A 243,793-nucleotide genomic window follows, 5' to 3' on the forward strand; every position below is an offset into this window, starting at 1 on the left:
GCCTCTGTCACTATTTAACTTCTCCGTCTTCTGTCCCCCCTCCTCCCCGGCTAGAGTGCCAGCCCCGGGAGGGCAGGGGTTTTTACGTCTCGTTCGGCTGTGTCTCCAGAGCCTGGGACACTGCCTGGCACCCGGCAGGTGCTCAGCAAATGGGTCCAGAGTGAATGAAGCAGCATCTGCCTTGTCCTCGTTAGAACCCTTTCTTCTGGTTGTAGTTTCTGCCTGGAGGAGGCGAAGGTGGCAGGTCTGATTCCGAGGGGGCCACACATGGGCCACCCTGGCCTTATCAAGACAGACTGGGGGCTGTTTGCTCTGAGCCAGTGCTGGGCGGGCAGGCACAGGATCCTGAAACCCATCTTGGGACACACAGCGTGCTTATTAGTGTATTCAGACTAGAAAACAGCCTTCTTTTTGTTTTTAGTGCTGCTGTATTAATATATATGTGTGTGTGTGTGTGTATTTTTTATAATATACACATTATAAAATATACAAAGTGAAGTTTCTTTCTCACCTCGACCCGCTGTGTTCCACTTCTCCCCACCAGCAGCCCCTGATTTCAGTGTTTATCTTTCCAGAGGTGTTTCACACAGTGAAGAGCAGTTTTTCCCTTTTCTCACAAGCAGTCTTCGGCCTGCGCCTCTTCCACTTAACAATTCGTCATCGCGGAGGTACTTCCAGCTCAGAGCATGACACTCTCCCTATGACAAGGCGTCGAATATTCCATTAGGTGGAGAGAGCATAGGAATTAATCCTCCCACTCCCTGGATGCGAAGGTCGGTTTTAGTTGTTACCTGTTGCAAGCAATGACATCATGTGTGGACTTCGTGCTGAGAGAGAGAGAGAGAGAGAGCCACCCATATGGCTTCAGAATTTATTTAACAAATATTTATTGGTGCATATTTTAAGTGCCAGGCCTGTTGTTAAACTCTACAAAGCCCTTGGAGCCAGCCTCACAATGAATCTCAACAACCTGCCATTTTTCTTCCCCGAGAAACTCCTCCCAGGGAGGGTGGGCGCAGAGGAGGGTGCAGCGCTTTGAACCGCAGCCTCTGCCCGGCGCCATTCTAGGCGCCGCTTGACCACAGGCTCAGGGGTGACTGACAAGCACACATCTGGGCCGCGGAGGGCTGTGAGTTTGTCAGATGTATTTAGAATGAGCCCTTCAGAGCTGCCCAGGCTGGAGAGTAAACAGCTGCTTGCAGGGCCTTTAAAGCGAGTGTAGAGAGAGGCTGGACTTGCAGAGCTGGGGAAGGCTGTACTCGAGCTTCTCTGAAATGACAGGCTGTTGGCCCAATATTTTCCCACATGCAGAGGCCTCTTGGAGGTCTGTGTGGCGGCTCTTGCGCAAGGATGGGTCACAGCTGGCTCTGCAGAAATCTGCCCAGCCGGGCCCAGAAGCCATCACTGGGAAGACTGGGCTGAGGGTTGGGATGAAATCTCCTAGATGCAGACGCTACTGCCTGCCAGCAGAGGATTTGAGGATTTGGAGGGGATTCCTGGAAGCACGAATAGGGGAGTGGGAAGGAGTAGGGATGGGAAGGAGGTGGGCAGAGTGTAAATAGGCAGTGCTGAGGCCCAGGGAACCTGCCTGGACCATACTTCAGAGGTGCCCACCCCAGGGCAAGGATGCTGGGGCTTTACTCCACCAACATCCTGTCACTGGTTGAAGACTCCTCGGGAGGAAGTGAGGCCCCATCTTCACTGCTGGAGGCTGGGGAGAGAAGCCGCTGAGTGGTCCCCAAGGGATTTTTATGCAAAACCTCCTAATTGATTAGTGTCTGCCAATGACCCCCACATTTTCTAAATGCAACAAGAGCCAAACAGAACAAGCTGAAGCCCTGAGATGCAGCGTGCGGACTCCAGATTGCTGGGTGGAGGGCAAGACTCGGCTGCCCTCCCTCCAAGGGGCTGCCTCCCAGGTGTCTAGGGGGGGAGGCATCCCAACAGCGCGAGGGGTCTGCAGAGCCAGAGAGCTCAGAGCAGCGGCCAGTGCTTCCCCCTGGCTCCACCCGCAGGTAAAAAATCCTAATGAATCCATCTGATCCAGATTTATATACTTGAAACTTAGGGGAATGGAACAAAATTGGAGCATTCTTTGAATTGAACTCAAATACCCTTTTGCGCGAGAATCTGATGGAGGGTAGTAACGAGAATGGCCTTGAGAGCGGTGTGGGGGGGTGAGGGGGACTGGCTGTGAACAGGTGGAGGTTCACAGCCCACCAATAGCAGCCCCCTCCAAGGCTTCCCCTCCCACACCTCCCCGCTGGGGAAATAATGCTCTGGGCGCCACCATCCCTGCATCATTCTTCACCTTTGGCCTAGTTAAAAATTCCACTAAGTGAAGGCTGACAATTTAGACCTCTCAGTTACTTACACCCCCTTTTAAATGAGTTTTCCAGGTTAAAACGGTATTGCTTTTGACTGCTCTTTCTAAGTAAAATGATAGGTTGTTTGGGATTTGTTTCAAAGTAACGCGGGAGGTGGAGAATGGGTCGGGGGAGATGCAACAAGATCGGTCACAAATTCATCATAATTCAAGTTGGGTCACGATGCTCATGTACGATTTTTGTGCATGTTTAGCATTTTTCATAGTGAAATTTTGTGGGAAAATTTACAAAGGTATTACTTTTGTCAGTGAACTAGGGAATTAAATGTGACCATCCCGGATGAGAGCAGAACCCAGTGACTGAAGGACCCAGTGCCCAGAGGAGGTTCTGCAGACAGACGGTCAGCTAAGGCCTCTCCCTGCATGTTTCATTCTAGAACCTAAAGTAACATTAACTGCCATTTTGGAAGTAGCTCTAAGTTCCAGAAGAGAATTTAGGTTTCTGTCCTGGATTGTAAACAAGTGTTCTTGAGTGACTGTTGGTGAATCTCAGCCTCAAAGAAAACTCTGATGTGTTTCTAGAATCGCATGGGAAGCAGGATGTACTCCAAGACTGGGGTGCTGGAGCCGCTCTCATCAGCTCTGGAGGGCAGATCGTGTGCATCTTTTCCCAACTCTGTTTTCAGCAACATCAGGCTGGAAGCTTGAAATCGGCTACAGTGGGAGGATTTACAACATGGAAGTTGGCAAATGTTACCGATTGGGACTTTTCCTCTACCCTTCTAGGTCCTTCTGGCTGGACTACGAATCAAATTAGCGTGAGACAAATTAACAGGAGAAAAATCAAGCAAAAGTTTAATGACGTGTATACATGGGAGAGACCTGGGAAGACTGAGTAACTCACCAAAATGGCCAAAGCGCTCATCTTAAATACCATCCTCAGCTAAAGGCAAAAGAGGATGTTGAAGGTGAGGGCGAGTCAGTTCGGAGAGGTTCCCAGGAGAGGCACAGTGAACAGGGGTATGGGCGTTATGTGGATTTAAGTCGGTGTCTCCTCCGTTGATAAGTGTTTCTGGACGTTTCGTCATCCTCCTACTCCTGGTACAGTTAGGGAGATACCCTTACAAACGGAGATTTTTGTTTCTTACAAAAGGGTAATTCCTACTTGGTTTTCAGTTTTTCCCATGCCTGCTGTTTCTTAGAAAATAACCAGCTTAAAATAATATGCCAAAGAGACACATTTTGGGGTGGCAAATTTGGGCCACTGCTGTAGGGTCTCTGTCTTGGGATGGCCACAAGAGCATGGACCTTCCATCTTAAATATCTGTGGATGCACTCTGGAAACAGATTGCTCTCAACACTCCTCAGAGCTTAGGCAGAGGGAAGGGGAACAGCAGCAGATGGCCTTCATGAAAACCTGATTGTTCAAATGTGCCCAGGGCAGGGGTAGCCCATGGGAGATACCTAATCCATGTCAACACACTTCTGCTGAGCAGTACTGGGGAAGCGGGCAGGTTCTGGGGGGAGGTGGTGCATTGGAAAAGGATGATGGTTAGTTTCATCTGGAGTGTTGTGTTGAGGATTCTGAGCCTAAGATATTTTTGAGCACCTGGAGCCTGCTATTCCTGAAGCCAAACCCCAAGACCTCTCAGGTGCATAATCCAATGAATTTGTTGTGTTGCTGTTCAACCCAGTTGGAACTGGATTTCTGTTCCTATCTCAAATAGTCCTGGTGTTACGCTGTGTTGACACTCCCAGAGGACCCAACCACACGTAGACAGCCCTCACCCCCACCTAGTGAGTAATAAAGGTGGCTCATTTCCAATTAGACTGCTGACTAGGTGATTGGCCAATTTTGACTGGTCCCTACGGGAAACACATGTGGTTGGGTTTCCAGATATGTTTTTTAGGGGTGGAGGAGGCTTGTCATGCCCCACACTCCATGCTGGGAGGCATGGATGCGGCGACCACCAACGCTGCCCAAAGGTGCCAGGTGGGTGAGCTGGGGACGCCTGTGCCCCCTGTCCCCCACTGCAGCTGGCAGCTTGGGGTGGAGCGTGAACAAGGCTTGAGAAACTGCTGGGTGTTTGCTACTGGGGTCCCAACCCCAGAGAAAACCTAGGGAGCAGCCCAGGAGATGGGGTGTTTGGGGAGCTGAGCGGGGGCCATAAACAAATGTGCAAAACAACTGGATTTCAAGTGACTCCCCGGCTGGGAGGGAGGGCAGTTGTTTGCTTGTCCCCAGCAGGCCTGTTTTCTCTCTGAGGCTTCCTGTGCCAGCTTTGTTAGCCCTTGGGGCTGCAGAACCACAGCTCAATGGGCTTTGGAGAGGGGATGGGGCCCTGAGCCCAGGAGAGGCCCCGGAGAGGCCCCGGAGGTAGACTGCTGGGCTAAGTGAACCCCGGGTGGCAGGGGTGGTTCTGTGCTCTGTCGCGGGGCTTAGGCGAGTTGGCTCACTGCGTCCTTCTCATTGAAGTGGGATGACGTTGCTTCATTCCCGCTGCTACCAGCCTTACCTGCGGCTCTGTCCCTGCTCAGCTGGACCACTCCATCACCTCCTCAACTGGTCTCCTCGCCTCCACTGAGACCCTCACAAGTCTCCTCCACAAAGCGGCAGACTTGGTCTTTCATCCACAGAGATCAGGTCACGCCAGGCCCGCATCAGACTCTCAGATCACTTTGGAAAACCCGTTGGCAGGATTTAGACCCAGCAGTTCCATGCCTGAGTCTCCACCCAACAGAGAGGGGCACCCACGACCCCTGAAGACTTAGCCAAGAACATTCACAGCCACTTCCTTCATAATAGCCCAAGTGTCCAACCATAGGAGAATGGATAAACATTTTATGGTAAATTTACACAAAAGCATAAATACTACACAGCAGTGAAAAAGTATGACCTGCTCCTACATGTGGCGAAACGGGTAAATCTCCCAGATGGAACGTTGAGTGGGAGAAACCAGACATAAATGGCCATACGGTTCCTTTCACATGAAGGTCAAAACCAGGCAGAGCAAATCTTTGGTGATATAAAGGGGAGGGGCACGAGGGAGACCTCTAGGGCTCCTGAATGTTCTCTGTCCTGCACTGGTGGTAGTTTCCGGGTGTATGAGTATGTAAAATTTATCGACCCCTACACTTAAAATTGGTGCAATTTACTGTGTGTCAGTTACACAGATACGACACAAAAGAAAGAAAAACCCCTCCACTGGGTCCCCACAGCCCTGAGAGTAAAACACTCATCTCTCTAAGAAATGTGTTGTCTGCCCTGCCCAGTCCCTCTGCTTCAGCCATGCTGGCCCTCTTTCTGTGAACTCCTTCCTGCCTCAGGGCTTTGGCGCCGCTGTTCCCTCCTCCTGTGATGCTGTTCCCTCCTCCTGTGATGCTGTTCCCTTCTCCTGTGATGCTGTTCCCTCCTCCTGTGATGCTGTTCCCTTCTCCTGTGATGCTGTTCCCTCCTCCTCTGATGCTGTTCCCTCCTCCTGTGATGCTGTTCCCTCCTCCTGTGATGCTGTTCCCTCCTCCTGTGATGCTGTTCCCTTCTCCTGTGATGCTGTTCGCTCCTCCTGTGATGCTGTTCCCTCCTCCTGTGATGCTGTTCCCTTCTCCTGTGATGCTGTTCTCTCCTCCTGTGATGCTGTTCCCTCCTCCTGTGATGTTGTTCCCTCCTCCTGTGATGCTGTTCCCTTCTCCTGTGATGCTGTTCCCTCCTCCTGTGATGCTGTTCCCTTCTCCTGTGATGCTGTTCCCTCCTCCTGTGATGCTGTTCCCTCCTCCTGTGATGCTGTTCCCTTCTCCTGTGATGCTGTTCCCTCCTCCTCTGATGCTGTTCCCTCCTCCTGTGATGCTGTTCCCTCCTCCTGTGATGCTGTTCCCTTCTCCTGTGATGCTGTTCCCTTCTCCTGTGATGCTGTTCGCTCCTCCTGTGATGCTGTTCCCTTCTCCTGTGATGCTGTTCTCTCCTCCTGTGATGCTGTTCCCTCCTCCTGTGATGCTGTTCCCTCCTCCTGTGATGCTGTTCCCTCCTCCTGTGATGCTGTTCCCTCCTCCTGTGATGCTGTTCCCTCCTCCTGTGAAGCTGTTCCCTCCTCCTGTGATGCTGTTCCCTCCTCCTGTGATGCTGTTCCCTTCTCCTGTGATGCTGTTCCCTCCTCCTATAATACTGTTTCCCTCTTCCTGCGATGCTGTTCGCCCCGCTTCCCTCGTCTCTGGGTCTGTTCTCCCACGGGTGGATCACAGCACAGGTGTGTGCACCTGTGCAGAGGTGGGGCGGAAGGGGGGTGTGCACTGGGGTTGCTCACATCTGTGAGGGCCCTTCAGCAGCAGGAAGAGCACAGTGTAGGGAGAGAAGCAGGGTGGGCTCTAGGCCAGTGACCTCCATGTGAGCTCTTGTCTGGGGCTCACAGATGTTAGGGGACGGTCTGCTGTCCACTGTCCTGTTGAACTGATCGTCTTGTTTATTTTCTTGTTTGCCCTTCATGTGCTGGCGCTGTGCGGACAGGGGTGGATTGCCAGCATCTAGCACAGTGTCTGGCCAACAAGAGGTTCTCAAGACACATGTGCTGACTGTATCGAGGAAAGCTGCCCCCTGTCCCTCTGGCCTCTGGAGAGGCTGTGAGGAACACGGGTGGCCACAGGGGGCTGAGCTGTCCCGGCTGAAGAGTGCCATTGGTCTTGGAGCCCAACAGCCCTGCAGGCAGGTGACATCGGCCCTGTCTCAGCTCTGCTTCAAAGGGCTCAGGCCCTCCTCCCTGGAGAGGCGGGCTTGCCCCCGCCCCCCAGCATCTACTGGCCTACACTGGGCTCCGGCTGGACTGGCGTCCCGGGAGCAAGAAGGGCGTCCCGGTCCATGTGGCCGGCCTCGCTTAGCTACTCTGGGGTCGGACAGGTCGGGGAGGTGGGGCAGCTTGGAGGGCTCTCCCCTCAAAGGGGAGCGTTCAGGGGCCTAGGGACACCCTCTCCCCTCCCTGCGCCTCCTCACGGCTCATCAAGTCCAAGAGGACAGTCAGGAGCGGGGACAGCTGCTTTTTGCTCTTGACTCATTTAAATGTAACAGATACATAGAAACGTGCATGTGTGGGAATTCCCTGGTGGCCCAGTGGTTAGGATTCTGGGCTTTCACTGTCAAGGACCTGGGTTCAATCCCTGCTTGGGGAACTGAGATCCCACAAGCCGTGCGGCGCGACCGAAAAAATAAATAAAACGTGCACGGGCATAAGTGTACAGCTTGCCATGTTTTCACAGATGGAAAAGGCCCAGATCAAGAACCACTATAACACCAGCCCCAGAGCCCCACGCTCCCTCCAGCCTGTACCCTGCGAGGCAGCTGCTGGGGGTGGACGGCAGAGCCTCATATGCATGGAATCATCCAGCACGTGCTCCGTGTTCAGCTTCTTTTGTTCAATGTGATGTTCTGTGTATATAGTTATAGATTGCTTATCTCGTCGCTGTAGGCTATTCCATTGGATGGCATTCATTTCTCCGTTTATTTATTCGTTATGATTATTTATTGGTTATTACTGATTCAATTTATCCATTTTACCGTTGATGGACATTTGGGTGGTCTCCAGTTTGGGGGATTGTGATCCATGCTGCTGTGAACCTTCTTTTGCTGTTCCCTTCAGTGTACATGTGGGAGGGAACTGTGGGGTGTGGGGTGAAGGGGTGAAGGGGTAGGTCAACCTCCGTTAATTCATAGAACAGGGCTTGTTTTCTTGGGGGCAGGAGCGGCATATGGTTTTCTGAGGCATTTGGTCCTTCTCACGGGGGTGCAAGTTGCCCCACTTGGCTGGGAAATATTCTGATTTTCATTTTAAAGAAAGCTGCTGCCTGCCTCGACACCTTGACCTCCAAAGAAACTGCCAGAGCCCCTCCCAACTGAGCCCCAAGCAGCAACACCTGCCCAGAGAGAGAGAGAGAGACAGAGACAGAGACAGAGAGACCACCAGCTGCAAAGCAAAAAGGAATGAAACCTGGGGACTGTGAAGTGAAACCGAACATCTCTGGGGAAAATTCTGTAGCTTCAAACAGGTGACGATTATGTTTTTCTACCAAACTGTTGTGAAATGTGGCTTCAGTTTGGAAGGTTCACAGGACTCAACTCAGAATGATTCCAGGGGAGTGAGATAAGCCAGGTCCCTGGGCCGACTTCAGAGGCGGCAGGAGCCTTGGCCGGAGGCGGGCGGCCTCCTGGGGATGAACGGGGACCCTCCCGCCACCTGCCCTTGGCCCCGTTCCTCGGACAGCCGGCCTCCCCGTCCTGTGGGCCTGGTGGGGGCAGAGGGAAGAGACTGGAGTTCTTCTCTGGGACACAATGATAAGACCCCTCCCCTCCTCTCCTCTCTGCCCCAGCCTCACTCAGGGTGGGGCGCCTCCCCCCGGGCCAGGCTCTTGGAGGGAGGGACCTTGACTGGAAGGCGAGGCCAGGGCTGGGGCTACAGTGAAGCAAGGAGGCGCTTGCCTGGGGCGCCATGTTTATGGGGCCACCAAGAGACTCAGGAATCAGGATAAATAACACCTTAACATGATTTTTTAAAAAATCAAAAGTAATACAAAAAATCCACGAAGAACAAAGTGTCAAAAGTTTAACTGAAGGCAAGATCCAGTCCTGCCCTTGCCTGATCCTGCGTTTCCTCACTCTGCTCACGGCCCTGGTGCCAATAAAACCTAATTCATAGAAGCAGGCAGCTGGTCTGCAGACTGGAGCTGGGTGAGCTGGCATCTAAAACTACTGGGGGAGGCTGACCATCTTTCATGAAGCCTGCTGGGTCCCTGGGAGCAGCAGAGACAAGGGTTCCAGGTGTTATGGACATTGGTATTGGCAGACAGGAAACAGAGGAAAATGAGGGCCTCATCTGTGGGTGCCCGGTGCACGGGCAGGAGGAGGGATGGCAAGATGGCCAGCAGTCCACAAAAAATGCGTGCTCCTCCTTCCCTAGTGTAAACTGGTGGCTGGGAAGGAGCTGTCCAGCCAGTAACTACATTTCCCATCAGCCGTTGCATCCCAGAAGGGTCACGTGACCAGTTCCCACCAATGGGAATGCGACTAGAAGTGACGGGTGTGTCTTCCCCATCCCATCTCTCTCCATCTTCCTGGCTGAACGCAGAAGACTCTGAGACTGGGGATGGAAGGAGAACTTAGATCCCCACATGTGGAAGGCCACCTCAACTTCAAACACACACACGGGCCCCTTAAGTGAGCCAGAAGGAAACTTGTACTGTGTGGCCCACTGTGATGCAGGGGCTTATTTGTTACAGCAGCTAGCTTTGCTCTGACTCACAGAGGAAGTCATCAGGAGTTAGAGAAACCCCAGGAAGGCTGGCCTGAATGGTCTGTCATGCTTGGATGGGGTCTGGGCTGGAGTGGAGCAGAACATCCAGACTGAGTGTGAGAAGAACAGAGAAGGCGTGGCTTTGTGTGCCTTCCAGCTGTCTCGCCCGGACCTCTGAAGCTAGCGGTAAACTTGGCGGGGACACCTATGGTTGGGTCTGCAAGGCTGCCCACCACGAGGAACTGTCCCCTCCGACTGCCAATCCCTGTGGCCCTGGCCACCACGATGAGGATCACTGCCCTCCCCCAGAACTTTAAAACCTGCAACCGAAGACTAGGCCCCCTGTTTCTGGGTGCTGTGGATGTGAGGCCCCAGGGCTGGTGGTGACTGTGTGCTCTGCCCTGGGAAGTTGCAGTCTGTGGTTGAAGAGAATAAAGCAGCCAGGCAGAGAGAGAGAGGCAGAGAGAGGGTAGTGACAAGGTTGGATTAAGGATTCCAGCCGCCTGAGACCCAGGCTGGCTCCTGCCCTTCCCCCGCTAACTGGCAGTATCTCAGAAACGGCTCCTTCCACCGAACTCCTGCTCTGGGCCCTGCAAGCTCTAAGTGGGTTTCTGCCATGTGCACACCAAGGATTCCAATGAAACCCAATCCACCAAACCCAAATATTTTTGGAGCACTTACTATGTGCTACACGGTGCGGTCAGGTTTTGTGCCTTTGAGAAGGGCTGTGGGAGAGGATGCCTCAGGAAGACAGAAGAGATGGGACCCCGACAACTGGGTCAGGAGCCTCTGCTTGGATCTGACAAGGGGGAATGAGGCGGAGAGAGAGAGGAGGCGTCCCATCCATGGCTCTCTGTTTAAGGGCACCACAGAGTTGGGCTGCTCCCCCTTCTGTCCCTGGCCTCCACACTGATCATCCAGTGGGTGATTTAGACCCACGATGATCTCCGGAACCCTAGAGCAGCAATGCCCTGACTGTGGAGGCATCAGCTGGTGGAAGGTGGGGAGCTTGCAAATGTGGAGCCTTGTGGGGAACACAGCTATTAGAACTACATGTGTTGCTTTGCTTTCCAAAAGACAAAGCTCAGAAATGAACAGACATTTAGCCAAAGAGGATATACAGATGGCAAATATAAACACATGAAAAGATATTCAGTATTTTTAGCCAGTGGGGAAATTCAAATTAAGACCACAACGAGGTATCATTATACACCTATCAGAATGGCTAAAATAAAAAATAGTGACAACACCAAATACTGGTGGGGAGGCAGAGAAACTGGATCACTCATTCATGGCCAATGGGATGTGAAGTGGTACAGCCGTGCTGGAAAAGAGTTTGGCAGTTTCTTTAAAAAACTAAACATGCAACTACCATACAAATCAGAAACTGTATGCCTAGGCATTTATTCCAGAAAATGAAGGCTTATGTCCACACAAAAATCTGTATACAAATGTTCAAAGCAGCTTTATTTGTAATAGACAAAAGCTGAAATCAGCCCAGCTGTTCTTCAACAGGTGACTGGTTAAAAAACCCTGGAGTAAGGAATGCCATGGACTAAAAGAATGAACTGTTGACACGTGCAACTTGGACGAATCTCGAGGATATTATGTTAAGCAAAACCAAAACAAAACAAAACAAAAAACAATCCCCTAAAAGTTACATACTGTACGATTCCATTTATATTAATATTTTTGAAATGACAAAAGTTTAGAAATGGACAACAGTGGTGATGGAGTTAAGGAAGGGGTGAAGATGGGAGGGCAGTGGGTGTGGCTATCCAAGGACAGCAAGGGGGATCCTTGAGGTGGTGAAATGTTCTGTATCTTGATTATATCAATGTCGACATCCTGATTGTGATATTGTACTACAGTTTTGCAAGATGTTACCATTGGGGGAAACTGAGTAAAAGGGTCTGTATTATTTCTTACCAATGAATTATCTCAAAATTAAAAGTTTCATTTACAAACTAAAAAACTGCCTGAATGCACTGGAGAGTGAACGAAAGCAGGCAGAAACTGGAAGGGCTCTGCACTTGGCCGTAAAGGAGTGGCACAGGAAGAGTCTCCCATTCTTTATTTTTCTGGCTTTTAGCCCAAGGGCAGTTCCCAGACTAAACTATGCAGAGCAGCTAAAACTCCCATAGAAAACCTGCAGTCTTCTTGGCTTGAAGAACTGGAAGATAGAGTCTGGGCAACCACAGCTATTGGAAAGTGAGAGGAGACCCTCAGAAAGGTGAGGCCCAGAGAAGGAAGTCCCCCTATCCTGTGTATTGACTCTGTCCAAATCTCCAGCTGACTGTGCACCATGCACATGTGGGGAAGATGTCCAACAGCCCAGCTGAGGCTAAGAGAACTGAACTGAGGTTTGAACTGCTGCCCAAAAGGCAGAATCTGCAGTTTGAGTCTAGCCAAGTTTATTGCTTCATAAAACAAGGGAACAAACAGACAAACAAGCATCAATACTCTTCAGAGGAATATAACAGAATCCAGAGGCTCTACAGAATAGCATTGACAATGCCTAGAATACAATCCAAAATTATTTGACATAGGGAAACCTAGGAGTCATCCTTGAGTCTTCCCTCTCCCTTTCTTTCTACAATGAATCCATTCATGAGAGCTGTTAGCCCAACTCAGAAACAAAGTCTCACTCCATCTGCTTCTGGTCATCTCCACCATGACCTCCTTGTTCCCCACACCAGCTCAGACCTGGATTATACACAAGGTTCCTCCCTGGACTCCCTGCTTCCTCCTTTTTTCCTTGCAATTCACTCCCTGCATAGCAGCCAGAGCCATCTTTTTAATGACCAGACCATGTCACTTGCCATTGCTCTTAGGATACAATCCAGCCTCCTCGCCACGACCCACACAGCCCTGTGGGAGTGACTGGCCTGCCACTTTGGCCTTGTCTCCTCCAATCCTGCCCTTCCTCACCACTTTCCACCCTCACAGGCTGGTCTGCTCCTCCAACATCCTCAGCCCCTTTGTGTTTGATGTTCCCCTGATCCTTCTGTTATCATTCAGCTTTCAGCCCAGATATCACCTCCTCAGATGGATTTTCCCTGACCCTACCACCACCTCAGATAGCCTGACAGTCCCTATCACATTCTCTGGTTTTATTTTTCTGAATCATTGAGTCACTGCCTGAGCGTTTGTTTGCACTATCCGTCTTCCCCAGATGGAGTGTTAGCCCCACACGGGATAAGACTTGGCCTATCTTGCTTATTGCTTATCTGCAGTGCCTGGAATAGCACCGAATACATAGCAGGTTCTAATACACAGTAGCATAATCTCAGCTATTGTGAGTAATGGCCTCCCCAAACATAGAGACATAGAACAACCACCATGTGATTATGCCCACAGGTTCGGACAGGGCCCAGCAGAGTGGCTTGTTTCTGTTTCACACTGTCTGGGGCCTCAGCTGGGAAGACTGAGTGGTTGGGGGTGACTCAAAGCACTGGCTGGGGCTGGCGGGTCCACGTCCAACAGGTCTTCCTCACTCCCAGGTCTGGTGCCTAGGCTGGAATGGCTGGAGGCGGGGCTCAGCCTGGCCACCTCGGGGTCATCAGATTGTTTATATGGCGGATTAGCCTTTCAGTGAACTAGACCAGAGCTGCACAGCCTCGGAAGTTACAAAGAAGAGCTTCCACTCTGTTGGAAAAGTAGTTACTAGGGAATCTACACCCCAATTCTTTTCTTAAAATTTTATTTATTTATTTATTTTTTGGCTGCGCTGGGTCTTCGTTGCTGAGCGCTGGCTTTCTCTAGTTGCGGTGAGCGGGGGCTACTCTTCGTTGCGGTGCACGGGCTTCTTATTGCAGTGGCTTCTCTTGTTGCGGAGCACGGGCTCTAGGCATGCAGGCTTCAGTAGTTGTGGCATGCGGGCTCAGTAGTTGTGGCTCACGGGTTTAGTTGCTCCGCAGCATGTGGGATCTTCCCAGACCAGGGCTCAAACCCGTGTCCCCTGCATTGGCAGGCAGATTCTCAACCACTGCGCCACCAGGGAAGCCTACACCCCAATTCTTGATGAGAGGAATATAAAATAATTTGTGGCCATTAAAAAATCTGCAGTAGTTCTCAGTAAATATTTGTTGGTTGGATGGATGAATGGATGAATCTATATTAAGGTCTCTTAAGTGATTGGTCTCAGGTATCGGTTACTGGAGTCAAAGCTAATCCTGAAGAGTCTCTCCAAAGGATGGCACTTAGATAAACGTGCTTTTCCTCCAGGCCAGCTGGACCGGAGGGTCCTTCTTGCGGTCTGCTCTGCTGCTTGCTCCCCTGGCTGCAGACACGAACCAGTGAGCGGAGACATTGAACTTTCTAACACCTTGGCTTCCTGCTCAAGCCACTGACAGCAGACGCTGGACCACCTGTGAGCGGTGCAGCGTGTGGGGGCCTTCCCAGGCCGGGTGAGGGGTGTCCCAGCGATCTCGGTAACACAGCCCATGATGGACGGACAACCAATGGCTCCTCTGACCCCAGCAAGTGGGTATTGATTATCAGCGGGCATGTGCTGTTCTAGATTCCATCACATGAAGTGAAAAGCTGGCAGAGATTGGCCCCTGCCCATCCACCCTCCCAGGAGCGTTTAAAACTCCAGCCTGAAATCTGATGGAGCGATGGTTAGGCCCTCTGGCAAGGGCATGCAAACCCTCCCAGACGCCCCTCGGGGTGGTCCTGAGTTCTAAGGAGTCTCTGCACGGAGAGGGAAGGGAGGCCGTCTCCCTGCTTCTGTCTCTGGCTCCAGCTCATCCCGTTGCCACTTCCCCCAGCATGACTCTTCCTCACCACACCCTCCCCTGGAGCAGCCCTTGAAAGGTGAAAGGTCGTCACCGGCTGCCTTTGCTGCCCAGGGCCTGTGAGCCCATCACACATGGCACAGACCTGAAAGCTGAGAGGCCTCCAGCTTCGCAGGTCGCCCAGGGGCCCTGGGTGAGGCATCGTTTCTGCACTCACTGTCCCCCAGCCCCTGCCTCCTTTTCACTCCCCAGCGCACCCCAGTCTGCTGTGTCCCCACTGCAGGGTCCTCACTAAGGCTGCATCCTTGCTGCCAAAGCTCACGGGCACTTTGGGATCATTTTATTGTGGTTGGCATAAAATTTAAAGATCCAAGAATCACACATGAGGTGTTGACAGACCTGGCCCCACCAACCTAGTAACAAGGCTAGTAACCTAGTAACCAATTGAGTCCAGACTTCTCTACACACTGGCTGTGTGACTTTAGGCAAATAACTTAACCTCTCTGTGCCTCGTTCTCTCCATAAAAAAGCAAACAGTAATTCCAACTTTTGAAGATGCAATGAAAACTTCACACAAGTGTTTAATACTGGGCCTGGCATATAGTGGACTCTCGCCTTTATGGACAATCTAGGGTCTCTCTCCCCATCCCCACGTATACCCTGCTCTCCAGACACACACACCCCCAAAGCTCCAAGGCTCTGTTTTTATTCACGTGTGGCCCAGCCCATCACCTCTCCCTTTGCCTGACCTCCTCTTCCTCTTCTTTCTCACCTTTGTCCCCTTGCTGTCTCCTTAAGACCCCGCTCAGGGATCCCGCCTTCAGAAAGCTTTCTCCCCTTCCTGCACCCTCTGGGCTGGGTCCCTGGGCTCCCTGGACACATCTTCGTTTAGCTCTCCAGGGCCAGCAAACTGCTGGCTGGAAGGCAGATTACAGTCACTGAAGTGCTTTGCTCTTTACTGTATTTTTCAAACTTCTGGCATTTGTTATAACATTAAAAAGTTGGGAGCCTTCACATGACAACCTGGATTTCTGTAACTCTTGAATACCTGAAGGAGTTAGCAATATGGCTGAGTGTCAGCTGCTCCCTTTCAGGGGCGTGGACACTGCAGTTTGCCACACTCCCTGCTGCTCCCTAATGTATGACACCCAGCTGCTTCTCACTGTCTTAGTTCCTCCCAAACCAGGCTCTGAGATGCAGGTAGTTCATTTGGGAAGGGAATCCAAGCAGCACAAGGAGTGGCTGGAGGAGTGAGGTGGGGAGAAAAGAAGCCAATAAGGGGTATGTCCATGGCCGGGTTGCCTGTGGATAAATGGGCTCTGTCCCACTGGGCTGCTCCGGGAAACACTGTAGAACCTGCCTCAGGATGGTCCCTCAAGGGTGGGGAAGCCGGGGTATTTACCCACCAACTGTTGTGCTCCCCATTTGCAGGCCACCCTCAGCTTGCAAGCTCAGCTTGCAAGGCCACATGCTCAGCTTGCAAGCGCTCAAGCAACACAAGTGCTGACAGAAGCAGTGGCCCGCAGCATGCCCGGGGGGGTGGGGGTGGTCCACTGCACCTGCCGGTGACCCTGAGGCAGGCCGAGGGCATCCGGGCAAGGCATCTCACAGCATCTTTGCACTGTGAGATGTTTGCAACCTCTGAACCAATAGCATTGCACTTGTCTGGTTCCCTCTCTTCCCCACCTGAATTGTAAGCTTCCCGAGGACAGGGCCTGTGAACTTTAGCTCCTAACTCCAGTGCCCAGCTCTGCACCTGGCACACAGGTACTCAGAGATGTCTCATTAAACGTTGCCTGATGCTTTGGCTTCCCAGTTATCAGAGGGGGCAGTTCCAGCTCTGTGACAGACACGGCACCATCCTCAGGAGGGGAGTGGTGCCCCAGAGTCACGGACTTGCCTCCCAAACACGTGAGCAGGGACAGCCCACCTCCCAGGGGTGGCCAAGGCCCGGGGGAAAGACCAATGTGCCCGTGTGCCCTTATGGGCCCCTGAGTGAGGCAGCCTGCGAGCAGTGGTGGGGATGCCACTGTGGGTTTTGTGAGCCCGTGAGGTGAGGGAACCCAGAGGACCACGCCTGCTGCGCTGGAATTGTGTTCCGCTTCACTCAGCAGATATGCCGGGAAGTGCTGGGATGCACCACTTGACATGTTGGTGCTGGGAGCCAGGCATTCAGGGTAAAGGACCATCTCTCTAGAGGAAACAAGCACTAGGAAGAAAATAAACAGGGTGATGTGACAGGGAGTAACGGAGAGGAGAGGACTTTAGGGTAAATGATCAGGGAAGGCCTTTTTGAAGAGGTGACTTTGAGCTCAATGCAAATATCCGCGGGAAAGGCATAGCAGGAGGCGGGAACAGAATGTGCAAAGACCCTGAGGCAGGAGCATCCTGGACTAACTTAAGGAACAGAAAAGTTTTGATAAGGACACAGAGAGAGAAGTACAAAGTCCCAGAGGGAAACGGGAGCAGGTCACATGGGGTGGGGGGGCAGTCTGGGGGTGTCTGGATGTTTTTTAAGTGCAGTGAAAGGGCATTGCAATTTTAAGGAGGTGCGGCCATAACTAGTTTGTTTTTTTTTTTATACATCTTTATTGGAGTATAATTGCTTCACAATGCTGTGTTAGTTTCTGTTGTACAACAAAGTGAATCAGCCATAGGCATACATATGCCCCCATATCCCCTCCCTCTTGAGCCTCCCTCCCACCCTCCCTATCCCACCCCTCTAAGTCGTCGCAAAGCACCGAGCTGATCTCCCTGTGCTAAGTGGCTGCTTCCCACTAGCTATCTATTTTACATTCGGTAGTGTATATATGTCATTGCTACTCTCACTTCTTCCCAGCTTCCCCCCACCACCCCCGTGTCCTCAAGTCCATTCTCTACATCTGTGTCTTTATTCATGCCCTGCCACTAGGTTCATCAGTACCATTTTTTTTAGATTCCATATATATGTGTTAGCATACAGTATTTGTTTTTCTCTTTCTGACTTACTTCACTCTGTATGATAGACTCTAGGTCCAGTCACCTCACTACAAATAACTCGATTTTGTTTCTTTTTATGGCTGAGTAATATTCCATTGTATATATGTGCCACATCTTCTTTATCCATTCATCTGTCGATGGACATTTAGGTTGCTTCCATGACCTGGCTATTGTAAATAGTGCTGCAATGAACATTGTGGTACATGTCTCTTTTTGAATTATGGTTTTCTCAGGGTATATGCCCAGTAGTGGGATTGCTGGGTCATAGGGTAGTTCTATTTTTAGTTTTTTAAGGAACCTGCATACTGTTCTCCATAGTGGCTGTATCAATTTACATTCCCACCAACAGTGCAGGAGGGTTCCCTTTTCACCACACCCTCTCCAGAATTTATTGTTTCTAGATTTTTTGATAATGGCCTTTCTGACTGGTGTGACTCATTGTAGTCTTGATTTGCATTTCTCTAGTAATTAGTGATGTTGAGCATCTTTTCATGCGCCTCTTGGCCATCTGTATGTCTTCTTTGGTGAAATGTTTATTTAGGTCTTCCACCCATTTTTAAATTGGGTTGTTTGTTTTTTTGATATTGAGTTCCATGAGCTGTTTGTATATTTTGGAGATTAATCCTTTGTCTGTTGTTTCACTTGCAAATATTTTCTCCCATCTGAGCGTTGTCTTTTTGTCTTGTTTATGGTTTCTTTTGCTGTGAAAAAGCTTTTAAGTTTAATTAGGTCCCATTAGTTTATTTTTGTTTTTATTTTCATTACTCTAGGAGGTGGGTCAAAAAGGATCTTGCTGTGATTTATGTCATAAAATGTTCTGCCTATGTTTTCCTCTAAGAGTTTTATAGTGTCTGGTCTTACATTTAGGTCTTTAAACTTGTTTTTAAATGATCTTTCTGGGCAGAGAATGAGCCACGGGGGGCAGACGTGGAAGCAGGAGGCTCAGGGGGGAGGGATTGTCATCTTCCAGACGAGAGCAGTACCGGGTGGCATGGAGCTCAGGAACTGGGCGGGTCATGCATGCATTTTGGAGTTGGGGTTGACAGCACCAAGTGATGAACTGGACGGGGGTGTGAGGAAGGGGAGACCACTCCTTTGGGGTCCAGCGGTGGTGATCGCATCCGGGCTGAGCCGTTGGCAATGCCCCTAAAAGGGGCTGTCCCTTGTCACCCTCTCCAGCCTGCCTGGGATGTTAGGACAGCAGCTCACACCCTCTGGAGGAAGGACGCACCCCCACCCCTCACCCCCCACCATCAGACAGACTTTCTCAACCAGGGGTCAGGGTTCCCTGGATGGGTGCTCAGGAATCTCGAGGTTTAGGGAGAGAGAGGGAGTTTGAAACTATCTGTAGAGATCCTGAAATGCCAGCATGAGAGGTACTCATGCTCTTCCCAAGGTCCCAGCCCCTTGAGAAACACCTAAGTTACTTTATCCCACATCAAAATGTTTTGTAGTATCTGGGAAAGCTAAATATACATATACCTATGAGCCAGCAATTCCACTCTGAGGTATATGCCCAAGATAAATGATAATACATTCACCAAAAGACAAGTACAAGAATGTTCTCTGCAGCACTATTTGTCAATAAAAAAAATTAGTCCAATTGTATAACAGAACAGTATACAGTCACGAAAAAGAAAGAATTGTGCCTGCGATATCATGCATGAATCCTACAAACATAATGGAAAGAGCCAGACACAGAAGTGTGCACATTGCATGCTCCCGTGACATCAAGTTCAAGAACAGGATACGCTACCTCTGCTGCTGGATGTCAGGATAGCCTTGGGGAGGTGGACCTGTCTGAAGGGGCTTTAGGGGCCTCCTGGTTGCTGGTAGTGCCCTGTTCTCCACCTGGGCTGGTATTCCATTCCTGAAAACTCACCAAGCTGCTTATTTATGATTCGTGCACCTTTCTGTGTGTATATTACACGTCAATAAAAAAATTTTAAAAGACCATGTTCCATAACTCGATCACCCATCGTATTCATAAGACTTTAAGTAACTTTACTTTTCCCAAAATTCAAATGGACCTTCAGAAGACACAGATTTGACATATTGAGAATATTTAAGAGAACATTTTAAGTGTTAATAGTCATTCTGAAGGCAGAATTCCAGAAACGTTCCCAGCTAGGATTGGGTGCCCCCCCGCTACAGTGGCTGGGTCCCAGGGGTCTGGGTGGGCAATGGATTCATGGGGCAGATCAGGAGGGAAGCCCTTTGGCCCTTGAGGTGGCCCAGCCTGCTGGTGGAGGTGACCTGGGGGCAGCTCTGGGATTGGGGCCATTTCTGATCCTCCGCCCGCCCTGGAAGCCCCAGGAGCCTGGCCAGAAGTAGCCCCAAATGGGAGGCTCCTAGGGACGCCCTGCTGCTTTGCCAGCCTGGCCGAGCGGGGAGTCCCAGCTTCCCGCGGGCGCTTCCTCTCCCCACTCACTGTGCTGTGCCCGGTGCCTGTGCAGGAGACCGCCTGCTCTGCAGAGACCAGGGGCTGCCATCTGTGTCCAGGCTGGGACCCTGCTCCCTGGAGGCCTGGTGAGGCCAAAGCTCCAGGGCTGGGGGCCGGGTGGGTCACTGATGGGCTTGCTCTGTGTGGACACAGGAAGATTTGGGCTCCTTCCCCAAACACGCCTTTGTGCTCTCCAGTCACGGGGGCTAGTCTGTCGGGGGCCACCCCTTCCAGTTTTCACTCCAGGGCAGACCCAACAGCCCTCAAGCCAGCCGCCTGTCCACCTGGCTCCCGAGCTGAATCAAGAAAGAACGCTGAGTAGGACTTGAGGGGACACCAGAGCCTGCACTCACATCCAGAGGAGGAGGTCGGGGCGGCCCCCAATTTTATAGGGAGACCCTCGTGCTGGCCGTCAACTCAATTCAACACTTGCTTCTTGAGCGCCTCCCCATGCCAGGCCCTGGGCCAGGCCCTAATTGTTCATTTTAGGGGGTTGAAACAATAAACAAAATAAGCAAATTATACAGTATATTACAAGGTGATAAATGCTCTGGGGAAACATAAAAATAAAGCTGGGAGAGGAGATGCTGGGGGTGACGTTTCTAACAGGAGGGCCTTGCTTAGAAAGGGTCTCGAAAGCAGAGCCTTGAAGGGTAGCAGTGAGCCGGGTGGGGACTGGGGAAGGGGCTCCGGGCTCGGGGAACAGCTGTGCAGAGTCCCTGCCAACAAGAAGGTATGATGTGTTTCAGGACCAACAAGGAGGCTGGCCTGGCCAGGCGGTGAGAGCCAGTGAGGTAGAGACAGAGGGATGAGGGAGAGACAGGCCAGACTGCAGGGCATTCTGGGCCACATAAGGAATCTGGTTTTGCCCTGAGTGAAACGGAGTGAGATGTGGTCAGACCCACTCAAAGACCCATTCAGCAGATTGGGTCAGCCTTGGCAGAAAAGCAGTTGTAGTGAGAATCAAAAGCTTTGAAGATGTCCGTTTTCCCACTGTAGATCCATTTCTAGGCATCTTCCTAAAGGAAAGATGGCGAATGCTGCAAAGATTTATATTTAAGCCTCCTTTCACTCATTCATTCAATAAAACATGGTTACCTGCTCACAGAAACCACCTAAAAGTCCAAAACCAGGGGCACTGTTCAATACATGATTGCACATAAATTTGATGAATTGTTATATAACCAGTAAAGACTATTTTTCAAAGATTTCATAACGAGGGAAAATGTTTAAAACATATAAATGAAGGAAACAGGATAACTGATGTTTGATAGAATCTCCGTCTGTTGATTTAAATGGACACATGCACTTACTCTCCCATGATGATCCTTGAAAACGTTATGCTCAGTGAAAGGAGCCAGTCAGAAAAGCCCGCAGAGTGTACAACTCTATTTTTATGAAATGTCCAGAATAGGCAAATCCATAGAGACAGAAGGTAGATTAGTGGTTTCCAGGGGCTGGACTGGGGGGTGGGGGGTGACCGCTAATGGAACTGCTAATGGGGATTCTTTTGGGGGTGATGAAAATATCCTGAAATTAAATAGCATTGGTGGCTGCGCAACTCTGCGAATACACTAAAAAACCACTGAACTGTACACTTCGGGAAGGTGAATTTTATGATGTGTGAAATATATTTCAATAAAGCTGTTATTAACAAATGTATACCTATGCAAGTGAAGAAAGAGTGGAAAGGAATACAATAAAGTACTGGACGGTATTGATAGTTTTTTGGGGAGAGTTATGAATTTTCTTCCAAAAATTCTCCTGTATTTGAGTAATGGTGGTAAATTTTCAAAAAAACAAAGAAAAGGGACATATATGGCATGGAACAGAGCCTTCTCGGGGACTTTCTGTGCATCTCACCCCCTCCCCAGAAGGACTCCATGGCAGTGAATTGAGATGTTTGCCCCAATTTTCCACGCTCCCCTCTGCCGGCAGACAGCACTGCCTGGTCCCCTTGGGCACTGGGTGAAACTATACGATGTGTTCTGGCCAATGATTTGTTAGTGAAAGGGACCTGTCAGCTCTGAGCCAGCCCATGTAATTGCCGGTGTGACACCCCCAGGGCTCTCTTTCTGCTTCAGCAGCCTTCATATGTTCTACAAGGAGCTGCTCCGTCAGCCCGGGTCCTGGAGGGAGGGCCGTCCAGACCCGTCCCCAGCAGACCTGCAATGGGCCTGTGATGTGGCTGAGATACAAGGCTTGATTGTTTTCAGCCACCGAGCCCTTGTTTGTCGTTGCTGTTGTCACAGCACAACCTAGCAGGTACTGACCAATGTGCGCAAACAAGGAGAGCTGAGCCGTCGCCGCCACCGGCCTGCAGCTGCCGCCACAATAAAGTAATGCCGCGGCTACACACCGCACTGCCGGAGGGCACCCCAGCGCCTTTTCCACTTCAGATGGCTTTCTGTCTATTTTTGCATTCTCTTTAAAGCAAAGCTGAGAGATAGGAGAATCAGATATTTTTTTCTCGTTTCACAGACAAGTCAAGGGGTTTGGCTGTGGTCTCAGACCCACTTGTGGCATTATCCAGGTCTTCTGAATCTCTGCCCAGTGTCCTGGCCACAGCAGACCCTCAGTCTGGTCCGAGAAGATCCAGTCACTGGACTAGGCCAAGCAATCAAAGAGCATAGTTTGTGCAGGAAGGTTTGTCCTTAAAATAAACCAGAGGGAAAAACAATGCATAGCTATGGAGAATCTGGTAGAAATGGATCCAGAAAGACAACTACCCGCTTCCAGTTCTCCAAGGTAACCTTGACCTTAGGAAGTTAAGTGGGAACTAGAGAGTAGGGGGAGTGAGTGAAAAAGAAGGTCCCAAAGTCTCCAAGTTGGAGAATTCTAAGTGGAGCTTTCTCTCTGCCTAGAAGGACAGAGCTCGGGATGTGAGACCAGCCATGTGGGAGAATCCAGGGGAAGGACGGGGCGTTGGATGCACAGGATGGTTGTCCCAAGGGTCTCGTCCACCTGTGTCTAGAGCTCTCGTTCTTTGTGTTCCAAAATGGAATGTCTTCTATTGGTTTTTTTTCTGATCACAAAAGTAATACTTACTGATAAAAAGCTCAAGTGATTATCTATCTATCTATCTCTCTATCTATCTACCTATCTATCTATCTGATCTCCTATCCATCTATCTGTCTACATTATGTACACAACTGAATCCCTCTATAAAACCCACCCATTCTTCCGCTGTCCTAGACAACTAACTCCACCCTGTCTGCGTCAGCAGCCTGCCGCCTTGTTCCTATTGCACTGAGAAAAGAGAGGCTGTGGGAAGAGAGATTCCATATCTCCCACCTCCCTGCGTCAGGCCCCTGCTCTTCCTCCCCTCCTGTGGTCCTCTGCGGAGGAGCCTGTGTGCTCCCAGCCAAGGCCAGTCCTTCCTCCTGTGCCCTGGATTCCACCCGGCACCTGCTCGAGGACGCAGTGCCAGCAATGCTTCCCTCTCTGTCCCGCATCCCCAGGGCTCCCCTCTCTGGGGTCTTCTGCACAGCGTGCAAAAATTCTCTCCGGCCCTGATTCCCAATCCTCACCCACCTGACCTGTCGGCAGCATCTGACACAGATGCCCCCCCCCCCCCCACCCCGCGCCATTCCCGGAGACACCGCCTTCCTGCAGCATCAGGAACCTCCAACCTCTGGGGTGATCCCACCCCATCCCTTCGTAGCTCTCTCTCATCCCTCTGCCTTCTCAGCCCTTGATCCACTCCCATTTTCTATCGTCGCTCAGCCCCGTCGGCTCTACTTTCAGGATAGATCTGGTGACCCACCATCACCTCCCACCTGGGTTCCCGCATAGCTTCCTAACTGACCCCTTGAGACTCTTCCAGACACAGCAAGGTGATCTTCTCAATCGTGTGTCTGATCACGTGGTTCTCCAGTGGGGTCCTATCTCTATCCCAATTAAAGCCAAAGTCCTGTTGATGACCCACAAGGCCCACACGATCTGACCTCATTTCCTGCTGCCCCCGACCTGGCTCGCTCCTCTCCCTGAAGTCAGCAGGCGCACCCCACCTCAGGGCCTTTGCACCGGCTCTTCCCTCCGCCTGGAGTGTCTCCTCCCAGGCTTCCCACAGCTCTCAGCTCATCCCTTCCAGGCCTTTACCTGGCCTGGCTGCCCTGTTTAAAATCTCCCGTCTCCCTAACAGTCTTGACCCCCTTCCCCTGATTTCTTTTCTTTCTGTTTTTTATTTTTAACATCTTTTTTGATGTGGACCATTTCTAAAGTCTTTATTGAATTTGTTACAATATTGCTTCTATTTTATGTTTTGGTTTTATTGGCCACGAGGCGTGTGGGACCTTAGCTCCCTGACCTGGGATCGAACCCGCACCCCCTGCATTGGAAGGCGAAGTCTTAACCACTGGACCGCCAGGGAAGTCCCCCTTGCTTTCTTTTCTTCACTCATCCTGAAACTAATTTATAAGGCTGAACCACGTAAAATTGTCCATATTCAACCACTTTTGACCCCTACCATGTCAATTTCATACCACTCAGATTAATATATATTTTACTTATTCACCTTTGTTTCCCACCTTCTCCCATTAGAATGCCAGCTTCTGAGGGAAGATAGTCTCATCTGCTGTGTTTTCTCTTGTACGAAGAACCACCTGGCACAGAGTAGGTGCCCAGCAAACATCTATTGAATGATTCTTTCTCAGTGACCTCTTTCCCCCACTACCTCATGGTCATCTTTGCATGGCCATTCGAACAGGTCTCCCTCACTCCTTCCAATGCCTGTCTGTTCCTGGTAGATGCCACCTTTGAGTCCCTGAGAGCACTTTGAAATCACCAGACACACTCCCTCTCCCACCCCCGAGGCGGCTCTGCAGGCAGCAGGCACAGCTTCAGACAGACCCGGATCGAAAACACCAGTCAGTCAGTGTGACCGGGTTACTTAACCTCTTTGCTGCTCAGAGCCCCCACCTGTAAGCCAGAGAAAATGCCGCCTTCTCACCCCAGGAGGATTTGGGGAATGTGAGTGAAGTGCTGGTGTAGTGTGTGCTGAATCAACCCCTTGTATTCCTACTTGTAAATATTTAGAGCAGCTATCAGTTAAAATTTATATATATTTCCAGAAACACTTGCTTAAATGTTTGTCTCCAGCTTCCTTTCAGAGGTTTCCAGGAATCAGTCACCCCAGACCACCCACAGCTGGTCACACAATGGACACTCCGTTCTCGCCCTGAGATTGTCACAGCTTTGTCCCACCTCCTCCCACCCCAAGACACACTTTTAAAAAAATATTTTGTTCTCCCGCTCCACCCCCATCACAGTCGCTTGACTTCTGTGTGTGACCCGTGGTGACCCCTCTCCTTATCACCGCCCACCAGGATGCCATCAGGAGGCTTTCTAAAATATAGGTAAAGTAGGAGGTTCTCAGTTTATACCTGGAGATACTCCACACTCCCAGGCCTCACATGGGAATTTATCAGTTAGCTACAGCTGCCCTACAAACTGCCCCCAAAACACAGTGGCTTAAAACAGTGAGATGTATTTGTATGCGTCTGTGGGTTAGTTGGGTGGTTTCTCTCATCTGGGCCAAGCACTTCTGACCTCAGCTGGACTCACTCACGGGTCTGAGGTCAGCTGATGGGTGGGCTGGTCCAGGAAGGCCTCACCTGCATGTCTGGAGGTTGGCTGGCCGTTGGTCGAGGCAGTGGCCACGGGTCTCTTGTCCTCCAGCGAGCGAACCCAGGCTTGTTTGCGTGATGGTCACAGGGGGTTCACACCTGTCACGGTGTCACCTCTGCCATACGCCTTTGGCCAAAGCAAGTCACAGGGTCAGTCCGGATGCAGCAGGAAGGGAGATGGACTCTTGACAGGCAGAGCTGCAGGGTCTTTGTGGAGGGTGTGGGTACCAGGAGGAGTGGAGGGTTGTGGGTATTTTTCACATCAGTTGCTACAGCGTCTTTCTTTAGGGGTGGGAGCAGGGCCCACTATCCTGGGTTACCAGCCCAGATGTGTCCCGGTCCTGCCAACTGCTGAGAGCACTAGCTTTCCTCAAGACGGAGGCTTCTGAAATGGGGCCAGCTAGCAGCTCACACTCAGCCTCTGTCTGGGGGAAACGGCAGGGGCGGGGGGAGCCTCGCACTCGGCTGCCCACAGCCCCGCCCCTTACCTCTCCTGCAGCGTCCTCAGCTCACTCACTCTGGGCCAGTTGGGCTGGTCTTTCCCCTCGTAGCTCCTTCTCTCCCCACCTCCCGGCCCCCCTGCTTCCTCCCCTCCCTCTTCTCCATCCTCAGCTCACTCAGCCCTGACCTCCCCTTTTAACACCTCCTCCTAGCGGCCTCCCCTGGCCACACTCATCCATACCCACCTCCCCTTTCTTTCAATAACGATACACAGTCAGTGCTGCACATTTTAAAACTTAGGTTTTTAGAGCTACCACACATGAAGCTCTTACCAGGTGCAGGAATTTTAATCTTCTGGACACTTGAGCAGATACTGTTATTATCACCATTTGACAGCTGGGAAGCTGGGCTGAGAGGTTGACTTTCCAAAGGTCTTAGAACTAGTGGTGAGGGGTGGATTCTGTTCTCAAAGCCAGGGCCACTCCAGACCCCGCCTGCGGCAGAGCTGTGTCCTGCCCCACCGTGTGCCCTGCCGTCACTGCCTGGGTGCACGCGGCTGGCCGACACCTGGCTGCCCGTGCCTGCCCTTCTGGGCCTGAACACCTTCTCAGTGGGGTTCATTTTCACCACGTGGCTGGCTTGGGAGCTGAGTGATTAACTTCCCAGGGGAGTAGCCCTCAACAAACGACAGAGAAGGTGTGATGGACACCCCAGGGTGGGGTGAATTAACACGTGTCTACACTGACTCCTGAGTCCCCAGCAGGGTTGAGGTCAGCTGCCTACAGTGATAAAGCGTGACCCGCACCTGACACAGAGACCCCTTTACTGGCTGTTTGCCCCCTGGTCACACCCCCTACCCGCACCTGCACCTCCCCCACCACCTCTGGGCTGTTCTGCCCTCCCCTCTCCCATCACTTCTGGGCTGTAAGCTCCTTGAAACCACAGAAACTCATATTTATTTCCCTTGCTTTTCCCCCAGTGTCTAACCATGCTCAGAACCTTAGACACTTCATGAATACTCATTGAAATCACGTATTGAGTCATGGATGCCCCCAGACTACAGATATTGGGCCAAGAGTCAGTGTCGACCCCTCTTCCTTACAGACGTTTCAGCTCCTGAGCTCTCCTGATGACATATACTGGGCATGTACCATGAGAGAGAAATCAACCTTGGTTGGCTAAATCACTGAGATTTGGGGGTTTGTTTGTTATAGCAGCATCCTGTGGCCTATTCTGACTGATATAGTGATCCAACTCGACAAACAAAGAGGTGTATCAAAATAAAGAATTCAGGAATGACAAAGCTATGATTTTTAAAATAATGATACAAAGATTAATGATAAACTCTTAAATATACAACTAAAACTAAGTAACTGCAGGGGGTATGCTTATGGGAAGAACGCATATGCTATCTAAACCTTCACAAATTAAAAGTAACAATAAAACCAACTAAAAAATGAGAGGGAAGAAGTAAAAGTGTTAATTTCTTTTTACTTTTATTTCTTTCTTTGGTAGGAGTTTATACTATCTAATATTGAAAAACAAAGTTTAAAATAAGCCTAATGATACTAACTTCTCTCTTACTGTTTTCTCCACATTATTCTTTAAACTCAGAAGAAATTGATTTAGAAATTACTATATCTAGTGATGAAGAAAAAAATTCAGTGAAGTTCAGCAATCCTTTCAGTTCAGTTCCACTTTTTTTCTTCTGTTAAAATAAAATTAAATCTTAACACTGTTGTCTTAGGTTAGGTTCTTCTGGAAGCAGACTCTAAAATTTGAGTATTTCATTGTGTATAGAGGGTGGTCCCAGGAAGCCCTGGTAGGGGAGTGGGAAATCAAGGCAGGGAGGGGAAGGAAGCAAGGCTGGGTGTTAAAGAGCAGGGGCCACTCTTTATGGGGAGCTCGGCTTAGCCCCAGTGGAGAGCTGGGGAAAACTGCCTCAGAGCTGTCCCACCCACAGGGAGAGGACCTGGGGCATTTGGCCATCAACCTCCACCCATGATTAACGACGGCTCCCCTGGGTGTTAACTCCCAGGCACTTCTTCCCTGCCCTGTGCGTGGGCTGACCCCACTCCTGCAGCCAGAGAACCCCTCAAGCTGAGGGGATTCAGGTGCTTTTGAGGGAAGTAACAGACTCTCCTAGAACAGTGAATGCCACCAGGATATGGGCTGGACACCGACAACACCTGTTACATTTCTTAAGTTTAAGAAGCCTGTATCATGGATTCGTCCCGACTGAATTATACCAAGTGAAAGAAGACAATGTACCTCAAAGAGTTACATGCTGTGTGATTCCATTTATACAGTTTTCTGGACAAGTCCAAAGTCTAAGGACAGAAAACAGACCCTTGGTTGCCAAGGGCTGGGGAGGAGTGAGGGATGACTACAGGGAGGCTCCAGGGAACTCGCTGGGGTGACGCAGATGCTGTTTATCTCCATGATGGTGGCGGTTACAGGACAATGCATTTGTCAAAGTTCATGGAACTATGCACCTAAAAAGGGCAAGTTTTACCATATGTAAATTATACCTCAAAAATCTGTCTGTGATGCTCTTAAAAATGTTTGCATACTATTTGCTATTTCAAGAAAGTTTAATTCTCCCTTGAGGATGTAGGCACTTGGTTCTAAAACTAGAACAAGGCAGAAGTGATGTTGTGTGAATCAGAGTCTAGGTCATGAAAGACTGCAGCTTCCTGCTCTCTTATTCCCTCCTGGGTCACCCGGTCTGGGGGAAGCTAGACGCCAGGTCATCACAGCCCGAGGGAGGCCCACTCGGAGACCAGCTGTGGCCTCGGGCCACCAGCCACGTGAGGAGCCTTCTTGGAAGTGGATCCCCTAGTCCCTACCAACCTGCTCCCCGGCCCACAGTTTGTAACCTCACAGGGGACCCTGAGACAGACCCACCCAGCTAAGCATCTCTCAGTTCCTGACCCTCAGAAACTGAGCGAGACAAAATGATTGTGTGCGTGAAGCGGCTACGTTTTGGGTTCATTTGTTATGCAGCAATAGGTAACTGCTACGTTGACTTAAAATTTAATTCCCGTTTTTAAATAAAATTATCCATTCCTTTAGATAAATTTATGCTAAGAGACAGTTGGCATGATATTGGTGAATAAGGTGAATGATGGCGGTTTCTGGGTGGTAGAATCTGGGGGTCATTTTTCTTGTGTTTGTCCTTCTTTACATTCTTGAACTACTTTTTATAACAAATGTGTGTCAATAAAGTGGAAAAGAAAAATAACGACTTGGAGCCCAGAGTCAGTGCAGAGGTATCATTTCCTAGGGGCAGTGCGGGGGGAGGGTCTACAGGAAGCAGGAGCACCACTCCTTCAGGCAGTTCGAGCTCTCCCAGGCCTCACACTCGGTGGCACCGCAGCAGCAAATGAGCCACTTCTGAAACTCGGCTTCGTTCTTGTGCATCAGAAGGAACTGTCCCAACAGGGTGTAGGCCTGCATGGAGGAACAAGGGAAACGTACTCAGCTGTGCTCTTCCTCCCCTGGCAAATCAAAGGAGGGGGCACAGGTCAGATTCAAGGGAGAAGGGCTATCCCTGAAACCCTGACCCTGGCGAAGAGGATTCGGACACTGGCCTGGGTGAGATGTGAGGTCAAGTTAAATGTCCATCTCTACAGGTGGCTTTGGGGGGCTGTCTAGCCTGGAAGGAACCTGAACATGTCCTTGAGATCTTGTTAAAAAGGCAGGATCTGACTCAGTAAGTCTGGGGTGGGACCTGAGACTCTGCATTTCTAATGCTGGTCCCAGAACAATGTTTTGAGTAGCAAGAGCCTCGTGTACCTCTGATGCTCCCTTCAGGCCTTGGATCTAATATTTCTCTCTTTGAAACACACACAGGAATTAGAGGTGCTCCCCACCCTGCCACTTTCTCAATGGTTCAAGCACAGGGTTTCTAACCCTTGACACTGTTGCATTTGGGATAATTCTGTGTTCAGGTGCACTGCTGGAAGTTTAGCAGCGTCCCTGGCCTGTTCCCACTAGATGCCAGCAGTACACCCCCTACCTTGAATTGTGACAATCATGACCATCTCCAGACATTGCCAGGCGTCTTCCAGGGGCCAGAATCTCCCTCAACTGAGAACCACTGCACCTGGGACCGGCAGGTGAAGGGCACCTTAGTATCAGTTTGTTTTTGCAAACCCACCGCGTGACTCCAGGTAACTCACTTAACCTGAAGTGAGAACCTGCAGAGCCTGGGGTTCAGTTTCTGCATCTTCCGAAGGCCCTTCATCTGCCCCGCCCCACCCTGCAAATTGGATTAAGTGAATTCAGTGTGAGACCAGTGGAGAAATGCAAATTCCTTTTTTGTCCTGGAAGGCGCAGCCCTGTGGGAGGAGCAGACAAGGTATCAAGCACGCTGAACCTTGCCCCTTTTCCCCTTCTGAAGGGTCTCTCTGGATGAAAAACACATGTAAAGATTAAGTGCCCCACAAGTCAAAGTTGTACAGTGTTCTCTGGTTTTCTGAGTCCTGGTCCCACAGCTTTTCATTCCTCTCGTGCTGTTTCATCACTGATAGTCATGAGGGGCAAGGGCCACAAGGAAAGAGAGACATCCAAGGCCACAGACTGGCCGGGACATGAACAGGGAAGGCCACGTTCAGTGCCCGGCTCTCCGGCCCTGGAATGAATGGGAACCAGTGTCCAGGCCTTGAGTCCTGGGTCCCCTCCAGGAAAACCCACTGGCGTCTATGTATTTCACTTACATAAAACCAAGCAAACTTCATCTTAACCAAAATGAACGCATTTTTTAAAAGACAAATTAAATAAAAGCTGAATTCCAGTCATAAAATATACCCAAGCATTGGAGTTTGGGGTTTTAAAAAAATTTTTAGTCCAGATCCAGTTGTTGAAAAGAGACAAAAGCTAGGATTTCATGGTCATTTTAAATTGCTACTTTAATCATCTTTTTGAAAAAGCGGTGTAATTGATTAGAATGATCTCATTTTACTTTGTCAGCATCCTCCTCTTTTCAGGGGTGATTTTACTGTGTGTGTTTTTTTTTAATTAATTTATTTATTTATTTATTTATTTTTGGCTGCGCTGGGTCTTCATTGCTGCACGCGGGCTTTCTCTAGTTGTAGCGAGTCGGGGCTACTCTTCGTTGCAGTGTGCGGGCTTCTCATTGCAGTGGCTTTTCTTGTCGTGGAGCATGGGCTGTAGGAGCGCAAGCTTCAGTAGTTGTGGAATGTGGGCCCAGTAGTTGTGGCTCGCGGGGTCTAGAGTGCCGGCTCAGTAGTTGTGGCATATGGGCGCATTTGCTCCGCGACATGTGGGATCATCCCGGACCAGGGCTCGAACCCGTCTCCCCTGCATTGGCAGGCAGATTCTTAACCACTGCGCCATCAGGGAAGTCCCTGAGATGTTTTTTAATTCAACGTTTTAAAAAATGAACATTTACTGAATGTTGATTGAGCCCGTTGCTGCAGTAAGTATGGGAGGTGCAGAGCTTTGTCCCAGGAGAGAGAACATTGATGATAATAGTAGTAAGTGACGCTTTTGAGCACCGTGGGCAGGCTCAGACCCCTGATATGTTTTCCTGCTTCGGATCCTGACATGCGCCCCGTCCATTCTCCAGATGGGTCACTGAGAACCCTGGAGGTAAGACTCCTGTCCTCGGCCCCATTCCAGCACACCCCACCCATCCGCGGCCTGGCCTGGCACCTCCGCCATCCTGAGGTCTGGCATCGGCTGCTCTGGTAACCAGAGCTTCCACGTCCCTCCACGCAGCCAGGATGCCAGGGACCTCGTGGCTCGCAGGACCAGAGGCAAACTTTCCAGGAAAGCCACAGGCAAGAGGGCCTCCAGACCCAGGTGGCAACTTGATGCTCCCGTCTGCCCTTTCTCTTGGGAAGTCGGGCCTGCTTCTCCCTGCTCCCCAGGGAAGCAGGAGTCGTAGGCTCCCATCATGGCCCTGATGGAAGGAAGCCCTCTGGGTTTCTCTGCGGGCTCTAGAGAGCGAGCCCCTAACCAGGAGGAAGAGGAGCCACCCTCTGCCTCCTTGGGCCAAAGCTCACAAAAACCTGGCTGCAGGGAGAGTGACGCAGATACCCTGACAGACGGTCCCCACCTCCCGCCACCCTGGCCAGGGACGTTCATTCCTTCCCGAGGCAGCCTTTGCCCGTGTGGCAGGATGGCAGCTCGAGGGAAGACTTCCGTCAACTCCACATCCCAGTTGTGAGCAGGTCTGGACCAGCCTCCAGTGTGCCGTGCCTGTTCCTTGTGAAACAGTAGCGATATTTGAGTCCGGGGTCCCTGGTGAGTGACAAATGCCGTCACACAGGCCCTGCGCTCAGAGCCCCACTTGGTTTGCTGCTGTGCTGCCACCATCTTGAAATTCCTGATGAATTTCAACAAGGGGCCGCCCATCTTCATCTTGCAGTGGGCCCGCAGATTAGGTCCTGGTCCACGCTCATTAAAAATTTCAGGGACTTCCCTGGCGGTCCAGTGGTTAAGACTTCGTGCTTCCACTGCAGGCAGCGCAGGTTCGATGCCTGGTCAGGGAACTAAGATCCCCCATGGCGCGTGGAGTGGCCAAAAAAAAAAATTTCCACCTCCACTATGACACCTGGCCTTTCAAACAGAGACACGGTAGTCTCGGACCCTCACTGTCAAGCTTACCCCCTGCCAGTTCCCATCCCCTCAGCGCCCATGGTGAATGGACTTTACAGCACCACCAGGCTTTGTTGTGTGATGAACAACTTTCTTTTTCTCTAACTGGACGTTGGCTCTTCAGCCTTCAGGGCCACTGAGTGCCAAAGACAACCTCGCAAATCCAGCCTCTGTCAGTCTTTCCAGTGTAAAACTCCTCGTCTGAAGCGTGAATGTTCAATCCACTGTGCTTTCTTCCTCCTGCCTGTCTCCCTAGGACACACTTACACTAAGACATTGTTTAACTGAAACTCAAATTTAATTTGAGCATGCTGTATTTTACCTGGCAACCCTGCATAGGGTAACCCCAAGCTTCTGTGACTGACTCCTTGTAGGGTCCGGGCATCAGGCAGGGCTGGGGGGTGGGGGGGTCCCTTGCCCTACTGCCCACCCCAGAGCCTGTCTGCCAGATTCAGATTTTGTCTCTCTAACCTTGAGTGACTTTGAGTGATGCACTTGGCTGCTTTGTGCCTGTTTTCTCATCGGTAAAATAGAGACGAAATAGTATACTTTATGGGATGTTTTGGTAATTAAATGAAATAAGTATATGTAACGCACTCAGATCAGTGCCTGACATGGAGCAAACGTCAGGTGCTGGTTCTATTAGGTGAGAGAGGCTCGGGGAGCAGGTGGGCATCCAGAACATTTGCTGCTCCCTCATCTTCCAAGTAACTTTCAGAAGGAAGATTTAGGCTCATGGTTATGACTTTGTAGGGTCTTCAAAGAGTACTGAGCCAAACCAGATTCTGTGGGATGTGAAACTTACTTCCACGCTGTTGGAGTAACCCCACAGGGCACTGCCCATGACTCTGAATTTACTGAGCGCCTGGAAATTCACCCCCTTCCCGTTGGGTTTTCATAGGGAGAGGAGGAGTACAAGAAACCCAGAACAATCCTTTCTTCAGAGAAGATACGGGAGGACACCAAAGGGAGCTGTGCCTCTAACAGAACGCGTGGAAAAAACAATCAATAGTTTGGATGTGACAGCAAGGGGTCCACTGGGTACTCAGTGTTTAGAAACAGCAGCCTGTCCGGCCAGAGTGGGTGGGCGGAAGGAGGGCTTGCTTCTGGAGGGGGTGGGCCATGAGTGGGCCCATGAAGGAGACAAAAGTTCATTTTAAGAGGGGCCTTGGGTCCGCGGGAGGGTGGTCCCCATGTGTTTGTGGTTCATGAACAGTCTGGTGGAGCATGGGGGTGAGGGTGGAGGGACAGAAGAATATAAGGCGGAGCTAGACCCGGCGCAGACACCTTGAGCATCTTGAGCATGATGTATTTTCCCTCTTCTGGTCATTCCTTTCACCTTTGCAGCCCTTTCACCGTTAAATCTAGACCAACGTTGTCCAGTAGAAATCTAATGTGGACCAGCACACGTGTAATTTTTAATTTTCTAGAAGCCACGGCAAAAGGGGGAAAGAACAGGTGAAATGAATTCTAATAATTTTTATTTTTTCCCATATTTCTAAATTATTATCATTTCAACATGTAATCAGTTAAAAAATTATTGATGAGATGCTTTCCATTTTTTTGTTTGTTTGGCACTGAGTCTTTAACGCGGCCGTGTGTATTTTATATTTATATCACAACTCAATTCAGATGGTACTCAACAGGTACAAGTAGTCCATGGCCGCCTTGCTGGACGGCCAAGATGTAGATCATCAGGCCGAAGCTGTCAGCCCCAGGGAAGGGCAGGCACGAAAAAACCCAGAGAAAATGCAGCCACATTTTTGACTTTTGAGACTTGGGTGAATCCATAGTTTGGAAAGTCAGGACTGCAACTGAGCCAGAGAACTGTTCAAGCCACAGACAAACTTCTGGGAAAGTGTAGGGAGATATAGGGGCAACCCCGCCAAGCACTTCATGCCTCTGTAGAAGAAGAAATGAAAGTTTGACTTGTGTGGGGCAGGCATCGAGGAGAAATTACTCGATTTAGAGGCTGGTGGGAGCTTGAGAAGGTGACTCCATGCCTGCCCCTGTCCAGGTCCACAGCCCTAGAGGGACGATCGACCCCCCCAGATGCACACTGGGCTCCCAGGGTAGGGCTGGTGTCCCATCTCCTTGGGTTCCAGCATCCGGTGTCTCGGGAGCGGTGAGTGAGGGGCCCAGGCAGGCAGGGCTGAGGGCAGCCTCACACATCTGCATCCCAGCAGGTCCTCGGAAAGTCCCAGTACCCATGGGACAGGCCAAGGAAGCCACCATGAGCAGGGGTGGAGCCTGAGGGGATCTCTGCTCACAGCCAATAAACCCCAGGGACCCCCAGCCTGGGGAGGGGCCTGCCATGCCCAGGCCTCCTGCAGGCAGGGCGTGAAAACCCAGGAGCTCAGAGGATTGTGGGGCAGAGAAGCGATCTGTAGGACATCACCATGGTGGATACCTGTCATCACTCGTTTGTCCAAACCCACAGGATGCGCTACACCAAGCGTGAGCCCTAATGTCAACTTTGCGCCTCGGGGAGATAACGTGTCAGTGTAGGTTCTCCCGTAAGAAACCTACCACTCTGGTGGGGATGCCGATAATGCGGAGGCTGTGTATGGGGGCAGGGGTATAGGGAACCTCTCAGCACTTTCTTCTCAGTTTTGCTGTAAACCCAAAACTGCTCTAAAAAATAAAGCCTATGGACAGCACTACAGGAACCTGTGTTTCTTTTGCTACATCTGAGCCGGCCGCCCTGTCGGGATCTGCCTGCCTCTTACTGCTGGCCCCGCCCACGGCCCCGGCCCCCCCAGAAGCACTTGCTCTTCTTGTAGGTTGCGACACTGGGGTCTTCTCCTGAATCCTTTTATAGGCCCAGCCAGGCTCCAGCACTCGATTCAGGGTCTCATCACCAAATCTCAGTGTAAGCCCCCTCCCTGCCAGGGTGACCTCCTGGTCCTGATCTTCTTGCGTGGTTTGTGACCATATGATCCATGGCCATTCTTGTCCTCACTCAGGACCTTGATCAAGGCACTCACTTTCCAGAGCCTCTGTCTCCTCGTTTGTAAAGTGGAGACAGTGACCTCTCATCTCATTCACAGGTGGGTGAGGGGCTCAAAGCAAAGGAAAAGGTGAACCCCTGGCATCAGTGCCTGGAATTAGTGGCCCTTGGAATGAGTGGCCCTTGGAATGAGTAGAGCCTAAAAGGGGAGGGCTGGTCACAGCTAGCCAGGAGGTGGGAAACACAGAGGAGCAGATCTCCAGGGACCTGGCCAGTTCCTCCTTCCCTATAGCCCTGACTCTGTGTAGCAAGTTCTCAGATGCCTGAAAATTTCCCATTATTCATTCATTCCTTTATCTTTAATATGCCTCTCATCCTACCTATAGTCACTTGAAACAAGTTGGAAAAAGCAAAACTATAGGGACAAAAAACAAATCAGTAGTTGCCAGGGGCTGAAGGTGGGAAATGTGAAGGGTAAAGGGAACATGTTGGCATAACGGGGTTGTTCTAGGCCGCGATTGTGGTAGTGGCTACATGACTACATGCATTTGTCAAAACTTGCAGAACTGTGTACTAAAAAAGGTGAACTTTACCGTATGTAAATTAAAATATTTTTTGAACGATGAGTATGGCTGAACAACAACAAAACCTCACAACTATGGAGACATTAAACCAATGGTGGTAGAAGCCAGAATGGCGGTGACTTCTGGGAGTGGGGGGTGGAGTTGACTGGCAAGAGACACAGGGGAACCTTCTGGAATTCTCGAGGATCCTGATCACCGGACCCAGGTGGTGGATCTATGCATGTGTATCTATGTAAAAACTCACTGAGCTGAACCTATCACATCAGTGTGGATATGTTACACCACAATAGAAAAGTAAAAGGGACGATCATTTCTTCTAAAAAATAATTTTTAATTTAAAATGTCTTCCCTAATCAGGCTTGCCTGCTCTACTCTCTGCTTGGGAATGGTCCTCTCTGCTTTATCTGGGAGGAAAGAAGCAAATCTATCTCAATCCGTCTTCCTGACAATCCCACCTATTGGGTATTAGATTGTGGTAGATTCGGGTGATATTCAGAATGTTTAACAAGTGGCGCAGGGCAGCGTGTCAATCAGAAAACCACAGACCCAGTCGTCCAGCTGCCCCCTGGACACAGCCGTGCGCTGGGCCGATGCAAACCAATCTCACCGTCAGCTGCGCACTCAGCGGTTCCCCGCCTCCCTGGGCGTCTCTGCAGCCTCTTCCCGCCCCGGGGTGAGGGCTGACTTTAAAGCAGAAGGGAACGAGCAGCAGTACCTCCGCTGGTGGTGCCTCTCTCGACCGAGTGTGCAATGCTCCTGTGAATTCCCACCCGCTCACTTTCTCTGGGTTCTCTTTGGGAATATCTCCCATCCTCTCCTAAGGTTCGTGCAGCCTTATATAATATAGCACCATAGAAACAGTTGCATAGAAGAGAACGTTCCGATTCCATTGGCCATCACTGAGGCTGTTCTCGGACTGCTAGTGACATCTTAGAATAACTCACTTCCTCGTACTCTGGTGTAGACACCAGGCTGCTATGACTCCACCTGCCAGGGCCTGATAGGACAAGAGACCCCCAAGTCTCTTCATGGGGGTGGGGAGTGCACCCAAATCATCCATCCTGACAGCTCAGCCCCAGACTTCGGCGGCCGGCTCACTTCTGTCTACCCCTGGGTGTTTGAACACCAAGTGAATCATGCACAGCCCAGCTGCCCTGAGCCACAGTGATTCGATTTGCCCATTATCTGTGGACCCTGGCGGCTGCCCAAGCATGCGGGGTCAGTAGCCTCTGGCCAAGCATGTGGCGCCCGGCCAAGTGGCAGCTTTGCTCTGTGACAGCCACTGGCAGGGACACGTGGCACCGGCTGCCATCTGGCAGGATTAGGGGAATACAGGTTGAAAGAGAAGTCGGAGAAACAAGAAAAGAGGAATTACCTTGTTGAAACCTTTGGTGCACAGATTGATTGCAAGCTCACGGCTGACCCCGTCTACCCAGGCAACATCCTTTTCTCCAATGGGTTCAGAGAGGAAGGCTCTCAGCCTGGGAGACATGTGGTCCATGTTCTGCAACAGCCATGGGGAGGGAGACGGTTAGGAAGCTGGGGAACTCCCTCGGCCTTCCGGGGGTGGGGGGCTGGGGCCAACAGCCGGCGAGTATTCTCCCACCACCCAACATTTATTGGGGACTTTTAGATACCAGGTGCAACGCCCTGCTCTGAAAGCTTTACATACGCATCCCCACCTGCACGGGTTAGGTGGGGACGTTAGTGATGGTCTCAGATAAGCCCAATAAATCCCCATGAAAAGGGTGGGATTGATGCTAAGAGCTCTGATGGGTTCCTTGCCAACCTTCCCACCCTAAATGCTTAAAGAAACAGCCTGCTTCTCTTAGCCAGTGAACCTACCTTCTCCAACATTTTTTTCTTATTTTTATTTTAGCTTTTATCTCATTCTGTAATAGCTGGTTGTTTGGTTGCAGGAACAGAAAACTCTAACTGGCTCAAATATTAAAGAAGACATGATATAAGTCAGAAGCCCAAGAGTGAGGGTGAGTCTGGTACCATCAGGGTTGCAGATCCTTTTCTCTGATTCTTTCAACTTTTCTTCCCTGTGTTGGTTTCGGTTGGGGTTGGTTCCCCTCATGGTGATGAAATGGCTGCTCCAGCACTCATGCCCCGCCCCCCCAACATCTCAACCCCAAAAGAAGAAGTTTCTAAAGAGAGAGAAACTGTTTCTGGGGAGTTCCAAGCAGAGCCTCATTCGGCCGTATGTCCAGTCCTGGATCTGGGAGTGGAGTCCGCTTTCTCTAAGCTGTACAAGCTGTGAGTTCAAGTACAGTTGCCTGCACAAAATCAGGATGATTATCCAGAGAAGGGCAGGTGGGTGTGAAGGCAGTAACCATAACGTCCCACTATGGTCCACCCCTTTGATGAACTAACATTGGTACACTCTCCTTCCCTTATGTAACCATCAGAAATACCCATGCTTGGCTGAAATAGACTCACCCCTCCCCTAAAGGGTGGAGCTCTATGATTCATCCAGTTGCTGGATTCAAACTCAAGTTCATATTTTCTCTGAGATGCATCATACTCCCCATCATGTCTGGAAGTAGCTACTCAAGGGATGGTAACCTATGAACTAAATTCTGAAGTTCATCATCATCAACATAGCCAGCAACGATGGGACAAACCAGGATAGCTGCAGTAAGAATTTCCAGAAGGGGAATTCTCCATTTGGAGAAGGAGAAGGTGGGAAACACACTCAGTTGCCATTGGTCGATAGCACATAGGGTATTGAGGAAATATTGAGGATTCCTTGCCCTTGTGGTAAAGCCAGATCCTCCAGCAGACAAGATGGTGGCCCCCAGTTCTGGGTTTGGGTGGGTCCCCGTCCACTGCCTTGTTAACATCTGAGGGGCTTGGTGTTGATGCCTCCCAAGGAGAGTCACTGTTGTAGCACCCCACTTCTTGTGGGCACAAGCTCAGGGATCTCCCTGAGGGATGGGCAATCTCAGGCCACTACTTGGCCAGTTTCCTTGGCATCTCAGCCCCCTTCAGAATTTACTGGGTTTCTTCTGTTCAAGTCCATGGGCTGGTGGTTGAGTGGAGATATTCACAGGTCTGTATCCTTGATCTGTGCCCTGCCTGCTGCCCTGCTCCTCAGACTGGGGACATCTAACTACATCTCCGAGGTGGCGAGGTGCCCCAGATCTGCTCCTTGCCCCACTGCATCCCAGCTGCATCTTCACAGTAAGGCAATTGTCCCCTTTATCAAGCGTGACATCCTTCAGACAAGAGGCTCGGGAGACACCTGGGAACTGGGGCAGTGTTCTTCCGGGGCCCTAATCCTTTCTCTTGTTAAGTCACCTGACTGGTCGCCTGCGTTCTAAATTCAGCCAGAAAAGCCAGCTTTTCCAACCCAGCAGGACTTGCTCAAGCCACAGGCAGAAACGCCCTCTCTTAGCAAAGCTGTATTTTCACCCCTCTCACCCCGCCAATGGGCCACCTTCCCCCTGGATGTGAGTCTCCTAGGGCCTTAATGAGGATGCAGAGGTACCCAGCGTCCTGAATATCCTGTCAGATCTCCAGATGTCGAGTCTCCATACACATGAGGCCTGTGTCCCCGGGTGAAGCGGGCCCACCAGAACCAGCCATTTCCCTACACGAGGGTCACTGTCCTCTTCGTTTGTGTGAAGACACCCTCACTCCTCTCTGCCTGGATGCCTCCTCTCAGCCAGTCCCCACTGGAGGTCTGCTCCTTAGTTTATGATGCAAGCAACAGAAAATCCAGTTCCAGCTGGCTTACACTTAACGGAGGTTTACTAGCATGCGCCACCTAAATGTCCCGAGGTGGGTCACATGTGGTCTGATCAAGGCTGCCGCTTGATTTCCCTGTGACTCTCGACTCTGCCTCCCTTGGTTCATCGGCTCAACCCTCAGCTCCACTCCTATTTGGAAATAATCGGGCTGCAGCAGGGCCTGCAAGCCACGCCCCCTCCCCCAAAGGAAAACACTGCTTTTCCCCCAGAAGCTGTGAATGTGTGCCTTCTCCAGTCAAGTCATCGTACGCCAGGCCTAAGACATTGACTACGGCCTGATACATGTGTCTTCCCTCTGGTTCAGAAAGCAGGTTAGTGACCTGCAAAGCACACAGGCTGCAGGGGCGGGGATGGGACACAAAATCAGGGTAGTCGCCATGTTCCTGGGGGCACTTACCTGGGGAAATGACCACCATACGGGCTGAGGGTAGGAGAGCAACCCAGCACCCTCCACATACTCCCCAGTAGGCTGTGAGGCCCCCAAGGGCCGCAGCACCTCCCAAACGGCCTTTGCTCCGCACCCAGCCCCAGTGCTGAGTACTGCACTGGCACACGGGAAACACTTGACCTGTACCACAGAAGCATCTGTGGCTTTCACAGCACTGGTCCCCCTGCTCCCATCTCTCCTCCAGACCTTCCTGTAAAGCCCAGCTCCCCTTGTAAGCCTTCCTGCCCCAGGGAACATTTTGGATGAAACTAAACTCTCCAAGGAGTGATGAATCCAAATGCACTGATTTTCAGGGCCAGGGGGCTCCTAAGGAAAGTGGTCTCGGTGTGTCGACTGATTCTTGTCTAGAAGCCCCCGACTCTGCGAGTCTCAAATCCACGGATGTGTGAGCTGCGAATACAACATTACATGGAGGACACAGATCTCTCTCTTCAGCAGTTAAATATGAACATCTCTCAATCTGTGAAAATGCCATACCGCGTGAATCTGCAGCGCCCATCACCTCGTGGGACGGTGAGTCGGGGTTGGTGGCCCAGCTCAGGGCCTGGCGGTAAGAGATCAGGATTTCTGAGCGGGAGGAAAAGCCCGAGAGAGTGCTGGCCGGGTCACCAACTTTGCCCAGGGAAAATTCCACTCCCTATCCACACTGGCCATCTGTTAAGTTAAACATCTCTGCCTATTCAAAGAATAAATGGAAAGTACAACATTGTTATCAAAGCACCAGCAGCATCAAAGACAGCCAGTCATTAGCAACACCTGTGTGTTTGCTTTTCTCACACACCTGGATCCTTGAGACATTCTGGAGCATAGACGGCGATTTTTACCCTCCTCACAGACCACCGAGGAAAGGTCTTTGCACTCATTAGGGTGCCTTTGCAACAGTCGTCCTCAACTGGGGGCCAATTTTCACCCCCTCCAAACATGGGGCAATACGTCTGGAGACACGATGTCACAGCTTGGGGGGGCGGGAGTGCCACTGGCGTCTGATGGGCAGAGGTCAGGGTTGCTGCCACGCATCCTGTAATGCACACAGCAGCCCTTCCACAACAAAGAATTATGCTGTCCCAAACATCCAGAGCGTCAAGGCTGAGGAACCCTGGGCTACAAGGAATGGAGAACCCTGGCTCAAACTGTCTTAAACAATAAATACATTTCTAATCTCACATAATCAGAAATCCATTGGTGAGGTGGACCCAGGATTTTGTCAGTCAGTGGCTCCGTTTTTCAAGTACCAGTCTAGCTGCCCCCAAGGTCCCGAGATGCCTATAGAATTTGCTCGGGTCCCATCCTGACATGAGAACTTCGAAAGGAAGGAGAGGTCATTTCTGCTTTGGTGTTCCCAGAACCTCTACAGCAGAACTTCCCTTCCTTCTATTGGCTGAAACCAGGCCACATGCCCAGCCCGACACCAGTCATTGGCCGGGGGAGTAAGACCATGGGGTGGGGGGAGTGTATGAGGTCATCCTCCCGAGCACACGGCTACTTGGAGAATGCTGGGGTCTCCAGGAAGTAGGAAGGGAGGAGGTGGGTGCCGGGTGGACGAATAACCTTGTCTGCTCCATCTTCTAAACCCTGGACTAATATTCGGTCCTTCGCAACTAGCACTTCTCAAAGACTAATGTACGCACCAACCACACGGGGGGTCTTGTTGAAAAATGCAGGTTCAGGGACTTCCCTGGTGGCGCAGTGGTTAAGAATCCGCCTGCCAAGGAACACGGGTTTGAGCCCTGGTCCGGGAAGATCCCACATGCCGCAGAGCAACTAAGCCCGCGAGCCACAACTACTGAGCCCATGTGCTGCAAGTACTGAAGCCCGCATGCCTAGAGCCCGTGCTCCGCAACGAGAGAAGCCCCCACTCGCGCAGCAACGAAGTTTCAACATAGCAAAAAATAAATAAATTTAAAAAAATAAATAAAATTCCCACTGTGATAGTGGAACTATCTTTCTTAAAAAAAAAAGAAAGAAAGAAAGAAAAAGAAAAACGCAGGTTCAGATGCAGCAGGTCTGGAGGGGACCTGAGACGCTGCATTTCTAAAGAGTTCCTGGAAGATGTTGACGCTCCCAGCCTATGGGTCGCACTTTGAGTAGCAAGGCATTACGTGATGCCACTTATTTTTTTCATGTTATTTTATATTTCATCGTGGTAAAATACATGTAGCAGAAAATTTACCACCTTAACCATTTTTAAGTATTAACAGTAGTGTTAAGTATATTCACGTTATTGTGCGACTGATCTCCAGAAGTCTCTCATCTTGCAAAACTGAAACTCTTAAACCCATTAAACAAGTCCTCATTCCACACCCCCACCCTGCTCCACCCTCAGCTCCTGGCAACCACCATTCTGCTTTCCGTCTCTATGAATGTGACTGCTCTAGGGACCTCATATAAGTGGAATCATACAGTATTTGTCCTTTTGCGACTGGCTTCTTTCACTTAGGGTAATGTCCTTCAGGTTCAACCATGCTGTATCATGTGTTAGAATTTCTTCCTTTTTAAGGAAGCTCACCTTGTACATATATATCACATCTTGTTTATCCATTCATCCATTGATGGGCACTTGGGTTGTTTCCACCTTTTGGCTATTGTGAATAACGATGCTATGAATATGGGTGTACAGACATCTCTTCGAGACCATGCTTTTAGGTCTTTTGTGTACGTACCCAGAAGTGGGATTGCCGGATCACATGGTAATTCTATGTCTACTCTCTTGAAGAACCACCATACTGTGTCCCATAGTGGCTGTACCAATGCCACTTATTCTTAAACTTGACAGCACATTAGACTCACATCGGGAAATTTACAAATTACTGATGTTTAGGTCCCTCCTCCAGAGTTTGCTTTAACTAACGTGGAGTATGCCCTGAACATTGGAATTTTTAAAAACTCTCCAGGTGATTCCAATATGCTGCAAAGTTTGAGAACCATTGCTGCCTTGTCATTTGCTTCTTTCTCATAAAATTATGAGCTGGTTTTCTAGGATGATGGGGTTCCAGCTAAGTGGGACTTTACGGTGGAGTCTCCACCGTCTGTGTTGCCAGATGGCATAAGCTCACCAACCCTCAGGCATTGTCTACACTCCCGCCCCGATCACCAGGCACATCATACCCTCATTAGACATCAACAGGAAGATTTAACTATGACCCTGACGGCTTTGAGGTCAGACAACTTCAGAGCAGGCAGACCTCAATAACGGCCTATCCCCCTGTTTTTAAAATTTTTAAAAAAGGGATCTTTACTTCAAAGGAAATTTTACCTGGAATCCCTTTATATAAAGTAGATCAAAGCAGAATTACTCTGTTGACTTGGGAACGAGGTGAGAACACCAACCCCTGCCCCAAACGTGGAGCTGTCGGGTGGCCGCCGGTGCTTCCCCGGCCCCTCTCTGATCCAGCCTAAACCCCTCATGTCACTCATGAGAACACAGAAGCCCCAAAGTTTACATGACCTGCTCAAGACCATGCAGCTAGCAAAGCACGGCTGGCTCTGCTTCCCAGAAGGGCACCCCCTTCTGAGTCAGTGGCATTTCCCAGTGAGGGGTGGCTTCAGGATGGGGGGCTGCAGTAGGGTCAGATTAAGCGCTTGCTCGAGGGCCATATGACAGAACGACTGCAAATGCTTTAACGTAGTGTCGTCCCGCCCAAGACTCCTGTGTTACAGGGTGTTCTTCTCAATTACATCGTTTTCAACCTCAAAGTAGTGTTTGGGGAAGACACATGGCAGGAAATGACCTCGGTCAAGTCTGGGTTTAGATGCTTAGAGGAGTCACCTGTTTAAATAAAGAATACAAGGCAAGGGAATTTGATCACGATTCTCAAAGGAATGACCTTCTAGTTGCAAATGTTTGAAGACATTTAAAGATCATTTAAAAAATCTACACAATCGGTCTTTGTGAGGAGGTGATCACAAATTTATCCGCCCCATTAGATAAATTGGGTGGTGGGGGGGACTCTGATACCAGACAAATGGGCAAGTGGGGCTTGGGATGCCGTTTCCAGCGGGGACATAATATGGGAATTCGAAAGGTGATGTCGCTCAACACCCATTAGCAGGAAGCAAAGTCATTATTCTCTGAAAACCGTGGGAGATGACACGAAAGGTAACCCCAGTGAGGAAGACACCGAAGTGGACCGTACAGGAATATAATTAGAATACTATTGTTTTCCTGAAATGGAAATGGAAACGTGATATATTTCTAAATATACCATTTTATACAATATGTGACTTTAAATGTGTGTAATTAAATTATAAAATCAAATAGTATATGTAGACTATTTTCTCTATATCCCTGAGAGTTTATATATTCAAAGAGCCAAAAAACATTTTGAGCAAACGAAAGATTATCTTATTTTCGTGTTTGCTTTCTATTCAGGCATTTATGGTATTGCCTTCCCCAGGAAACTACGGTATATTTAATACTTAGACTTTGTGTTTTGCCCTCACCCTTTATTGGGGTAGTAATAGGGGGTACAGGGGAGCATTCTGCTGCTTACATCTTGTTCTATAAAATGTCCCACAAGATACATCTTTTGGAATTTAATGTGAAGAACAAAGTATACCTTTCAAAATTGGCATATTTCTACCTTTATGACAGAAAGGACTTGCAAACATCCTATTTCCCTTTTTACTAGGAATCTTTGAGCTAAATTTGACAACCGTATAGAGAAACTAGCGTGGATTAAAACCTCCCTCCCTTCCTAGTTATCATGTTTGCTTCTTTAACTCAATGTCTTCATTTTCTCTTTCTCCCTTTATTTTAAAACTTAAATTCATGTGTTCAAAGTCCTCACACCCTTGATTAAAAAGTTGCCCAATGCCTGAAAGCTATGGAGAATATAAATAGTTCCTAAACTAAGCAGATTTATGGGAAAATTCAGGATCCTTTCCTGTGTCCTCAAAACACGGCAGCTGTGTAGCACCAAGAGAGCGAGGGTGAGAGTGACCTCAGGATGGTCTCCGCGGAGGCCCTGGGCCTCCAGTGAGAGGATGGATGGACGTTTGCAGTCAAGTGCACTCAACTCAGTTCTGATGGACTTGGACCAGGAGGGAGTGAGGATACTACCCACTTCTCACCCATCAGGATACGTTGTCTGTCAAATACCACCCCAGGCTCTTGGTAACTCTGCCCCACTCCTCAGAGCAAGTCTTCTCCCTTCAGATGACCGGGTCTGGCCCTTCCACCTCGGAAGGGTGGTGGTGTTCCCGTGGCGTTGAGGTCTGACTCCTTCCCCTTTAATCCGCTGAGGGTCCGAGGAGCCACTGTAAGTTCACCTCCCTTTTAGGATGGAAGTTCATGGGCTCAAGACCAGGTCTCCATTTTGTTCAGTCAATTCAAGAATTACCCTTCAGGCCACACCATACTCACCACAATGGCCTGGGGCTGGCTGGCGTGGGACCTCCCCCTCACCTTCTCAGGCCACATCCTGGCGCACCCATGAATGCCTCTCTGCGAGGAGTGCTCGGCTGGGGGGACCCAAGCCTGCGGGCGGCCATCCGTGCCACCCCCGGGGCGAGGGGCAAGCATCACGGGGAAAAGCAGATCTGAGAGATGGCAGGCCCAGCAACACAGATGGGCCCAAGAAGTGCCCAAGCTAGGGAGTCAGAAATAAGAGGGTGGGATCATCTGCCCCTTCGCTTACTAGCTAGGAGAGCTCAAGAGGATTCCTGAACCGAAGACTTAGTCTCCTCATCTGTAAAGTGGGCATAATGAGTGACCCCAGGATGACTGTTCAGATCAAACAAGAATGTCGACTCCTAGTGCACAGTTGACACTAGTCGAATAGAGTAAGCCCCACTCCAGGTGAGCTGACTTATTGGGGTTGTGTTTAATCATTATTCCTCAAGCCGACTCTCTGTGGGTATAGGATCAAGTTGGTGTCTGTTGTTTCTCAGCACTATCCTCTTCTAAAACATGAGCTTGCTGCATCCTTCACATGCCATGGGAAGAGGCTTTGGCATCCAGCTCTGTAAGAGACGTCAGCTGTCTACCCCTGCTCAGTGCCTGCTCCTTCTGCTTCGGGGACCATCACCTCCACTTCCCTTTGGTGACCTCTCTTCCCCAAACCTCAGTCTTTGTCTTCCCAACACCCTGGCTCCAGGGGGCAACCATACGCAGGCCTGGCCAATGAAACTAGCGGATCACTTTGGTCTCAGTGATTGGTTCAGAAATGGGTGCATTCCCTAGCCCAGGCCAAGTCTAGGATGTCTTTCTCTGCAAGGATTACTCAGCTGGTAGAATGTGAGACCAGAACTGCTGTAACCATCTTTGCCATCACCTGCTCCCAAGAGCCTGCCTAAGACGGAAAACAACATATAGGAAAGCCAGATCTGAGATACGGAAAGAGAGAGGTTCCCCAGTAATCATTTGCAGGCCTGGATCTAGCCACGCCTGAAGGCATCTACCCCTAGACTTTTCAGTTACGTCAGGCAATATTTTCTACTTCTGTTTAATCAGTTTAAGTTGAGATTGTGCTATTTGTAACAAAGAGTCCTAACTAATACACCCGCAATGTTCATTCCTTCACTCACTCATTCAACATTTGAGGTGGTGCACCTACTATATGCTAGGTACTATTCTAGGCACAAAAGCATCTTCACTCTGCCCAGAGACCCGGGGCAGGATCAGTCCCATGGCTTAGGCATCAGGGATGGAAAAATCAATTTTCAATGACCATTAATGTTCATCATTCAAAAATAAAGGTAATATTTGCTTTCCTTGCCCTTAGTTCCAGTTCTACGATGGCAAACAAGATCTTTGGTGGCTGTCTTACACGTGGCCTTTTTTATTTATTTATTTATTTTAAAGATTTATTGATTGATTGATTGATTGCTATGTTGGGTCTTCGTTTCTGTGCGAGGGCTTTCTCTAGTTGCGGCAAGCGGAGGCCACTCTTCATTGCGGTGCGCGGGCCTCTCACTATCGCGGCCTCTCTTGTTGCGGAGCACGGGCTCCAGACGCGCAGGCTCAGTAATTGTGGCTCACGGGCCTAGCTGCTCCACGGCATGTGGGATCTTCCCAGACCAGGGCTCGAACCCGTGTCCCCTGCATTGGCAGGCAGACTCCCAACCACTGCGCCACCAGGGAAGCCCCCACGTGGCCTTTTAATTATAGCTCTTTCTCTAGATGGGTCTACAAGTGATGAATACCCAAAAAAATTAAATGATTCTGCAGATCTTTACTGAGCACCATCTATATGCAAGGCATTGAGTTGTCTATGAACCTGTAGGACAAGTCCTTCTGTGGGTGCCTTGCCCAGAGAAAATTTAACAAGGTGAACTCAGCTATGCGGGAGGACATGCCTAGAGTCAAGAGGTCCCCTCTTCAGGGAACTAGAAAGGAGAGGGAGGGTTGGCTTCACGGATTCCAGACTCCACTCAAAGCGCAATCTGGGTCTGAAGGCCTCGGCTAGACCCCTACTGGGTGTGCTGGTTGGGCACAGGAGACCTGAGTCTGATCCCAGCTCTGCCCACGACCAGGAGTGTGACCTTGGGCGAGAAGCTTTTGTTTCATATTTATAAAATCAGAACGTTGGGTTCACTGGAACTCATCATTCTGGTCCCTCCCAAAATCATGTGTCTTTGTTAATTTATAGTCTGTAGATGGTGCAGACTTCACGCACATCCCCAATCCCTATTCTGCCATTTTCAAATCCAGAATCCAAAAAGCTCTGGAAACCAGAAGATTTTTTTTTTTTTTTGAAACTTCTTTGGCAGCAAAACCTAGTCTGAATTGACATGAGGCTATTTATAGTCTTTATTATCCCACTTAGTGTGAATATTTATACATTTTACCACAGGCATATTAATGGCTTTGTTTACAGGGTGCCGAGCCAGACTCTGCTGGGAATGGTCTCGGATGCACAGAATAGGCACCACATTGCTTTTCTAAAATCCAAAAAAATCTGAGTCCCCCAAAACTTGTGGCCCCAGCGGTTCTGAGTAAGGCTTTATAGACCTGAGCTGAGATCGCAGCCTGCAGCTGAGACCACCTGCAACGGTCCCCTGAAGAAGGCACAGCTTCTCCAGCTGTCACCTCTCCTGTCTCATGATTCTCAGTCTCCTAACCCCCTTTCCCTAAATATAATTGCCCTGTCTCTAAAATCCTGTCTCTGCTGGATAGCCTTTGTCTGGGTGGTGGTTCTAGCTGAGACTGTTCCTGGTTGCATTTTTCTTTCATGAAAGTATTTCCTCTTCTTTGGGGCCCTGTTCTCTGCAAAGGATCCAGGGCTGATCTAATAAAATACGTTACCTAAGGAACGGATGAGTGTATTAGCTACCCTCCATGGACATCTGCTTTTGTAACAGATATTTTTTTCCTCACTTTTTATTTTCAATTATGGTAAAAATATACGTAACGTAAAATTTACCATCTTAGCCATTTTAAAAGTGTACAGTTCAGTAGAGTTAAGTATATTCACATTGTTGTGTGATCCATTCCCAGAACTTTTTCGTACTGGAGTTAAACAACAGCTCCCCCGGCCCCTGGCAACCACCATGCTACTTTCTGTCTCTACGAATGTGACTCCTCTAGGGACCTCATATGAGCGGAATCGTACAGTATTTGTCTATTTGTGACTGGCTTATTTCACTTAGCATACTGTCCTTACGGTTCATCTATATTGCATCATGTGTTAGAATTTTAAGGCTGAATAATAATATCCCATTTTATGCACAGACCACATTTTATCATTATTCACCCATCGATGGACATTTGGGTTGCTTCCACCTTTTAGCTATTGTGGATAATTCTGCTATGAACATGGGTGTGCTGTAACAGATCAATTTTGTTAACCTCTTGATTTATACCCCCTTTTGGGTAGAGCTTTAGATTCCTCCTCTCTCTGCCATTATAGCCCCAGAGACAAGGAGAAGGAGCTTCCCCAGAAGAAAGAAAGAAGAGAGAATCTACCTTTTCTGCCGCAGATTCTAGGAAGAGGAAGGAGAAAGCTCACCCCATTACCCACAAGAGAGAACAGGTTGTTTGGGAAGCAGGTAATAGGGGCATGGAGCTCCCTCTCTGGGACAAAAATCCCATAGTGGGCAGACATGTAAGATTCCAGAGGGAAAGTTCTGGCACCCTGGCCAGGCCCTGGGAATGGTGCATGAGACTCAGTGGCCTGCTTCACTGGGCTTATCAAGAGATGACAAGAACAGGCTGCTTCCAAGGTGTTTGGGTCAGTGGTGCAGCGGCCGTGAGCAACTGCTGGATACATGAGCCTGGGCACCAGGCAGAAGATGCTTTGAGGGCTGATGGATGAGCCAGAGTCTGGCATCTGGATGAAGCGGTCCCAGGAATGGGGACCTTACAACCAGGGCAATGGCCGAGCCATAGACTCCAGCACCGGGTGCCAAAATATCCCTACAAGACCAGAAGGGGCTGATGACCCCCAGAGCAGCCACTGCCCCAGGGGTCAGGCCATCATCCTGCAGACACCACGAGCTCTCAAAGCCCTGCCCCCCCACCCCTCCTTAAAGACGCATAAGCATCGCTGCCCAGCCCCACAGCCAGAGAACTCCTTAGGGAGCCTGGGGAGGGGGAGAGCGGTTGCTAAGGAGACCATCTCCCAAAAGAGACTCTTTAAATCGGCCTGGATAGCTGACTGCTCACACTGAAAGGACACAGCGTGAAACTGAAGACAGAGCGCGTACTAGGTGCGGTTGGCGCACGCCCAGGTCCCCTGGACCAGCCGGAGCACCTATGGCCCGGCTGCTAAAAGTACTGCCACCCACACTCCCACACTCAGTGGCGGCTCTCTCGGCCCTGCAGTGGAAGTGGCCACCCGTGGAGATGCCTGTGACCCTAACACTGAGTACAAAGCCCGGTGCCCTCATCTGGGGCGGGACCCGCTTTCTAGCACCATTGCTGCTCCCCGGCTCCTGTGAGATCCAGCGGGCGGGGCCCCCAGTGGCAACAGCTTTGCTCGCTCCTCCCCCTCCTGCTCCCCTCCCCCCTCCCCCTCTCCGGGCCACGTGCACCTGCATCCTGGTCTCAGGTCTGCTTCCCGGAACTGACCGGCTAGCCTATGTTTGCCTGGACCCCACTGCGTAAGAACAAAGAAGTGCATTTTCTTTGCACGTGTGGGTGCAGCGCGAGTGCATTTGTGACCGACTCCACTGCACGGTTAACGATGCTTTATGGTAACAGCGATTCAGTTGAGGGGGGGTGGTTACAGGCCCTGGGGTGAAGCCCCCGGAGGCCCAATCCGGGGTCGGGTGACCCTTCTCTTCTCCCCTTGGCCTGCAGGGCCGGCTGGATGGTCGCTGGGCTGATTTCTAACCCAAACCTCCTGTGAGGGTTTGTTCTTCCAGACTAGGGTGGCCAGGTTTAGGAAATAAAAATACAAGATGCCCAGTTAAATTTGTATTTCAGATAAACAAATAACTTGTTAATGTTAAGTCTGACCCAAGTATTTCACAAGGCATACTTATTCTAAAGAAGTTATTTGTAGTTTATCTGAAAATTCAGTTTCTGCCGGGCATCCTGCATTTCTCCCGGCAGCTCTCTCCCCACCTCTGACTCAGCAGAAGCCCCTAGGTCCGCCCACACTCTGGACCCTGGGCTGCCCGGTGAGCTGCAGGGTCAGAAATTCTTCCTGTTGGGATTTCTCTCCTGGCTTGGCCCCTTTCAGGCCAGCCCCTCTGCCTCCCTCTCTGGATATGAAAGCCACAGACCCACGGAGCTAGAGGGAAACAGCCTGATAACACACGGCCGGGAGATCATTGCTGTAGGGCAGCGCATCACTCACAAGTCGCCTCGGAGGCAAACACTAGTTTGGATTCAGCGTGTCCTGCTCCTCTGGATGGACCGTCTTTGCCGGCTGGGCTCACCCTGGGGCAAGAACAGAACGTCCACTGTGGGGAAGTGAGGGGAACGCAATCAAGGGCCTCACGTTTGCAGGGTACCGACCGCCTCTCCCTGTCCGTGGCTGTGGTCACACTTAATCCTCAGACTTAACTGGGCAGCAGTGGGGAATTGTTCCCATTCTGAGTGATGGGGAAACCGAGGCCCGGAGGGGCAGAGAGGGTCACGCAGCCAGTAGAGGGCAGGGATGGATGTGAGCTGAGGTCTGCGGGGCTCTTGCCTCTCCCAGGTCGGAATTCGAAGAATCAGAACAACGAGGGCAGGGCAGTTTTCTCAGAGGCCGTCCCTGCCCGCCCACGTCCCCTCGGGCGGGGCTCGCAGTTCCCACCGCAGGGACCTGCAGGTGGGTAAGCACCCAGTCCCTGCACAGCTCGGGTGGGGACCCGCAGGTGGATGGCCCCAGGCGGCGACCTGCTCTGAGCACCGCACCGCCGTCCCTTCCCTGCCTCCCTTCCCCCTGCCCCCCTGGTGTGACCCGGATCCCCTCGAAAATTACTTCTTGCACTCAAATCAGATTCTCAGGGTCGGTGACTGGGAAATCCAGCCCGAGAGAGCAGTTAGCGCTGGTCCGGCGTCCAGGGCCATGGGAAGCTCTTCTTGTGTATCATCTCATTTAATCTCCCCAGCAGCGTGAGGGAGAGGGGTCTACGATGGCCCCCTTTACAGATATGACACATTAACTGGCCTGGGGCGTCACCAGGCCTCAAACCCGACTGTGCTCGGACTAACATCTGGTTCCCAAACACTGAGTCATCAAGAAAGTCTTCCGCTGGATTTCTGGACAATCACGTTCTCTCCTCCCAGCTCTGGACTGAATTCCTCTGCTCTGATGCAGATATGAGCAAGGGCTGCAGCTGCCGGCCATTGTACAGGAGGAAACCTGCTATCGTGCCGCATTTTAAGCCATATGTTCAGTCCATTCTAAGACATGCAAGGCCTGTACGTATGTGTCTTCTACTTGCTCTTTGGCAAGATTCCAAGATTCTAGTCCAAGTTCTAGTCCAAGACTCCACTTTCCTTTATCCCTTTGCTCTCACACTTGTGTGCCTGCCCTTGTCTGTGTCCTCAGCACAGCAGGTCCAGTACCTTCTAAGTGTTGTGAGAATAGGCGTCTGTGCACCTGTGAGTCTCAATTCAGAAAGCAGCTCTGAGTGACTTGCCCCATCTTCCCAAATGCAAAGTCCTACTCAAGACTCAGAGTCTTGTTAGCTCTGGCTTCAGAGAGGAGGTCTCAGCCAGAGTTCTGTTCTCTTTCTGATTTGTCCGCTTTCAAAAGCCAGGTTCTCGAGGCCATAAAGAAAGGTTTCCCCAAAGATTGCCATTGGTTTCACTCATTACATTATCATCTGAGCAGAACACGAACTATGTGTTTTGTAAAGAGGACCCTTGCAGAGACTATACGGAGGAGTTTCAGTTATTTCTGGAGACCTTTGGGTGTTCTGTAGCCATCACGAGATAAGCCTGCCCGTTTGTAAACACGCTCCTGGACCCAGAGCATAACTACATTCCTTCCGGGGAAGAGATTCTGCATTCCCTGGCGTTGGCAGGGCTGTGATATGCCCCCACTAAGCATCAGTCTCCACCCTGGATTGTCAGGGAAGAGTTTAGGCTGGAAGGGATCTCAGTTTCAGTGGGCTTTGTTGAAAATACACCATTTTGAGCCTCTGTTCAAAGTTCACATTAGGGGTTACAAACGCAAAAGCCAGAGGATCCAGGCAAGTGAACAAAATAAATCCGTGAGGAAAGACAGTGCAAGGGCAATGGTTAGTGTGGAGTAGCATTTGGGGTTCATCAAGGCGGCCACAGGTGGTGCGGATGTGGCCGTCTCGGGCCCCACACCCCACCTTAATGAGGTAGCCCCTCTCAGGGGTGTGGGTCCCAGGTGGCCAGATCTTGTGAGTTATTTCGAGAGACACCAACATTTTTTATTTTTACTTTTTTTAAACTTTTAAAAAATTTTTATTTATTTATTTATTTATTTATTTATTTATTTATTTATTTATGGCTGTGTTGGGTCTTCGTTTCTGTGCGTGGGCTTTCTCTAGTTGCGGCGAGCGGGGGCCACTCTTCATCGTGGTGCGTGGGCCTCTCACTGTCGCGGCCTCTCTTGTTGCGGAGCACAAGCTCCAGACGCACAGGCTCAGTAGTTGTGGCTCACGGGCCTAGTTGCTCCGCGGCATATGGGATCCTCCCAGACCAGGGCTCGAACCCGTGTCCCCTGCATTGGCAGGCAGACTCTCAACCACTGCGCCACCAGGGAAGCCCCTAAACTTTTTTAAAAAATTAATTTATTCATTTGGTTGCGCCAGGTGTTAGTTGCAGCTCGCCAGCTCCTTAGTTGTGGCACATGTGCTCCTCAGTTGTGGCATGCGAACTCTTAGTTGCGGTGTGCATGTGGGATCTAGTTCCCTGACCAGGGATCGAACCTGGGCTCTCCTGCATTGGGAGTGCAGAGTCTTAACCACTGCACCACCAGGGAAGCCCCACAAAAGTTTTGATTTCTATATGCAAGTTCCCAATTTTTAAATGTTGGGCAGAAATTCAAATACCTGAAACACAGTGTGGACCCAACAAAACCAAGCCACGCCACCAGTTTGCCTCTCCTACTATAGACTCTCCTTCCAGAAAAACACCTCACCTGCACATATAAATAAAATTTGACATCTGTGTTTGGGGGTTGTGGACCAGCGCCCCAGATTAGGAACCTCTGCTGCCACTCTCATCTCTTACAAGAGTGGTTCTCATCTTCAACCTCGGACACGGTTTCCTGGGGACGTGGTTTGACCTTCCCCACTAAGTGTATCTACAAGCAGGTAACCACCGTTCCCGCCTCTGCTCCCATCCCCCACTCAGTGGCCAGACAGTCCCAGCATCTCCCCTTCAGTCCCCACTGAGACTTTCAACTGTCAAAGCATCTGCTGGTGAAGGCTTGACTTCCTGTGTGTGCAAACCCGGCCCAAAATGCCGAGGTGTGGACTCCAGTCCCTTCCCTCTGGGTGGCCTTGAGTGCTGATGGCCGAAGTCCACCAAGCCACGCTTGGCGCTGGCTCTGCTCTCAAGGGTTAGGTACACACACCTCACTCTGCTCACAACATCTGCTTCTCCGCCTGGCCTTCGGATAGAGTCACCTCGAAGTGACCGGGGACACATATGCCACACACCCCCTGCCCCATATGGAGAAGCCCTTTGCACCTCTCTGGGCTCCGAGCCACCGCTGTCTGCTCACGGATGCTGCTTCTTTCTGAGTGGCAGTGTAGGGGCCGGAGGGAGCCGCGCAGAGGCATTGGCTGGACGCAGTCTGATTTTAGCTTTGCCCCTCAGCAGCCGGGAAACTGGCCCTGATCCCACCTCTCCATTCCCGCGGCCACTTCAGGAGCCTTTGCTACAGGCTTATTTAATCCTCCTAACAGAGCCATGAGGCAGGAATGCGTTTTAGCTCTATTTAACAGATGAAGAAACTGAGGCTTAGAGAGTTTAGTAACAGAGCCAAGATGGTGAACTCAGCAAGGAGAAGAGCCTGAATCCTCCATGTGTAGCTAATACTTGTGAGTCCCACCGACTAACCGACAGCCGCTTTGTCTTTATGAATGCGGGTCTTGGAGTGGCTGAGAAGTGCCCAGACCAGGTCCTCAAGCACGATGTTGTTATAGCCGTCATGCACGTCAGCTCGCTGCGGCCCTGACGCACAACCTCTGTCTGGATTTAGAGTGCGTGCTTGGTTCCAGGAACGCGACCTTCCTTCTGGCCCCTCCTGCCTGACAGGCTTGGCACCCCTGGCTGTTGCTGACTCTTCCATGTCTGTGCAGGCATCGAGCCTCTTCAACCTCACAATGCGGGCACCTTGCCTGTCAGGAGGCCGCGATTTCCTAAGTGCAGACCCACGCGCTTCCTGCACTTTCCATAGTCCCTTCAGGTCTGGGCAGCCCTCTGGGCGCCGGCAGCCCCTCACAGGGCCTTTGTGCGGGAATGTCTAAGAGAAAAGAGAACACCTTCCAGAGGAAGGAAAACCAGCAGGGCTGGGACAGGGGCCCCTGAGGCACAAGGTGATGCGTCTATGCAGCGTCACATAGGTCACCGTAGCAGCAGGTGGGGCTCAGCCTGAAACTGAAGAGCTGCATGACCTTGTCCAAGTCGCTTCCCTTTCTTGGTTGCTTCGTCCATAAAATGAGTGGGGTAGAGTTAGGTTAATAATTTCCCAAAGTGCGCTCAACAGAACAATAACCTCTAATTTTCCCCCCCAATTCCTGTCAATTCACAGTGTCCGCCAGCTTATTCAAGGCCCTGACGTGGCCTAACCCACTGTCTCCTGACCTTCCTGGACCACACGGCCTTTGAAATAACATCAGTTCACATCCCTGGGCCAGGGTTCTGTGGAACATGCCTTGGCTAATTTGCAGGTCTCCTCTGGTGCTAAAGTTCTTCTTTAGCTCAGCAGTCCCTCTGAGTCTGTGCTGGGAGACAGGAGGCCCAGGTAGCCCCCTGGAACTGATAGGGCCCCTGCCCTCTGCTTCCCCCGCCATAATGGAGCACCTGTCTCATGTCGACCGTGCGTTTCCTGACGTCCCAGCAGTTCTTCCTCCTGTCCAATTTTCCACAGAGAATCCCACCTTTCCTGCCCTCGTTCCATGTGACTCAGGGGGCTGGTCTCACCACCTGGCTCCAAGGGCCTACACAGAACCCAGGCCTGGCCGTGAGGTAACACATCCTCCTGGCCACAGCGATTGCTTCACTGTGGGCAGGGGACCCCACAAGGCCAACCAGAGAGAACTCTGGCATGTTTGCTGGAAAGTGCAAAGCAGAGGGGCGTCTCTTCCTCACTTTGGAGAGTCTGCCAGCAAGACCCCAGGAGAAAGCAGAGCTGAAGATGGTGACAAATACTTTTCTGGAATCACTGAGGCCCTGGATCCAGCCATTCCTGAAGCCCTTGCATGAGCCCATCAATCCTTTTCCCTTAAACTAGTTTGAGTTTGGTTCTAATCCTGTAACTGAAAGAGCCCCAACCAATTTTGCCAGGGGCATGGGCAGCATCAAATGTTAAATGGGAGGAGGAAGGGTGAAGTGCAGGGGGTTGTTCAGGACGTGGAGTGGGATGGTTCCCCATGATGGTGTGGGCGCAAGCCCGGGTGCCAGGAGAAGGGACAGATCACACGGACCCCAGCAATAGGGCACAAGGCTCAACCCAGTGGAGGGATGCAGTTGTGGTGGTATTTGAGGCTCTGTGAGGCCAAACCTAAACAGAGGGCCAGCGCTGATGGGCTGTGCTCTAAGAGAGCCTTGCGCCAGCACGTGTGGGTGGGGACACGCAGGCTTGGCATCTCCTGGGAGCTCGTTAGGAATGCGGAGGCTCAGGCTACACCCTATACTGGATCAGGATCTGCACTTTTTTTTTTTGGCCACGTGGTGTGGCATGTGGGATCTTAGTTCCCTGACCAGGGATTGAACCCGTGCCCCCTGCGTTGGGAGCGTAGGGACCGCCACTGGACCACGAAGGAAGTCCCAGGATCTGCATTTTAACAAGACCCCAGGTGGTCTGGTGCACATTCCAGCCTGAGAAACACCTTGTGGTGACTGTGGCCACATCAGCTTGTCCTCCCTGCATGTACTGCTGCCTCGGCCATCAGCGGTGGACAGTTTCCCCTCCCCTTTTATCTGGGCTGGCGCCTGACTTGCTTGGGCCCAGGAATGTGCTAGAAGTGGTGCTTCCGTGCCCTGCTTGGCCCTCAAGTGGCCTGGAGGCTCTGCTTCTTCCCGCAGAAGCCAGCTGCCATATAACAAGTCCGACTCTAGGCTAACCCTGTGGGGATGCCGCCTGAGGACCTGTAAGCTCCAAACGAGTTGAGGAGGGCCTTCCTTCTCGGGCCGCCTCATCCAGCCCAGCCCCCAGATAAATGCAGCTGAGCACATGACCCTCGCTGATATCACATGGAGCTGAGCCCTGCCCAAGTATCTCACCCACAGAATCAGGAGAAATAACTCATCATTGGTGTTTGAAGCCACTAAGTTTGGAGTCATTTTGCTATTTAGCTGAGGAATGGCTACCGGGCCATCTGCAGGGTGTTCACTCGCTCCAGACCCTGTGCTGAGCACTTGCCACCTGCCAGGCGCTGTTCCAAATGCTGTTCCAGGCACGGGTGGAGGTGCAAGCATAGACAGCACGCCTGCTCTCGCAGGACTGACGTTCTTGTCCAGGGAGACAGCAATAGACAGTAGACCACGCAACCACAATGCAGTGGCCTGGATGTTTGTGTCCCCCCAGATTCACAGGTGGAAATCCTAACCCCTGGGGTGATGGTGTTAGGAGGTGGAGCCTTTGGGGGGTGATTAGGGTGGAGCCCTTGTGAATGGGGTGAGTCCCCACATCAAGGGGACTCCAGAGAGCTCTCTCTCTCTCTTTCCATCACGTGAGGATCCGTGAAAAAGTGGCCGTCTGCCACCCGACCCTGCCGGCACCCTGGTCTCAGACGTCCAGCCTCCAGAACGGGGAGCAGTACACTTGTGTTGTTTAGAAGGCACCCAGTCGATGGTATTTAGTTCCGGCAGCCTGAACTAAGACACGTGATGACTTCAGAGGGATAAGGACCGATTTGGAGTGGGGGTGGGGAAGGTCCCTCTGAGGAGACATACTTGACCTGAGGTCCTGATGTTGAGCCAGAGGAAAGGGGGTGCAGCCAAGGGGCGGGGGACACTTTTGCCTACTTGAGGCACGGGCGGCCGGTCTGTGGGGTGGGGATGAAGTCACAGAAGTTGGCAGGGCTACAGAGGCACCGTCCGTTCAGCGGCCACTGGCCAGACAAGGCTATTATCTTATTTTAAACTTAAACTTACATGAAGGTTAAGTACAATTGAAAGTGCAGTTTCTCAGTCCCACGAGCCACATTTCAAGAGCTCAACAGCCACACGTGGCTCGTGGCTACCATATGGGGCAGCACCGATGGGAACGTTTCTGTCAATGCAGAAAGTCCTACTGGCTGGCGCTGGCTACAGAACAAATCAGAAGTAAGCCAGGGTTCAAGGTCAGACTGTGTGCTCTTGGGCTTGGTACTTTATTACATCCCTTGAGGTTCTGGTTTTCCCCAGGATTCAGTGAGGCTCTTCCAGCCCAAGAGCGGGTCCCTATAATCCCCAGCGAGATGCCAAGTGCACAGAGAGCGGAGCTGGGGTCTTGCCCGGAGAACGTGTTCAAGGCCTCATTCACAGTAACTGGCAGCAAAGAGGCTGTTTAGTTGCCTTCTTTGCAACCTCATTTAAGCTGCCAATTTGGGGCTCCCTGATGTGAAAAAGAACAGAGCGTGGCTACTATTTCAGAGCAACTCGCAGAAGGGAAATTGCTACAATTAGCTGAAGCTGATTTCGATTAGCATATTTTCTTCCTTGGCACATAACATCTGTTGGTGTCCTGTCAGAGCGAGACGCACGGGCAGAGAACCAGGAGGGTCCACGGGGAGCCCGATGTCAGCCAGGCCAAAGTCTGGGGGGTGGGGCTAAGACAGCCCCTGAGGGACCGGTCAAGTCGTGGGCAGTCTGTGTTAGGAAGGTGAGGACGAGCAGTGCTTCCTTGCTCACGCCTGGAGGCTGAAGGTGGAGACGCATGCCCTTCCTGGAGTTAGCGGGACCGCGTTGTTTAGCGTTTGTGACACCTCCGCAAGTTCACCAACCTCTGGGGCAGGTACCTGATCATTCTCATCTGAGAAATGGGGGCGAGGACACCCACCTGATGGGTTAGGGGAAGACTGCATGAAATAATCTCTGTCAACACTTGGCATACAGCAGGTGCTCAGTAAGTGTTAGCCGAAGCATAATTTGATCGGGAAGAGTCTTAGGAAAGGAGGAGAGATGGGCGAAGGGATGTCTGGTTCACATCCAGGCTGGTTCCAACCCTGGCGCTGTCACTCCTTCATTCATTCATTCAACAAACATTCGTTCTGCGGATTGGCTGTGGCCTTGGACCACACCCTTTTCCAGCCTGGACCCCTGGGGCCCCGCAGGTCCACAGAGCTGATCTCTGTGGTTCCTTCAGCTCTCCCCTCCTGACAAAGTTTGCAGCTGCCCTGGGAGGCCTGACCCAGTTGGACTCAAACGTGGAAGATTAGCAAGGTGTTGAGACCCAGATCCTGCAATCTGGGATCCAGAGCAGCCTTTAAAGATCGTTTGGTCCATCTCCCGACTGATCACAAGGGTTGCGTCCCAGCCCTGCTGGCGGAGGCACCTGGCTTGCCTGGACGCTTCCAAAGGTGCACCCTGGCTGCCTGGCAAAGCAGCTCGTTCTATTTTCAGAGTGCTCTCGTGTTGGAGAGCCAGTCTGAACACAGAGTATATATAAATTCTAGGTTAATGCCCCTCTTGAAACACAGTTCTTGGCTTCTGTGTCTATAAGCTTCACCTTCCTGGTGGCAGGAATTAAGAGCAATGGCATAGGTAGCAGGTCTGACACACAGTAGGTGCTTCACATGTGTTCCCTCCCACCTCTCCAAATGGGAGCTGGCGCAGGGGCCCTCTATCTCTGGCCCCTAGACTGTTCTTCTCGGTCAGTGGACCTGGGTGGAGCCAGTGTTCTCAGCGGACTTGGAGACCACCGACACCAGGGGCTCGCATGTGAGGAGTCGGGGTAGGGGTCAGGCATCCCAAGAAGACGAAGGAGTGATGGTGAAGCTTCAGGGTAAAAGGTTTCTCTGCGCACCCGTCTCGCTTACTGCCTGACACACTCGGGTAAAGCCAGGAGCTGCTCAAAACCGTGGGCCCCAGAACAACACCCTGCGGGCGAGGCATGCTGTGGGGACCTGCGGGTGCCCCGTCACAGACGGTGAGTGGCCCGTCTGGACGCCTGAAGCTGATGGACGGACAGGCTGGAGGAGAGCGCAAGGGGGCTGCGGGGAGGCCGGCCCCGCCTCCTGGTGCCCTTGCGTGGGTCCCCAACTGTTGGCTGCAGACCACCCTTGGCCGACTGCTGGCGGCCCGGCTGGGAAGAGCCAGCGTCCTCTCGAGAGGTGGCTTCCATCCCTGCCTCACCCCCACCCCCTTCCTCCGTGTTGCCTGCTCTCTTGGGGTCCTGATCCATCCACCCACTTCCCACCAGCGGCTCAAGTCTCCCTCACTGTCCCCGAAGGGGAGGAAGAGTCCTGACACACCTGAGGGCCATGGGAGTTGATTTAAAAACCGCCAGAGAAGCAGCATGTACAGAGAGGAAGGGTCCTGGTGTGCGTCTCTGGAGGGGCGGTGGTTTCAGCATCCCTCGCGCCACCAAGGCTCCACCTGCTCACACGGCTGTGAGTGTGTCCTGGGCCCGAGGACGGCCTACGACCTCCCTGGGATCTGTCATCTGAGAGCCTGGCCATCCTCCCCCGGGCCTCTAGCAAGCACACCGCTGACCTTTGCCCAAGGGAGCGGGGCCAGGTGGCAAAGCAGGCCTTGGAGATGATTAGAATATCACTTCCTACAGCCAGTAACCCCACAGGCAGGGGCTGGAAAAGGGGTGCCTGGGTGGGGTGAGCTGGCTTCCCCAGGAAGGGCCCTGGGCTGGTCCTGGTACAGTCCTGGCCCCCAGACTGGATAATGCTGTTCTGAGTATGAGACCCGAAGGGCTCGGCCCGCCCACCACAGGCTGTCTCTGTGTCCACAGCTCTCGGGAAGCCTGAGTACTCACCGAGGGTGCCTGGAAGGTCGGCGCCGAAGGTCAGCGTGTCTCGGTTGCCTGGCCCCGCAAGTGCAGGCCAGCCTTGGGGGCTCAGCTTATATCCGGGCCCAGGGGCAAGTCAGTCCCCAGATCCTGAATGGACTGCATTGTGATGTCACACCCTGGGGCGGCCCACACACAGCCTGCTGTCCCTGCTGGTGTCAGGGGACACCCCCCACCAAGAACTGAACCTCTCTGGGTGCTGTTCTGGGCCAGCACTGCTGGAGAGGCAGTAAGGTGTCTGTCCTGCAAGCCTGGGAGCAGCTTTGAAACCCCCCGATGCTGGGGGTCCCTGCCCCTGCCTGGCCGGGGTCAGCGCAGTTAAAACAAACCCATCTTTTATACAGCTTTTCTTCACAAACTGACTTCCGGGGGTACCTCCAACCCTCTGGGTTCAAACAACCCGCTCTGTTGAGGATCTGTCCCTTGCGGGTGCCAAGTAATGCTGGCGAGGCACGGCTAATGCTGTCTGTGCCCTGGCTGCCTGCAGCCTCCTGGCTCCACCCCTTCGGTGCACTAGGGAGCTGACAGAGTTGCCAGCACCTGTGTCTCTTTGCTGGGTGGCTTTTTCCAGCTGCTGGAGCCCACCCTGCCTGGAGGCGGTGCAGCTGCAAGGTCAGGGGTTAAAGTCTCCCCACCTGGTCGCCCTCCTGCTCAGGTGTGGTCATTTGGAGGAGGGCTCTGTACCATCTCCCAGAGGTCCCCTGGGACCGAGCCTCAGTTGCCCGCAGTGGTCACCGCCTTGGTTACACATCCTGTCTTGCTGCCTCTCTCCTGACTCACTTCCCCCCTCCGCTACCAGAATTTCCTGGGATCAGCCCCCAAGTAAAGGACTTTCCCTTGAATCCTCTTTTCAGGGTCTGCTTTGAGGGGAACCCAAACTAGGACATGGTGAATAAGGAATGGTTTTTGTCCTTGATAAGTTCACATTTAGAGAAGGAAAGACAAAGTGGCTTAGTAAAATCGGGAGTTTCTGGGAATTGCTGGTGAGTGTCGGGTCTCAGGGCAGAGGTGTTCTGCTGGTGACTCTTTGGAGTGTCATCAAGGACACCTTGAGGAAACGCAGGAGCTCAGCTGACACTCTCAGGAGGAGGCCAGCGGGAAGAAGGGGCCTCGGCAAGCTGGCCCCAAGGCCTTTTCTTCCACGCTGGAGGCCTGAATGTGGTACCCACAGGGGACTGATTTGCCATGCAAATTCCTCCTGGTTTCCACCTCCCTGGACGATTCTTCCTGAAATAAGAATTTGGAGGGGGACCAGACACCGTATAAAATATGGCTCTTATTAGGTTTGGGCGGCTGTGGGATGGTTGGAGAGGGGTTGATAAGGGTCTCTGCTGGCCGATGGGATGAATATGCTTTCCAGGGTGCCCAGCCTCACGCCTGGACTAGGCAGGATCAACCCACTGCTTTGCAGGGGGCCATAGCCCCCCACTCTTTCCACACGCACCTCTCCATCATCACCAGTTCTCCCGAGGCCCCCAACAAACACCCAGCCCAGATGAAAACACTGGGCATGGCATCAAAATACCCTTCAAGGCAAGTTCCCACCCCCTTCAGTCGGACGCTTCACGTACAGAAATTCTGGAACTGCTACTGTGGGGCCCAAGGCTGCTTGGCTGGGCACCTGCATAGATCATTCTTAGGGGACAAGGCACCTGAGTTCTTCTTGCCCCACATTTCAACATGGCTGGTGGGAGAACGAAGCCCATTGTACTGGAGCCTGGTGTCAATAACAGCATCACCCAGGACTCAAAACGTATTTGGCTGCAAAGCCATCATTAGCTCTGCCTCTCGACAAAAGGCTCACATTCATGAAAGGGGTCCCCTTCCAAGACCCCAGCACAGAACTGAGATGGGAACAGGGGCTCAGCTTGTGCCTTTGAAGACAGTGGTCTCAATGTTCACCTCATATTTTACCCTCCCGAAGCCACAAAAATGCCTTGGACCTAATCATTTTATTCTGTCATTAATTTAAAGGAAATAATCTAAAATATGGGGGAAATCTATACACTCACATGTGAATTTCAGTGTTATTTAGAAATGTGGGAAATTGGAAATCATATAAATGTCTAATAGAGGAATGATTAAATAAATTGTATAGAATTCCCTCATTGGACTATTAGAAGCCATTAATATAGTGGTCATGAAGACTACAAGGTAACAGAGAAGAATGGTAATATTAAGTATAAATTTTAAAAGCAATGAATACAAAGAATTATAACTATGAAAACACATGTCTGTGAAACAATGCTCAACATCATTAGTGATCAGGGAAATGCAAATTAAAACCACCACACACTCACAAGGATAGCTAAAATCAAAAAAAGGAGCAAAATGGGACTTCCCTGGTGGCGCAGTGGTTAAGAATCCGCCTGCCAATGCAGGGGACACGGGTTTGATCCCTGGTCTGGGAAGATCTCATATGCTTCGGAGCAAATGCACCCTTATGCCACAACTACTGAGCCCGCGAGCCACAGCTACCGAGCCCACGCGCCCAGAGCCCATGCTCTGCAACAAGAGAAGCCACCGCAATGAGGAGCCCACGCACTGCAATGAAGGGTAGCCCCCGCTCACCGCAACTAGAGAAAGCGCGCGTGCAGCAACAAAGACCCAACGCAGCCAAAAATAAATAAATAAATAAAATTTAAAAAACTCTTTAAAAAAAAAAAGCAGCAATACTAAGTGTTGACGAGGATGTGGAGCAATTGAATTCTGTACATTGTAAATGCTACATCACTTTGGAAAATTGTTTGGTAGTTTTCCATAGAGTGAGACCCACCCTATGACCCAGTAATTCCACTTCCAGGTGTTTACCAAAGATGAATGAAAACATCACAAAAAGACTGGTACAGGAATTTCATAGTTGCTTTATTCACAATATCCCCAAACCAGAAACCAGAAACAACCCAAATGTCCATTAACAGGTGACTGAATAAACAAATTCTTGTATATTCTTAGAATAGAATGTTAATCAGATATAAAAAGGAATAAACCACTGGTACATACAAGCTAACATGATAAACCTCAAAAATACCTTGAGCAACAGAGGCCAGAGACAAAAGAGTACCCACTTGATTGCGTTTATGTGAAGTTTTGGAACAGGCAAAACTAGTCCAAGGCTACAGACGTGAGTCAACGATTGCCTGAAGGAAGGGCCTGGGGCGCATGGGGTAAAGTGACGAGGGATCTTTGGGGGAAAAGAAAATGTTCTAATCTTTAGTATAGTGGTGGTTACTCGGGTGCATACATTTGTCAAAACTTGTCAACCCTCACACTTAAAATGTGTGAATTTTAAAGCATGTAAATTATACTGCAATAAAGGTGAGAATGTGTGTGTGTTTGTACTTGCGGTGTGTGTATATATGATGTGTATTACATATATATATGTTCAGATACATATATATATGTATGTATGTATAAATACACACACACACACACACACACATATTACTTCCCTGGGGAAAAAAACAGATGGAACTACACTAGAATGTGAAAAGCAGTTGTGTTTCATGAATGGGATTATAGATGATCTTTTTTCTCTTCTCAGATTTGCCAAAATTTTACCTGTATGATCTTTTTTTTTTTTTTAAAGATTTATTTTATTATTGATTGATTGATTGATTGATTGCTATGTTGGGTCTTTGTTTCTGTGCTAGGGCTTTCTCTAGTTGCGGCAAGCGGGGGCCACTCTTCATCGCGGTGCGTGGGCCTCTCACTATCGTGGCCTCTCTTGTTGCGGAGCACAGGCTCCAGACGCGCAGGCTCAGTAATTGTGGCTCACGGGCCTAGTTGCTCCGCGGCATGTGGGATCTTCCCAGACCAGGGCTCGAACCCGTGTCCCCTGCATTAGCAGGCAGATTCTCAACCACTGCGCCACCAGGGAAGCCCGATCTTATTTTTTATACGATAGAATAATAAACGTTCATTTTTAAAAAATTCTGCAGCCACTGGAGGCAAGCACTTATGGTGGTCGACGACTCACCAGGTTTTTTTTTTTTTTTTTTTAAACTCATTTGCCTTTTTTTTGGTTTTTTAAAAAATTAATTAATTAATTTTTGGCTGTGTTGGGTCTTCGTTTCTGTGCAGGGGCTTTCTCTAGTTGCGGCAAGCGGGGGCCACTCTTCATCGCGGTGCGTGGGCCTCTCACTGTCGTGGCCTCTCTTGTTGCGGAGCACAGGCTCCAGATGCACAGGCTCAGTAGTTGTGGCTCACGGGCCTAGTTGCTCCGCGGCATGTGGGATCTTCCCAGACCAGGGCTTGAACCCGTGTCCCCTGCATTAACAGGCAGATTCTCAACCACTGCACCACCAGAGAAGCCCCTCACCAGGTTTTAATTGCATGTTTGTGTCATGAAGTCCTGTGATTTTTTCCCTGTATGCCCACCAATCTAAGTCTTCAAACCAGGCGCAAATCTCACAGCCCCTACCAAATCATCCATAATGCCTTTGCTGGAAGCAAATACTGTTATCATCCACCATCTTTTCTTATATTGTTTCTCTTTAACCACATCATGTGCTCACCAAGGGCTGAAATAATATTTTTATTCTTTGGGTTTCCAATAGCCCCAGCACAGAAAAAAACACACAGAAATTTGGAGAAAATAGACCTGAGCTGGCACAGGGTCACTATGTACAGTGGCACAGGCCGTGCACTGCACAAACTCCAAGCAATGATACAAATATCTTCCCCTGCCACGTGGATGGAGCCCTCTGGAGTTGTGCAAACAGACTCCTTGGTCAGAGTCCTGTCCCATCACTTCCTAGTTTTGTGACCTTGAGGAAGTTACCTCCTGAGTCTCAGTTTCTTCATCTATTGGGTAAGGAATATCGTTAAGGAAAATGATTGAATTGAGATAGTGTGTGTTCAAAGCCCTCTGCAAACTGTAACGCACTCTACAATGTTAGATGTGATGATACCTGTAATATACCTGGTCTCTGCCTTTCTTTATGCCTTGCTCATTACCACCCCTTCCTCATCAGCTTCCACTCAGTTCCCTGAAATTGTCAAACAACGTTTCCCCCTCAGGGCCTTTGCACGTGTTGTTCCCACTGCCTAGAAGACTGTTGTGCCCACATCTTGCCTCCGCTGGATCCTTCAGGTGATGCAGATTTCAGCAACAACGTCACTGGAGGCTTCTCCTGAGCGTCCTGAGATAGCCTCCTCCCCACTACCATGTTCTACCTCATCATCTGGTGTTATTAGTACCTGAAGTTATTTTGTTTGTTAAGTGCTGATTGTCCACCTCCCATCCCAAACCTCCTTGGGTAGAGGGTCTCTGTCTGTTTTGTTCACTGCTATGTCTCCAGCCACTGGAGCAAAGTTGGTGCTCAAAAATCATGTACTGAGAGTGAACAGATACTTATTGATAACTAGGCAACATGTTGTATTTATTCAGTCTGCCAACTGTTTTCCAAAAACCAGAGACTGTGAAGCAAACACGGCTTTCTCCTCCTCTGCTGAGACCGGGCACCCACCCCAGTGGCTGGAGGAATCTGCCCGAGACGTGCTGGCGGCCACAGTCTGAACGTTTGCCGGGGAAGGCTCTACGTCAGCCCGTGTGGTGAGGACCAGGGAATAAGGAGGGCATTGTGCTGCTGTTTCTGAGAACAGCTCGGGGAAGGGGGGGAAGCACCTCCCTCAACCGGGCGCACCTCTCCAGCCAGGTGCTTTGTTCCTCTCCCCTTTCTCTTCCCGACTGTGAGCAAGGAAATCAGGTCAGCCAGCCTTACCTTTGTTCCTCGTAGCTCTCAATGTGGGGTTTCTTTAAAGTTCTGGTGTTGGCATGAGCCCTGCCAAGGCCACGGTGGAATTTTCTAATCCATGCCAAAGATGGAGCTCATTAATTTTCCTGCCTGAAAGAAAGAAAACACTTCTTTAGGAATGGGCGTGTTTCTCTTTCTGCTGGAGGAGAGTGAGGCCTCTCTGCAAGGAAGATGAATCTAGGTTTGTAGGTGGGTCATTCAGGGAATGACACCAGCGCACCGACAGCGCTCACAGACCGGCCAGGCCCTGGAGTTGTCCACACCAGCGGCTGCCCGCTGCCATGGGCTGAGGGCCGGGCAGGGCCTGGGAGACTTGGGCAGAGACCGAGGGGTCACTCCTGAGGTCAGACGAGCCATCCTCACTGCCTGGACCTGACACTACCAGGTAAATTGCCAGGATCTTTTTACACAGTAGTAAATAATTTAAAACTTTATATTATATTATACACATCTTAAATATATATTATATTGTAATGTTAAATATTTAATATATATTAAAACAAACTGTATTTATTAATAGAAAATAGTGTAGAAGGGAAAAAGTAAAAAGTGTCACATGACAGGGGTTGGGAATTCAGGTGATTTTCCACGTTTTTCTTGATAGCTTTTCCTGTATTATCTGCATTATGTATTCATATACATTACTCTCGTGTCATAAAAATGACAATAAAATTATTTCCATTTTTAGAAAAACTGCCTTTGTGGATATATTGTGGAGAAGAATGCAAAAATCACATGGATCTTTAATATAAACCTTAATGCCCTCCTGGTACAGATGGTTTAGAGGCTGGAGCCCCATCCTCAATGGCTGCCTTCACCCTCCCCTGCCTTTAGAGGCATTGCATGGTAAGCCAGTAATACTTTAGTGTGAATTAGTCAGAGTTCATCTCCCCCCACCCAACACACACATGCACACAGACACACACACCCAACAGGTGGCACCCAGAATTCTGTGAGAGTCTATGGTCTCACAATGGAAGAAGGAATAAAAGTTGCCTAAATTAAACCAGCTAACTAAATTCTGCCCAGGCCTGGATATTTCTGACTGCAGTGGCCAGCAGCAATCTAAAGAAGGTGTCAATGGGGCCACAGGCTATGTTCTCATCCCACCAAATCTAATTTGTCTACAGCGCATGTTCAGATTGGAGGCTGGACGCTTGTGCCGAACTGAGACAGTCTGCTTGATCTGTTAGCTGGTTGAAGGGGCTGCCAGGCCAAAGGCAGAGAGCTGAGCTCAATCGCCCTTGCAGGCCCTTTCTGGATTTTATTTTCTTTTTTGCTTCTGGTTTAAAGACGTGGAAAAAAGGTTTAAAGAGCTGCAGTTTGGAGAAAAGAACCCAGAGGAGGGGACAGAATAATGATTTTTAAGTGCCAGGCACTTAATCAACTGAGACGCACTCTGTGAACATTGAACGGACATTGCATGGGGGTGCCTTATCTGTGCCCTAAAGCCAAGAAGAATAAGACTTTAAGAAAGAAGTACGAAGGAGGTAGGAGGGATTTAAGATAGACACAACAAAGGACTTCCCCAAAGCTAAAAGCATCTCATTGCAGAACCAGAAATCACAGTGGATTCAGAAGGAAAAACGTACAACTCAGGCCTTTTATAAGTTTTAACATTGGTTGAAGAGTTCTAATTCCTGTTCACAGAATCTGCCAGCAAACTCTAGTGCCCGGTTGTGTTGGGGCAGCTTCTACATGGAGCCAGTGATGGGGGAAAAATGTGTTCAGAGATTTTGTGGAGGAAGCAGTTCTGAGAGCTCTTCAAGGGCAGAGAGAAACCAAGTTCGATGCAGCTCTGCACCACAACAAGTGGGGGCCTGGCGAACGTAGTGCCCGATTCCGGGATGAATGAGCAAAGGCAGTCTTTGAGAGCTGGGGCAGGAGGGGACGGCAAGAGGCTGGGGAGAGCGTGCTTTGGGCCGAGGCACCGCATGGGCACGGGCGGGAATGTGTAAAGCTTGGCGAATGTCCGGGGGACCAGGCGACGGGAGTCCACACAAGTCAGGCAGAGAAACAAAGATTTGACGTAGATGGGACCATCTGAGGCTCCTGAAGGGGGGACAAGACAAGATGAAAGCACCGGTTTTGGAAGGTTGAGCTTGCTAAAAGCGAGTGGATGGATTGGAAAGAGCGAGAGAAGAAAGACAGTTGGGTCTTTCACAGCTCTGTACACCACTTCACTCTATTTACACTGGAGCATTTACCACAAGCTGAACGTTAGGCTGATGAATTATTGATTGCCTGTGCCCATTCCTACTACACCACAAGCTCCCTGAGCACAGGGTCCTGTTTTTGTTGTTCTCCACTGAGTTCTTAGCACCTAGCATAGACCCTAGTGTGTAGCAGGGCTCCAGATACATTCATCGAATGAATGAATAAAGTAAATCGGGCAGGAGGGACAAAGTTCGGGAGTCCTGAGTTCTTCATTGCTGGTAATCTTTAAAAAGAGTCAAGACGTCTAACTAGCTAGACTAGTTAAGGAGGCTTTCTGCTCAGGGAAAGCCTTTTAACTTGACGGCCCTCAGATTTTGAATCTGAATGTTCAGTGTGAGGCATCTAACCAAGCCAGGCTGACCACATTCAGTTCAATTAAAATATTTCTGACAGCTTACCAAGTGCTCACTGTTATCTGAGGAGCAGGCTGAAGGGGAAACACATGGAGTCCTGGAAGGACAGTAGAAAGGAGAAAGGTTTCATTAACTCATGTAGGGTCTGTTATACCTGCTCATTTCCCCACTGTTTTTTTCCATGGCAAAAGCAGAGGGTTGTATCATGGAAAGATACCATTTTTGGAGTCTCTAGACTTATTTAACTTTGTCATTTATAAGTGTGGGGTCTTCAGCAAGCTACTGCACTTCTCTGAACACCAGCTGCCTCACCTGTAAACTGAGGTAATGATAATAATACTTCCCTCCCACGGTTCTAGTAAGGATCATTTGCAAAGCACTTTAGGAATAGGAAAGTACCAGGCAAACATCATCCATCTATTTTTTTTCCCCATATTTTCTTTGGGGACCCAGCCAGCCCCAGGTCAGTCCTCAATTTTGCAAAATCTCCTATCTCTAAGCTCACTTCCAACATCACCCACACAATAAACCAAACATTTTTGGCCAAGGTATATTTTACTAACACTAGCAACCATAGAAATTTGTAATTTGGGATCACTGTTACATCTATTTTCTTGTGTAAGTTTTATTTTTCTTTTGATGGTTAGTATAATCTATCTACAGAGATTTTTCTTTAAGTGTATAACAACATAACTCTGATTTCGAGTAACACTGCTGCAGAACTTAAATCGTCTGGGATGTCATAGGTCCCCTGCTCTAGATTTTGCAAAAGTATAAGATAAATGTGCTGACTGTGGAGTGGAAGGATCTGCATTCTGTTTCAAAGCTTTTAAACCCTAAATTTGTGTTTATAGAAGCTCAGAGGGCCCTACATTCATTCGTTTGTTCATTCGTTGAAGAAATATTTATCAGTTTTGGATCAGCCCAGTTGGTGCCCTGTTCACATCCCCTCTGCCATTCCTGGGCATCTCCACAGCCGCTGACTGCAAACACCAGCACCCTTCCTCAGGTCTTTCTCTGGGGTGTGGGCTGGAAATGCCAGGAGCAGTCTTCAACCAGTGATGGGTAGGTGTTGGTGAGTAAGTACTCTGGCTTCCTCGGTTCTCAGGGTGGTACCTCTGAGGCATACACTCCCGTGTCCCAGGGTTCCTCAGCAGGATTAAGCTTCAACTGCTCACGGTGGAAACTTGCTGGTGATGCACTGTTTACTGGTTGTCTTCCTTCCCTGGCTCACTTCTTCACTCCCTTCCTGGTGACTCCTGAGATCACCTTCCATATAAAATGCTTTCACTCAAATCTTTTTCTCAAGGTCTTCCTCTGAGGAGAGCCAACCTAAGGTGAGTTTTTATCAGAATCAAGGCATTGGGTAGGTCTTCAGGGAACAGAATGATGCATCAGTTCCAGCCACTGCCCCCAATGAGTCCACAGCTCAGACATGGCATGAGATGTGTGCAGAAATGTCAACATGATCGTGAACAGGATTTCATTTTCTAACATTTTCAAATCCTGTTGAGTCTCTTTCACACACACACACACACACACACACACACACACACTCACACACACACACTCACCCTCCACTCCAGTCCAGGTGACTATTATATTCAGTGCTGTGAAGGAACCAGCCACCTCATAAGAGCTGATTGTTGCATTTTCAGGAATTTTTCAAGCAGTTCATTAAACACAGCCATTATTAAACATTTTATGATATAAACTTACAATGACACAGATTATAGTAAAAAAAAGTAATAAATACTCATCCTCATCACTTCCTAATTATTTGACTACATTTTACTATTATATCTGCCTTTGAGATTATTCATGAGGTCATCTGTACGGTTTATAATGGTATGTTACCGTGAATTTCTTCCCATCTTTGTGTTTGGTGACTTGAAATCAGCTCCGATGGGAGTATTCACACCCCAGAAATTGGCAAATGCTGCAAATTAGGAATGCTCCCCTGCCCCCCACCTCCAGTAGCCAATAGTTAAATATTTACCAGCACATCAACCATATTTTGCCTGGAATCTTACAAAAGCCTCCTACCTGGTCCTGGGATCCTCCATTCCACATCTTAACGATTCTGCCCACCACTGCTAAGGTGATCTTTTGGGATTGACATGTATACACTGATGTGTATAAAACTGATGACTAATAAGAACCTGCTGTATAAAAAAATAAATTAAATAAAATTTAAAAATTAAAAAAAAAATGCAGATCAGACGGCACTACTCTCCCACTTAAGGCTCCCGCTACCCTGGCTTCAGATACATCCTAAGGCCCCTCTCCTGTCTGCACCTTCCTGCCTCATGGCCTTTGCCTTCTCTCCCTTCCTCCTTGAGCTCCAGTCACACAGCCCTCCTTCTGTTCCCTGAACCAGCTGCTAAGCTCCTCCCCACCCCAGGGCTTTTTCACTTATTCTTCCTTCTTTTCACAAGATCAGCTTCTTCTCGTCCTTTAAGTGTCAGCTCAACCATCACCTCCCCAGAGGGGTTTTCTCTGACCGGCCTCTTACATCCTCTGCACCCCCCATTCCCAAAGCCCGCCCCTCTCCTTCACAGGAGCCTCTTCTCGCTCCTTGTAGCCTTTGGCACCATTTTGACTCACCTTGCTTATTTATTGGTTGACTTGGCTACCGTCTTTTCCCCACTAGAATGTGAACTCCACGAAAGGAACCCTCTGCCTTGTTCAAGGCTGTCTCCTCACCTCCTAGAACAGTGACTGACATGTGATAGGTCCTGAGTTGGATTCATCTGTTGGATGAATGGATGCACGTTGCTTCTACCTGCCCCCGCCCCCCGCCCCCCCCCCCAGCTCCATTCACTTCTCAGCCCTCCACAACTCAGTGGCCAACTTTTCACCCACCCCTTCCTCTAAAACTGTCCTGCAGGTCCCTTTTGATTCCTGAGTTGCCACGTTTAACACACATTTCAGTCTTCATCTTGCTGAATTTCCAGTCTGCATTTAATCCTTCTTTACTTCTTGAAACTCTTTCCCTTCCATGTGTATTTCTGCTTGTTTTTTTTTTTTTTGCTTCAACCATCGCCATGAGAAGTGAATGCCCTCTCTAGTTTCTGATTCCCAAAGAAAGGAATGAGCCTTGTGGAGCAGCACTGAGATGCTCCAGTCAAGCCCAGACTAGAAGTGAACCCCCAGCCCACCCATGCGTGACTTATGCGTGAGCCAGCCAAGATCAGCCAAGCTTCAGCTGCCATAGATGTGTGAGCTCTAATAGGAAACCAGAATTGTGATAAGCCACTGAGTTTTGGAGTGATGTATTATGCAGCAAAAGCAGATTGATACAGACTCTTTTGTGGGTTTTCCTTTCTCTGTGCAGGACTCAAGCTCTGGTTTCTCCTGTTCCCATCCACGTGCAGCTCCCAGCTTCACGTGCTGGGTGTGATCATCTCTGTCCTTAAGGTTTGAACCTTCTCTCGTGCTCAAGTTTCCAACTGTAATAGCCACACTGGCCTCCACCCCTGAGCTTCAGACCCAATGAAACACTATCTCCCCCTGGACTTCCCCAAGACTCCTCAAATTCAACATGTCAAGACAACAGGCAACATCCTCCCCGCTTCCTTTCCCCCACCTATTCATTCTCCTGCGTGTCCTGCCCCTGCAGTGACACCACCATGCTCCCTGTCATTCGGGCCAAGAACAGGGGCTCACAGGTGCCTCCTCCCTGTCCCTCACTCCCGTGGTCATGAAGCCTCACCTACTTCACCTCCTAAACACCCTCATGAAGGACCCTTACACCTCCCAACGCTGCCACTGCCCTGTTCAAGCCCTCACCACCAGAACTATTGCAATGGCCTCCAACCCAGTGGGTCCCCAACCCAGCTGAGCATCACAGTCAGCTGAAAAAGGGGCCCACGGGGGCGACCTTGGCTGTCACTGACCACAAACCCTTCCCTGAACCACCACTGCAACCCACACAGGTACAGCACACCTTCTGGGATCTGGCACCAAATGCAGTGGTTACGCTCATGGACCCTGGCGCCCACCCCCCTCCTCTGACCAGCCCTGTGACAAAGGGCAGGGTACTCAACCTCTCTGTGCCTCCGTTTCCTCATCTCTAAAGTGGAGATAATAACTGTGCCTCCTTTACTGGGTTGTTCTGAGGGTTAAATAATTTTACTTATTTGTAAGGCATCTCCGATAGTGCCTGGCACGTGATAAGACCTAAAAATGTTACGTCCTTTTTTTCACATGATATTTTTCTTCTGCTTGTCATTTATCATCCTTTTTTAGTTGTTGATAAAGTAAAACCTCTTTTCACACTGTATGATATCTTCTCTTTCTGCCTACTCTTTAAAAATAATATTTGCAAGTCAGTAATAGAAAGCAAAGCCCTGTCATGAGTTAATGGGCTGTTCTAGGTAATTACTCTTGTATGTTTAGTTTTTCCCAATAAGAATGCTTTATTTGTTTTTAATATACAACTAAAACCCAAAAAGGACATATCCTTTTTTTTTTCTTGAGTCAGGTTGATTGAAGAATAATTTGCTTACAAACCAATTCGCCCTTTTCAAGAGCGCATAATTTGATCGTGTAACTGTCACTATCACCAAGGTGTGGAGCGTTTACATCACCTCTAAATGGTTCCCTCGTGCCCGTGAGGCTCACCTTTTGAGACTCAGCTCTTCTTACCCTCTCCTTCACCCTTCAAGCTTTGGCAAAACATCACAAATCGGCGGGCCCCTCGTGCACCATGCTACCTAGATTCCAGGCCTCCACCCGCCCTGTTCTCTCACCTTCTGGCCTGGCTAATCCCCCTTCTCTTTCAAGCTTCTGCTCTCACCCCTCTGCTCTCTGCAGTCTGAGCTCGCCTCAGCCTCTCTCTGGCCTGTTTTCATGTGACAGCCCTCACTGGCATGTCATCCAGGGGGCGGCAGGGACCTGATTCCCAGGCTCCAGCCTGTGTCTGGCACTGAGCAGATAGGACCTGGAGGCTGCGCTGGGCGATGGGATCCCTCTCGTGCTGGGTGGCTTGATGGTTACAGGCCTGCGGCAGGGCCAGGGGCTCTGAGCCTGGGGGAAGCCCCTCGCTCCCCCACAGGCACCCCCTGTCCATCTAGTCCTGGGGGTGGTTCCCATTTTTCCCAGACACGCCTTGGGAGAGAGCAAGGCTGAGACACGCTGAGAAGGCGGAGCAGGGCCGAGGGGGGCAGTCTGCAGGCACAGCAGCGGCTGTGAGTCAGGCCGGCTAGGAGGTGGGGGTGGATTGGGGCAGGGGCTGACCTCCTCGTGGAGGCTGGACAAGGGGCAGGGACCGAGCAAAGGCAAAGGCTCAGGCCAGGCCACTCGTCCATACTGATCCCTATGTTGAGTTGAGGCCAAACAAAACGTCAATCATGGGAGGGAGCAGACAGACCCTTTTTTGTAAACACCCTTCACTCGTAGGGAGTTTGTAATCCTATGATTCGTTTAACAACATTTATGGAATGTGCATTTACGGAGCCCCTACTCTGTGCAGGCGTGGGGTCAGTAGAAGATGCTATCGTGGCCCCCAGACGCCCCAGGCACTCAGCCTTCTGCCAAAGGCTTCTTGCTGCAAACAGCTGCTTCTCTCTGCTGGAAGACATTCTCTGACTGACGGAGCATCGGGGTGAGTTAAAGCCCCCCAGAAGTAGCCCTCCACCACGAGGACTGGGAGTCCGGCACCGCAGGTGGGACACCTCTGGGGCGGGCTCCACGCGGTTCCCTAGTGCCCAGCGATGCTGAGCCTTGGCTGCCCGCAGAGGCCACTTGCTTGACATTGTGCTCTTCACCAGCCCCTTCCCATACCACTCTCCTACCAGTGTTTCCCGTGATCATCCCTCAAATGAGTCACTTGCACCCAAACCCTCCTGGTCAGGATCTGCTTCTGGGAAAACCAGTGTGAATAAGATGAAGGAGGTCTGTGCCCACAGCAAGGCCTCCGAGGGCAGTTGGGTCTTTACTAGGCCTGAGTATCACTCTAGGCTGCTTGCCCAGCCTGTAGTGAATTCCGGGCACTCGACAGACACCAATGAATGGATGGATGGGTGTATGGATGGGTGTATGTATGGGTGGATGGATGGGATGGATGGGTGGGTGGGTGGATGGGTGGATGGGATGGATGGGTGGATGGGTGGATGGGATGGATGGGTGGATGGAAGAATGACTCTCCAAAACCCAGAGAGGGGAGCGATTGTCCTAAAAGTGTACATCCATGTTCAGAGAGGCTAACTGGTTTACCCACGGCCAATCAGAACTAGTTGGTAGCATATGCCACCCAGAAGCTGGGATTCTTGACTTTTACGTCAAGCCGGGGCTCACCACTGGAAAAAGACTGAGTGTGGAAAGCTAATCCAGGTTAATTCCCGCGGATTAATCATTAATATGCTAGGGAACTGCTGAGATTAAAAATATGAATGAACGGTTTAATTTCAACCCAGCCCCTCTTTATTCCCTCATGATGGCTTGTATTTCCACATCTAACAACTCGTACAGTACCAGTGACAGAGAGGGAGGGGGTATGCGAGACTGTCCAAGAAACAGCTATTAGGAACAGGATTCTGCAGCCACGGGGGTGGGGGAAGTGGTACAGGGCAGATCAGCCTGCAGCAGCCCTTTTGGCCTCCCAGAAACCTTAATTTCAAAGAAAGTGGCTTTGACTCAAGTTCAAAGAGTTAGCTTTAAGAGACACTGATATAATGGTTAAAAACCAGGCCTAAAATTATCTTAATTGAAAGACTTATTTGGTTATGAAGAGAGAGTGCTGGGTTATATGCGGGTGGTGGAGTAGGGGTCGAGAAGGAAGTCCTGTCATGAAGCACCGTTTGCTCCGTTTTCTGGAAAGTGGGTGAGTTTATGTGGGTCAGACCCTCTCACCCTCCCCATTGTGCAGTAAAATGCCAGAAGGTCAACTGCAGTCATTGCCCTGCTGCCAGTTGAGGTTTGGACGGTGCCTCAGTTGTAACCTCCCTAAAAATGGGTGCAAATGACGTCCACCCTCCATTCCTCTTGCACCGTCTGGCCTTTCCGCCCCAGTTTACTCAAGAAAATTCTTTCTGGTGCTGATTGCAATCTCTTTGAAGATAGTGCCGTGCCCTCTCTGGACTGACCCCCAGCAGAACTTGTCCTCACCTCTAGGGCCCGGAGGGGGCGCTGCTGCGGGGGAAGTCAGTTGGTTTTAAACGAAGCATTTCTCCCTACTGTTCGCATGTTGCGCAACCCTGCTCAGGGTGACACCCACCGCCATCTCAGCTCGGAGGGGCCAGGGGCGCAGGCGCGGCGCCGCCGGGATTCGAACCTTCTCGGCCCGCCGGGCCACAGCCTTCCCGGAATCAGCTCCGGCAAGCAGGGTCGCTGGCCCGGAGTGGGCGGGGCCGGCAGGCGCCCCCTCCCCCATTCGGCCGCGCGTTCCGGCCCCGCCCCGCCACCGCGCAGGGCCGAGAGTCGCGCCGCGCGGCTCCGCCCCCCCCGGCCCCGCCCCCGCGGCTCCCCGCAGCTCCTCCCCTCTCCCATTGGCCGAAGCGAAGACCCGCCTCTCCGCCCAATGGCCGCCGCCGCGGCTCGGCCGCCCGCGCTCTGACTGGTCATCGGCCGGCGGAGTGGCGGGGCACGGGCCAATGGGGAGAGGCGGCTCGATGAATGGCTGGCCCGGGTGGGGAAGGCAGGAGGCGGTGATCCCGGCGGAGGGGGCCGTTTGCCAGCTCCGAGGCAGAAAGTGCCACGACTCCACACGCGCGCACGCAACCAGCGAGCGGCCGGAGCGGACGGCGGACGGGGCGGGTGGCGTCGGGGTCGCGGCGCCTGCAGTTGCTTGGGGGCGGCTTCTCGGCGGAGGCTCGGCCGGCTCCTCTCTCCCGGTTCCGCGGCGGCGGCGGCGGCTCCTGCCCTCTCGCTCTCCCTCCCGCGTCTCCGGCTGCAGGTAAGAAACTTGGCCGGGCCCTGCAGCGGCGGCGGCGGCGGCGCGCGGGCCAGGCCGTCGGGGCGCCGGGGCCGGGCCGGGCGGGCCGCGCCGAGAGTGACACGTCTCCCTGGCGGCCCCTCCCCCGGCGGCGCCCCCGGCCGTCGCCGCGGCCGCGGACCCTGGGGGTCCGGGCGGGCCCCGGGGGCGTGTGCCGGGCCGAACCCCGTGCAGGGGCGTTGGCCGAGCGTGCCCGAGGTGTGGACCCCACGCCCTCGCCGTCTGCGGGACCTGCGGCGGCCCCGCGGCGAGACGTGGCCGCCCCCCCTCCACCTCTCTCCGTCCCTCGCAGCCGGGCCGTCGGGCCGGCCGGCGCGCTCCGAAGTTGGGCGAAGAAAGTTGGCGGCGGGGCGGGGCGGCGCACAGCTGGCGGAGGAAGGGGTTAAGCTTCGGGAAGCGGCTGGATGACGTTGCCGGGCTGGAGTCCGGGCTGGCGGGGTGGGGGCGGGCGGAAGGCGGCGGGGGCCGGCGGGGGAGGGGGCGGGATTGAATGGGGGCCCGGGCCGAGCGCGCCCGTCTCGGGCTGCGGCCGGGGGTGCGGCGGGGCCGGGAGGCGCCGACGGGGCGGGCCGGGCTCAGGACCGCAGGGGCCGCCGTGCAGGGACTCGGACCGTCCGGGTCCGGACGCCCGGCGGCCGCGGTGGCAACTTCTCGGAGTGCGGGAGGCGGCTCCCTGCTCCCCCTGGCGGCGGGGCCGGGGGCGCTGTTTGCCCGGCCGGCCTCGCGGACCCGGTGCGAGGGCGTCCGGCGGGGGAACGATGAATGGGCCGGCGGTGCCAGGTCCGGCGGAAGTGGCACCTCCGGCCCGGCCGTCAAGAGCGCTGGCACCCCGCCTGGCTCCCGCCCCGGGTCCCGGGCTCCCGCCGTGGCGCCGGGCTTGGGAGGGCGGGCCGGGGTCCACGCTTCCCGGGCAGCATCTGGGAAGCCTCGGGGAACCCTCCCCACACTGCAGGTCACAAACGGTAGCTCGGGTGGTGTCATGGCTAAGGGGTGGGCTTCCGAAAGCCGGCCCCGTGGGGAGTCGGCCAGGCTGTTTCACGCCGGCGTCCGCTTCCGACACTCCGGGGTCCGCTTCCACGTCGGAACAGCCGGGCTGCCGGAGAGAGAACCGTGAAGACCCAGCACGTGTAGGGAGTAGTCCACAGGTGTTGACTGTTAACTGTTTTTGCATGAGTTTCTAGGGTGTCCGGGCCGGGAGGGAGGTGGGGTCTGGGTTTGGCTCTGGCCCGCCCGCTGCGGACGCAGCCTTGCCACGTCCTGTCGTCTGGATCCCACCCCTGCCACGCTGCAGACCCTCTGCTCAGGGTGCTTAACCTCTCTGAACCCGGGTTTCCTTATCTGTAGCCTGGAGATAGAACCACCCACTCACTGTAGGGTCCGGCAGCCTCCCAGGTAAGTGCTGGGAAACCCTGGGACCTTGTGCCAGCAGAAGGAAGTTTGGCAGTAACTCCTGGAGTTCGGAGGTCAGCAGAGTCTAGGAAGCATTTAGAAAATGAAACTTTGCAGGCTCTTGGGAGCCTCGCGGGTCACTGTTTTGCTGGTGTGCTGGAACCTTCAGAGCGGGGGCGTCTGCGTGGCGTTTTCTGGACTTTGGGGAAGGAGGTCTCCTAAGAGCTTTGGCTGTTCCCGCGGGGCTGGGGAGCACTCTGCCTCCCCCTACGCTTTTCTCTGTGCTTGGCTGTCTTGACTTCCCCCTGATCCAACCCCAGAGAAGGCTCGGTGATCCCGCAGCGGGCTGTGGTGACGTCTCTGTTCCTTTATGAACTCTCCAAAGGTCAGGCCCACTGTGGGCTGCCAACTTGTTTCCCTTCCAGAAAGAAGCTTCCGGTTCTGAGGGCCTGGAGATGCCACTTCCCTCTCTGATGAAGCGAAGGAGGAAAGCTGGAGGCAGGAGGCGGAGAAGGGCTTGCACGTTCAGGGCTTCTGGACCCGTTGAGCTGCGGGGTGGCGGGGTGGGTGGCCAGATAAGGAGAGAAAGGTGTCTCGGGGACTGGAAACAGCCGCCAGGGAGTGGAGCCGCAGGCACTGTGCCGGATCAGAACTCTTCGCTTTCACAGTTAGGAGTCGGCCTCTGAACATCTCTACAGAGATTAAGAAGTTAGTTTGGTACCTTGGTGCATGAATGGTTTTTGATGATGGGAGAATTTTAAATAAATCCCAAGCCACTGAGTCACATTTGAGCAATTATGCTCTTTGCTGAAACGAGCCCTAAGTCAGTAGGCTGTAGTGATGATACAGCACCAAATTCCACGCAAGTGGCTGAATGCAAACAATTTGATTGGCATACTGGTTTATTATGTAGCAAGGATGCCTTTTTAAAATGTCAGGACCCCAGACTTTTCTTACTTGTTCTTTTATCCCAAGGAGTTGTAACGAGGAGGTGAGTGACATATAGGCAGGGAGTCAATAGTTCTTTCGAGAATCCAGATTTTTCTGTGCTAAAATCTTGTTTTGGGAGAAAAATATGGTCAGTGAGAATGATGACAGCGGAGACAGTGCTGTCCATCTGTACGTCCTGGCCCGGCGATGGTTAAGGCCTGGCCCGTAACACAATAATTGCGGATGAAATGAGGTAGACCAGCACACCTGTTAAATTTTCTCCAGCTATCTCATTGGACAACTGAAGCTCAGCCCAACTTGATTTTTAAGGTTTACTGTTTAGAGTCAGATTCACAGCTTTGGTGTACATCTCGGCCTCACAGCAGCCCGTTTCCATAGCGTAGATGTGGTTGTTCCCATCCTGTGGATGAGAACATAGAGGCCCAGCAGGTCAGTTCCTGTTGCCCAGCTGCTGGGCGATGTGGGCACGGCCTTCTGAATGTTCACCAACACCTACAGGCCGTATAATTCCACACTCGTTGGGACAGTAAGTACCCCAGGGAGCACCTGGAATTGGAAGATGGAAACGAAGGCGGGGAGTCAGTGTGGGGTGTGGCAGTACCAAGACAGTGCTTTCATTTCATGTCTTCGTCAAGCGTCTCCTGTGTGCCAGGCCTTTAGACACCACAAACGAACCTCGTTCGTGTCTGAAGACACTCCATCTAGAACTGTGTTGTCCAGTACGGTAGCCACACGGAGGTATTTCAACTTAATTAAAGTTAAATAAAATTAAACTAGTGGCAGTTCATGCGCTTCCACCTAATAAGATGTCACCGTTAGAAAGCAGTTGTTCCTGACTCTTGGTGTGCATTATAAACTGCATGTTAAGGGAAAGAAGGCGGGGGAGCAGGGGCGCAGCACAGACAGTGGTCATGCCCTGGAGAGCTTCTTACCTAACACCAAGGGCATCAAAGTGGTCAAATGTAACAGACACAGAAAATAGGTATTGGGCCGAAAACATATGGCTTGTAGGGAAAGTAAATATTTAATTCTAAGTGAGAGAGCCTGGGCAAGAGGGCCACTTAGCATTATAGAAAATTAACCTGGGGACTTCCTAGGAGGCTGTTTTCTTAGGCACACAAGTTCTGATGAGTCTCCTGAAACAGGCAGGCCGACTCCCACGACTGAAGGCCAGACACATGTAGCGTGTTTCCTTTAAGAGCCGTAAGTGACATGCATCTCCCACCTGCCTAGCAACGCAGGGCAACTTTAATTTATAAAGAAAGTTCTGTAATTTCTACGTTTGATTATTTTGGCAAGGCTGGAACAGCTGCCGGTCTCCTAACCTTACACAGTCCAGGGTACAGGCGTTTTCCTGTTTGGCTGGCGGCAGTTGTTTCCTGGCTATTTGCAGGGCTTTGTTATATTCCATAGAACTTTGAAAAGATGACTGGATAGTATTTGGGGAGAATTTCTGAATTCTTGGCTGTACTAGTGGCCTCATCTTAGTACACTGTGTAGAGTAACGTCAAACCAGTTAACAAAGAACCCAGAGTGATAGACAGCTACTTTCTTGTTGGTCAGACAGGAGGCCCCTAAGGTTGTGCCGGAAGTGATCAGCTATTTATAGTGATAGTGAATATCATCTGCTGGCTCCAAAGTCGGAATAGAAGACCATCTTAGACCCAAAGCTTTAATTCTGTGCCCTGACCCTGGTTGAGTTGTGAGTGAACCAGGTGTGTTTCAGGCTGTCTTGAGACTGGTTCCCAGCTGGAGCCCTGCGTGGATGGAACTTGGCTGGCACGTGAGGTTTGTTCAGGCCTGGGTTGCTAAACAACTAGGCCACCTTTTAAAATTGGAGAAGTTGTTGTTGTTAACATCTAGATTTTGGGGTCCTCTTGGGGAAAGTAGGAATTTCTGGGCACACCAGTTCTGCTTTCTTGGGTGGCAGCCGTAGACTGTCGTTGTCTTTCCTGGGCAGGGGCTGTGCTCTCCTCCCAGCCTCACTCACAGTACGTGCTTGGGTGCCGGCGGTCCCCAAGGGACACTGTCTACCCCAGCATCTGAGAGCAAGGAGGAGTTGGAGGGCGTCCGCATGTGACCTGAGTAGTCCCCAGCGTCCCCCACTGGCTGAAGCTTGGGGCAGCGGGGGGAGCACTGGTCTGGGTTCTAGTCCCCAGAGTAAGTGTTGTGACCTTGGATGTGACAGTTCTCATCCCTTGGCTTCAGTTTCCTCCTCGTGTAATATGAAACCAGGCCAGTTGGCCCCATCTTTCAGGCTACACATTGTGGTTTATCCTTCACTCCGTGCCTTCTCACACTTGTATCCTTTACGACGGCAAACCTATCAGCTCCGTCCACTCTCACCGCATCCCCTGGTGCCAGCCTGGTGCAGACCCCTCATCCCCCGGGTTATTTCACTAGGTCTGAAGTGGTCTGCCTGCTTTTGCCCTCACCCCCTGCCTTCTGGTCTGTTCCCAGAGCAGATCGTGTCACCCTGTGTTCAGGACCCTCCTTGGCCTGAGTCTGTCCAGTGGCCTCCAAGGCCCCTCTTTTCCCTCAGGCTTCACTGCTGCCACCCCCACCCCCTGCTCTGGTCACACTGGCCTCCCTCTGTTTCCCGGGCAGGCCCTTCTGCCGCAGGGTCTTTGCACATGCTCTTGCTTTCCCTGGGGAGCTTTTGCCCAGACGGCCACGTGGCTTGCTCCCCCACCATCCTCAGGTCTGTGCATTGTGACCTCCCTGACCACCCTATTTAAAGTGACAGCCCCGGTGACCCCTGTCCCACTTCTCTGCGTGGCTTTGTTTTCATTATCACCACCTGATGTGTCACATACGTGACTGACTTTGTCATTTCTGACACTGGAGTGTAAGCTCTCCCAGTGCAGGGATGTGGCCCCCCTGTTTCCCCGAGGTGTCCCTAGTGTCTGGACAGTGGCATACAGTAGGTGCCCATCCTTGCCGAGCTAACAGATGATTTTCTAGTGCCTGTGTTCTGTGAGTACATTATCATTTAGCCTCAAGTAGCCTGGATTCCTAGAGCATCAAATATAAACACAAAAAACATATTCCAAAGCCAAGCGACTTTTGGATTCCCTCCAGCCTGGCTCCAGTTGGGAGACTGACCGTTACACTCATGGCGGTGCTGCCACACGTGGCCCATCCTGCTCCGCCAAGAGAAGCCAAGGCTCTGAAGTGACCCTTGGCAGAAGGCTTGGGCGTTCGCTCTCTCCCAGGTGCCCTGCACCTGCAGGCCGGTTAGATTGGTCTCAGCGCTGCCTGTTCTCTGCTGTCCGTCACCCAGGCGGGGGCCTCACTAGACCGGGCCCTTCCCAGGTGCCTGCGCTGGTTCCAGGAGGAGAATTCGCAGCGAGCATCCTTTATTTCCCGGCGGAGCTGATGAGCTAGATGGGTTTGCAGAGCAGCCGAGCGTATCGGTGACGACGCGCTCACCAGGAAACAAAACGTTATTTTTGGTTTGAACCGTGCACTGCCTCTGAAAAGAGGTGGGTTTCGTGTTTCGTGAGCAAGAGTGTTCCTTCATGGTAGGAGGGGAAATTCTTTTCTGGTAGTTGGCATTCCATTCTCTCTTCTTTTAGTCAGACTTTGTTGGACTAAGAGGGCTGGATGAGATGAACCTCCCGCCTCCCAGATGGCGTTTCCTCCAGGACCGGGCGTGGACGCTGGGCAGGTGCGGGATACTGGAGCCAGGCGGGCTGGCTGGTCGCAGCCCCTTCCAGGCCGAGCCCACATCCCTCGTTGCCTCCTCTCTGCCTGCCTTTGCTTTTAGGCAAAGAAATGGAAAAGTAGATCATAGATTCCTGGCCCCTCCTGACGGGAGGATCTGGCCTACGCATTTCACGCAGAACCGTGAGAAACCGGGTTCTGGCCCTCAGCCCAGGCAGTATGTTCTATTGGAACTTTTCATTCAGTGGTTAAAATGTACAACTCAGCTGGAGCAAAAACTATTTCCTTTTTAATTAAGGCTCATCCTGCATAGGAATTAGATGCAGCTTTATTTCTGTTGAACACGTTTTCATTTCCTGGTGAGTTCTAGATCGTCGTAGTTGGGCAATTTCGTAGTAACTGCAGTGACTCGGGGAAGGGGTCAGTGCGCAAGAGTGAGCGGTGACGACACCGTCAACAGCGGCCTCGTTAGTGACGTGTCGTTAGGGGCGTGGAGGGGGCTTTAGCCACGGCCGAGCCGGCCACTGTAGCCTGTGTTGTCGCCTCCAACCTCAGAGGGAAGCCCTGAGATTTGTTCTGAACAGTCTGGTTTCGGAAGCCGCGGGGACAGCGAGGTCTGTGGGGCTTGGAGGCGGGAGGCGGTGCCCACCGTGACCTTGGTCCCCACTTCCCCTCTCTTGGGAGCTGCGTGGTGAGCGCACGTGAGGGGCCTGGGGTTGGCAGGAGTGGACGTGCCATGACAGACCTGCCTGGCATCAGAGATGCTCCTCCTTTGCGAGCTGTGTGGATTCATTTTCCTACCAAAGTTGGCATGTGTGTATATACATATTTTAACTCTTTACTAAAGTAAAATACAAATACAGAAAAATGCACTGTCCCGTCTACAGCTCGCGGAGCAGCGCCCCATGTGACCAGCCGGCCAAGAAACATTGTCCCCCAGCAGCTCATTTCGTGCCCCTCGGGTAGCTGCCCGTGCCCGGGGGTAACCACACCCCTGACCTGTAGCTCACAGGTCCCTCCCGCCTGTGCGTGAACTCGGGGCAAGTGGACACACGGCCTGTGCTCATCGTGGCCTCCCATTCGACGTTACGTGTGAGCATGAGGTCCGTCCGTGGTCTTGGGCTATTGTAGTTCATCCCCCTGTTGTATATGCTCTGCACATCACTGTGCCGGGGCACTTGTAGTTTCCACTTTGGGGCTTCTGTTTCGATGTACTCTAAATTACATGATACTGTGAAATACAGTCTTGCCCCTGACTTTGGCGGCCGCGTGTCCACTTTCCCGCTGGGTCTGTTCCCAGGCGTGGGGCTGCGGCCACGGGAGGCATATGCTCAGCCGTGGACAACAGTGCGGACTCCCCAGGGTGCTGGTCCTCGTTTGTACTCCCACCGGCAGCATAGGAGCTTGGAACATGACTTCAGCAAGGAACCAGGGTGAAGTTGAGTTACCATTGCTACTGATAAGAAGCACCCCCTCGTGCTGCCCTCCCCATGTCCTGGAGATGGTTCATCAAAGATGAGCCTTTTCATAGGGCTTGCGTAAAAGGGTCAGGTTTTACTGCCGGTGAGCAGATGCTCTCCAAGCAGAAAGGCAGCCCCTCGCATTACATGAGGGAGGGCTCACAGAGTTTTGATCTGCGGTGAGACTCTTCATCAGACCCCCCACCTCACCCCGGTCCCAGCAAGGTAAATGTAGTGACTGTTGGAGTGTTAAGTGGATTTCTTCAAAACAAGGGAGCCTGGCTGTTGGGTACCAGAGGTCATTCCACCTGAGCCTCTGCCCACCTGCCGGGACCCTGCACAGAGCCCAGGGCCAGGAGGCAAGAGCACCGGGCAGGCTCCCCTCCTCCTGGGACAGATGTGCATCCAGGCTTGGATCTGGGAGTCACCCTACATAGCAGCCCTCCGGTCACATTGCAGGGATGACCTCTTTCCTTTTAAGAGCTTGCCTGGCTGGGGTTTGGTTTGGCCATGAGTGGCAGCAGTGCCAAATGTCAGTAGCTTGAAGAAGGGCGGGCGGCCTGTGTTCCGGTGGCAGGGTGGGCTGGTGGGCTGGAGCAGTCTTCTCCCTCGGGTGGGGCAAGTGCTGCAGAACAGATGAAAACAGCACCTGCGGAAAGCACTGAATGGCTTGGAAGATCCTGAGGAAGGTAGTGAGGGGACCAGAGTCTCAGTGCAGAGAATAACCCTGGATGGTGAGCACAGTCCTGAGGGCGTTCGGTGGACTGGGCAAACTGGGAGTTCTGATGGCACCTCTGGGCGCAGGGGGCAGAGACCAAGGTGGGCAGGATGATGGAAGCTGTGCCCACCGAGGACTCCTGCACCTCCAGGGTGAAGGTGAGTCAGAAGTAAGCCCGTCCCCTCTTGAGATGTTGTCCTTCATGCAGATCCCGTGACCTCAGAGGTAGGACATTTTCAAGCCAATTCTGACTCTTTGTAGAGAGTGCTCCAGGGCCAGTCCACAAGCAAGCAGGTCTTTGAAGGACTGCGCCTTTATCCTCGGCTCAGAGAATCCCCACGTGTAATTTTCAAGGCAAACAAGCATCCCTGGTTGAGAATAACCAAACAGAATGCCGCGCGTTCAGTGAATGAGGACCAGCAGGAACGTCTGTGAAAACAGAGACAGTGAGTGGTTGACACAGTGATTAAAAGCGCTTCTTACTCTGCTTAAAGTAATAGACAAGGTGGAAAATACCTACAAAGAAAGGAAACCGTTAAGTGACCTAGCAAATTTGATAAAGGAATCAGGTGCAGTTTCTAGCCATGGGCAGCTCAACCACTATAGTTAAAAACCCAATGGATTGCAGCGCGTGATTAACTGGAAGATAGAGCAGAATGTACAGATTTCACTTTAGAACCAAATAGGGCAGTAACTTCTAAGACCAACTGAGAATCAGGGAGAACAGGTGGTGTGCCAGAGCCCGTGTTGGATGAAATAATGACTGAGAATTGTACAGAATGGAGGAGACACCCAACCAAACAAGGGAAAAACACCCACATGTAGAAAGTGTAGTGATACAGCAACCAAAGGGAAAAATTCCAGAGTGAGGGTGAAATGAAGGTAACTTTTAAGGCAAAAACCAAGACCGTTAATTAGTGACATCTTGGCTAAAGGAAATTCTCCAGGATGTTCTTGGAAGGAAAATAGTGCCAAATGGAAAGAAGAATGAAGAAGGTGGGAACATTTGGGCAACTCTAAACAAATGTGAAAGAATAATAATAATGTTTGGGGGGGGGGGCGCTGGAAAAAGGGTATGGTTAATGACACCTAAGTTAGAGGGGTGTTAGAATTAGTGGAGGGAGTAAAGTTTTGTTTAACTTTGAACTTTGTGAATCTCACATATTATTGTGTTTTAAAGGTAGTCACTAAAGAATAGAAACTGTATTCTGCAATAGTAGAGGGGGAAAAAAATGGAGTGATTTAAAAACAATCCAAAAAGAGATAAGAAAGGAGACAAAAAGAACTCCAGGATGGGTGGGGAAATAACACAAAATAAGATTATAGAGTTAAACTCAACTATATCAGCATTTAAAATGTAAACTGGGGACTTCCCTCATGGCGCACAGTGGTTAAGACTCTGTGCTCCCAATGCAGGGGGCCCGGGTTCAATCCCTGGTCAGGGAACTAGATCCCACATGCATGCTGCAACTAAGAGTTCGCAAGCCGCAACTAAGGATCCCACCTGCCGCAACAAAGACCCAGTGCAACCAAATAAATTTAAAAAAAAAAATTTTTTTTTTTAAATTGTAAATTGACTAAATACTCCAGTTAAAACATAAAGATATCTTACTGGATTTTAAAAATCCAACTCTTGTTTACAAGAGACAGGGTGAAAATGAAAGAATATATAAAACAAAAATTGACAGAACTACAGGAAATGGTCAAATCTATAAGCATAGTAGAGAATTTTAGCATATCCTCTCAGTAATTGACAGCTAAGCAGACAAAAATCACTAAGGATTAGAACTTTGAACAAAATTAGGAATGTGATCTATGGCTGTATATAAATAAAACAAAACACTGTAGCCAGCTAATACGTATTTGACTTCAGAATTTTCAAAGATTGGCTGTATCCAGGGCCTTAAAGTCAGTCTCAACAAATGAAAGGATTGAAATTATGTAGAGCAGGTAGTCTGACCAGAGGTCAGTTAAACTAGAAATATGAATAAAAAGATAGAGTATCTCCATGTATGTGTATATTAAAATAAAACACTTCTAGCATGCATTTGTAGGTCAAAAAAAAAGGAAAATAGAAAATGTTTTGAAATGAATGATGATGAAGATACTACACATCAAAACTTGTAGGATGTAGCTAAAATATTATTTATAGGGAAATTGATAACTTTAAATACATATATTAAGAAAGAAGATGAAAATTAATGAGCTAAGTAAGCATCTGTCTCTAGAAGTAACAAAGTCAAAATAAACCACTCAGAAGGAAGTGACAATGAGAAGGGATTAATGAAACAGAAAACAAGTAAATATACAGTGGAGAAGTTCATTCTTACAAAAGATGAATAATGTTGACAAATATCAAGCAATATTGGTCAAGAAAAAGGCACAAATTATATCAAGAGTGTAAAATGGGACTTCACTACAGATGTGGTGACATTAAAAAGATGAGTGGTTATCATGAACAACTTGTGCTAATAAATAAAAACAAAGCAGTGTCATAGGTGTTTATTAACCACCAGAGGAGGGGGCTCTACCACACATTGTACGTATAAGCCTTCTTTTTTCATCTCAGCATGGTGATAATTTTGCAAGTTTTAACAACATCAGTGAATTTCTGGGAACATATAACTTAACAACACTAAGCTAAGAAGAGAACCAAGAACCTGATGAAGGGACACCTACAGGAAAGCCTACAGAAAACATCGCACTGCATAGCAAGACACCCAGAAGTTTTGCTTTGACATCAGGAAGAACAGGATGCCAGCAGACACGCCTTCTCTTGAGCACGGTGTTGGCGGTCCTGCCCTGTGCAAAAATTCAAGAGAAGTGAAGCGGAAGATAGAAAGATTGGGAAGAAAGTGTTAGTAGAATTAGGCAAGGTTGCTGGGGCTCGGGGGGAACCACCCTACAGAAATCAATTACATGTCAGTATTACCAGCAACAAACAGAAAATGAAATTTAAGAGAGACCCCATTTGCAATAGTGTAAAACCCGAAAAACCAAGAAGAAAATAACTATTTCCCAAAGTGTGTGAGACCCCACAGTGTGTGTTCTCTTCCTCCACCAGGATGCCTGTGCTTTTCTGTTTCAAGGTGGTTCTCATAACCATGTGACCGTGTAAATGAGTGGCCCCTGCCTGATTGATATTTAGTGGAGCCTTCACACAGCAGATGCTTGGAGCGTGGATGTGCTGAGGTTTGATTGGACACGGTGGGGAGACTACTGATCCTGCTTCCCGGGGAGCTTTGTGTCCACTGCAGGAAGCACTCTGCACATCTGAACTGCTCGTGGGTGATTTGAGGACTCAGGATTCCTGATCCCTACCTCGGGGGTGTAGTGAGCCCTGCAGGCTCCTCGTAAGCGCTCAGAAGATTTAGGTCTATTTAAGTGCCTACTTTTCCAAAGACTGTTATTTTGGAGAAACACAAAAGCATGTCAATGCTTTGTTTTTTTTCCGTAGCAAAGAAATTGAATCTGAAATGGCCAATGAATAAGCCAAGGCTTAGAATAGAAGACATTTCTATTTTTAGTGTTTTATCTTTCTTTAAAATGAATAGCATTGTTTCTTTGAAGTAGGAAGTCAGTTATTTCCATCCTCTTAAAACATGAAATAAATTATTTCCGAATACTATATCTTTTAGTTACCAGGTTTTCTCTTAGTTTTAGGTTTGAAAAAAAGAAAATAAAAAAAAAGAAGAATAGAGGTTACACTTAAAATTTTAGATGAGATGACCTGAAAACTCTCTTCTCTATAAACATTTAGAAATGTTAGATGGAGCTAATAAGCATTCTCTAAAAAGCATAGCTGAGTTTACAAGGTAGTAAAAGATATTACCGAATCCCGTAAGCCAAGGGCGGGGACTGTCTGGGTCCAGAAGTAAGCTGACCCTGCAGTGTGGGTGTCGCGTAGTCCTCCAAAGTCTGGGTCTTGGGTCTTTGGTTTTTGTGTCCAGGTGGGAGCTGGGTGGGGGGAGTGAGAACCCCACTGACACTCCCATGTAAAACCTGCACTGAAAGGACAGACTAGTGGCCAGGGGAGATGGCATGGGAGCTTATCTGTTTTCTCCTGAGGCGGGGGAGGCAGAGTTTCCTGGGAATATTTAACAGGAGCTGCTGCATCTAAAAATGTGTCCTTACCTGCTGCCTTCTCTGAAGCCCTCGTTGAAGCAAAGATAAAATAGCTCTTTAGAGACAAGCCTGAAATTCAGCCCAGACAGGGTTGCAACTTAATAAAGTCCCACCAGAGTCACTGTCAGAGGTATAAAAGTAGGTAGTGGAAAACATTAATGGGAAAAAACAACACCAGGGAGAAAACAAGGCGAACTTGAAAAAAAATAGAATAACTCAAAGGACTGATTATAGAGCTGGTTAGATTCAGCTGAAGAGACAATTGGTGAAGTGGAACATATGTCCGAGTGGTAGCACAGAGAGATTGAGGTCTAGTTAGGACTTCTACCACAAAGAAACAGGAGCAAGGAAATCGCAAAGAACTAAGTGGCCAAGGGCTTTCCAGAACTGGTGAAAAACATGAGAAAGCGCAGTGAGCCTGACTAAGACAGTAAAAATAAATACACATCTAAAGGCATTGGTGAAGGCTTAGAACCCCGAAGATGGATCTTAGAAGTGAGGGGGTATTTTTAAAAGGTATTACAAAGGAATGACAGCTCAACGACATGTTTTTCCATAGTAAGCACACACCCTCCCACGGCTGCCAACCAAAAAAGCCAGAAGACAGATAAAATAATAATCTTCAAAGTGGTGAGAGAAAATAACTGTCAGCACGGAATTCTGTACCCAGTTAATCCATTCATGAAGAGCGAGGGTGGAGGAAAGAAGTCCTTCCAGGGCTGTGAGGACTGAGGATGTAAGAGGAAATTCTTGCTGAAACAAGTAGTCGAGGATGTACTTTGGGGAGACTCAAAAGAAGGCGTGAGGTGCAGGAAGCAGTGGCCAGCAACAGACTGGGAACCACTTGGGTCATTTAACACGAGTGTCTGGAACTCCGAGCGCCCTCAGGTCGCCCAGGTATGTGTGAGGGAGAGGCGGGTGGAGCACCAAGGCTCCTGGGAAGTGTCAGGTGTGTATGTTAGGAGAACGTAAGGGGAAAAGACATTTTCATTACGGCTGTTAAAAAGAGCGCTTGCACACAGACACACAAAAGAACAGAAAAGTGTAGCTTTCAAACACAGATGAAAAGACGTCCAGTGGAATGCAAATAAATAAGGGGGGGAATAAGCAAAGAAAAAGTATTGTAAATAGGAATAACAAAACAAGGGTATAAATGAGTCCTGTTACATAGGCAATCACAGTAGATGTTGGTGAACTAACCCTACCAGTTAAAAAGACAAATTGCCATGCTGGTCTGAAAATAAAATCCAGCTATATGCTGTTTTTAAGAGCTCCACTCAAAACATATGAACCCAGAAAGGTTGCAAATGGAGAGCAGAAAATGATTCTAGACCAATGTTAACCCCCCAAAAGTTGGCGTAACTTTTTTTTTTAACTGGAGTATAATTGCCTTACAATGTTGTGTTAGTTTCTGCTGTACAACGAAGTGAATCAGCTATATGTATACATATATCCCCCCATCCCATCCATCTAGGTCATCACAGAGCACTGAGCTGAGCTCCCTGTGCTACGCAGCAGGTTCCCAACTAGCTGTCTATTTTATACATAGTAGTGTAATTCATGTCAAATCAGACATACAATCAGAATGAAGTGGAAAAAATAAAGATCATTATTAGGGATAAAGAGGATCACTTTATAATAGAGGAAAAAATAGTAGGCACTTTATCAGAAAGATGTAACAATTCTGATCTTATATTCACCTAATAAGATGCCCTCCAAATAAAGCACAAATTGACAGATTCCCAGGAGAAACTGATAAATCCATGATTATGGAGTGTTCATGTCAAGAAGTTAGAACAGTATAAACCAATGGAAGTTGGAGGAAGGAGTAATGAAAATTAATTATATAGATTGGATCACAAACCCAAAAGCTGGTTCTGGAATCATCATTGAAATTGAAATAGCAATTAAAAATCAGCTGTCTGCCAAAGGGAACCTTCATACACTGTTGGTGGGAATGTAAATTCGTGCAGGCACTGTTGAAAACAGAACAGTGTGGAGGTTCCTCAAAAAACTAAAAATAGAACTACCGTATGACCCATCACTCCTACTCTTGAGTGTATATCTGAAAAAAACAAAAACACTAATTCAGAAATATACATGCACCCCAGTGTTCATAGCAGCACTATTTACAATAGCCAAGACACGGAAACAGCCTAAATGTCCATTGACAGATGAATGGATAAAGAAGATGTGATATATATATATCGCATATATATTTATATATATGTATATGATGGAATACTACTCAGCCATAAAAAAGAATGAAAATTTGCCATTTGCGACAACATGGGTGAACCTACAAGGTATTGTGCTAAGTGAAATAAGTCAGACAGAGAAAGAAAAATACCGTATGATGTCACTTACATGTGGAATCTAAAAAATACAACAAACTAGTGAATATAACAAAAGAGGAGCAGATTCACAGTATAGAGAACAAACTAGTGGTTGCCACTGGGGAGAGGGAAGTGGGGAGGGGCAAGAGAGGGGTAGGAGATTAAGAGGCACAAACTATTAGATATAAAATAAGCTACAAGGCTCTATTGTACAACATGGGGAGTATAGCCAATATTTTATAATAACCATAAATGGAGTAGGTTTATACTTTAAAAACCTTTCAAAATTGTGAATCACTCTATTGTACACCTGTAACTTATATAAATACAGCAACTATACTTCAGTTAAAGAAAAATCAGCTCTCTACCCACTCTCCCCCCCTCCAAGAACAGATCTCGAAAAACCAGATTCTGACAGTTTTTTACAGGCAAGTTCTTGTGAACCCTACAAAGGATGGAGGAAAAGGGGTGCTCTGTAGCTCATCTTATGGGACTGAAGTGACCTTGCTACCAAGACTGGGTAAGAACAGTCTGAGAATGAGTTCTGACTTCCCCCACTTGACAGCACAGCCACCCGAATCCCACATAAAAATGTGAACAGACCAAATCTAGTGAGGGATTAGAAAAGAAAAGACCCACCGTCAAGAAGTGTTTACACCATCAGAGCCATCTGTGAGTTAACATTAGAATATATTCTTTTAATTCAATCCAATTCAGATTAAATGTCAGGTGGTAAAGAGAAAGCATTTGCTAAAATTTAATACCCTATTAAAAAAGGAAAGGTAGCTAGGAATATAAGATAGCTTAACGTGATCAAAGGTTTCTACCAAAAGCCTACAGTCAACACAGCATCTAACAGTGAAGGATCAGAAGTGGAGACCCGGCCGTGAGACCAGCGAGCCTGGAGCCGGCTCTGTGAGACGAGAGAGAAGCGATGGTGTGGCTTAGAAAGCAAGAAATTACTCTCTTCATAGGTGATTTTTCTTGAAGAGAATCCACAAACTCCTGGATTTGACGAGAGTTTAGCATAACATTTAGGTAAACGACACATGCAAAAATGAATAACTTTGCTGGTTGTAGCTAGGAAAAGAAAAAGATATCTTTTTCTAGTACATTTAAAAATAGCAATAACCTTAACAACAACAAAAAAGATGTGTAAGACTTCTATAGAGAAGATCATAAAAGCTCCCTGCAAGTATAAAAGAACGTTGAAATAAGTGGAGTGCTACACGCTCCATTCACCGGCAGCTCCCATGGTGTACAGCATCGGCTCTCCCCATGTTCACCTGTAAATTCAGTGCGTTTCAAATAAAAGGTCCAGTAGAATTTTTGGAAGGGATGCATAGGCCAAAATGTAGTATTGATGCAGGGCGTAAATAACACGTAGGCGGAACAAAGTGTGAGTCCAGTGAGGGATCCACGTGTACTGCAAACCAGATGGGACAGAGGCGGCTGTGAAAGTCGGGGGGTAGGGGGGATGGACCAGTCCGGAAGGGGCGCTGGGTAACTTAAGCCGTGGGGGAAGCTGACCCTATTTCCTGTCCTATGCCAGAGTAGATCCCAGGTGATTAGAAACCCAACTATGAAAAGTGTTCTGAAGTTTGTAGAAGAAAATAAACAGCGACAGGACTTTTCTCCCAGTGGTTGGAACCTGGGTGGCTGAGAGTCAGGGGTGAAAGGGAGGTTTTCACTCTGTATCAACCCCTTTGTTCCTTTTGCCTCGTTGCCTTTCTCCAACACAACTGAGTAATTATTTAGATTTAAAGGATAGCAACAGATTTTTCCTTAAAAAAAGAAAAAGGAAACAGGTTCTCTTTGACTCTGGGGTGGTAGCAATGAAACAAGAAAACACTGTAAAACAAAACAGTGAAACAATTTTTCAAACAAAATTGGTTGAAAAAGAAACCACAGACTTGGATACAAATGGTTAATATCCAAATGTGTAAAGGACACCTACAAATGAGAGGAAAAGACAACCCTTTAGAAAATGGGCCAAGGGTATGAGCAGACAACGTCGTGGAAGCAGCGTGAAGGGCTGCTCACCATGGGAGGCACATGGGGACGCATCCGGGTGTGAGCGCAGGAGATGGTGCGGGACGCGGAGGGCGGGGCTCGCGGCACTGCCCTGGGGGAGCAGCCCTGGGCCCGGCGGTGTGTCCTAGAGGATGAAATGCTGCCCGGTGATGCCCGCAGTGGTGTCTCATGCAGCCCTCACCGTAGCGGTGCTGGACATGTGTAAGCACACACGCACGCGTGTGGAAGTGGTGGCATTCTGAGTGTTGGTTCTCTCTGGAGAGAAGGATGAGATACTACATATATGTGTCTCAAGTAAATGGGGAAAGATGTTTGGATTTGCTAAACCTGGGTGGTAGGTAAGTGGACGTTCACGGTATTTTTCTTAATCTTCCGTATATTTGAAATATTTCATAATATTTACAAAAACAAGGAGACAGTGATCCTGATGCAGCCGTATCTGCTAGTGTCTCCATTTTATCGTCGTTGTGTTTTAGATTGTGCCTTCCTGGTAAGTCACCTAACGCCCAGGAAGTGGGGCTTGGGCTCAGTCGGGAGGCTTCGTCTCGCACCCCTGCCATGGCTTCTCCAAGTGCCCACACGTGGCCCCCGAGGAGCAGCTGGAGAGTGATGAGACCCCACCCCAGGGTGCTGTTGAGGGGCCTTTTCACAAAACGTCCCCAGATCCCCATTGCCAAGTTGGACTGAACTGGCCAGACTGGACAAGCCAGGTCGGGCCACACGAATCAGCAAATGTAGTCCGTGCCTGGGGCGTCCACTTAACTTCTGTTCCCGAGTCCTTACTCCCAGGAACAGAGGAAAGCCATTCTCTCAGGAGCCCGAGGTGGCCCCGGGGGTGTCAGCTGGCCAAGCCTGGGAGTGGTCCCCGAGCCTCTGGGCAGTCTCCTGCTCCCTGCCCTGGCGGGCCTTCACCTTTCTGCTTTGCATTCTAAGCAGACTGGCCATAGTAAATAAGAGTGCACATTTCATAGAAGTTTCCGGGATTGACAGAGTGCAGGTTCTTTGTGGTCAGCCCACACAGGATGCGGTGGCACGGTTGGCCGGATTCTTTGCCCTCCTGGGCACGGCCCTTGGGAAAACCCTGCGGGAGATCCCTGCTGGGGGCCTTTTACCATGGTGGGGATTTCAGAAGCGAAGCGCCGGAAGGCTGACCTTGAAGGCTGACCTTGAGACCTCGCTGGCTTTGCTGTGCCTGTGAGCACGGGTGGTACTCCCGCCCCTCGAGCAGGAGCCGACTCTGCGGGGCAGCGGGAAGGCGGCTTCCACCTCGACTTCTTGGCTGTCCGTGGTGATGGTGATGTGTCCTGAGCCTTCACTGTTTCACTGAGTTACCACAACTCTAGGGCTTTTCATTTTCCTGTGAAAGCGTCCTTTCAAAGAAACTCTTACTCAGGAGTTAGTGGTGGGGATGCAGTTTCTTTCTGGAGCAGCGGTCCTGCAGAGTTGGGAAGACACATCTGTGATGGACTCAGACGTCCGTCTGTCCACTGCGGAGGGAGGTGCTCTCCCAGCTGGCTTTTCTCCACTCTGTGCCCCTGACAGAGAATATATTTTTGTATCCCGTGTTTGCCTAACTTGAGAGTCAAAGCTGACTTTTCAACCGTGGCTTTTCTAACCAAACCACACGTCTGCAGAGCCCACGGTGGGGGGCAGGCGCCCATCGTGGGGACTGGTGGCCCTGGGGCTCCAGGGGCCCCGCCCTCCAGGGCTTGTTGGGGACGCCACCCGGGGCTTACGGACCCGCAGCCGGGGTGACCCGGGCCCCTGGCGTGGTGCTGCCTCTGGAGAAGGGGTGTTTCAAAGGATTTTTATATCCATTCTTTTTCAGATTCTTTTCCCATGTAGGTGATTACAGAGCATTGAGTAGAGTTCCCTGTGCTGTACAGAAGGTCAAAGGGTTTTTGTCATCTGAATAGGATGGATATAGTGGTTATGGTGTTGCTTTGTACCTGAAACGTGAAGTTCTGAGGGGTGCTTGTGAGGACCCGGAGTTTCGGTTGGTGGACGCCCTCCAAGCAGCAGGGTTAGAACGGGGCCTGGAACGTTCCAGCTTCCTGCCCCTGTCCTCCCGCCCACGGGACCCCCCTCCAGGCCTTTTGCACACTCGGCTGCGAGGATCCCGAAGGGCTCGTGTGGGGTGGCCTCTCCCGACTGTCACGTGTGAGGGGCCCTGGCTGTGCATCTCGCTGCCAGAACCCATGGCCCGGGGTCAGAGCCCGCCCCAGGAGTCCACCTCGGGCCTGAGGAGTGGAATGTGGAGCTTGGCCTGGAGCTGCAGGCCCGGCGACAGTCTGGGTGAAGTAAGTGTCACAGCCTCAGCTGAGAGACTTACCACCGTGGAGAGCAGAGCGCGTTCCACCCTCTTCCCGCAAGGGTTTTGTAGAAGGACGGCGAGACTGTGCATTTGTTCTAGAGCACAATGCTGAACCATTTACAACAGTCTCTCTGCTCAGTCCCTCCTTTCAAATGCCCTAATGTCAAAATTTGGATTTCACGACTGTTGTTTAGATACCCCCACTGCCACTGGAAGAGGAATCTCAACTTTTAAGCCACCGAGAAGCCTGGGCCCAGCCTATTCCGGCTCTGGGGACCCGGGGGCCGTTCAGCTCTCCCCCTTTCTGCCTTCCTCCCCCACCTCTCACCATTGCGTTCCCTTCTCAGGTCCACTGCTGGTCCTCCTGGGGGAGCTGTTTCTCACTCCCCAGTTCAGGGGACTGGAATGTGATTGTAGTAGCATCAAAATTAGTTGATAAAAGTTGAATGTATCCAAGAAATGAACCTGTTGGGAGTTTCTCACTGAAGTCAGATTTAGCCCGGCTGACAGCTGATGGGTGTGGACCTGGCCACCTCTGACCCTATGGACTTTGGTCCCCGGCCAGCAAGAAGGGGTGGTTCATCCTCTCGGTTGGGAGTGTGTCATCAGGCAAAGGGTCCCCTCCCCAGGGCGAGGAGTGGACCTGGTGGCACTGTCCTCCTCCCTCTTTGCAGCCTCTGGATGTGAAATTCCAAACCTGGAGTCTTACTTGGTCGGCTTCCCAAGACTGATATTTCCTGTTTCCTAATGTGCAAGTTTGCAGGTTGCATAGCTCTTCGGAGCTATCACTGGTTAAAGGCCATTTTTCCGCACCAAATTTTGATCACCTTTCCGGATTGTAATGCATAGGTTCTCATCTTTGGCCCTGGGTAGTTGTGTTTATCAGCACTGGAGGAAATGGAGGCAGCAGAGTCAGATGGCTCACGAGGGCCTTCTGGCCTGGACGCTGTGGCTGAGAGCTGGCAGCCGTGTTTGGTTTGACTCACATGGCATTTTTAAAATCAGTCAACTTCACGTTAAGGAAAAAAAAATTTCTGTCCTAATGTGAGAAAGCAAAAGATCTCTCAACACAGTGCCCACATGTCTACAGTAATCAGCTGTGGCTGGGCGTCACCTGGCCCTAATGTAGTGGGACAGTTTGCCACAGTCCTCACTACTCCCAATTGTCTCACACCTGGCCGGTGCTTGTGCTCATGTGTATCTTTGACCCCTGTGTGGGGAACATCGTGAACTGGGATCACGGCATCTGAGTCTCCTGGGTGTTATGTGCCCTGGTTATAGAGCTCCTCGCTGCCATCTCTCCATGGCTTCGTATGTCCCGGCACTAATGGAATATCTTATGTAAGAGTTGCTCACTTCTGAAGGGGGCGGGGAGAATGGGTGACGTCGGAGATGGCCTGAGTTTGTTTCTTCCTTCACTTTATCAGTCTGAAGAATTAGTGAAACCGTAAGTCAGGTGTTGGGGGTAGGGGTGGCGGTTGTTGAATACCTCAGTTTCTACAAAAAGTAATTGACACGTATGTATTTGGCAGGTGAAAGGAAAGCAAACCAGGATGGATATTTACGACACCCAGACCTTGGGGGTTGTGGTCTTTGGTGGATTCATGGTTGTTTCCGCCATCGGCATCTTCCTGGTGTCGACGTTCTCCATGAAGGAGACGTCGTATGAAGAAGCTCTAGCCAACCAGCGCAAGGAGATGGCGAAGACTCACCACCAGAAAGTGGAGAAGAAAAAGAAGGAGAAAACAGTGGAGAAGAAAGGAAAGACCAAGAAAAAGGACGAGAAACCCAACGGGAAGATACCTGACCATGAGCCAGGCCCCAACGTGACCATCCTCCCCAAGGACCCAGTGCGGGCGCCTGCAGTGGCGGTGGCTCCAACCCCAGTCCAGTCCCCCGTGGTCATTCCCCCTGTAGCCACGGTACCAGCCATGCCCCAGGAGAAGCCGGCTTCTTCCCCTAAGGACAAAAAGAAGAAGGAGAAAAAAGTGGCAAAGGTGGAACCAGCAGTCAGTTCTGTAGTAAATTCCATCCAGGTTCTTGCCTCAAAGGCTGCCATTTTGGAAGCCGCTCCCAAGGAGGTCCCTATGGTGGTTGTGTCCCCAGTGGGTGCCAAGGGCAGTGCCTCTGCCACCAGTGCTATGCAGAGCAAGAAGGCAGAGGGGGCCCCCAACCAGGGCAAGAAGGGAGAGGGGGCCCCCAACCAGGGCAAGAAGGGAGAGGGGGCCCCCAACCAGGGCAAGAAGGCAGAGGGGGCCCAGAATCAGGGCAAGAAGGGAGAGGGGGCCCCCAACCAGGGCAAGAAGGCAGAGGGGGCCCAGAACCAGGGCAAGAAGGCAGAGGGGGCCCCCAACCAGGGCAAGAAGGCAGAGGGGGCCCAGAACCAGGGCAAGAAGGCAGAGGGGGCCCAGAACCAGGGCAAGAAGGCAGAGGGGGCCCCCAACCAGGGCAAGAAGACAGAGGGGACCCCCAACCAGGGCAAGAAGACAGAGGGGACCCCCAACCAGGGCAAGAAGACAGAGGGGGCCCAGAATCAGGGCAAGAAGGCAGAGGGGGCCCAGAATCAGGGCAAGAAGGCAGAAGGGACCCAGAATCAGGGCAAGAAGGCAGAAGGGACCCCCAACCAAGGCAAGAAGACACAGGGGGCCCAGAATCAGGGCAAGAAGGCAGAAGGGGCCTCCAACCAGGGAAAGAAGGCAGAAGGGGTCCAGAACCAGGGCAAGAAGGCAGAGGGGACCCCCAACCAGGGCAAGAAGGCAGAGGGGGCCCAGAACCAGGGCAAGAAGGCAGAGGGGACCCCCAACCAGGGCAAGAAGGCAGAAGGGGCCTCCAACCAGGGCAAGAAGGCAGAAGGGGCCTCCAACCAGGGCAAGAAGGCAGAGGGGCCCCAGAACCAGGGCAAGAAGGCAGAGGGGGCCCAGAATCAGGGCAAAAAAGCCGAGGGGGCCCAGAATCAGGGCAAAAAGGCAGAGGGAGCTCAGAATCAGGGCAAAAAGGAGGAGGGTACCCCAAACCAGGGCAAAAAGGTAGAGGGGAGCCCCAATCAGGGCAAAAAGGTAGAAGTGGTTCAGAACCAGAGTAAAAAGGCAGAGGGAACCCCCAACCAAGGCAAGAAGGCAGAGGGGACCCCCAACCAGGGCAAGAAGGCAGAAGGGGCCTCCAACCAGGGGAAGAAGGCAGAGGGGACTCCCAACCAGGGGAAGAAGGCAGAAGGGGCCCCCAACCAGGGCAAGAAGGCAGAGGGGACCCCCAACCAGGGCAGGAAAGCGGAGGGGGGCCAGAATCAGGGCAAAAAGGCAGATTCGGTTGCTAATCAGGGCACAAAGGCGGAGGGTGTTGCAAACCAGGGGAAAAAAGCAGAAGGGGCCCCCAATCAAGGCAAAAAGGCAGAGGGAAACTTGAACCAGGGCAGAAAGTCAGAAGGGTCCCCCAACCAGGGCAAAAAGGTGGATGCATCTGCCAATCAGGGTAAAAAGGCAGAGTCAGCTCCTATCCAGGGCAAAAATGCAGATACGGTCCAGAGCCAGGAGGCACCAAAGCAAGAGGCTCCTGCGAAGAAGAAATCTGGGTCTAAGAAGAAAGGTGAGCCTGGTGAGTAGCTTTGATTTCTTTATGAATTTGGAGGGAAAAGCTGTCTTCAAGTGGCTTATGGATTCCCTTTGGGGAAGCCATCTGTATCAGTCAGCCATCGCCACATGGCTGCATAACAAACATCCCAGAATTCAGGGTCTTACAGTGTCAGTTGTTTATTCCTGCTCATGTTTCTGTTGACTTGGCTGGAGGTTGACTGGTTGGGGTTATCTCGGCTGGTGGCTCTGCTTCATGCTGCAGTTTAACTGGTTCAGCTCCTGCTGCAGGTTGAACATAGGTCTCTTCTACGTGTTTCTTCTGGGGCCCTGGCCGAGGCATCAGTGGCTCTCGAGGGCAGAGGCCCTCCCACGGTTGTGGCAGAGCTGTGACAGGGCACTGCTCAAACCAGCATCCTGTTGGCCAGAGCAGGCCATGAGACTGAGCCTGAGTCAAGGGGCAGGAAGTCTACTGTCCCCAGTGGGAGGGACTGCGGAGTGACCTGGGAAAAGGTGTGAGTTGAGGAGAGGTGAGGATTAGGAGCCGTGACTCCATCCACCACCCAGTCTAGGACAGTTCCGTGTCTTGCAGTCTTTCTCAAATGTCTGGCTGCGTCAGCCTGTTCTGCGTTCTTACCTCACCTGGTGTTTTAGCATAGCTTTGTTCTTTTCTAGATGTTTGTTGCATGAATAGCAGTAGGATGACGTTTCTGAGAAACAATGGCATCCACACCCCTGCCTCCCAGTTTTCCCTCTTCGCTACCCCACCACGCCCTTTATGTAATGGAGCATTAATAGAACATTAAAATAGATATTATGTATCAGATACATATATTAGATAATGTAGAACATGAATTGCCGTTATCTTTTTAGTACGGATTACTGTAGAAATTGGGCCCGTGAGTTCCTCTTTCATATTCATCACTCACTTGATACAGTAGTCTGATGTTTTCTTTCTCCGTCCCTCCCTTTCTCTCTCTCTCTCTCTCTTCTTCTCTTTCTCTCTAGATTTCTTTCTTTCTTAGATTAGCCATTAGTTGATTTGGAAAATTAATTGCATTTGTCTCAGTGAGGTACATGAGGGGCTTTGAAACGTTGGGACCTGTGCCCGGTAGGCAGGGCCCTACGTTTGTCCCTCTGTGAAGCTGTATCCGCTTTGCTGTTTCCTCTGCCCCAACTTCTGGGGGGGGTATTTACTCAGGCGACACTCGTCCCATGTGAGGGTCAGGGACCGGCCCACCTTGCCCCACAGGCCACGCCAACCTCTCAGGCCCTTTGAAAGCCCAGGCGCTCAGCCTCAGCCCTGACGCCGTGGCGGAGGGAGAGCACGCTGCCCTGTCTTCACGGTGCTGGTCCATTTGCCCCTGGGAGGCGGGCATTCGAGGCAGAAGACGGGGACGCAGGTGAGAGCCGCCTGTTCCCTGGCTTCTCGCACATCAGGTGTGTTCACCCTAGAGCTTCCTGTGGTCATCGTTACTGTGTGTGGCTTTGGCCATTGAAGTAAGGTGTGAAACAGAAACATGATAATATTAGAAAGGAAGGCAAAATTGTCCTAATTTGCAGGTAGTAAAGAACCTTGTTGGGAGGAAGACCTAACTTACGACCCGTGTGAACCCACAGAGCAGCTCGCCTGAGGTGGTATAAGAGGAAATTTGAACAGAAAAAATACCATGGTTCAGGATAAGAAAGATTAAGTATTACAGATAAAATGATAGTCACTCCCAAATTAACTTAGTAGTTTACTATTCTTCCTGCCAAAATTTCAGTGGGCTTAAAAGTTCCCTCTGGAGGGAAAAATAAGAATACTGAATAGATTTTTAAGTGGCTATTGGAAGGCCGGTCTGTCTGATGTGTGAACACAGCCCCAAGCTATTGCAATTACGGTAGGGTGCTGGACCGAGGCCAGCAGGTCAGGGAAGAGAGTGGTCCTAACTAGACTGCATCTCACCTGCGCTTCAGGGCGGGGAGGGGACAGGTCAAGGCAGTGATCCTGGGCAGGATGTTTAAGGTTTGGAAGGGTCTGCTCAGCCCCTGTGAAAATGTCAGGTGTGTATCAATTAGAGTTAACGTAAAAAGAAATCAAACCCTAGAAAATAGGAACGATGGCCGAAATTAGTACTGATCAACTCAGGTGGCAGGGGGCTGTGACTCCGAGGTTGCAGGGAGAAAATCACGAAGGGCGGGGCGCTGGGCCACACGGCCAGCCACGTAGCACGCGGACAGGCCCCAAAGAGAGCACAGCCACACCGGGTGGCCTGCGGGTGATGTGACACCTGAGCGGCGAATTGCTTCATTCTTCAACTCTGAAGAGTCAGAAACGGGAACACGCTTTTGGTTTTTCATTTTCCTGAACGTGCCCCACGTGCTTTCCCCCGTTTTCCCACGGTTGGTGGGCCCTCGAGATGGATGCAGGCCCCTGTCCGCCGCTGCCCTCCCACGCCCCGTCTCCGTGGAGATCCCCCCAGGGCAGGGCTTCTCAGGCTTTGACGTGCAGGGTCTTGGTAAGATAAAGACTCAGTGGTTCCCAGCGGGGCCCGAGATGCTGCATTTCTAAGCAGCTCCCCGGAGATGCCGGCGCTGTTGCAGGGATGGTCAGGGCCCCGAGTCTGCTGGGGGTGGGGGCAGGGGCAGGAAGGGGAGGTGGGCTCTTTCTGTAAGGGCTTGGCTTCGAGCAGCTTTGCAGCTGCGCCTGTGAAGGACCGCTTCCCGAGGGCACAGTGAGCCTGTCGCTCTGACTTCCCCCGCATTCCCCGCTGAGCCACGTCCGCCACAGCCATGGTGGTTGAGGGTACGAGGACGGGTGTGGATGGGCGGCTCGGCTTTTTTCGTGGCTCATGGAACCAGCTCACACTTCCCTTGCGATCACAGCTTGTTTGTGGAGCTCAGGGTCCAGTTCATCTGACTCACATCGAGCTTTTTGCCCCTGTGGCTGCGTTGCCCAGTGAGAAGCAGGCCACGTTCCCTTCACTTAGTTACACCTCGTGTTCCGCCTTCCTCCCTTGACCTGAAAGGCTGAGGTCACCCCAGCTGCCTGCCCTTGACCTCCTTGCCTGCCAGCCGGGACTCAGTCGGTTTGGGGGCCACCCACCCCATTTCTTCAGGGCCATGGGTACCCCCTCGAGGGAACTGTGGACAGATCCCCGCTGGCTGACTGGCCCTGGGCATCCAGAAACTCGGGGGCCTGGAGGTGTGAATGCCTTGGGGGGTGAGGTGTCCTGATAATCGTGCTGCGGGGATAGGGGAAATGGTTGGGGAGGGGGTCTGCATCGCTGGTGTGGAGCAGGCCAGGAAGAGAGCTTGGGGGAGGGGACCTGGACTCGGGCAGGGGAGGGTCTAGGGCCATGAGATTTAACCGTTGGCACCAGAGAGCTAGGTTCTGGGGCTGCGCTGATCAGTACAGGAGCTGCTGGTCACGTGGGGCCAGTTAACATTCAAATCAATCAAAAGTCAGTGAAAACAGCACTCAAGGTCTCAGTAGTTCCACAGGGCCAGTGGCTGCCCGTTTGGACAGTGCAGATGAAGACCATCTCCATCAGCACAGAAGGTTCTACTGGACAAAGCTTTTCTAAACAAGAGCCATCGGGAGTGAGGGGGCCTCTTGGGTCACCTTGCAGGAGGCCCCGTGAAAATGGACTTGTCTTTGCAGCCCTGTGGTGGCGTCAGGAGTTCCTCCGTCTTTGTTCTGTCTGTGTCCTGAGTGGGGTGGGAGTGAGCTCCCCATTGTCCCACACATCACAGAAGCCGTGAGTGAGCTCCCAGAGCCTGTGGCTGGCCCACACATGTGGCACGTCAGCAGCAAGACCAGCCCTGGAGCTGGGGTGGCTCCCTCAGTTGTCCAGGCCTTACCTGACACCTGGTTGTCCCGGCAGGGCCTCCGCTGACAGGAGCCCCAGAGGAGATCGGGCACAGGACACACTTCCGCAGGCCCGAGTTGGAGCTATTCCGGAACTTCTGATCTGATCTTCCTACAGGAGCAAATCGAGGCTGTGTGACAGGTTTTCACCCCTTGTCCCTGACCAGACTTGACAGTGAACACCCACCTTCCTAATCCTTTTTAAAATTTATTGTGTAAAGGTGTGCTTGCAGCAAACAAAATTCAAACAGTATGGAAGCGTGGAAGGTAAGAATTGAGAGTCTTCCTCTCCACTCCATCGCAGCCACCACCCACCTCCTGGGGGGCCCCGGAGATGCCCCGCCCATCACACGGCACACGCAGCGGGCCTGCGCTGCAGAGACGGACTTGCCTCCTTTGTTCCTCAGCGCACCCCAGGGCTGCCGCTTTCAGCTGCATCATAGCCCACGGCGTGACCATAACGTCATTTATTTAAATGCCATGAAGCAGTGTGCCGTTCTTTTGCTGCTAAAATTAATGCTGCAGTGGCGTACGTGTATCACTGGGTGAGTATCTCTGTAACGTGAATTCCTAGGTAGGTGATTGCTAAGTCAGAAGGCAGGTGCATTCTTAATTTAGGAAGACAAGCTCTATCTGCCTTACCCTCTGGAGGCCTGGCGCAGTGGACGGTTCCCGCGGTGATGGGCCCACGCGAGCGCCAACCCCCCAACCTGACCTCGGCTCACGTGGCTCCGTGGAGATGGTGGCGATTTCAGGGCCGTCAGGAGCCCAGGTGTGGACTACGAGAAAACACTTGGTTTTGAAACAGAAGCACGGATTCTTTTCCCAGTGTCTGGAGAAGAGGGGATTCACGGAATCATAACGAAGTGGAAACTTCCAGAACTGAAGCTTCCAAGTCGGCGGCACTGTCCAGGCCTCCGCTGATTTGTTCTCCGAGAGCCACCGCGGCAAGTATTCGTGTTCATCAGGAAAGCACGCTTCTTGCCCAGGAAGTGAGCGGATATGGGGGTGGTTTGGGGCCGTCTCGGCAGGGCCGTTCCTCAGCTCCTGGAAGGGAGTCCACGCAAACACAGTGCGAGCCAGGCCTGGGGAACTGGATGCCCAGACTTGGGCCGGACAGGTGGCACCTTCTGGAACCTGAGTTGGGCCCGAGCCCTGGGACTCGTGCTGCCACGGGGGCTTGGTTTGCGGGCATCACTGCCGAGCGAGGCTGAGGCCGGGCGGCCCTCCTCTTGGACTCTGTGCCTGGCATCATGCCAGACCCTGGCCCTTAACGCGGACGCGGGCCGTCTACCGGGGACCAGAGGCCATCGTGTCAGGGCCCAGCCAGCCCCCAGGAGGTGGAGGTACCCTCAGACCGGCCCGCACGACCCCACGACGGCTGAGTCCGATGCGCTCACAGGTCCACGGGGCAGAAGGGCCATCTTTGCGGGGAGGACTGTGGGTGAATTTTATTTTCTTCCCTTCACCCTTCTGCATTTTCCAGTTTTTCTGTAACACGTATTCTTGTTAATGGAAGAGAAACCAAAACTCCATTATTTGTGAGTTGCAGAAACAGGCCCTCCTTGTACCAAAGTGGAGGTGCCACCCCTTCGGGCGCCACGAGGGAGCCCAGCCCTGACCTCAGGGCCCCGAGCGTCCTCTGAGCCACAGAGAGAACTCCTGCTCCTTCGGGGGCGCAGGTTGAGGAGGGGAAGTGGCCAGTGCTTCTTGGGCTGCCCCAGCCCCTGGGCACCCAGCAGATGGTGGTGACTGAGGTCAGACGAGAGATAAAGGTAGTTGCTGCATCCGGGACCTGGCAGCATCCTAGGGGTATCAGCTCTGTGCTGTGAGAGGCCTCCTGCCGCTGCTGGACCCCGGGAGATGCAGGAATAGGGTCATGTTCTGTAACGTAACAGGGCAGGGGCCAGACCCACCAGGAGACCTTCATTCGGGGTGTCTGTAGCCCGCAGGGCCTCATCTTGAGCCGTGTGACTGGACAGTAGCTGTACCCCTGCCTCCTGCTGTCCCACCGCCCCCCCATCCTTTGTGCCCCGCGGGCTGCTGTGCCTGAGGCCGGGGTCCCGGGGAACGGGCCCCACTGCGCTCCAGCCTGGTGTGTGGGGAGGGGCTCTTTCTGTGCACTTATCCCCCAACTTCCTTTAAGGTGGGTTTGTATTTTTACCTGTTTTAGGATAGCAGAAACCAAAGCTCAGCTCTGTTTCAAGACTTCCCAGAAGGGAGAGTTGGGACCCCGGGCCTGGGTCTCCGTCTGCGCCCGCCCAGGCTCGGCCACCAGCAGCTGCCCCTCCCGCGCAGGCCGAGGCACAGAGGGGGTGTGTGGAGATTACGTTTGAGCCTCTCTTTTGAACTTAACTTAGTTTCTCAGGGTCTGAAGCTCTGAAGAAAACTGCAGAGCTCATGAGCTTTTTTCACTTTCTGTGTAAGTTCTTCAAACTCAACTTTTCCCTTTCTTCTTTTTGAAAGAACAAAACATCCCCTGGGGAAGCGAGTCTGGTGTCACGTCTCAGAGAAGCTGCTGGAAGACATTCTTCCAGGGCTCTCCGTTCAGTCCTGTCAAATGGGGTGGCGCTGTGGCTCCCATCACTGCCAGGGCAGGAGGCCCGAGGTTGTACGTCCCCCGTCCTTCCTGCAGGCAGTAGGTCAGACCTCCTGGTCCCCTCAGGCCCGAGGAAGGAGCTTGCGCAAAGGCCCTCCAGGGGTTGTATTTCTTTAAGAAATACTGTCATGTGTTCTTTTTTCAGATTTAAAATTGATTTCGTTAAAATTTGGGGGGAAAAGCAAAAGTATAAAGGGAAAAATACGGTCATTCAATTTATAGGATTTTTTAAAAACTCCATTAGACATCATTATGTGTACAATCTCCCAGTTTGTCAAGAGATTATTTTTTTCTCCAACCAAATGAAAAGGCCTGATTCAAAGGCCCCAAGTAGGGTTGCTCTTGACATTATTTGTCCTTTTCTCCAGTGCACTTAAAACACCATTGCCAGGGTCCGGTGCAGCCGCTGATCTGAGGCCTGCGCCCTGTCGGGAGGCAGAAGCCCTGGGCAGTGCTGGGCTTCAGCCTGAGCCGGGCTTGGGGTCGGCCGCGTGTGTGCTGCCCTTGACCGCCATGGTGCAGACCAGCAGCTTGTGAGGGCGGCAGGAGCTGCAGCTGCGTCTCTTGACGCATTTGGTGGATCTTCCATCGAGGGCCTCGAAGGGTTGCTTTCCCGAAGGCTCAGGAGGACCCTTCACGGCCACTGTCCGTGAACGTGCAGCTGGGGGGGTGGCCCAGGTTCCTTGTTTCTGGACACGGTGGCCGCCCTCTGTACTTGGGGTCAGCGGGAGTTGGGGGCTTGGCTCTGTTTCTGAATCTGACGATTGCTTGGGAAGTGCTGGGCTTCCAGGAGGCGCAGGGGCCCTTCCTGGGGCCCTGGTCTTTGACCTGAGTTTGGCTCAGGTGATTGGGGATGTCCTGGGGGGCTTCCCGAGGCTGGGGTCTGGCTTCCTGTTGGGGGGAGCATGCAGGTCCCCCACCCACACTGTTGGGGTGACGCCCCTGCAGGGTCCCGAGCTAGCAGCTGCCACTCGGCCTGCACCTGTGTGTGTGAGCAGAGGCCTTCAGAACCGGTCTGGACGTTCCCTGGGACGTGAGCGTCTTTGCCGTTGGAGTTCTCCTCCGGCCTCCAGGACCCCACCCGTGTCTGCTGTCAGAGCCCTGGGTTGTCACCGCCACCCCGCTTCCTGAGTACGCTCAGCCCCGGCCCTGGGCTCCTCCCTGACCTGCCTCCAGCCTTGGCCCCCAGGTGTCCTCAAGTGCAAACGTTGCTCACTCCCTGGCACTGCTCCTTTGCCCACGAGGTGAAGCCCGGATCCCTGGGACCCACGCCAGCGCCACCTGCCTCTGCTCCACCAGCCTCGGGTCATCCCTGCCACTCCCTCCCCTTCCGGAAGCCCTGGCCCCGCCTGCTCTCCGCCTGGTAGTGTTTGGCGCAAGCATCTCCTGCGTTAAAAGCCTCGCCGGCATTGCTGCCGTGGCTGCTTCCCCAGGTGCCCTGTGGCTCTGCTGCCTGATTCCGTGTCCGGGGTCTCCTCCCCTCTCCTCGCTGGGAGTCCCACAGGCCTTTCCAGGATTTTGCAGACTGCAGGGTACACAGTAGGTGCATACTTCATGTCTGGAGACCATCTGCACAGGGCTGCCGGGCACCTGCAGCAGCAGCTGGAGTGGAGCTGGAGCTCTTGACGCCCGTGCCAGGGCCTGGCAGTAACTCCCTCGATCACAGCTGTGTGCACGCAGTTCCTGCAGCTGTTCTGACGCCTCCTGGTCGCTTGACTGAGCCGGGCATGAGCAGGCAGGGCTTCCAGGGCCCGGACCTGGAGGGGCTGCTGCTGAAACAGCGCCAAGTCCCCGGTGGCTGAGACCCCACGGTCGACGGTGAGAGGGGGAGACTCCTAAGCCCTTTTTGCAGGACAGGTTTAATTTGGGGTGATTAAGCCTCCCGGCGTGGTCACAAAAGGGAGCGTAGTTTTGGAATTTGAGGCACGTTATCCAAGCGCTGAGTGCTTCGCAGCCCAGAGCCCAGGGAGGCAGAGGGCCCCTCGTTTCGCTAAACGCGCTGCCTGCTTGACCTCGTGTGCAAAGACAGTGGTGCGAGCAGGGGCCTTGGGCCCCAGCGCTCTGCTCCCGGGGGCGTGGGCGCCAGCTGGGGGTGCAGAGGAAGGCAGAGTTGCTTCACCCCCTGCCTCCCCACCCAAGTTCCTCACTGGGGCGCTGTCCGCCCAAGGAGGGGTCAGGGTGTGTGGTGCTCCTGGCCCTGGTGATCGGTTCTGCCGTGCTTTACCCTGTGCCCAGCACATTGCCGTTGCCCGCATTTCACAGACGAGGAAACAGGCTCAGAGAGGTGAAGCCGCTTGCCCAAGGATGCACAGGTGGGAGGGAGCTGAGCCGAGAGCCAAGCCCAGACCACCTGGCTCCAGGGGCCTTGCTCTGACCAGGGTGCCCACAGCCCAAGGACAGGGATGACCTGCAGGCCGGAAATGGCCCGTGGATGTGTTCAGCTCCGTGGTGGTTTTATTTATTTTTCACTGAGTTAGCTGTCAGCACTAAAGGTCAGGAGATGGCACACAGCAATCTTGTTTCTAGCTCTCCTCGATGCGTCCGCAGCTCTGCGGGTTCTGACCTGGACCCCGTGGGAGCTGTCGCCTGGAGGGAAAGGACCATGGCCAAGGCCACCCGCTCAGGGGAGGCTGCCCCGTCCCTGCAGGGCCCAGCGCTTGGGGTGTTCGCTGCGTCCCTGGCCAGGCAGGAGCCCGGGTTACTCCAGCGCAGTGAGACGCTGGCCCTGCCCGGCCACCGTGCCCTTCTGCTGCCTGGTTCCTCCCCAAGGCGTCCGGGCCCATCCGTACCTGGAATTTCAGGTTCACCAACGTGGGCGAAGCCTTGGCTGCTCCCGTCTCACGGGAGTTCACTGCCACGTGGGCTTTGTGAAGCCTGTGGCTTCACAGAATAGATGTTGAGTCTCTGACAAATTTCTCTTAGGGCCTTAAGATTTGGCAACCCCAAGGATTATTTCTAGCCTTCGAGCCTTTGCCGGGGGACATGTTAGTCCTTTGTGTATGGGTCAGCATGCCCGCCTCGTGGGCCTTGAAACTCAGAAATAAATGCCACTCACATGAGGCCCAGAGTTCTGGTTCCCAGTACTTTGCTTTCTTTCAGTTTTACTTCCCCTGATTTGGGGAGAATAAAGATGGCACCATTCTTACCTTAATGAAAGCATGTAAAGTCATATCTCTCTAAAAATAATTCTGAAGTGTTTGTATGAGAATGGAGAAGTCCGTGGACGTTTCTGTGGGGGGTGGGCAAGGAGAGTTACGTTCTGCTGTTACATAGCTTTGGGGTGTTCCACTTGTTACAAGTTTTTGTGACTTTGTTCACTAGAACATCTAATACAATTTAGTATAATTACATGAGAAAGTTGTAACAAACATGTGTTAGAATGACACTCCCAGAATACTCTCAGGAACGTTCTGTGCACAGGGCCCTCCTGGAGGGAATGCATTTGTGAGACCACTGGGGTAGTGGCCGTGAAGGATGCGGCGTTCCATAGGGAAGTGTAGCTATGTCATCCAGGTCTGTGTCCCCTCCCCCGGTCGGGGGTGGGGGCAGTGCAGCAGGCGCTCTGGGGCCCAGGCGGATGGTCACTCTGGGGCCTCTGCAGGGACCGGGCTGCCAGGGCTTCAGCAGGCGGTGCTTTGGGGCCCCAGGGCTGGAAAGGAGTAGCCAGCCTGCCCCACGGAAATACACTGTGAGCCACACTAAAATGAGAGACACCTGGAATTCATTTTAATATGTTTCATTTAACCCAGTTACCCAAAATGCTATCATTTCAATATGCAATCAATATAAAAAAATTACTGCAGATATTTTGCATTCTTTTGTTTTTCTATACCAAGTTTTCAGAATCTGGTGTGTGCTCCCCTGGGAGCCACCCCAGTTCCCACCACCAGCCACATGGCAGGTGCCTGGCAGCCGGCATGGCTGGGGGCAGCGTGTGGGGCAGCGCAGGAACAGGCCTCTGTGACTCCGGAGAGGAAAACATCTGAGTGGCCAGCTTCAGAGAGGCCATCCTGCCCAGACTGACTCCGGCCGACCTCCCTCTTCTGAAAAACCCTGGCAGAAACGTCGGCCTGCAGGCCGACGGGGCAGAGCAGGAAGCCCAGAGGCCAGAATGCTGACCGTGAGGTTTTCGTCCGAGTGGTTCCTTCTCTTTTGGCTTAGCTGTACTTGAATTGTCTCTAGGGTGCAGAAGTTTACCGTTAAAATTATTTTACGTACACATTTCAGTGAAAAGAATGAAGGCTGAAGGGGGCCTCCCCCCACCTCCCAGTTTTCATGACACCCTCAAGCTCCTAGGCCTTTAACGTCAACGTGGTTGTTTTTACTCCCGAGCTTCGCGGGGTAAAAAGTTCTAAAGTGGAGGTGCTCGTAGCAACCAGCTCGCCCACGTGCCAGGTCCCCTTTATTAGGGGATCCTGCTAAGTGCTTTGACTTGTAATGAAAATATTGTGACTAGGGAGTGAAAATATTGTGACAAGCCAGAGAATTTCAGGTTGCCATGGAAACCTTCCCCTGGCTGTCCTCAGTGAGGTGGGCTTGGCTGCAGGTGCCGCTGCAGGCGGCCACTTGGCTTTGTTTCAGCTTGTTTGGGGCCCTGTCGTTCCGCAGCTCGTGGGCAGTTTGGGGCCTCAGCACGAGGAGCTGCCAGACGGGGCGTCTCTGTTCGCCCTTTCATGTCTTTGGGGCTGTGTGAGGGTCTGCGTGAGAGTGAAGCTTTCGTGGGGGCGTCGGGCGTCCAGGAGTGACAGCTGGCTGTTGGCACATGGCTCTGTGTCCTCCAGCAGGTCATGCGCTAATGGACCGGCGAGCAGGCAGCCCTGTTCTGGACGAACCCAGCCATCCCTGTCCTGAAACCTGCCTTAAGCTTCATCCAGGGAGAGCTGGAAATAAGAGGGTCTGAACCAGGACGTCGGGGAGGCGGCCTCCTGCTCCCCGACGGCGGGGCTTTGTCTTGGCAGGGGCGTGAGCCTCGCCGGGTGGCGCGCAGCCAGAGCTGGCCCAGGCAGTTTGCTGGGAAAAGAAGGAAGGAAAAAAGCACCTATGGGAAAGTATGCCTTGCCCAAGTCTGCTCACTTTGATGATGAAAAAGTAGGGGGACATCTCCTCCAACCCAGGAATACTCAGCCTTTCTTTCCTGGGGACCTTCCCCGCTGCTGTTTTTGAACAGGACCTGAGACCCCAGGGCGGGCTCGCTGCACTTGGCCCGCGTACCCTGGGCAGCCGGACAGAGGCCTCGGCTCTGACTGGCCTCTGCCGCTCTGGGGTGTGACGGGCTTGGTGGCTGGTGCCCGAGTGTGAGTCCCTGCCCCTTCCCTTCTGCGCAGGGCCCCCAGAGACCGACAGCCCGCTCTGCCTCCCCTACAAGACGCTGGTCTCCACGGTCGGAAGCATGGTGTTCAGTGAGGGCGAGGCCCAGCGGCTCATCGAGATCCTGTCCGAGAAAGCAGGTGTCGTCCAGGACACGTGGCATAAGGTGCGCCCTCCCCCTACCCCAGGGGCCAGTGAGTGGCAGTGGTTTCCTGGTCTTGGGCCCCGGCCTCCCCTGGGTGGTGCCCCGCAGGCTGGCCGCACCCGCCTTGACAAGCTGCACGGAGTGTTCCTGGAACACCTCCGCTTGCCTCTCGGCAGAACTCTGTCCCCCTCCCCAGGTCGGGCTGCGTGAATCACCTGCAGATGCTTCTGCTTCAGCTGCAGCCCAGCCGCTGCAGCAGGAGGGCTGTTAAGGGCCGGGGTGGGGCGTCTGGGGGGCCAGGAGCTGGGCCCCGCTGGTTTGTGGCCGGAGCTCGGGCTCAGGAAGGAGGGTGTTTGTCCCTCTGGTTTCTCTCTGTCTGGTGCTTATGGCCACGAGCTGCCCCCAGGAGGTGCCGTGGGGCGTGTTTGTTCCTTAAACAGCTGGAATTGTAGGTAACTTTGCTGGAGGATTTTGTGGCACCTCAGTGGTGAGAGATGTTGGGAGTGTCCTGAGGCCACTGGGGTCACCACCCCCCCTGCCCCAGCCCTTGCTGAGTGGTGACGGGTCCTGCGGTTACAGGAGCTCCTTGCTCAGTGAGCGTTGGGCCGTCTCCTGGGCCTGAAGTGGCCAGAGGTCAAAGTGGCCACTCCCCTCCAACAAGAGAGGCCTGAACTCAGCTCAGGCCACTGTCCCCAGGTACCTACCCCCCACCCCCACCCTGCACCCGGGCCTCCACGCTTCAGCTGGCAGCTTGCAGGCCGCCCCCAGCAGCTGAGGGATGGGCACCAAGCCAGAGACAATGGCCGATGGCCCCCAGCAGGCCGGGAGGAGGCCCTGGCCACCATCGACCTGGGTTAGGGAAGCACCATGCTCCCCACAACTACCCCAGGGGTCCGGAGCTTTGGGCCCGAGGCCTGGCCGACCGGGCGGCAGAGGTGGGGGCCGCCCCCAGAAGTGTGTGCCGTCGGGATGGCGCCGCTCCCGCACCGTCAGCCCGCCGCTCTGCTTTTGGGTCGGGGTCTGATGGTCGGGGTGAGTCTCAAGCCAGGCGTCTGCCCACCCCCATTAACGCGGCTCTGTGGGCATCTCTAGGCCACTCAGAAGGGTGACCCTGTGGCGATTCTGAAACGCCAGCTGGAAGAGAAGGAGAAGTTGCTGGCCACGGAGCAGGAGGACGCGGCCGCCGCCAAGAGCAAACTGAGGGAGCTCAACAAGGTAGGGCCGGCGCCGGGTCGGCCCGGGGGCTGTGGCTGCGTGAGGACCCCTGCACAGCGGGGTCCCTCTCGGGACTGGGAACACATGGGTCGGAGGGGACAGTCGGCTCTGTGGTTGTGGCCCCCTCTTTTTAGGGTGATGCCCTGAGAGGAGGGTGGGCACAGTGGGTCCCAGGGTCTTTTCTTGAGAATTGGAGCAAAAAGCCGTGGGGAGGGCTTAGCGGGGCTGCTGCCCCTTCCCTGCTGTCTGGGGAGCGGTTCCGTGGTGGTTCAGCACGTGACACGTTATGTACCCAGTGAACACTGGTCTCGAGGGCCCGTGCTGCCCCGACGGGCTGCGGGCCTCGTTCAGGAGGGGTCGGCACGCGGCCGCTCCTTGTGAGGAAGAGGTCCGGGTCCCCTGCAGCGGGGCTGGTCCCTCCCCGTCTAAGCTGCCCTTCCCAGCATCGCGCCCTGCATGGCCCTCGCCCTGTCCCCTCCTCCTCCGCGGGCCAGCGGGCGCAGGGAGGCGGCCAGGGCCTCGGAACGTCCCACACGTCTGGGCGCCTGCGTCGCTCACTCACGAGGCGTCAGAGTTTGTCCCGAGCGACGGCCGCGGCTCCAGGCCACACGGGAAGGTTTGTTCAGTGGGGGACGGACGGGCGGCGGGAGTGGAAGACGAGGCTTTGCCGTGGTCGCTCCTGGTCCGGCTCCGCCCGGAGGCGGAAGGGGAAGGCCGGTCTCCGAGGCCTCCCCTAGGGCAGCCTCCTGCCCGGTGGGCTTCGTCCTCTCTCTCGGGAGTGTCCCTCGTGGCCTCGGGTTGCTGGTTGGATGCAGGGTGGCCGGAGCCACTCACCCTGCTCCCAAGAGCCGACGGCGCTTCCCTGCCCGCCTGGCTGCTGGCGCGTCGCAGGCCAGGAGCCTCTGCACCGTGGAAGTGGGCCGTGAGTCACAGGCCTCCTGCCCCAAGGGCCCGCGGCCAGCAGCTGCTGTGGAGTCTGTGGTTCTGGGGGCCGTTCTTCCGTGTCCTCTTTCTGGACAACCTGAGGAAACGTGTTGACCCCCAAAATAAAGCTCACGTGAGAGGAAAGGGGAGCGACTGTTCTTGCGGCTGGTGGCCGTGTGGCTCCCCGGCCAGTTCCTCGTGCCGGGCCCTGAGGTTAGGGTGGGCTGGACGTGTCGTGAGCGAGCAGGTGCAGCCTCTGACGGTGATGGTGGCCATTGCTGGGGTCTCCGGCCACGCCTTAGGTGCTGCTGCCCATGCAGGACACTTGCTGCTCCCCTCCGGGGCGGCCACTTGAGTTTCCAAACCCTAGCGCAGCTGCCCCACAGACCCCCTCCCCCTCCCCGACCAGACGCATTTCCAGCCCTGCCCAGGCACAGTCTCCCCGCCGTGAGACACAGGCGCAGCCCCTGGGGCTCCAGGCCTTGGCTCTGAGGCGAGACGTCCGACGGTGCGTCCAGCTGGGGCCCTGCCTCCCCAACGGCATCCTCCTCCCTGAGCCGCAGGGGGTCTTCCCGGGCTCTCAGCGCTTACACGGTCCTGGGAGGGCTGCCTTTTCACGTGCAGGTGGCTCCCAATCTTCAGACCCGAGTCTGCGCCCCGACGCACCTGCTCCTCACTGCCTCCCCGGGGCCTCTCGTGCTCCTGCATTAGCCTTGAGCGCCCTTCACCGCTTGGCTCACTGGAAAGAGCCCCCTCCTTCAGGAAGCCCTCCAGGGCGGGGCCCCCATTTTCCTGTCTCAGCTCAGAGGTCACCTTGCCTGGCAGGGGCCCCTGAGGCCCAGGCATCGCCATCTGTCCTTCTGTGCCCTGGAGTCCATGGATGCTGAGTCCCTGCATTTCTCTGTTGAGAGTTTGAAGCAGAGCGGAGGGGATTCCACTGCTGCGCCACGCCTCCCAGCCCAGCACCGTTGAGTAAAGTTATATGAGAAACTTCTGAGAATGTAGAAGTTCCGATTAACTTGATCTTCCCAGGAGCTGGGGGCTGGATAGGATCCACGTTTCATGTTTAGTTCCTGTCACGATTTCTTTGTCCTTGTAGAGAAGTTTATATGGTTGCAAAAGAGGGTTTTGGTGAATTCCTTTTCTCGTGGTCTGTGGCTAAAGGACACAGAGGCCGTGTGGACCGTCTGCCAGATCAAGTGGGCGCCTTGCAAGTGAGTGAAGTCAACAGAGTTGGATTCAAAGACCATTCCGGGCACCAGTTCACGGGCTCGGGCGTCCTGAGACCTCCGTCCTGGTTTCTGAGCATCTTCGGGGACGTGTTCAGGGATTTGAGGAACCACATGTGGCTCCGGAGCCGTCCTTCTGGAAAACCGTCTCTCCAGCTGTCATCTGCTTGGGCACCAGGGCCTCTGTCCCGAGGTGACACTCTGGGCTGGACCCCATCCTGTCCTCACTCGGGCCCGAGAGGCTGAGCTCCGAATCCTCGGTGGACAAGGAGACCCTCAGGGCGGGGGTGCTCCAGTCCACGCCTCAGCCGCCTCAGGAGATTCACGGTGCGGGGCCCGCTTGGCCTGGGGAGCAGAGCGAGTTTCTGGGCTGGTGGTGTCGTGACGGTGCCTCCCAGCTCACTCAGAGGAAACGGGGCTCCGGCCCCCACCAGCGGGCGTGCCTTTCAAGAAAATAAGTCCAACCATTGCAACTGAACTAAGAATTTGACAGATAGAAGGAGTCCTGGGATTCTGAGCTCCTAGAAGAAAGAGAAGCCGTGGAGGATGAAACAAATGCCCTTGAGGAAAATCTGGCCTTTCTTTGCCTTTAAAAAGTCCCAGGGGCAAAAGGAAGGGAAATCCCATTGAATCCTGGTGGCCTTGGGATCCTGTCCCAGGAGACTGGGACCTTTACACCCTGAGCCGGGTGGATGCCCAGAACTGCCCGAGGCCTGCTCAGGGTGGGGAAGGCCGTCCCCAGACCTACGCTCAGCCTCTGGGCGTCCGGCATGGTGGGCGGAGGGCCACCTCTGTGTGGCCGTGAGGGCATCTCTGTGCTTGTTTCTTCATCAGGGGCTGGACCGTGTACTTCGGGGCCTCCGTTCCGCTTGGGGTGGGGTGGCAGGCACAGGTCAGAGGACGCCTGCCGGAGCCCTGCGTCCCCGCCGAGCGGCCAGCTCAGCCAGAGGAGGGGTGCCGCGCATACCATGCCTTCTGGGACCCTCGTGGGCTCACAGGGCCCCAGGTTCCTGCCCATCCTGTCGCTTAGGGCTGCTCTCGGCCTTCGAAAGCGTGTCCTCCCCGAGGCTCTGTGAGCTCAGCTTCAAACCAGAGATGGGGAGCTTCGCCTTACTGAGAGGATTGAAGGAACGAGACACATGCGTGTCCCAGAGTGGCCTCTGCCCCTGTGGGCCCTCACCCGGGGCACAGCCAGGAAGAGGATTGTCTTTGAAGAGCGGGGCCAGGGGTCCCGGATGGTCCCAGGGAACGCCAGGCATGCAGGGCTGCCCGGGCACCCAGCGGCCACCCGCTCAGCCCAGCCCTTCCCTGGCCTCCGGTTCTGCCCCATCTCAGACGGGAGGGATCCTCTGGCCCTTTGGGATGGACCTCCCTAGCATCCCGGCCTGGAGAAGAGGAGGCTTTCCCGCTTCTCTGGTCCGCTACCCAGGACAGGGGGGGGGCCTTGAATCTCGTGGGACTTGTGCCCCAGTCTGGCTAGAGGCCCCCTCGACAGAGAGCACCCCCACCCGGGGGCCGGTGCACGGACCCCTCCTCACACTATCACTTCCTGCTCCCCCATGGTTTCCGTCCACTGCCATTCCTTCTGTGATGATGGAGACCCCGTCCTTCGGCCAGCCTTTCCCACCCTGCGCTCCGCCCCTGCCTGAGGCTCTGGGCCCCCAGGCCCCGCGCCCCGTGTTCACTGTGGGCATCTGGCACTGACCAGAGCAGACATTCCAGGGATAGGGCGGTGGACCGAGCGGCTGTCCACGGGGACCTAGGCCCTCCAGGAGTGGGCTAACCCCTCAGCTGTCAAGGCTTGCTGCCTTGTCGGTCCTGACAGAGATACTCAAGTAGAAAAGGCATTCTGGGGCCTGGCTGTCGGGGACTGAGCCAAACCAGGGTGTTGTAATCCCAGCAGGGTTCAGCCAATGCCCCTGGAGAGCCCGGGGACAGGATGCCATGTTCCCCAGCTCCTTCCTGTATCCACTGCGCCCACTGTGTTCAAGGCCTGATGGCCAGCCCTCCACCAGTCAGGCCGGCAGGGATTCCGGGGGTCCCTCGTCGTCCCCTGCTCTTTCTCTGCTGTGGCTGCTCGGGTCTGTCCGAGAGCTCAGAACGGGGGTCTTGTGGCTCTGCTGTCAGGCTTCTCCTGACCCCAGGTCATGCTCCGGGTCATGATGGTCTTGGTTTCATCTGATAAGCTGCCCCCACCCGCCTCACCCGCCTCTCTGCCCTCTGCTTTCTCCCAGGAGCTGGCAGCGGAAAAGGCCAAGGCAGCAGCCGGGGAGGCCAAAGTGAAAAAGCAGCTGGTGGCCCGGGAGCAGGAGATCACGGCCGTGCAGGCGCGCATGCAGGCCAGCTACCGGGAACATGTGCAGGAGGTGCAGCAGCTGCAGGGCAAGGTGGGCAGCAGGGCGGGCACGGATGCCCGCGGAGGAGGTCCTCACCATCGGGTTTGTTTGGGGGAAGGTTGTTTTACCTGTCCAGATGGTGTGTGTGTTTAACGTTAATGACCAGGAAGATGTATGTACATTTTAAAGAGCATTTTCTGAAAGCACTCTGGTCCCAAGTGGTCAGCACTGCATCCTTTTCCCTGGGGGCCCATGGGTCAAGTTCGCAGCCTCTCCATGACCCTGGAGTCATGCCGGCTCCACCTCCTCCACTCGAGGTTGGCAGAACACCGTAAAACAAGAGGTCCGAAAAACAGCACAGCCCCAGCAGAGGGCTGGGCCAGCCCTGGCCTGCACAGTCAGAGCCCTGCACTCCGCTCCCAGCGGGCCGTGCCCCAGGAGGTCAGAGGGCAGGGAACGGGCATCTTCGGGGTAACCGTAGGCTGTGGCTTGTGGCCCTTTGCTGGGTCTCGGACCCTTGGTCGGGGCAGAGCGCACCAGCACCGTCTGGGGCTTTGGGCTGAGTGCTTGGCTCTGCACTTTTCCGGCCCCTGTTCTGAGGGGGCCTCCCCACCTCAGGTGGAGAAGGCGGAGCCCCCCGGGCTTTTGTCTGCGGGCTGGGATCTTGCCGACCTTGCTCCGAGGTGGCTCTCTTTGTCAGGCCGAGCGGCCTCTGATGCCCCTTGGATGACCTTTCAGATCCGGACACTCCAGGAGCAGCTGGAGAATGGCCCCAACACGCAGCTGGCCCGCCTGCAGCAGGAGAACTCGATCCTGAGGGACGCCTTGAACCAGGCCACGAGCCAGGTGGAGAGCAAGTAAGCCCTGCGCCCCTGGCCAGACCCTGGCACCTCCCCGAGGGCCCGGAGTGGGCAGGGTCCCTCTGAGCCTTCAACACGTGGCCGGCAACCTCTCGTGTGGTCAGGCCCTGGGAGGGCGAGTGAGCTCCAGCCCGTGCCCAGCGTCCGTGTCACCAGATCCCCTCAGGTCCTGGCTTTGCTGGGAGAGTAGATACTTTTTCATGTCTATTTTCACAGTGTCCCTGCTTCTGGCCCAGAGTATCAGAGCCAGGCTGACCATCCAAGATGAGGGTCTGGTGTGGTGTGGGCCCTGCCGTGGGCCTGAGCGCCCTGATCCCCCTGGTCGGGTCTCCTGTGCAGGAGGGGACGTCTGCCGCTCAGGAGCTGAAGCCGGGAGGCCTCCGTGAGCCGGCAGAGGCCACTCCGCAGGGAGCAGGGCTCAGCCTCACCCTGTTAGGGACACTGTCTTCTGTGTCCCTGGTTTGAGCATCACCGTCCCAGCAGGCTGGCCAGGAGGAAGCCCCACTGCATTTTCTCTTGGTTCCCGTTTCTTTGCCTTCTCTCGTCCGGGGTGTCCTGTAGGGATTTCTGGGGTGCTTGTTATCCCCAGAGCATCCCCTCTCGCCCAGAGGAGGCTGACGGGAGCAGAGAGCGCAGGCGTCCGTAGCGGGAGGGCAGGTGGGAAGAGTGTCGCCCACGAGCGGCACCGGGAGCAAAGCCTGTACTCACAAGGCTGCTTTTCCTGGCGGCCCTGCTGACTCGGAGTGAGGTTGACGGCCACCCTCCTCGCTGATCCCTTCTCTCAGGGGTCCCTGTCTTCATCTCCGTCCTGACCTGCTGGCAGGTTGATGGTTTGGGGCTGCGGTTTCCTCAGCAGCCACGGCAGAAGGTGACCGTGGGGACGGAGGGACATTGGCTTCCTTCTCATGTAGGGTCCACTACTGGCTCCATCCTGGAGACAGCTCTAAAGCCTGGCCCTGAGCTGGGGCTGCTGACTCTATCAGCTTGCGGACACTCTGCCCTGTGGGACGGGTGTCCCTGCGTCCCTCCCAGAGCTTCATGTCGGTCCCAAGGGGCCACCCAGCTGGCCTCCCTCCCCCATCCCCATCCGCATCCCTGGTACCGGAGTGCAGCCTCGCGTGGGCTCCCCAGTCTTGAATCTTGGCCCTGGAAAGCGTGCGCTGAGGGCCCCGCAGAGGGCTTTGGGGCGGCCTCCCCTGTGCAGACGGGGAGCCCACATCTCCCCTCCCCAGGCAGCAGGGCAGAGCTGGTCTTGGCCAGGTTTCCTGCCTCCCAGCGTTGTGGACCGTCTCCTGTGTCGCCTTCGCCTGGTCTGGTACTGTCCCTTGGCCAGACGGTCGGTCCTGCCATGAAGAGGTGTCTTTTGTGCTGTGAAGGGGGCTGCACGCTGACGACCTCCTCGTGCTGGGAAAGGCGGGTCCGGAGCTGCCCCTTGTCCTGTCAGTCGTATCTCCTTCCATCACTCCTGAACCTCCTCGCCGGCCCTGAGACTCTGCTCTTGTGCAGCGTTGAGGGGTCTCGTGTAAAATGCTGCAGCCTCTTTCCCTGCCTGGCTGCGGTCCAGTTGGCCGGTGAATCCAGCGTGTGGACTTGAACGGGCCGCTGGCCCCGGCCCTGCAGGCAGCATCCCAGGGCTCATTTGGGCCCAGATCAGCCGTGAGGAATCAGCCACTTCTGTCAGGGGCTCCGTGGGCTGCTTTAGTGCACATTTTGCCCTTGGCTTTTGCTGGTCCCTCCACCGTGCTTGTATGACAGCATCTTCAACAAAACACATCACACCCACGTGGCTGATTATATAGAGGGTCTCAGAGGGGCTCCAAGACTTGGGCAGCTACTTAAGAAAGAGCAGGTGCCCCGGAGGAAGGGCTCAGACCTCCGGTCCCATCTCCCTGGGCGGCTCTCGGGGCTGGCGAGAGCTGACTTGAGCCCTCTTCTGTCCGTCATGCGGGGGCTCCTGACTGTCTTGCAGGCAGAATGCAGAGCTGGCCAAGCTCCGGCAGGAGCTGGGCAAGGTCAGCAAGGAGCTGGTGGAGAAGTCGGAGGCCGCACGGCAGGAGGAGCTGCAGCGGAAGGCCCTGGAGGCCAAGGCAGCCGCCTTCGAGAAGCAGGTCCTGCAGCTGCAGGTGAGTTGGGGTGGCAGCCGCCTCGGTGCCCGTGCATCCTGCCCGCCAAGCTCTACGCACGGCCACCCTGGGTCCTCCCTTCTCAGCTGTGACTGTGACCGCAGTGGACCCAGGCAGGGCTGGGGCTGTAACCCTCGACCTTGGCCTTGTTAGTAGTGATACCTGGTCAGCATCAAGTGGATGCTTTCTGTGTGCCAAGCGTTGTTCTGAACGTTTATAAGCTTAACTCAGCTAATTCTCATTGTAACCTTATGGGGTAGATACTGTTATTATTTGTAATTTACCCAGAAGGAAATCGGAGGCACAAAGTTAAGCAACTCCGCCAGTTCACCCAGAGCCAGGGTTTGAGCCCCAGAGCAGTCCCAGAGCAGTCACCGTCCCACACTTGCCACACCTGTGGTGTCACAGCTCCGGCCGCAGCCAGGCCGGCAGGCGCAGCCTCTGGCTTCAAGGCCCGGTGGGTGTTCTTTCTTCTCAGCCTCTGGATGTGGCCCGGAAGCTCGTGTTTTCCCAGGGGGACACCTGTTGTCCGGAGGGAGGAAGACTGTCCCCTCCCTGCCCCATAGGGGCTGGGCAGCAACCAGTGGGGCCCCTCAGTCTCGGGGCCTCCCTGCTCATTGGCCCGACGAGTGCTGCGTCCCCCAGCTGGCCTGTTTCGGGGCAGGGTGACCAAGCGTGGGGCAGTTGTCATACCTCTGTGCGTGTAACTTCTCTGGAGGACAAGGAAACCCTGGAGACCCACACAGCTTTGCACCTGTTTCTGCTCAGTCACTGAAGCTCTCGGCTGTAGCACGTGGGGCAGTGGGGCTGTTTTATAGAAGGGACCAGAACGACAGACACGAAATTGTACGACTGACGTGTGTGTGCCTAAGAACAGGCACAGATAAAGTTTGGATTGGAGTTGAGATGGATAATTTGGTGTAAAGTAGGTCCACCCTGAGCGGTGAGATCAGAGCCCCTGGGGACGGCCTGGTGGTTATGCTCCGAAGGCTGTCGGGTGGCCCTGGTGCTTCCGGGGCTGGAGCCTTCACTCTGGCGCCCGGTTTGTCACCATCACTGTAGCCAGGAAGCCCCAGGCCGCAAGCGTCTCCTCCCTCTGAGGTCCCAGAGTCCCCGTGGTATTGACAGTGAGGCCCCGGATTTCAGAGCCTCAGGTTTCCCCACCTGTAATGTGGGTGTGGTGGTGGTACCTGTGTCTCGGGGTGGCTGGGGATTAACCACGCTGACACACACAGATGCCTTGCCCAGAACTGGTTAACAACCATGACCTTTACCAGGCCCCCTCGGGAAATCTCCAGCTCAGGCCGGACGTTTAGCTTGTAGGAAGCCTCTCCCTGTGCCACACTCAGGTGAAAATGGGGCTTTGCCTTTTTGGGACTGTCCTGCCTTCACCTGAGGCCTCTTCCCCGGGAGCCCGCTCTTCAGGGGCCAGGGTGGCCTCTTCTAGCAGGTAAACTGACCTGGAAATCCAGGAGGCTTATATAAGTCATCGGCACAGGATGGCAGGGTGTGAGGAGCTCTAGACGGCAGAGCCGGCTGAGGGCCCACCTCCTGCCGCGTCCTCCCGGCCCTCCTCCCTCTGCTGGCCCCCAGGCGTCTCACAAGGAGAGCGAGGAGGCCCTGCAGAAGCGCCTGGATGAGGTCAGTCGGGAGCTGTGCCGCTCGCAGACCAGCCACGCCAGCCTCCGGGCGGACGCCGAGAAGGCCCGGGAACAGCAGCAGCAGATGGCCGGTGAGGGCGGCGTGGGGGCCGGCTCCATGCGGGGGGCGCGGGCAGCCGGGACCCCTGACTCCCCACCCGTCAGGGGACGCGCCGGGGGTGCTCGGGGTCGGGCCTGGGCTCCGGAGGGCTGGCCATGGGGGGCGGGGCCCGTGGGGCGGGATATGGGGGTGGGGTGGGATATGGGAGTGGGCTCGAGGTGGGAGATGCCGCCACTTCGGCCTCACTTGCTGTGGGGCCCACGTGGAGCCGTGGTGCTCCTGGGGCTGCTGCTGGCCTTCTCTTCCAACCCAGTCAGGCCTGGAGGCCAGATTTGGAAGGTGGCTTTATGGTCCCCCTGTGCTCACAAGTCACCTTCTCAAACGGGAGGTGGTGACGAAACCCAGGGCACCAAGGGCCCTTGGAGAAGCAGGGCAGACCGTGCCGGTGAGAGCTCACCAGTACTTCTGGAGCCACTGCTGGGGGCTGAGCACTCCTGTGGGCTCCCGGGGCTTGGCCGGGAGTGAAGCAGCAGGCTTGGGGCCGTGTTCCGGCAGGAGAGACAGGCACAGTTGATGGATCCACGTCGACAGACCTCAAGTAGGCAGCGTGACCTAGAGCAGGTCCTAGAAACGGCAAGCTGTGTCTGTGAAGGGCCAGGCAGTAAATACTTTTGGCTTTGTAGGCCAAATGGTGTTTGTCACAACTGCTCAGCTCTGCTGCCACAGTGCAAAAGCCACCCTAGACAGACAGGCCTGGCTGCGTGCCAATAAAGCTTTATTTTCAAGAACAGGTGGCGGGCTGGGTTGGCCCAAGGGCCTAGTTTGCTGACCCCTGCTGTGATGGGCCAGGTGTGGCTTTGAGTGGTCAGGGGAGGCCTCTCTGGGGAGAAAGGGATGTTTACGCCCAAGGTCTGGATAATGGGAAGAGGCCAGCCTCACAGAAACCAGGAAGGGGCCCCTGAGAATGGGAGTGAACTTGAACTTGGCCTGTATAAGAAACAGACGCAGGTCAGCAAGCGAGACTGGAGAAGAAGGCAGTGGCTAGTGTGGGGTAGACGGGCAGGGCCGGGTGACCCTCCTTTGAAGAGTTCAGGGGCTGTGTGGAGTGATGAGGGGGCTGGGAGCGTGGGCAGGGCTGGCGGGATCCCATCTGCACTTCCGGATGCTCTGGCTCCAGGTGGGGACCAGGGATGGGGCCTTGCAGTCATCGGACCAAAGGCACCTGGGCTGGCCCCAGGCAGCCACGGAGGCGCTGGTGGATTCGGCAGGCAGTGGACATTGGATCCACAGGCCTGGTAGATGAGTGAGAGGTGGGGGCACAGGAAAGCAGAACAGCCACAGAGAGGGGACCAGGAGGCCTGAGCAGAGCTGTGGGTGGATGTGGCCGGCGGCTGAGCCCAGGCTCGGGGAGGAGACCAGGGCCGGGCCGCTGTTCGGAGTCAGACACACGTGGAGGACTTTCAGAGCCGTGGTGGGGCTTAGCGGAGGTCACCGAGGGAGGACACGCTGAGGCGCCCCCCTGCCCCTGGTCTCAGCGACGTGAGCCCATCTCCCAGAGAGCAGGGTTTTAGAAACTGCAACAGGAGCCCATTCAGATTTCCATCTTTTCCTGAGTGATCCGGGGGCATTCTGTTCTGCCCTAGTGAGTCCTTGAGAAGGAAGCCAGGCTGTGACTTTCTCCACCAGCTAACGGGACACCCAGGGGTCAGGGGAGTGCCTGGAAGCCCGCGGGCGTGCCCTGGGCAGCCTGGGGCGTCCGTGCCGGCCTTCGCCGCACCCCGCAACCCGCTGGCCTCCCTCCCCGCAGAGCTGCACGGCAAGCTGCAGTCCTCCGAGGCTGAGGTGAGGAACAAGTGTGAGGAGCTGAGCAGCGTCCATGGGCAGCTGGACGAGGCCAGGGCGCAGAACTTGCAGCTCACGGAGAGGATCTGCTCCATCGAGGCCCTGCTGGAGGCGAGCCAGGCCCGGGACGCCCAGGTCAGCTGCACTTCCTCCCGGGAGCGTCCCCACCCACCCCATAGGGGCCCTGCCCTGATGACTTGTCGTGCCAGGTGGTGTCGTGACTGCAGGGCTCTGTCTCTCGTTCCAGGCCAGCCGAGAGGAGGCCGACCAGCAGCAGGCCCGGTAAGAGGAGGCAGGGGCTGTGGCCTGGGTGCGGGGGTCCCAGGGAGGAGCCCTCTGAGAGGCCCTGCCTTTCCCCATTCCTCCAGCGACCTCGAGGACCAGGACGGGCTGGGCAGGGAAGAGGGCACATTGCAGGGAGCTCCTGCCTCGAGGAGCGAGGCTGTGGGGAGAGTGGCTGCGCCTCGGCAGGGGGATGGGCCTCTTGCTGTCCATCCGTCCATCCATGCATCCATCCATCCTTCTCTCCCCGGGAAGGACCGGCTGGTCAGGGTGTTCTCTCCACGTCCACAGGGCGAGGGAGTTTAGGGGCTGAAGTCGTAACCCAAACGGGAAAGTGGTTACCTGCCCAGAGTGGAGAACCTGGGAGGCTGCCCGGGCTTTTGCACAGGTCTGGGATGCGGTGTGGTTCACAGCTGACCAGGTCGCAGGGTTGAATGCCGGGTAACTTCAGTGGCCCAGCCCCAGGCCTGCTCGGACTGTGTGTTTGCTGTTGCTAAGACCTGGTGGGCTCCTCAAGCCAGGGGGCTGGAAGTCCTAGGACCGTTGGCTCCGGGTGTGTGTCCCTCAGCAGATGCCCATGAGCTCGGGGGGTTGGTCCTGGCTGCCGTGGCTGGGGGTCCCCAGGGCAGCCACGTGGGGTGAAGCGTGCAGGTGGTCGGTCATGTCCCGGGTTGTCCACTGACCAACCTCCCTTGTTCCGGCTGCTGCAGCCAGTGAGTCCCCTCCCCAGAGCCTCCCCAGGCCACGGCCCATGTTCCGTGGCCTTGGGCTCGGGTTTGGGGGCTGGGGAAGGAAGCCGGCCTCACGGAGGCCCCAAAACACCTTGCTGGAGCCTCAAGCAAACCCTCTCCGTGCACCTTTCCAGAAAGCTTGGGCAAACTTTATTTCTCATGGTACTTACCGGGGTAGAGAGGTTGTGTTTGTTTAGCGTTTTGCTTCTTGTATTTTAAGATCAGATTCTTGGACTGCACAGCTAATTACTAGTTACCTAAGTCATGTTGCAAGCAGGGTTGATTCTAGCTTTTTGCATCATGTAGATGTTTGGCAGAATTAGGGTTTTTTAAAATTTCCTTCTCAGACTGTTTATCTGGAAGTTGTGTCTAGGCCAGGCCATCGTGTTCTCGGGTGGAGATGAGTGATCCGGCCCCAGATGTTCTGGAACTCGGGCAGTAGCTACCAAGGGGGTGACTGTCAGCATGTCCTTGCCACCAGCCTGCTGTGCCTTCTTCCTCGGGGCCTCGTGCCTTTGGGGATGCTCTTGCAGGGGTGTGTGGGGGGCCACCTGGTGCGGAATGCCGGCAGCTTGAGGAGAAGCTGCGAGGGGTCCCAATGGAGCTTTGAGGGTGGGGTCAGGTTCTGTGGCCTGAAACCAACATCCAAGAAGTCGACAGCCGTCTTCAAGGCCACGTGCAAACGGTACTTAGAATGACAGTGAGATGGTGCTGGGGGCGTCAGGGCGGGCAGCGCGCACGGCCTCGCTGAGGTTGGTTGGTCCTCGTGCTCCTCCTTAGCGTGGTGTACTGCCGGCCCACGGGGAGAAATACGAACGTGTCCCCCGCCGGGGGCGTCCTCAGACGGGTTTCCTCCTGCTCCCAGAGGGGCCCTGCTTGTGCTGCTTCAAGTCGGCGTTGGCGGCTTCTGGATGTCAGCTTTTATGCGACCCCGGGGCTTCCCTGTCCTAAATCTTAACGTAGAAGGTGACGTATTAAGTGTCCATTTGAAGCGTCTTCCTCAGAACAGCCAGAGCAGTTCTAGAGCGTCCACCCCTCGCTTTCTGGGTGATGGGGTGGACGGAGCCGCAGGGCCTAGAGTCCGGAGAGAAGTGTGAAACGATGGCCCCCCCGGCCTGCCAGCCGCACACATCCGGGGTCGTCTCGGGCTGATTCCCTGGAGCCCGGGCGCAGGACTGAGGGGGAGCCTTCGGGTCTCAGCAGAGTTAGGTTTTGGACACAGGACGGTCCCAGCGCTGAGAGCAGGGGTGCACTTGATGGGTGTGCAGGCCACGGTGCCACCCGAGCCTCCGGCCCCGGCGTCCTCCGAGGAGGCCCGGCCCAGTCTCGAGGGCAGCTGTGGCCGCAGGAAAGGGCCAGCCGACGCGTGCTGCGGGACAGAGTGGGACCAGGCTCAGTTCACCAGAAGAAAGAGCATCTGAAAACCTGACTCTCCAGGGCGCGTCCCCGCGCTGGCCATTGTGGCAGCCCTGACCGCTGCCATCCCCGCAGCCACTGTCACCAAGTGGGACTCTGCTGGCCTCTGGGCCCCCAGCCCTCAGAGGAGGGGCCACGGTGGCTGCTGGGGCTCCCCTGAAGCCGGTGCCAGGCTTGGGGAGGGGACTGACCGCAGTCCCAGGCCCCACGGGTGTTCCGGAGCAGAGGAAGGGGCCCCGAGACAGGGCCTACGGGGGCCGCGGGCCCTTGGAGCCCGACAGTGACGCCGCCATCCCCCCTCAGCCTCATGGAGCTGGAGTCGCAGGTGTGGTGTCTGGAGAAGGAGGCCACGGAGCTCAAGGAGGCAGTTGAGCAGCAGAAAGTGAAGAACAATGTGAGTGTCGAGGGGCCTCTCCCTGTCCCTTCCAGCTGCTCCCCATGGTGGGCTCGGGGGTCCTGACTCCCACTGGGTCGGCTTGGTCACGTGGTCACCTGGCGTGAGGAGGGGGCTGTAGGGCGCCTCCTCTGCTGTGGGCGCATGGGAGCCTCGGCTGCGTCCCCCCGACCCGGGCTGTCCCCCCGGACCCCCCCCACACACACGCACGCACGCACGCACGCACGCGCGCGCGCGCGCCGTGCCTCCCTGGGCCTGGCTGGGCCAGAGCCGGCTGTTTGGTGGCGGACCCTCTTGCCACTGAAGAGCCGGCAGATCCCCGCCCCCCGCAGACGAGTCTCCCTGGGCCCCAGCCACCCGAGAGCAGCCTGGCGCCAGCGCTGCCCGGGGTGGCCTGTGAGGTCCAGGGACGGGTCGGAGAGGGCTCGCCCGCCCAGCGGAGACCAGCCTGGCTGTTGACTGTCTCCCCTCTCCTCCCAGGACCTCCGAGAGAAGAACTGGAAGGCGATGGAGGCTCTGGCCTCGGCCGAGAGGGGCTGTGAGGAGAAGCTGCGGTCCCTGACCCAGGCCAAGGTCAGCGTCGGCCTCGGGCTCGCCTCGGTCTAGCAGCTCAGCAGACCCCACAGACTGCGTGCAGGGCAGCCCCAGCCTCAGGGCGTCTCAGAAGTCCACCCAGGGCCCGGCCGCTGCATATTCCTGCCCACCCTCCTGCCCTCCTGCCGCGCATTTCTCCCCGAGATGCGGGGAGCGGTGAGCCCTTGTCTCCTGCTTCTCAGATGGGCCTTTTGCCCTCAGAGGCCATGGGGGCCCCGAGATGGTTCTGTGCGTGGACTTCGCTCGTGTTATTCTTCTCCCCTGATGTTTGTCTGCTTTCTCAGGCCCCCTGCGGTCCTGGCCCAGGGGCTCCGTGATTGAGCTTTGGGGGAAGGACAGTCTTTAGTAGCAAGCACTCAGGCCGAGGTCGGGGGAGCACGGGTGGGTCAGTGTCCGGGGCCCTGGCCGGGACATGGTCTGCAGCTGCAGCAGGAGCAGGCGGGGCCTCACCACCCGCTTTGGCCAGGCCTGCCCTCCCAGCCCCCCTCCCCGCCCCCAGTGCAGAGTTAATGTCTGTCCTGTTACCATGAGCCTTGCAGCAACTTTCACAAGCCTCCCAGGAAGCCTGAGGGTGTGTCAGATGAGGCCTCCGAGAGGCGGAGCTGGGGAGCCATGTGGAGCTACGCTTAGACTCCCCAGAAGTGACCTGGGCGCCTGGCTGGCCTTTCTGTGGCAAATGCAGAAGCTGTGACCAGAGGTGTCACCTGACTTGTTTGTGGTCACACAGCCAGATAAAAGACAGGGAGCTGGCCTCTGGGTCCTCGGCCCTTGCTTGGACTCCCATGACCGGGGCACCTGAATGGGGGTCACGAGGTCGGGGGCCCACAGCAGGCCACGGATCAGTGGGTGAGCGAGAAGGGTCGGCTTCTGAGACTCAAGTCCAGGCATGTGGTGCTGTGGTCAGGCTGGGCATCCATCTGCCGGCCATCCATCCCCCCCGCCCCCAAATCACATACAGAGCCTCACTCCCGGCCCTAGTCCGGGAGCTCCTAGTACAGCTCCAGGTCTCGGGCCCTGAGGGGCAGGCAGCAGCCTCAGCCTGCTGGGGATGGTGACCAGATGGGACTTTGAGCCAGAAATCTCCTGCCCCGCCCCCCTGCCCCCAGGGTGTTGGGGAGGGGTTATCTGTCCCCAGGGACAGTGCTGTCCTTCTCGGCTTTGCTTATGGCTCCTTCCCTCTTTCTTGGGCTCCTTTTTCTCGCGTGGAGTGGGAGCATCAGGGAGGATGGAGGGGGCTCTGGCCAGCGCGGCTGCAGCAGGGGGCCCAGGAGCTTTTGGAGGGCCGAGACCCCGACCTGCCTCATCCCCTCAGCACGTGGGAGCCCTGATCCTCCCGCCCCCAGGGTTGCAGGAGCTCCTGACCCTGGTGGCCGCACCTCTTCTCTGCGCTCCCCGCCCCCCATATGCACACGCTCAGAAAGACCTGAGCCTGAGTGTCTGCTGGGAGGTGTCCGCGAACCTGCACGTCCCGTAGGGGGTGCTGCCATCCCGCTTCCTTAGAGCTGAGTTTGTCTAAAGTTGGCCAGGCCTGGGGTGGGGTGGCCGGAACTTGACTGCTATGGTTAGACACACCCCCGCCCAGTCGGCCCCACGGAGCCACCATTGGTCTCCTCTGATCCTTGTCCCTCCCCTAAAGGGCTGAGGACGTGTTCCTGGGGTGAAACCCCCGCCCCCCCGGGGCTGCCCTAAGCTCCGTGGCTGACCACCCTCACGCCCCACCCGCCCCGCCCCCAGGAGGAGTCCGAGAAGCAGCTCAACCTGACGGAGGCCCAGACCAGGGAGGCCCTGCTGGCCCTGCTCCCGGGCCTCTCTGCCCCCACCCACCAGGTAGGAGGGGAGGCAGCTCCCTGGGGACCCCTGGGGTGGGGGGCACGTCCCGCCCGACCTTGAACATTTTTGTTGCAGGATTACGCCGAGTGGCTGCAGGAGCTCAAAGAGAAAGGCCCAGAGCTGCTGAAGCAGCCACCAGCGAACACGGAGTCCTCGGTGAGCGCGGCTGCGGTCGCTCGCGCCCTGCCCTGTCCGCGGGATGGAGGGTGCCTGGAGCCGGCCATCGGGTTTTGGCTCAGCAGGCCCCTGTCCTGCCCTCCGCCCTCAGGACCTGGCTGCCAAGCTGAGGGAGGCGGAGGAGACGCAGAGCAGCCTTCAGGCCGAGTGCGACCAGTACCGCAGCATCCTGGCCGAGACGGTGAGGCCTGGGCTCTGTGACCTTGGGCGAGTCATTGCCCCTCTCTGGGCCCAGTTTCTTTGGCTGAATGGTGAAGCGGGTGAGCTCAGGTTGAAGGTCTGGGGCACAGTCTGGGAACGGATAGGGCAGTGTTCGGCTTGAATCCGCTTTCCTGCGACTCCAGGGGCCACGCTCGCTCAGCCTCCCTCTGCGATGGCCGGTCCTGGGTTCCCCTTCCTGGGCCCCCCGTCTGGGCTGCTGAGGCCCACCTGGTGCAAACCCACCGGAGACGAGAGTCCTGACAACCTTGTTCGCACACCGGCCGGGGGCCCCCCTCCAGAACTGTACCCCCTCCTCCCGCTCTGCCGGCCACACTGGGATCCAAGCCGGGTGGTTGCGGGGGGTTGGCAGGAGCCACGGGGGGGTGTGCGTGGCGGGGGTGGCCTCCAGGCCCTGCTCAGTGCCGTCCCCACAGGAGGCCATGCTCAAAGCCCTGCAGAAGAGCGTGGAGGAGGAGGAGCAGGTGTGGAAGGCCCGGGTGAGCGCCGCGGAGGAGGAGCTCCAGAAGGTACGGGGCAGCCCCATCTCCCCAGGGCCCACCTTCCCTCGGAGCCCAAACTTCACTCCCTCAGAATGCCATACAATCCAGGGGCAACACCCACGGGGTCATCTGGGTCACTTGGGAGTCACGTTTGCTGGGTTTTGCTGATGCCACATACAGTGTCACTGTGGAACGACCGACAGCTGAGTCCTGGTCTCAAGGAGACCCCCCCAGCCCCACCCCCAGGAGGAGGCTGCTGCTTACACCTGGCTGGGGGGGCGAGGGCACCACAGGGCTTCCCGAGAGGTGGGGTGCATCCCGTGACGGACCCACGGGGCTCGTGCTTGACGGCGCCCCCCCCTTCTTGCTTTGTAGTCGCGGGTCACAGTGAAGCATCTCGAAGAGACTGTTGGGAAGCTGAAAGGGGAACTTGAAAGTGCCGATCAGGTGCGTGCGGGCGCTGTCCAGAGGGCTGCCGTCCTGCTACAGAGGCTCCTCTAGCGGCTTTCCTTCCCCGACCACGCGTCCCTGCCTGTCCTTAATGAGCCGTTATGACCTCGGGGTGGCTGGGCCCCAGTGCACCATGGCTTCTGCCGTGGCCTCATGAACCATGGGAGGGTTGCCGGGTGGCCCCGCCGCACTCCGCACCCTCCTTGCAAGTAAATCTAAAAGCTGCTGAGGTCTGAGAACACGTGCTGCCCCAGGGTGCCTCTTCAGGAGGTGTTTGGCCTGGGGGGCACCCCCCTGCCTGGCCTCAGTTGGCTCGTAGCCATCAGGCCACAGGGGCCTGTCTCAGCCCTTGTCCCAGGGCCTGGTGGCCCCATCGCCCTGCCCCGTGGCCCGTGCCCTCCCGCGGCCGGCTCGAGGCCCTTGATGGGTGTCGTGTCCAGGTGAGGGAGCACACGTCGCATCTGGAGGCCGAGCTGGAGAAGCACATGGCGGCCGCGAGTGCCGAGTGCCAGAACTACGCCACGGAGGTGGCGGGGGTGAGTGTCCCGGCGCGGGTGGGCCTGGTAGGGGCCCCGCGGCCAGGGCAGGGAGCAGCCAGGTCAGCCTGGCAGCGAGAGGATCTCTCTACCCGGTCTGGAGACACCATCTCTGCGGGGAAGGCATTTAAATCTGACAGTGTTTTCTGATTCGGGGAGCAGAGGGCACAAGCCTGGCATCCCCCGATCCTGGTTCGATCTCTGACTTCTGGCCTCGCTCTGCAAAAGACAGTCCATAAACATTTGCGAAGGCCTGAGACTAGCGTGTACTGAACATGATCCTTCCTCCGTCTTCAAAAAAGAGCAGAAGCTCCCGGGGGCCTGCGCCCACCCCTCCCCCACGCCCCGCAGGCTCTCCGGGTGGCGTATGTGGATGTGCTTGGTTGGGTGTGAGGTGCTGACTCACCGGAACTGGCTCTCTCTCCTTTTCTCCCACCACCCGGGTCTGTTTTCTGTCCAAGTTGAGGCAGCTTTTATTAGAATCTCAGTCTCAGCTGGATGCAGCCAAGAGTGAAGCCCAGAAACAAAGCGACGAGCTTGCCCTGGTGAGCGAACTGGTGTGGCCGGCGTGTGCCCTGCGGTCGGGTGTGTGTGTTTCTGCGTCCCGTCAAAGGGGACGTGTGCTGGTCTGTGCTTGGGCCCGATGAGGACGGCCCCTCACACGTTTGCTCCACGCTGCACACTGGGCCTGTGGCTGCCGGGACCACGGGGCTCCGGGTCTGCTCTGGGAGCTCTGGGGGGGGTCCTTCTGCCCCGTGGCCTTCTGTGGGACTAGGGTCCTTCCTCACCCAGCGGTGGCTCAGGTCAGGTCAGTCAGATCTGCGGTGTGCAGGGCGGCCTGCTCCACGCCGGGCGGTACCAGGTGACTCGTCCGCAGCCGCGCGGAGCTCCCAGCCACGCGGGGGCCTCTGGTTCTTCCGGTTTTCAGCCTTGATGTGTGACTCTGGTCCCCGCTCCTTGGCCGGCCTTATGGGGTGGGGCGGGGCTCCGGTTCCAGTACCAGCGCGTGAGGCCACAGACACGGTCCGTGTGATCTGCACGGTCTTTATTAAATCATGAGTTGGCTGTTAACACTGAGCCACCGGCAGGGGGCGGTGTGTGTGTGTGAAAAACGTTCGTGTCTGGCTTTCTACGAGGAGACTCAAGGTGTGGTCCGGGGGGCTGGCGTTCCCAAAGCAGCATCCACCAAGCAGCCCCCTTGCTGGGCGCACGCTCTGGCTCCCCGGGTGCCCCCTCCGGTCGTTCGGGCCTGATCGGGGACCATCGCCTGCGAGGGCAGGTGCCGAGTCTGAGGGTCACTCTCCAAGGCCATGTCCAAGCCGGGCCTGGGCCACATGCAGAGGACAGGCCCCGAGTTTCTCCTCGTCACTGGTCTCTGCGGTCTGGTGTTGACCTTTGGGGCTGTTGGCAGGAGGAAAGGACTTGGAGGGTCAGGCCCCACACACTTGGGGCGGCTCTGTCAGGGGCCCCCCCAGAGCCCCGCTGGGAACCTTCACCCAAGCTTTGTGGGTGACACTGCTGCACCTTCAGATTTGAGGCTCAGTGGTCTGGGGCTTAGGGCCCCCCAGCAGTGGAGCTCAGGGGTGAGGGGACCTTATGAGGTAAGAGTGTCAGCTCGTCGGGGACCCCACAAAAGGCCCTGACGGGGACCACATCCAGGAGGGCAGCGGGAGGCAGGTGGTGGTGTCCGCGCCGAGCCCACCGGCCGCCTGCCATCCTTCAGATTCCGTAGCCCCGTGCGTACCGTACTTCGGGGGTCATCTGGCTCCCGGCGGGGGGCGCCCCGCGCTGCTGGTCTTGCCATGGAGCATGTGCGTGGGGTCAGCCCGGGCCCCTCGGCCGCAGTTTGGCTCGGGTGAGGGCTCGTGGCGCTGGCTCTCCTGCCCCGGGGAACCTGCATGGGAGCCAACACAGGCCACAGCTGTCAGAGCAAATCCCCCGTGGGCTTCGGCCGCTGAGAGCACCTGCCGTCCTCCTGGGGGCCTGCGGGCGGGCGTGCGTCGAGCTACGCCAGGCACAAACCCACCCTCCCTGTTCCAGGTCAGGCAGCAGTTGAGTGAGATGAAGAGCCATGTAGAGGATGGTGACGTAGCCGGGTCCCTGGCTGCCCCCCCAGAGGCCCCCTCAGCAGAAGAGGACCCCGTCGAGGTTAGGGTGGTGAGCCTGTCCCCGGGTGTCCGTCACTGACCGCCGTGCGGGCCCCTCCACCCACCTGGAGGGCAGGGACGGCAGCCTCTGCTCCGGCTAACCTCCGGCCACTCGCAGCTCCCGGCCCCACTGCCCAGACGCCCGACTCCTCAGGACGCCAGAGTGGCGGGGGTGGGGGGGCGGCGGGCTGGGGCATCACTGGTGGGGCCCTTGCCCTCCAGACCCCTGATCCGGGCGGCGGCCGCCCAGAGCCTCGCTGGGGTGGGAAGGCCGCCAGGGCTCGTGCCAGGCCTAGGCTTCTCTGTCCTGGGGTCTCAGCACGAGGGCTGTGTCCACGTCTCTTCTCAGCCATACCAGCTTCCGTCCCCAGGGGTGAGGGCCCTGCCTCTCCCGGGGGGGGGGGGCTTCAGGCACACAGGCCTCCCCGCTCGCTTGTCCCAGGCAGGGCAGGGTCGAGGGGGCCCGGGGCACAGCCAGAAGATTTGGCCCCAGGTCTCAGGCTGCCCGGAGCCCTGGGCGCCCAGGAGGGTCCGCCCCAGGTTCCGAGCATGTTTGCGGTGTTTGCACGCAGCTGAAGGTGCAGCTGGAGCGGACGGAAGCCATCCTGGAGGACGAGCAGACGCAGCGGCAGAAGCTCACGGCCGAGTTCGAGGAGGTCAGGCTGCCCCGCGCCATCGGGGCTTCTCTGGGTCAGGGCAGCGGGTCTGGGGGTCGAGCCGCGTCCCGCCCGAGGGGGTTTCGCTGCACCATCGTCACCCGCCTCCTGTCCGCATGGGGCCTGACCCGCCGCCCCGCTCCGTCCAGGCTCAGCTCGTGGCGAGTCGGCTGCAGGGGGAGTTGGAGAAGCTCCGCTGTGCCAGCGCCCTCGGGTCCTCAGAGGCGGAGGAGGCCACGCGGCTCAAGGTGCAAGGCTACCCGCTGTCACCCCTGGAGGCCCCTCGGGCAGCGTCCAGCCTAATTTGGAGGCTGGCGAGGTCGGGGGGGATCCCTAAGTCTCCAGTGTCACAGCTGGAGGCCACCAGTCAGTGTGACGATTTCAATCAAGTGGAACTGAAACGGAGCTCCTCCGTCACCCTGGCCACAGGGCAGGTGCTCAGCAGCCAGTGCCCGACCCTGAAGCACAGCCCTGTGACCCGGAGGCCGCGTCCTCACACCCTCGGCCCCACGGGCGCAGCCAGGTGGCCTTCCTGCTGTGCGTCACGTGAAGGCTGACCCCTTCAACCCTTTGACCCACAGGAGAGACTAGAAAAAGAGAAGAAATTAACCAGTGACCTGGGACACGCTGCCACCAAACTACAGGAGCTTTTGAAGACGACCCAGGAGCAGCTGGCAAAGGAGAAAGACACGGTGAAGAAGCTGCAGGAGCAGCTGGACACACCAGTGAGTGCCGCCGGCCATCCCCTCGGGGGTTGGGCAGGGCTGGGCGCCCCGGGATGCCTGAAAGCTGCCCACGGGCCCCTCTCCTCCTGTCGTCCGCCCCTGCCAAGCCCTCGGGCGCCTCCTCCAGCCCCAGGGGCCTCTCAAGGTGGAAGGTGGTAGGTAGTTAGGGTGGTATAGGGACGAGGCCCCTAGGCCCAGCCTCCCCCTCCCCCGCCCTCTGTTCACAGGAGGCCGGCAGCAGCAGCTCGAAGGAGGGAACCTCTGTCTGAGCTTCCTGCGGAAAAAGAAGTCACTGTTCAACTTACCAAAATGCCTTACACATTCCTGACCAATAAACAAACCAACACAGCGTTATCTGGGCCCAACTTGGGTAGCTCTGAGAAGCCATAGAGACGAGAGTCTCTTAGCACCAGAAGTAGCTCTTCCAGACCCCCGTTTGTAAAAGAATCTTTGTCACATTCGATAAACACTATTCCCTAGGACCGGCCCTGGACCACTGGCCAGCAGACGCCAAAGCCCTCAGCAGCTGTGTGACAGACCCGGGTGTGTGCTAGGGGGCTGGGACCTTGGGGTGTGTATGTCAGTCAAGCAGTGCAATTGTGTCTTTTGTGGGGTTGGCGGTCGGGCGATGGGCGGTCCGGGTGGTGAGTCCTGAAGGCTGCAGCGCAGACTAGGGTCACAGCCCAGCGAGGCAGCAGCTCTCACCCCTGGAAGAAGTTGCCACCACAACTGACGTGTGACCTCCTGGGTGTTGATGCCATTAAAACCCGCGTGTCGCCCGGCACTTCAGGAAGAGAATGAGTGTGGTTTCTGGTCCCCACGCGCTTTCCCCACCAGGGCCCCGGCGCCCACCGGGCAGGATGAGGGAGCAGGGCCTGTGACACCTGGTGGCCAGATGCCCTATGGGCCCCACCCCGAGGAACTGAGGCGGTTGCCTAGCAGGGCTGTGGGCAGCCTAGGCTGTCATGTGAAGTGAGTTCCAGGAATGAACACGGACCTGGGCAAACATCCACGCTGCAGGAGGGCTGGCCCAGGGCGGGGGGGCAGCCAGCTGAACCTGGGGTGATCCTCGGACCCACTGTGTTCTGAGGGGCCCACAGAATCTCTGGTCAGGAGGTGTGTCAGGGGCTTTGTAAGGAACCTGGAGCTCAAGCAAAAAAAATGGATTTAGAGGCAGGGTGACAGGAGCAGTTGTACCAACCTAGGAACAGAAGGTGAATCAGAGCAACCCTGGGGGGTCTCGCTGGTACTTTCATCAGCTCAGTTCCAGGACCCATACGTAATCCTGGGAGAGGGGTCTGATGGGCTGAACTTAGACTGCAGGTACAGCCAGATGGGAGGGAGGGTGGTGCTCCAGGGAAAGCAGCTGAGTACTGGGGTCTCACCACCTGCTGGGGAAGCTCTGCATCCCATGCATCGCAGTAGCGGGTTTGACTCCCCTCGGGGGTGGTTGTCACAGAAGCCTCAGGACCTCGGGGAGGGAGAGATCAGGGTGCTGCCCAAGGCCCCACGCAAGCCACTGCCAGAGGCCGGGCAGTGCTGATCTCAAGTCTGCACAACCAAGACCTGGGCCTGGCTTTCAGGGGCACTTGGTACGCGGGCCACCTGGCCCTGCTGTGTGGCACTTGTATGTTGCAACTGTGTTGGGATCAGGGTGCTGGAAATTCTGGGATGGCTCCCCAGAGATGTGAGCGGAATCTGGAGTTCAGCATAGAGGCGTTGTCAGGAAGGAGGAGGGGTCAAGGCCAAGGGGACAGTGGTGCAGAGGCACACAGGTTGAGTGAGTGGGAGGGCCCTGTGTAGCCGGCTCATGAAGTCAAGGGTTCTGGACAGGAGGGCGCTGAGGGGGACAGTCATACCCGTCCTGGAACTCTGCAGGGGGCTAAAGTGGAGAGGGAGCCCACGGGACGCAGGACACAGGTTCTGGCCAGGAGCCCAAGCGGAAGTGACTGATGACACCTGACCCGGCCACAGGCCTGGCCACAGGCTTGGTTCTCAAGTGACATCTTTCAGTGCCCGTGGGAGGGGAACCTCCCCCATCCTGCAAAGAACCCTGCAGAAGTGAGAGTGGCTCCCCTGATGAAAGGCTGGGCAGGCTTCAGGCCCGCCTCTAACACCAGCCAAGGTCAGGAGGCCTGGGGAGGTCTGTGAGCTTGGAGCCCACGCCCAGCTCAAGACTCACCCTCCCGCACACAGGGACCTTCACGCAAGGGTAGGGGTTTGGGGCCGTTTTCTGGTGGGAAACAGGCCGGCCTCGTGCCCCAAACCAGGTCTCTGGCATCAGAGTGGCCACCGTGGGTCCAGGAGCCTGCGTTTCCAATAAGCTCCCCTCCCTCACCACACCAGCTGCAGAACTGAGGACCCTGATGCTGGGCAGAAGCCCCCTGAAGGCACGGGAATGGGTAATTTCCAGGAAAGAAGGCACAAGAGACCCTGGGGGTGCCGAGCTGCCGCCTTTGGGCTCCGTCCTCAGACCGCCTGGTGGGGCCCAGTGCCCCATCTGTGGGGACAAGGCGGCCCAGTGCAGGGTGAGCGCCACCCCCCACCCCCAGCCCTGAGGCCCAGCAGCAGCGGCTCCCGGCTGGCCGGCAGGGGGAGCCCACGGGCCTCGCTGTCCCTGGGCCAGGTCCCACCCTCGGGCTGGGGAGTGGGGCGGGCAGCTGCCCTCACAGACCCGGGCCGTGTCTCAGGCCCCGACAGGAGAGCTGGGAGCTCTGACAGCATCTGGTCCGAAGTCCCCCTGCAGAGGCTCCCGGGTTGACCTGAAGCTCAGGGTCACGAGGCCCATCAACATTCCCTCCAGACCCAGAAGCCCCGTCATGCTGGTGGCGGCTTTCTGGACTAGCGTGAGGGTCAATAAAACGCACAAACACCGGGATGCCTGGCCTGCAGGCAGGAAAGACGCAAGATCCTAGAAGCCACCAGACACTCCACAAACGCCTTCTCTTTGAGCTTCCTGCAGGTTTGGGGCCAACAGGACTCAAAACCCAAAAGAACAGTGTTGTTTTCCTTCCCGCCCCAAATCGAATAAAATCTCAGAACTCCAGATTTTAGAAATGAAGAACTCGCCAGGGGCGTGATGGGAATAGCTTAGGACCAGAAAACGAGACCTGAGCTGTCCAGCTGTGCCGCCCATGAGCTGTGTGACCTTAGACAAGTGACTTTACCTCTGGACTGGCTACTGAGGCACTGGCTGCAGGCTCAGTAAGTCCCCTCCTGCTGCCCCCCCCCAGCCAACCATGCAGTGTCCCTTCTTCCAGCTGCAGCCCGGCTGGAACTTGGTCTAAAGACTGTTTGCACGTTTCACAAGTGCCCCAAGTCGTGACAAAGTGATGAGTCTGCCCTTGGGCATATCCAGGCTCTGATCGTCCAAAGGGCACGAACTGGTGAAGAAACAGAAGCTGCACTTGTGTGTGTGGACCAGCCGGCACTCTGAGGAGTTCTAAAAAAAGGAAACCACTCGACTAGGCCTAATCTTACTGAGTCACTGTGTTCACTGTTTTCTCAGAGATTAATATTCTCTGAGTAACAAAGTTCACAGTCAAGCTCTGAACTTCTGTTAGCAGTGGCTTTATTTGCTTCTTCCTCGGGACAAAAGAGTAATGATTAAATGAACCCTAAGTCAGCTTTCCACACACACTTCTGCAATGTGTTAACACTTATAAAAGTGTAAATGTGTTGAAAGCAGAGAATACCTGTGGTTTTATTCCTCACCAATGTCAGCTGAGGTCTCAAAACTCTAATTTTGCAGCAGAATTACCTGGAGTGCTGGTTAGCAGGCTTCTTGGGCCCCAACCTCAGGAATCCAAAAGTTCCCCTAGGCAGAGATATAAGTGACTATTAGCATTTCCCAATTTCTGGAGTCAAGTGGAGCGCTGGGAGCTGCTTACATCACATCACGTCCCTGTGCTCGAAACCCTCCCAACGGCAGCCCCCCCCCGCCCCGACATACCTGCACGGAGGAGCGGTGCAACTCATACAGGTGGGGCCACACGTCACAAGGTGAAGCCACAGAAAAGACCTTCTCCTTCTAGACTCCTGGCTCTACCTACAAAGCTGATTCTTGAAAAGGGCAGTCTTGGGCCCGCAGAGCTTCTCGGAGGCCTGTTAATGTACTCTCACTAAAAGCGCTGCTTTGCAGAAGAGAAAACAAATTCAGGATGAAAGAATGACAAGCAGCTTATCGGTAAACCAGTAGCCAGCACTATTTTCTAGATAATTTTGAAAGAAGTACTTTGATCAAAGCGTATCCTTTTTTGGCTCCCAAATAAATCAGAGAGGAGACAAAAGCCCGGCATTTGGATAAACATTTGGAATAAGAGAAAGACTCCCAACTTTTATACCAACTTTTTCATTCAATCAGAGGAGGAGGGAGCTGTGGCCTTAACGCTAATTGTCTGAAATACCCAAACCTCCACACCTAACCCCACACATGGAAGGCAAAATCCTTTATCCCCAATTCAGCCATGAATAATTACACGAGAGAGAAATTAAAAATGCTTCCTTTATTACATAAAGCCAGTACTGCTACTTCTAAATTCCACTGTTTGTGCATCTCTGTGTTGTTCAGTGTTACACCTGTGATGTGAAAGGCAGTCACTTCCAGGTGTCCTCAGCGTGCTTCCCGCGGCTGTCGACCGTCACACCTGCTCCCCGCGCTTCAGACAGTCGGCAAACTACTCTAGGAAATTAAGAAGCTTGCCCAGGCCCCAGAGTAAACATAATGTTCTTCCAAACCTTATTGTACCGGAAGCAACACAGTTCTGAAGGAGACACAATTAAAGACATCCCGGTATCCCAGTCTGTCAATACACCACCTCACCATTTTCATCAACAAAGTGGATTACACTGGAGCCCTAATTTGCATTATAATTCGTTGTTACAAGACAGTGCACATTCTCCAGATTTCCAAGATGCAAGGTCACTCTCAGAACAGCCTCCCGACTAGACCAGCGAACAGCTGCAGGTGCAGGAGCTGCTTCCTGTGTGCCAACTACGTGCATAAAGTAGTGCTGTGCAAGATCAGTGCTGGTTCTAAGCAGTCTCCACCACACGTCTGGTAGAATCTTACATAGTTAGTAAGTACATTAGTGCTGTTACATGTTGTGAGGAGAATTATTTTCCATTATTCAGTTTAGCTCAACAGAGTAAAAAGAATTTGGGCCAAAATTATAACCAGATTATGACCAATTCTCTAAGCAAAAGAAACAAAGTAACTGCTGAGGTTAATGAAGATGCAGTAATTCTCTTCATGTGGCCTTGGACTGTTTTGTGAACTGCACTATTAAAAATCATAAGCTTAACAAAAATCTTTACAAGTCAACTAATCAAAACAGGCATTTGGCCAGTAAGAATTTAATTTCACACCAATACAACTTTCGAGTTTAGATTTATTTAGGGCCATTTGCACATGTTCATGGAATAGTTTACCCTAGCAAATGACAAGACAGCTCCCCTCAGCGAGTCCCTGGCCTAAACGTATCAGCTTTACTTACATAGCAAAAGGATAACATTAAACACGGAAGCTTTCAGTTTGTGGCACTGAGTGATGGTCTACACAGGGCATCCTTCAAAAGCTACAATTAAGGATCCACCTAGCTTTTCAGCAATACAAGCCCGATTGAGGTCTTCTGGCCCATTTGCTTGACATTCATGTTTTATGCCTAGAGAGGAAAAACAACAATTCTATTTAGAATTATGGCAGTAGCTTACCTATTTCTCTAAGGTATCAAACCGTTTTAAACGACCAGTTCAAACATGGGCGGGGAAGCCGTGGCATATACAAACCACGGGATACCACACAGTGATGAGCACCCTGTAAGCACACGCATCACCACGAATGACCCTCACAGACTAATGCTGACAAAAAGAAGGCAGACTTAATAGCGTATGTTCTAGACGGTTCCACTCGTATAACACAAAATCAGCCAGAGCTACCTTGTGCTGTTAGGAGCCAGGGGACTGGTGTCCCTGGGGGGAAGAAGTAGGGGCAGTGGTGTGAGGAGGGGCACCAGGAAGGCTTCGGGGCGCTGGTCATTAAACCAAGAAACAACCGTAATTCACGTCCGCTTTTCTACAGATTTGCTGTATTTCAACAAGTTAAAAAGCAGGTCTAGGAATAATTTTTCTTGGTTTTTGAAATATACATAAACATATGAATTTGATGTTTTGATTGTACAGTGGATTTAGTCAACTGAATTGAGGAATAGGAGCACTTACAAATGGGATCACTTCTGCTCTAGAAAACAGGTCTCCAGTGGCACCACACAATACATCTAAGAAATCTATCACAATGAAGACTATGTGAGATGTTTTACTGATCACCCTCTCATAAAAATTACAACACCACACTGCACAAAAGGAGCTCAATTATGGAATCGTATACAGTAGCTTCTCTGTAAACAGCTACTCTCTTTTAAACAGCTGCACTTTCTGATTTTCCATAATTTTAAGACCATTTCTTAAGCTGCTGAAAGCAGAGCAGGTCAGCTTTTGGACCACCCAGGACTGACTGGAGAAAGCCAGCGATGGTTTCACCAGGAAAAAAGGCACCAGGGAGACGGTCTTTCACGTCAGCAGATCAAGTCCACGGAGCAGCTCCTTTACTGGAAGGCACCGCAGAGCGAGGAGGAGGAATCCACTCCGACGCCCTCTGGGGTGCCCTGTGCCGGTGCTGGAGCTAAGGGGTCACATCAGAACACCAGTTCCCCGGCCGGTGCACACACTTCTAGGGGGCAGCCCGACACCAAACCAAGCACACGAGGAGCCTGACAAGGACTGCATGATGCAGGAAAGGAAGCGAGAATTTTGTTTCCCCAAGTTAAACAAGCTAGGGCAAACCTGATCTACTACAAGAATATAAAGATCAGTCACAGTAAAACAAACAAAATGAAAACGACCCTAGGCCAAGCCCTTGTGACCGCAGCTCTCCCAGCTGTCTGCAGCAGCCACAGCAGGAAGGTAGGGGGCCACCTCTTCTACTGTGCACCTCCCGTTCACCGCTGGGAGAACCCGGCCCGTGGAGGTCACACAGCAGTCAGACGACAAGCTTAGCCCTCAGCGGGCTAAGGGCACTTGCCCCACGCTCTGTCCATCATGCCAACATCTCCTCCTGGCTGGAGACAGTAAGTGCGTCCAGGCCATCTCATCAGGATCCCACTCACCCAGCGGCAAGTCAAATATAACTGGCCAGCCCAAGGACTGAGGCCACTTTCCTTTGGACACAGATGAGTCTATAACCTAAAATCATACCATTCCAAAGAAAAGCCAGCGACAAGAGCAGCCCTTCCCATTTATGAACATTTCCTTTGTGCAATTTTGTTCTATCAACGACATTCAGAGGCAACAGCAAATTTATTACTTAGTATGACCAGTTAGTCCCTACCTGCTACGTGAGAAACTTGACAGCATCTCAAACTAGTTTCACACCAGCCTGAACAGGAGTACACACACAGCGTCGAGGGAACAGAATATCGAACACAGGCCTTTCGGCCCAGGGTGGCCTGCGCGAGGCAGAGACGTGCAGAAAGCCAGGTCAGCCTCCAGGGTTTTCCTCTAAACAAGCAGTGATGCCCTCCTCTGTGGTCGGGGCCCTCCAAGGAGAGTAAGGTGTTTCTTAGAAAAGGTGGTCCCCATGCCAGGGCTCACAACACAGCCGAATACCTGGAAGTCAACTAGACCTTACCTTGAAATTTCTTTTTGATCGCATCCTTGGAGCTCGCATAGATCATTTTACTTTTCAGAGGTGCTAGTTCTGGAGCCCTGGATACAGAAGCGCCAAAGAAGAAAAACACTGGTTTAGAGAAAGTTCAATTTACATCTTGTTAAATAAACATCTGCAGCAGTGGGCAGGGAGGGTCCTCAGAATCTTCTGGGAGAGCTTCTCTAACTACACAATTTTTCCATTTCCGCTCCTCGGGCCGTGGTGGCTGAGCATATACAGAATAACTCAGGTTGACCAAGGCGGGAAAAAAGTCGAGGACCAATGATCAGAAATCAGTTAATGGCGCTAGAATAAAAGAAGCAACACTGGATAATTCACTGTATGACCCAACTGTTTTCTTGAAGATAATTGTTTTTCATTTGTATCAATAAAGGCTTGAGTTCAGGCTAATAACCACCATCTTTGTATGAGGTTTTTAATACTTTCTGGTGGAAAAGTTTCAAAATACAGAAAAGTACAGAGAATAATCTGTAAGTCAAGTATCTGCCACCCAGAATTAAGAAATGCTAGCAATTTTTGCTTCAGGTTGTTTTCTGGAAAAGAATGTATATAAAGTCCAAGTCCCCTTACTGCCCCTGCCCACCCGGTCCCTTCATTCACATCTGTTCCAGCAGCAAATTCTGACCTCAGGCACTCGTTTTCCATCTCAGTCTAACATAATAAAACATGTCACAAGGATTTCTTTTTCTAAGCTTAATGGCAATTCAGCAATCATTATGTCTTAATTGTTAATATAACTATTACCTTGTATTTACAAAATTTTTAGTGCCTCCCCCTCTTGAATGAATACTGGAAGCACAGCATACGCTTTACCATGTTCTTTACCAGCAACGTTGAAAGTAACAGAAATACTAACAATGCACAGAAAAATCTCACCTACTCAAGCTGCACATCTATGAATGCATTGTCTCTCACTATACACCAAACCTCAGGCCTGCCTGCACTCCACACCACCACGATTCCATTTAGCTGCCATATTTCCAGGACGTTCCACAGTCATGAACACCGTGGCCCGGTGGGGCCCTCACCTAGTCTGCCGCCCACACAGCGGGCTGAGTCTCTTCTTGGGAACAAGGCGAAGGGCAGTTTCTCGGTCTCTCAGCGCATATTCCTCACAACTCTGAGGTCCAAGGAGGGAGGCAAAGCCACAACAAGGACCTCAGATGCACCAGCTACAAAATTAAGTGGGTGCTTTTCTTATGCAAAATAGGTCAGGGACAAAAATAGCTTTAGCTGTTCTGATTTTACTCTAACCAGATCTTTAAAATACTTGAAGTAAGAGCCGTTCCCTGGGCCCTAAACAGAGCCTGTTATGGAAAACTCCTATAAGGTTTTAACTTTCTTTTAAAAAGTAATAATGCAAAAATAAGACACACTGCACTAACACTGAATCTTCTCTTCTTCATTCTACTTTTATTTTCCAAATGTTTTTTAATAAGGATGTATCATTTTCATAGTGGATAAAAATCCAGGATAAAAAATAGTGCAAATGAAGGAAATATTAACCAATTTAAAAGCTTAAACCTTTACCTGCCATATCTGCCATTCAAGAGTAAATCCCAGAAGAGCCAGGGCTTTAGCTGTTTTTTTCACAGCTATTTTTCCCAGCCCTAACACAATGCCTGGCATGTAGCAGAAATAAAAGTTTAAAGGATGCACCTTCATTCAACATGCTCAGTTTTAAGTCTCACTACTATCTTTATGCACTTGTGTCTGTGGCCGCCAGGCTCCTTCCACAGTGAGCGCCCAATATGCGCATCTGACCTCACCAGGTGCAGCCAGGGCTGCAGGGACTGAGCCGAGGCCTAGGGGTACATTCCCTGAGACCTGAACTCTTTGACTTCCCAGCCCCATGGTCCCACGTTGTTGGTGGCACACAGCTGAGAGTTAAGCCCCTCCTTGCCTTGCCCGGCTCAGGCCAGAGTCCAGAGGACACTCACTCCCCCCAAATCAGAGGCTGTTACCACTTCCCCCTTCCCCTTGGAAGCCAGAGAAGATTCTCACTGTGTAAGAATTCCATATCAAGGAATGTACTACATACAATACAATTAGATGAGGAATATATGGTGACTTTTAAGTCAAGCTTAATCTCAAATATGAACTTACTTGAAAAGACCAGAATAACTAATTTAAACAGCCTTTTAAGGCCATGTAAGTCACTTTATAGCACAGTATCACTATTTACAGCAACGCTGTCCAATAAATAGAGTTTTCTGCAGCGAAGGAAATGTTCTGTATCGGTGCTGTGCTACCTAAAAAGGTAGCCACTAGTCACATGTGGCTACTGAGCATTTGAAATGTGGTGATTCAACTGAGAAACTGAACTTCAGACTTTAATTTCAACAGCCCCAAGAGGCTAGTAGCTACCCTACTGGACAGTGTGAACGCAGAGCAAATTCCAGCTGGAGGCCACGCCAGCACCAACTTCAAAGGCAGCAAGCCACAGAGGCACAAGTGAAGTGGGAGGCTGGTTCCTGGCAGGGCGTGCTGGAGACGAATCTGGTGAGGTGCTAAGCTAACAGTAAGAGATTAACTCTGAGATTCACAAAGGTTCAATATTTCTAACAACGCTTACCACAAAAAAAACATCAACTCCTCTTTCCTGGATTCCTTTGTTTCGAAGCTTGCATCATACAAAGCATAGCGACAATCTTTTTCAGGAAGCATTCCCACAAAATGCTTGAAAGGATCAGTTATGGTTACACCGATATCTCCAACCAAGATCTCTTTGCCTTCTTCTACAATGATGCACTTTTTGTCTGCACTGAGACAAAAAATGACAGCTTTCTTTCTTTTCTTGATTTCTTCTGGTGTGGAGCACTTCCGAACTTTCATGTCATAAAAAATGCGACATACTTCATCAGCAACTTGCACTCCTGAGGCCTAGAATGAGAAGGGGAAAAAAATCATAAGGAGGCTTACAGTTTTTATCATGCAAAACACTACGTAACTTCTGGTTTACAGACTGGCATACACTTAAATTTTTTAAGGTATATTTACCATCTAATAGGAAGACTAGAAAATCTGGGCTGCAAACACTAATTTCAGTCATTAAACTTTTAAAAAGATTACCTATCTAAGCCATTCATCACTCTTATGCGGGAGTAAGGGAAGATTCAGCCACAGCCGCTCCTCCAACCCTGAAACCTGGAAAACAGTGCTTTCTGGGGTGCTGAATTAGTTTCTTCTTACACAGGTTTACTCAGAGCCCTGACTGGGGCAGTCATCGCCCCAGTTTGGGTGTTAACAATACCCGAAATTCTTTTCATAACGAATAATAGATGGTCAGAGTGGCTGGGTTGGGAAAATTCCACTCCTACAGCACATCCTTTGCTAATAAAAGAACTGAAAGGTCTTTGTTCTACTCACATGTCAAAATTATATGATTAATATCCAGTAACATATCAGTCACATACCTGTAAAATTTCATTTATAAAATCTCCAAGTTTTAAATTAAAATTAGAATAAATGAGACTGCTAGGAGACTAGATCATTACCGTTCCCACCGCAAGAAAAGAAATGATAATTATGTGATGTGATAGAAGTGTTAGCTAACCTATGGTGGTAATCATATTGCAATATATAAATGAAGCAAAAATCAACACCTTGTAAACCCTAAGCTTACATAATGTTATATATTGATTATATCTCGATTAAAAATAAATAAATATTTACTGCTATAACAACGAGGATAGCTTAATTTAGGATTATACTGACTACAGAAAATAACCTTTTACCATGTTATACTTGCTATTCCAAAATGAAGAAGTGGTTACATAAGATCTTGATAACCAAAGATCTAAAATCACTTTTTGATCTTTTCACCTTCTTTAAGGAATGTGCCATTTCCATTAACTTTATAATTTTTTATGCTTCATTAACTACTTTGGTTTACATGTTAGCTTTTCTAAAGCAAGAATTATAAACTTAATAGAATTTAAATACTAAACAATGCCAAAATGTTAATGATACCCAAAATTAACATCACGTCATTTGATTAAATATAAATGCGTGTGAGATGAAAAAATAACCTGCACACTAGGAAAAAAATATTTGCAAATCGTATATCCAATAAAAAACTTGTATCCAGAATATATAAAGAAACCTTATAACAACAATAAAAAAGACAACCCAATTTAAAAATGGGCAAGCAATTTGAATAGACATTTATCCAAAGAAGGTTTTTAAAAAACGGTCAAGAAGCACTTGGAAAAAACGCTCAGCACCATTAGTCATTAGGTAAGTGCACATCAAAACCACAATGAAAAACTACTTCACACCCACCGGGATGGCTGTGGACAGAAACAAATGTTGGTGAGGCTGTTGAGAAACTAGGGCCCTTAAATGTTGCTGAAAGAATTGCAACAGTGGTGCAGCAGCTTCAGGAAACCATCTTGCAGCTCCTCAAAACATTAAACATGGAGTTAACACACAGCAACACCACTCCTCGGTGTAGACACAGGAGAAATGAAAACATATGTCCCTACAAAAACCTGTGCGTGAAAGTTCATAGCAGCATCATTTCTAACCGCCAAAAAGTAGAAAGAACCCAATGTTTATCAGCTGATGAATAAACAAAATGTGGCATATCCATACAATGGAATATTATTCAGCCATAACAGAATGAGGTGCTGATACCCGCTACACGACACATGAACCTTGAGAAGCACCATGCTAAGTAAAGGACCAGACATACGAGGCCACACTGCTCACAAGTCTATTCCCTGAAATGTTCAAAACAGTCACATCCGTGGACAGGAAGCAGATTAGTGGTTTCCAGTGGCGAAGGGGAGAGGGAATGCAGAGTGACTACTAATGGGACGGGCAACTTTTTGGAGTGATGGAATGTTCTGGAATTTGACGGTGGTGATGGATGCACAACTCTGGAAACATACTGAAAATCAGCGAACTGTACTTTATGATATGTGAATTATATCTCAATAAAGTTGTTACTTAAAAATGCATGTAAGAATTCTGGGGGTTAAAATACACAAAGATCCTAGCAGTTACTTAGTATTAAGGTAACTGGACTACTTAATCATCTCATTCATTAAAAGAGCTCACCTCAATCCCATCTAATCTAATCTACATCTAATCATAATCCACTTCAATCCTACCTCATCTAACCCTAAATGAACATTTTACTCTAACAAAGAGGAATATATAGAAAATTAAGGCTAGAAAACTACCTCCAAAGTTACACAATCTTACCGCTTTCCCATTTTTAAAAAATACTACCTGAAACCTTCTTTTACTGCTTTAGGAGTAGTATTGTTCTGATATTCACAGTTCATCTATGGAAAGCAAGTTAAGAATCTTTATTTTGATTTTTTGAATAGAGATGAATAAAATGTTCAAAGTGACAAAAATTAACAAGGAATTAGAAACACACCCTAATTCCTCTAACTCCCTAGTCCATAACGGTGATTTGTAAATCACATTTGACTAACCCATCTTTAAAAGCATGAAGGAAACATTTGAAGCCTTAAATCCAACCAATTAATATTTGAATGTATCTGTCAATATCTAAGTGAAGTATTTCAAACAACACTCAATTCCGACTTGGAAATTAAATTAATTACATATCAGTAATTGAAAACAGAAAGTAAATGTGTATCCTGCAATCATAATGCAACTAACCTCAGCCAAATCTGGCTGTAACTTACAGGCACCTTAAAAGCCTCAGTAAGGAGGAATTTTGGCTTTTTTCTATCTGAAATGAGGAATGTGGAGGTTTCTGATGAGGGGAATACTACAGACATTTATGCTTGAAGACACTAACACTGAAGACTGTGAAGAAGAAGCTGGCAAAGACACTGGAAGCAGGAAGACCACTTTTGAGGCAACTGCCAATATCCAGAGAAAAAATCCAAGGACATTTCAAAACAGAGCCAATACAGCTGAGTGAAACAGGAAGGAAGAGCATCAAAGACAACCCTGGATGGATTCTCCAGACTGGTGACTAGAAAGACTGATGCATAAACAGAAGGGGGAGGATAGGCACAGTTTAACACGTTAATCTTGAAGAATGTGCAAGACATCTAGGTGGAGATGACCAGTTAGTAACTGGAAACAGCACAAATCTAATAGGACGGCTCCACTTAATCGGTATTTTGGACCAAAGTCAATACCACGGAGGCATATCATCATTAAGAAGCAAAAGAGAAACAAGTCAATGGAATTAAGAAGAAATTATCAGGAGGCTAAGAAGAAAAAGTAAGAAGGGGGAAAAGACCATCCTGGAAGCCAAGGGAAAATATTTCCAGAAGGGAGGTCAGCAATACCAGAAACTGTAAAGTTCGAGAATGACTGGAAACGGACCACTGGGCTTGATGACTGGGCCTCTGAGCATTTCAGGAGACGGAGGGATGGGCAGGAGTCCAGGGCAGCGGGCTGGGGATGCACAGGGAACTGAGGTACAGCAGACAGGATGGCTGATGGCGAAGGGGAGGACTGAACGCTGACTTCCAATGCATGGGAAGTGGTCTTCCACTGGGGAGACGCGGCCACACTAACAGTTTAAGAGCTTGAAGGAACAAGAGAAAGAAAGCCAAACACTAAAGAAAAAGAAAAAAATACTAATATTAAGAACTTCTATTGTCACACAATTCTAAATCACCATTCTATGAACTAGCTACTATTACTGTTTGCATCCTACAGATCGGGAAATTGAGGCACAGAAAGATTAAGTAACTTGGCCAGGGTCACACAGAAACTGACAGAAGAACTGCGGTTTGAACTCAGGCGATTTGGCTCCAGAGGATACTTAACCACTCAAACAACAGAGTCAGAATCCTAACGAGACTGATGAGATGCAGGGCACAGATGGGGGAGTCAGTCTTAGGAAAGACTATGCCTTTATTCCTCTAAAATAGGAAGAGGGAGGGTAAAGATGATGGGGAGTTCCAAAAGGAATCCCCTAAGGACCAGCAAAGGGATCCGAGGACCCCACAGGTTCAGTGAGGTCAGAGAGGCAACGGTTGAGCAATCTGGCAGAAAGCAGATGCTGATGGAGGTGTTGGTGGAAAGGAAGGACTCTGCATTCTCCCGAGGTATCCACGCTTGAGGTTTCCATCACCTAATCCAAATGACTCGCACATTGTTCAGACTTCTGCCTTTCTGAGCTCACAGCCTTCACACCCAATTGCCTATCTAACATCTGCAGCTGGATGTTTCAAAGGGATCTGATGCTCAGCATGTCCAAAACCAGATACAGGTTGCTCCTTCTCATCAGTCTTCCTTTCCCAGTACACACCACCATCCCAGTTTCATATAAGCCCCAAACCTAAGGGACATCTTCAACAATCCTTTACCCTCACCTCACTTAGCCCTTTGAATTTCCAAGTTTTTCTCCAAGATACTCATTTCTCCCCATTTCTGTTGCCATTCTCCCAGCCCAAGCTACCACTGCCTATTACTGGAACTGTGCCAGTAACCTCTCAAGCCGCTGCAGGGGAGGGAGACGAGGACCTAAGTGCACCCAGGAAGACCACGTTCTCCAGCCTTTCTTGCAAGCTCAGCTGGGGCCACAAGACTGAGACCTGCTCAGTGAGAGGTGGGCACCGTGACAGAAAGCACTGCCAGCCCTGGCCCTTTAAAGCTGATCTTCAAGCTCTGCCTTCCCCTGCAAAGATGACCGTGGCAGACACACTTCAAGACAGAAGAGGGCTGCCCAACCCCAATGCGCTGCACGATAGAGATAAACCTTTATTATTAGGCCACTGATATTTGGTGTTCAATTTGTCATCCCAAACACAACAGACTGCTCACGCCCCCCGTGATCCCCTCCACTCCTCCAATTCATCCTCTGCACTGCAGCCACAGATCTGGAACAGGAATCCCATCACCGTGCGTAAAGCACTTCAGTGGCGGCTTTCTACTGATCTGCGGGTGAAATAGCAGTCACTCTTCGGCAGGCGTGACCCGGCCCCGCCCACCTCTGCAGCCCTACCTTCCAGCACCCGTGCGCAGAAGTTCAGGAAGCTCACTACCGGCCTTCGGTCAGTTGTCTGCATTCAGGCTCCCTCCCGGCTCGGGGCCTCTGCTCACTGTGCCTCATTCACTCTTTACACCTCAGATCAATTCTCACTTGGAAAACAAGTGGTTTGGGTCAAAACCACTATCACGCACTTCCGTGAGATCATATGCCTCTAGTCCATAGCACTTACTACAGTCTTGATGTCCTACCTTCAAGATTACTTGACTGTCTCCCCAAAGGGGCAGTAAGCTCCTTAAGACTATGTGTCTGTCTTGTTCACTTTTGTGTTCCCTTGAGGAAATCAAGGATAAATCAGACCCTCAAGGAAGTGTACTGATAGTGGAGAAGATAAAGAGCACATATAGTGCTTCAATACTTGGTAAAACGTTCATTATTCCTTGATAAACTCCAACAGAACGGTGTTTAAAGAAGGTAGAGATCAAACTGGGACAGGGAGGGGATGCAGGTAAATCAAGGAGAGTTTCGCCTGGAAGGTGACTTAAAGCACTCCAAAATAAGGGGGCTGAAAGGATGAAAAGACAGTTCCTGACAAACAGAACGCAGTTCGTCCAGTATGAGAGGAGGAAACCAGGATGTGGAGTGGGAGTGGGTTCGGGGGAGAGGCCACCAACGGCAGGCCCAGGAGTCTGGAGGCACTGGGTATTTTTTGGAAAATGCACGAAGCCATGCATGAGAGAGCCAGGACAGGAGGAGACTGGGGCAAGGAGACCACCTAAAGGCCACTGCGGTCGGCAAGGCCGGGGCCATGAGGCCTCCACCAGCGTGGCAGGCACAGTACAAGGAAGAGGAGGTGCGGACATGCCCTGTGCTCCACAGCCGCTGGCTGGGAAGGGAAGACAGCGAGGAAGCAGACAGAAGCAAGTGTTCATCCAGGTCAGTGACCAGGAGGCTGACTGATATCACCAAATGCTCATTTTCTCTCATCTTCCCACTGTGGTGGCTTTAGGGGCTTCGATGTTAGACAAGTACGATTTCTTTATGACTAGTAACACTGTAATACTAACTTCTGCCCTTGAAAGTAATTTAAAACATGCATGAGGCAACACGTACATTAGATTCAATTGTAATGAATAAAATATGCTTGAATTTGTTAGACCTTGGTTTACTTAGTATATACTTGGAATACACTTGATATGGAAGATTAAACAACTGGTGCCTAGACTCTTGATAATGATTTTTATAAAGCTGAACTAAAATAAAACCGCGAGGGCACACTGGGAAGGCAGGGGACACTGCCCCTCCACCGGCTCACAGGCACCAGCAGGGCTCTTCTTCCACCTTTGGGGGGTGAACGGGAAAGCCTGGGGTATGGACTAGTGGGACGGAAAAAAGATAAGCTAATCCTTAAGTAACCACAGTTTATTAACTTTTTAGAGGCCAAAAGCACATAACTTGAAATTAAAGCACCAGAATTATGAGAGCAACAGCTCCACCCAAGCTTCCCCACTAACCAGCTGCGTCACCTCGGGCGTGTCATTTAACATCTCCTGAGTAAAAGAGTTCCTTCAACTGATTTACTTAGGGGCATGCACCAGGTCAGTAGGATCACCTGGGGAGCCTGTTAAAATGCAGATTCTGATTCAGAATATCGGGGGCGGGGGGGGGGGGGGGGGGGTAGAATCTGAGACTCTGCATTTCCAGTCAGCTCCAGGTGACAATCACTAAACTGTTGCTCTAAAATTTCAAGAAACATTAAAATCTTAGCTCATTGCTATTTTACTTCTTTGCCTACAAGTTTAACTTTTATAATGAAGCAGTAGTGATAGAGTACATTATGAAAACTAATAGGCCCAAAGTCAAAGCATTTTTGGGGCCACAGACTCCTGGTAAAGCCTATGGGTCCTTTCTCAACATAGTATTTCAATCAAAATAAAATATAGAGCATTAAAAAAGAAGCCAATTATACTGAAATACAGTTCATCTATCATGATGGTTAAGAATTCCTGTGAGTATTAAATTCTGTGGATTTGTTATCACAGAGACATTTCAATGAATCTCCTAAAAACAGTTGTAACACTAATAATCAGAATCATTTATTCACTGTGTTTTTTACCTAAAAGAAAAGATCCTCTCCCATAAGTCTCAGTTTTCAGTATTTCTCTAAAATGTTAATTACTAACATTTTAACTGCTCAGCTGTCAAGAAATCCAAAGTTTATTTTTTTAAAGCAAAACCAAATTCAGTTGCAATTTTAAATTTATTTCTAAAGAGTTATTTATATTCAACTGCAAAGTTTTAACAATAAAGACCATTAAAGGATACTCTGAAATAGGACCAAAATCTGCTGCACTGTTGGGAAAGAAAATCTTGAGAGCAAAAATAGATGGCTATTACAAGAGCCTTGTGATTACCTTAAAAAGATATGTTATCCACGACTTCAGTTTCTCTCTGTTCTGTACCAGTGACCACTGGAGAATAACAGTTGCTTTTAGAACTCCACCCCCATGTCAAAATAGTTGCTGTTAAATGATTCTTCATTGTATTTTTTTTTAATTTATTTATTTATTTATTTTTGGCTGCGTTGGGTCTTCGTTGCAGCGCGCGGGCTTTCTCTAGTTGCGGGGAGTGGGGCTACTCCTCGTTGTGGTGCATGGGCTTCTCACTGCAGTAGCTTCTCTTGTTGCGGAGCACGGGCTCTAGGTGCACGGGCTTCAGTAGTTGTGGCTCGCGGGCTCTAGAGCACAGGCTCAGTAATTGTGGCGCACAGGCTTAGTTGCTCCGTGGCATGTGGGATCTTCCCGGACCAGGGGTCGAACCCGCGTCCCCTGCATTGGCAGGCGGATTCTTAACCACCGCGCCCCCAGGGAAGTCCCTCTTCACTGTATTTTATCTCACGTGACTACCAGTTTTAACTTGTTCCTGAAGCATAATGGATCTCAAACCTGAGAATCCTCTGGCAGAGCTTGTGTAAAACACTGATTCAGAGATTAAATGCATACTGTACAGGGAGGCATTGTCTTTATATTCAACATTCACCCAGTGTACGCTTCTTTAAATAAAGTTACTACTCACAAACAGAAGGGGAAGTAAAAGCTACGAAGACTATGAAACACTGGGTATTTTAAAGTTGTAGATGACTGAACACACTTAAAACATCAACTCTCTCCATTTCTAGAGTAAGGGTGGTAATCTTTGAAAGAAGCTCAAGTTTTCTTTTTTTTTAAAAGGTTAAGGTTTTTTGGGGTTTTTTTTTTTTTTTGGCTGTGTTGGGTCTTCGTTTCTGTGCGCGGGCTTTCTCTAGTTGCGGCAAGCGGGGGCCACTCTTCATTGCGGTGCACGGGCCTCTCACTGTCACGGCCCCTCTCTTGTTGCGGAGCACAGGCTCCAGACACACAGGCTCAGTAGTTGTGGCTCACGGGCTTTGTTGCTCCGCGGCATGTGGGATCTCCCCAGACCAGGGCTCGAACCCGTGTCGCCTGCGTTGGCAGGCAGACTCTCAACCACTGCGCCACCAGGGAAGCCCCTCAAGTTTTCTGATTCAATTACTGTAGACAACTGAACCAGGCCAAAAAAGAAATGTGATGGCTTACAGCAGCCCACCTTTCAACACAACTTCAGAAACAGTGGTCTATGTCTATACTACCAAACTCAAGTAGGACGCCTGAGTGGCTCCATAACTGATGCCAACTACGCTTAACCCAGTCCTCACTGGAGAAAACAGGAAGGAAAGCTATTGTTTTGCCTCAGAAAATTACTGATTTTTAAAAAATTATTTTTCTAAGCTGAGAGTCTGAAACATTTGAAAGTAGAATACTGCATAGCAGACAAATACATTTTCAAATTTACAAACACCTGGCAGAAAAAAATGGCATTAATTAGATCCTTTCTCAACCTACCAACTCTTAAACACCCACCATAACTGCTAATCAAAGAAGTTGGGGAGTTTAAAAATGGGTTCACAATTATGCTTTATTTACACCATGCCTTGCACAAGGGCCAAGAAAATCAGAAAATTACTGACTACAGAATATTTAGGCTTTTGGCTACTACAACTGGTGCCTCTGAGCAATAATGTTCACACAACAAATAAAATGAGAGTGACAAGTACTTCAGGGACATTTTTACATGTAAGGTTTAAGAACCTCACGGATCCTGTGTCAAGATGGGAGGCAGAATACATACATTTAATTTATCTCCCTACCAAAACGCCACTGAGAGTTCAAATAAGAATGAATGAAATTAGTTTGAGAAGCATTTAGGTCCCTAGATCCCCTCCTGAACTCCACTCTGCCGCCACCCCACTCCCTGGAATTCTGGAGGTTATTCTCTGGAGGAGGTAAACAGTATGTCTTTCTGGCTTAGTTATCTTACTGAAAACAGGAAAATAGGTGGCCATATGCAAATGATGCTAAGACACCCCACCTCCAACACCACCTTGAAGCCGCGCTGAGCAACAGAACTTTCTGTGATGATACAAATATTCTCTGTCTGCACTGTCCAATATGGCAGCCGCTACCACACATGGCTACTGAGCACATGAAATATGGCTAATGCAACTGAGAATTTTAAATAGTTTAACATAAAATAACACATAAAATTAACTCAATATGTACCAAAATAGTACCTACTGGGTAAACAAATCTATAAAACATATTACGTAGTTTTCGGCCTTGGAAAAACACTATACTATTGAGCTTTATGGACGCCTCCTGTCCTCAGGAACCACAGTCACTATACTATGCAGTAAAATAATGCCCCCAAGGGCAAGGATTTCAGCTCCAGTTTACTGTAATAATTATGGCCAACTATTTCTGGAGGTAAGGAAGCAATCTTGGGGGGATAAGAGACTTATAATAGACTCTTTTTTTTGGCGCAGGGATATTCTGAGTGTTAATTTGGAAGAGTCAAAACAACCAGACAGCTTAAAACTTTTATTTGAAACAGTAATTTCTACCTGTTCTCTGAAGACCACAACTACAGATTTAAAAACCATACTGACATTTGATGTATCTCTCTCCTTTCTTCCCGTGACTATTAAATGGATGAACAGCAAAGACATGAAGGATGAGAACGGTCTTCTTTAACAGTCAAGACTGAGTCACACCACCTCTCACCATTATCCTCCGCACAACTATCAGCTACAGGTGTGAAGCAAAGTTCACAATGATGAAAACTGGGGCCTGCTGTGGGGCGAGCTAACAGGCTCTGCCTTAAAATCTGTTCCTGCCCAGTAAGTAAAGATCAGTCAGGCAAGCACACAGCAAATCCTCCATCCCTTGATAAGCCCAAAATGTCCAGAGCTGCTGAGTACAGTTTTCTAGACCGTGCCTGGCCAAGGGGGCCAGAAAGAGCTAAATTAAGCCCCTGCTCCACTAGCCAAGAGAGGCGCCTCTGCAGGCTGTGAAGCTGGCAGCAGCGCCATCTGCCTGCCTCCTGGGGCCGCGCCACCGAGGGAAGCGCCGTTCTGTCGTTTGCGCAAAGTCACTACACAGGCCAGCAGCGAGCCAGAAAATGTTCCAAGTTAACCCTCTGCCCTAATACACTGGCTCATCCCCCAAAGCCAGGGTGACTAAACTGTTAAATTTACAGCCCATTTCCACGTGTAGAAGTCCTTCATTCGCCTCATAGCAAAGTACAGACAATGTCCTTGAGACAGCCTATGTAGACCAAACAGCAACTCTACTAGCTGTATGTTAATGTTTAGAGTTCCACGAAAACAATTTTATGGTTACACCTTACTTAGTAGGGAAAAAAACTCATTCAATAACCTAAATTCTAGGAACTACCACCCATACCGCCACCAAAAGAAAAGAAACTTACAGAAAAATCATCTCAACAGCCAAAGTAGATTAGATATAATAAAGGCCCAGTTGCTAAACATCATCTCTCTCACTCAGATTGTATGCAATCTTATTTACAATCTTACTAGGTGTAACAGGTTCCCCACCGGCTGGGAGGCTGAGAGGCAGGGAGCCAGAAAGGGAGGGCAGGAACAATAAAGAGTTTCATAAACCTTACAGAGAAAGTAACAGCCCCCATTTCTCCCCCCACCCACCCCAAATCTAGATAGAAAAATGGGAGGGGGTAAGAGCAACCAAGGGATAGTAAGCACACTGGCAAATAGTCCTAGGTCTTTCCTGTTTTCTTTCAAGTGCCCAATTTCCTTCAGGATAAAATCCATGCCAAGCCCTTTATGCCCTATCTTTCCAGCTTCCTTTCCCACTTTTCCCTGACGTGTACCCCGTAATTCCAGTCATGCACGACACCTCTGGGATTCCCTGAATACACCACATTCTCTAGTGATGCTTCACCTTCCTCCTCTTCCCCTGGCCAAGTCCTTCAGGGCTCAGCTCAGGCCTCCCCTCTGGGAAGAAAATGCTTACTTGGCCTCTCAACCACCATATGCTAACACAAGAGGATGATTATTTCCATCACAGCATTATCAATGACTGTGATGAACTTTCTATTGGGTGTCTGATTCTCTAGACTGTGCTCCTAAGGGCAAGAACTAACAGTATCATTTTTTCTCCAACCCTATTCTACCTAAGAAATATCACCTACTTTATCAGGTTTTTTTTTTTTTTAAAAAAGAATTATTTATTTATTTATTTTTGGCTGTGTTGGGTCTTCGTTTCTGTGCGAGGGCTTTCTCTAGTTGTGGCAAGCGGGAGCCACTCTTCATCGCAGTGCGCGGGCCTCTCACTATCGCGGCCTCCCTTGTTGCGGAGCACAGGCTCCAGATGCGCAGGCTCAGTAGTTGTGGCTCACGGGCCTAGTTGCTCCGCAGCATGTGGGATCTTCCCAGACCAGGGCTCGAACCCGTGTCCCCTGCATTGGCAGGCAGATTCTCAACCACTGTGCCACCAGGGAAGCCCACTTTATCAGGTCTTGAAAAATGATTACCCCTTAGAATTTTTATAAAGTGTTGTATTTTTTCCCCATTCTTTATGGTACAATTCTTCAGTTTACACCAAGGAAAATACTACATCTCAAAACTTTAGGGTTTTCTGAAAGAAACAAAGCGAAAAACTTCTAAGCAATTTTTATTGATCTCCACAGAATATTTTGGTCCTGATCAGATCTGCTATTATTTTCTTTTTTCTAAAGATATAGAACTTCAGACCTCTGACATACCGTTTGCATATATTTATAATGCTTATTTTTTAGACTCCTCATAACTGATTGACAAAAAAAACTTGTAAAGAAGGAAAATTTTTACATCATTTGATTTTATAATGACAACTCATTGCATATCACATCATGGAACCATGAATATACTTGCGATGATGATGAAACTGAAAGAAGACATTTTTTTTTGAGCTATAACTGACAGCATTGTTATGTCACAACAACATACCTGTTGTTTCACGTGTACAACATAATGATTCAGTATTTGTATATACTGTGAGATGATCACCATAATAAGTCTAGTTAACATCCATCACCACATGTTGTTACAGTTTTCCTTCTTGTGATGAGAACTTTTAAGATCTACTCTTTTAGTTGAGAGTTGAAAGTGACTTTAGATTCTATTTACTCAAGTTCATTCATTTTGGAAGCTAGAAAAATCAGTGCTCAGAGAGGTGAAATGGCCTGATGAAAATCATAAAGTGTTAGTCACGAAAGGCCCTCACTAAGATCAAGCTTTCTTTAATCTGAGGTTAGTCTTGTTTTAATATATCATCTTGCCTCCCTCTCAAGTCACATGAGATTAAGATGTAGTCATCTTTTTGTCTGTTCCATTCTTAAGTTCCCAGGGAAACAGAATTTGTGATTTCTCTTTGATCCACATTTTTGATAATATCTAAAATAGTATCAAAAATCCACGAGGCTTAAAACTGACTTTTAAATAAAGGGATTATAAAATTCAAAAAAAAAAAAAGATCTACTCTTTTAGAAACTTTCAAAAATGCAATAAGTACTATTAGAGTATTATAGTCACCATGCTGTACATCACATCCCCAGGACTTATTTATTTTATAACTGGAAGTTTGTACCTTTTGACCACCTTCATCCATTTTGCCCACCACCCTGCCTCTGGCAACCACCAATTTGTTCTCTTTATCTATGAGTTTGGGTTTTTTTCTTTAGATTCCACATATAATTGAGATCATAAGGTATTTGTCTTCCTCTGTTTGACTTATTTCACTTACCTTAATGCCTTCAAGCTCCATCCATCTCTTTTTTTATGGCTAAATAATATTCCATTTATGTATTAATATATGTGTGCACATTTTCTTTATTCACTTACCCATCAATGAACACTTAGGTTGCTTCTATGCCTTGGCTATTGTAAATAATGCTGCAATGAACAAGGGGTTGCATACATCTTTTATTCCTTTGGATAAATACCCAGAAGTGGAGTTGATGGATCATATGGTAGTTCTTTAATTTTTAATTAAATTAAAAAATCAGTATGAGGAATCTTCATACTGATTTCCTTAATGGCTGAACCAATTTACATTCCCCCCAATAGTGAACAAGGGTTCCCTTTTCTTCACATCCTCACCAAAACTTGTTATTTCTGTCTTTTTGATAATTGACATTCTAATGCATATATGGTACAATTAATTTATGTCAAAGGAGCCAAGAATAAAAAGTTGACCCTTGAACACCTTGGGGGCTAGGGGTGCTGACCCTCTGTGCAATTGAAAATCTGCATATAATTTTATAGTCAGCCCTCCAAATCCATGGTTCCGCATTGGTGGATTCAACCAACCACGGATTGTGTAGTACCATAGCACATATTTACTGAAAACATCCACCTCTAAGTGGACCTGTGCAGTTCAAACCCATGCCATTCAAGGCTCAACTGTACAATGGGAAAGGACAATCTCTTTTAATAAAGAGATTAAAAGTGGAAAAGTGGACAGCCACGTACAGAAGAATGACACTGGACCACTATCTTATAGCATAAGGAAATTAACTCAAAAAAGGGATTAACGACTTGAATGGAAGATATGAAACTGCAAATCTCCTAAAAGAAAACATAGATGGTAAGCTCTTCGACATAGGTCTTCGTGATGATTTTTTTCGGATCTGACTCCAAAAAACAAAAGCAACAAAAGCAAAAATAAGTAAGTGGAACTATATCAAATGAAAACACTTCTGCACAGCAAAGGAAACCATCAACAAAATGAAAAGGCAGTCTACTGAATGGGAGAAAATGTTTGCAAATCAGGTATCTGATAAGGTACATATCCAAAATATGTAAAGAACTCACTCACATACAACTCAGCAACAACAAAAAAAATTCAATTAAAAAATGAGCAGAGGCTCTGAATACACATTTTTCTAAAGACATACAGATGGCCAAGTACGTGAAAAGGTGCTCAACATCACTAATCATCAGGGAAACAATCAAAACCACCATGAGACATCACCTCAACTCTTGGTATCTTTATCAATGCCCTCTGCCTAACACATACACACAATCGCCCATCTACCCAGAACAGAAGCTGTTTAATAAATGTTTACTTAATCAATGTAAGTTTTCTACTTAATATTCTGTTCTAAAGGTCACAAATACATACTTTTTATTTCTAAAACTGTTTGATATGTAAGCATCACTTAATTTCAGGATAAATGCTAGATAAGAGACATTAATGTATACAGTATTCAATATGCAAAGAGTATGACCTTTAAGAAGTCAATATCCCATAAAACAAACTGATACATTTCAAAATTTCTGCAATCCCCTCCTTTGTTAAATAGCCATTTGATTCTGCAGTTGAAAAAATTTAAAAAGCACTACTTAATAATAAGGTACATCTATTAGTGGTTTTATCCAAGGCGGAGAGAATGACCATTTCAAGCACTTATTAATATCAGGGGAAAAAAAGATCTCCACAATATTTTGCCTCATCTTTCACTAAGACAGGAAACAAAGAATATATTCCTAAACTGGGGCATGGAATACTGTTTGGAACAAAAGGAACAAACTGCTGATGCACAAATACCTTATCCTAAGTGAAAAGAACCCAGACTCAAAGGTTATGACTGCACAATTCCATTTATATGATATTCGAGCAAAGGTGAAAGAAACTACAGGGACAAAGAACAGATCAGTGAGTCAGCTCTACCCACCACCAGTCCTTCCCATCAGGAAACTTGCATAAGCCTCTTAGATAGCCTCATCCACCAGAGGGCAGACAGCAGAAGCAAGAAGAACTACAATCCTGCAGCCTGTGGAACAAAACCCACATTAACAGAAAGATAGACAAGATGAAAAGGCAGAGGGCTATGTACCAGATGAAGGAATAAGATAAAACCCCAGAAAAATAACTAAATGAAGTGGAGGTAGGCAACCTTCCAGAAAAAGAATTCAGAATAATGATAGTGAAGATGATCCAGGACCCTGGAAAAAGAATGGAGGCAAAGATCGAGAAGATGCAAGAAATGTTTAACAAAGATCTAGAAGAATTAAAGAACAAACAAACAGAGATGAACAATACAATAACTGAAATGAAAACTACACTAGAAGGAATCAATAGCAGAATAACTGAGGCAGAAGAAAGGATAAGTAACCTGGAAGACAGAATAGTGGAATTCACTGCTGCAGAACAGAATAAAGAAAAAAGAAGGAAAAGAAATGAAGACAGCCTAAGAGACCTCTGGGACAACATTAAACGCAACAACATTCGCATTATAGGGGTGCCAGAAGGAGAAGAAAGAGAGAAAGGACCACAGAAAATATTTCAAGAGATTATAGTCGAAAACTTCCCTAACATGGGAAAGGAAATAGCCACCCAAGTCCAGGAAGCGCAGAGAGTCCCATACAGGATAAACCCAAGGAGAAACATGCTGAGACACATAGTAATCAAATTGGCAAAAAATAAAGACAAAGAAAACTTATTGAAAGCAGCAAGGGAAAAACGACAAATAACATACAAGGGAACACCCATAAGGTTAACAGCTGTTTTCTCAGCAGAAACTCTACAAGCCAGAAGAGAGTGGCATGATATACTTAAAGTGATGAAAGGGAAGAACCTACAACCAAGATTACTCTACCTGGCAAGGATCTCATTCAGATTCGATGGAGAAATCAAAAGCTTTACAGGCAAGCAAAAGCTAAGAGAATTCAGCACCACCAAACCAGCTCTACAACAAACGCTAAAGGAACTTCTCTAAGAGGGAAACACAAGAGACGAAAAGGACCTACAAAACCAAACCCAAAACAATTAAGAAAATGGTCGTAGGAACATACATATCGATAATTACCTTAAACGTGAATGGATTAAATGCTCCAACCAAAAGACACAGGCTTGCTGAATGGATACAAAAACAAGACCCATATATATGCTGTCTACAAGAGACCCACTTCAGATGTAGGGACACATTCAGACTGAAAGTGAGGGGTTGGAAAAAGATATTCCATGCAAATGGAAATCAAAAGAAAGCTGGACTAGCAATACTCATTATCAGATAAAATAGACTTTAAAATAAAGAATGTTACAAGAGACAAGGAAGGACACTACATAATGATCAAGGTATCAATCCAAGAAGAAGATATAACAATTATAAATATATATGCACCCAACATAGGAGCACCTCAATACATAAGGCAACTGCTAACAGCTATAAATGAGGAAATCGACAGTAACACAATAACAGTGGGGGACTTTTAACACCTCACTTACACCAATGGACAGATCATCCAAAATGAAAATAAGTAAGGAAAGAGAAGCTTTAAATGACACAATAGACCAAATAGATTTAATTGATATTTATAGGACATTCCATCCAAAAACAGCAGATTACACTTTCTTCTCAAGTGCGCACAGAACATTCTCCAGGATAGATCACATCTTGGGTCACAAATCAAGCCTCAGTAAATTTAAGAAAACTGAAATCACATCAAGCATCTTTTCTGACCACAACACTATGAGATTAGATATGAATTACAGGGAAAAAAACATAAAAAACACAAACACATGGAGGCTAAACAATATATTACTAAATAACCAAGAGATCACTGAAGAAATCAAAGAGGAAATCAAAAAATACCTAGAGACAAATGACAATGAAAACATGACGATCCAAAACCTATGGGATGCAGCAAAAGCAGTTCTAAGAGGGAAGTTTATAGCTATACAAGCCTACCTCAAGAAACAAGAAAAATCTCAAATAAACAACCTAACCTTACACCTAAAGGAACTAGAGAAAGAAGAACAAACAAAACCCAAAGTTAGCAGAAGGAAAGAAATCATAAAGATCAGAGCAGAAATAAATGAAATAGAAACAAAGAAAACACAGCAAAGATCAATAAAACTAAAAGCTGGTTCTTTGAGAAGATAAACAAAATTGATAAACCATTAGCCAGACTCATCAAGAAAAAGAGGGACAGGACTCAAATCAATAAAATTAGAAATGAAACAGGAGAAGTTACAAGAGACACCACAGAAATACAAAGCATCCTAAGAGACTACAAGCAACTCTATGCCAATAAAATGGACAACCTGGAAGAAATGGACAAATTCTTAGAAAGGTATAACCTTCCAAGACTGAACCAAGAAGAAACAGAAAATATGAACAGACCAATCACAAGTAATGAAATTGAAACTGTGATTAACAATCTTCCAACAAACAAAAGTCCAGGACCAGATGGCTTCACAGGTAAATTCTATCAAACACTTAGAGAAGAGCTAACACCCATCCTTCTCAAACTCTTCCAAAAAATTGCAGAGGAAGGAACACACCCAAACTCATTCTATGAGGCCACCATCACCCTGATACCAAAACCACACAAAGATACTACAAAAAAAGAAAATTACAGACCAATATCACTGATGAATATAGATGCAAAAATCCTCAACAAAATACTAGCAAACAGAATCCAACAACACATTGAAAGGATCATACACCATGATCAATTGGGATTTATCCCAGGGATGCAAGGATTCTTCAATATACGCAAATCAATCAATGTGATACACTATATTAACAAATTGAAGAATAAAAACCATATAATCATCTCAACAGATGGCAGAGAAAGCTTTTGACAAAATTCAACACCCATTTATGATAAAAACTCTCCAGAAAGTGGGCACAGAGGGAACCTACGTCAACATAATAAAGGCCAATATGACAAACCCATAGCAAACATCATTCTCAATGGTGAAAAACTGAAAGCATTTCCTCTAAGATCAGGAACAAGACAAGGATGTCCACTCTCGTCACTATTATTCAACATAGTTTTGGAAGTCCTAGCCACAGCAATCAGAGAAGAAAAAGAAATAAAAGGAATACAAATTGGAAAAGAAGAAGTAAAACTGTCACTGTTTGCAGATGACATGATACTATACATAGAGAATCCTAATAATGCCACCAGAAAACTACTAGAGCTAATCAGTGAATTTGGTAAAGTTGCAGGATACAAAATTAATGCACAGAAATCTCTTGCATTCCTATATATTAATGATGAAAAATCTGAAAAAGAAATTAAGGAAACAATCCCATTCACCACTGCAACAAAAAGAATAAAATACCTAGGAATAAACCTACCTAGGGAGACAAAAGACCTGTATGCAGAAAACTATAAGACACTGCTGAAAGAAATTAAAGATGATACCAACAGATGAAGAGATATACCATGTTCTTGGATTGGAAGAATCAATACTGTGAAAATGACTATAGTACACAAAGCAATCTACAGATTCAATGCAATCCCTATCAAATTACCAATGGCATTTTTTACAGAACTAGAACAAAAAATCTTAAAATTTGTATGGAGACACAAAAGACCCCGAATAGCCAAAGCGGTCTTGAGGGAAAAAAATGGAGCTGGAGGAATCAGACTCCCTGACTTCAGACTACACTATAAAGCTACACTAATCAAGACAATATGGTACTGGCACAAAAACAGGAACATAGATCAATGGAACAAGATAGAAAGCCCACAGATAAACCCACACACCTATGGTCAACTAATCTATGACAAAGGAGGCAAGGATATACAATGGAGAAAAGACAGTCTCTTCAATAAGTGGTGCTGGGAAAACTGGACAGCTACATGTAAAAGAATGAAATTAGAACACTCCCTAACACCATACACAAAAGTAAACTCAAAATGGATTCGAGACCTAAATGTAAGACCGGACACTATAAAACTCTTAGAGGAAAACACAGGAAGAACACTCTTTGACATAAATCACAGCAAGATATTTTTTGATCCACCTCCTAGAGTAATGGAAATAAAAACAAAAATAAACAAATGGGACCTAATGAAACTTCAAAGCTTTTGCACAGCAAAGGAAACCATACACAAGACAAAACGACAACCCTCAGAATGGGAGAAAATATTTGCAAATGAATCAATGGACAAAGGATTAATCTCCAAAATATATAAACAGCTCATGCAGCTCAATATTAAAAAAAACAAACAACCCAATCCAAAAATGGGCAGAAGACCTAAATAGACATTTCTCCAAAGAAGACATACAGATGGCCAAGAAGCACATGAAAACCTGGTCAACATCACTAATTATTAGAGAAATGCAAATCAAAACTACAATGAGGTATCACCTCACACCAGTTAGCATGGGCATCATCAGAAAATCTACAAACAACAAATGCTGGAGAGGGTGTGGAGAAAAGGGAACCCTCTTGCACTGTTGGTGGGAATGTAAATTGATATAGCCACTATGGAGAACAGTATGGAGGTTCCTTAAAAAACTAAAAACAGAATTACCATGTGATCCAGCAATCCCACTACTGGGCATATCCCCAGAGAAAACCATAATTCAAAAAGACACATGCACCCCAATGTTCATTGCAGCACTATTTACAATAGCCAGGTCATGGAAGCAACCTAAATGTCCATCGACAGACGAATGGATAAAGAAGATGTGGTACATATACACAGTGGAATATTACTCAGCCATAAAAGGGAACGAAATTGGGTCATTTGTAGAGATGTGGATGGATCTGGAGACTGTCATATAGAGACTGTCATACAGAGTGAAGTAAGTCAGAAAGAGAAAAACAAATATTGTATATTAACGCATATATGTGGAACCTAGAAAAATGGTACAGATGAACCGTTTTGCAGGACAGAAAATGAGACACAGATGTAGAGAACAAACGTATGGACACCAAGGAGGGAAAGCGGCGGGGGGCGGGGGTGGGGGTGTGATGAATTGGGTGATTGGGATTGACATGTATACACTGATGTGTATAAAATGGATGACTAATAAGAACCTGCTGTATAAAAAAAGAATAAAATTCGAAAGTTAAAAAAAAAACAAACAGATCAGTGGTTGTTGGGGATTAGAGGAGGTATTAATATGGGCACTTTTTTGGAGTGAAGGAACTATTCTATATTTTGATTGTGGTGGTAGTTACACAACTGTATATGGCCAAAATCTGCAGAACTTACACTAAAAATGGTGAATTTTACTTTATGTAAATTATCCTAATGGAAAAAGTATACATTACTTTTAGTTTTTACTTCAAGAGCAACAATGTAAAAAATACTCTAGTCCCTTCTGAGAAAGATAATACTGAACACACCATAAGCTAATGGTAAACGATGTTGTCTTAGCTTAACAACTTGGCTTCTCTGGAGGATGAGCTAGCATGTCAGTGAACCAAAGACAGGAAACAGACTTGATGCTGTTGGTTAACTGATCTACCTTTGTTCCGTGGTCACACTCAGCTTCTAAGCCCTACCAACTCCTCCTTAAATGTGTATTTCAAATCTATTCCTTCTCATCTACTCTTCAAATCTTCTATCACGCCCAAGATTAAAAACCTTCACCAATTCCCAAGCACCCACAAAAGTCCAAATTCATTAACACAGCATAAGAGGCCCTTTATTATCTAACCAACGTACCCTTCCAGATTTATCTTCCACCACAGGCAATGATAGTACTCACTGTTACCTTTCAGGAAGCAATTTGGCCATTTATACCAAGAGCCTTAAAACAATCTAAACTCTTTGACCCTTTAACCTAGTACTCCTACTTCAAGGAATTTATTCTGGGGAAATAATCTGCATAATACTAAAAATGAGACAGTTCAAATAAAAACAGGAGAATTACTAAGAAAATCATAATATATCCACAGGATAGCTTGTGATATAGCTGTTAAAATTATGTTTACAGTAAGCTTTTAATGACATGGGGGAAATATTTATGATTTGGTTTAAGTGAAAAAATAAGCTGGATATAAAGTTTTATGTACAGTAAAATACATAGAGGAAAAAGAAATTTCATCTCTAACAGTGGGAATATAAGTGACTTTTATCTACTCCCTAGTTTCCTCTATTTTCCAAGTTTTCTATGATGAGCAAATTTTAAAAATCAGAAATATATACACACAAACGCAAAACTTTTGACTCAGTAATTGCATACCTAGGACTCTATTTTGAACAAACAATGCCAATGAAGGCAAAGATTTATGCTCAAGGATGACAGAGCACTACTTACAATACGGATTTAAATCTAACAGGAAGATGATTTAATTCCATCACTGTATATGCATAATACCATTACACAGTTTAGTTTTTACAGATATATTTAACATACCATAAAATTGACCCATTTAAAGTGTAAATTCAGTGGGCTTTAGTATATTCACAGTTGTGCATCCATCACAGTCTAGTTTTAGAACATTCTGAACACCTCAAAAAGAAACCCAGTACTCATGAACAATCACTCTTTCCCATTCTTACCCACCCCAAACCTAGCCAACCACAAATTTACTTCCTGTCTCTATGTATCTGCCAATCCTGGATATTCTATATAAATGGAATCATACGATATGCAGTCTTTTTCTGACTGGCTTCTTTCACTTTACATGTGTTAAGGTTCATCCATGTCATAGCATGTATCAGTACATCATTTATTTTACTGCCAAATAATACTCCATTGTATAGATATACTACATATTATCTATCCAATCATCAGTTGATGGACATCTGGGTTGTTTCCACTTTGAGGCTATTATGAATAACACTATGAACATTCATGTACAAGTTTTTATGTGGACATGTGCTTTCATTTCACTTGGGTACATAACTAGGAGTGAAACTGCTGGGTCATATGGTAACGCCTGAGTTTAACTTCTTAAGGAAATGTCAAACCATTTTCCAAAATGGCTGCACCATTTTACATTCCCACCAGCAACATATGTGGGAGGGTTCCAACTTCCCCATGCCCTTGCCAACATTTGTTAGGTTTTTTTTTTTTACAGCCTTCCTAGTGGGTATGAAATAGGATCTCACTATGTTTTGATTTGCATTTCCTAGTGGCTAATGATTTTGAGCATATTTTCATGAGCTTACTGACCATCTGTGTATCTTTCTTTAGAAAAATGTCTATTCAAAGCCTTTGCCCATATAATTCAGTTGTCTTTTTATTGTTGAGTTGTAAGAGTCCTTCATATATTCTGCAAGTTCCTTGTCAGACATATGATTTGTAAATATTTTCTCCCATTCTCTGGGTTGTCTTTTCCATTTTCTCAATGGTGTTCTTTGATGCAAAAAAGTTTTCAATTCTAATAAAGTCCAATTTACCTATTTTTCTCTTGGCACCTGTGCTTTTGGTGTCACTGCCTAAAAATACCAAGAAAATTGTCAAAAAAACACTGCCTAATCCAAGTTCACAAAGATTTATGCCTATGTTTTCTTCTAGGAGTTTTATAGCTTTAGCTGTTATATTTAGGTCTATGACCCATTTTGAGTTAAATTTTGTATATAGTGTGAAGCAGGGATCCAAATTCATTCATGTGGACATCAGTTGTCCCAGCATCATTTGTTGAAGACGCTATTCGTTTCCCCATTAAATTCGCTTGACACCCTTGTCACATTGAGATGTGAGAAATAAAGGACATAAAACTGTTACAGATGAACTCAACTGTTTGAGAAAAATCTACATTGACATTCTCCAGATATTCACTATCTCCCTTATTTCTATTATAGTACTTATTACAATCTCCAATTATCTTATTCATTTATTTACTGACTTCTTACCTGTCTCCCCCATGAGAATGTATATTCCATTGGAAAAGGGACTTTGTCTTGTATACTGCTGAATCTCTAGAACCTACAACAGTACTTGATTCTCAGAAGGTACCTAACACTTATTTATTGAAAGAATGAGCATATGTCTAAAATGGCCTGAAAGAAAGTGCACCAAATGCACTTTGGATAGGACTGTCATTACAACTCAATTTTCCTTAATGTTCTATAATGAGCATACATTATTATTACAATCAGATGTGAAGATATTTTAAAGATCTGTAATACTTCTGGATCAATTTGTTGTTCCTCAAAGTTCCAAGAACCTCAATTTTTGCCAAACTATTCTAGCTTCTTTTATATAGGACCCCAGCACAATGACACCACCAACTACCTAGTGGCTCAGGTGTAAATCTTCGGAATTATCCTTGATGTCTTTCTTTCCCCTATGCCACACACCCAAACGATCAGTAAGTCCTGTCAGCTCTTCCCCCAAATATACAATATCCAATCACTTCTCACTATCCCAGTACTAACAATCCTAATCCAAGCTACCACTGACTGATTGAATAATAGCAACAGTCAATCTGTTTTGTCCCCATTTGTACATCTAAATCCTATCTCATTCCACAACTTAACACCCTAACACCTCCCTACCACCAAACACCCGACAGCTTCCTGGTGCAATCACCTTGGCTTACCCAGTTCTAGCTCCTGCCTACAATCCATTTCCTACTTTTCTCCCTGCTTTTCACCGAATTCCAACTACACAAAACTTTTGTGTCCCTGGCATGTCAAGCTCATTCTCTTCTCAAGGCCTTTCTACTTACAGAATTCCTTCTACCTGAAATGCTCTTAACATGGCTAGCTAGCTCCTTCTTGCCATGCAAGTCTTAAGCTCAAATGTCACCCCAAGAGGACTTCCCTAAGAATCTACCCCAAGGTAGGCAACTTTTCTAGTACTCCCTATTGATCATCCTGTTTTTTTCACACCAGTTGCCATTACCTGACATGATCTTGTCATTTTTTGGTTGTCTCTCCCACCCGCCCACCCCCATTAGAATATAACTTCTACAAGGAATGGACTTTGTTTTTCCGTACTGTATGCCAAGTACCTGGGTCAGTTCTTGGCATATAATAACTTCTCAAATATTTATTGAATAGATGATTGTTATTCTAAACCTTGAGGGCAATGAAGAACTGTTTCATTCTCCATTAATTACTTCAGGAAAAATATAACTATGAGTGGAAGACAAGATATTTTTACATCAAGGATCAAAATCACCTGAAAAGTCAAATTAAAAAGCTGATCATAAAAAAATGATCATATATAATGACTCCAAGTAAAATAACATTAAATAAATAATAAACAATAGAAACATGTTTTTATGCACTCCTTCACCGTTTTCATTTTATCTACAATTACCGAGGTATACACTGGTGTACTCAGAATATAAAGAAAAGAGTCTGTCAAACTTGGATCTAAGGTTGTTTAATATTATTATTTTAGCCAGTGCTGATAAGCACTTTACTATGTGCCAGGCATTGCTTTACTTACATGCATCGACAAAATGTTGTGATGGTAAGTACTATTATCATTCCCACTTGGAGGAATGATGAAATTGAGGCACAGAACAGTCAGTAATGTGTCTAAGGTCATACAGTCAGTAAGTGGCAGAGCCAAGATTCAAGAACCCTAGGCAGCCAGACTCTGAGCTCAAGCTCTTTACCACTTCTCAGTACAGTTTAACAGTAATGATAACAATACCTACCTCACTGGGTTGCTATAAGGATTGAGTGAGATAAGTTAACACAATGCCCGACACACAGTAAATACTTATAAGTTATCTAAGATAGCATTACTTCTTGTTCTTTCATTGTTACGCTTTCAAGTGCTTTTCTATGGTTCAGGATGCCTCAATGAGCATCAAATACCATTCAGTTTCATTTTTAAGAAAGAAAGGGAATTGGCATTACTGAGCAGTTTTTGCGTGTCAGAATTAGTTGAAAGGTGCTACTCTAATAATACCTGCCTTATCTATCTCAAAGGATTTTCACTGTTAAGACTCGAACTAAACTATAATGCAATATACAAAGGGGAGGTACTATTCAATTAGTTCAGTACTTAAAACTCAATTCCCATTGTATTAAAAAAAAGGTATGTGGGAATAGAAAGTATAAAAATTAAGTAATCCATCTCCCTGGGACCCGGCCACATCATAATGAAGAATGCCCTCTCATTCACTCATTCGTGTTCATTCGGTAACATCTGTTGTGGGCCTACTAGGAGAGGTGTTGTGCTACTGAAATATACAAATCCTAGCCAATGGAGCTCAACAGTCTAGTCCCACGAAACATCTTAATAAGCTCCATAAAAGGGATTCATAGGCTACCTCAGCACTGTTAGTCATATGCAGACATGCAGAGAATTAACAGAAGTGTTGGTACCCACGCTAACTTCTCCTTACAAATTAAACAGGCCAATCCACAAAGTCTGAGGCTGGTCCATTAAGGTGGCCACTAACCACATGTGGTTTACAGAGTCCATTAAACATGGCCAGTGCTGCCGAGGAACTGCATTTTTAATTTTATTTCACTTTAATTAACTTAAATTTTAAAATTGATTATCAATTCCATTACTGGAAAACTAAGTATGCTTGGAGCAACTTAAGTATATGACTCTGCTTTTTCAACTGTAAATTTTATATCTAAATATATACCAAATATTTCCAATGAAAATTGAGCATCTGAATTGAGCTGTGCTGAGTATAAAATATACACTGGATTTCAAACAATTTGTATGACAAAAGAATGTAAAATGTCTCATTTTTTAATTGATTAAATGTTGATACAATATTTCAGATATACTGGGTTAAACAAATTTCATCTTTTCTTTTTACCTTTTTAATGGGGCTACTAGAAAATTTAAAAATACATATGTAACCCACATTTTATTTCTATTCGACAACACTGGTCTAAAGATGACTTAACAACGTTTTTAAAACAAGGCTTCAATGATTTGAGAATTCCTCAGAGCTTCAGAGCTTCCATAACTGACTTAAAAGATAGCTCCAGCGCAAGCTGGAGAAGTTCTACCTGTATCTGCCCATGCTTTAGTTTTAGCTCTATTACTTAAAATAAAAAAATTTTTTTAAAAAACCTACCACCAACAAAAATGTGCTTTGTGAAAGAATTTAAAAATTTACAAGTTGGCAATCTTCTGAAAACAAGCCAAGATAGGAATATGGGTAGAAAATTCATCCTTCTTTTCTGTGATAAGGCAAAGAGGAGGAACAACCTATAAAGGAATGCAAAAATGTTGAAAGTAGTAAACAGTCTTCCTCTAATGTGATCCAAAAGCACAAACACACAGATAAATCAGTTTTAAATGTAGGTTTCCTGCTACAGTACACACTGAAGTTTCTACCTTTCAAGTGCTCGTCCTAAGCCTTGTTGCAACAGAATAAGAGTTCTTTGACGGTCCCTTGTCATGTCAAAAAAAATAAAGCCAAAACCTCCACCATTTCACACTACAGATTAAAACATGAATTTTAAGAATTCTGACTGCATTTTTCCTGAGATGAGCTACTTTTAAAAGATCTACCAAAAATTGATTCTTTAACACAGCAAACAAATCATGAAATAGGGTAAACAGCACATAAGCGTTACAATGTCAGCTACTAGAAGACAATCTTACAAGAGTTAAGGATCACTCAAGACTATGTACTCAACTCTATGGGGGCCCTTGTACAGAAGATTCCTTGTACATGAATTCCAAGATTCCATGAATTAAGTAACAAGTCTGTCAAAGCATTACTGAGATGAACCAATCTGATGTTTATTTTTCTCTGCTTCTCCCAATGTAAAATTTCAAGCAAAACGAACAGGAGACAGCTTTTAGAAGCAGGACAACTCCAAGTGAAAACTAGTTTCTAACATCAAGGCAAGGAGGCAGGGACAGAAGAAAAACTGATTAAAATATTTCTGAGTGTTACGTATAAATCTTTGAGTATGTCTTTCATGGAAAACCTAGAGAGGAATATTAGGCTATGTGGAAAGGTAGCTCAAGATGCTTAAATAACAAGCATCATGTTTATGGTTTATTATGTTCTGTGGTTTAGGTATGCAAATAGCAAAGAGTACGACAGAGACCAGGCCTAGTTATGCAGACTAGAGCATTACTCTGTAGATAAAAAAAAAAGTCCATGTTAAAACAACAGTTTTTAAAGAGTTTCAATTTTTTTTTTTTCAAATTTCAAATGTGGTGTTCGGCTCAAAGTATCTTAATTATTACTGAAAGAAAATATAAGTTACATTAACATAAATAAAAACACAAATGTTTAGAGTCTTCCTGTATACAATAAACACCATTTTGATTTAAAACAATTCTATTTATGAAAAACGATTATGGTTATTTGTTTTATTTTTTTAATAGACTTTATTTTTTAGAGACATTTTAGGTTCACAGCAAAATTGAGCAGAAAGTACAGTTTTCCCGTATATCCCATGTGTGTTTGTTTTTAACATTTTGGCTAGAGGTACCGCCTAGGAAAAAGAAAGAAAAGGATAAGTATAGAACAGAGGATGTTAATCTCCACGGCCTGTGGCAAAGACGGAACTCTATTCTGGATCACTGTGCATTCTACCACGACCAGGGCCTCACAAGGGCAGGTGGCTAGAATTAAGAGTACTGAACTTCTGTTACTTAGCAGCTTGAGAGGCACGCAAAGAAAAGCAGGTGCCGGAGGCAAGGTATATTGGTCTTCATTATGCAGGTCTGGCTTTGACAAGCACATTCTCGCTGATTTTCTTTTAAGGTCAGATTTACTTTATGGCTCCACAAATGAGTTTACATGAAGACGTGAGGAGTATTTACACAATGTCAGATTCACTGAAAGCGCATGCATGTAAAAACATAAGCTGCAACAAGAATGAAAAGATACTCAACTACTGCTAATCAGAGAAATGCAAATTAAAAGAATGAGAAACCATTTCACACCTATCAGATTGGTTTTCAAAGTCTCATAATGCCAAGTAGTGAAAACAGAGAAACAGGCTCGTGAAAGTAGCTGATGGGAGGCAAACTAGAACTAAACCTCACCAAGTTCTTTTTTTCAAAGTTGCAAAAGGATACCTGAAGCATGATAACATTTATATAAAATTTTAAAATACATCAAGGCAACATATATTATTACAGATGCATACATGTACAACTGAAAGTATGGAAACATCAATGAAATGTGTTAGTTTCAGGTGACTATGTTGAACTTTACCTGAGCCCTGAGCTCCTGAAAAGCAGTGAAGATTAAGAAATTCACTCCCATCATTTTGTGTTCAGGGCAACAAAAGGATCCTGCCCTTGCTTACTTCCAGATTAAGACCTGTCCCCAGGCTTCCTCAAGACTCCTCAGTTTACCAGCCCCAGGTCTCTGTCCTTTTTTTTTGTTTTTTGTTTTTTGTTTTTGAGATGTCCCTCATTTTAATTAATGTTCTCTCAAATGCAATAACCTGCAAAAATCATCTCCTCAATTGGCCAGTACATTACGTCTTTGACACAGGAGTGGTTACCTCTGGGGGGAGAAGGGAATGGGATGAGGAAAAAGATGCGTATTTACCTGTAATGGTAACATAAAAACCTGAAATGTGGCAAAAAGTTAACCTTTTCTTTTTTTGTACAAAGGACCTTATTATTCTGTGTACCTTCCTGCTTAAAATGTTTCCAAGTTAATTTTTAAATTATTTTAAAACCTGATGTGGAGTCAGAAAAGGCCACAAGTCAATTAAACCTTTACAGGCTGTTTTCTAATATGTTAAATAGGCACAGGAACACATGCCCAACCTCTTCCACTAGATTGCTGTAAGTAAAAGTGTTTTTGCTAATCATCAAGCAGAAGAATACACGTGTAATTCAGTCTGAGCCAACAGCTCAGAGCCGAGTTCTGATTAGGGTAAGGTTAAGGGTTAGATTATCACGCAGACCTTTACTGTTTCAGGGACAAGACTACACTTTGACTTCCCAGAGAGCCACTGGTTACAAGAGGAGCTAGGCCAGTCTCCTGTGATGTCTCAATCCATACCCAACAGGAAGAACTACTCAGCAGATAACCCTAGGAATTTGATGGTAGGCTGGTAAATAATCTTTGTATGAGGAAGCTGGCGCACCCAGTACACACGCACACCAAAGTTTTGTTTGGAGTGTGTAGATGTGGTTCCTGTGGAGGGTAGGCTTTTTTTTTTTTTTGGCACTGTAAAGTGAGACTTTAAAAACATGAAATCTCATCTTAAAGTGCTCAGGGTGATCTTCTGAGTTGGTTTCAAATTGCTTTATTCCCAAGTGCTTCGAGAAGACTTGGTGAGTACCAGGAGGTGATTTTGTTAATGTAGAACAAATCCATCAACAGTTAAAATTTAATCTGAAAAAAAAAAATCTTAGAAACTTGGAACCAAGTATCTAACCAACAGATCTAAACAGTTTCAAATACAGAGATAAAGTGCTAAAATCAGGGAATAAACTTACATCTTCACAATATTCTCTAATAGCTGGAATGAAGGGAGAAGCTCTGTGCTCATAAGGCTAAATACAAGAGTAAGCTTTAAAAATGGTCATCTACACAAATGAACTGATCTACGAAACAGACATACTCACAGACAAAGAGAACAGACTTGTGGTTGCCAAGGGGGAGGGGGTTGGGGGAGGGATAGACTGAGGTTGGGGTTAGCAGATGTAAACTTTTATATATAGATCCTACTGTATAGCACAGAGAACTATATTCAACATCCTATGATAAACCATAATGGAAAACAATATTTAAAAAAGAATGTATATATATGTATAACTGAAGCACTCTGCTGCATAGCAGAAATGAACACAACATTGTAAGTCAACTGTGTCAATTAAAAAAATAAAATAAAAATGGTCACCTGTATTCTAAACTCTCTTTCTTTGCAAGCATCCTAACAAGAGTAGTTCATAAGTTCTTCCGACCTCCCTAAGTCTGAAACGTACTCGGAATCACCCATCTTGATTAATTTTTATTTCTCCTCCTCCTTTCGAACCATAAATATTTAAAACAGACTCTTCATTTTATTTGAATGTATAGAAATAAGAAAGTTAAGCTTTCAAGTTTAAGCATTTAGCTAAAGTAAACAGGTTTGGTCCTATTTCCAAACAGAAAATAAAGTTATGTCAAATCAGAAGGCACTAAAGCCGGCTCCAGCCTGATTCAAAGCACTTTCGTCAGAGTGGATGGTCTTAAATTTATGAAAACTCAAAGCCCTTAGATTAAGTCTTTTAGCATAAAGTAGTATACAAAGTAGTATAATCTTAAAGAAGTTAGAAAGTTGTAAGATGCTGATCTTCTTTGTAGCTTACAAAGTCAACCCAAAGAAGAACCAAAAACTGAACAACATCAAATTCGTACTACATATCCTCAGTCATCCAGAAACTACTGTTTAATCTCTAATTTTCTTCCACCACTGAGCCAGTCTGCATAGCCCTGAAAGGTGCAATACCGTAAGAAAACCCAAATTGTCATTCAGTGAAAACATTGTGTAGGAAGATAAACTGGTACCAACTGCTTCCAGGCAGACAGATGCAATAACAGTGTAATATTTCCAGCAAAGTCTGGTAAGCCTTTGCCTGCAAATCATTGACCAAAAATGGTAACAGTATGCGCAGACTACAGAAAATGACAAAATGTTCTACTTGTTTGTCCACTTAAGAGCACGGTTCTACAGCAAACGAGTGACAGTTTAGAGGGGAAAATACGTGAATTAAGCGGAGTCCAACAACTAGAATGTGCGGAACATCTGTTTACTTTTTAGCGACTCGGATAGCTTAATGGACTTCAAAAAGCTTTTTCATTTGCTTTTATTAGCATCCCACCATCATGCCCACCCCCTGCACGATAAATGCTGGCAGAGCCAACCTGTTTGCAGGTAAAAGAAAATCTGTGACCGTACGTGGAGGCCGGACAGGCCACCGCCCGGCCGGACGCGCAGGACGAGGAGCTGCGGGACGCGGACCACCGGGGGCGGCAGCAAAGGACCGCAGGCCCGGTTCGGAATCGCGGGGGTCACGCTCGGTGGTCATCCCGCCCCCCAGGTGTCTCAATAAAGGCTTCGTTCCCTCCTCGAGACGCACAGACCTCAGGGGCCGAAACCGCCCAAGTCGCCGACCACCCGCGCCCGGCCTCTGAGAAACGTGCGCCAAAGAGGCCCCCACCCGGGAGCGCCGGCGGACCCCGGGCGGCGTCGCCGGCGCGGGGGGTCGACCCCGGCTGGGCTACCGAGGCCAGGCGGAGGCCTCGCAGCGGCGGCGAGAATGCAGCGGCCGGGGAGCCGCCCCGGCGCGGGGCCCAGAGGGTCCGCGGCGGCCGAAGCCCGGGTACCCCCGCGCCGCCGCCGCCCCGACACCGCGGCGCCCCGGGCCCCCAGCTCACCATCTTCGCTGCGGCGGTAGCAGAGCGCGGAGAGGGAGCCGGCGAGCACCAAGTCTGCGGAGCGTCCTCCTCACAGCAGCCCCACTAGCCTCCCAGGGACTGGCGGGCGCCTCGGGCCCCGACGCGGCGGCGCACGTCACGCGCTGCCCACCGTTGCTACGCAACCGGCCGACCTGGCAACGCCCCGCCCCGGCGGCCCCCCAACCCCGACTTCACGGGGGCGGGGTCTTCCTCGCCTTCCGGAGAAGGGGCACCGGGTACCCCTCACCAGCTCTGGCCTGTCGGTGGGGGCGAGGTCCTCCCCCAACAGCTCCGGACGAGGTGGGCGGAGCTTCAGCTGGCACCTGCGGGCGAGGGGCAGTGGCCCATTCACCGGGGCGGGGCCACGTGGCGCCCCGCCCACTGCGCTGCCGTTGCCCTTACATGGAAGTATCCACCTGGCCAGGTGTGCACCGCCGCGAGGAGCGGGGCCTGGGAGGGGAGGGGTGAGAGGGGCGGGGCCCGCGGCGGAGGAGACAGGAGGGAGGAGGGAGGGACGGACGAAGGAAGGACCAGCGGGAGCTCGGGCGCAGGCGGTCGCGGGGGCCGCGCGTCCCGCATTTTTTACCTACTTTGGTGCGATTCCCGCCATCCTCGCCTGATTGGCCCAGCCCGGCACGTCGGGCCCTCGGGCGAGAGGAAAAATCTGCACATTTTTCCTCTTTGCCGAGGCGACTGTGGCGATTCAGAGCGCTCTGAGTCACCGCTAATTTCAGGTCTGGAAAAAACAAGGAGTGATTTATTTGTCTTTGGGAACAGCCCGGGAAAGCAGCACTGCAGTCCGCAGCAGTGTGGCTGGGAAACGGCAGAGATGCCGCAGGATGGTGGCGCCAGCCCCGCTGCTCCGTTTTGGGGGTTTTTAATTTGGGATTGCGTTTTTTTTCATGGGCGGTTGCATCAGAAACACAATTTTCAGAGGGCCAGAAGGAATCCCAGCGCTTTTTCTGAGGGTGTTTTTCTGGGGAATAAAGGCAACAAAGAATTTACAACCGTGATGATTAAGTTTTACTTAGTTTAGGCTACCTAGAACTTAACAGGCCTCTACCAGAACTATTTTAATTCTCCAAATGTGAGGCTTTTGGACAAGATGGTAAATATGTTTTTTGCTTTTCCTGGGCACTATATAAAATCTAGGTTATATCTGGCTTTTATTCTGGCCCCTAGACATAGAGACTCATTTCTCTTTACTCTCCTGTTTTGTGTTTGCTTTCTCTTTAAGAAAGAAAGTTGTGGCAATTCTAAGCCTTAGCACCTACTATAAGATTTTTGGCAGGCTAGAGCAGTGGTTTGCAATGTGAAAGAGAACTTATTCCAAGTCAGATTTGTGTGCCCCATCCCCAGAGTTTCTGACAATGTATCTCAGGTGAGACCCAAGAATTTGCATTTCTAACAATTCCCGGATGATGCTGATGTGGCTGGTGGGTATCGGCACTTTGAGAAGAAAGAACCCACCTGTATCCAGCTGCAGCTGAAGCCCTGTGTTTCCCTGTCGGCCGGGACTCAGCGCCACCCTCCATCTCTGAGTCCTCAAAGACTTCTTTTCTGTTCAAAACTGAATCGTGCTCATGTAAGGACGCAAGTCGGGCCTGCTCCAGCCTCTCTTATGCGTTTCGTCCTCCTCCCTGCAACCAGAGTTATGGCCAAATAGAGGAATCTGATCCTGTCACTTTACTGCTTAAAATTTTCTGTGGCTTCCTCCAGAAATCTCAGCAGTTCAGTCTGGCCCTTCTGCCTCTGGCCTCAGCCTGGCTTTTTTGTCCTGTCTCCCACACTTTCCAAAGTTCCCAATTTCCTTCCAGACTAAACTTCTCATTCCAGAATCCTTCTTGCTCTAACTGCCAACATCACAGGCCTGTTGGTCTCTCATCCTGGAATGTTCCCAAGAGTCTGGAGACTTCTGACCACTTCCCAAGGGATCAAGAGTGGGTCCTTCTATAGTCCCACAGTTCATCACTTCTCAAACCTTGATAAGCATCCAGACCACCTGAGGATCTTGTTAAAATGCAAATTCCAGGGTTTAGAAGTGGGTCTAAGTCACCCCAGGAAATTCAGATGCTGCGGGTCCTCAGACCACACTTCCATAGTGAGGTCTTAACGTTTTTCCCTACTGTTAGTACAGCTGTAATTTATATATGCATTTGCTGCCACCATCACTACTTTATATTGAGAGATCCTTGAGGTCAAGGGGTGTTTAGGATGCATTTTTTAAAAATTTATTTATTTTTGGCTGTGATGGGTCTTCGTTGCTGCGCACAGGCTTTCTCTAGTTGCGGCGAGCGGGGGCTACTCTTAGTTGCAGTGCGCGGGCTTCTTATTGCGGTGGCTTCTCTTGTTGCAGAACACTGGCTCTAGGCGCGTGGACTTCAGTAGTTGTGGCACGCGGGCTCAGTAGTTGTGGCTCACAGGCTCTAGAGCGCAGGCTCAGTAGTTGTGGCGCACGGGCTTAGTTGCTCTGGGACACGTGAGATCTTCCCAGACCAGGGATCGAACCTGTGTCCCCTACATTGGCAGGAGGATTCTTAACCACTGTGCCACCAGGGAAGTCCCTAGGATGCATCTTATATGGACTGGCATAGCCCCTGATGTATAGTAGGTGTTTAATACGTGTTTGTTTCAGTCAGTGAAGTATCTGAAGATGTTTTACAGTCCATCAGGCAAACTTCTATATCAGCTCATTTTAACCTAAAATGAGCCCCCATTTTTCTTAAGACTCCATTGAACTTTAACCTCTTCCTTTACACATTAGTTTCCTAGATATTTTCATTCCTTCTCATCCCACAGAGGGAAAGAGTTTTAACATAAGGTATCCCCTTTAATATGAGACTGAGTGTGTTCCATTTCTAATTTAGAAAACATTTTGCATGTGTAACCATCTGTGAACATATAGGTGCTTTCATTTAAAACCATAAATATGAGTGGCAGGGGAGAATATACATTAATGAGGCACTTGAAGAGAGATGTGTTAATCAATGATCAGGAAAAGCCTGCGAGGGGACATAACCCTGCCAGTATATATTGCAGAAAAACTATTTTTATCTTCTTTCCTGCCTCTTCACAAATTCACCTATTCTCTCTCCCCTACCCTTATTTATGTCTGTGGTCTTTTCTAAAAATAATTTTAATTATGTAAGTAAGATATGAGTGTGTTCTCATTATGAAAGATTCCAAGATACAATAAGAAAAGCCCCCAGAGCACTTTTGCTCTCCATCCCCACAGCGTCACCTCCCTCCCCAGAGGTAACCACTGCTATCAATTTGATGAATGGCCTTATGGAGAAATAAGCCACGTGCAGGTGTTTTGTGTTGTGGTTTGCTTTTGTCGGTGCTTTGTGTCATGGTTTTGTGCGGGGTGTGTGGTGTCCCGTAGCTTGCTTTCTGATTTTCCTGATTTCCTGCCTACTGGATCCGTCCATGTCTGATAGAACAGTGTTGGAAGTCTCCAACTGTTATAATGGATTCACCCATTCCTCCTCGCAGTTCTGTCAGGTCTTGCCTCACTTAAGTTGACACTGTTGTTGGGAACATACACATAAAGAATTATGTCTTAGAGGAGAACTGACCCCTTAACTTTATATAACCCCCTTGTTTATTCCCAAGAACTTTCCTGATTCTGAAGTCGACTCTGTCTGAAATTAATGTAGCTACTCCTGCTTTGTTTTGATTAGTGTTAACATGGTATATTTTTCTCCATTTACTTTTAATCTGTATGTGTCTTTATATTTAAAGTGAGCTTCTGGTAGACAACATAGAGTTGGGTCTTTTTTTTTTTTTTTGATGCACTCTGAAAATCTCTGTGTTTTGATTGGTGCATTTAGACCATTGACATTCAAAATTATTATTGATATAGCTGGTTGAATATCTATAATATTCACTACTGTTTTCTATTTGTTGCCCTTGTTCTTTGTTCTTATGTTTGCTTTCCACTCTTTTTCTGTCATTTGTGGTTTTAACTGAGCATTTTAGATGATTTCATTTTCTATTCTTTCCTAGCATATCAGTTATACTTTTCTCACTTTTTTTAGTGGTTGCCCTGGAGTTTGCAGTATACATTTACAACTAATCCAAGTCTGCTTTCAAATAATGCTTCACCACTTGACAGATAGTGTGAGTACCTTACAGTAACAAAATAATCCTAATACCCTCCTCCTCTTATATTATTCCTGTGATTCATTTCATTTATATCTAAGCATAGATAGGCATATATGACATATACAAAAGCATATATAATTGAATACATTGTTGCTGTTATTTCAAACAAACTGTTATCCATTAATCCGTCAATTAAGAATAAGAAAAGTAAAAGTTCTTTTTTTCTTTTTGGCCATGCCCCGCGGCTTGTGGGATCTTAGTTCCCTGACCAGGGATTGAACCTGGGCCCTCAGCATTGAAAGCACTGAGTCCTAACCACTGGACCACAAAGGAAGTCCCTCTCCTTCACTTTTGAAGGATAATTTTGCAGGGTACAGAATTCGAGGTTGGTGGGTTTTTTCTCTCAACACTTTGTGTTTCCCTTCACTCTCTTCTTGCTTGAATGGTTTTTGAGGAAACGTCAGTAATTCTTATCTTTGTTCCTCTATAGGTAAAATGTTTTCTTCCCCTTCTTTCAGGATTTTTTTTCTTTATCTTTGATGTTCTGTAATTTGAAATGATAGGGCTAGGTGTAGTTTTTTGGTATTCATATCCTGCTTGGTGTTCTCTTAGCTTTCTGGGTCTGTGGTTTGGTGTCTGACAATACTTTGGGGAAATTCTCAGTCACTATTGTTTCAAATATTTCTTCTGTTCCTTTCTCTTTTTCTTCTTCTGGTATTCCCATTACATGTATATTACCCCTTTTGTAGCTGTCCCACAGTTCTTGGATTCTCTGTTCTGTATTTTTCAGTCTCAGTTCTCTTTGCTTTTTGATTTTGAGGATTTTACTGATATGTCCTGTAGCTCAGAGATTCTTTCCTCAGCTGTGTCCAGTCTACTAATAAGCCCATCAAAGGCATTCTTTATTTCTTTGTGGGTTTTTGTTTGTTTTTTGCCTTTTGGTATGCCTTGTCATTTTTTCTTGGTAGCTGGACACGATGTCCTAGGTAAAAGGAACTGTGGTGAGTAGGCCTTTAGTAACATGGTGGTGTGGTGTAGTGGGAGGGGAAGTGTTCTATATTCCTGTGCTTTGGTCTCAGTCTTTTACTGAGCCTGTGCCTCTGTGGACGGCACAAGTGTTTCTCAGCCACTCCTGCCCCCACCCCCAAGTTGTCTAGAGTGGGCTGGAGGTGGGTATTTCCCTTACCCAGATGAGTTAGGCTCTGATCAAATCCTCACTGGTTAGGCTCCAGTGAACTAGTTTCCCCTGAGGGCAGGCTTTGTTAAGAAGAACAAAGTGCTCTGGAGGATTTCCCAGTGGCTCCTGTCGCCTTGCCCTGAAGGAAGCAGAAGGGGATTTTTCTCCGATATTTACTGTGGGAACATGGTAAGCTTCAGGAGGCAAAGCATAGGGTCCCCCTGTGACTGAGTCTCTCGGGAGTTTTTAACCCTCAGCCTTGTCCGCACTGAGCCTCCCCTAACTTGTCCATCACAGTTCAGGTTTTCCCACCTGGCACTGGTTCCCCGGTGGTTTCCCCTCGTAAGACTGCTCTGGTTAACCCCAGCTCCCTGGATTCTCCTGTCTGTCTCCACTTTGGGGGCGGTGGTTTGCCCTGTGTTCTCTTCTCTCTTATGGATCCAAGAAGAGTTGTCTGTCTAGCTTCTTACTTGTTGTTAGGACAGAGCTGCAGACTCCTTAAATGTGGAAGTAGAAATGTGACCTCTGCCTCTTCCCTTTTAAAGAAGCTTCTCAGAAGTTCCAGGCAAGGCTTCTCCTCTCATCTCACTGAGCAGAACTTGGTCATAAGGCTGCAAGGGGGGCTGGGAAGTGTGGTCTCTTCTCTGAGTAGCAACGTGCTCAGCGAAGAAACTGGGGTTCCTTTACCAAGGAAGAAGGGGAAATGGATATTGGGAGATAACTGGTGGTGATGGCCATAGGTCGATATTATTATTAGTCCCATTCTACAGATGAGGTTAGGGGGAGAGATGTTCCTCAGGAGCCCAGAGGAATAAGCCATCTGCTTATTATTATTATCACGCCACGTGACGTCACTCACAGTGATGCTGAACGAGAGAACTAGGGACCCCTTGTTGCTTCCTTAACACCATGGGGGGTGGGCGGTTATACAAAACGAGGCAAATGGAAGCCGTAGGAAATAACATTCTGGACATTCCTTTACTGTAGCTTAGTCCTGCTGGATCAGGCAGCCCCAGGGGCCTGGGCATCTATTTTAGGAAAGGGCTAAATATATTTAAGTACATTCATGGGAACAATGTAGTACCACATGGTAACACTATCGATTTCTCTATTAATCCTTAAAGTCATATACCACTATTTTATAATGTTAAAAATTGAACAACTGTGACGTGTTTTTCAGATAATAGTGCACTATTGATACTTGAGAAAATGGAGTAGGTAGTCTCACAATAACCCCGACCAGTGGTTATTCATCCCTCTTGGGCCAAACGTTCCCTTCGAGAGTCTGATGAAAAGTAAAAAGCGGTGTATTTGTAGTTATATTATTTTCACTTATGTTAGTCTGAACATAGAAAATGGGCAACACTCAACTCAACTATCTTTGACTTACAAAAACAGGACTTTCTTATGGTTCAATCTAATACACACTAACCAAGTAGGAGTCCTAGCAGCCTGGCCTTTTTAAAGGATGTTTGCGTCATCCCATCTATTTTTACCAACTGAATTTCTCATATGAAAAAGAGGAGGTAAATGGTAAAAAAAATGAAAGTCTGTGTTTGGAGGCGAAACATTGCGTTCACAGTGGGATGCCACTTTGCAAGATTTTTTCAGTTAGATTTGATAGCTGGGTCCCTACTGTGTGCCAGCTGTGGCTGTGTTCGCCACCAGGAACACGAAGATGAGTAAGTCATGGGCCCTGCCACAAGGAGATCACGAGTGCAAACAGATCAATGCCAAGAACAACTCTGCCCAGGATCCCTTGGGAATTCTCAGACTCCTACTGGAGGGGCAGATCCTAGCAGGGAGATGTTACTGGAGCTTAATGGGTGAGATATCAGGAGAGGAAGTTCCCCACATGATTTCTCACTGAGGCTGGCGAACACAAGTACGGAAAGGTGGCGAGAGGGGCTCCCTCAGAGACTGATGGTTGGAAGGAAAGAGCACCAAATGTTTCTACCAAAAAACTAAACTCCGTGGACTAAGATACCTAGGTAGATGTAAATGTGAATTTTTGTTTGTTTGTTTGTTTTTGCTTTGAGAGGCTGCTCTGCTGTGCTTCCTACCTTTCCTCTTTTCCCTTCTTCTGGGGGTGGGAGGAGGGGTGTCAAATGATGGTCCAGCCAAAGATACCCAGCTCTGCCCAGTGAGGAACTCAAAGCAGGCTCAAAGACAGCTAGGCCAGAAACAGCCAAGGGACAGAGGTTGTGATGTGAAATCCGGGGCCTTTTGCTATAACTGTTTTGCTTTTGCCTCTAAGACGCCAGTATTTCCATCATCGGTCTTCCAATGCGGTGTTTGATACCGCCATCACCAGTTCCAGCTTTGACTGGCCATGTAACCTCTTGTACAACATAACTCTCTGGGCCTCCTTGTCCTCACCTGCAAACTGAAGGTGTTGATGAATTTAACCCCTTTAGCTCAAAAATGCACTAAAGAGAAGATTTATTGAGTATCTAGCACAGTATTAGCAATTTGTAGAGTATCCTATTCTAGTAGTACTAAGGCAGACCCTCGAATTTTGATATATAAACTCCAGGCCTTGGGCTCTTGACACAGGGCCTATTTTTACAGCAAAATCAATAAGTTGCTGTAATTGTCCAGGCGGTGGCCTGATGGGGTTCTGTCAGCCACCCACACCTGGGGGAAGGGAGCTGATGGGCACAAAGGGAGAAAATAGCATTCATGTCACATACTCTTCATGTCAGTGACAGGCTAACATATCACGTCTTACAGTCATTTGTTTATTTTTATTTTTTGGTCAGTAAATTCAGGCTCAGTCATTAAGAGGTGGTCCACTCGCAAGATTTTCCACGCTGGAGTTGGAAGGAATCACTTGATCACTATGATCATTTATTCCTCACTCCTGTGGGAAACCTTCCTTCCCGCCCCATGAGCCAGTGAGTCACTTCCTGGCTTCAGACCTCTCCGGCTTCCTTTGTTTCCCAGCCCCGGCCTGGCCCTCTGGAGAGGGGTCTGGGCTGGGGGGTAGGAAGGGGTCAGGCACCAGGCTGCACACCTTCAATGGCTTTCAAGTCTCAGAGAAGGACCCTTGATGCAAGAGAAAGTATGCATGTGGTCTGATAAATGCTGTGTTGGATTCCAGATTCAGCATTTTTTTCTTTTTATTTTAAACAACTCAAGGAAAGAAGTGCCCATAGAAGGTAGAGCGGGGTTCAGGTTTATTTTATGACTCATGGAAATTTCTAAAATGATAAATATTGGCCTGGCAGGAGCCTGACATAAAAACACTCAACTAAACCAGACTCTATGGTTACAAGAAACAAGAACAGTGTAGTCAACAAATAAACTGGGACTCCACTCCCAAGCTTTCAGAGAAAAAAGAGCAGAAAACACTTCCTGGATGTTGTGCGGTGGCCTTCCTGGCCAGCCGCGATCTCATTTGTTTTTCCTGAGTCCAGAAACTGAGATGGTTGCCGGATCTTCCTGGCTAGGAAGCCATTTCAAATGCCTTTGGTTTTATACTTTATTTAGTCCAGACTCTTTTTGGCTAATATAATGAAAATACTTCATGAGGGTACAGTTAGAAATATTTTCCCCTTAGGAAAAAAAAAAATGTCCTTCCTGAGTAAAAATTCCTCCACCTCTCTGTATAGAAGAAACTAGGCATTCTGGAGAGAATATTGGGAATCCAGAATATCAGCTTGTTTCAGAGAAAACTTAGAAAGTCTGAGCCGTAAATAACGGTTGGGCTCCTCCTGAGCAGAGTTTTTATATCTCATGAAACAAAGTCAGAACTACCTTAACTTCCATCAGCTGATTTTATTTTCTAAAAAAAAAAAAAATACGAATATTCATACCCAGTGGAAAGGCTGGTGTAACAACTTAGCAAAACCTAGTAATGAGTAGCTTAAATCTTCCTTGCAGCTGCTTTATCCTGTGCAACCATTGTAAGTTTATTAACAGAGCAGCTTTACTTACTAGTAGTGTTCTTTAGGATTGGCTTTCCCAACACACACACACACACACACACACACACACACACACACACACACACACACACTTTACAGTCTGGAGTCATAGTAAATCCATGGTGAGGAGGACCAATAAAGAAATAAAGTGAAGCTGCGCAGCATGCCCCCCCCCCACTCCCCCACCCCCCAAAAAGGAAATAAAGTGAGAAAGGCTCAGACCACAGTTCCATGCCTCAAATAAAATGGATTAAGGGACTGTGAAGCCTGTGAGGGGCCCAGGCCAGGCACCCGGGAAGAGGCATCAAGTCTGAAAAGATGTTTCTGTCAGTCTGCCAGGTCAGGCCGATGACCCTCCTACAACCAGTCTCAGGGGACGAAGGCATCCATCCTTTGGAAGAGGAGGCCATGTTGGGATAGGTGCAGACCCCCAGGGCCGAGACTCTGGAACACGTTGCAGGGGAGGTCGGAGGGCAGAGAAATGGCTAAAGTCGCTCCCCGTGCTCTTGTAAAGAAGCCACCGCCCAGCTGGCCTGGAACACAAGCACGGCCAAACACTGCGTCCGACTGCCCTTTGCCCCAGCTGCTGGGAAGCTTATCTCCAGCTTCCCGGAGAGAGAAACTGCGAGGTTAACCAGGGGCTGTGCCAGGGGCCCGGTATGGGTGCCAAGGACCCGGGACTTTGCCTTTGGAAGGCCTGGCCCTCTGTACTTTTCCTCCCTTTGCTTCTTCGCTCATCTTATATTATTAAGCATTGCAGCCTGCTGGGGGGCTCTCCCCACCCCCAGAGGCCGTGGCAGGAGTGTGTCTGCAGGTGGCCATGGTGATGCTGGTAGCGCAGAGGCAGCAGTCACGGGGGCGGCCCCAGCAAGAACACCCCGCCGCCGGCCAAGGGAGAGGGAGCCCCCGGCCACGAGCTGTGACACAGGTGGGCCCTGGGTCATCTGCTGGTTGACTCAAAAAGCAGTACAAATAGTTACAGAACAGAAATCGCCTTGTTGCATTTTTTTCCTGCTTATTAAAAAATGCAGGTTTTTTTTAATCTGAAAATGTATAAGAAAGAAAATAAGTATTCCCCCCTCATTGCCCATTGCCTTTTAATCCAGTCATTTTAAAAGGTGATTTGAAAAAATTTTAATTACACAAATTACCTGGGAGTACTTTCTCTTATTTAAAAACAACAAAACAGGGCTTCCCTGGTGGCGCAGTGGTTGAGAATCTGCCTGCCAATGCAGGAGACACGGGTTCGAGCCCTGGTCTGGGAAGATCCCACATGCCGCAGAGCGACTGGGCCCGTGAACCACAATTACTGAGCCTGCACGTCTGGAGCCTGTGCCCCCGCAACTAGAGAGGCCGCGTTAGTGAAAGGCCCGCGCACCGCGATGAAGAGTGGCCCCCGCTCGCCGCAACTAGAGAAAGCCCTCGCACGAAACGAAGGCCCAACACAGCCAAAAATAAATAAACAAATAAATCCTTCCCTCTACTTGAAAAAAAAACAACAACAAAACAAAACAGAGAAAATTTCAACTTCACTCCCCTGCAGTTCTTTGCCCCTCACCAAAATGAAACCCTATCATTGGTTTGAAATGTGCCCTTCCAGAGTTTGTACATTTACACAGCACACCACACACACACACACACACGATTGATCTATCAATAAATATAGTTTTGTATTCCTGTGATTTTTAAAACCGTGGCTAGCATCGTATTCCGTCATCAGCGTGCTCCCCTGTGCCAGGAAGGCATCCATGTCCTTGTCCCATCACTTCTCTTGGTTCTCTGCTCAGATGTCACTTCCTCTGTGAAGCCTCTCCTGACCACCCTGTCTAAAGTTACCACACACACCCCAGCCTTCCGATTCCCTCTGCTTTTTAATTTTTTTCCATCTTAATATTATTTAATTCTATGGAAAAAATTTTTTATGACATTCCTTTTTTAAAATGAGGGAACACTGTACAAGCAAGCATGATCAAACATCTGTGAGCGCTGGTTAGTACCGATCTTATTGTCTCGAAGTCTCTCTAGTAGTGTTCAAGAAATTATGTTTACAGTCCATCTGAAGGGCAAAAGCACTGGAGAGGCAAGAAAGGACTCGGGTAAAAAGCTTCAGAGGATTGCAGGGGGGATTGCAGGGGGATTGTAGGGATTGTAGGAGGGATTGCAGGGGGATTGCAGGGGGATTGCAGGGGGATTGTAGGGATTGTAGGAGGGATTGCAGGGGGATTGCAGGGGATTGTCGGAGGGATTGCAGGGGGAATTGCAGGGGGATTGCAGGGTGGATTGCAGGGGGATTGTAGGGGGGATTGCAGGGGGGTTGCAAGGGGGATTGCAGGGAGGATTGTAGGGCAGATTGTAGGGGGGATTGCAGGAGGGATTGTAGGGGGGATTGCAGGGGGATTATAGGGGGGATTGCAGGAGGGATTGCAGGGGGATTGTAGGGGGGATTGCAGGGGAGTTGCAAGGGGGATTGCAGGGAGGATTGTAGGGCAGATTGTAGGGGGGATTGCAGGAGGGATTGTAGGGGGATTGCAGGGGGATTATAGGGGGGATTTCAGGAGGGATTGTGGGGGGATTGCAGGGGGATTATAGGGGGGATTGCAGGAGGGATTGTAGGGGGATTGCAGGGGGATTGTAGGGGGATTGCAGGGGGGTTGCAAGGGGGATTGCAGGGAGGATTGTAGGGGGGATTGTAGGGCAGATTGTAGGGGGGATTGCAGGAGGGATTGTAGGGGGGATTGCAGGGGGATTATAGGGGGGATTGCAGGAGGGATGTAACTTGCTGCTTAAAAAAACTATGTTGAGCTCTGGAGCATCTCCATTCCCTAACACACCTTCCAAACCATTCATTGGGGTAGTTTTACCCATGCTTAAAGGCTCATATTATATGCAGTTTGGGGGCTTTTATAAATTCAGAAATAAAGAAATATAAAGAGTAGAGAGTATGGAAGGTTTCCGAGTAGGGCTATAAGAGACTCAATACTGCTAAATAAGTCCCCAAACAAAAATGTTTGGTCCACCCCACCCCCAAAACCTATGTGTAATAGGAGAAAATGCACAGCAAGAAGCAACGGTTCCCTCTGCTTTATTTTTCTCCATAGCACCCATCACCCAATCTGACACAGGGCATTTTTCACTTGTTTATCTTATTTACTTTCAGTTTTCCCCCATCTGACTATAAGCTCCACAAGAACAAGGATTTTTATATATATTTTCACTTCTGTATTCTCAGTGCAGAAGAGTGTTGGCACATAGTAGGTTGTGAATAGATATCTGTTGAATAAATGAATGAATCAGATTCCAAACAGTTGGTGGGGAGACACTGGCAGCAGGCATCTCGTGAGCAGGGGCACCAGCGCCACAAACTAAGGTCGGCAGAATGAGAGTGGGGAGGAATCAGGGTCCACCAACCAGCCCTGACCTGCCTATCTCTAGACCCCATCATGTTTGGTTAAGCTATTGGCGGGTGCCTGCTATATGCCTCTGAATGTGATTGTAGGTGGCCCAGAGGGTGGAAAGAGAAGAGGGCTTAGGACAGAACCTGCGGACCCCCACTAATTCAAGGATGTGAATTTGAAGAGGATCCCTTCGAGAGGCTAAGAAGGAGTAAAGAAATGGAAAACCTGGAAGCAAGTGGAATCTTGGAGCTAAGAAAAATGCTTCAAGAAGGGACATGTGTGACATGGAAGCAACCTAAGTATCCATCGACAGATGAATGAATAAAGAAGATGTGGTACATATATACAATGGAATATTACTCAGCCATAAAGAAGAATGAAATAATGCCATCTGCAGCTACATGGGTGGACCTAGAGTAAGTCAGACAGAGAAAGACAAAAATCATATGATATTGCTTATATGTGTAATCTAAAAAAAGGCTACAAATGAACTTATCTACAGATGTAGAAAACAAACTTCTGGTTACCAGGGGGGTAAGGGGAGGAAGGGATAAATTGGGAGATCAGGATTGACACAATCACACTACTATATATAAAATCAATAACTAATAATGACCTACTGTATAGCACAGGGAACTCTACTCAATACTCTGTAATGGGCTATATGGGAAAAGAATCTAAAGAAGAGTGAATATATGTATACATATAACTGAATCACTTTGCTGTATACCTGAAACTAACACAACATTGTAAATCAACTATACTCCAAAAAAATTTTTAAAGAAAAAAAAAGAAAGGGCATGTGGTAAACAGACTCAAATGTTGGTGAGGAGACCCGGGAAGGGAAAAGGGGTGTTGGACTAGGAACTCCAGGTGGAAGTTCAGAGTGTCTTTTGATGACTCCTGTTTTCTCTGTAAAGCAGCAGGCATGACCATCCGTGGTGGTTCATTTTATGGGTCAACGTGGCTCGGCTGCGGTGCCCAGTGTCTTGATCAAATAATCCTTGAGTTGATTGCTCTCCCTAATGTGGATGGGCTATGTCCAATCAACTAAAGGCTGTAACATCAAAAACTGAGGTTTCCTGGAGAAGGATTTCGCCTCAAGGCTGTAACAGTAGAAATCCTGCCTGAATTGCCAGCCTGCTGACCTGCCCTGATGGATTTCAAACTCAAGGCTGCAAATCAACTCTTACCTGAATGCCAGCCTGCTCTACGGATTTCAGGCTTACCAGCCCCAACAATGGCATAAGCCAGTTCCTTACTCTCAATTCATCTCTCTCTCTCTCTGTCTCGCTCTCGCTCTCGCTCTCAATATATATATAATATTAGTTCTGTTTCTCTGGAAAGCCCAAACTGATACAGCATCCATTGAGAACATGTTCAGACATTTGTCCAATTATTTTCTTAGGCTGAATTCCTGTAAGTAAAGTTGCTAGGTCGAAATTCCTGAGCTATCCAAAGAAATATGCAGTATGTTGTCAGTTTGCCTTCTAGAAATGTTACATTCCTAGGAATAGTGTATGGCTATCCAGGTCCTGGACCCACATCAATGGTAGGTAGGTACTTAATGATCTTTTTAACCTTCACCGATTAGCTGGGAGGTACCACTTTCTCATTTTACATTTGCAGTATTTGATGAATAATGAGCTTGAACATCTTTTCGTGTTTTTTGACCATGCACCTTCCTCCTTAACATTTCCTATCAAACTCTAAAGTATAATTATTTGCTTTAGAAACCTGGGCTGCTTATATACGGCTTTTTCTTTTCATTTGAAAATATCGCACATGGTCAGACTCTGTAACAGATAAAATTCTCAGCTGCTTTTGTTGTTTGTCCGCTTTTCTATCAGATATTTGTCCTTTTGGATTGATTTGTGATCTTTATGTAGTACTTTGTCTTTTATCCAATATGCAAGCTTTCCCTCCGTTTTTGATTAGCATCTAACATTGTTCGGGGGTTGTTGTTGCTGTTAGGTTTTTTTGTTTTTTGGGCTTTTTTTTTTGTAGCACAAAAAAGTCTATATATTATGTAGTCAAATCATTCAATCTTTTTCTCTGAGGCAGTTATTTATTTTGGAAATGTTGGCCATATATACGGACTTCCCTCTTTTCACATGAAAAAGACACAAATGATCAGATTATGTAACAGATAAATTTCTCAATTTAGGAATGGAGTTTATAGGTGTTAATTACCACTTTAGTATCTGAACCTTTGACTGGATGCATGGGAAAGTCTTAATACCTTATTTTTCCTAAAAACTTGAGTCGTTTCAGTTACTGGGGAGGCATGTTATTGCAGCTGTTAAAGCTTGGTGATTTTTGGAAAAAGAGGGATTTTTTTTCCTTTTTCGTGAAAACTTAGCTATTGCACAGCACTATGAAAAACATTAGATACATTTCTAGCTTCCGGTGGTAGATACTGAGGAAGAAGTCAGTGATTCAAAGCGGAATTAGGGTTTAAACTCCACATATTATTCCCAGTGCTGTGTTGATTTGAGAGAAACTTACAAATTTTTTTTGTTACATAGTTTATTTCTTTTCTTAGTACCTCCATTAAAACCAGCATAGAATGAATACAGTTTTTTTGTTTTGTTTTGTTGCATTATTATCACTGTAGGGTTGCCCCGTTAAATATGTAGAGGAACTTCAGCTCATGTAATGATCAGAAAGCAACAATGCAGGTTCTAGAAGCTCTACCAGTGCCCCTCCAGGGTCCCCTGAACACGTTCCTCTAACCCTGAAGGCTGCCCTCGGAGCCGCCTTCAACCAGAGATGGACAGGGAGTTGGTGGGTATGAACCCAGCTTCCTCGCCCCAGGTGGGATGTCTCTGTGGGGCGTCCTGCTCAGTCTCCGAGAGACCCCAGATGCAGTGAGCCCCAGTTGCCCATGATTCACTGGCTTCCCTTCCCGCCCCACATCTCCACCCACCTACTGGTGTCTTGGATCCTCTCCCAAATACACTGCAGTCATCCCTCAGTATACACGGGGGATTGGCTCCAGGACCCCTCCCCAAGTGCTCAAGTCCCTTCTATAAAATGGTGTCGTGTTTGCATGTAAGGTACGCACATCCTCCCTGACACTTTCAATCATCCCCACGTTGCTTATAATACCTAATAGGATGCTGTGTAAATAGTGGTAAATACAATGTAAATGCTATGTAAATTGTTGCCTGAGCATGGGCAAATTCAAGTTTTGCTTTTTGGAACTTTCTGGAATTTTTTTCCTTTTTTTTTTTTGGCCACACTGTGAGGCTTGTGCGATCTTAGTTCCCGGACCAGGGATCAAACCTGCACCCTCAGCAGTGAAAACATGGAGTCCTAACCACTGGACTGCCAGGGAATCCCCCCCAATTATTTTCCCCCAAATATTTTAAAAAATTATTATTTTTTTTTTATAAATTTATTTTGGCTGTGTTGGGTCTTTGTTGTGGCGCGTGGGCTTCTCATTCCAGTGGCTTCTCCTGTTGTGGAGCAGGGGCTCTAGGCACACGGGCTTCAATATGGCACACGGGCTTCAGTAGTTGCAGCACGGCAGGCTCGGTAGTTGCGGTGTACGGGCTTAGTTGCTCTGCGTCATGTGGGGTCTTCCCGGACCAGGGCTCGAACCCGTGTCCCCTGCATTGGCAGGCGGATTCTTAACCACTTTGCCACCAGGGAAGCCTTTTTAATTTTTTATAAATTTATTTATTTATTTATTTTTAAAAGTTTTTAAATTATTATTATTTTAAAAAAATATTTATTTCTTTACTTGGCTGTGCTGGGTCTTAGTTGCGGCACGCAGGATCTTCGTTGATGAGTGTGGGCTCTTAGTTGCAGCATGTGGGCTTTTAGTTGTGGCATGCAAGATCTAGCTCCCTGACCAGGGATCAAACCGGGGTCCCCTGCGTTGGGAGCACACAGCCTTACCACTGGACCACCAGGGAAGTCCCCCCAATTTTTTCCCCCAAATATTTTTAATCTGCGGTTGGTGGAGCCCACGGATGCAGAGCGCCAATGATACTTGTATTTGAACCCTTGCCTCAGGGTCTGCTTCTGGGGACTCCAAGTCAACACAAGCGCTTAAAGTAAGTCAGGCTACATGCAAAAAATAATGGCTGATATTTATTATGCACTGACCATTGTAAGCACATCATTCAACCCTAACAACATGTTTTGGGAACTAATATCATCTCTAGCTTACAGATGAAGCATGTGAGGCTGAGAGAGATCATCTCTTTGCTGAGATCACATAGCTAATGGGTCATGAAGGATTTAAACCTGGACTATTTAACTCAAGCACCCATGGTTTTAATCTATATGTCCTATGACACAATGTATCAGGTTACTTCAAATAACTTCACTGGTACATATTCAATCAGCTTTGGGAGGGCATTTGCTGATAGCTGAGCTGATATAATTTTTTTTTTTTTTAACAAACTATCAGCAATAATGTTGCCTAATTTGGATTGTCTGCACTCATCCAACTGAAATCCGAGTCACTGCAAACGGCTTTTCTTTTTTTCCAACCACATGAAGAAGTGTTCTCCTGGTTCTTCTAAAACATGTCTGTTTTTGCAGCTAACCACTGTTCCTGCTGTTTTTGTCAAAACTAGCTGCCGAGCTAACTATATGTTGTATGATAAAGGTCTCCATTTATGCCCTAATAACCAACTGAATGGATCCAGGATTTTAGCTGGTTGTGTGAGGCGTGTTCATTACTGGTTTGAAAGACAACATTTCACGGGCTTTAGATGACCTTTATTTGAACTGAAACATTCTTCCAGCCACTGATGTTATTAACTTTTTTTCTGTTTCAAGGCAAAATATTATGCTCTCCTCCTGGTCCCACTGCTGGTCTTCAGAAAGAGTAAAACAAATGTTTTGTGTTTTCTACAAAATGTTATCAAATTGTTTCCCAAGTTAGGTCATTGCAGCTGCAAAATTCTTGTTTGTAGAAAACTTAGCCAAAAACAACAGAGCCAATGGTCAGCCATTATTTCAGGGGGAAAAATAAATCTTGAGATTAGCTAGGGATTGCTATCTCCCTTTCCACTAAAATAAAGACCAATTCCTCCAGCTGGGTCTCAACTATTGTTGAGATAAATCTCTTTCTTCCTTTACAGAGCTACACTTTAATTTACTGGCTGACTTCTCCAGTTTTTGAAATGGCCGCATAACATTTTGGGAGCTATGTTAACTTTATAAGGCAATTTATAATAAATTAATTTTCAGAAACTTCTTGAGCCAACTTGACATCAAAACAAGCCATTTTCTCAGGCTATATACTCTGATTCTAGTCTAATTTTTTTTTTCTAAGCTGAGCATTTAAATTTAGGGTACCATTTTACGTAACATACTTGGGAAGCCTGATTCTCATCTTTGAGCTTACAGAGTCTGAAGAAAAGACATCAAAAGTTTCTCTCCATCAACATCTGCCACTGGAGAGATGGATCTATATTATTTCACAGGTAATGCGATGGCAGTAGATGTTGAACACCTGACTTTCAAGGGGCAAATGTCCTGAACTGTGTTTATGGTGTTTGTCAATTCCTGTGGTGTAAATATCCCCACCTGGCTGATTTCAAGCTACCAGTGAGGTGTCAACCAGCTCCCCAAATTCCTGAAAATTTAACAACTGGGTCTTATGAGGTCCTAAGAGGCAGCTGCAGAACAGCACTGCAAGTGACTCAGCAAACTAGTGCCCCAAATGCAGCCTTGGGAACACCGGCTTGTTAGCTCTGAGATGCCCTGGAATTGTTCTTAGCGTCACGTGGACATCACGTAGAAATCCTGACAAAGCAGCATCTTCAGATCCAGTGTGTGCGTTACCCCCAAACTCAGGTTGCCTTGAAACAATAATGTGGACTACTCTGGTGGTGCAGTGGTTAGGAATCCGCCTGCCAAAGCAGGGGACACAGGTTTGAACCCTGGTCCAGAAAGATGCCACATGCCGCTGAGCAACTAAGCCACAACTACTGAGCCTGTGCTCTAGAGCCTGCGAGCCACAACTACTGAGCCTGTGTACCACAACTACTGAAGCCCGCGTGCCTAGAGCCCATGCTCCGCAACAAGAGAAGCCACCACAATGAGAAGCCCGCACACTGCAACGAGGAGTAGACCCCACTCGCCGCAACTAGAGAAAGCCCGCGCACAGCAACGAAGACCTAACACAGCCAAAAATAAATAAATAAAATAAATAAATTTATTTTTTAAAAAATTGTATGTCCATGAAGGACAAGGCATAAGTCTCTGGGTGTTAATTCAAGCTCTGGGCAACATCCCTCAACTTAAAGCAGCTAGATCATATCATTAAGGGTGGCCCCCTTGCCTTCGAGCTGTAGCTGCTACTTGTGACATACTTCAGGAAGCTGAGAAATATACCCTGGGGCAACCTACCACTGTGTGTGTCCCTCACTATTTCCTTTCTTTACTGGAACAAAAAAGGGGGCTATTGGCTGACCTCTGGGAGAATGGGAAAGTACCAAGCCATTCTCTTAGACAATCCCAACGTAAGACTCCAGGTCACTTCAGCCCTAAATCCAGCCACATTGCTCCCGACTGAAGCCACACAATCCTCAGAGCACGACTGCCTGAACGTCATGGAGCTAGTGTGCTCTAGCAGACCAAGGCTTGGCCAGCCAGATTTGGAACTGTTCACTGATGGGGAGCAGCTCCACGGACCAGGTAGGCGATGCTCTGGGTACGCAGTAATAACCCCAGAGAAGACTGCTGAGAGGAGAGCCTTGCCCCCAGGGAGCTCAGCCCAAAAGGCAGAAATCTTTGCTCTGACAAGAACTCTCTTTATTGCTGAAGGAATGTGGGTGAATATATACACAGACTCCCGCTCTGCATTCTCCATGGTGCACGCTCATGGGGCAATCTGGAAAGAGAGGGGCCTCCTTACTTCAAATAATAAGGACATAAAACACACTTCTGAAATCCTGTCACTGTCAGAAGCAATCCATAAGCCCTCACAAGAGGCCGTGATGCACCGCCCAGGCCACCAAAGAGGAGAAACTCATATAATAAAAGGAAACCAATTAGCTGAACAAGCTGCAAAGAAGGCAATTATCAAGCCATGAGAGGGTCACTTCTTCCTCAGCTCCATCTGTCAAAATACCAGCTGGTGTATTCAGAAAAGGACAAAGAAAGGGCTAAAGAGTGGGGATCCACTCTTGATCACACCTCGCCCGTCTGGAAATGTAGTGCATGAGGAATTGTTTTGATCCCGAGGCTTGGACCCCGTCCTGAGGCACATTCATAATAGTACCCATTACGGGAGAGATGCCACCTTACAATGGATTCAGAAGTATAAAATGGGGCCTAACCTACAAAGGGCCATCCAACGAGTCACTCAGAACTGCATGATTTGTGCTAAAAATAATGCAAAGACCGCTGCTAGACACAGCACCCCCCATGGGAACTCAGTACTGTATACAGGAACCTGCCCCACGGAGAACTGGCAGGTAGATGAGCTGCAGGAAACTTCAGATACTCGTTAGTGTCTGTGGACACTTTTTCAGGATGGGTGGGAGCGTATTCCACCCAGACAATAAAAACCTCTGAAGTAGTGAAAGCTCTCCTTAAGGTAATTATCCCCCGATTTGCATGGCCTAACACCCTTCAAAGTGACCATGGGCCTGCTTTTCTCTGCACCATAACCCGACAGGTATCTAAAGCTCTGCGTGTTGATTGGTAACTACATTCATCCTGGAGACCACAATCAACAGGAAAAAACTGAGAAAATGAATCATACATTTGAAAAGAACATTGCTGGGAATTTCCTGGCAGTTCAGTGGTTAAAACTCCACGCTTCCACTGCAGCGGGCACGGGTTCCATCCCTGGTCGGGGAACTAAGATCCCGCGAGCCATGTGGTGCAGCCAAAAAAAAAAAAAAAACCAGTAAAAAGAACATTGCTAAAATATGTCAAGAGACTAATTTAACTTGGGATAAAGCCTTGCCAGTTGCCCTGCGATGGATCAGAGCGGCTCCCAGAGGCAAACTTAAATTAAGCCCTTTTGAAATATTGTATGCTAGGCAATTCCAGGTGTCTGCCTGTGTGGGAGAATCTGTAGGTCGTCTTAAAGGACCTGGCAGTTGCCAGTCATGTTAAGACTTTAGCAGTATACTAACTTCTGTTCAAAAGTTTGCTTCCAATAGGTCTGCCTACCCAACTGAGGTGGTCCTGCATCCCTTCTAGCACAGAGATAGTCCTCCTCAAAACCTGGAGAGAACAAGGACCCGAATATCAACTTGCGGCTAAGTGGACAGGACCGTATGAGGTCCTGCTAAACACTCCCTCCTCTGTTAGGTTAGCCAGGATGTAAGGCCATGGATTCACCAGACCTGAGGAAAATTTGCTCCTCCAGAAACTGGACAGAAGAAAGAAAAGGGGACTTGGTCTTATGAGCCATTAGAAGATCTTAAGTTGCTGTTTCAAGCCAAGCCTCCTACCAGATAAGTAATGATGACTTTTGGTCTTCTCTTTTGTTTCACTACACTGGAGACAGCCACTCATTGGAAAGGACCAAGGGGGGAAATAACCACCCTTTCTGAAATGTTTGGCAGGATATAAAGATAGCACAGAGCAGAGCATCCTGGGTATCCTTATACCAAGTGCTGGAATTTATGTATATGTTCAAGTGCTTGTCTAAGTGTTGTGACAGGGCCATAAAAAGGGGAGCCACGGTTGCCCAAACCTGGCAATACTTCCTGTCCCAAGTTGATCAGTTCCGTTCCACAATCACCCCCACATCGCCCCCATTCAGCAGAGCGGTTGTCACCCCTTTTCCCGCAAAATGGTGGAATGGACATTGACAGTGGGGAATTGTACCAGAGAGGAACAAACCTGACTCCATATTGAATCTATTCCTTTAGCTCTAACCTTTGTGCTCTGTTGCCGGGGCTTAGTCATGCAGGCTCTGCACCTTTTGTAAACGAATGTTGCCTATAGCCTGAAATACACAGGAGAGCCCATTGTCAAGGCTCTGACCTTTAAAGGTATTAACACTTTTCCATTCGTATAGAATTTAAAAAGTTGCAGAAAAGAAAATAATTGTCTTGTTGGAGGTTTATAGGAACATTGAGACCACACCTGTGTGGACAGCTGCAAGAACAAAGGATTCCGGCACCAAGAAGTGGGCAACAAGCAGCCACACCCCTTCCCCTTTTAGAATAAAAGAAGCCTGAACTCTAACTGGGGTAGATGGTTCTTTGGGACACGAGTCCACCGTCTTCTCTGGCTGCCGGCTTTCTGAATAAAGTCGTTATTCCTTGCCTAAGAGCTCATCTGTCAATGTATTGGCTGTTGTGTGGCAAGCAGTATGTGCTTGGACTCAGTAACACTATGTGCCTTCCAAACAATGGCAATCTTCTTCAAACCAGCCATTATTAGAACTTTCATTAGAAAACTTTATGTGGAATTTAGGTCTGAGAGTTGAAAGTTAGGGCTTAAAATGTACAGTCTTAGTATCCCTGAGTGCAGAATCTGAAAATAGATGATAAAATAGCTTGGGATATCATCTGTCCCAATTTCAGGTCAAAGCTGAGAAGTTGGTAAACTTCAGAAGATAGAACATCTTCTCTTGTGACATAGTTCAATTAGTTCCTCTTGATAGCAATAAGGAAGTAGATATGAACCCATAAAAACAGTGGGTATACCAGATGTAGGTTTAAATCTGTGACTGTGTAGTTCTATTAGAAATGCCTTCATGGATGTTTGTGCCTAATTCCTTGCAATCCATTTCCTATTGGTACAAATTGGGGTCTGGAACATCTTCCTTTTAGGGCAAAATGAGCATGCCAGTTGGCCAACTGTGGCTCAATGATACATCAAACCACTTGACAATCTATTTCCAAAAGAAAAGTGGGTGGTTCAGATGTAGGCTGACCCAACTTGAGCATGGCAGTAGGTCTGTTTAATGATATCTTCAACAGAAGCACAGAGCGAAATATGAATAGCATGGCTAGAGTGAAAGCCACAAGAAATTATAACTGTGAAAGAGACTTCTCCAAACTTGGTCCTGAGGATGGCGCCTGCTGGGACCATGACTCATTGCTGCATCCCTGAGGTCACAGGCATGGCCACTTTTCATGCATAACCAGAGTGAGGATGAATGAGTAGGTGTGACAGTGTCTCAACGACATTCCAAGGCTGTGCCCCGTCGTCTGGTGCTCAGGGGAGGTGAGTCCAGATACATCTCAAAACGCCTTCATCACTAGTGTGTTAAACTCTTGCCTTGGTCATCAGTGAAATCCTGGTTGGCAAGACCATGATACCATCTGGTGAATCAAAGGAGCATTTTTGCATTCTCTTGCTATCATTAAGAAGCATCTACTCTCAGCACAAATTTTCCAGAGGTGTTTGGGATTTTGGAGGGTAGCTTTTTCTTTTGTTATAATTTCAAACTTAACAGAAAAGTTTCAGGAATAGTATAGGGTACTCCCATTATACCCTTTACCTAAATCCACCAATTATTCGCAATTTTCTCTACTTGCTTTATTATTCTCTGTTTTATTTATTATTCACATTGATTTATATGTGTCTATTACATATGCATATATATTATTTATTTTCTGAACCACTGCAAGTAAATTGGATATTGTGCCTAATCATCCCTTAAACCATCATGTATTTCCTGAGAACAAGGTCATCTTCTCATATGCCATTGAACAATTATCAAAATTAGGCATTTTAACACATAATATTGCTAGCTATTCAAATTTCATCAATCATCACAATAATGTTCCAGGGTAGCTTTTTTTGTTTGTTTTTTCTGGTCTAGGATCCTATTCAGGATTATGCACTGCATTTAGTTGTTATGCCTTTTGTTGGCCCCATCAGTCAAAAACCATAAGAAATACGTCTGTCATCAAATTTGATATTTGCTTTGGTTACTGTATTGGACCCTGAGAAAAGCAGGTGGATGCTCAGTGCGCTCCTGGCTTCGATAGTGAGTGAATCTATGGCTTCACTTTCCAGAAGGCCTTCAGCGTCCACAACGTGTGTGCAGTTGGAGAGAGAGCCTTGCTTTTGAGTGTGTTTCTTCCTTTGTGTCGAGGCATCACTTACAGAGCAGCCAAGCCTGATTTACAGCTGATGGGGAGGTCAGTCTAAGGGAGCCGGCATTGGGGGTGGTCAGAGGTTTGCCCTTTCACTCCGGGGTTGCTGGCCACCTTACTCAACACGAGCCTTTCCAGAGTGACTCACCTTTTGAGTTGATCCAGTTTGGTGGCAAGGCTTCCAGCTGTGCATCTGTGCACCCAGCTGCCCCCCCCTGCTGTCTGCAGTGGCCCTGGGGGCCAGGAGGCACTCTTACGGCAGCGTGGCCCTCTTGTGGCAGACATGTGTATGTCCTGAGAAAGGATGGACCGTAATAGGAGACCGTGCAGGATCAGAATGTTTGGGCAGTCTACTAGATTGCTAGCGCTGCCACAACAAAGTTCCCCAGACTGGGTGGCTCAAGCGATAGAAGTCTATTTTCTCACAATTCTGGAGGCTAGAAGTCCGAGATCAAGGTGTCGTCAGGGTGGTTTCTTCTGAGGCCTCTCTCCTTGGCTTGTTGTAGACGGCTGTCTTTTCCTGTGTCTTCGCGTGGTTTTCCCTTCTGCTCCTATCTGTGTCCTAATCTCCTCTTCTTATAAGGACACCAGTCATGTTTCATTAGGACCAAACCACATGACTTCATTTTATCTTAGTTACCTCTTCAAAGGCCCTGTCTCCAAAATACAGTCACATTCTGAGGAATTGGGGGACACAATTTTTAGAGGACACAGTTCAGCCCATAATGAGCAGCAAGATGGTAGAGATTCCTTAGCTCAATTCCATCTTTTCAGAAAACGGGTTAACTGAATTGTTCAAGGCCTCACAGCTAGTAGATGGCAGGGACCCCTTCACTACCCTTTATGTCTATAAAAAGCCCAGAGCGAACTCAGAATGTATCTGAACTGAAAGGGAAGGCTTAAACCTCTAGAGTATGAAATTGACTAAAAGGCAAACCATCTATGCCTATTTTTTCAGTGGACAAAAATGTTAATTAAAAAATGTAAAAGTGTCATGTATTGAAACAACTTGAAATGGAAATAAAAAGATGTGATGAACATAAAACCTGTCATATTACACTAATTTCTAATTATATGTATGTTTTTATATGACTATAATCACTGTGCATCTGGTTTTTTGTTTTATCTGCTCCCCTTCATGTTTGTTATAAACTTTTTCACTTATGTCATCACATATTCCACATGGTTAAAATTGGTCAGTGGTTGTAGACCATTTTCTCCTATTGTTTTTGCACAGTTGACTAAACCATTTCCCCTCTGTCCCTCTCCCTCTCTTTGCTTTTATGTAGCTAGTCGGCTATAAAGTAAAGCAAGTAATATTTCTTAGATGTCTACACCACAAAGTGCTTAATGTATAAGGTGATCACACTTTTCACAAATGTTTTTGAAAATAATCTCAAACTATGTAAGAATGGTACAAACAACACCCGCATACCTTTAACCCAGATTCACCTGTTGTTATTATTATGCCCCATTTTCCTTCACTTTCTCTTTCCATACATTTTAATGTTTACGTTTATGTATATATTTATACATGTAATTTTAAAAAATCATCTGAGGGTAAGTTACATACATCATGCATTTTACCCCTAAATAGTTCAGAGGATATTTTCTTTTCTTTTTCTTTTTTAATATTTATTTATTTATTTGGCTGCATCAGGTCTTAGTTGCGGCACGCAGGATCTTTTGTTGCGGCACGTGGGCTTCTCTCTAGTTGTGGCACATGGGCTCCAGAGCGCACAGGATCAGTAGTTGTGGCGCGCGGGGCTCAGCTGCCCTGCGGCACGTGGGATCTTAGTTTCCCAACCAGGGATCGAACCTGAGTCCCCTGCATTGGAAGGCAGATTCTTAACCACTGGACCACCAGGGAAGTCCCCAGAGGCTATTTTCTAAGAATAAAGATATTATTTTACTTAACACTGGCATAGTCATAAACTTCAGTAAATTTAACATTGATACAGGTGTAATCTATCGTCCATCTTCCGATTTTGCCAAAGGATCTAGTGATGATCTTACAGCATCTTTTCTCCTCCAGCACAGGATCCAGTCTAGGATCAGTACTGCATTTGGATGTCATATCTTTAATCTGTAATCTTTCCACATCTCTCTTTGTCTTTTATGATATTAACATTTTAAAGAACATTGTTCCCATCTAGTTTTATTAATAATGTTCCTTATTTGGGGTTTGTCTGGATGTTTCCTTATATGGTTAGATTCAGGCTATGCATCCAGGGACAGGATGAGATGTTTGTTGTGTCCTTCTCAGACAAACCACGATACTCTTGAGAGTGGGTGCCACCTACACTTACACTGAGATAAAGGGTGTAAACGTGGATGGTCTCAGGTAAACTGGGAGGTTTGGTGACCCTCGTTCTGTACGTGATTATCCCCCTTCTACCAGTGCCCATACTGGGACCAGATGGACTTGCTGGCCCACCTCCCACTGCCTGCAGCTGCCTCTCTTTCCCACCGGCTTCAACTGGCCATCATTCTACCCTTGGCTGTGCCTGGCAACTTGAACTCAAGACCTCTCGTTCAATTTCACTGGAGAATAACTTCCAGTCTCCTGTCATGATGGGGGTTGGGTGGTTGCCTTGCTGTGCAGGGTGGGGTAGGAGATCTGAAATTCTAACTGCTCCTATGCAGCCTCTCAGGCAACCCTCTTGTGTTTCAGCTCTACTGTAACAGAGAACAAACCTGACTCCATATTGAATCTATTCCTTTAGCTCTAACCTTTGTGCCCTGTTGCCGGGGCTTAGTCATGCAGGCTCTGCACTTTCTGTAAAAGAATGTTGCCTATAGCCTGAAATACACAGGAGAACCTATTCTTAAGGCTCTGACCTTTAAAGGTATAACGCTTTTCCATTCATATAGAGATAAAAAGTTACAGACGGAGAATAATACTTGTTGAAGGTTTATAGGAGCATTGTGACCAGACCTATCTGGACAGCTGCAAGAACAAAGGATTCCTGCACCAAGAGGATTGCAACAACCAGCCACCCTCCCTCCCCTTTTAGTATAAAAGAAGCCTGAATTCTAACTCGGGAAGATGGTTCTTTGGGACACGAGTCCACCATCTTCTCGGGCTGCTGGCTTTCTGAATAAAGTCGCTATTCGTTCCCCCAACAACTCTCCTCTCTATTTATTGGCCTGTCGTGTGGTGAGCAGTACAAGCTTGGACTCGGTAATGCTACCCTTCACCTCCATCTTTTGCCATATCTGGTACATCCAATTCCTAAGATTTCTGAGATTCTCTTGCATGAACCAGCTGTTTTCCTCTCCCATCCCCCCGAGACACTTAGGTTTCTTAGCTTTCTCCACTGTGCTAAGTCAGTCTCCTGAAAATTTGTTGACATTATCTTGTCCACTGTATTCTTTTCTTCCTTATTTTTGTGGAGTTTTAATCTAAAAACATTCTTTGCTGCCATTTTTGGTGGGGCTTGGGGGAGGGAGTAGAGATCATGCCCACGTTCAATCCACTACCACTAATGGGAGGCCTTCGAACTTACCCTTGTGGGACTGTTCTTGCCATGCCCACCTCGATTTGGCCTCACCACGTTCGGGGAGCACAGGGCTCACACCTCGTTCATGCTGTTCTGCCTGGGATTCCAACTTCCCTACCTGCCCACGCACCGCTCACTGCTGCCGCCTTGATACAACCACAGCGTTTTATTACCATCTCTATTTTAGAACTTATCCCAGATTTCCTTGTGTCGTCATTCGTTGAGTAGGAATTTGTCTCCTGCCCCTTAAAGGTAGGGACTTGACCTTGTTCAGTATTTAACTCTTCCAGATGATGCTTTGTGAGTAGATATTTTCTAAGTGTTTGTTCCACTGGATTAAAAGGAAATAATATTGTTTCTTTTGTTATGTTCCTGGAAGTTTATTATTTTTCTCAAACGGGATTTCTATGAGTGGTAGACTGGGTTGCTGGTCCCAGTGCTTCACTCCATTGTGGCAGAGTTCCACACCCACACCCTCGCCATGGTCTTTGGTGAGCCATGCCTCTTCCCTGCCTCTTGACTGAGGCTATGGCTGTGTGCTTTGCTTTGACTAATGGGATGTTAGTGGATGCGATGCCAACAAGGGCTTGGAACGATCTTGTGTGCCTGGGCTTGCTCTCGTGCTTCTGTCACTGCTAGCTCTAGGAGGATGACAGACATTTGGAGCAGAGCTGCACCAGCTGATCAGAAGACCTGCAGCTTGCAGGAGAGCTATCCAGCTGAGCTGCAGACCTGGGACAGAGTGATAAAGACTTCTTGTCTGCTGCTTAGTTTGGGGGTCATTTTGTTCTGTAGCAATAGCTGACTGATACATAATGTCAAAGGGAATGAATGATTTTTTTATAAATTATTCTTGTCCTACGTTGGTTTTGCTCTCTAGGAAGCCTGAAACCAATTTACCATGCAATCAGCATGGTATATGTGTGCCATACCATAGAAAATACTCATTGATGCGCCTTGATTTGATCATAAGATCTATTTTTAAATGGCTTAAGACAGCAAAATAGAATAATAACCACACTGCCAGCACAACTTTGGCCCTTACATAGATTCATTCCAGACTGAATCCATTATCATAGTCCTTTTGGAGAAAAAAATAAATTCTGAGAAACCAACAAAGATCTGTGTAATTTTCTTGATTTTTGATAACTATGACTTTAATTTGTAGTATACTATGTGCAATCCATAGAGTTAATTATATGGCACTGCTAATCCTTATTTTTATGAAAACAGGCTTTTGATAATGATTTTTAAAACTGGAGATAGGACAAAATATTTATATTTAGGAGCATTCTCATCAGATGCTATTCATTTCTTTCAACACCCACAATTTACTTTTAAGTTTGTCAAAGCCTAGCTTTGTTATTTCCATAATACAAATTAAAATGAAACATAGTGGCAAAACAAAAATTCCTTTATATTATGTAATTGAGAATTGGCCAATTTATCAAATCTTTAAGAATTTTTTCTTTGGTTCAAAGAATCTATTATGCCAATGTCCTGATGGAGCTCTGCTTGCATCTCCTACTCTGGAAAGGTTTTCAGAATCCATGAGAGTCAGGATAATATTATAATAAGGACAACTTTTCTGAGTTATTGTACAAAGAAGAGATTGGTTACAAACAGGCACAAGTATCAGTAAGAACTTACTTGCAATACACCTCACAATTTACCCAGAGGTGCCATTTGATTTTGCATCCACGGTTAAGAACCCCTAATATAAGGAGGGGTCCTGAATGTCATGTTGCAATTACGAAAAAGAATTGCTTAAGTAATCAGAAAAGAAAATGGTATTGTTAAACAGTTCTGGCATTGACAGTTTGACTGAAAGAGAGAGAAGAGACAAAGCCAGGGGTCCTTGGGCTCTCCGACTAGTCCAAGTTTAACAAGCTCCCTTGGGCTTCCTTCACAATTCCCAGTGGAAGCAGTCAAAAGAAAGGCATGCCTCTCCTGTCCTCCTGACCCTCCATTTACTCATAAAACAACGGGCTTTAACAATCACGGAACAAAAACCACATTGCCCAATGTAACCTTCCAACCCCCAGAGCTGTATGGGCCGCTAATCCAGCGCACAAAAGCAGGCCGACCGCTCTTTTGTTCTGCCCGAGGCTAGGCGCAGCGCTGAGCAACAGCTGATCGGCTCTGGAACGTCCCAGCGGCGTGCCAGGGGCCTCCGATGTTTATTTAGCGCGCTGCTGTCTCGACGAGGGGCCTCCGGGAGCCGGCTGCACGCTCGCCCGCAGAGGAGTCATGTACCGGCGCAGCTACGTCTTCCAGGCCCGCAAGGAGCAGTACGAGCGCGCCGAGGAGGCGTCGCGCGCCGCCGAGCCGGACAGCCTGGTGGAGGGCCGGGCGGCCGCGCCGAGCCTGGCGCAGCTGAAGGGGCTCGGCGAGCGCGTGGCTGCCCACGTCCAGCGGGCCCGGGCGCTCGAGCAGCGCCACGTCGTCCTGCGGAGGCAGCTGGACGCCTTCCAGCGCCTGGATGAGCTGGCCGGCTCCGAGGATGCCCTCGCCCGCCACGTCGAGGGCAACCGCCAGCGCGCCCGGGATTTGGCGGCCGAGCGCAACCGGTTGGAGCGCCAGGGCGCAGAGGCGCAGCGCGCCCTCTGCGAGTTCCAAAGCAAGTAAGCGGAGCCGTGGGAGTAACGAGGCAGCGCGGGCCGGGATAGCGCTGCCGCCGGAGGGAGGAGGGCCGTCTCCGGGCCCAGGCGACCGGTGACTTCATCCCGGCAGAGGCACGCACGTGCTGTATCTCCCTAAGATAGGACTAGCTTCCATTTTGGTGGCACGTCACGGTTTGCATGAAATGGTGTAATTTGCTGTTAATGTCTTTTAGAGTCTAGAAATAAGTTTCATGCAATGAAATGCACAGATTTTAAGTGCGTAGCTCAATGAGTTTGACGAATGTATTAATAGATACCAATGTAACTACGAAAACAAGCAAGATATTCCTCTACCCCAGAAAGTTACCTTCTGCCCTTTCCCAGCCTTTGGTTCCCTCTCCCCAGTCCCCGCAAGCAGAGGCACCCAGCGTTCTGATTTCTGTCACCATAGATTACTATTGCCTGTTCTGGAATCTTCTAGACATATTCTTATGTGTCTGGCTCCTTCTGCTCGGCACAGTGTTTCTGAGATGTGTCGATGTTATTTAATCCTCACAGCCTCATCCTGTTATAGACGGTACTGCGCCCAGTTTACAGATGAGGAGACTGAGGCTCAGACAATGTAGAGATTGGGGGCAGGGTCCCTCAGCTGGTGGATCGCTGCACTGGGACTGGAATTCAAGTCTTGAGCATGCTAAGTCTAAAGGCCTTCACTGCATCACAGCGGACACCTGGACATTGCTTCAGCGTGTGCCTGCTAGTGTCTGGCCCCTCAAAGTGTGATCCGTGGACCAGCAGCATTACCATCACCCAGGATCTTGTTAAAATTGGAGACTCTTGGGCCCACCCCAGAGCTCCTGAATCAGACTCTGAAAAAGACCCCTAGGTGATTCGTCGTTTAAGTTAACGAACTTGAAGTTTCAGAGGTCCTGCTCCTGGGCAATGTCCCCCCTTTTGACAGACTGAATAATGTGTTAAGATCACCCAAAAAGCTATTCAAAGAAAAAAGATGCTCAGCAATTTGTCAGCATCTTTCCAGGTGATAAATGGGTGTGCGCTTTGATTCAGCTGGGCACTTCAGGGAATTTACCCTCTGATACTCACTCCAGGAGGTGTCAAAGGGCATGTCCACCAGGATATTCACTGCAGTGTGATCTGCAATAGCAAAGGCCTGGGACCAACCTGAAGGCCTGTTAATAGGAGTCAGGTTATAAAATTGTGCTTCATTCATGCAATGGAATAGTGTGCAATTGTGAAAAAAAAACTAGTGTGTTATTATCATCTATTTTAAAAAGACGGGGGTCAGAGTAGAGATTTTTTGCTTGCATAAGAAAAAAGAAGACACAAGCACACACACAAAAACCTAATAACACTGGTTACCTATGGGGATAAGGAAGTAGGAGCAGAGGTGAGAGGGAGACTTTTACCTTTTTCTGTCATTTAAAAAATTCTCTAACCATGTAAGAGATTTATCTGTTTAAAAATTATATAAATTAATTTAAAAGTACAGATGTGCAGGCCCCATCCTGGACCTCAAGTGGGGCCCAGGTTTTTTATATTTAATGAGCTCCACTGGTGATTGCAGTGAACAGCCAGGTTTGAGAACCTCTGGTCTAGGGTAGAAAGAGGGTTTTCTTCAAACATGCTTTGTGTTTGAGTTCCACATTCTCAACCCCAGTCGTGGGCAGGGTATTCAGCATTGGGTACTGAGCATATTTATCAGATCATAAGCATCGATTCCATTCCCATCAGTCCTTCTGTTTCTGGTTTTTGTTTTTGTTTTGTTTTGTTTTTGGCCAAATTGCACATGTGGGATTTATTTCCCCGACCAGGGATCGAACCCGTGCCCCCTGCAGTGGAAGCATGGAGTCCTAACCACTGGACCGCCAGGGAAGTCCCTGTTTCTGGTTTTAATCCACAGAAGTAGGTTTGCAGCTGGAAGAAGGCACCTGAAAAATCCCTGTGGCCCTTCAAGGGAAAACTGAGGCTTGCAGAGGGCCTGTGGGTGGCAGGACTTGAACTTGGGTTTTTCACCCTAGGCCCATACCCTTTCCAGAACACTGTGTCTTAGAGAGAAGCTGTTCTTGGACTCCTGTGGAGTGAGGCCCAAAGGTAGGACTTCATTCATATTAAGCTCATGTTCCCTAAAGAAAATGGAAGTGAATGCTGGTTGACACCCAGGGCAGTTCCATGCGTCATCAGAATACCTCAGATCCCCAAATGGCCTTTACCTGGTCCTTGGGCCACAGTCAGCTGTGATTTGGCTGGGCAAGCATGACTCCCAGGAGCCCTCGCTGGAGGAGCGGCCGTGTTGAGTCTTCCTGCTTTCACCTGGTTCTGAGTTGTATGTCCATCATGGAGCCGACCCTTCAGGCTCTGTGATTTATTTGATAATTCTCGTTAATTTATTCCCTCCCATTGCCCCCTTGGAGAAGTTTTGATGTTTTAACTTGGGTAGTGGGATTTGAAAATCATTATAAAAATCATACCCATCTACATGCATGGGTACACGCACCGAGTTTGGTTTAATTCCAGAGGTGAGGTGATGATTAGCCAGAACCAGGTGAAATTAATGCAGAAATAGGAAGGTATATGCAGCCTTGTTAGGCATGTTCTTTACCTGGATAGTTGAATAATTTCAAAATCAGGTCTTCAGCACATCAAACAAAGGCTAAATAAAATAAAAACTAAATACAAATAAAAACAAAACTACCAAAATACAATGATGAATAGAGTCAATTATCCAAATTGCTGAAAACCAAAAATAATCCTGTAAAACAATCAGGTAATTGAAGCCAAAGTGGTTTTTTCCACTTTATGAATTCACTTTTATATTCACTTCTATGAATATATGAATATATCATGAATTCTTACAATGGATTCTTTATAATGAAATCACTTGTCTGTAATAAAATATCTAGGCTTGTCTACAGCATGAAAATCACATTAATATGTTGTTTATTAAATATGTTTTTAAGCTACAGAAATTCTTGGATGTTTCTAGCAGGAAAAAGCAATGAGAAAATTAGATTTTGTTAACAGTTTTATTCTTAAAGCTAATTAACCATTAAAAAACATCATTTCTGGCTCCATTAGAGCCACACAGAAAAGAAACTGTTAAATGTGACATCCTGGTGTGAAAAGTAAACTGATGCAAATATATTTTGCTTACTGTTTATAGCTGAGCTGCTTAGGTGGCTCTAGAACTGGGAACACTTAGTACAGCGTTCCTATACCTCATGTTCTTCCCTGAGGTCAAGACTTTTAATTCTGAGGCATGGTTTCCCAGCACCTGTCACGGTATAAAGTCCTTGACTTGAACCCGTGGCATGGGTCTACAGGGGCACAGAAAGCGATGCTTTGTGGGTTGGGCTGAGTGCTAATTAGGATTAGTTTCAACAAGTAAACTCCAAATTGACATTGGCTTATCCAAACAGAAGTGTGTTTCTTTCTTGTGTAAGGTCTGGACTAACAGTTTAGTATGGCACCCTACAGTATTCAAGGCCCAGAAGGCTCTGTGTGGTCTTCAAGAAGGCGGCATCCATGTTTCAGGTGCAGGAGGAAGGGATGCAGAAGGACACACCTACACCATCTCTTACCGCAGATACCTGGAAGGGGCCACAGACATGCTTACATCCCATTGGTCAGGACTACACTGAGCTGCAAGGAAGGCTGGGAAATGCAGTCTCCCTTCTAGGCAGCCCTGTGGCCACCAAACATGACGGCCTCTAAGTCCTATTCGAATGGATGTTGAGGGCAGCTTGCAGGGAAAGAGGTCAGGGGTCATTTGGGAAGGGGCTTTCTCTTTTTCTTCAGGGGGTGAAATTCCCCCTAGAAGGAAACTCGTTCTGACCAGAATGATTTCTGGGGTCTCTCTGCTTCCTTGATCTTTACCATTTTTTAGAAGTCCAGGGAAGAAGTCGACTAGGAGAAAAAAATACACCTGCTCCTAGTATCTGCTGCTTTATTAATCTTGTGTATGTTTAACCTTGAGGGTGCCCCTGCTCTACCCAGGCAGCATGGTGTGGCTGTCAGGACACAGTTTTGTTGTCAGACTCACATCTGAGTCCTGCACCCCTCTCTTAGTTTGGAGTCCTTGAAGCCGAGCCTGAGAAAGTCGCTTATTTGGGAGGTGGCATCAGGGAGCACCAGTTGGGGAGTAAGGAGGTTAGGCAGGAAGGGAAGGAGCCAACACTGAGTGCATCATCCGGCAAGTTACCTGCATGGCCACTGGAGGCCACCTGCGGGGTGGAGAGCACACCTCAGTGGTCCCAGCTGAGGGCCAGGGAGCCGGGGTGTGTACGTACCCACTCGCCCCGTCAGAGCTTGCAGGCTGCTCCCAGGGGCACTGACTCTCTGAGCCGTCCAGCCTGCCCTGCCTGCCACCCCACAGGAGGCCCTTGGTGTGCAGGGCAAGGCCTCACAGATGCAGGTGAAGTGCCAGGAGCACCTGCGGAGGCCTCGGGCCAGTTTCTCAACCTCGGTTTCCTCATCTTTCATGAGGGAGTAACAGGAACTGCTGTATTCCAGGGTTTTGTGAGGATTAAATGGCGTAATCCAGAAAAGCTGACACATGATGATAAATACAATAGGATAGGGTATCCGGACCAGGTCAGGTTAGTGGTGTTTGATGTAATAGATCGTTAGTACAGCCTCCCAGTCTCTGTGCTGCCGCTGCACTTGGGGTACAGGTGTGCTGGGATCTGATTCCTGCATCTTTGGGTGGCTGGGAGGGGGCGCAGGGGGGTTGGGGCTGGGACTCCGGGCTGGGAGACTCCTGCTCCACCTATGGTGCCACTGGCGGCACTTCCTACGTGTGCCGTGATGTGGAGAAGGTTGGGAGGGAGTGGCTCCGAAATGCAGCATCAGCTCCTGCTTCCCTTAATGAGAGGGGGTAGGACTCAGGTTAATTGAGTGCTGATTGTGTGACCACACGTACCGGATCACGGAAGCTGCCCAACTCTCCCTTCTGTGTCCCATCTGCAGGTATGAAAATGAGTGTGAGTGTCAGCTGCTGCTGAAAGAAATGCTCAAACGGCTAAACAAGGTGAGCTGAGCCCGTCCTTGGGTTTGAATAGATTCACGACAAGGTTGAGCTAAATGGCTGAACGATTGTTTCACACACTGCCTCTTTGTGTTCTTTCAGGATTCCCCTATTTCTTTTGCTGTCATTCTCCTTCTTTCTTAAAAAATTTATTTTAATGAGGTATAGTTGATTTACAATGTTGTGTTAATTTCTGCTGTACAGCAAAGTGATTCAGTTATGCACATATATACATTCTTTTTCATATTCTTTTCCATTATGGTTTCTCACAGGATATTGAATATAGTTCCCTGCGCTCTACAGTAGGACCTTGTTGTTTATCCATCCTATATACACTAGTTTGCATCTGCTAACCCCAAATTCCCAATCCATCTCTCCCCCACCACCCTCCCCCTTGGCAACCACAAGTCTGTTCTCTATGTCTGTGTGTCACTCTCCTTCTTGACTTTGTAATTTCAACTAAATCTTTGTGAGTGAATTCACACACCCACACACACTCCTCTACCACAAGCTAAATGAGCTCGTGAGAAATCCCTAGATGGTTAAGCTCATTGGTTTGCTTGGCTATCAAAATGGGCCAGCGTTACAGAGACTGGCTGTTGTTTGCACCAAACTTAGGAGGGAACTTGCTCTGGGCAGTGGTTATTTGGATGCCATGCTACCTTATCCTGTTGGCTAAGAGTCTTGAGATTACTCCTCCCCAGGGAAAGTCTCAAGAGAATAGAGGACAAAATTTCCTTTTACCCTCAAGCTCCTCACTCTTGAAGCATGAACAGTCGCCATGTGCGAGGGACCAGGATTCTTAGCTTCTTGCTGGAGACCCTCCTGCAGAGGTTGGGTGGAGTTGTTCTTCTCAGGGGCAGTTTCCTTCTTTGGATCCTCCATCACCATCCTAACTGATTGGATTTTCTGCTGTAGCCAGGAGAACTTGACTACCAGATAGCAGAATAACTGTGGACCACAGAGGTTGGACAAAACCAGGGATGGCAAAGAGCTATAAGCATTATCCTTTTCTGATTATTTCAGAGCTCAGATGTCAGAGGGGAAGGACCTATGGGAACTGGTTATTTGAAGGGTTGCTTGTTCAGTGTACCTGGCTGCCTTCCCCCTTCCCCATTCCCTACCCCTAACCTCATTGCTGATAAAATCCATCACCCTTCCCTGCTGCGCCCAAATGTGGCCTTAAGATTCTTCTCCACCTGGTTGCCATATGATCCAGCAATCCCACTCCTGGGCATACATCCGGACAAAACTCTTATTCAAAAAGATACATGCACCCCATTGTTCATAGCAGCACTATTTACAATAACCAAGACATGGAAACAACCTAAGTATCCATCGATAGATGAATGGATAACGAAGATGTGGTATTTATATACAACAGAATACTACTCAGCTATAAAAAAGAATGAAATAATGCCATTTGCAGCAACACAGATGGACCTAGAGATTATCATACTCAGTGAAGTAAGTCAGAAAGAGAAAGACAAATATCGTATGATATTGCTTATATGTGGAATCTAAAATATGACACAAATGAACCTATCTATGAAACAGAAACGGACTCACAGACATAGAGAACTGACTTGTGGTTGCCAAGGGGGAGGGGGGTGGTGGTGGAGGGATGGATTGGGAGTTTGGGGTTAGCAGATGCAAACTAGTATATATAGGATGGATAAACAACAAGGTCCTACTGTAGAGCACAGGGAACTGTATTCAATATCCTGTGATAAACCATGAAAGAATGTGAAAAAGAATGTATATATGTGTATAACCGAATCACTTTGCTGTACAGCAGAAATTAACACAACATTGTAAATGAACTATATTTCAATAAAATAAATGAAAAAAAAATAAGATTCTTCTCCACATGGAACCCCAGGCAACTTCAGACGGTCAGGGTTAGCTCAGGGTTAGCTCGGAATGTTTGCCACTAACTTCCTGGCTTCGTCCAACGTCTGTTGTCTAGGATTATTCCGCTAGTCGGTGGGAAAGTCAGAACTACACTCTAGGGACACTGAATTTTGCTTTGTGTATGTTACTGACTGTATGATATTTCTGTGAGCATCTAATGTATTGTCCAACTCGGGACACTGTGTGAAGGAGATGCTGTCAGTAATTACGCAGGTCGATTGTTAGAAGCTGGACTGTCTCAGGCCAGTGGAACAGATGGGCACACAGAGGTGAGCACAGAGATGGTGGGGAAGGGGTCCTGCAGGGGAGCCCTAAGCACACAGCTCATGACTGGCCGTGTGCTGAGCTGGGTTGCAAGGACCCAAGGCCTGCTGGAAGTCTGAGTGGATTGGGGCCTTATTAGCATTTGACCTCACTCAGCTTTCAGCTGACACTTGTGGCTCACCCCCATTTGTGTTTTTGGTGGCGATTCCAGGCTGTCAGGTGGGGCCGCCGTCTTGTCTATTGGCCGAGGCCTTCAGGAACAGGGGCACCTGACACCCTTCACCTTTAGGTGCCAGTTCAGCCCCTCCGCAGCACCACCTCGTTTTGCTTTGTGACTATTTGTCCTCCCTGCAAGCAGGGCTCTCTCTGGACTGGGCCCTAAGGTTGTTGCTCACATGGTGCCATCCTGGGCATTCCTTGAAGAAGAGAGAGAAAGAACTTAGTCCTTCTTTTTTACCTTTGGTGGCAAGTGACACTGGATTTAAAAACAAGCTCAAATCTTCTGGGGTTTTTTTTTCCTCTCTTATTACAAAAGCAATGCCTATTCCCAGTAGAAAGATAAGACAGTAGAAAGAAAATGAAAAATAAGGGAAAGGCATCCCACCATTTCCCCCCGTCATACTGTGATGTAGCGTGTGGACGATTGGGGTATGAGTCCCGTGAGAACGTTACGAAGGTTCTGGGGAAAGATGGGACCAAGCATGCGGGCGGGCGGGGGCAGCACAGGCATCGGCGTGGCTGATCCCGGGTCCAGGGAAAGACACTTCTCCCCACAAGGACTGTGCCATCCAGAACAGGAGGGCAGCCTGCTAGCAGGACCCTTCACGCTGTCGCTCAGTATCTGTGAGGCTTCATCTCTCTGAGACTCAGCTTCTTCGTCTGGAAAATGGGAGCAATGCTAGTTCCCACCACCATAGGAGCAGGTGTCCGTCTGCATGCCTGGTGAGAGTTAAATGACATAGTAATGCACGTGACCTGCCTGTTACAGTTGTTATTACAGGTCACGTGATGTGATGGACGCCAGCTTAGTTTTCTTGGGAAGTGGCCGCATACCCCTGGAGGAGTGGGAGTGCACGGAGGGACAGTTTTTTCATAGCTGTGAATTTATTTTTATGGCTACCTTTTCTCTAGAGCAGGTGACATTAAAAAAATAAGTTTCTTTTTAAATGCATGTCAATAAACATGAATCAATTTGAAAAAAATACGGGGTGAGTAATAGTAGAAGATTTTGGATGTAGCGGAAATCACAGACACAGGATGCAAATACAGTGAATCGGGAGGTCCCTGCACTAGCTCATGGGAGCCTCGGAACAGCCTTTTGGATTTTGTTTATTTTACCCTCAGATAACACGGTCCGATCGCCCCTCTGTCAGGGGGGAACTCACCCTTGCTGAGGCTAAACGACTTCAGAGACCCACAGCCCACCCGCGGCAGGTGTGGGCAAGAGCGAGGTGCTCTGGGTCCATGGCTCGTTCTTTCCCTCCCAAGGACAGTCAGGGAACCGCTGTCTCTCAGGAGACAGACACAGAGCCGGAGTCTCTGGGTGAAGATGGCCACTTCCCACTAGATGTTGGTGCCCTGTCCATCCCCCCAGGCCGCCCTCAATGTCACATAGAGATGCTGGGCCCGCTGGCAGCTTCCTGCATCCGTCTGGCTTGGGAACGTCTGCAGTCGCAGGGGGCACGGTCCAGAAGTGTGGGCATTAGCACCCCAGGGGCGACCCTCAACCACTGGGGGACAGGAGGGGGTGGCTGAGTCCCTGGCTGGCCCACCCCTCGTCCCGACAGTTCAGAGGTGAGTTTCCCAGTCTCCTGGGGGGTCCCCAGCAGGACTGAGCCCATTGCCCACAGTGGGAACCCGCTCATTCCACACCTTTATTGGCTTTGTTCTTTTCCCTGTGTCACTACCCCACCCCTTCCGGTGCTCCTGGGATTACCTCTCAAATAAGGGACCCCTTCCCAGTCCTTGCCTTGGGGTCTGCTTCTGAAAACTCAAATTAATACAGCCCCTCAAGGGTCTGCCAGCTGGACCTTCAGATTCTCTGTCCACTGAGATGGTCACTGGAGAAGAAGGAGGCGAAATGGTACAGTAGAATTCACATCTTGTTGGCTGTCGGTCATATCATTGATTTTAGTTGACAAAGCTTTGAATATCTACAGACATCACATCAACTGGGTTTTTTACTGTCAACGCAGCCTAATGTCCGTTTCCTTTGGTCCCTTTGGAAGGGATTGATCCCTGCGTGTGGCCGTGTGAAATGGGTTACACTAGGAATCTCTGACCCAGTCTTTGAATCTGGCTTGGAAAACATCACAATGTATGGACAGGACTGGTTGCCACCATGTTCATAAAGCTGCCATCTATGTATACTGCCCATGTAATTAAACCTCCAGAACAGAGTGCCTGTATTTTTAACAGCCAAATAAGTTAAAGCAAGCCACTCCTTGCTATGCACTTTGAAATGAAATAAATTCCTCAACATACTACTTACATACTCGGGCCAAAGTTATTCACATTTTCAGCCTTTGGATGTGGTAAGCATTCCTGGTGACTTTTATTTTATCTTTGCCCATTAACATTTTTTTTTTGTTTTTTATTCTTAATTTTTTATTGAAGTATAGTTGATTCCCACTATTAGTTTCAGGTGTACAACATAGTGATTCAGTATTTTTACATGTTATACTCCATTAAAAGTTACTAGAACTGATGACTTTTTTTTTAAGTATTTATTTATTTTGGCTGAGCCAGGTCTTTAGTTGCAGCACGCAGGAACTTTAGTTGCAGCACGCAGGAACTTTAGTTGCAGCATGTGGTATCTAGTTCCCTGACCAGGGATTGAACCTGGGTCCCCTGCGTTGGGAGCACAGAGTGTTAACCACTGGACCAGCAGGGAAGTCCCTAGAACTGATGACTTTAAAATATTTGGGTTTGGCTAATCTCTAGGACTCATTATGTATATCGCCAATTTGAAAATGATGTAGGTGCTAGTCGAGTGCTTTCACCGGAAAACAATTTTAGGAAATACCTAAAGCTGCCGTATGTGCTTTTCCGTGTAAGTCGTGTATCTTAAACGTGTCTGGAAAGGAGCAAGAGGCAGGGGAGTTCAGGGGGTGAAAGGATGGGGCACAAAACTTTTGATTTCAGGGCTACAAGACTTCATACGTCCAGGAATTCCTCTGAGGCTGGAAATGAACTTCTGGAGAAGATGAGAGCCATCTGGGGAAGAAGAGTTTAGGAGGAGGCTGGCGGTGGGCGGCTGGAAGAACAGAAGGCAGAGGAAGTGTGAGGAAGGATGCAGAGGGTGAGAGTGGAGTCGAGGAAGGCGAGGTGGTGGGAAGAGGGAGGGTGGGGAGTGGAGGGACGTGCCCAACTCCTCCAGGTCAGCGTGAGCCCTGGAAGGAAAGCAACTCTAACATTTTTGGAAAGGTTTTTGACGTCCAGGATTGAAGTAGGTGTTTTTTTAAATCAAACCCTAATTAACTAGAAATCTTAATGAATTTGAATACCCATTCTTTAGCAGTTGGTTTTTTTGGTTTTTGTTTATTTTTTTAGTTGGGCTGGATTTGGGGCTGCGTGTGGATACAGACAGTTGGGTTTTTAATGGATTTCCAGCATCTCTGTGACTGGGTTGGCAAGGCTGATTTTTCAAGGCTATATTGGACTCTAGTTATTTCTTCAGTTACTTTCTCAAAAATCGTCTAGGCCAGCGGTTCTGGAACTTCCTGTGCATCAGCGTCACCTGGAGGGCGTGTTAAAACACAGATTCCTGGGCCTCTACCCCAGAAATTCTGATCCGGTAGGTCTGGGATCCACCAGATTTTTTACGTTCCTAATCATTTCCAGATGGTGTGGTCCAGGGACCACACTTTGAGAACCACTGGCCTAGATGAAAACATACACAGTATCAGGGCTGGAGTGTTTTCTAAAATTAGAATATTGGCCCAGAGTCTCGATTTGGAAAAATCTAGACGCTTCGGCTGGTGGAGCTTTTGAAAATGCAGCTGACAGCATCCAAAAGCATAATAAAAACACAAGCGTCTACACATTTCTGAGTTCTAGTGCAAACAAAAGAAAACACTTCCAAACGAATTCTTCTCCCCGTATCAGCAACTGCACATTCCAGCGGCAGCTACTCACCTTTGGGAGTTTTCCCGGGCAATTTATCAGATGATTGTCTTCAAACCAAGAGAATGTGCTTGCAGAGCATCTGGTTACTCTCTCTTTTAAGGACGGATGTGGGCTGGCCTGTTACTATCACTCTTTTAAAGGTTGGCGGATGGGACCTAAGAGTGGTTGTTTGGCTTGACCCTGAGAGGGAGGTGGGGGACAGACAGCAAGCACCTTGCAGGACAGGGTCAGCACTCAGCCCTCAACTCCTGGCTAGTAGAGGGAAGATCGCATTCCCATTATCTCCAGTTAACCTCTGTTCACTAGCTGAACGGCCCACTGGTGCGATATCTCCCCGTCCGTGAGGTGAGACTCCAGTTTCTGAGCTGCGTTTGTCAGAGTCCTCGGGTTCCATGGATTTGCTGAAGAGCCTCTGAGGGAGGAGGGTTGCCAGCCGATCGGGGTTCCTGTCCCCCCGTCATGTCCTTCAAGAAGCACATCTCTGCTTTCCTTCTGTATGTTGGCTTCCCTGGGATATTTTGTTTGAAGGATGCCACATGTGGCTTTAAAAAGTTTGAGGACCAATGACCTTTAGTGTCCCTTCTATTTGTTTTTTTTTAAATTAATTAATTTGGTTGCACTGGGTCTTAGTTGCGGCTCGAGGGCTCCTTAGTTGTGGCATGTGAATTCTTAGTTGCGGCATGCGTGTGGGATCTAGTTCCCCGACCACGGATCGAACCCGGGCCTCCTGCGTTGGGAGCATGGAGTCTTAACCACTGCGCAACCAGGGAAGTCCCAGGGTCCCTTCTATTTCCAAAATCTTGAGTGTTCGATCCCTTTATAAGTAATGACACAAAAGGTCCTTGAAACCTCATTTTCAGTTTTTCAGCTCCGGTAATTGTGTATCAATTGTGGATGAATTTTTGGTAAAAATTAAGATGTTTGAGAATTCCCTGCCCCATTCCATCCTCAGCAGTCTTGAGGGGCCGAGAGTGGGGCGAGTAGGAAAGCATCCCGAAGGTGAAGGTGAAACTCAGGTCTCCACCCAGCACTGCCTCGTCTCTGCCCCGGATTTAGCCACACCCACTCAGCAGTGTCCCATCCCCAGAGCTGAGAATCACTTTCACAAGGAACCACCGTGCCTCAAGGGGGTGGGGCTGATTTTCCTTCCCGTCAGTGTGGTCCTAGGAGGATTGTCGGCAAGACGACAGTCATGTGACCATGTGGGCCAATCGCAGCTCTCTCTCGGAGATGTGCCTCCTGGGGGCAGAGATGAATGCCTTTGGAGCTGGGTCATCCCAAGGGCAGTGCCGTGGAACCCAGCTGCTTAGATTGCTGGGACTGCCCTGGTTTCTGTCCTTCCCAAGGCCTGTAAATTACCCAGGATCTATCTGGTTCCTCAGCCCTTTCCCACTGCTGGAAAGACACCCAGGCTTTCTCTCCTTCACCATGTCTCTCATGAAGGCGCTTCCCCAGGCTTATGTGACAGTCCTGAGTAATTCAGAAAGCCATTCACCAGGACCTCCAAGGGGCCCCCCACCTTCCCTGGGGCGTTTGCACAAGAGCATCAGTAATGCTCTGCTCTCCCAGGGGCTGGGGGGGAGTCGGGCAGCACAGGTCTTGAAACAAGGACAATACTGTTGTGTTTTCATTGTACTCTGTGTGACCATCCATGTGACACAGGATTTGAGGACCCATCATTAAGCCCCCAGGATGGTAAACTCCTGAAGGCAGAGCGTATCAAAAGTCAGCGACTGGTTAACTCATTTATCAAAAGAATGAGCCCAGAAGCTAAAACACCCAAAAACGGATTTCACGTTATTTTAGTTCAGAGCCCTGTACCTGGAGACATGCATCCCTTTTAATAATTTGGTTCATTCTTTTACTTCTGATTTAAAAATAATACTTCAGACCATGGGTGGGTCCCTTAAAGGGTGTGATTTTCGCACATGCTGGGCAGCGGAGCCTGGACAGCGGAGGCCCAGCTCCAGGGCTGAGAAGTGGGCGGCACCTCGGGGAAAGCGTGCAGGAGAGTCCAGGGGCTGCGGGTGAGGAACCGGCTCTGGGTCTTGGGGTCCTTCCCTTCTTCCCTCCCCACCTGTTTGCCCAGTGTTGGCATCTCTGGTATCCATGAAGGGATTTCAGAGTCTTCAGGGGAAAGGATTTGGTAACTGGAAATCAGAGGCTGAAAGGGCTGTGGGATTCACCCTAGAGCAGGAGACACTGAGGGAGACAAGATGGTCCACGTGTCTAAAATCAGTCCTCTAGACCTTCCGTGTCCAGCGCAGGGGCCACTAGCCATGTGAGGCTGGGGAGGGGTCAAAATGCAGAGAGTTCAAATCGATGTGATGTGTTGTGAGTGTGAAATACACACCAGGTTTCAAAGACCTAGCCTGTAAAAAAGGAAAATATCTCATCAATAGCTTTTAAAATGTTGATGACATGATAAAATAAGATTTTGGGTATATTGGGTGAAATAAAATATATTGTTAAAATTAATTTCACCCGTTTCTTTTATTTGATGGGGCTACTAAGAAATTTAAAATTATGCCTGAGGGTTGGACAACGCTGTATTAGAATAACATTTAATTAAAATAAATTTTTTTATTATTATTATTTTGGCTGCATTGGGTCTTTGTTGCTGTGCGAGGGCTTTCTCTAGTTGCGGCGAGCGGGGGCTACTTTTCATTGCAGTGCGCGGGCTTCTCATTGCGGTGGCTTCTCTTGTTGTGGAGCATGGGCTCTAGGCGCGGGGGCTTCAGTAGTTGTGGCGCGTGGGCTCAGTAGTTGTGGCTCGCGGGCTTAGTTGCTCCGCAGCATATGGGATCTTCCCAGACCAGGGATCGAACCTGTGTCCCCTGCATTGTCAGGCGGATTTTTAACCACTGCACCACCAGGGAAGTCCCAACTTATTTAATTTTTGCTTGCATAAACCTACACAAAAGGCATGTGTGAAGGTACATTGCTAACTATTGCAAATTGATCAATCTGATCTAGCACAACTCTTAAGTTCTTTAAGATAAACTCTGAAGTTCTCTTGGGTAGGTAAAATAGTTTACCCATTTTGAGTACCTATTTTGAGGTTTGAGTTGGGTGAGGGTTAGCCGATCCCTGACAATCTTGCTGAAGTTTCAGACCAAATTCACGTGAATGGATATTTATTAAATAAGCCTTTATTCTGATGCAGTCCCCTAAGGTTCATACAGCCTCTTCTCCAGGCTCCATGCAGTCCCAGATCTCTGCTGTTTTAGGTGCTAAGGCAACACTTTGCATGAAAAGCTCATTCAAGGCAGGTGATACAATAGGGTCAGGATTCTGGTATCCTAGCTGTCAGCATCAGACAATCATATCTCCCTACACCAGCGGTCTTTTACAGGAACGATTATAAGGAATCAAGTGCCTTTCCTAAGAGTGCAGGCCTAATGCCTCCCTGGAACCTAAACGCTATTAGTACCAGGATGGCGTGTGTCTCAAAATATCTTGGCCTGTCCACATACCTTGACTGTCTTAACTCTGTTCACGCAGTGGTAGGGAGTGTCTTAAATATTTTAGCAAACCAAATTTCTACCTCTGTCAGTGAGAGCCCATTGCTAACGTTCATCATGCTTTTTAACAAGTCATTAGGAAGTCAGTAAAAATTCACTTAGCAAGCCCTCAGGTATTGGCAGGTGGGCATGGCAGAGGGGGCAAGGAACTTGGACCTGTAACATCTCGCTGAATTGTTGAAGTATTTAAGTCAGTTCCAGACATCACAGCACTATCTTATGAAGAGCACAAATACTTGCTCATACCTATTCGGTTGATCCAAACAAGATCAATGACATATGGGCTTCCCTGGTGGCACAGTGGTTAAGAATCCACCTGCCAATGCAGGGGACACAGGTTTGAGCCCTGGTCCGGGAAGATCCAACATGCCGCGGAGCAACTAAGCCCGTGTGCCACAACTACTGAGCCTGCGCTCTAGAGCCCAAGAGCCACAACTACTGAAGCCCATGTGCCTAGAGCCCGTGCTCCGCAACAAGAGAAGCCCGCATGCAGCAACGAAGACCCAACGCAGCCAAAAATAATAAATAAATAAAATAAATAAATTTATTGAAAAAAAAGATCAATGAGATAAAAGTTGGTGAATTATCAAAAAGTTTGGTGAGAACATTCAATCTTTTGTCCTAAGTGTCATTTCCAACTTGAAAGGAACAAACACTATTCACCACAACAATCATGCTAAAACATGAATTTTATGTTGAAGATACATGGCCTCAAGGTGTCAACAGTCCTTGGGAGAAAACTATTAAAATTAAGGTTTCCTGTCCCGTAGGTTGTCTTTTCACTTCGTTGATGGTTTCTGTGCACAGCTTTTTTTGAGTTTGATGTAGTCTCACTTGTTAATTTTTGATTTCGTTGCTTGTGCTTTAGGTGTCATGTCCAAAAAAATCATTGCCAACACCCATGTCAGGGAGATTTTTTCCTGTTTTCTTCTTGGAGTTTTTGTTTCAGTATTAAATTATTTAAACCTTTAATCCATTTAGAGTTCATTTTTGTGAACGGTAAGATGGGGGTCTAGCTTCATGCTATTTTATTTATTTTTAATTTTTATTGGAGTGTGGTTGATTTACAGTGTTGTGTTAGTCTAGCTTCATTCTAAAATAAAGGTTTCAGTGTTAAGGGAAAACTGTTTCTTAGTCTTAGAAACTCAACTCACTGATGATAGGATATAGAACAAATATAGATGTAACTTAAATTTTAAGGTTATCGGTATATAAATATACTCTTTCTCCCTGATCTTTCTAGATCAAGGCTTCTCAACCCTGGCACTACTGACAGTTCAGACTGGAGAATTCTTTGTTGTGTGGGGTTGTCCTAAGTATTGTAGGATGTGTAGCAGCGTCGGTGGCTGCAACCCACTAGATGCCGGTAGTAACACCGCCCCCCCCGCCCCGCCCCGCCCCGCCCCTGCCCCGCCCCGCCCCGCCCCCGCCAAGTGGTGACCATGAAAAAAGCCTCGAGATTGTGCCAAATGTCCCGTTGGGGGTAAAATCACTCTCGGCTGAGAACTACTATTCTAGACCAGGACCAACGGGTTAACCCAGTGCTTGGCTAGAAATGCAGAATCTCAGACGCCCTCCCAGACCCAGCAAACAAGTCTGCATTTTGGTAAGACCCCGGCCGATGTCACACCCACGCCCCTGTTCTCCGCCCCCCGCCCCCCGCGGCCCCTCAGAGTCGATGCCTCTCATTGCAGGAGGCAGATGAAGCCCTGCTGAGTAACCTGCGCCTTCAGATCGAAGCCCAGTTTCTGCAGGATGACATCAGTGCGGCCAAGGACAGGTACAAAAAGGTAACCATGACCCTTCTGTAGCCCTTCCCCCCAGAAAACCAGTTCAGGGCACTCGTGGCTGAAAATATGGGGTGGCTGGAGTGGGCTGCCCTGTGTGCGGTGCCCCGAACCAAGCGGGGCTGGGCTGGTCACTGGACGGCACTTAGTGAGCCAGACCTGCGGGGCTGTGGGAGGGGTGGCAGTGTGTGTGTGTGTGTGTGTGTGTGTGTGCGCATGGGGGGTGTGTGCGCACGTGTGTGTGTGTGCGTGTGTGTGGGAGGGGGTATGTGGGTGTGTGGGTGTGTGTGCGTGGGGTGTGTGTGTGTGTGTGTGCGTGGGGTGTGTGGGGGGGGGGTGGGTGTGGGTGTGGGGGGGTATGTGTGTGTGTGTGTGTGTATGTGTGTGTGGGGGGTATGTGTGTATGTGCGTGTGTGTGCGTGTGTGTGTGCATGGGGTGTGTGTGTGTATGTATGTGTGTGCATGTGTGTGTGTGCATGGGGGGGGTGTGGGTGTGGGTGTGTGGGTGTGGGTGTGTGGGGTTATGGGTCGGGGGGAGCCAATATCTGTGCAGGACGTTACAGTCCACAGAGTAACTGCACACAGATCCGTCTTGATTAAGCTGTAGCCTGTTGACTGGTTCAGCTCAGAAAATGGAGAAAATGCGAAAATCGTAATTTTTTAGCGCTGTCTCTGAGGGAACCCATGGCATGCAGGGGCCTCCTCGCATGTAGTGCTGTGCTCTTCCCCCACCCCCGCCAGCTTCTCACAGGCCTCACGTTGGGGGGGCCTTGGTGTTCTGGAAAAGTCCAGTCCTGGAGCTGTGTAACCAAGGGCCAGTGGCCTAACCTTTCTGAGCTTCTTCATCTTCAAAATGCAAACGCCAGACTCTCCTTCCTGCACAGCCGTGTTATCTGAGCATAGACACCTGCGGGCCTGGCCATGACCCTCAACCCTCGGGGCTGACCTCTCCAGGGGGCCTGGCCTCCCTCCAGCTGCAGTATCTGTGTCTCTGCCCCAGGACGGATGTGCACTAGGCAGCGGAGGGCAGATCTGCCTCACAGGAAATGTTGGGGAGTTAATGCCCCCGGAGCAGCCTCAGACAGGGAGGGATGGAGTTGGTGGACACGTACCCCAGTTCCCTCTGCACCGGCTCCCAGAGAGCCCCGCTAGGACTGGTGCCCACAGGGGTAACTCAGGTGTCTCACCTCCCCACTACACTGCTCACGTTTCCCGGCATCTTTGCCCAAGCAAACTATTTGCACCCAGATCCTGCCCCCAGGGTCTGTATCTTACTCAGCTGGGGCTGCTATAACAAAGTATCACGGACTGGTGGCTTATGAGCAACAGAAATTCATTCCTCTCAGTTCTGGAGGCTGGAGCACGGAGATCAGCGTGCCGGCAGGGTTGGGTTCTGGTGAGGACCCTCTTCCTGGCTTGCAGACAGTTGCCTTTTTGCCATGCACTCACCTGGCCTTTCCTAGATCCGTATCCATAGAGAGAGTGACTGCCTTTCTTATCAGGGCACTAATCCCACCCTGGGGGCCCCACCTTCATGCCCTCACCTAAATCTAATTGTTCCCCAAAGGTCCCACCTCCAAACACCATCCTGCGGGGGGTTAGGGCTTCAGCACATGAATTTTGGAGGGACACAACTTTCGATCTATAACTGTCTGCTGCTGGGGAAACCCACACTGAGGCGACGTGAGGTAATATAGGTGAAGCACCTGGTACAACCTGGAACTTGCCGAGTGCTCAGGCAGCATCAGAGTCCCTTCCTGCCTCTGTGGGTGCCTGCTGCATTGTCTCACTGAATCCCAAAAAACAGCCTCAAGAGACAGTGTCCTAGGTTCCCTGTCAGCAGAGCCTGAGGTGCGTATAGGTGGGGTGGGGGGCAGGAAGGCGCAGGGGAAGGGGCTGAGCTGAGTCCAGGCTCAGCCTGATCCCATGGGGGCTCTGGAGCGTGAATCGCACCACAAGCTTGGTCCCACCTTGAGGCAAGGGGGTTGGTCTTGTGTCCTGAGCCAGGAGTCATTGGTCCGGGTGGGGGATGGCGTGGCATTGGGGGCAGTTGCATAGCTTCCTGGCAGGATGACCGCTGTGTGGCCAAGGGCAGTTCTGCGGAGGGGGCAGCTGTGCTCCATCGTCAGCTCTCCAGCACGGATCAGGCCCAGGTGATCTGCTGGTGAAAGGGACCAGGCATTGCCTTCAGGTTGTTAATCCCTCTTTTGTGGAAGAACCGGAGGTTTAGGAGGTTTGAATACCTTGCCTGAGGCCACATGCAGCTAGTGAGTGAGGCAGTCCCTGCCAGACTGGCCACAGCCTGTCCTCTGAAGCACCGCCTGTGCTGCAGTCAGCAAGGTCCTTTGTGCCTTCCGGGGACTCTTTGTCCCCCATCCCTGATTTTCTGATAACCCTGCATCCAGGGCGCTATGGAGACAGCCGCAAGGCAGCCACGGGACTGAAGGGAAGGTGACACGAACTAAGCCTCGGTTTATTCATGGAGCCCAGTGTTCTCATGCAGATTAAAGGAGGCATAAAGCGTCCTCCGCACCCATCACGGTCTGTCCTATTTGTGGCGGTGGGACACGTGAAGGCATTCATCCCGCGGGTCAGCTGGTACTGGAGGGGAAAATGTGGGGAGCTCAAGTTTTCATGAGAACGCTTTCCTCCCCCAACAGAATCTTCTGGAGATTCAGACCTATGTCAGCATCCTGCAGCAGATCATCCAGACCACCCCGCAAGCAGCCGCCATAACCAGTGGCATGAGGGAGGTAAGAACGGGAGCCCAGGCGGCTGGGAAACCGCACGTGGGGATTTGTCCTGCAGCCCCGGGGGCCCAGAGACCCAGGGAGAGGCATCAGGTCACCCCCACTGCAGGTTCACGTTCAAAGTTCACTCTTCTGCTCTTTCACTCAGACGGTGAACGTGGGTATTTAGACCTCTGGGGACGTAAACTGTGCCCCTGACCATCTTCTTAGGTATTTCCTCTTGAGGATTACGGGCTGTCCTTCCTTGTCTAGTTTATAAGAAACTACCAGACTGTTTCCCAAGCGCTGTAGCACTGCTGCATCCCCACTGGCAACCGAGGGGAGTTTCTGTTGCTTTGCTTCCTTGTCAACGCTGGGTATGTCGGGTTTTTATTTTGGTTTTGCCGTTTGCTACTCTAATGGGTCTGTTGTGTATCTCGCTGTGCTTTTAACTTGCATCCCTTCTCGCCTTAATGATGTGGAGCACCTTTTCATGTGCTTATTTGCCATTCGTATAGCTTCTTTGTTGGACTATCTACCCAAGACTTTTGCCCATATTTTTTCATTGGGTTGTTTGTTTTCTTACTCCCCTTATCAATTTGACCATAATTTTGAATACAGGGAACCTCAGACAATTAGTGACTCTATTTTCAAGGTCAGGCTCTGCTAGTCTGGGGCATGAAAACTCTTGGGAAAGGATAGAGGTGATTGAAGCCGATTTAAAAAACAACTGGGATTTGGATGTAAAACCTTATTCCCAATATAACGTTCCAAATCCCTCCCTCGCTTAGCTCTCTAGCAGGGCAACAGGATATTGATGTATTTTTTTCCCTAATGTGGTTTATGGGATTTTGTGATGCATGATATGATATTGTAAAAATAAACTGAAAAGGATGCAGATTCAAACAAAAATGTCATGCGTCCTTTCTCCAGAGGAGTGTTACGCTGGGACAGGGTTTTGTAGACTGTTCAACTGAGAAGACTCTGGGTTTTTCTGCAAGGATGACTTAGGACAGAAGCCTACCCAGGCCCACACCCTGGAGAACCAATGGGCTAGGGTAGCTGACTGCTTGATGTTTGTTTGAACCTAATTTTTTATATCAAAGCTAAAGAAAACCCCAAATTTGCTTTCAGAGACACTTTTGAACCCTGCCAAGTAACATCTAAGAGGCAGGAGAGTTACTTCCTTTGGCCTTGATGGGGATATTTTTGTCCACATTGCCCACCAATGACCCCAACTGAACTGGGGTTGCCGCTAAGGCCTAAAAAACAGCTTCTCCTAAAGCATAATTTTCTTTGTCAGAGACTTCTTTCCAGACACTTTATTTCTGTTTTGAAGACATTTTTCCTTTAATTCGTAGGTGTTTTACATCAGAGCACACTTTTAAAATCACATCATCTGTTCCCTTGTAACCCTGTTCTTCTGAGTTGTACTAATGTAGAGCCGTCTAGACCTAGTTTGATAGCGTCAGTGATCATCAGAGACACTCAGCATCATTGCCCAGGAGCTTGAGACAAATGCAGCATCTGCAGCCCGACCCCCAGCAGACCCACTGTGTCAGAATCTGCATTTTAGCAAGATGCTCAGGGATTCGTGTGCACGTTAAAAAGCAGATTTAGAAAGAATCACATTCTTTATTAATCTCAGCTGAAAAATTCTACCTACGAGCTAGGTGGTTGCTTTCAGGTTTGCTCCTTTGACTCTTGTTACTGTCCTAGAAAATGCCAGTTGAGTTTGCACAAAGGATATGATTAGCATTGCTTCCTAGGAGCGCGGGGTTAATGTGTCCATAAAGCATAAAGTCAGTGTCCCGTAGCCAGAGGTCCCTGGGGCCACCCCTGTGGTCAAATCAAGCTGGGTTTATTATTCCCCACAGGAGGGGAGGGTGTACGCCGTGGATGGGGGCCTGCGCTGGCCTGGGTGCTCTCAGGGGGTGGGGGGCTGGTCTTATGGCTGAATATCCCCCGAGTCTGTACCTTGGAGGCCGAGGTATGGGGTGAGGCTAAGGCCGTGCTTGGTAACTAAGCATCACCACTTGAGGTAGTGGTCATTTCTGTGGTTACACGGTGGTCGCTTGGTCTGAGCTCAGACACAGTTGCAGAGCCGGTCTTGTTTCTGTCTTGTTCCCCTGGGATCCCAGAGTGACATCTTCGGATGTTGAGGTGGCATCGTCTGTAAGTTTATAAGGAGGGAGCATCATGCTGGGTGGGTTGGGTAGTGCCGGCTTCCAGCTGACAGCTGCCGGCTGTCTTCCTTCCTCTACAGTAAGTATCCAAGGGCCTCCTGTGCGCGAGGCACTGTGAGGGCACCTGTGGGTGGGCATGGGGAGGATGTAGTATAAGTAGGAGCTGGGTGGTGAGGAGAGGCGGGGCCAGACAAGCAGGCCGGGCCCTGGCGGGGAGGTGGGTGAGGGATTTGCACTGTGTCTGCGTCCGTGCTGAGGCTGCAGGTCTCGGTGGGCATGTTTGCACATCCTCCATGTAGTGGTACCCAGGACGTGAGTCCCCTCTGCTCCCAGCTGTCCCCATGTCTGTGTCTTTGGGGCAGGGAGGCGGGAGCCGAGGCACAGAGAAGCAGGGAGGACAGAGACAGAGAGAGAAACAGACTGACAGACACAGGGAGAGAGAGACACACAGAGAGACGGAGAGAATGCACGTCTCCACTGAGAGACTCCGAAATAAACACACCATCCTTCGGCAGCTCTCTCCCCAGGCCCGCTCCTCCTCCCTCGCTCTCACTTTCTCTGTGTCTCATTGCTCTGGCCACTTTGCAGGCGGCTGCAGAGCAGGGGCACCTTCTGCGGGTGGCCGTGAACGTGCTGGGCTGTGACTCTGCCCAGTGGGTTGGGGGGGGTCTCCATGTCAGAAGGCGCTGCTCTAGAGAGGCCAGGCTCTCAGGAAGGGGTTTGGATGTTTCTGAATAATGTGGAGAGGCTGGTGGGAAAAGGGCAGCTGCTCTGCAGAGTGTGGAGAGGTTGAGGGTGGACCTCCTTCTGGAACATACCCGGAGCACCGACCAGGCTTCCCCTGTCGCCATGGCCCCTGCTGTGTGCCATGGGGATGGCTCAGCACAGTTGGTGGCTCTGGCTCAGGGCTCAGACTTAGAAAACAAAGCAAAAAGGCAGTGAGTGGCCACGGTGGGCCCGCCTGAGTCAGCTTGGCTGCTGTGACAAAATACCATAGACCAGGTGGCTCAACCAACAGACACTTATTGCTTACAGTTCTGGAGGCTGGAAGTCCAAGGTCAGGGGGCTGGCAGATTTGGTCCCTGGGGAGAACCCCATCCCGGCTGGTAGACGCCACCCTCTCCCTGTCCTTTCCTTGCTGCCCACATGGAGGAGGGGGCCCTGGTGTCTCGTCCTCTCCTAATAAGGACACTAATCCCATCATGGGGGCCCCACCCTCATGACCTCATCTAAACCAACCCTCCTGCCAAAGGTCCCACCTCCAGATGCCATGCATTGGGGGTTAGGGCCTCGGCCTGTGAACTTGGGGGGACGTAAACATACAGAACACAGCGGCCCCTCTCCTCCGAGTGTGAGCATGCTGAGTCTGGCTTCTTTGTGCAGGCGAAGCTCCTGACGGAAAGGGAGGTGGCCGCCCTGCAGAGCCAGCTGGAGGACGGCCAAGAGGTGCTCTGCCTCCTGCAGGCCCAGAGAGCCGAGCTGCAGGCCCAGGTATGCCCGCCCCTCCTGTCTGCTCCTCTCATTCAGGTGTCACGTGCCTGCAGAGGTGTGCACGCGTGCATCTAGTGCTGTGAATTCTACAAACTCAACACACCTGTGTCCTCAGCCCTCAGAGCCGCAAACAGCATCCCCAGTGGGGTGACCAGCTGTCCACTTCCCGGGATGCCTTCCTGCCCAGACTGGAAAAGCCCTGGGCCAAGGGGGGCAGTGGGTCCCACTAATTCGTGGCCCCCGGAGGTCCCCCACAGGCCCCCTTTGAGTCGCTGCCCCTCCCCCACCGAGGGTAAGCTATCCCCACTCCTGCATAACCGATCTGTTTTGCCCAGTTTAACCTTGTTTTTGAAAATAAGAAACGGGCATACGTTGGGGTTTTTACCCTACGCTCGCGCGAATCTGTGCTTCCTGTTTCTCTTCTCGTGACCTAAACTCTCTCCTTTGGAATTTGACTGCAACCTGGGAGAGAGTGGTTGTGTTGGGATTTGCTCCTGCTCAGGATTTGTTAGCGGAAACTTTGCATTTCCACCCCACCCCTTTTCCTTTTTTGGTGAAGCTTAGTTTGCAAATGAGCAGAAAAGCTTTTTGCAAACTCGGCAGGAAAGCTCAGTCCTGTCTCTGTGGCCTTCCTTCGTGGTTAACGAGCTTCGTGGGTCACCCCACCCCCGCCAACCCTGTGATTCCTCGTTCTCTTTCTCTCGTTACTGTACACCGGGCCATTCTGATGGGGACGTTGGGTTAGAATACGCTTCTTACGCTGTGTAACCATTTTTCCCAGATCCAAAAGTAAATTGACGTTCGGTTTGACAAGTACACATAAGGGACAAGAGAACAAAAATTTTTTAAAAATCTGCCCCTCTAGAAAACCTAGACCATTAAAGGCTATATGTTACTTTGTCTCTATCCCACCAATGCCTGACAAGATCAAACCCTGCAGAAGCCACATGAGATGTGGTGCTTTTGGTGGGTACACGGTGTCCTCCAGATCTCAGGACTTGAGTCCAGAATCCTGATTCCTGCCCCACGCACCACCCGTCCCCTCCCTGTGCAGCAACTCAGGGGCCACGGAGAGCAAACGGGGGCCTGGGGATGGTCCCCCAAGGCAAAGACCCCAGCTCAGGAAAACGAGTCCTGCCCTTAAAACGCGTCCTGCTCTTGTGACAAACCGCAGCTTGGGGACCAGACGCACCGTTTTGGTGACTTGGTGAGTGTGTGGTTTCCTCTGAGGCCCTGAGAGGATGGAGGGAGGGTCAGGGTGTGTGTGTGTTTCATGTGTGTGCACGTTTTTATATGTGTGCGTGTGTGCACGTGTGTGTATGTATATGTGTGTATATGTCTGTATGTAAATGTATGTGTATATGTATGTGTATGTGTGTATGTGTGTATATATTTGTGCGTTAGTATATATGTGTGTATGTAAGTGTATGCGTGTATGTGTGTGTGTAAAATGTGTGTATGTAACTGTGTGTGTACGTGTGTGTAATATGTGTGCATGTTTTTATATGTGTACATATGTGCGTGTATGTGTATACATGTGTCTTGTGTACGTCTATATGTGTGTATGTAAGTGTATGCGTGTATGTGTGTGTACATGTGTGTGTGAATGAGTGTTTGGAGAAGTGGATGCACACCCAGTCACGGTTCTAGACACCAGTGTTTTCCAAACCACCATTTACAACTCATTACTGGGTTGTAAAATGAACTCAGCAGAATCGACTGGCTTGAGAAAAGAAAGAATTCACGACACTAGCCTAAGACCGAAGGGGAAATGACAGGGTGCATGGCGAGTAGAGGCAGGACTTATTTTGTGAAACCTTTGTTTTAAATATATCTGTATGTGTGTTTAAGTATATAGATTTGTGCAAATACACACACGTACTTATATCTTTGTATGATGTCTATGGTTTGTGATGTAAAATGTGGCTCTTCCAGTGGCCGCGGCGATAAGATGGAAAACCTCTGCCCGAGAGACTGAGAAGGAGCCCAGTCTCCTTCTCAGGAGATGAGGGAGCCCAGCCTGATGTGGTGGGCACATCAACCGGTGAAGTCCGGTTCCAGGGCGAAAAGAATGCTTGTCTGTCTGTGGACACATGTGCATTTATTGACTATAAAATTAAGACGTTTCGTAAAGGATTAGCCTAGTTTCTGAGAATATGAGATAAAGCTCTCTGCTTGGCCGCCTGTCCCCACCCGTAGCTGCTGCACAAAGACTGGCTTGTCTAACTTTGAGGTCGTTGTCTCTCTAACTGGTGGGGTTTCACTGTCTCTTCTGTGCCGTACCCCCCGCCCCAGTCCCCTGCCCAGCAGTCTGGTGAAGCCCCTGGACCCTTTCTCAGAAAAATGTTAAAGGCATATAGCTTCTGTCAGAGGTTTAGGACTATGGGAGGCGTAAGCTAAAGAGGCTTCTTTATTGTACTTTGGTTCTGCCCTTGTTTTTTGAAGGTTCTCATTTATACCTGGGGTATCAGAAGAAACATTTCAACAAAGTGTCTTGTTGGAAATTAATAGCCCCAGCCATCATCTGATGACTTTATTTCTTATCCCATTCATAATTAAAAGTTACTAATTTGAAATTTTATATGTTTATTTTACATTCAAAGTCTTTGGTAAAGTCACATATTAAGGATGACTGAAATAATTCCAGAGGAGCTCTCTTGGAGTAGTTGTAGAGAAATGCATTTGAACTAATGTGCTATAAAACTGTAATAAAACGGAAATTTCATGTATTTGCCAAAATTCTGAGTTTGTAAAATTACCTTCATTTCTTTGGCATCACATACTTAACATTAATAATAGTAAAATAAGATATTGACATTTTCCATAAAAAAAAAAAGAAAAATGTTAAAGGCATAAAATAAAGTACATAGAATTAAAAAGAAACCAATTATATTGAAACAAAATATTATCTGCCGAATTAGTTATCAAAATATTGCCAAAGCATTTCCTCTATAATAATATATGTGCTTATAATAAATAAAACCTAGCAGGGGGTCTGATGAAACATGAGTCATATTAGTTTTCTCTTGTGGCCATAATAAATTTTCACAAAGGTCAGGGCCTAAAACAGCACTTCCTTGTGATCTTACAGTTCTGCACGTTAGAAGTCGGGGCAGGCTTGGCTGGTTTCTCTGCTCTGGGGCTCACAGCCCTGAAATGAAGGTGTCGGTCGGCCTGGGTCCCCCGTATCTGGAGGTTCTTGTTGGGGGATGGGCCGAATTTGCTTCCTGTCCCGTTCCTGTCATTGGCAGAATTCCCTTCTGTGTGCCGCTGGGACCAAGGACCCTATTTCTTTGCTGGCTGTCGGCCAGGATTTACTCCAGACGCCGTCCACCTTCCTTGGCATGTGGCCCCTCCATCTTCAAGGACAGCAGTGGTGCTTCAAATCTTTCTCGTGCATCTAATCTCCCTGATTTCTGCTCTTAAGGGCCCGTGGAATTAGGAATAATCTAGAATAATCTCCCTGTTTTTTAAGGTCAGCTGAGTAAGAAGTCCCTTTGCCGAGTAACGTAATATATTCATGGGCATACAGCTAAGAGGCAAAGGTCATGGGGGCCGAAAATCTGCCTAATTATCTTGAATCAAAACATGCACGTGGCAGGACCCACCTGAGAGCTTCTGACGCAGTGGGTCTGGGGCGTGGCCCAAGAATTTTTATTTCTAAATTCCAGATGCTGCTGCTGGGCCAGGAACCACACTTTGAGAACATTGATGTAGGGGTGGGTCCCACGTTGGGCCAGAATATTCTACATCTCGGGCACCCGGGTTCCTGGCTCGGGGCCTCCATAGCCTTATTCACGAGATGTTCACAGCTGGCTTTTTGCTGATTTTAAAAGGCTGTCGTGACTTCCCAGTGGAGTAGCTGAGCTGAGCGTTCCAGGGGAGACTTGTCAGCCTAGCCCCTCAGCGGGGCCAGGGCCATGACTGGGGACATGGTGGGGGCCAGGGGAGGGGGAGCTCCTTGCAGCCTGAGGGCTCCAGCCGGCAGGGCTGTGGCAGCTGGTTCTGCCTATGGTTAGGGCATCTGATGCTTCTGGAACCCTCCATCACAGGGTCCTCAGGGGGAGGTCCCGGAACCAGCAGCACCAGCGTCAGCATCACCTGGGGGCTTGTCAGAAATGCTCGTTCACGGGCCCGTCCCAGGCCCACGGAACCAGGAACTCCGGAGCGGGCCCAGCATCTCGTTTAACAAGCCCTCCAGTTGCCTCCGCAGGCTCAAGTTTGAGGACGTTGGTCCACAGGTTGCCCAGGACCGCACCCACGATTGGAGCTGAATGTGGACCACACACGAGACCCCTGGGGGTGGCACTTCTTCCAGGCGGACGAGAAGGGACAGGCGTTCTGGTTCTCTAAATTGCATCTGCTGAGAGTTTCTGTGACAGGAAAGTGAAAAAAGTCAGATTATTGGGAAAGTATACGCCTCCCTGGTGTCATTTCTCGTTAAAGTCCCTTAGCACCACCTGGTGGTAGGTTTTGGTAAGACAGCGTGTAATCGGTGAAGGACACTTGATTTCTTTTTCCTTTTTGAAATGACCTTGGATCCAAAGGAGTCTGAGTGCCTAAAGGGACTGAGGCAGGAGGTCACCTCTCCAGATGGGCTCACTGTGAGGCACTGGCCCGGGTCCCTGAGGACCATGCTGTGTAGAGGCAAGCCCTGCAGCTGTGCTGAAACACTTATCTTTCAGCCGTTTCTGGCCAGCCCCACGCGAGGTCCGGGGAACACTGAGCAGAGCCTGGCCTGGCTCCTGCTCCGGCCGCCCAAGCCCGGTGGGGAGATGGCTGTCACCCGGATCTAAGCGGTCCAAGCGGAGACACACAGTCACCTAGCTCAAGATGAAGTTCCGGCTGCCTAGAGGCCCACACCTTCCACCTGCCTCTTTCCAGCCGCCAGGGCTGTCTGTGGGCTGCTCTCTCCCCCTCTCCCCTCTGGACTCCTCCTGCGGATCCTGGCACCGGCGCCTCTGCTCCTCACTTCTCTCTCTGCGAGTGGCTTTGCTTGTGCAGCACCTGGACCGGCCCCACCTCCTCCTGGAAGACTTCCGTGATGTCCCCAGCACCCTGGGCCTCTCCGTGGGCTCTGTGACACCTTGGACTTGTTCCTGTGGCCGAGCCGCCTCCCCCTCTGTACTGTGGCTCCTGGAACCAGGGTTTCTTTCTCCCACAATCAGGCTGGGGCTGGACGGCGTCTGAAGCCCGTGCCGAGATCACTCCCATCAGAGACGTTGCGTTAGCCTCCTTTGAGCTGCTGAAAGTGGGGCTTTTATTGGTTTTCCTGAACACCCCGCCTTCTGATGAATGGTTTAAATTATTGAGCTATAACACCAGGTGCTGCGGGCACAGCCCTTTCCTGCTCACGTGGGAGAAAGCTAAGCTTTGATGGAAGGCAGTTGTGATCAGCTTTCATGCCCTCCTGCTGCCCGGTTGACACTGGGATCGCTGGACTCCAGCCATGCCAGCCTGTGACCCGCAGGCTTCGTTCTCAGGACTGCTCCGTGGAAGTGGAAAGGCTTACGTGGGGATTCATCCACTCCGGATGGCTTCTTGTCTCTGAGATTTGAGCCTCAAAGGGGTCCTTTGAATTCCTTACTTCATGGAAGCATTTCCTAGAGTGTGTGAACGCCGGTGTGGGTAAGAGCCTGTGGCCACACCAGCCACACCAAGAATCAGAGGCTGTGCCTTGGTATTTGACATCCCAGGAGACTGTTTGAATGGAGATAATTTTTAATGAGGAACAGAAACCTGGTCAAACTCGCTTGGTTTATTTTGAAATAATTTTAGACTTCTAAGAAGCTGCAAAAATAGCCCAGAGGTTTCCCGTACTCTCCACCCAGTTCCCTCAAAGTCAACCTCTTAATAGCGCAGCACCAAGGTTGGAACCAGGACATTGTCGAGCACACCATCCTGGTAACAGATTTGCCTGAAATCTCACCTGTTACCCTGCTCACGTGTTTTCTGGTCCTGGATCCTGCTTGCATTCAGCTGTCCTGTCTCCTCAGCCCCCTCCAGTCTGGGACAGTTCCTGCCTGTCTCTGTTTCTCATGACCTTGATGGCCAGTCCTCCTGTGGGACGTCCCCCCATCTGGGCTTCCCTGATGCTTTCTCGGGGCTGAGCTGAGGCTCTGCGTTTGCGGCAGGAACACGACAGAAGTGATGGGTCCTCCATGCCTCTCACCAGGTGCACCATGTGGCTGTGTCTTTGTACTGGGGGTGCGACTTGCGTCACCTGGGGTGGTGTCTCCAGCTTTCTCGACTGTGAAGATATTTTCCCCCAAACGAGCAAGATGTAAAGGGGCTGATGACGTTTGGGAACAGGGCGGGCAGCGGGAGCCGCTCACTCTCCCCGATTCCCTCTTTTCTCTCTTTCGCCAGCTCTCTCATCTCTGTTGCCTTTGCCTTTTGGCTTCATGTCTCTGTCTTTCTGAAGAATTGCCTTTCTCAGTTTCTCCACGCACTTTACGAAAGATTGTTGCTCCAGGGTGGCAGCCTCAGACCCTGGGCTTACGTGTCCCAGTGAGTCTAGAACCTGCCACCAAGTCACCGCTATTCCTGAGATCCCTTCCCAGATGCCCGGGGAGGAAGCACGTGACAGGCCAGCCTGAGTCCTGGTTCTGCGGCTCTGGTCAGGGGAGTGTGGTCACACTGCTGCCCGGACACTTCCTACGTGTGAGATGGGACAGTCATCAGACATGGGGACAACACAGGCCAGTGGACGGCTTCCCAGAGTGTCTAGTGCATGTACCTCTCCCTCTGTTCCTTCCTTCCTCCCTTCCTTCCTCCCTTCTTCCCTCCCTCCCTGCCCCCCTTCCTCCCTCCTTCCCTTCCTTCCCCCCTTCCTGATGCAACAGATCCATTCCTGACAACCTTTGTCAGCTGAGTCTGCCAGTGTCCTCACTAGGGACGTCACTGTTCCACGGCCACATCTGTACATAAAGTGAGGAATCAGGCTGTCGCAGGAATAATCACCATCTACATGTCCAATGTGCTCGTTTAGCTGCATGTGTGAGGCGTCCTGTGGTGGACATACGTGAGGTTGGATTCAGATACCTGTCTAGTCCCCCGTGACTCAAAAAGTGTGACCCGGAGACCAGAGCCATGGGCATCGAGTGAGAGCCGCTTAGAAATGCAGCCCCCGGGCTTCCCTGGTGGTTCAGTGGTTAAGAATCCGCCTGCTGATGCAAGGGATACGGGTTCGAGCCCTGGTCCGGGAAGATCCCGCATGCCGCAGAGCAACTAAGCCCGTGTGCCACAACTACTGAGCCTGCGTTCTAGAGCCCGCGAGCCACAACTACTGAGCCCGTGTGGCACAACTACTGAGCCCGTGAGCCACAACTACCAAAGCCCAGGCGCCTAGAACCTGTGCTCTGCAAGAAGAGAAGCCACCGCAATGAGAAGCCTGTGCACCGCAAGGAAGAGTAGTCCCCGCTCGCCGCAATTAGAGAAAGCCCCCACGCAGCAACAAAGACCCAACGCAGCCAAAAGAAAAAAAAAGAAGTAACTATCCTTTAAGAAAAAAAAAAGGAAAAGAAATGCAGCCCCTCCGGCGCCACCGGACCTGCTGAGTCAGAATCTGAGCTTAACAATATCCTTGGGGGGTTCAGATCCACAATGAAGTTTGAGAAGCTCTCTTCCAGGAGAAGTGGGTTTGGTTTGCTTGTTCTATTTTGCTTTTGAGAACCGGCCATGCCTGTTAGATCTCTTCTCTTTGGGAAAATGAGGTTGTGCTAAGCTTGTAAATCAATACGCTGCGGCCCTTTAGGGGTTGTCACAGCTCTTACTGTGACTACGAGGCCACCTCTTTTTATTTTCCCACCTTAATTTTGATTTGTCCTGCATTAATATGTAAATAGTGTTTCCCTGAAGTAATTTTATTTATACACATGTGCGAGTGTGCACAGACACACACACACCCTTTAGCTACCAAAACATATATGTAACTCTACTGATCAGAAATCAGGAGAAAATTAAAGTGCCGTAGTGATTGAATAAGATCAAGGAAACTTCCTCCCTTAATTATTTCAGTAAAAATAGCATCTTATCTATTTAGTACATGTTCTTCTTTTTACTAATTTTTCAGCTGTCAGATTTATGCTAACTCAGTAAATTATGAAGAATGTACGCTGTCTGAGTTGTCCATTTTATTCCATGGACGGCAGTTTTCGTTTCAGTTTCTGGGGTTGTCATCTTCCCACTGCCTTTGCGGGGTGGAGGCTCCGCTAGGGCAGATCTCCGAGGGTGCTGATGCCAGCGTAAGGAGAAGGGGTTCACATCCCTCTGTGGCTTAAGGATTCTCTGCTGACAGAGAAACAGAGAAACAAACCCACAGAACAAATAAAACTGGATATGCCGCGTCCAGGGTCTCCCTGCCGGGTCTGTGTCTTAAGGGAGAGGGCGGGCTGGGTTTCCTTACAGCTGTGTCTTTGCCCACAGACGGCGGCCCTAGAACAAGCCATCAAAGATGCCCACGAGTGTTACGATGAAGAGATTCAGCTCTACAACGAGCAGATTGACACCCTGCGGAAGGAGATTGAGGAGGCCGAGAGGAGCCTGGAGAGGTCGTCCTATGACTGCCGGCAGCTGGTGGTCGCCCAGCAGACCCTGCGGAACGAGCTGGACCGGTATCACCGGATCATCGAGAACGAAGGCAACAGGTGGGGTCAGGGATGGGCAGAGCCCGCGGGCACAGCGCCCACCTCTCTGGCTGGCCACTTACTTGTTCCACAGATCTTTGCTGACTGTTTCCTGTGTTCCTGTGCTAGGCAGTGGGGATGTGGCCAGGAAGGGAACCCCCAAATCCGTGACCTCACAGAGCTTGAATATTAGTCCGGGAGACAGGATGAGTGGGTCTGTAGCAGAGGGCGTGTGGCCTGTGACCTGTGCTCTGGAGTGAATCGCAGCAGGGAGAGGGGAGAGGAGGCGGGGGTGACGGGGGAAGTGTTTGAATGTCAAGCAGGGGGTCAGAAAGCCCCCACGGAGAAGGCTCCCTTCAGCTCACAGGCCTCTGGGGACATGAGTGTCTTAACACAGAGGACGATCAGGCGTGGTTATTAAGATGCTGCAGGTGAGGGGCCTGCCCGGTACCTGGAGCTCAACCAGTGCTCAGTGTCGGTGTTATTACTGCTGCCGCCATCGTGGCTCTGACAGCCTGGTTGGGTCAGTAATGTGGCTGTCGACAGGCCGTCTGGTCTCCTCCACGTAATGGAACTTTGACTTGAACTCCACTGGGAAGTAGATCTCTGTCTCCATCTCATCATCATTCACAGATGCACCTGCATCGTCTACTGTCCATTTTCTAGATGTATTAATACATCTATATCGGGACTTCCCTGGTGGCACAGTGGTTAAGAATCCGCCTGCCAAAGCAGGGGACATGGGTTCGATCCCTGGTCTGGGAAGATCCCACATGCCACGGAGCAACTAAGCCCATGAGCCACAACTACTGAGCCCGCATGCCACAACTACTGAAGCCCGCGCACCTAGAGCCTGTGCTCCACAACAAGAGAAGCCACCACAATGAGAAGCCCGCGCACCACAACGAAGAGTAGCACCCGCTTGCCGCAACTAGAGAAAGGCCACGCGCAGCAACAAAGACCCAACACAGCCAAAAATAAATAAATAAATAAATAAATGTATTTTAAAAATACATCTACATCACCTATGTCTACACCTATACCTACACATACGTCTGCATCTATGTCCTCATCATCTGTATGTGTGTACATCTACACTGCATCTACATTATCTACCTCATCTGTAGCTACACCTACAGCATCTTCATCTCCACCTACACCTACACCTACCTCTACATCACCTACATTTATATCTACATCACCTACACCTACATCTACATTATCTGTATCCACAGCTACATCATTTACATCTGTGTCACCTACACATACACTTATATCTACATTATCTATAGCTACACCTACATCTTTATCACCTAAATCTACACCTACACCTATACGTCATCTATACCTAAGTCACCTGTATCTACATCATCACGTACATGCACATCTACAAGGACGTCTCCATTATTTATAGCCACACCTGCACCTACATCTACGGCTACATCAATGTCTGTATCTGTAGATATTCAGAGAACGGACTGAGGCCAGCCCCCTCCTATAGGGACTCTGATTCTCTATTAAGTTGAGGTTCTTCAATTCAGTCTTGCTGATTTTGGGGGGTTTAGATTGAGTTAAAAGAGAAGCATCCAGACACAGGAGCACTTCCTTCCCTCTCGCTGGGGCTCTGTCTTGGCTGTGAGTGCTCTAATGTGTGGGAGGAAAAGCAAGACTTTCTTTTGTTTTCTCTAGTTCTGGTCAACGTATTGTGCTGAACTCTATATTTATGTCACAGTGAATGCTTCATGCACACATATACAAAAATAAGTCTTGAACGGGTATTTAAACGTCCTTGTGAAAATTTTTGTTTTGGAGGCAGGGCTTCATCAAAAGGTAACTGGATACCCCTCTTGTTGGTTTATATATAACTCTTAATTTTGATATAATTTCAAATTGATAGAACTGTTGCAGGCACAGAACAAGGAAATTCCGAATCCTCTTAGATTCACCAGCTATTTATGTTTTGTCTCAATTGCTTTATCCTTCCGCTCTGATTATATATAACTATTTTTTTAAAAAACCAGTTGGAGATATTATACCTGGGTTGCCCTAAATACTTCAGCCTGGGCTGGCCATTCTCTTATTTAAAAAATACTCCAGAACAAAAGAGTTACAATTTTTTTTACAAGTGTGTTTCACAGCTTTGACTTGAGCTCAAAGAGGTGATTATTCCTTTCCGTTGTCCTCCAGTGTGTAGATGTGTTTGTGGTTCATGAGCAGTTGGATCTGGAGAAAGCCTTTTTCATTTTTGCTGGACATTAGAGCATCCCTCTTGCCCGCCCCCCCCCCCATCTGTTTGGCTCAGTGAATTAAAGCTGGAGACCACCCTCTTTCTGGTTCTTTTTGCCAGGCTGAGCTCCGCCTTCACTGAAACTCCGATCACCCTGTACACCGTGAGCCACGGAGCCTCCTTCAGCCCTCGACATGGTGGGAAAGGTGAGTCCCCAACCCTGGCTTCTGTGACTTTCTGTCCTGGGAAAAAGAAAAAATCAAGCGGCTTTCTCCCTAAACTTAGCATTCATACTCCCCGTCCATCTGGAAACTCAGTGCTTTTATGTGAGGTCCCTTCTCTCCCTCACTGATGTCCTCCAACAGGTGCTGAGTGACTGAGTCAAAAAGTTTACAAGGAGAAAATCGGATGGAGGTTAGGCCACCTCAGGAAGGCCGTCCGTGAACACGAGGCATTTAACTGGGGAGAAAAAATGCAGCTCAACATTTACTTTGGCAAGAAGTGAATACTGAATTGTATGTCTTCATCGCCCCGCCCCCGCCAGTGAAATGAACTCTTTTATGCAGAGGTGCTTGATCTAGTGTCAGGAGCAGAGTAGATGCTCAATTTTTGCTCAGTTCTCTCTCCCATTCAAAACTGAGCAGAAATAGCTTGGTGGGCAAGCGCAGCTTCTGCCTTCAACGTTTGGTCCTTTGGGGATGGTTTCACGCGCCTGTGAGATGTCAGCTCACAGCTCAGTCTCCCCAGTCCTGAAGGAACAGAACAGTGCCTGGGAGAAGAGAAGCCTGTGCTTATAGTGCCTTCAAATCCAGGGGTCTCAGAAAGCTCAGAGGGCTTTGCAGAGATGGGGTCCCAGAGTCAGAACGTTGCTGCCAGGGGCAGGGGTCCCCAGACACCCAGGGCCAGCTCCAGGGGCGGGTGGCTGTGTTCAGGGTGCTGGGCTTGATGCTGTGCGGTCGCTGTCTGGACGTTCTTCACAGTTTTGATTAGCGGGCCCTGAAATTAGGCAGCTGGTCCTGCCAGTAAGCCCTTCTCCACACCTGCTCCCAGCCACCTGCTTTGTCGTGTCCCCCCTGCGTCCCCCCCATCGTGGCTTCACGGCCTGCTCACTCTGCTGTGTCGCTGAGGGTCAGCCCCACGGGAGGCCCTTGCTCTGTGCAACTGAGCCCTCTGATTAACGAAGGAAGGGAGGGGCTGGAGAAGACTTCGGGATGAAAAAGTTAAAAAAAATCACTGTGAGCAAAGCTGGAAAGCCTCCTGGATGAGGCAGGGTGAGATTTTGTGTTAAACTTTCAGTTCTTCCTCTTCGCTGATCTGAGGAAATGCATATGGCCTCGGGCACGGGGGATTCCTGTTCTGAGTCTGAGAGCATCACTGCCTCTTGTTGCCCAGGAGGAAGGGGATGCTGAGCAAGGGGTGGCTGTGTTCACCTGGCCTGGGCTGCGAGCGGGACAAGGGAGCTACTCCCCATGGCCGAGGCCATTCCGAGCCCGTCAGAGGCCCAGGCAGCCGTGCGTTGCTCCTTTGGGGAAGCCTGAGGCGAGGGTGCCCTGTGGACTGGGTTTCCGCTGTCTGCTCTGTGGATCCCAGTGTCCCCTGTGAACTCGGGGGGCAGGGGGCTGGGTGGGCACTGGAGCCCTGCTCCCACAGAGTGTTACTGCAGGAGGATCGCGGATCTCAGTCCGTTGTACCCGGTGTGATGGGAACCGTGGGCGCCTCCCTCCCCTCTGCAAGCCCAGAGGGGCCGAGTGACTTGTCCAAAGTCACACAGTGGCCAGCAGAGCTGGGTCCTCAATGTGGGCCGTGGATGCTTCAGACCCAGGGATCTTTCCCTGTTGCTTTTGATCATACGTAGGAAACCCCACCCCAGCGCTAGGCAGGGGGCTCCAAGATAATTAGTGTATTTTTCAACAAATACATTTTCTTCCTCTTTCATTGGTGATGATACTTGCCTCATTGTCCTTTTTTTTTTTTTTTAAAAAAGATCTCACCAGGGCTGTGCAGGATATAACAATAGCAAAACCAAGACAAAAAGGCCTCCCCAAGAACGTTCCAAGGAAAAAGGAGATTATAGCGAAAGACAAAGCAGATGAAAGTCTGGAAGAGGCACCACTGAGAGGTCCTGAAGACCCGAAGCCAGGGCAGATGGTACTTAAAGAAGAGGGTGAATCTAAGGTTGAATCAGGGGATGGAGAAGCAAGTCCCCCGACCGTGGACGGGGCTCCGGAGGATGTCCCAGACGGAGGGAAGATAAGCAAAGCCTTTGAAAAACTAGGCAAGAAGGTCAAGGAGAGGGTGAAAGGCCCCAAAGAACCCGAGCCCCCCGCTGACCTGTACACCAAGGGGCGGTATGTGCTGGTCTCCGGAGATGCCAATTTCGTGGACCCAGGCTTCTGTTCCTTGTCCGTCCCGGCCAAAGGGGGCGTGGTGGTTACCAAGGGGGACGACTCTGTGCGTCCTGACAGCCACGTGGAGCCCTCTCCCCAGCAGCCGGAGCCCCCTCTGGAGGACGGAGAGGGGCCTCCGCAGGGGAAAGAAGATGGTCTGGAGGACGGAGAGGGGCCTCCCCAGGGGAAAGAAGATGGTCTAGAGGACGGAGAGGGGCCTCCCGAGGGGAAAGAAGATGGACACCCCCCTACCCCGCCCACTGCAGACAAGGGGGATGAGATGAATGCCGAAGAACTGAAGGGCCCCCAGGGGAAACAGGATGGCCAGAAGGAGGAGGAGGGGGCCGGGGAGCCCTGTCCCGCAGTCACGCCTGGTCCAGAGGGGCCGTCTACACCCCAGTCTCAAGAGCCTCAGGTCACTCAGGGTGAGTCCGACGGGCCTGGAGCTCGGAGAAGCAGCCTGCCAGCGAGAAGCCCTCCCAGGACGCTGGCCTATGAGAAGGTGGAGGTGATGGAATCCGTTGAGAAGTTTTCCACCGACAGCATCCAGACATACGAAGAGACTGCTGTGATCGTGGAGACCATGATCGAGAAGACGAAGGCAGACAAGAAGAAGCTGGAGGAGAAGTGCTCTTCCAATGCCTAGGCTCGAGGGGAGAAAGTGCCTTTGGGCCACTGTTGGGAAGTGCTTGGATATTTTAGGACGAACCATACGAGACTGAGGGTTCTTGTTTGGATTAGACCATAGTTGGCCTGTCTGGCTTGCCAGTGAAGCCTTAATTAAAGCGTTTTCTTTGCTTGCACATCCTTTGTCTAATTAACAGGGGCTTTGGGCTCTGAGGTGGGTTAGCCTCGCTCAGGACAGGGGTGCTCTGTTAACAGCCACCAAGCCGTGCTCGTTTAGGAAAGAGACGAGCCCTTCATATGGGTCACTGAGAGACTCGTTAGAGGCTCAGAGTCTGGATTTCACACAGAAACGTGTTAGATGATGGATTGGCTGCTTTTCTCTGCATTTCAAGCACAAACATTTGATCACATGAGGAGTGTTTTGTTAGAAGTAAAACAATTAAACGTGTCTGTCTTGGTTTGGGTTCCCCCAGAAGCTGATCTCGCAGCAAGGATTTGATGTAGTTTCTGGGGGATGTGGTCTCAGGAAGTGCCAGGAGGGCAGGGAGACGGCGGCAGGGAGATGGGCTACCAGATGGGTCAGTCCTGTGGGCGGCTGGCGCTTGGCCCCCACCCCCGGGGGCTCTGGGAGACGGGGTAGAACGTGCGCCTCAGAGTTACCCTGCCCGAGGGTGAGGGAGCTGATGTATTGACCCACCAAC

General features: G+C 49.8%; 4 protein-coding genes and 1 long non-coding RNA gene across 9 annotated transcripts; 2 read left to right on the plus strand and 3 right to left on the minus strand.

Moving 5' to 3' along the window:
• Nucleotides 1-29,129: 29,129 nt before the first annotated feature.
• Nucleotides 29,130-37,485, minus strand: BANF2 (BANF family member 2). The gene is made up of 2 exons (XM_068524988.1): nt 37,360-37,485; nt 29,130-29,276 (listed from the first exon to the last, which is right to left on the minus strand). The coding sequence occupies exons 1-2, from the start codon at nt 37,483-37,485 to the stop codon at nt 29,130-29,132; spliced, it is 273 nt and encodes a 90-aa protein (XP_068381089.1).
• Nucleotides 37,486-63,698: 26,213 nt separating this feature from the next.
• Nucleotides 63,699-71,781, minus strand: LOC137749978 (uncharacterized). Its single transcript, XR_011070337.1, has 4 exons — nt 71,658-71,781; nt 71,097-71,215; nt 66,448-66,570; nt 63,699-64,990 (listed from the first exon to the last, which is right to left on the minus strand). It is a non-coding gene; the product is annotated as an uncharacterized lncRNA (long non-coding RNA).
• A 5,072-nt stretch (nt 71,782-76,853) lies between these two features.
• RRBP1 (ribosome binding protein 1) lies at nt 76,854-135,116 on the plus strand. Of its 3 annotated transcripts, XM_068525076.1 has the most exons (24): nt 76,854-76,947; nt 97,512-99,570; nt 111,322-111,470; nt 112,542-112,664; nt 117,052-117,204; nt 117,892-118,010; nt 119,983-120,136; nt 121,730-121,868; nt 123,645-123,814; nt 123,927-123,961; nt 126,412-126,502; nt 126,983-127,075; nt 128,831-128,923; nt 129,002-129,082; nt 129,195-129,284; nt 129,739-129,831; nt 130,180-130,251; nt 130,695-130,790; nt 131,252-131,335; nt 132,831-132,938; nt 133,510-133,593; nt 133,743-133,841; nt 134,175-134,318; nt 134,546-135,116. In XM_068525076.1, the coding sequence occupies exons 2-24, from the start codon at nt 97,533-97,535 to the stop codon at nt 134,585-134,587; spliced, it is 4,350 nt and encodes a 1,449-aa protein (XP_068381177.1). In that variant the 5' UTR covers nt 76,854-76,947; nt 97,512-97,532; the 3' UTR covers nt 134,588-135,116. The 3 variants fall into 3 exon arrangements, with proteins under 3 accessions (XP_068381177.1, XP_068381179.1, XP_068381178.1); XM_068525078.1 differs by lacking the exon at nt 133,743-133,841; XM_068525077.1 differs by lacking the exon at nt 131,252-131,335.
• Nucleotides 135,117-138,804: 3,688 nt separating this feature from the next.
• On the minus strand, nt 138,805-176,773 carry DSTN (destrin, actin depolymerizing factor). Its single transcript, XM_068525082.1, has 4 exons — nt 176,381-176,773; nt 144,617-144,924; nt 142,003-142,079; nt 138,805-139,981 (listed from the first exon to the last, which is right to left on the minus strand). The coding sequence occupies exons 1-4, from the start codon at nt 176,381-176,383 to the stop codon at nt 139,872-139,874; spliced, it is 498 nt and encodes a 165-aa protein (XP_068381183.1). The 5' UTR covers nt 176,384-176,773; the 3' UTR covers nt 138,805-139,871.
• A 20-nt stretch (nt 176,774-176,793) lies between these two features.
• On the plus strand, nt 176,794-243,245 carry BFSP1 (beaded filament structural protein 1). 3 transcript variants are annotated; one of them, XM_068525080.1, is made up of 8 exons: nt 176,794-176,825; nt 211,144-211,204; nt 222,726-222,821; nt 225,479-225,571; nt 229,117-229,224; nt 237,652-237,872; nt 240,199-240,284; nt 242,063-243,245. In XM_068525080.1, exons 2-8 carry the CDS (start codon nt 211,184-211,186, stop codon nt 243,109-243,111), a joined length of 1,674 nt encoding a protein of 557 aa, XP_068381181.1. In that variant the 5' UTR covers nt 176,794-176,825; nt 211,144-211,183; the 3' UTR covers nt 243,112-243,245. The 3 variants fall into 3 exon arrangements, with proteins under 3 accessions (XP_068381181.1, XP_068381180.1, XP_068381182.1); XM_068525079.1 differs by lacking the exon at nt 176,794-176,825 and adding an exon at nt 205,805-206,178; XM_068525081.1 differs by lacking the exons at nt 176,794-176,825; nt 211,144-211,204 and adding an exon at nt 222,337-222,397.
• Nucleotides 243,246-243,793: the final 548 nt, after the last annotated feature.

This window comes from Eschrichtius robustus, chromosome 16, assembly GCF_028021215.1.
Source record: "Eschrichtius robustus isolate mEscRob2 chromosome 16, mEscRob2.pri, whole genome shotgun sequence".
NCBI lineage: Eukaryota > Metazoa > Chordata > Mammalia > Artiodactyla > Eschrichtiidae > Eschrichtius > Eschrichtius robustus.

Excerpts from the sequence above, each read along its gene's own strand:
- BANF2 (XM_068524988.1), bottom strand. The coding sequence starts at position 37,485 with ATGGACCACATGTCTCCCAGGCTGAGAGCCTTCCTCTCTGAACCCATT. Across the intron at positions 29,277-37,359 it reads GCACCAAAGGTTTCAACAAG|GCCTACACCCTGTTGGGACA; the intron begins GTAATTCCTCTT and ends TCCTCCATGCAG.
- RRBP1 (XM_068525076.1), top strand. The coding sequence starts at position 97,533 with ATGGATATTTACGACACCCAGACCTTGGGGGTTGTGGTCTTTGGTGGA. Across the intron at positions 120,137-121,729 it reads AGCAGGTCCTGCAGCTGCAG|GCGTCTCACAAGGAGAGCGA; the intron begins GTGAGTTGGGGT and ends GCTGGCCCCCAG. Across the intron at positions 129,083-129,194 it reads CAGCGAACACGGAGTCCTCG|GACCTGGCTGCCAAGCTGAG; the intron begins GTGAGCGCGGCT and ends CTCCGCCCTCAG.
- DSTN (XM_068525082.1), bottom strand. Across the intron at positions 142,080-144,616 it reads GAGTTGATGTTTTTTTTGTG|GGCTCCAGAACTAGCACCTC; the intron begins GTAAGCGTTGTT and ends TTCTGTATCCAG. Across the intron at positions 139,982-142,002 it reads GATCAAAAAGAAATTTCAAG|GCATAAAACATGAATGTCAA; the intron begins GTAAGGTCTAGT and ends TTTCCTCTCTAG.
- BFSP1 (XM_068525079.1), top strand. The coding sequence starts at position 205,805 with ATGTACCGGCGCAGCTACGTCTTCCAGGCCCGCAAGGAGCAGTACGAG. Across the intron at positions 222,822-225,478 it reads CCAAGGACAGGTACAAAAAG|AATCTTCTGGAGATTCAGAC; the intron begins GTAACCATGACC and ends CTCCCCCAACAG. Across the intron at positions 225,572-229,116 it reads TAACCAGTGGCATGAGGGAG|GCGAAGCTCCTGACGGAAAG; the intron begins GTAAGAACGGGA and ends TTCTTTGTGCAG.